General features: G+C 38.2%; 2 protein-coding genes across 11 annotated transcripts; one reads left to right on the top strand and one right to left on the bottom strand.

The window, feature by feature from the left end:
* Positions 1-2,718: 2,718 nt before the first annotated feature.
* ZAR1L (zygote arrest 1 like) lies at positions 2,719-4,647 on the top strand. 2 transcript variants are annotated; one of them, XM_057410373.1, is made up of 5 exons: positions 2,719-3,039; positions 3,208-3,342; positions 3,612-3,704; positions 3,852-3,926; positions 4,335-4,647. In XM_057410373.1, exons 1-5 carry the CDS (start codon positions 2,758-2,760, stop codon positions 4,476-4,478), a joined length of 729 nt encoding a protein of 242 aa, XP_057266356.1. In that variant the 5' UTR covers positions 2,719-2,757; the 3' UTR covers positions 4,479-4,647. The 2 variants fall into 2 exon arrangements, with proteins under 2 accessions (XP_057266356.1, XP_057266354.1); XM_057410371.1 differs by having other exon boundaries at positions 2,721-3,342.
* A 1,704-nt stretch (positions 4,648-6,351) lies between these two features.
* Positions 6,352-236,533, bottom strand: FRY (FRY microtubule binding protein). 9 transcript variants are annotated; one of them, XM_057410413.1, is made up of 64 exons: positions 236,411-236,533; positions 204,776-204,952; positions 183,013-183,111; positions 133,896-134,095; positions 118,803-118,856; positions 110,732-110,871; positions 109,676-109,766; positions 109,209-109,288; positions 109,001-109,081; positions 107,121-107,289; positions 104,448-104,540; positions 104,255-104,353; positions 101,474-101,575; positions 99,408-99,511; positions 98,810-98,918; positions 97,803-97,889; positions 95,807-95,978; positions 94,017-94,149; positions 90,485-90,592; positions 87,430-87,682; positions 86,167-86,349; positions 85,178-85,268; positions 83,223-83,478; positions 82,756-82,945; positions 81,859-81,983; positions 81,609-81,666; positions 78,370-78,461; positions 77,993-78,165; positions 75,919-76,079; positions 75,370-75,480; positions 73,228-73,382; positions 71,881-71,980; positions 71,403-71,574; positions 69,474-69,730; positions 67,839-67,985; positions 64,090-64,258; positions 63,220-63,310; positions 61,972-62,054; positions 58,729-58,879; positions 58,051-58,154; positions 55,810-55,995; positions 53,499-53,697; positions 52,749-52,870; positions 51,697-51,884; positions 50,667-50,761; positions 49,009-49,610; positions 47,219-47,316; positions 46,957-47,127; positions 41,717-41,857; positions 40,821-41,000; positions 39,614-39,775; positions 38,682-38,756; positions 37,486-37,656; positions 31,692-31,892; positions 30,999-31,160; positions 27,947-28,110; positions 26,593-26,782; positions 20,206-20,355; positions 19,292-19,390; positions 18,740-18,823; positions 13,529-13,546; positions 10,653-10,763; positions 8,390-8,583; positions 6,352-7,824 (listed from the first exon to the last, which is right to left on the bottom strand). In XM_057410413.1, exons 4-64 carry the CDS (start codon positions 134,013-134,015, stop codon positions 7,566-7,568), a joined length of 8,886 nt encoding a protein of 2,961 aa, XP_057266396.1. In that variant the 5' UTR covers positions 134,016-134,095; positions 183,013-183,111; positions 204,776-204,952; positions 236,411-236,533; the 3' UTR covers positions 6,352-7,565. The 9 variants fall into 9 exon arrangements, with proteins under 9 accessions (XP_057266396.1, XP_057266398.1, XP_057266399.1 ...); XM_057410415.1 differs by lacking the exon at positions 236,411-236,533 and adding an exon at positions 236,241-236,310; XM_057410416.1 differs by lacking the exon at positions 183,013-183,111.
* Between the last annotated feature and the right edge of the window lie 13,404 nt (positions 236,534-249,937).

Below are 249,937 nucleotides of genomic sequence, written 5' to 3'. Positions count from 1 at the left end.
GTTGGGCTGGGTGTTGGGCAGCAGGTGGTGAGCATTGTATTGTGCATCACATGTGTTTCTTGTTTTTTCCCTTTTAGTTTTACATTCTTTCCCCTTGGTATTTCCCCTATCATTATTACTATCATTATTAGTATTAGTATTATATTGTACTTTTAGGTATTAAACTGTTCTTACCTCAGCCTTTGGGGTTTACACTCTTTCAATTTTCCTCACTGTCCCACCCAGACGGGAGAGGAAAAAGGGTGCGTGAGTAAAAGGCTGCGCGTGGTTCTGAGTTACCAGGTGGCTCTAAACCATGACAGTCCTTTTAGGCATCAAACATGTGGTGATACAGCAGAAGAAGTTTCTGAGAAAGAGAATAATTCAAATCCTTCTGAAGGCCAGTTTTGCCATAAAACAGAGTAAGGTCAAGGGACCTACACAGGAGATACAGTTTTGGGGAATAAAATGGCAAGATGGACATTGCCAGATCCCCACAGATGTGATCAACAAGATAACAGCAATGTCTCCACCAACTAATAAGAAAGAAACACAAGCTTTCTTGGGTGTTGTGGGGTTCTGGAGAATGCACATCCCAAATTAGTCTGATTGTAAGTCTTCTCTATCACATGACCTGGAAGCAGAATGATTTCAAATGGAGCCCTGAGCAACAGGCAGCCTTTGAACAAATTAAACGAGAGATAGTTCATGCAGTAGCCCTTGGACCAGTCCAGACCAGGCAAGATGCGAAATATGTGCTCTACACCACAGCCGGGGAGAATGGTCCTACCTGGAGCCTCTGGCAGAAAGCTCCAGGGGAGACTCGAGGTCGACCCTTTGGCTTTGGAGTCCAGGATACAGAGGATCTGAGGTCAGCTATACTCCCACTGAAGCAGAGATACTGGCAGTCTATGAAGAGGTTCGAGCTGCTTCAGAAGTGGCTGGCACTGAAGCACAGCTCCTTCTGGCACCCCGGTTGCCTGTGCTGGGATGGATGTTCAAAGGCAGGGTCTCCTGTACACATCATGCAACCAATGCTACATGGAGTAAGTGGGTCGTACTTAATTACATTACAAGCTCAGAGAGGAAATCCCAGTTATCCAGGAATTTTAGAAGTCACCATGGATTGGCCAGAGGACAATACTTTACCTCTACACTAACTCATGGATGGTGGCAAATGCCCTGTGGGAATGGTTGCAGCAATGGAAGCAGAGCAACTGGCAACGCAGGGGTAAACCCATCTGGGCTGCTGCACTGTGGCAAGATATCGCTGCCTGGGTGCAGAACCTGGTGGTGAAGATACACCACGTAGATGCTCATGTACCCAAGAGCTGGGCCACTGAGGAACACCAGACCAACCAACAAGTGGATAAAGCTGCTAAGATTGAAGTGGCTCAGATGGACTTAGATTGGCAACATAAGGGTGAATTATTTTTAGCCCGATGGGCCTGACACCTCAGGCTATCAAAGCAGAGATGCAACATGGCACCCCAGATAGAATTTGGACTAATTTCTGGAATAATCTTATAGACACCTGGGCCAAAGAGCACAGCACTGAGTGGGTATATCACATCCCCTACCATGCACCACCCTCTGGGAAAATCGAATGGTACAGTGGACTGCCAAAAGCTACACTGAGAGCAATGGGTCGTGGGACCTACAAACATTGGGATACACATTTAGCAAAAGCCACTTGGCTAGTCAACACTAGGGAATCCACCAACAGGGCTGGCCCAGCCCATTCAGAACTTTTACATAGTGTAGAAGGGGATAAAGCTCCTGTGGTGCACACAAAGAATTTGCTGGGAAAGCCAGTCTGGGTTATACCTGTTTCAGATAAAGGCAAACCCATTTGTGGAATTGCTTTTGCTCAGGGACCTGGTTGTACATGGTGGATAATGCACGAAGATGGGTAAATCTGGTGTGTACCTCAAGAGGATTTAAATTTGAGTGAAAACAGCCAATGAACTCAATTATATGCTGTTGCCTGCTATGTAACACTTCTATAGCCAGTCAGCTAGATATCCATCTCTGCCACTCTGGGCTTTTAAAAGAAAATACATGCTGTCGTGATCATCAGCAGAGAATAAAGTCATGGTTTTCCAGGCCGGCAGCAACAGCAGATTAAGTGTGTGTATTTGCTCAGTTGTTGGGAGCAAGCAGACTTCCCCTCCCCATGAAAGCTATGGTTGTCCCAGCTGTGACTGAATTACATCTGTTCATCTTTTCAGGGTCTTCCAGAGATGCACTACTTTTTGAGCACTGATTACTTAATCAGCTCTCTCAAGATCTTCACCAGTTGTACGTAAACAACCAAGGCTTTACTCAGCCCTGGACTCATTCTTGCAGTGTTCAATGCAGTCATGCAGCCTCATGGCTGTTTCCCACCTGAAATTGGAGATGAAGGCCTCCATCAGCAACACAAGTCAACCTGTGTGTGCGGTGCACAGCTGCAGGCCAGCTCGGTGCAGCCCTTGGTCTGACAGAGACATTGATGAGGTGATGATGGGACATCCCACCCGTGATGGTGGCACAGGGCTGTCCCATCATGGCCTGCATGCCCAGGGGTCTGCACTCTGTTCCTGAAGGACCATCAACTCCTATTTGTGCCCAGCTCTAGGGGCAGGGATAAGAAAAGGTCTACAACCCTCCCTTTGTCATTAGCCCTCCACCGGGCTGGGGCCAATTTCCCCATCAATTAGCATCAATTAGCAGCAGCTCTCAAGATAAGATAAAAGGCAGGGCAGGGGGAGAACTCGGGTTGACTTTTCTGTGGTTATGATCATGGAGGGCTTTGTCTATTCCCCCTTCAGCACATTCTCCAGCTTCAGGAGCAGCCTCACGCCGAGCCGCAGTGGGGATTCGGCAGTGAAGCAGCCCAGCTGGAAGCAAGGCAAGAGCGGCATCATCAGCCCCTTCCTCGGAGGGCCTCTCACCCCTATGCCCTCCGACTACCTGGACAGCTGCCGCCGGGCCCAGCTCCAGGCCCTGCTGTCGCAGATGAGCCCGGGGCTGGCGCCGCCGCTGCGCCGGGCCAGCACCCGGGAGGCGGGCGTGCAGGTGAGCATGCGGGTCGACGCCGCGGTGCAGTGCTCGCTGGGGCCGCGCACGCTGCCCGCCGGCCGCCCGCTGAGCCCTGTGGCCCGCCGCGCCCTGGGACACCTTGCCCTCTACTCGCCCGTGACGGACAGGCGCCTCTTCACGCTGCCGGAGGCCGCCGCACCTCAGGAGAAGGAGGCAGCGGCTGGGACGACCCCCCAGCCGCAGGCGGCGGAGGATGACAGCAGGCATCAGCAGGAGGGGCAGGCTGAGGCGGCGCTGCCGAGCACGGAGGCGGTGTTCCGCCGGCGGGCTGTCTTCCAGGTGCGCAGAGGGGCTTCGAGGCCCGCTCCGGGCAAGAGTCGGGGAGCGAGCCGCGAAGCAGGGTGGAGGGAAACCTACCCCTAGGGAAGGGCACGGCGGCCCCCAGCCTGGCTTGCCTCTCAGGTCGCTCATCGCTGGCAGGGCTGAAACTCCCCAGCAGGCTCTTTGCAGCAGGGGGCCTCCTGGCCTTCAGAAGAGACGGTGTAGCGAGGGAGCGGGCTGGGTGTTCTTGTGGTGCTGGAGGCCGCTCATGAACTTTCTCTCTGCAGTTTTTGGAGCAGAAGTATGGCTATTTCCACTGCAAAGAATGCAAGACCAGATGGGAGAGTGCTTATGTGTGGTGCATTTCTGGAAGCAACAAGGTAGTTAACGAGCCATTTCTTGCCTCTGAAGCTTGTAACACAGTCACCAAATCTGTGACAAATTGGATGCTTTGGCACAAATTTAGGTACTGGACACCCAGAGTAAGTCTCTAGAGTAACCAAGGAATTGTTTGGGTTTTTTTCCAGGTGTACTTCAAGCAGCTATGTCGCAAATGCCAAAAGGCCTTCAATCCCTATCGAGTGGAAGCAATCCAGTGCCAGGTGAGTTGCAGATGTCAGTATCCTGGTAAAACTGACAGAGACTGTCATAAACTCTAATAGTTTACAATTGCTGAATTAGGTTCTGACTTTCTCTGGAAGAGAATTTGCTTTCATCAAAGAACTGGGAAATGGTATTCGGGAAAGGTGTAAGGGGGTAGGACTCCCTCTCCTGCAGATGGCTTACATGAATGGTTTTCTGTTCAGACAGTACTATGCCCAGCTACATGAAGGGTAGGGTTGTGTGCTTCTAGGTGAGATGGTTCTTACAGCTCAACTGTATAGAGTTTTTATCATGAGCTGTTTTAAGTGTATTAGCTCAAACATGTTGCTATGATTAAGGAAAACAAAAAACACTAACATGAAGTGAGCACTTTTGACTACTACTAATAAAATGTCTTGTTTCCTAAGACCTGTTCAAAGACTCGTTGTTCCTGCCCTCAGAAGAAAAGACACATTGATGTCAGGAGACCTCATCGCCAAGAACTCTGTGGCCGCTGCAAAGGCAAGAGGTTGTCCTGTGATAGCACTTACAGCTTCAAATACATTGTCTGATCTGTGTGCCCTCCTGTTTTGTGCTTTGCTCTTTGTCAATCTCCTACAATGTTTTGACTTTAGGCTTTTGACCTGGCATTGGATAATGGATAAAGACTTTTGTACTTATTATAAAATGCATAACTTAATTGTATATATGCTGTGAATAAAGTTCAGTAGAAGTGTGCTATCCCTTAGTTTCATCTTGCTGGGATGAAACAGGAAAGTATATCTGGAGGGGAAGAGAACCTATTTGATTTCCTAAAGCAAGTAAGTTTTGTGTGTAGTCTGCCTTTAGGGGATTCAAAGATTAAAACTGGGACAGAGTTTTTCCTTAAGTCATCTAACTGAACTAATGTGGAAGATGCAAATGTTCTGGAGCATAACATCTGGGGTAAATGTATGTGTCTCTTCCTACTGACTGTATATTAAAAAAAGGCAGTTTGATCAAAAACTGTATCCTAGAAGATTATGCCTGTAACATAACACTCTTCCCTTGTATGTCCCACATGTCCTTCAAGTGATCAGGGAAAATACTTTTTGAGCTGGGCTGTCTGTGATTGTGTAACACATTTTCTAGGCTTAGTGTGTCCTAAAAAAGGCAGAACAAGTCCTGGTGCCCCCAATTCAATACTAGTTTGTTCCTCAGAAGTTTTCTTGTCATTTAATGTACCTCCAACATAGGTGGCTTGAATGTAATTGGAGGGAGCAACAATGTGCTTTCATGAAGACTAAATGTGTTTGGGGGAATCCTAATTGAAGTCCCAGTGTTGCAGAAGCACAGTGGGATATTACTGCAGTTCATATTGTCCTAGGGCTTCTGTGAGGCTTTGTTGGGAATATGCAGATTTCTGCTCTGACTGACATTTAGAAGTGATGCTTGGAAAGGTAAATGGCTACATGACAGCTTTTGTTTTATCTGTGAAGAGCCATAGAATAGAGTAGAAGGAACATCTGGAGGTCTTTATACTCGGTGGAGGAAAAATTTAATGAAGTTGCTTAATGGATCATACTCTACGTCCAGGACAGTAATGAGGGATGTATACTGGGTAGTCTGTCTTGTTCAACATCTTTACCAGGGATTTGGAATAGTCATGAGTGTATACCTGTCAAGTTTGTAGGAGACATCAAACTTTTCCTGTGACTGTGATCTGTAAAATATCCATGATTTTGCTGAGTGGTAGAGCAGGTCTCAGCTTTCACCAACCACTAAAACTTTCTGCGGACCACCCCAATTACAGTTCTGAATAGCTTTCAAAAGTGAAATATGCAACAGAAATTTGAAGACAACTTTAACCACTGCAAATTATTTTACTCAGAAAAATAGCTGTGTGATTTGCCTTGCATTTATTTTGACCTGCAACTGTGCTGCAGAGCTGTATGGACTGCAAAACTAGGAAACCTGTAAAAGAAGTTGATTCCACCCCTTTGCATCAATACAAGTACTTTTCAGGATTCACATACAGTGGTGGAAGTGTTCTGAGAATGAAAAAGGGGGTGCAAGAGAAAGGGCTTTACTGCATTCTCAGAGCTGAGGCTGATGTATCAGGCTGGACAGCTTTTCTTTTGCATTTAGTATAAGAAAAAAACCCACCCGAACCCAGAACTGGAAAGAACAGGACCATTACTGATGTTTTTAACAGAAACAAACCTTCACCTCTATTCTGGATTTTTATTTCCTTTTTGTTATGAAACTGATTTAGTCAGTCCTGGATGAGTTGCAACTACAGACTGACAATAAAGCCCTTGCATTCCTCACTGGTATATTTCAGTGTAATGAATGGTTTCACCGTAAGTGATGGAAAAGGTGTCTTGGGGTTGCTGATCATGGATACGATCTGCAACAGTACAGATGCAGACAAGAACACAATCTTCACAAGAAGCAGATACTCTGTTGTGATTATATATGACTTTTATATTTTAGTTAAATGGATGTACTGATCCAAATATCAACCAAAGTTACTTCACAAAAATGGTAAGTGTATTTACAGAGTGAATAAGTTACATAGTTGTCAGAATAAAAGTGTCTCAGATGAGCAACAGGTTTACATGCATACATTTAACACTGGACAGCAGTTGAATGTAAGAAAAAAAAACCATACAGGTATGACTTTTATATATACATTGCAAATAAAATAAGACATCTCTTTAAAGAAACTTAACATGAGAACTTGCATTTCACGTTAATATTTTTACTTTTTATACTCAAAATTTATATTAAATAAAAATATGCATGCATAACAGTTCAAAAGATTTGACTCTGTGATGGGACTTTCTCCTACAAAATGGCAAGTTAAATTAGATCAACCATCCTTTAATAGTATAAATATATTCATAAAAGCAACCTTCTAGTAAAAAGCAGCCAAGGTCCATTAAAAAAAACAACAACAAAAAAAATCTACCAAGACCATTCATGATGCCTTGGGGGCCTAAGAACAGACCTTTGCAATATGACCCAGTACCTTCAGAGACAGTAGCCTAGTAACATTAAGAAATGTACTTCATAGCAGCTCGTTGTTTTAAGATACAATAATCATATTTGAATTACAGTGTACATTAAACTGTAGTCCATTTACAATTTGTTTCATATACACAGGCTCTCAGCTTTTGACCAACAAGTTTGTAAGATTCTGTGGCCAGCTTCATTCTGCCCATCTTTCACTCAACCAAATAAGAGAAAAAAGGAAAAAAATGTACAAGTTGTTTTTTTTTTTTTTTAACAAAAAAAAATATTATTTAGTGAAGGAAACATTGCACTTTTGCCAACCTAAAATTAATTTGCTATAAAGGAAGTATTGTTCAGTGTAGTAGGCTTTGGTATGCAATGGAAGTCACTTCTTCAGTAGTGAGTTGCAGTTGCTCAGTGAAATGCTAACTGATTTTTGTGCAACACAGAACAAAGGATGTTGTCCCAGATGCTCTATGCTACCTTTGTCCTTACAGTATTGCTACACATTTGAAGTTCAGCCCATCTCTTTTTAGAAGAAATCCTAAATGTAACAAGAGTGAGTACAGTTTGACCAAACCTTTGTAAGGCTGAGAAGACATTGAGCCACCTCACTCCAACAGGGCAGCACTCCCACCTTGAAAGAGGGCACAAGAGTCCTGTCAGAGACTTGTGCCGGAAATGCTGGAGTCTGGAAGAAAAGTATTGATGACCCGATAACTCTGAGCTCTGCGGATCATGTCACGGATCTCTATATTCAGTTCCATTAATTTGGTACAGATTTCAGTCAGGCTCTGGTTGGAGCCCACCAGTGCATAGGTGCCCGTCTGACCCAAAGTTTGATGCCTGAAGTAAATGTTCAGTAGTGTCTGGACTTCATCGTCAGAGCTACTTCCAAAGATATCATTGGGCCACAAAATCCTGCGATCAAACAGGAAGAGAATATGTGTATATTAGCACAGCACAGATGGAAGCTGGGTGATAGAGATCTCTAAAAGGAGAACTGACTCACACATGCTTATAAGCCAAAGCAAGTCACTGGTTTATGCTACTCATTTGTTAGTCAGTCTGTTATCAAGCACTGAAATCACATAAAAGCACAATTCTTACTATCTAAAAACCAAAGCTTAAGAAAACTCAAATAAGTGGAACTGGGCTGAATGTTAGCTGATGCCAGTGACATTCACCTATAAGGAATTAGTTCTGTAAAAATATTCTTAAGAGCCTCACAGAAGTACTTTTGATCTACTCAGTGTAATTAAACACCTTAATTGTTGCAAGCATACAAGTTTGTATTACTGATTTGGTACTGTTACTGTGGCACACTGCTGCAAAAGTTAGTAATATCAATGCCCCCATGTACCTTCTTGAAACAATTAATTATGCTGACTCAGCACATTATATGTAGTATAAAGTTAGGAAGGTAATAAATGTATACTTTTCTAATAACACAAAAGCCTAATATGAGCCATGTAGCAAAACTTGCCTGCATTCTCTTATTTGTCGCACGGCTTTAACAAGTTCATTGTTTTTCAAGCACTCCAGCATGGACTGAATAGCTGCTTCTGTAGAATTGAATGTGGGTTCAGATTCCATCGTCAGAGGCTCAGCTGCGATTGCAGCAGTAGCATCCTTAAGGTTTTTCTTCAACTCACTCAGTTCTCTTGACATATTTAACAGCTGTTGCAAGGAGAAAGATGAGAGATGGGTATTTTCATTCTCCACAGGCACCAAAGACAGTAGCTATTTCAAACCTGTACTATATTGGATGTACCACATTATGGAAAAGTTCCTCTTTTAACACAAGGGCATTTCTTGACCTCTGAGCTCTGTACAATATAGGGAAGACACAAACTACAGATTTTTAAGCTTTGTGCTTCCTTTAACCCTATACTGTATTTTTGGTTTGCTAAATGCAAGAGTACATCTAAACAATCTTTTATTTTTCACCCCTGCTACTTTTTTCATTCCATAGTGGATAGTTTAAGAAAACATAGACTTCTCCTAGCAATGATGCTGTCATTTATTTACAAAACACATGCAGCATCTGACATGATTAACAGATGGACAGGAATTGTACAACCCTCTGTCAGACTTCAAAGTTCACATGGCACAAGACTCATAAGTAAGTTAATAGTTAATTTCTAAAGTCTACCTTTTCATGCTCATACATCCTAGAAATAAGCACTCTCACATGAACTAATGATGGAACTTCCTTTCAGTAACAGCTTATGGCTCCAGCAAAATACGCGAATTTCATGGTAAAATAGCTCTTCCCCATATTATTGTTTTGCAGTTTCACATGCTGCATTATTTATAAAATTTCTAACTGTGAAATACAGTTACTGAAATCAATTCTCTTATAAGGAACACAAAATATTTCTAAAATTTAAGACTATTTTAAGATGCCTCCTGTCCTGTGTTCTCTTGAAAGTGGACACCCTAGTCACAATGAGCCAGCCTTCAGAACAGTGCCTTAAGATACAATAAATATTCAAGCTCTTTGTACTGCTACAGCATACCTGATAAAACAATTTCTATTTAGAGAGACTCTCTAAGCTATTTGAATATGTCATAAAATACATTTATAGCTTCAAATTTGTTTTACAACTACAGAGTACAATAACTTCTTCCCCTCAATAGTTTAAAATATATACACTTTACCAGGAGAAACTCACATATGGAATGGCAAGTTAAATCTTTCCTTAGATGATGCTCATTCAGCTTAAAGTAATCACCTCAAATATATTTCAAAGAATTACATATTTTATGCAATTGCTGAAAATAAACTTGACTAACAGTATTGTTCTTGTGATCTGTTTATTTTAAAGAAAGATACATAGATTTATCTAAAAACAAACGGCTACTTGGTTCAAAAGCGATAGTGTGCTGTGTGAAAAATAAGTAAAGAGGAAAGGCTGTAAAAATCACAGCGTTAAAAAGATGACATTAAGGTATTTAGTTAATTACATATTTAAAATAGATTTAATATTCAATGTTTAATGTAAACATTAAACTGATTTCAGTGTATTTATCTAGAGAATAAGAACGGGCAGTACGCTTGAAGTCAAAATATAAAGTAGTTCTATGCTACACACCTTTGTTTGCTCAGGTATGAGAGGATGCAAACCCATTTAATAGCTGCTGATGTTTCTAGTATAATGCACATGCAATGGAGAGAGTTTATATGGCTGGAAATTCCAACACATTATTCCAGCAAAAACATTAATTTTGCATCCAGATTAAGATTAATTTACCCAATTATTTTGTTATTTCCATGCTAACAAGTGCTCCTGGTCTAAGTGTCTCCACAAAGTTCAGAGAAAATCAGTCATGACCTAGGAAAAGGCTACTTTCTGTATGTGTAATGGAGGTTCATTTTCCTAAAAATTAAGGCCTCATTTAAAATAAAAATAAACCACTTGAAGATGTTCACATAGAGTAAGTCCCCAGTACATGTAAAGTGTGTGAGTGAAGGTAAGATTTCATGTATCATACTAGTATGTTACCATTGACTGAAATGACTTTTGAAGACTGAATGTATAAAAGATCACAGTCTCTGAAAGTACAAGAAATACAGTCTCTTGACCATATTTTAATGCAGATGCTGCTGTACTGAAGGATTTTGTCTGCAAACTTATATTCAGGGTGAAATGATGTAATCTTTGATGTAAGTCCATAGAAAGAAATATAAGAACATAGAAGTAAAGTGTTTTTTTCACTGTAAGATTTTTTAATTTGTTACATACCTCTGGCATGGAACTGACTTCATGCACTTGTCCGATAAGTTTACAGTAGGACTGAAAAAGCAACAGCAGCTGGAAGTGCAGTTTATATAATCTCTGACACAGTTCCAATTGCTAAGGAAAGATTTGTGGAAGAAAAATCATAAAGATCAGTGAGTTAGGCTAATTTTCAATAACTAATAAAACACAATGAGATAGTCCAGTTCTCAGAAAACATTGTTTTACTGGATTATGATCATATACTGTTTCAGAAAACAACATTCTTCTGCAGGTAAGTCATATATGACATTGAAAATAAAAATTAGGATGGCTAGCTCTCATGTAGCACACATCAGCATCAATCTCAAAGCAGCTTATATACATTAGCTTCACTATCTCCAATTTGCAGCTGGAAAGCAGATGCAGAATATGGGGGAAATTGCTTTGCTGCATGAAACATAAAACTCTTTAAAACTTCAGAAATGGCCAAAGAGCATTTCTGAGAGGATGGAAATCCAAGAGAGAAGCAATGAAGTAGTTGTCTAAGAGGTCAAAGCTTCTGCCTGCTTCTCTAAGGGAAGAGGGAGAGAGGCAATAAATCCATCCAGGAGCAGTCAGTAGGAAGTGCCAGCTCTGCAATTTAAACCTCAGCTCATGGATTTTCCACCATCTTAAAGAAACTATACAAATGATGGATGGATTTTAATGTTTAAGAGGACCTCTGGCTTCTACAATGTATTCTCTCAGATTAAGTAGATACTGTTCTATGTATATTAACTTGTTTCTTCCAGTGAGATGCGCAGTGCCACACAAAAGGTGTTGGGCACATTGAAGTAACACGTGATGGGCATGTCTGCCATAGGACTCAAGTTAATATGTTTATGATGCTGGCATTCATGTGCCTTTCAGGAGGGGGAATCTGGTAGTTCCACAGCTGGATCATGATGGGGAAGGGAAGCATATTTGATCTTTGGCAAATGACAGAAGAAGTGAAACTTCTGCAAGTACAATTGCATGCCAAACATGACAGAAAAGGAGAAGCAGCAATTAATGTCTTTGCTTCCTTAAAGCACTTCATACACGCTTAGCTACCAGCACGTACTTCAGCTACTTGCTGAACTGAACTGCAAATGCCAGCACAAATACTTTGAAAGTACTTTAAAAACATGATAAATGTTAATTTCAGTGAAGTTCTTATTTACATATGGTTCAATATTTAAGTGCCAGGGTTTTTATTAAGCCAAAATTAGAACAGCATCCTTATGCATTTCCAGTTTCAAAATCTCTGTACCCTCCATACAAGGCTGAGGGGTTGAGGTCAAGGAGATGTTCTTTGGCAAATTTCAGCTTTGTTTGTCAGGGAGGAGTGGACACCAACCACCACCTATGAACAGTCATCCAAGGGCACTGACAAAATCAAGTAGAGGTGGTCTCCTTCTGAAGGAGGTTTATAGAGGAGAACAGGAGCAAGAGGAGAGTGCCAAGACACGGGGTGTCAACCTGGCAGGGTTTGTCTTGCTGAAGGCCTGGCAGACAGGGCTGCTTGCACGTCAGCCCTGCTCTACCACAGCAGCGTCACTCAGCACCGTAAATTTGGCTGGTCTGAGCTCTGTAGTGATACACAGTTTCTGGTTTCCAAGTTGGTATGTTTTATGTTTGTTACTGGTGGTCAGGGTTGGAGTGTTCCTGTCCCAGATGGAATCCCACCACACCTGATAACGACACCAAAGACCCACAGGAAGTGAAGTAAGGCCCATCAGATCTGTAGTGGGGAAAAAAGGGAGGTAATGGCTGTTCAACCTGCTAGGACAGAACAGACTCATGGGAAGGGGCAAAACCTATTCGTGGCCAGGAGAATGAAGAGGTAAGGCATGAAGGATGCTGCCTGTTAAATAAACCTGCCCAGTGGCCATTCTCTGTAACTGAGGCCACGGAGCACCGCCATGCTTGCATTTGCGTGGCTGATCATTCTCCTCCCAAAATAAAGAGTGAATGTTTAGATACAGCCTCCTGGAAATGGTTCTGGCTTCTGTCATACTCTAGCCATGCTCTGCATGTCAGGGGGTGGCTGGCACCCCAGGCAGGGAAGGTGCTAACTGTTCACTCCTAATACCAGCCTGGGGACACACACTTGCCCCACGGTCCTTTTTTTATCCGGAACACAGCCACAGGTTCTCCAACAGGGATGCAATTCACTCTATTCAAATTTTGGAGAACCAGCAACATTATGTAACAGTTACATACACATCTACTTGATCTGTCAGGGAGTTAAAAGTTAATTGAAAACCAGGACACGGCACAACATAAAAGAATAAAAATCTCAAGATGGCTTGGCGTGTAACATGACTTTTTTCAGTCCTTACAGAACAATAATTCGGTTTCACCCTTCTGGTTGCTAACCTGAGTGAAAACAAACTAAGGTCAAATCAAAGACTCAAGTTTGACTCAGTATTCAGTTACCACATCAAGCAATTCCATCTTTGTTCTTCCTAAGTATTAGAAACCAATAGTGGTGAAACTATTAACATATAAACAAACACAATTTAAACCATATGTCAACTCTAAATTGTAGATTTGCATTAGGCCAAATTGAGAATTATGAATTCTAAAATAACAAAAAAGTTATCATCCACTTCAGCATATGACATACATTTAAATGCTTGATTTAAAAAAAAATTATGTAAATGCCCACTTAAAACATATGAAGGTGTCAGAATTTTGGTGCAGTATTTTTAGATTTCACAAAACACACATTAGTAAATTATTTTAGTCACTGCATGTAGAACCACATATTCTACAGGAAAATTATAATGAAAAAGGAAAACGTGCTTAGAAGTAAAACTGGGGTGTATTAGTCCATCTACAGATGGACAAAGTATATGAAAAGAACTTCAACTTACTGCAAGAGATTCCATTTGCTACACAGCAAGCATGGCACAGGAGAAAAGGAAAGGAAAGAAAGTATAGTGTCAGTGAAATGCATGCAATAGGAAGCACAGCCCATCTTTAATAGCATAACTTGTCAGCAGTATTAGCAATGCTTGCCTCAATCTCATAACTGGTTGGAAATATCACACACAACATGCACAGCTTCTTAATAAAATCAAACTTTAATTCTAATGGTAAATTCCAGTCTAAATACCCTCAGTTAGGTCTTCAGATTTATTAGTTCTGATTTAACCCACTCAGTAAATGCTGTAACTAACAAACACAATGACATCTGCCCAGTTACAGCCTGATGTCAGTGCATACGCACATAGTGTTACAAAACATTTGGAATCCTTATTAAAATTATTTACCTTATCATCTGTACAAAGGCAACAAACACAGAAATGTGAAATAATGCTAACTTTGTATAGCCTGACAAAGTGTTTCATTCTGGTTTCTTTCCATGGGCCTTACTATCAAAAAATGTATGAAAAGTATTGTCCCAAATCCTGCCCTACTCTTCTGTAAAACCATGACAAACTATGCTTCAAGCTCTTGTGATGTTTAATTTCATGCCTTTTACATTGCTTGAATAGTTTTCTTCTTCTATTTAGTACTCTTGAAAAAGCCCCTTTCTATCTTGGCTTCCATGCAGTTCACATAAATTAAGCTTTGCAAAGCTAAATTCAGGATAAGAGGACAAGAGCAGACAGATCACTGCACTCTAATAAATTCACAGGTGTGATGGTTTGTGTTTTTCAAATCTTGTTTGTCTCTGTCTCAGCTCTTCTGAAGTTTAGTGTGCCACCAACTTTCATTGGACTTTCAAAAAGATTGCAATCCACATATAATTTCTAATTTGTCATGGAATTTATGTTAAAGAAGGCGGGGGGGGGGGGGGGAAGGGGGGGAGGGGGAAGGGGGGAGAGAAGCAGAGTAAGGGAATTCCATGATCTTTTTTCCCAGAAAACACAGTCTTCTCTGTACTGCTTCCAAAATCATGGCAAGCCAAAAAACGGGGTGGGGAAGGGGTTTCATATTACATGAAAAACCCTTCTTCACAGAAAGAAAATATGCTGGATACAAAATCTGCCTAAACTATATGGATGCTCAACTCCATATTGCTGTATAATTTTATGAGTGCAACTTATTTTCCTCTTTCTTTCAGCATAAAATGAAATATTCCTTTGAAGTTGAAAAGACACTAATTATTGGACTAAGTGACAATTCTTTTAGTCCCAGGCAGCAAAGGCTCGGGTAGAATGATCCTAGCCTTCACTCGTGTTCTCAATGTCTAGTTTAATTCCTATAGTAAATGAAGTACTGGTTTAGATTAGTCGATAGACACTACGCAATTAGTGGTTTTGCAGCTGAAAATACCAAATGTTTAGAGTATTTGGATCACTCGCACAGTCCTTTATGCAGCTAGTAAATGCTGCACCTAAGGAGGATGCAGCAACACTCTGATTTAGTTTTTTAATTGAGACAGAGAATTACTATTTTGTACAATTAGCAGACAAGGAAGACAGCAAAGCACTAATTTTTAGATCATGGGTCTTCTTGCTTTTTTCAAGAATCATTTTTACATACTGAAAAGAGATGAGAGTTACACAATTATTTCTTAAGACATTAACACTTTGATGGCTACACAGTCTTCAGTTATTTACTGGCACAGAAGAGTCCCATCGTAACAAAATAACTGCTGTGTGCAAGGGGCTATTAATTATAAGTGCATTTTATTAAGGCATTCTATTTGATTTGATGTGCCAGCAGACAAAAGCTTTTCCCACAGTCTAGGAAAGTGGGTATATATAAAATTTGTGTATATATCAGAGAGAAAAAGAGATTCAGCATGTGCTGTGCATTCTTAAATATCCACTGGACTTGAAGGACAGTAGAAACTATTCTGTTTGGGGAAATCTGTAACACAGATGTGTTCCTCCTTTAGGAAAGGTGCCTACCTGAGCCAATTTTACCTCCCTGTCAATCTATGGGTCTGTCAAATAGCAGTCAAATAATTGGTTACTGAGTATTAAGAATGCCTAACTTAACAATGAGACTCACTGTGTCTTGAGTTTTACTGTAACTCAACTCAATTCCAGATGACTATGGTCCCAAGAAGTACACCTCCAGTCTTACTGGCATCCTAGAGTAATTGAATGTTTAGCCACAGGAAAAATCATAGCAACAGCGACATTCTGATTTTTTGGGGCAAGTTTTTCTGGTGTGCAGCACGTTGTAAATATCCACTAACAGTCTGAGTTTGCAAAGCCCACATCCATTAGCTCGTAGTGGGCTTTGGGATGAGCAAGGATTAAGGAAGGTGTATACCGACTTTGGACTTACAGAGTAAACTGAATGTCTCACTGGGAGATAAATACTTATTTGAATTAGCAGTTTTAATTGACAAGAAAAAAAATGACCTTTTATGTGTCTCTTTTCCAGAGAAAAAGACCCAAACAAAACCAGACTGACTAGATTCAAAAAAAGCCTTGTTTAGTAAGATTGAAGAGTGTACCAATAGCTGTACTCATCTGAGACTGTTACACCTGGACAGACAGCACAATGTCTGTCACAATACGTCCAGTTAATCTTTTGTCTATCAATTGACACCTATGTCGTTGAGACTCTGTTGTTCAATGTAGCATCAAAGCTTACAAATCAGAGACACATCCAAATCACATAATCTGTTGCAAGAATAAGAGGGTGGGGGGGAAAGACATTCTGGGACATGAAGCTTTCACCCCATCTCAGAAAAGTTGCTAGCTCCAGCAGCTGACCTAGACAACTTCTATTTCAAGCTTCTTCAATGTCAGAACAAGCAATCTCTGCCTTTGCCCATGTTTAGTAACAGTAACAACAGTCAACAAATCATGTGCAATTATTTTGAAATAAGATCTGATTAGAGAAACTGATGCCAAGTTAGATACCGGCATCAGCAGGCACTTGTGACGCAACTGCTTGTGCTAATGCTGAATTTGGTCTTATGTCTTGTCTGCAGAGGGGACTATTTTTACTTTAAGTGTTTTACCAAGCGGGGAGCTCTGAGAGCAAGGTGTTGCTTTTTTCTCCTTACAATTATTTATGAACCTTTTCCAGAAGCAGCCAGGTTTTGTGCTTAGCTAAGTTGTTGGGGTTTTGTTTTTTTTTTAGGCCAGAAGTCTCCAGCAGGATTTCAGGTCCTAGTCTAACCTTGGTTCTTCCTACAATTATTAGATTCTTTAGCGTTCAGGGTGAAGAGAAAATGAGAGGAAAAATAATACTTGACAGTCTGGGAGTAATTTTTCCTTGTCCCTTCCTAATCACATTCCTCAGTTTCCCTGGACTCTTCCTCCCATTACACTTTTGCTGAGTGAACAGACCGTTTCACAGGGAAGCGCTGCTTCAACTGAGAGATAAATGAGAAAGGGAAGAAAAGAAAGATGCCTATTGGTCAAATACCTACCATCCTGTCAACTTCCAAGGAATAATGCATTTTGGGCTGAAGGAACAATGATGGGGAGAAACCAGGGACTTCTGAAGGAATTAGAAACTTCTCTTTTCAGTCTGTTTGATAAGCAGTAAAAATACTAAACTTGGCTTCACAAAACACACATTTAATTCTGAAACAGAGAACACCTAGCTGAAAACAATACCACATAAGTGGAACATGACATTTACTAACTTCTAGATGCATTTAGGCCAGCTATTTGAGCTCAGTTCAGTTTATTTCTTCCTTCAGCACTCCTTCTCCTCTGCTTTTTCAAAAAAAGTAAATGTAGATGATCAACATGCATGTTCCAATAGTTACACCTCCCTATGCATAGTTTATCTCCCTCTCATGATGTACTTGCAGGAGAGGTAGTAGCATGTATTCCAGGTCTCTTTTCAGATTTAGGAATAGCTCACTTGTAACTTCCCTGTACACAATTCCTATTACAGAATAGACAGTATCTTATTTAAATGCACTGGAAGCTGCCTGTCACTTTTGCTGGTGCCAATAACAGGTGGGGGAAGATAGAACAGTTTTCCCACTGCCTGTGATTGCAGCCACAGGACTTATTAGCAAATTACATTTGCTAATAAGGTCAAGGAAGCCAAAATGCAGGGGTGGCAAGAGCTTGGGATTCTTGGGAAATGGCATAGAAAATAAAAATCAGGGAAGTTCAAAGATGAGAAGACAAACACACAGAAGTGGGAAGAGAGGTTAAGATAAAACCAGAAGAAAATAAAGTGAACTGGGGGAGAAGACAAAAAACTAATATAAGAATAAACCAAAGTATTTGAAAAAAATGGTTACAACAGTCAGTTGTGTGTTCTGAAAATGTCACCATTATCTTTCATAAGTTAAAATACATGGAAAGAGGAGATGTCACTTTTTTCTACATGTCATTGCTACTTCCTGATTTTGGCTAATTCTTTCCATCCCCCTCTAGTCCCCATCCCTCCATTCTTTTGTCTCCAAAAGGAAAAAAAAAAAAAAAAACCTCTACAAAATAACATTTCTCAATTCATTCTAAGCCACTAAGATACCAGCTGTTTCTTATAGCTTAGTATATTAAATAATAGGAATGCCTGCTAATGGTGCTGATTTCTGGAAAGACTGATTTGTTAACTAGAATCAACACACTGAATATAGATACTTATGTGTATATATGTATATGTATATGTATATGTAAAACTTGCTCAAAAGTGATATTTTGCCATAGCTATGAATACTTATCTACAGCATGAATTATTCCACTGGCCATTTTACAGTCTTTATTTCACAACTACTAACCTAAGCGTATTTCAACCAGGCAAATCTTGCTGTTGGGCAGACTGAGTGTATAACAGCTGCAGATAAAATGAGTGCAATGTGGAAATGTAGTACTCCAGGGATGATTTTCAGAGCCTCTGTGCTGTGGGAAACTGCTGCTGCAACATCTTTCTAAAACGGAGAGCATGCACAACCCAGACAGGGTTAGCTCTGCTTCCCTGTCTAGACTAGGAAGGCAGCAGTACTGCCTCTGAACGCTTCCCATTTCCTGTGGCCAGGGCTGAGACAACAATACCTTTGAGCCTTACATGTGAAAACTGGATTATGCCCAAGCCCAGCAGAGACACAAGGAGGAAGTACAGCAGGATCTTGTGGGTCTAAGAACAAGATCTATCAATCATATGTGTTACTTTACAGGAGAGAAATATTAGGGCTCATTCATTACCTTCTCTTCTGAGTCCCCTGGCTGGCAGGTAATAACTCCATCTCGTGAGCCCCCAGCGAACGTTGCTTTGCAGTTTGCAAGCCACTGTTTTGAGAGAGAAATTAAAAGAAGATATAAACACAACCTATGGTTTGATTGGAAGAAAAGTAACAAAATCTTAACTTCACAGCGTAGCATGTAAACAAATAAAAATCTGCGGTTACATTTTTTATTTACACAGACTGTGGCAATTTGCTTTGACTGTAATTTAAAAAGTGTATTTCTGATTTCTGATGGTATTTGAATTGCATAAACCAAGAAAATGAATTAATTACTGAATAAGGGAGAGACCCGGAATAATAAAGATGCCAATGTTTCTAAAATTAAGGGATACAATAGCTACATTTTTTTTAGTTCTGGTTCATATGTACAGGAAGAAACACTTCATGAATCCAGTACTGAAATATGTTTTTTTATCAGTTTAACCAGATCTGAGTGTATCTGCAGTCTCCTGACATAGCACACAGACATACAGAACAAATATTCACATGTACAAAACATAATCTAGCATACCGAGAGCGTTGCTTCTTTCCTGTTGTTGTATGTGTCCAGGTACTCCTGTAGCTCCAAAACACTGAACTTCAGCTTTTCAAGAAGGCCACAAGAGAGCAGCTGGAGAAATGAAATCAAAAAGTCTAGGAAATATGACTCTAAAAATATTAGCAGAGCAGAAAGTATTGTAAAGATCTTGCAAAAGTACACTTAGATTTACAGATACTAATGCTGAAAAATATATTTACACAAAATTATACATAAATAGAATACTATACTGAAAACTCAATAGCAAAAGTTGCACCAATGATAATGTGGAGTTGAAATTGTGTTCTGTGTTTAACACTTTTGCAGAGGACAGTAAAATACTGCACAAAGCTTAAGTAGTCATCTCCACAGAGGAACAGCTCTTCCACAGTCATGGCAGTGGGCCCAAGAATACACTTTGCAAGTTTCTACCTCTGTAGTTCTGTGTGAGGCCACACTGTCCTGATGCTGTTGCATAAACATGGGCCAGAATGAAAACAGCGGGAAGGGTCATCTCATTCATTCCCTAAAACTTATTTTTATCCTCCAGCTCACATCACCGTTGACTCAAATGAAACCATTAAACAAATTACCCTAAAAATATCTTCTCCTTTTTTTGTTTGTGGAGCCAGCAGGGTCAAGCAGGCACCTGTTTTATATCATTTTCTGGCACAAAGGCTTAACACATCATAACTGTTCTATGATTCTATATTGCCCATCTGCCAGTATCTACCTAATAATATGGAAAATACATGGAAATATGGTTAAGAATAAGAGACAAAATTAGAGATAGGAGTTGAGTATCTTTTTGACATATATACTCAGGAGTTGCTCAAAAGTAAAAGAAAGAGCCAGTAAAATAACACACTGCAACACAGCACATGCCTTTTGAAAAGAAATATACTCACTGTTTCTGCGTCTACAAAAAGGGTGGGACATTCTGAACATGATGTTAACATCTGAGAAGACCTCACAAACTTGGAGCCTATTCCTCGCAGGTTGTCTCCTAAGTAACTAGCTGCATCACAGGTTAAGAAGCAGAATCTTTTCTGAATATTCTGGAAATAAAAATACAACTTATTGTATTCTTCACTCAAGTAAAAGTTTCTTTCCTTTGCAGCAAATGGAATGATTTTTTCTGTCCACACAATAACATGTGCAAAAGAGACTGTTTCCCTATGGAGAACTGAATGTGTGCTCAAGGATACTGAATAATAGTTATTATGCCAGAGACAGCATACAGCTGGGCAACTGCAAAACTAATTACACAATTCATAATAATCTACTGCTGAAATACATTCTTTCTCATAAAGACGATTCAATCTTCACATAGCCTTTTATCCACAGGTAGCTTTTCTTTCTTGGTTGCAGAGAGTTAACAGAGTCGATCAGCACATGACTTTTTCTGCCCATTCCGGGCATTGTTTTGTTAGTATTCCATGTCAAGTGGCTAATCAGATAAGATAATGGACATCCTAATGCCAAACAGCAGCATGGAAAAGTCAGAAAAACCCTTTTGTTTTCCCCTGTGGGAAAAACTTTCTCACTAAAACTTTGTTGCTTGGGAGGACTCCAGGAATACTACATTGCATCCGGGAATTATTCTTCTCGGAAGATTTTTTTTGTGTTTCGAGTTGTAATCCAGTCAAGTCTTTAAGAAACATTCTAGTGCTGATAGTTTCTTTTCAGTGACTAATAAGTAGGTTGACTAATTAATAAAACCAGTCTGTTAGTCTTGCAGGAACTGGAGTAATTATATTGATAAATACACAGGAGGTTTCACTGACAAAATGTATCTCAGTAAGGTCAACTGCTCGGCAGGTGGGAGTAACATGAAAATATAAAAAAAATATAAAAGTATGCAGCATTTTTGTATGATTCATTCCACGTTACCATGGGCATTTTTCTGAGGTTAGGACCTGCATTACCATAAGCATGCCTCAGTGAAGAGAAGTGCTTCCCAAATACCAATCTGGATGACAGACATATAAATAGCCTGTTACTGTTCCTACACTGGAGCACTGAAGTTAAGTACCTAAAATCAAGTAATAACTGAATTCAGACTTTATTAATAACGTAAGCTGTTGGATTGCATGATTTTTTTTTTAAAAAGCTACATAAGCCCTCACCTTGTAGGTAGGGTAAACACTATGAATTTATAAAATGGTTAAAGACAAACTTCCTCTACAGACCAATTTCGTAAGTGCTTATTTGCGAATCTCTCCCTAAAGCATCTGAACTGACCATGTGAACATACTTGAAATCAGATAGATTGATACTTTTCTTACTGTATGTTTCTACCATCTTAACACAGAAACAAAGCACTATACATGTCACTCAGCACATGGATCAGATTCTCTGCTGCACTGAGTCTGTAGCAGAGATAAGGGGCTTCTACTAATTACCATCAAAACAAGTAAATTATTATTTTTATGAGCAACTAGCACAATCATCTGAATCATAGAACTTGGTGACAGTTGGAGATTTATTACTATGACGCCTTCTGAAAAGAAAAATACAGTCCAAGTCTTAGTGAAACTATTGCTGACAACTCTTCTGGCAAAGGAAAAAGATCTAGATTTGATCTTAATCCACTGAAAAGAGCTAGCTGAGAATGTGAAAGTGGAGTGAAATTTAGAAAAACAGATTATGGAACAGAGTCCAAGAGATGTTGGTTGAAAGGGACATCTGGAGAACATCTGATCCAACCTTTAGCTCAAAGCAGGGCTATTGCCAACACTAGATCAAGTCAACATGGCTTTGTCTAGCACAGTCTCGGAAGCTCTATGGTCAGACATTCCTCAGGCTCTCTGGGTAACATGCTTAGGTGCTGCAATGCCCTCCTGGGGAAAGTAATTGAGTTCATGAATCTTAGGCAGTGAAGGAGACATTACAGAAGTAATACAACTTACTTCAATGCATTCAGAATTTGCAGGAAGGAGCCCATAAGAAATAACTTCACGGGGAAAGGAAATAACAAGAGGTAGCCATTCTTTAGGAAAAAAAAAGAAAAAAGAAAAAAGAGGGAAGAAGCACATTCTGTACCACCACAAGATAGAAAATACGTTAAGACATACACCTGCCTATATCACAGATATTTCAGTCAGGCAAATACTCATGCAAAAAAGAAGAACAGAAAGTGAAACTGTGTTAAGTTACTAACTTAAGTTAGTAACTGTGTTAAGTTACTACCAAAACCAGCACAGAAACGTGGGCATGATATGCCAATGACAGAATGCATGATATGCCAGCAAGAGAAAGGAAGAGTGTCAAGAAGCAAAGTAGAAATAATTAAGAGGAAGGCCAAGGAATCACAACGTAGAGAAACACTAACAGATGCTACTGAAAAGACCAATATGTTTAATGCCTTCTTTTGCCTTATTGCTCCCAGAAAGAGCATCTGTGTACAGGTAACTGAGACATCTATGAAAAACTCTGGTGAGAAAATATCTTGCTAGTAAGGGCTTGGATATTTTTACATCTTTGCAGATTAGGGAAACATCCTATGATGGTTACAATACTGGCTAAAGAGGCCTAGGAACCATAACAAGTATTTTTGAGAACTTAAAGAACCCAGGGTGTTCTTATCTCAAAAAAACCCACAAACCCAAACCCAAGAGCAAAAGAATTAAACACAAATTTCAGGAAATGAGAGAACATGTAAGATATGAATAATAGGCAGTACAGATTTGGCCAGATAAAATCATATGAAACCTTAATTTTCATGAAGGGCTAAAATTTTCTATTAGGAGGAGAAGCAATTGATATGTTATACATTAATTCATTTACTGCCTTAGAAGTAAGGCAGAGAATCCTGGTCCAGAGGTAACTAGGTGTGCAAAACCATATTATGAAGTTAATAATCAGCAGCTCACTATCCTATTGCTAAGATAAATGGAATAGAATTCCACTTGGGACTCTGTCAGGCACTAACCAAGTCATTAATGAAAATACTGAATAATGGAAGATGCTTCATGCTTATTAAGTACATGGATGGTTGAGCTGCAGGGGCTGCAAATTCTTTGGAAGCCTGGATTAGAATTCAGACTGATTTTGATAAACTGGAGAAGTGGTGCATGAAAAGAAAGACAAGGTTGTACACCTAGGATAAAACAGTCCACAGAGAACAGTCAGGATGGAGAATAACCAGGGAGGCAAACTTTTGCAGAACAATATCTGCACACTAGATTGGGTTACAAGTGGAAAACGTGCAGTAGTCAGTAGAGAGAAATTTTTCAACAGGAATACCTTCTATAAGATAGGTAATCCTTTATAGTCAGGGCTGGTAAGAATTTAGGCTGAAATACAGGCTCTCTCTTGCTTTTCAAGTAATAAACAGCCTACTGAAGAGAGCCCATAGTGGTAATGGGAAGTTAAGGTGGCTTATGGGAAAGCCAAAAGAAATGGGGTTAAATAAAAGAAGTTTGGGATAGGTGAAGTCATGGTAATGGTCTTTAAACTGCAAAGAAGAGAATAAGTACAACTGTGTATAGAGCAAGAAACAATGGGCATAAAACACAGAAAGACAAGTTTTCAAGCAATTAAGGAGAGCTTAAGCATTGGACTACACTACCTAGGAACATTGTGAAGTTCCACCTGAACCTAGAGGTTGAGAACAGTCTAGAGAAAAAAGTTAAAAAGCATTTGACAAGCACGAAAGCGACAGTTGATCCTGTCCTGGGCAAGATAAGGAATATAAAAATCAGTTGTCTTCCAGCACACATCTACTCATGTGTTTTAACAGTTCTAGCTTATTTTATGAAAATAACTTCCTCAAAGCATTTCAGTAATGGTTTCGTCAAAAGCTGATCAGCCCACTGTTTAGATTCAAGAAAACATATCCTTCCTTTACTGCTTTCCTTTTCAGATATTCATAAAAGCACCAATCCATCTATGGCTAAGAAGATAAGCCTTGAACAGTGTTTTAAAACCATTAAAAATAAAAAAGCAAGAGATTGTACTTTGGTATGTATACATATATATATATATATAGTACTTCACTAAATATATCTTGTAATTACATGGACTATTAGTTCTACAGAAAATTATCATCTCAGCTATGTCCTTTTGGGTGCAGATTACAGTGGCTGTAATCTTTCAAGCAAAGTCTAAACACAGTATATATTTTATTACATGGGACTAAAGCGAATAATAATGCCAACCACAGGCATACTATGAACAGCTGTATGATTGCATATAGTCACTGTGTCAATGTAAATAATAACAACATATTCTTAAATGTTTTCTTCTTAACCTCAGGTTTCCTCTTCTGGGAAGAGGACTTCTTGTAATAAAACAGCTAGGCTGTGGAAACTACTTGCTAGTTCTCAAATCTACTTGCCTTGGAATTGGCTGGTCTGCTGGCAGACACTGATTTGATGAAATACAAAGAGGCAGCTGTAAAGATAATCCAGAGATCTCTGAGCTATGACCCGTTTACAGGAAAAGTACTTCAGTAATTTCAGGAATTATAAACAAGTTTAACGTGTTGAGGGCAAACATACCATTAACTTGACACAGACTGAAATGTAGGTGCCCTGGAAAATGCACTTCTTTCACTTCACCAAGTATTGAGCTGACAAGCTCCTCCAAACAATGGTTTTGTTTCACAGTTGAATATTTTGGCAGTACTTTGCATTGCAAGCCTAGCACATATTTGGCTTGTTTTTGAAACTTCATGTTGGTGAGGGTCAAAAGCCTTTTAAGTTTTAGCGCATGAGTAGCAAAGTTTCATGGTGCAAACACAATGTAATTTCAGACAAACTGGGATCTTATGACAAAAATCTGGGAAAATAATACTTCTATCTTTTAACCTGGAAGAGGAGAAAAAAGATACTTTTATAAAATAACAATATGGCTGTGACTCCAGCTAGAAAATTCTGGTTTGCTAATACCATTAACATTTTTTAAGAATTATTTTTATTACTGTTACTTAGGTTTTACTGTTACTGATTTTTTTTTTTTTTGAGAGCAGTATTGTAGCTTTTTCCTTTAAGTATCAACTGCAGAAAATGAGTAGGCCATCTTCTGAATATAGGGCAAGCACAACAGCAAATGTCATTTTTGCAAGGTAAAACAGGTATTTAACAGGTAATGCTCAGGTCCTGCATTACACAGGATTATTTATTTGGTTTTCAGAAGTGTGTTACCAGTTCCCTTTCACCTCTTCAAAGAGAACAAAAAGGACAAATAACTCAGAACACTTGAAAAGGGCTATTAACCTCTAGGACTGCAATAATGGCAGAAAAGCTGAAAACAAAGCATGAAGAAACACAGAACTAATTTTCAAAATTGAACTGGCATGCACTGAAGTCTACCCTCTTTTTTGTTTTTCCTTCCAAATGGCTATTTACCAGTATTTAAAAGGCACCCAAACATTACAGTGGTGTAATGTTTAAAGGAGGACACAGTGCGCAGCTAGAGAAGATGTCATGAACTCTGGTGGAGCACAGAAGAAACAGGATGGAGAAGAGATTCTTACTGTGTGATGCTTCTTTCTTATAAGGATAGCCCTAAAGATATAAAAAGGTCTTGAGAGTGTATAATTATCAGTAGGGTACTAACTGCTAATAAAAAATGGTGTACTCTTGAGATCATGGGTACTTAAACTCTGCATGAAGTTACCTGGCTGGAAGTTCACTGTTGCAGCATGCTAAACATCCTGCAGCTGCCTCATATAAGACAGAAGAAACAATTAGAAAATGATTTAAATTTAAATTACAGATAAGAACAGGCAGTCATTCCTAAGAACAGCTTCTACAGTTGACTTTTTTTTTCTTATCTTTTTGCAAGATTCTTATCTTTGTGAGTATGCAGTTTTAGAAAGGAAAAATGTATTTCTAATCTTCAGACTCAGTCTCTGAACTTACGTTACATGATGGCAGCTGGATATTTGGAACACAATATTTAATAATGTTGACATTTACGTGGGCACGGTTAGATTTCAATGGTTTCAGATGAAAGATCAGATACAATAGTTTGAGATGAAAAGGCTATTTCCTGTCTCTTGCAGTTAGTGTTTCAGGCTATTTGTAAAATATTAAAGAAAATACTTTTTAAAGCAGATCCATATTTTAGAACATTACTTTCAAACCTGCAAGTATGAGATATGTACTATCTCATGTTTTATGATGCAACTGGTCCTAGGAAACAGTTCCGCATAAAAATCTAGTATGGCAATTCTTCAGCATGCAAAATTACAATGGTTATATACCTAGTAGTTCTTTCTGGTACTACTATCAAGAACCATCCTTACAGCCAGACATTTGATTGTGTATCTTAAACTTATTTCTCACCTTAAACAGGGAAGAGAACACATGAAATGTATAAACTGCACAGGAACCATCAGAGTCGCACATGAGCTGGTTGATATGACTACGCCAGGCTTCTTCTGCATCATCACATGCTGCTGGCTGAAATGCAGCAAGGATGGCAGAAAAAAATGGTGAGGGAGGAGGGGAGGCATTTCGATCAACATCTCCAAAACTGAAGGAGAAAAAAAAAACAAACTGTGATGAAAGGATAATACCAGAAGGTGGCAGATAATATAGGCTACAACAGAGAGACACATCACAAGATCAATTACAGCACATTTCTAAAAATATTCATCAACTTTCAAATGACTTTTGAAGGTTGGCAAAGTGTTGGCTACAGTAATAAAAACCTCCAAATACAAATCCCTATCTTCAAGCCATTATCATCTATCTTTCTCCAACTCATATCATCATTTGGAACAAGAAGGCTGAAACTTCACAGGAGGCTAAAGTTCATGAAGAAGAACTCCTTTTTAAGGAAAAATTGGTTTAATAATGTACAGAAGTACTGAAAAGAATCTTGGCATGTACAAATACTATATACACTGACTTGTTCATCCCCCAGTGTAATGGACTGGAGAATATCCATCCCTCCTCCACACTGTCCTTAGGACAGAGCATTCTTTTGGCACTCCATGGTCAGTGAGGCCAGCTGACCTCCATTTTTACAGGGTATTAACATACTTGATCTTGCATTATTACCCTTTAAGATGGAGAAATACTTCCTATAGCTCCCAAGAACAGGAACTGTGATTCTGAAATGTGTGGCACAAAGACCAAGCTTCTTTATATATCCTCATTCCTTTCCATAAACACCCACTAACTGCAGTCTAACTCAGCATCCAAAATCTGAAAGATCTCCATAACACATGGAAAAATCTTGGTGCCTTGTTGAAACATATACTGGAGTCCAGCCACACTTACCAGCAGCCTCAGGAGTATACAGATGGGATTTTGGACAATATTGTGACTTCCTTATGACCCATAAGAAATCAGACGAATGATGTGTTGAACAGCTAACTAAGCAGTATTTCCATTACTTTAAAAATCCTATTTTTTCTTTTGATTAAATATATTACATGTATAATGACGAACTGCATAGGTGTGTGTAAAAAAAATATCTTCTTTATCCTAGAGGGAAAATCTTGTTGTTTTTTTTTTTTTTAATTGTGTGATAATTATGCAGGTAATTAGGGCACTGTCCTCTCACTGCTCTAAACTCATGACAATTTTATAACTTCTGTAGCCAAAATAGCCATTCCATTAACTGGCACATTGTTAACACTCTGTTGTACAGTGTAAAAGAACTTTTACAAATAATAGCATATACAAGTACCTAGCAAGAGCAAACTGTTCCAGCCTGTCAACTTTCTCTTCAGTCTCTGTCATATCCAGACTAAGGCTACCACTGCACTCGAATGCTCCAGGGAGTTCATTTGTAGACCCTGAAAGGTCATCCTCATGGACTGCTGTATCGTGTTCTTCGTGTACAGCTTCAACCTAGGGGAGTGAATGATGATGTCTTAGAAAACAGCAAATTAATAAGTTAATTCCACTAATAAAGCATTTCATGAAAAAACCCTACCTGATAACATGTTAAATAACACAGATATAAAGCCACAGATTAGAAATAGCATGAATCAAGTTACGCTTTTTCAAAAACACTGTATTTGCTTAATTTGCTGTCTTGGATCAATATTATTTTTTAGGCATTTCTTCAACTTAATTTATCTAGCAAAGAAGTTCAGATTTCAGTGCATGTGGCAACATAACAGGGAAGTGTTTTTTTTCAGGAAAAACAATAGGGTTCTTGTTACTGTCAGGCTGCCCTTGTCAGTTATCCCTTGATAGCGTCCAAGAGTGCATTAAGAAGTCCCAAAAATATTGAAAAAATCCTCACTGCCTGGAACACTATATGCATGTTTAGAATTAAAAATTACTTTTAGCATGTCATAATAACTTCTATTCAAGAGGAATTTGAAGCATTCTATAGGCCATTAAAAGGATTATGCTTCTACTATTTCCTTTGTTTTTCACCCATTAGCACCTAAAGCTCTTGATTTCTTTTTAAAACTTTCAAATTTCTCTTGCATTTTTAATCAGAACAAATTTTGTTTCAGTTTTAATCTTTTTGCTTTTTGGTAGGATTGGAGTACACTTACAGAAAAGGCTGAAAAATATATAAAATAGCATAATCTAAATATTCGTATCCCTCAAAGCATTACCATCACTGCTTTATAATCCCTTACAAATACTATCTTAATTATTGTAATTACTACCTTTAATAGAAAATAAGTTATACTAGTTTTGTGTTGTTAACAATAATACCTGGCTTTTCGCCCTGAAACACTTGAGAAGAGGACCATATTCTATGATTCTACTTAATCAGTTTGTTGCTTTCATTTACTAAAACTTTTTAAAAGTTGAGGTGGTATTTTTGGTTTTGCTTACGATGCAACAACTAAACCTTTTTGGACAGTGCTAAAGAAGTAACAAAAATTCTCCTCTGCATTGCTGACATACCATCAGCTCTCTGAAAATAATAACTCAGAGGAAAAGAGAAACAGGAAAGAGCTCAGATTTTGCTTTATCAAATTAAATAAAAAATATTTAGGTGCAAGACTCAAGGGTTTTTTTACTAAAAATTGGACGACTTCTTCCTTAAAATACATACAAAACCTGGCATTTTAACTTATTTTATACTGACTCCAATTAGGCTTGGGTAAAAATGCAGAAGTATGCATACTAGAAGAAAATATCCTTGAGGCAAAAAACAGTAAGAAGGCATTCTCTATACACTTATAAATTCAAACATCTTTGCAACACTGGCAAATCCTTGTCAACTTGGGTTATGTATTTCACCAGTATCAAACCTGCATCAGGACTACCTGAACTTGCCAGTCAATACCACAAGAAATTGCTGTGATTTTACATTCTTCACTGATTTACTTTTTCCAAAGTTTTTCATTTTCTGATGAATACTGGCACATGGGCATTTGAAACTTAAAGAAATTTTCACAGTAAAGATTCTAAAACCTCGGGCACATATGAAGCTCATGAACTACAATTTGCAATTCTTAATATGCATATCAATAGCTACTGCAGCTGGATGCATGAGATTAGCTGCAGTCACCACCTGCAAACAGCTGTTCTGACTGCAGCTTCCTGAACTGAAATTCTGCCAACTTCTGATTATGGTTTTTACATGGTAACTTGTCTAATAACAGTTGTTTTGACAAATGATAATGAGTTTACCTTTTCCGCAATGACTATTTTGACAGGTTCCCCTCCTTTCCTATCCTTACTCACATTTTCCTTCTCCTGTCCTTTCTTACTCCTGGGGAGGCTTCTGACACAAACAATTTGTTTAATATTCAGCACAATTCCAATCTCCTTTTCTAGGACTCCTTCACCAGAAGTTTTCATTACTTCTGTTATATGCAGTGCTAGCAATACTGTATACTTTTTGTGTGTGGCTGTATTTGGAAGGGACCAAGAGCAGGAACTGGAATGAAAGCTGTTGATTACACAAGACATATTTTTTCCCCAGCCCCATTCTGCATTATCACGCGCCCTTTCTGCCGAAGCCACCCAATTCAGACATGACAGAGAAAGTTTTATTGATAAAACAACAGTGTCATAAAGCCACTAATCCACACGCATATCCCACCCCAGATTATATTTCTGGAGAGACATTGGGAGGAGTAGGTTCACCTGATCTCCCACAAACAAGTATTATCAAACAGGAAATTAAAGAAACCATCTCCACATTGATAAATCACTTACCAAGCTTACTCTATGTTCATTTTCTGATACAACTGTCTGAAATAAACTGTGCCGAACATGGCTGTTGTATCCTTGCAAATCCTGCCTCCCCACCACCCCCCCAGGATGGCTTAATTTTGTAGTCATGAATTTAAAATTTCTGAATGTTTGCCAAAAGGCAACTGAATCCAGTGCGCACAACTGCACAATAGGTTCCCACATACAAAAAAATCTCAGAGAATACACGCATACACCCACCACATGAGTTAGCATATCATTCATTTAAATCAGCATGAAGGAACAAAACTCTATTCCCTTAGGGTTGTAACTTGCAGCCAGTCCATGAATGTGTCTTCCAATGAGCTTGTAGTATCTTGCTGCATATGTAGTGCCATATACTTAAGAAACAATACATAAAATATTTTAATGAAGAAAGTATAAGTAAAAAGGAAAGAGTATGAATGTGCACGAGCATATGAATGTATTGTACTATGCCAAACAGGAAGTCAGACTGTACTTGCTTTCATAGATCAAACCCTTTATGAAAGTGTAGGTAAAACAAACTTGTAAAAGTGTTATTTAGAATACAGTCTAGTTGGAAAAGAAGGTAAAAACATATTCACCTTAGATCCTTCTGACACTTGGAGATTATTCATGTCAGGCAAAGACACATCAAAACCGGACGTTCCTATATTAAAATGATGAGGTTCTGCTGACGTTGTGTCACACGATGTAGAAAGTGAGTCAATATGATTTGTATCCTCAGATGGGGAGAGAGTTATAATCTGTTTAAAAGACAAAATAAGCACAGAAGAACTGAGTATATGGCTATCCTATCACACGCTGCAAAATAGATATAGTTTAAAAGGGCAGTGATGGTGGCTCTCTTAGTTCACATGCAGACATATTATAACCCTTTCAATGTTTCTCATAAAAATTGTATGCAAACGTCCCAGAGGTGAACAATGAAAACCTGACACAGTTTAACAAACTGGAGCTTTGTCCTATTTCTTTAAGTATTAGATAACATCAGAAAGATTTACTACTAGCCAATTGTGCAAAACTGTCACATAGTAATCTGTGGGAAAAAAAGGCCAAATAATCAGATCTGATGTTTCCTGTGTTTTGAACTTTGCATTAAAAGTCCTGTTTACATTTGCAAGTAAGGGAAAATCAGGCAGCAGCCAAACACAGCATTGAGTGCCACCCCCCCAGTTTCAGCTGATTACATTGCACCTGGGGGAGAGGAAACTAAAAGCCCAGGCTATTTAAAACCACAACCCTGTATTTTCTTAAATTGGAAGTTTGCAACTTACTAGGTCTGAGTTCTCCAGGATTTGGCTGGTGGTCAGGTCCTCCTCCTCCGATGACTCATCTGAGTCCTCATGGTTCATTTTGTTGAGGCTGGGCGTGCTCCCTGAGAGCTGGCTCTCTTCCAGCAGCTGCATGTCGCACTTGTCCAGGCTATCCAGGGACCGTCTGCGCACTCCCCAGTTGAAGTTGTCCATGCTCTCCCCCTGAAATCAGATATAGGGTCAGCTTCCTTGATCTGAAGCTCATAATATACAAACCACCAGTATCATTACATCAAAGTTAGCTCAAGAAATACTTTAATGTAAAAATGTAATACAAACTTGATATAAACATTTTGTTTGTTCACCTGGAGATAAGAGCAAAAGCATGGAAATGACAAGTTAAATGAAGATTCAGTCTTTTCAGTATTAGATGTTTTTCATGCACTTGCTGATTTAAGAATTTGGTTTTGTAAGTCCACATATACACACACCTCAATACCAGGAGGGCAATGACAGGCAAATGAAAAGTTTAGAAGCAATTTTAGAGGATTTGTCCATGATGTTTAAAGGTATTAGGAGCACAGATCATAGTAATGGTTCAATTGCAAAACCTATGTTAATGATTTTAGGTTCTCTGGATTATATACATAATCATAATGATGAGTAGATTTGAATTAACCCTTCACTTACATACAGAATGGAATAGCTAAAGCAGCACACCTTTTAAAACTTTTATTCTAGGACCATATTGCTTAATTTAGTAACTTGAATTTATTTGAATTATTTGAAACTACACTTCGAGAAAAACCTAATTAGCATTGCCCAAGATTTCATGTTTTAAAAAGGACACAGTCAAGTGGACCAAACATTTTATATTAACTTTCAGTTTTGATCCCATGCACAGTTACATAAAGCCAAGTGCATTAAGCAACTGGCATAACTATTGTGAGGCTGGAGAACTGATACAAAGATCACTTGATTTCTGTCATGTATAAAAATGACAATTAGTTTTCCACTATTTTTCCATTTGTTTATGTATTTTCCAGTGGACTGTATCCCTTTTCCCTAATTGTGCTAACTCTCTTTCTCCCTTCTTCAAGCTTAGGTTCTTTGGCAAATGCAGGAATGTCTCCACAAGTGCTCCTGCCACGGACCTGCAGAGGCCAAAGGAGCCTTACACAGTAAGAAGGGTCTACCCTAAAGTATCCAGTTGCAGTTTTGGGTACTTTATCTCGGTGAAAGCCCTCAACTTACATCAGTGTGGGAAGGAATTTATGGAGAAAAATGTTTCTTTTAAGGTTCAGGGCTGACTGTTTTAAACAAGACTGTAGGATGCAACACTCTGAAACAAGCAAACCAATTGCTGAAAATTCAACTTGACAGTTATTTTTTTAACTATGAATGTGACAAAAATACAGTTCTGCCTACAAAATCATAAGCATTACTATCAAATCATTAATTATGCGTATCTCCTGGGTTTATGCAGATTGACATTATGTGCAATCATAGAGAAAAAGGTCTCAGTTCAGTTAAGTCCCTTAAGAAGATCTGTAATTTTAAACACTTGAGTAATCCCCATTCAGGACTACTCAGACATTTAATGAATGGGGACCAAACTGCATAAAGTGCTATTAACTCAATTGCAATCTTACCTTCTTACCCATCAACAAACTTGCAAATAGATTTTATTTTGCATCACTGCCCTTTAATACAATGGAATGTGGAACATTATTAGATAAAGGAAAAGTTCGGTTTCATGACACTGAGCTCACTGTTCATCAACAAATATGAGGAAAAAAAATAAGGAAAAAGACAATTCAGAAATGCAAGAACTCTAATCCACAGGAACATTCAGAACTAAGGAATACACTATATTCCAAGAGCAAATGAATATGAAATCATTATGAAGCCAGACACATTATTGGAAGAACCCTGTTTTCGTCTCAGGACTGAGATCACAGAGTTGTAGTTTTGTGTGGGAAAAGAACAGAAGACATCTAAGATATAAGTTAGGTCTCTTTAAATAATAAAAATGACTGTTCAGTTCCCAATCACTTAATTTGACAACTTCTTTGCTTGTCCATCTTCCCCCCCAGAGGCTGGAGGACACATGAAGCAATGAGACATCCTCCACAAACACTTCAGTTACTGAACTAACAAGTGACAAAATTACATGATAAGCAAGCAAGCAAGCAAAGGTGACTGTCATCGCTCCCTTATCCTCATGATGCCTCATACAGCTTTTGGTAAACTTTCCAGCCCATGTCTATGGGAATATTTCTTGCTGCAGTTTTATTCTGCTGTGTCTCAAAGAAGGAAGCCAGCTAAAAAACCCCAGAAAATTAAATGGGACACTTCCAGGGCATGTAGTTAGAATGGGGAGTGAATTAAAAGTGAGGGAAAACGGTAAAGAGAGCTGAAATGCAGTATAATGCAAATACCCATAGTTTTTGGGTTAGCGTAAGCTTGCTACAGGGGCACCCAGAATCATACTGAATTTAAACAAGAGGTCACCACTGTCTATGAAGGTGGAGTTATTGTTATTATAGTCTGTTAAACAATCTTTCTTTCAGATTTAACAAGAAGGGAAGATGTACGTGAGTGGTTGTACAATGAGAGCAAAGCTATCTTCTATCTGAAAAGCCATCAGTAACAAACATCAATTCAACAGAAAACTGTCACATATTTTAAATGTGTCTGGCCAGAAATGAGCAGGTACCACATAAAACTTTCCACAATTACCAGCCTCTGGCAAAGGAGCAGACGTGCCCTTTCAAGTCACTTTAAACATTAAGACAACCCAAGGGAGTGATACAGAAAGGGCAGTAAAAAAGGGAGTAATCTTAATGTAAGGGAGAGGAGTAACCCTACGTAAGGGAGAGCAGCACTGCTCCTCCACAGAGCTGGTAAGAATCATGCAAAACTTTGTTCACACAAGTCCTTATTCTTAATGTATTGACAAAGTATACAAAGTTAATGGAGTCACACAAATATTGTCAGAAGTACTGCAGAGCTGCGTAGTAAGGCACTAGCTTCATACGGCTGTGTCTTTTGCAGCACATGCATTTTTAGACAAAAGATTTTTTAGGGGTTATGTTTGCATAATAACTGATGTACAAACTGCCAGAAACAAATATGCAAAATACTGTTTTTTTCTGATTTTGGTTTCATTCATATAACTCATTACAGTTGCCTATTCTGCCTACAGTTCTCTGCATACATTGACTAACTGCAAATTTAGGTCCCAAACTGGCAACCTCTGATGTACCTTTTCAGTTTTCTTCATAAATGAATCCAACAAAGTTGGTAGGAGTATACAGCTGAAATAAATTAAGCTGCATGAATTAATTAATTTATCCAACTAAATCGCTGGTAGGCCATGATGTAAACTTTCTGAAGAGGCCTCAGGTGCCAGCTTTAGCTAGATGCTAAAAGGAGCCAATATACCAAAACTGAAAAGCTGGAAATTGCATATAGTTTGCCCATGGAAACAAATGGCACAATCTTTAATATATTATAAGCAATAATGTTCTTTTATTTCTAAGTATTATTTATGCACAAAGATACTAAAGGGAAAAATGGCTCAATTTGAAAAATGCTGGTACTAGTATTAAGATCTTTCAAAATTTGTGAAGACTGTTGAACACACCAAAACCAAACTTGAAATGAAGCAGAAGTTTTGAAAAAGACCTCAAAAATATTTCTAATACAAGACAAAAAATGAAGCACCTGTCAGAAGTGCAAGCACACGCACGCACACCCACCCATCTATGCACACGCTTAAGAGGGGGAAGGCAACAACAAAACTATGATGTTATTCTATAATACAAATTTGCAAGAAGGCATAACATATGCTGGCACATCTGAGTTCAAGTAGCATTCTTACCTGAAGTTCCTGGGGAGCAGATATAACAGATAGAAAAACAAATAGAAAGAATCTATGTAAAATTACTGTATTAAAGACATCATAGAAAAACATTTGCCTACAATTGTAAGTAATATTATTACAGAAACTTCAACCCTTCAGCCTATCTTTTAAGTTTGAAAATAACCATTACTTGCTTGCACATGTTTATGAAATTTCAAACAAGTGTATCTTATGATCTGGGGATGACACAAGCATCACTGGCCTGTTTGAATCATAAGGTATTTTTTGAAAGACTGTACCCTTGCTAGCTTAAGTTTTATAACACTGTTTTATTCATGTTTATGAATATATCAAATTCTGACCTGATGTAAACGATATTTTAACTTGGTCATTAGAGAAGTAAACTCTTACAGTAGGTTTGAATTCGACTGAAGTATCCACTTATTTAAAGCAATAGCAAATTAAACCTTTGGTTTACTTATTTAGTCCAGTAGTGGACTAAACCTTTTGAATACAAGGTCTCAGATCCATAGCAGTTTAAAGCCTGCATAAAGTAAAAGACTACATTTTCCATTTTACTTCACATAAAACTGGAGAAGCTTAGTATCTGTTCCACAACCAATGTAAGACAATTACTATATCGATTTAGGCCTCTGTCTTGAAGTTAGCCACAGGTATAAACCAAATGGTTGCAGGGTCACAGCCCATGAAGGTAAAATCATTTTGATAGGAACTGTTGTGCACAATTACAAATTATAAATTTAAAGCTCCTTTGTAATATTTGGCTAATGTGTTTTCAACCATTGATGCCAACTGCTTTTTTTAGTAAAGTCATGGGCAGCTGTGAGCCAAAAAATACTGTTTTGATACAGAGAGTCCTAACTTTGGAAAATAAGGGCTCTGTGACATCTCTTTCCATTTCTTCTTTGTTTCTCTCCATTGGAAAAACAATTAAAATTCAGAGGTACATGAGTTCATACCTAAGGGGTCTATTTACCTTAAAATTATTTTACTCTTGTAACTGAACTAGGGAGAAAATTGATTATTTCTTCTTGTACGCATGTTCTTCTCGGGGCTTAGAGTGATGCTTGAGAGAATTCACGTTAGAATCTAGTCCAGATATGACAAGAAAATTGATTAAACTGTTGGTTTGCTGAACATCTGCACCTCAAGTAAGCACTTCAAAATAGCTACCAGTTTCTGAACATTTCAATAGCAACAAAATTGTTTGGTAATGGATATTGATTTTTGGCTTTTTCCTCCCCAGAAGAAAATAATACTTCAAGTTTGGTATAAGCAAGGTTAAAGGGTGTAACCCCCCCAAAATGCAGTTCTCCAACTTTTTCTTTTTATCAGTTTCAGGTCAAGGTGAGCTGACTGTCTTCACCTGTCAAGACTTGATCTGAGCCATCAGGGTTCTATTTAGCTCCTGCACAAAATGATGAAATCACAGACACCTAAGCGGAGTGGAAGGTATATCACTCTATGTGTTAGCTATTTCATCATAAGTTCTAAGAGCAACAACAGCCTGAAGGCTTGAATTCATGTTTTAGAGGCTTACTCATTAACCAACAGGTCGGGAACAATTTAACTTATGGGTTTTTAATCAGCAAACTTATTTTTGTTAAAAATTTAGACCTTTAAAAATTGTATTGAAATAAATCCACTTAAAAGTAAATTCACTGAAAATGTACTAAAACAGAGGCTTTATCTTCCAGTAACAGTTTTGCAGTGTTTCCTAAACTAGATTCAGAAAGGAAGGGTGTGGTACCCTCTTAACTGTTATGCTACTGAAATAAACACTAAGTGAACATTATAAGTAATCTGAACTCAAAACTACTTTTCTAGTTATACAGTTCAAGTTTTATGTTACAAGAAGAGCATAGTGTTTAGTAGAAAGAATATCTGTTTTAATAAAAAAACTGTTTCAGAGAAAATGTACTGTACCTCTCCATCTTCCAGCTCAACATCAAGGAAATCAAAGTCCCTAAAGACTCTGAATTGTTGTTCACTGTTTGAATCATCCATGTTCTCCTGCTCCCTTGTTCCGTCTTCTGAAGACACCAAACTTGTCTGGTGCTCAATCAGATCCAAATCACCACAGGAAGAAAAAATTACCTACAATTCAAAGGATTTCTTTTGTAACAAACTGTTCCCTCTGGTTGTTTCTTCCTAAAAGCTGTAATTGGTTATTCAGAAGACTGTATTTCCAGTACACACCTAATTCCTTCACTGAGTATTTTTAGAACACTATTATTTATGTTGGACAGGTGCCTTCAGATTAAACTTGTACAAAGAAACAACTTCATACTGTAGGAACACGTCCAAGAATATTACGGCTACCTCCTAATGGCTGCAGATTGATGTGGCCTGAATGTTTGTGGACATTAATAGGAACAAAATTCAGAGGATTTTGCAGAGAAAAAAATACTGTCAAGGGGACAAAAACACACACACACAAAAAAATCTCTGGTTAAAAATGATGTTCAAAAATATGTCAAGATTAGGAAAAACAACAAGCTGCATTTGTTTCTTTCCTACTAAAAATCATTATAGCTGCTTTAGTTGTTTTCTTGCACAAATGAAGGGTGTGTTTTACCATAATACAAGTGACATGCAACATATTAGAAAATATTCAGAAATTTTCCTTTCTCTGTAGAAAACATTTCATAACTATTTTAAGTGCTTCCTACATTGGATGATCTATTGCTCATTTCCTGGCACTAGATAATATTAATTTTTAAAGAGCAACATCAGACGTACTGTCTAATGCAAAAGTGACATATGCCACCCCACTTTTATTTCTGCAATTTATTTTTTTACTTTATAAAGACTCTATATGAGTAATACCAGAGGTCATTACTCTCTACCCACTGAGATGGCTAAAGTAAAACCTAGAGCATGACAGATCTCTCACAGCAAAACTGTATGTAGCTCTCTAAGTAAATTGTCTCTAAGTGAAAGGGCTGTTCACTCACTCGTCTGTATGCTGAGAAATGCAGCATGGGCCAGTACAAATGACAATGACAGTAGTATGTCATGAAAGTAGCAAATCAGGTCAGCAGCTCTGGGAAACAAAGTTCTTCACTTTTCAAGTATAGGACACGGTGAAACAAAGAAATGGTCAATATGAGGCTACTTACTGAAGGATTCTTACTCAACCCAACTTCCTGACCACAGAGAGAAAGAACATGCACCAGCTTTTCCTTTGTCCTTTTCTAGAAAACAAGATATTCCTCAAGTGAGCATTTGTTTTTTTTTATCCACCCATTCTCCCCGTGGCTAGAAACATACATTAACAAATTTTAATTAGGAGGAAGCAACCAAAGAATTAGTTATTAAGTGCTCAAAGCACTGCTTTCAGAGCACCTATGGGTACAAGAAAACATAAAAATTGCTGTTAATGATTTTGGTGTTTATTATTTTCAAATTAGCCTATTAATTCTACTGAGCATAATAAGGAAACATTGGATCCTGTACACCATTTCAGAAGGACAGTTCAGAAGCTTAAAATTAACCACATGCATCATTTTTTGCAGAATTGGGCCTGAGTCAGTGCTACATAATTTGCTTTACTAAAAAAAAAACAAAAAAACCAAAAAGAGCAATAAATACTTTTATTCTGCATGGTTTTATTTTAACTGACAGATAATCAAAATTAATGAGGTAATTAAACATCGCTTTTAGGAAGATTGTTCGAAAAAATTCTTTTTACCTGATTTCCCAAGAAAACAACACTTAGAAAATTGTACATGCTGTCTACATGCTCTCCTTGCTAATATCTGAAGTCACTGGTCATTCTTAGCTAAACCTAAGCTAGATTTAGAAGTCTTAAAAAGATGTATTTCCTGCAGGTTGAAAGAAAAAGCCATAGCAGAAGACAGACATAACTTGGTCCATTTCTGAATCCAGGAAATATATTCAACACATAAGAGTCAGACCAGATGCTGTGCAGCCACTGCTCCTGCCAGCCAGGAGCACTGTGCAGGGCACAGAGGGCACAAGCATTTAAGAACCTAAGTGTGTATTAATTCAGCTGCTCTGAGTGCTACTTGTTAATGAACAAAGAGTTTACCTGAGAGTACTGGGGTCTCTTCCAACTCACAGGAACAAGCACATTGGAGTTAGATCCTGATGAGGTTGAAGAAGTGCTTCGGGTGACAGCCATTGCCCTGGGTTTACCATCTCGTCCAGAGGAACTTTGCAGCTCATCATATCGTCTCCCAATAATTGGAGTCTTAAACAGAGATTAGTTATTCACTAGTATTGTGCTCCAGGATGAACTTATAATGGGCCACATTGCTTCAGTTGCAGGAAAAGATTACTCTGAAGATCATGCACAGGGGTAAAACAAGGGCTGCACCACATTTCATGTCACCGGATACGCATGTTATTTTCCACTGTGAATGTCTGAGTAACAATTTACATAGTTCATACATAGCTAGTACTTACTAGCTAGTTCATTACTAGCTGTCAAACTAGTTTCTAACATAAAAACCAGAAAAAACGCAGGAAGCTTATTAAATTTATTTCAAATCCACCTTTCTTGCAGGTGTGTTTTAATGGGTTTTTCCTAATAGTGCTGAACACTCTGGCCCTATTCCAAAGAACATTAAAATGCCTTCTTGGATAGACAGTAGGATACTCAGCATTTTCTAGAACTATACCTACATGAAACAGCAAGAAGAAACTCTTTACACAACTAGTGCAAGATGCCTTTTTATGTCCTTTTAACCTCAAAGTCTCACTATTATCTATATGAAATAGTCTATAATTCTGCAAACAGTCCTCAAAGTTCATAATAATGAGTTGCCCATTAAAGTCAATAGGACCATTCAGTTCTATAAAGTTAAAAGGTGTACAGGGTTTGCAGGACAAAGACTGCTGTAAGAGTTTGGTCAGAAGTCAGGCAATAACCCCTTAATGGACATACTTCTGTGTTTACCTGTTACAGAGAACATTGGCATCCAAGTATAAAATGCTTGAAGGGGGATTTTATACATATACTATAATTATATATTACAGTTGTCATAACTGCATCACAGTTTTCCTTCAGACAATTTTAAATATAATGAATAATTCCTTCACCAAAAAAAAAAAAAAATCGAGTAAAAATCCAGAAATAGCCTTCCAGCAAGGGTCATTAAATGTGTCACTGGGAATTGAAAAGCATTTAAAAGCCTTTTAGTTTGGTAATTTTCCTTTCCTAATTTTCCTAATTCTAAAACATATGGTTTAGGATTAGCAAATAATAGAATTAGGGTGTTAAGTAGCAAAATTACCTCTGAAATATCAAAATGAAACTCTAAAGTCTTCCCTGGTAGCTCCTTGGAGGCACTGTTCCACACTCGATGTATTTCCATTTTTGAAAGGTCACTGTGTTGGTAGGATGGTAAAACTAAACTGGCAGAACGAGAAACTACCAACTTCAGTATATTCAAGGCTTCTCTCCAGTGAATGCTCTAGAAATAGGTATATTTAATCAGCAAACAGAAAGATTCACATACATTCAGGATTATTTACATTTTGAAGTCCTTTTCTTTGCCATATAATAGAAGTGTGGAATTGGAATATTACTATTCTTTCTCTCTCTTGGACAGTGACAAGGTGTGTCCTTGCAGACTAATTTCAACAGCAAAGACCAAGACTTGCCTACTGTGTAACTGTTAGGGAGTTAGCCTGCAATCTGGGAGACCTGAGTGAAAGGCCAACATGGCAAATGATCTAAGATCTCCTATCTGAATGCCTTAAAAAGTATGAATAAATGTAAGGCCCATTGCAGAATCCCCATTTAACAAGAAAGTTGACTTGACACAGGCTATTTAGAGGTGTGAATTCCTAGGAAAAATACTCTCCAAGAATTAGGTGCATAAGTCTCTGAAGGAAGTGTTTATGCCACATCTCCCTCATGACAATAATGAAAGAGTGGTCAGTTAGGCTTTGACTGGTATTAAACTTGCTCCCAATGTCATGTAGCTGCAGTCTAACCCTTCTCACAAAGTGAACGCACAGCTGGGCATCTTACCTGGGGACACGCAGTCTATAACACATCAGGATGTTTATAAACTAGACACCACACCAGACAGTTACAGTCCTCCCTGCTAATCTTAAATTGTATCAACTTATGATGGTAAATATTGCTAAGTTCCCATGCTAATATAAAGAATAAGGTATTTACCTGTACATATTTTTCAATGGTTTTTAGCACTTCCACGTTAAACTGTTTCACAGGAATAGCTGAGAGGTCCATATAACTAAGAAGACTGTAGATCATCTGTAAGAGGGACTGCTGCATACTAGGAAGACCTTTTTCTAGTAGCTGTTAATAAAAACGTGAAAATAACTAAATTTTGAGACATTTTTTTCTCGTGAAAAGCTACAAGTTTCATGAATACCATTTGTACAGTTCATGTCTCTTCACTCACTGATTTTGCAATGCCATTTTACAATAACTTTTCAAGTGATGATGATACAAGTGTGAAATAAAGAGCTTTAAGTTGGGAACCAAATGCTAGCTTGTTTTGATAGTGAAATGTACATTTTATATATGCCTGCCCTAACTTATCCGGAAAACACATTCAGCCATTGAGTAAACTGGCAGGTAAAAATGTACACTGTAATTGGCAAAGCACATCCAATAAAAACAGGGGAGTATCTTTTTTTTTTGCTGAAAGTCAGTCAGAAAAAAGAAAACATGCTGAAGAAACAAAACTACTACTATTCAGACATCAACATATATTTATCCAAATATACCTCACTGCCAGTTCTTACTGGCTGTGATTGACAAGGAAATGTTTTCTGTTTAGGAGGAGAGGGATTCCCTGGGCCCTCTTACTGTACAGGCTAATACAAAGAAGGCCTTGATCTAAATCCTGGAATTCTGGAACACCCGAGTGTAGATCCTGGTATACCACAATGAACCTTGGAAATACAACTCTGCTCATATATATACATGACAGTAACTCAGGAGGTGTCCAGACAGCCATGCTATGTTTGTATATGTGTGTGAAATACCTCCACTGAAAATTTCCTGAAAGGTAGCACATTCTTTCACTGGTGACAGGTACTGTCCTACCCCACAAATTTCAGAGGCAATCAAATATTATTGCTAAAGGTTACTAGAGGCTCAAGTCTAGACCCTATCCTTCTATTCAGGCTGACAAAAAAGTTCCTCTAACACTGGTTACTAGAGATACTAGGGTCTAAGAAACAATTACTCTACGCTGCCTCATGTCTTCCATCAGAGCAAAACTTCAGCTGTTAAACCAAGTGGAGCCTAGTAATTCTTTACATGCTCTCTCTGGTCTGAATGACAAGGCTTCTCTTTTTATTGAATGAGAACGTTTCATGCAAGCCAAAATGAAATGATCAGGTAGGACACACACCTATCTCACTCCACTAAAAATCTTCTGACTTATTTCATCAGTAAAAGTGAGTAATAACTAGTGAGTCATAAAACAAAGTAGGCAAATTCCATTAACAGCACAAAAGATAGAACTCGCCACACTTCATCTATTCCTCTACAAAAAGACAGCAAGAATTTTTAAATTAAAGGCACTACAGTGGTAACCTCTTTCAGTCCATGGACACCTTTACTGAGATATAAAATGTACTTTGCAATTCTTCTTCAAACAAAGTTATAGTCTTTATTGGCATTCCATTAGGATCTTGCAAGGGAAGGTTTGATTCCTTCCTTGCAATTAGTTTCTGTGATCCAGCACATCAGCTGCAATACCATTTCAGTGTAGGAATAAAGGGTTGGAAGAAGTCATCTGAATGAAAGAAACTTTTTTGTTCTCTGAAAGAGGCTACTGCATCAGAGAATTCCTTTTGTGATATGAAAAGGAATTCTTGGGAAATGGGAATTCTGTCTCTACTGCTGGTTAGAAATCTGTTCTAGGAACTTTATCTCTGAGAGTTTCTAATTCCATTCCAGTTTGTATACATTTGTTTTTAACAGAATCCTTTGACTTAAATAGCTCTTGGCCCTTAAACTCTAAACATTTGTGGACTGTGCCAATTTTCACCTGTTCAGATGAGTATATGTGGTGGTTGATAGTCCAAGTGTGTACTTAAATACATCATGACTTTGTAGCAAGAAAGGGTATTTCAGTTTAAAAAAGAACAGCAACTTAAAATGCATTTAGTACAGTAAGAATCCTTTTGATGCCAGAAGTAACAAAAATAGCAGCAGGATGGAGTTGTGGTAACACATCATTTGGATCAGTGAGTTCCAGGACAAAGAGTTTTCACTGTATTTCTAAGAAGAAGCCACAACTGTTCTCAGTATTTCTTTTCCTTTTTTTTTTTTTAATGGCTCTAGTCCATGTAAGCTGCTTTGAAGAATTGTGGATTCCTTTCTTGCTAGTGTGTGGTAACTATCTGGGTCTTATCTGGGTTTATGGATCCACACTCCATTAGAAACATTTGTCCCCTTACTGAAGCAGCAACTAACTTGGGACTAGGTGGAGAGATAAAGAAGGTATATCATAAGCCATGTCTGATAGAGGAGGTCTAAGTGGAACAATGCCTGACCCAGGACATGCTTCCTCTAGCAATACAGATGTGTTAATCTCTAGTGATTCCTTGGTTTTGAACAGGTTATGAATGGTCATGCTTCTATCATGAGCAATCCTCTATCTAACAGGAAGGAGGAGGAAACATCTACCATGAGCACATTACTATGCACTGTTTTTGTCCCTTCTGCTGTGTTAATAGCATTAGCTATTTATGTCCAAGCATGACCCTGGGCTAAATGAATCATGAGCTAAACATGTGACCCATGTCAATTCAGATATGCTACTAGAATGCTTGCGCTCTCATGGTACAAGGTTGATTTTTAAAAATTCATATGCAAAAAATCTAACACAAACTGTAATGTGTTTGCATGCTGATTTTGGTAGTGGAGGGTCAAAGTTCTACTGCACTATTAAGCAGTGATTTTTCCTCATCTAGAGACTGAGATTCACAAGTATTTTTCCAGAAGAAAATATAATTTTTCATGATGGAGTTGAATATGTAAAACTGAGTAAGGAGCACAGCTTGTCACTGTAAGGTTTGGATAAGAACACAGTTGAAATGCAAGGATCATACCCCTAGCTGACAAGCAATTACATGCCATCAAATAAGTTACACACAAATTTTTCTTTGACTGACAATAACTGAAGATTTACTTTCTGCCAAAGCATTTGTTCTCATAGTCTTGTGGTAGAAAGTCCCCTTCTGAAGGTATACCTGTGTGTTTGGAGGGGTCATTGTTGCAACACAAATTTCCTTTGTCATTCTTAAGCACCGCATGTCTCACAATTTCCCTCAGGCCCAAGCACTAGGGATTTAGCCAGGATTGTTAAAGCCCAAGCTCTGTAACCAATGGCTACAGCGTTCAACTGCAGATTGCCCAGTGGAGCTGTTAACCCATTTGGGTTTAACTATTGACAGTGTATCCCACAGCTGATTTATAGGAGGCAGGAGCACATTATTCATCCTAGTCTGGGGAGTAACTAAGAAGAAAAGGGGAGACATTCTGAATACTGGAAAAATCTTTTTCATGGCCACAGCTGGACGAACAAGGTGGTTTCTTGTCTCTTGCTCCTCCTCCAGACTGGCAGCTACTCTATGCCCATACAAATATTCCCCAGACATGACTCAACAGAGCTGCACTCAATGTAAATACAGAGAAAGGAAGTAGTGCTTACTACTCTGTCATCCTTCTATGAGGGTGCTATGTGAAGAATGTGCCTTAATTACAGTAAAACACTGCCTGACTTGATGTTAATATAGTAGCATGGTACTGATCTATACATGGGGGAAGTGCAAAGAAAGAGTCTCCAGATGCATGTCTAAACCCATTTTGAAGGGAGCAAGATTACATGCAATGGTCTTTCTGGAGGTGCTGAAACACTAGTAACTCTAGGTAGACCACTGAAGGGAAACACTTTCCTAATACTGGAATAGCAAAGGAGGAAGAGTTTAAACCTTGTTCTTTACAGCATTCATTTATTAGGAGTACAAGTTTCTGCAGTGAAGGAGTCACTTGACACTGGAGGATTCAGGGTCATGTTTGACGAGCTAACAGTTCTTCAGTCTCTGAGTTTGAAAACAGACTGAAAAAACTCAAGGTCCTGTTTCAGCCTCCTACAGGAGTCATGGCTTTCACCATCAGTTAAGATCTGATATGACTGTTTACTTAGAGTCTCCATGTGCAAACAAGGTAAGGAATTGCAGCTTGAGGAAGCAGGGCCAATTTTGCTCTAAGTCTTAACTGACTGTGGGAGCACAAACTGGCTTCTCAGGCTCTTGAATATATGTGGATAGCCAGTATCAGAGATGCCTGCAGAGTTTTTGTAGACCCTTGGCAGAGGGGAGAACGAATCTGCTCCAAACTCCAATGCTGCTCTAAAGAAGCATTCTAAAGAAATGAATTTACTAGTGACGTGGGTGTTGGTCTCTTTTCCAAAGTAGCAAGTGATAGGGTGGGAGGAAATGGCCGTAAGTTGCAGTAGGGGATGTTTAAGTTGGATATCAGGAAAAATTTCTTCACCAAAAGGGTTGTCAAGCATTGGAACAGGCTGCCCAGGTAAGTGATGGAGTCACTGTCCCTGGAGGTATCTAAAAGACATGGAGATGTGGTGCATAGGGACATGGTTTTGTGGTGGACATGGCAGTGCTAGGTGGACTTGATGATCTTAAAGGTCTATTCCAACCTTAATGATTCTGTGATTCCATGAGTCTATGAACACAGAACTGTCTTCTCCCTGGATGAGAGGGGAGACTGAAGGCATCTCACTACAGCAGGGAAGTGAAAGAATAAACCCAGTAACTACCAAGAAAATGGTGTCCTGATACTGACCTGACACAGGAAGCAGAAGTGGCATTAAGCTAAAGAGCAGAACTGAGCCTTGGATCCTCAGTAACAACACTGCATCAGCTGTATACTCCACACATGAGAAATGTTAGGATTAAGTGATGAGCACAGGTGAAAACCTGGGCAGCAAGATGATCCCATTCAGCTTTAGAAGAATGCATACAAATTTTTACCAAGAATCAGATCCTTAAGTAGCAGATGATATCTTATTTATGCTGCTAAATCCCTTTTGGAATTAGTCTATCCCTTATTTTGCTCAGTGGGATCTAAATAAAAGTTGTCCAGTTTCTCTCTGCTTCACAGTGAAAAATCTGACCAGCTGGTGAGTGAAGCTGCTTTAAGATGTATCACCCTGGAAGACCTTTGCTGCCTTTTGTTTTAGTGTTCAATAATTTCTTACATAATTCCCTTTCTTTCTGTTAATTTCTGCTTTTTAGTCTTAATTATAATATAAATAACAGTTAAAGAGAGCCCCAGTTATCTGCAGGCAGATTTCAGATCTGTGGGTTGTTGTGCAACAGAAGAGTTAACCAGTAGAGTTTTTGAAAACTTACCTCAGCCAAATATGTAACCATACTCAAAGTAATATCAGCAAATGCTTCATGAAGATAACGGCAAACCACATTTACCCAGGTAGCACAGTCCCTTGTATAGCTGTGTGTTTTATAAAGGGTCATGACATGTGCAAGATTTGATAGCTTGGGGTTCTTCTCTTCCAAACAAACCTAATTGAATATAAATGTCAAAACACATTAAGAACCAGGCAACTGCATTTATGGGTTTGAGGATGTACAAAACAGTAAGTAACTTTGATACCTGAGCAATCCTTTCAGCTATATCTTTACAAAACTGGTTTGGGTTGTCAAAATGCTGAATTAAATGGGGCAGAAGACACAAAACATTCAGTGGAAATCCTAGAAGAAAAATACAGAACAAAATGTGTATTTGGACAGCAAGAGTCACAGTGATCTTTAAGTTGTTGTTTTGTGGGAAGTCACTGTTTCAATACTACATTAGCCATAAATCCACAAATACCGTCCAGTTGATCATGCCACTGGCCATGCCACATTTGTCTTAAAGGGGCCTTAGTTTGAAAATCCAGTACATCATTTAGGCAACAGTACTGTTAGGAAGCATGAACCTATTTGTACAAATATTACCACAAAAAGAGGTATTTACAATATAAAATATCTCACAAAAGTATATAATTTATTCCTGTTAGTATGTTTATCTTTTCCACTTAACTGTCTTACTGACAGTCTTAACTGGTGGCATTTCTTTTACTGATGCTAAAACACAAAAAGTAATTCAGCGAATATTGATAAACGAACTGCTTTGGTCAGGCTACCAGGCACAGCTTTTGTTGTTTTATACTGTTCAAGTTAATAATAATAATGAATCAAAATTCTGCTGTAACTGGTAGAATGAGACTACTCAAATTGGTGGTTTTGAAGCTAGGAGGTGGCTCCTGAACCAAGTGCCAGCTGCTGTCATTAGTATAAGGGCTTTGCCTGGATCTGGGATTCAGCTTTTCTGTAACAGCTCATAGCTTAAAGCTGATGAAATACAGGCAGCAACTGTAACTGGGGGCCATAACTAAAGCTGCTCTAGTTCAAGTAAGAGCTTAGAGCTCAGAAGCCAAGAGACAGATTCAGACACAATTTGGTTTCTGAAAAGAAAGAATCTAATCTATGAAAATGACTTTCTAAACATTCATTCCCTCTCGTTCTATGCTATTAAACAAGTTGTCTAAGTTAGGAGCATAATTTCCCTAGGCTTCCTCTATACTCAGGGAAAAGAAAAGATACCTGCAGATGGTACCATCACAGCCCATGTGTGAATTATCCAATCAAAGTCTGGAATACAGGCACCACACAGTTAGAGATGGGCAGACCATTCATGGCATTCATTCCCTTAGTCTGAATCTAAACTTGTTATGACTTAATTGTGAAGCCTACACAGTTGTCTTAATATCTGTGTTTCTGACTGAAACAGAAGAGTAAAAATCTGGAACAATACAGAAAATCTCTTCAAGAAAAATAATTAAGAAGTAGTCAAAAACTGGGTTAATAAGGTCTACATAATTGGGATTTTCAAAATGTTACCTTATCTCCCTATAGCCCAGGCCTCTCTCCTCACTCACTAACGTGCTATTATAGTTAATCTAAAAAGTGCACAAGAGTTTTTAATATTTATATTTCTAGGGAAAATCCCATGAAACACTAATTTAAGTCATTTGAAATATTCTGAAAATAATTAAATGGATAAACTGGCCATAAACTAGAACATATGACAGCATCTCCTTACATGTTTACTTTGTCAGCACTCAAACTGTCCACTGCTAAGCCCTAGAAATGAAATCTTAAATAATACATTACTGCATTCCTCCAAAACCTTGTTGTGCAATAGACTGGCTTTTCAGAAACACCCTATATTGTTATGAAATCTCCAAGAAGCCCACTCAGCTCAAAGCAAAAGTACAGCATGTTATACTAGAAGACAACAAAAAAGCATCATTTCTGGTTTTGTTCAGATAGCCTAATGAGGTCTGTCATCAAATGTCAAAGCAATGGAAACTGAAACAGAGGAAAGTATACTGGTTTTACCTATAGCTTGAGAGGAATCCACCATGGATATTCGAGACACTGGTGTCAGCAAACTAAAGAGCTGCAGTGTGAGATCAGTGGTAGTAAGGGAGGTGAATCCTTTCAGGAGTAGCTGCTGAAGCCCTGAGAAGTCTGCCCACTTCAGCTGTCCTTGTAGCTTCTCCAATTTCTCCCGGTTTTCAGCTTTATCTAATGGCAAGTGAGCCAGAAGTTTATTCAGTAACCGCAATGCCATTAGATATTCAAACTCAAAATCTGATTCCATTAAGGCCACAGCAACCCAGAAGATGGTGGCCAGGAGGTTGGTTGGATTGTTAATATGGGATGGGTCAGTGAGACTGTCCTTTAGAGAAGATGAACTTCTTGTTTTAGAGGACAGGCCTTGTTGGGTGCATGCTTGAATTCTGTCTAGTGTGGCACTGCGTGGGGGGTCCGAGGACTTGTCCACATCTCCAAACTTTTTGGGTACAGAGAAGCTCCTCTGGTGTCTGCTTCGCTCAGCAGTGGCTGTGTTACCACTAGCAGGATTTACATTCAGCTGTCCCGTGCTCTTCCGGTTTGCAGTAAGTTTGGTGCTTGATGTTAAATCTGGTGAAGATGAACTGAAACCAAAATATATAACATACATTGCAATGTGTGAATGCACAGCTTGAAACCTGTACATATTCATAGAATCACAGAATAGTTAAGGTTCAAAAGGACCTTAAGATCATCAAGTTCCAACCCCCTGCCATGGGCAGGGACACCTCACACTAAACCATGTCACCGAAGGCTCTGTCCAACCTCGTCTTGAACACCGCCAGGGATGGAGCATTCACAACTTCCCTTTGGCAACCCATTCCAGTGCCTCACTACCCTCACAGTAAAGAACTTCCTCCTTATATCCAATCTAAACTTCCCCTGTTTAAGTTTTAACCCATTACCACTTGTCCTGTCACTACAGTCCCTAATTAAGAGTCCCTCCCCAGCATCCTTATAGGCCCCCTTCAGATACTGGAAGGCTGCTATGAGGTCTCCACGCAGCCTTCTCTTCTCTAGGCTGAACAGCCCCAGCTTTCTCAGCCTGTCTTCATACAGGAGGTGCTCCAGTCCCCTGATCATCCTCGTGGCCCTCCTCTGGACTTGTTCCAACAGTTCCATGTCCTTTTTATGTTGAGGACACCAGAACTGCACACAATACTCCAGGTGAGGTCTCACAAGAGCAGAGTAGAGGGGCAGGATCACCTCCTTTGACCTGCTGGTCACACTCCTTTTGATGCAGCCCAGGATATGGTTGGCTTTCTGGGCTGCAAGTCCACACTGCAGCCAGTTCATGCTGTTTCTCATTTATCAAACTGCAAATAAATTTTTAAATAGGAAAAGGAAAACATCACACTGTCTACTGCAGCCTGTCATTTTTTCTTCCATAAGTCTCACAGACATGACTGAAGTGAGTTTCTTGTGGTGCTGCACCAAACCAGAGCAGGACAGCTTACAGTCTAGGCAGGTAAGAACAAAATGGGGATAAGAGACACAGAGCTGTGAAACAACTTGTGGCAATGTGCACATAATGAGGCAGTGGCAGAATTGAAAACAATTTTGGCTGTCAGTCTGCAGAATTGCACATTTATTATCATGAAACATTGAAAGAAAAGATAGTTAGGAGGACAGGCTCTTACCGTGATAACACTGTCAAAAGATCACTGTTCTTCAAACACTCAGACAGATTATCCACAGCCGCTTCCAAAGTAAGTAGTGCCTCCATTACATACCCCTATCAATACATGAGGTTAATCATTTAAACAAAAACATTCAAAACAGTGAATATTTTAAAATATTCAGCTCATAAAAGGAATAGGCACCTACTGAAAACCTGTAATTTCTCCTGAAAAAAGAACCATTCACTTCAATGCCACTGACCTGAACATTAAAATGTCACTACAACTGTGTTTTATTTTCTGCCTCTGAATGATCTATGAGGGCGTTCTAGGAGGGCACATATCTCATCAGGGGACTGGTAATGGCACACAGAACCTCTGACTTGTAGGTCACCAATTTAAATTCTGCACAAGCAGTTGTGACAGCATATTACTGTCATTTTGTGGCAGTTTCATTATGTGAGTAACTTATGGAGGTGACGTCAGTCTACTCCTTTTTAAGAGCTAGTAGTTCTCATTATTGAGTCTTGAATCTTGCAATAAGTAGTCCCCGACTGTAAAATTTCTGTCTGTTTAGCTAAATCAAATGAACATCATAGTTCACTAAGAGAGGACTGTATCAAATCAAGTCAGCGTAAGTTTCTTACTACTATGGATGGTGTGGATTTTTTTATTCCAACAGATGTTAACATTTTAGAAATGAGGTAGTGTCTACTTCACACTGTCAGATTACATCAGCAGAGAGGATGATGGGCTCCTTAAGCACAAACTAATGATGTGAAAATGGAAAAAATGGTCATCACGAAGATTTAATTTTGAGTGATATTTACTAGATGATTTATAGTTGTTCTCTTTAGAGCTATAAGATTGTAACAGCCTGAAAAAGGCTTTGATAAGGTACATATGAATTCAGTGAACTCAGAGGTAACCTTTTCTAAGGTCACATTCTACTTTGCTTCACTTGACTGCAGAACACCTTATTAAAACAGTAATTTTAAGTTAAGTATACACTAAATCAACAGTACTAAGAAGCTTATGTGCACATTCCTACCTGAATCTCATCTCCATGTTCTCCAATAACTTCTACCAATCTTGACAGGAGGTCTGACAACGCATGTGCAGAAAGGGGCTGCTTTAGGGCCCTGAATATCTGGAAAGAGCGACCCGCGTAATGTCTTGAAGAGCTTGAAAGAGCCGTTTGCAAAGCAACTTCACTTAGATGCTGCTCCAAATGAAAACCTAAGCAAAGAACATTGTGCCAATTATTATTCTTTTGTTAATGACAAACTTTACTGTGGGTCATAAGCAGCCTGAACCAAGTCTGTGAGGAGGATACGCACTGTAATGTATCCTGCAAACCCTGTGAAAAATGGACAGGCAGCAATGTTTGAGAGAACTTCCCACTGTTTAAGTTTATTCGACACAGAATGTAAGAAAATAAACTGCAAAACCAAAATTCTGGATCTGTAAACGTTTGCCAGCAAAACCCTGAAATTATTAATCTGATTTCATTCTTTTTACAGCTCCTGGACAAACTTTCAAGCCATCCACTATTCTTGCTGGCAGTAACATGGTAACTTCTGAACACTCCCAAACCTAAAGCCGAGCTGAAGCAGGATTCTTTCTATTAGCCTCAGAAGGCTTTGGATAAGGTCTTAAATACCAATGCTGTATTCTGCTTTGATCTTGGAAGATATTTAATTAGCGACCGTGTTGGGTTTGAACATACAAACCATACATTTCCTAAGCTCTAAAACTGTAATAAATTAAAACTAAACTTTTATTGCCAGAAAAAATTTAACAAAGTACATTTGCTTAATAACTGTGATATATTTTAACAACAGGAAACAGAGGAGCTTTTATCTGGTAGAATCAATTAAAAGGTTTTCTACCAACAGCTTTGAAGAAATGTTTGATTTAACATGCAGCCACAATACAGTGTACCATGATTTTTTTAAAGCAGTTCTTTCATATGTCATATATCCTTGTTAAGACATACAACACATTGTGCTTCTGCATAAGCAGATCCGACTCACAGGATAAACAGTCAGTGTGACCTTGATGGAATGTTTTTTTAGTTATGAAAGGAAAAAAAATTACTACCTGATTTGGAATCTTTAAACACAGATATAACATGACGCAGAAAGTTAGTGAGCTGTTCAGCACTCTTGGTGTTCTGATTTTTGGGTGTGATATCTTCATGGCACCAAAGTGGACCAAATGCCCTTAAGGAAATACATAACAAAGTGCAACATTTCTTTGAGTTATCTGAAATAAATACAAGCTGTTAAGAAATATAAACTGCAAAGGCAATTAGATATTTCCAGGACCACTGCCTGGAAAGCATGCAACTGAACAGAACTTTATCAGCAAAATACAAGAAAATAAATATTCCTACACTGTATTTTACAAAACCTGTCTTGTGAAATATAATTTATATCATTTAGAGAGCAGCAGAAGCAAATCCATGGCTTTTAACATGCCTATGATCTGGTAGCTGTAGTCAGTACTTAATATTGCTTTCACCAAGGCCTTTCACTATGTCCTGTACACTTCAGATCTAGTTTTATAATAATAAAACTGTCTTCCATTAGCTCATTGTTGAACATAGTACTGTCAGTCAATTAAACATTTTATTTCCATCAGACAATTTTTTTTTTCTGCTGTTCCTGACACCGTTGTTCTTTTAAGTATCTATCTACTTCTATAAGTATCAATGAAAGAGGAATGGGAGTCTGTAATTACTATAAAAGTTCAGTCATTTTCCTCTGAGTTTTTTCAGTTGCTACAGATAATTGTAGAGAAGACATGAAAGTATAGAGTACAAACATATCCTCTGCTTATCTCCATTACCTGGTTGTCAGAAACTCAATTAATTTATTTGCTTTCTCATCTGTTTCAGCAGCAGTATCCATGTCCTCAACCTCTTGTGTAATCTGTGGGAGATTTCCACTGCTGCCTCCCAGACTGATACTGGAGGAGGTAGAGCTGGAGCTCAAGCCCGAGTCTGGCACCGGAGATGACTGGTATTCCCGCAAAAAGTCAAAGCCACCTGCCAGTCAAAAGAGGGGAGATAAAGGTGGAATGCACTGTTAAGGCAGCATTGCAGATTAAAGTATCTGTCAAGCAGCTCTTTTCAGTGTCAGCAGCAGAAATCTTCTACTGGGAAACATGGGGAAGAACACGTGCAAAACACAAGCGTCAAATGCCAGTGGGAGTGAAAACGGTACTGTGGTTCTAAACATGCAGAATCCAATGGTAAATTAAAAATATCGAAGTCAAGATTTATTTCTTTTTAATGCACAAGGGCCGCAGTACTTGAAAAAACAAATGCTGCAGGGTATTTTACATTCAGAAGTACGACTTTCTGTAAAGTGAATTTTGAAGTTGGCTTAGTGCATGCTAAGTTCAGCTCACTTCTCTGGGCTAGTCTGATGAGGAAAAAGCCTCTTCAGGGTGGAAAGTTTTAGAACAATGATGATCTCCTAATTTTACAAATGTAATGACGATCAAGACACAAATGCTTAAGGCTTCTGTTCAACACCTTTAGTAACTGTAAACATTGGACTACTCACGAAATATTTTCAGCATTAAGATTAAATATCTGAGTAAGAGTTCTGCTAGATCAAAAGCTTGCCACACAACTTAAGATCTGAAATTAAAAACTAAGACCAGTTTTCTTAAGATTAGACTGCTTGTCGTCTTGGCTGTATCAACAACAGAAAAATTGGACTTGCAGTAACACTGGGAGCAGGAGTCCCAGACCTGCTGACAAAGTCCACTGCAGGTCAGGAGACCTAATTTAGTTGCCTGACATTCAGGAACAAACCTGAACCAAAGTATTTTCAGTTAGGAATTTTTTGCTATGGCTACTCACCCACACTCTCACACTTAATATTAGCTGCTCAAAAAAGAGTACAAATAAAAAGTTTTAGTAACTTCTTGGACTTCAGTGGCCCAGTGGTACCAATTTTGTTGTTCAGACACAAGAGTGAAAAGTGATTTCATTTTGGCAGAAAAGCAGTAATATAATTTTATTGTAAGAATTTTATTCTGTATTTAATAATTCATGGACATGTGTTGGAAAAGAGATCTACACAATTCAAGACAGGAAATTCATGTATGAGGCAATTTTGCCAGACATTATTAGAATGAAACCATAATTGTTGTGTAAGATTTTAACACAACCTGAATAATTCATAAATTACAAAGGAAACAGATATTTGTGAAATACACTGCACTCTGTGGCAGTAATCTCTTTTCAATTCTCTTTCAAATGGCCAAATTAATTCATTAATCTGAAATAGCTACTCCTTCTTCTCACTACTTTATTTTTTTTTTTTGTGGCTCATAAAACATAATAATCAGTTACCAAGTAATATTCTTCATAAAGCTAAACTATTTATTACTTCTGGTTACATTCCTAAAGAATCACAGAAATGCCACTAATTTAGTGTCATTTCTAACTGTATTGCAAAGGTCCTGACCGTTTCCCAAACAATTAATCCTGACTCCATAACTCTACATTGGTTTTGTGATTCCTTCAAATCTCAACACTATTCTCGATTTTAGTAATATTACCTGACAATAGCAGCTTTCTACAAATTGTTACCAGCCAACTCCTCAAAAACAGGTAAATTGTTAAAAGTTAACAGAACACCTATCTCAGCTGAGGTCTGAAGTACTGCTCCTAATATGGAAACAGATCTCATGACAGAAATGAAGTGTATCTATGATATAAAGCAGGGTGTATATACTGTAAAATCTAACTTAATAACAGAAAATCTGAGCTGCGTATTCTTCCTGTGTTGGAGTTATTTATTCTTTTCTTTTGAAGGCTGAGGAGTGATTGCCCTCATTTAAAGTAGTCCTGGCTCCCTGAGGAAGAAGTTCGGAAGTTATTATCTGTATTAATGTTTAAAATTCTACATTATATATTTTGCTTTCCATTAGATGGCTTTTTTACTATTATGAAAAGTTATCTAATAATAATTTGGGTGCACCTCTAGGGGAGTTCACATGGAATTAATATTAATGGCACCTTTAATGTTTGCCACTTTACTACTTTATCAAGCTGTGATATTTTAGGAAATTAACCTTGATTTCCTCATTTCAAAAACCTCACAGAATAATGCAATGTTAGTTTCTTCTTTTGCTTTATTACCGGTATAAAGATATTCAGGTAAGTATGCTGGTTGTACTGTCAGAGTCTTGGTCTCGTTCATCTCTCTAGTCTGAAGAAGCACTGATGCAATGGCTTGATAGTTGCTATTGCAAGATAATGCAATCAAAAGGTGAAGCAGTAATTTTTTACTATGTTCAAAGACCTCAGGGCGGTAATGGTCAAGACCTAAAAGAAAAGGTTACAGCAATCACTGAATATGAAGTAATAATAAACTAATTCACATTCCAGAAATAGCAAAAATTCCAAGGCAGTTCATGGCAACAGTGCAAACAAACATAAGATGTAGTATTTCCAGACACAGTTGCTAGCATTTTTACTTAAATGTGTGTATATATTCAGTTTCCAGACTGAGGTCCCATACAGAAGATACAAAACAATGTGAGGCAATACAACTTCATGCATTGTCTCACTACAGTGTTAATTCGACAGGGCTGGAAACCCTCTAAAGATGAGAAATTCTTGATGGTGGTTGTAACTACATTGCTTATCTCAGTATCTGGCTTTCTTGCACAGACATCAGTTTTACAACATGTCCAAAGAGTCAGAGAAAAATACTGATTTATTAAAAGAACTGATAGAAAAAAATCTCTTGAACTGCAGCTACCAGTGAGTAGCATGAGAAATTACCCACTAGCTTAGGATGCAGAACAGAATCGGAAAGCCTAGCACTGAAATACTCTGATATGGTTACCATTACTGCTGTTTGTAAGATTTTAATACAACCTGAATAATTCACAAATTACAAATATAAAGGAAACAGATGTTTGTGAAATACACTGCACTCAGTGGCAGTAATAATTTTCAATTCTCTTTCAGCATCTTCCAGGATATTTAAAAACACTTTGTTCTGTTTAGAGGCAGTTTCAGTGCTGAAAAATTGAATTATTTTCTTCTTTAGCTCCTCTCTTCTCAGGATATATTCCTCTTTAAAAAGTAGCTCCTTCATCACTCGAAGTGGCAGCAGCAAACAGGTCTTTCAAGTCAACTGTTTTCCAGTACAGTCCAATCATGCTGGTTTTGTCTGGCCTGCAAAAATGAAGCTGCTAATACTGCCACAGACTCAGCAATGTGTCTTTGGCTCCTACGGGCAGGTATTTGGAGGTTCTGTGATTCTTACTTATCTGCCCATAGTCTCCTTCAAAAGAACCACGGCCAACTCGCCAACCTCTTTGTGCATAATGAGTGTGCATTTAAAAAAAAACCAACACCCTATTTCATCAAAAGATTTCAAACAGAACAGTTGGTAAAAGAGTACCAGAAAAGGAGAATAAGGTATCTTATTCGACTGTATACTGAAGTATATCACATATATTCTACCACTGCAGTGTAATCTTCTAACTTAATCTTTTTGTCTACTGAACAACAAACTCTTTCCAGAGTGCCAGTGAATAGATTTACTGGTAACTATGGTGACTGAATGAAAAGTGGACTGTAATATCTAGTATTCCAACACATTTATTTCACAAGTGTCAGGCTGGGTTTATTTGTGAAAACTTTTCTTTATCAACCATGCAAGTTACGGAATGGCTTTATAATGCTAGATACTTTTGTGTGCTAACAAATAAGGCCACTTGCTTTACATAATCTAAAGTGGCAGGATAAGGAATGTATCACTCTCCAGTTGAACTGTGTTATGGTCAAGAACAGACACAGAAATGCTGAAAAAACAGTGTCTCTATGCTCAGGTATATAGGGGAAGGCAGTGACAATAAAGTATTCCAATAGCAGTGAAATTAATGAAGCTTGCTTTCCAGTGGTCTGTGTCCTTCCTTCACTATCTCTGCAGTACAGTATCTTGGCTCTCTTACACAGTATTTTTTCAAATGTAAGAGGCAGCACTTGTGTGTGTAGTCCAGGTCTAAAGCATGTGCTGACTGCCCAGCACAAACCAGACTGTAGAGGGGCTAAGTTTCGTGGGACTTTCTTGCAGGGGTGGGAGGCAAGTAAAGGTTTTTTAGAGATCTTTCAGGAAGACAATCATTTTCAAATTTCTACCCACCTCACAAATTTGGGTGAAATTGGTGAAAATACTCAGAAGTTTCAAAGTTCTGGGGTTAATTCACAGACTGTAACTGCCTCAGGGTGGTTTTTTTTTTGTGGTTTTTTTTTAGGAAATCATAATTAAAAATCTTTAAGAAACACAACTCTACAGCTTCAGCAAAACTAAACTAAAAGGACAGGATTACATTTAAACTTTATTTCTTGTTCTGTTAGTCTTACCTAAAAAGAGAGCATGTAGTAATAAAGGGAGATGAAGGGCCCAATCTTCCCTCACACTGTGATCCACTACCATCTCAGTCATGAAGATAACAGCAATATTGCACCTGGAAATTAAATATCACAGTATCAGTTTGAAACCTCTTGAAGATGGGAAAACAGTAACACCATGGCTATTTCTGAAGATTAATTAATAATTAATTAAACAATCTCTAAATTTCCAAATCTGTAGCATTTCTTTTCAATTTGACTAATGCTGAAGCACCACAGTTACAGCTTTAAGCCAGTAAGTACGCATTACTGAAAAGAACATTCTAACTGTCAGTGCAAATTGTGTAGAAGAGGAATTTCAGAATATGCATAGCCTAGCTAGAATAAAAGATCAAGGGGGAAAAAGTGCTATGAATAACAGCCACAGAGGCTTGGGAAAGAGAAATTTTCCTTTTTTTCTAGTTGTTTCTTCAGTCTGATTCATATCAGAAAGTGATTTCCCACATCGTAAATAGTCTTTCTGGTAGAAATCTGGTAGAACTGCAAGTCTTCAGTGCATGTTGATTTTAGCACTGGAAATTAGCAGAAATTGAAGTTATGATGTTCTGAGTGATGGGACAGTTGGATTGATGTTGGTCAACCAGTAAGAGGAAGCATCTCACTGAAATGTCAGAATGTGAAACTGCTCACCTATGAAGGGGTCCCCGGGGTGTGATGGTTTCTGGGAGATAGTCCACGAGTGGTGCCCAACATCCTCCATTGTAAGGCATGGGCAGGGGATGTGGTTGCTTTGTTTCAACAATATTCAATAACCAGCTTGTGTACGGAGAAACAGGATCATCTGCGTGGAAAAGCATTAAAACAGAGTGCATAAAATACAAGACTGGTTACTCATTTTTGAGAAATAGTAAAACAGAGTTTATGCTAACGTAATAGCTCAACTGTTTGGATAACATGATAAGATGACATGAGGTTTGCAAATCCTGTGTTCAATAACAAGTAATGCATTTTTAATCCCTCTTTCATGCTGCTGGAAATTAAAGAGATTCCAGGCATACAGCACTGAACGGTAGGAGCTGCAGCTGAATCCCTGCTGTCACTTCGTAGCTTTGGATCCAGATCACAGAGCACCAAGCAACGGACTTTCTCTTCAAAAATGAGAGAAAAGCTCAGCCAACAAAGCTGCTGTCAGAAGCCATCTGCTGCAAGGAGCCGTGTACATTCTTGCAACTCCTCACCAGTGCCCTGCTGAGAGATGCTACAAAGGCAGAAGTTAAATGTCTCGAATTAGGAAGGAGGCATAAGGAATGCAAAAAACATCTTCAGGGTAATTTTCTTTCAACAGGGATGAATTATCTCTTGAATTTCTCAAAGATTAATTTGACTTTGTGTCAGTATGACAGCTGCTGTATGTTAGTGAGTAATAGGTTTTTTCTTCCACCTGTTTATCTGCAATGATGTGGGTCAAGTAAGTTATTTCCACCACTTTCTGTCTTCTCTCAGCTTTGATCATCTCTTCTCTATTCTGATCTCTCTCATTCTTCCTGATTTTTCCCATTGGCCAGTTTTTATTTCTCAGGTCTGACAGTCTGTGCTACACTACCATGGAAAGTATCCTTTCCAGGCCTGCTCTTGACATATATTCAAATATTGCCTTTTGTGAATTTTTAATGAGAGCATTATTTCTAATTGTTATTATACCTCTGCATTTAGGTTGGTTTAAAAATCTCAGCACTTTCCTTTTTTTTAACAGCCTGTATCTGATGCTTTTCGGCTGTGCCACAGGAAACAAAAGTAGTTTGATTCCTACAAAAGTATCAGAGCTAATGTCTTCTAAAGCACAACACTTCTTGGTTTTGGCAAATCATCTTCAGGTTTCTAGATCTTCAGGAGTCCTTCAATGAAGTAGCTGCTCCTTCAGTTATTATTCAAATGCCAATTTGATCATTCCCATTCTTCAGTGTTAGTCTTCCAAGGGGCACTTTAGATCTTTATGATTTAGACCTCTACTTGTTTCTCCCATGATGATTTATTAGCTACAAATAAAGAATAAACTGACCTAATAATGTAGCAAAGTATAGCATTTTCACATATTTATCTTCTAAAGATTAACCAGATAGTGTTTAACAGATGCTTTTCACATAAAAATATCACTGCATTTAAGTGTTTCACATAAAACTGCTTCTTGAAGTCCATACTAAGACCAAGCTACACACTCATGTTTTCACGGGTTTACATGCAGAATGAGAAAAAAAGAAGCATTTTGCATCTTAACATACAATCTTTGCCTGAACAAAAGAGTTTCTGTGCTACACAGTTGTGTTGCCTATTTATATCCTCAGCGATTTATGTATGCTGAAGTAGACTGCAGAGAAGAGAGAAGCCGTATCACCAACTACTTCACAGCTTGGGCTGCCTGCCAGAGGGAATAAGTTGCTCTTTCTTAATTGAAATTGCATTATTTATCTTGTGGAATGACAAATGGTATAAGAATTACTCTTTCTTTTTAGAGTTCTATTTATTTTATATCTTGGCATTCACATATTTGCATAAGGGCCCCTGTGAAAAGCAAACCTTGCATAAATATTCACAGTACTTATAAAGCTTGCAGGTATAGACAGGAAAAATGTTTGGGCACTGACTTGAGGAGACATTCCAAAGAGCAAAAAAAATGGCAGTACTTTTTAACCTTTTATTACTCTAAGCTCTTGTCAAAACCAGCTACTTGTGAAGAATGTTCTGACAATACAAACATTGTTCTGTTTTGAAAGACTGTTCATGCAGATCAGATTAGTGCTGGTGCTCCAGTCAACATCTGCTGAAGAATTTTTAGTACCTGCAGCACTAGCAAGGCATAAGAAAAACAAGACCAGTGTGCCGAACGCCACTGAATTTAATACGTTGCACTCTTTTTTGTGTATTTAAATACTGCAGTATGTACATAGGCAATATGTTGTAAATATTGTTCTTTGTAATTATGAAAAATAGTTGTCTAAATACTTTAAATTATCCTGTTGTATTGTACAGTGTTTTGTTATTTTGCAGGAAAGTATTGCCAAAAATCTACTTGGATTAAAGAATATGTAAGATCTTTACTTTTTATGTCAAAATACTGTCCCAAAATGTGCCTGTAGCACCAGGACAAGACATTATGGCCTCTATATTATTTGACCAGGCTTTATTAAGTAAGTCAGAGATGAAAGCCAATAAATAGGTCTTGCCTTTTTTACATTTGGTTAGGGCCTGACCAAAATCTGTAGATTGGCTTCTATACAATTCACTCCAGAAATAAAGTCCAACCACCAAACTCTGAAAATTTACACTGTCACTCAACAGTTGAGAGAAATACCTTGGTTTTCTTTGGAATTTATGCTGAGCATCAAGTGTCCACTCATAGTACATTTAGTAGAAATACATAAGGAACAATAAGCATGCTCAGGAGCCCTATTTCACTCTCCCCTCAAACACAGGTTTGCACAGTACAGGCAGAAACTGGTCGCAGGAAGCAGAGAAAAGCTAAAGAGGAGAGAAGACCTCATTTTTGGAAACTCCTGAATCTCTTCTTCAGGCTCATATAACAGCACTTGATTTGGAGGGAAATACTAGTAAAAGGCACAATTCAAAGTACTTGCTGGAGTGGTTTGGAAGTCTTTCACCTTGCCATATATGGAAGGTTCAAGGTGTTACTGTCTGGAAGATTCTCTGCTGCTGCCTTCTGTGAAGTTCTCTTGGCCTTTAAATAGGTTTGACTGAGCTCAGGCTAAATAAAGGAAATTAACTAAATGAGGTATGAAGGTAAAATAAGGACATTCTCCATATGGTGATGCTACATTACTGTTTATACAGAACTTAAAACAGAAAGCCTCTACCAGTCATGTTTTCCTCTCATACCAAAACGCTGGAAATTTCATCAAGTTGAATAATAGAACTTACTTTTGTCATCATCGTAAGATCCTCCGGAGCTATTACTGTATCTTGATTCTAGTCGGGTATGTGCTCTGATTACATTACTGAACCTTCAAATACAAGAAAAATCTTCATTAAAAACACAGGTTGACATTGAACATCTGACTGCTTACACTACACAAAAAGCATTTCCTCAAGCATGTACTTTTATACTGGAGTAGACAGTAATGTGGATGTAAGGGTCTTTATTTCACAAAAGAAGTTTTTTTGCAGCCAGTTTCTGAGAAGTTCTAATGGTGTGCTCCTGTGTTACAAGCTTTTAAAATCTAGCAGATGGAAAATTCTCATGCTGCAAAGGTGTGATTTTCTTGAAGTAAGAAACTGTGCTAAGGCTGAACTGAGATAAAAACTGTTCACAGCTAGTATTTTGTCACAGCCCCTGTTCATGGGTAAAATCCTGGCAACTTGCTAATGCAGTAACTGACTGAATAGTCCAAAGTCAAGCCTGTACAGGTATCAAACAGCACAAGCTGCTGCAGATCACCCTTTGGAAAATCCAGCAACTGCCATAGCAAATTTAGCAGATGAGTTAAGGGATACAAGAGACAGAACAAACTGTTCATAGCTGTCCTCAAATCTGCCACAGAACCACGATAAGCTAACTTTTCCTAGTGATCTCCTTTGTTGGGTTTGAGCGAGAGAAGATATATATATCTGTCTGTGCTCAGGGATCTGATGGTCATTAAGCTTTGTATTTACTCATTCACGATTTGTCAGTATGTACCGTAAGTAGCAAAAGTTGTATGTATGATTTCTCAGCAAAATATTTGACACAGCTTTCTTCTGTAAGGCTTAATTTTAACATTAAATTTTACTCACTGTCCATGAAATCAAAAGGTGTGATCAAACCTGATTTTTCATAAAGATTTTAGTAGTCATTACTTGGTATACGTTCTTGATTTTCCTTGTTTGTGGATAGTTCCTACAAAACCACAGTGTACTTAGCACAGCTCATTCAATGTATTTAACAAATATTCCTCTGCAATTTATTATTAAGCAGTATCAGGAACGAGAATCAAACAAAAAGCTTTTTTTTTTAACTTTTATATATGCTTATTTTAAGATGGTTTTACTGGGATAATGCTGCTTAGGATCAGTCTGAGCATCAGAGCTCCTCACAAAACGATGTAGAACTTTGCCCAACATCTCACCCTTAGCCTACAAAAACATGCACATTTTGGGGAAAAAAAAAGACAAATCAAACAAACCACAAACCTTTCATCAGTCTCTTTCACCATTCTGTTCTCCTCTACATCAGGAAAACTATCTTGGCCAGCTACAACAGTGTTGCTGCTAGAAGTGGTTCCTATATATGAGGTATCAGTAAGAACATTTGTTACATGCAGCAGACAGTATTTGCAAAGCAATAAAAGCCTGTAACTTAGATTTTCTTAGTAGCCACAGTCGAAGTGATCATCCTGCAAGTATTTGCACATATGAATGAACACTGTTACCTCTACAAATGAGGACTAATGATGTAGTTTACATGCTTTGAGGGGTTGATTAACATAATGATGCGCTTCTGCTCCTTAAAGGAAGCTCATTCTCAGGTGACATAAACTATTGTTTTTCAAGAATTTGACAAAACATTGACAAGGTTAAATTTGGGGTTGGTCTTGACTACTGTAGCTTGGAAACAGCATTAGTGTCTGGAAATAGAACCGCCACATGGTTGAGGCTCTCAGTTTTCAGGAAACTGCTGCTTTGGTGTATCTGCTGTGATGGCAGCCTTGATGATGACTTCTTGTTCTGAGAAACTAGTGGTAAAAGAACCACCTCATGTGAGTTCACCAAACATTGGTAATGTCCTATTAAAATAGTTGAAAAAATAAAGCATATGTTTACAAAGTATATACAACATTAAGGAATCAAAAAGGACTATAATTTGCACTATATATTGCACTTATAATTGCAGGGCCTACAGTTTGCACTTTATATATACACAGATCTGAATGGGTACAAAAGCAAGAGGGGTTTTTTTTGGTTTTTGGTTTTTTTTTGTTTGTTTGTTTGTTTTTGTTTTTGTAAGAGATAAAGACTCAAAAGAGCAGGAAAGCATAAATGAAAAATTTATTTAGGTCATACCAGAAGCTGCAGCTGAGGCTTTGTTACTGGCAGCAAAACGGTAAAATGGAGGATTATCACAATGCTGAACTATTGGGTTCACTGGGTCTGTTTGCTGCAGCTCAAAAAGAAGCTCTTCCATGGTCTGAATAGTGTTGTTGCGACATAGATATATTGCAACCTTTTTTATCTAGAGAAGAAAATAACAGTTAAGTTCAAAGTACATTTCTGAAGTAACCAATACATGTTACACTACACCACTGAAAAGAACCATGAGGCAAATGTTACTCTGGGTCAACGCAACCACACAATTGCATCCATTTTGTTCATATCAAAATAAAACTGCTCATCTTGATATCAAGATATTTTCTTCAGCAATGTGAATCTGTGATCTGATTATGCCAAAGTTTTTGCTTACCATCCACAAATGAGCTGTTTATGTGTATAACTATATAACACACACATACAAAAGCCACCTAATTTTGAACCTATCATTTAAGGATATCAGCATTAACTCTGAATTACACTCAGGGATTTATAGTTTCAGTATGTGATTTCCACATGATGGATTTTACTCTCTTGAACGGAGCAAACTTCTCATCTAGAAAGCTAGATCCACATGTGTATATTTCCAGATACAGTTGATGTGAAAGAGGTAGCCATAATAGAATAAGCCAGGCACTGAGTACCTACTTAGAACTGTAATCAAAGTAATAGAACATGGAAAAAAGGCAGAGTGATTACGTATACAGACTTCATGCATCCTGATTTGAAAAATCTGAGAGTATCGTTCACAGAAATTTTGGGAATTTTTATATATTTTTAACAAGACCTCAAACTTTATTGTATGCACTGCAGAAATGAGGGCTGTTTTGATACTGAGACTGAATTAGTCTGAATTCTTGCAGAAAAAAAAAACCTTTTGGATTTTATGACGGTTATTAAAAGCAGAGACTCAGCATGGCTCAAAACCTTTCGATTCATAAACTGGTGAAGATGGGAAACCCTATGGCGAAGCATACCTCTGTGGCTGACAGTTATAGTGGAGCTGATACGCTGGTTTGAACTGCCTGTTGGCCTTACCAAGTACCACTGTTCTTATACTCTTAAATACTTTTGTTAAAATAAACTTCCTGACTGCTTCTTTTTTCCTCTTTTTTCTCTCCTTTTCTTTTGCTTAAAGTAGAGAAAATGTACATATTCAAAGTCTCTTATACTCTACTGTACAAAAAACTTCCCCGAGACTTTCCAGATATAAATCCAACTCCTTTCCAGGGCTCATTTCTAGGTGGGCTCACAGTGCCACTTCAAGCTTCTTTCATTCCAGAAGGGGTCATGTTGCCTCCACTAAGTCTTTGCTGAAGAGGTTTCTGAAGCATAAATATTCCAAGAAATCTTTCAGTATGTATGTGAAAGAAAGGACAGTTCAGCATTTTGCACTGGGACACTGGGAAAAAATTGCTTAAAGAAAACAAGAGACAAAGCAATGAATCTAGCTGATTAAAAATAAATAAATAATACACAAATAAAGTAAATCAGGAATGCTTTTAGCGTGAACCCACATGGGCAGAACAGATGGCTGAAGGCATGAAGCAGCTGGTAACTGCCTTGGGGCACAGAGGGCTCCAAAAGGAGGCTGGTAAAGTGGCAATCTTGCAACTGCCTCAACTTTTGAGCCCAGGTGAGCTGGAATAGTAATTTATCTTTATTTCCTAATGTGTATGTGTTATCTACATGATAATGGAAGATACATGTTTATGGTATCAGTAGCATGTGTAGTTAGCAGACATAGGTATGATTTCTTATCTGCAAACCCCAGGGCATTATCCAAACACTGAGCAGATGAGCCTGGTGTATCTTCCTACTCCAAAGTTATCAGTTAAGGGTGACTCATAAGCACAGTCAGGCTTCCTACAGAAAACTTCTTCAGATTTTGCAAAATCTGTGAATCAAAATTTTATCTCAGCATTACAGAACAGACTAACAGGGAAGCAGAAAGCAGGAACCTTCTCAGCTGCAACACCAATGAAAACCTGATTGTCTTAAGAGCCACTAGAAGCCTGGAAGGATAAGCAGAACGGTCCCACAGGCAAAACAGCAGATGCTGAGCAGATGAAGCTGGAGATGTTAAACCAGACTGCTGTCTTTGGGAGTAAGAGGACTGTATTGTTCTGTAGAAGGACAAGGCTGTGAGAGCCCAGGCGTTGAGGCAAGAGGGTCTGGAAAGAATCTGAAGAAGAAGACTGCTATGGGTAAGAAGAGGGTTTGAGGTAGGCTGTTCAGAGCTGTGGGATGGCAACAGTTGTGGAAAAAGAATGTGTTGAAAGCTCTGGGTTGGCAAGTATCTGGATGGGAAGAAGCTGCATGTAAGGGGCTCCTGGGCAAGAAGTGACAGGGTTAGCAGGTATTTCCAATCAGGCTACAGATTTAGGAGTGAGACACAGACTCAGCAGAGAATTACTCCTTCCTCTTAGAAAACTGCCCCTATTCATTTTGTTAGCTGTGAGAAATACAACAGCACTCATTTTGCCTCTTATTTTTGTTATCTGCCAACACAGCTCCTCCTCATGGAGGCCACCTTTGGGTCTGATCCCAAGTCTGTCACAGATTGTAGGATAAGTCAATTGGAAAAACCTGGGAGAGCCTCTGTCACTCTGTCACAATTGATGAAAATATCTTCATTACCCTCAAGACATTTGGGATCAACCCTTTTGTACTCTTATACAAATCTTGAGCTTGTTCTTACACCAACTCCACTTTCAAATGGTACAACACAAAAGATGTCTATGGTACAACATCTTGAATATTTTTAAGAGCTTCTATATTTCCTTTATTCTACTATGCATTGCAACCATCCTAAACATTTAAAGTATTATTTCAGCAGTTGTAAATGAAGGATGTTTATGAGGCTTCTTATATAAGTTTAATCATACTAATACTAATTTCAAGTTTATTTCAGGGAAATCAATAGAAAGAGATTAACTAATAAAACAGAATACTGTAATTGTCCTTAAAAAATTACTAAATTTAGATTCTGGTTCATCCAGCAACCAAGCAGTAAGGAACATGGGAATGGAACTATCTTGCTTTTCTCAGACAGCCCTGATTTTATTTTAACTTGAATAATAACAATATCCTGCACAGTTTGATTTGCACATTGCAGGAACAGTTATATAATTCATGACAGCCATGCAAAGGCAGAAGTTGGTATGGTAAGGACCTTATAATGGTTAGGTATCTTATGTCTTTTATGAACCACACAAAGCCTTAGTCTGCTAAAGAAGGAAAGAATGTAGCTAATTGATAAATGAGAAAAAATATAAGCAATGAATATTTTTACTTCATTTTTCATGCCACTTAAATTAACCTCTCAACAGTCACTCTGTCTTTTTAATAAAATTTTTAAGATAGAGAGATTGCAGATTTTCATGCAATTCTGACATGAAAAAATATTTCTAGTATTTTTTCCCACTTATTCTGGCAATTTATGGCCAGTCCCTGTTACTGGCCCCTTACACAGACATGGAAAGTTGCTCTTTGCTCAAAAGGGCCTATCCCTTGCTTGAAATGAGGTGTGCTCTGCTGGGGGAGATTGATATTCCTACTACTCAGCTCCTTTCCCGAATTTCAGTTTCCTGGCTCATTTATTCCCATGATGTAATTTTGTACAGTACGCGAGGGAATATGTTGGTACTTCCCAATGTCATGGGTGTTTTCTTCATTAAAACCCGTGCAACCAACAGTAAATAAAATAAAGCGCAAACACTTACATAAGGTAAAAGGATGGTATCACTACTAACACCACACAAACTAATGAGAAACTGCAGTGTTATCCTAAGGTTGTTACTCCATTTTTCATTGTTGGCCAAAGCATTCCAGACATTTTCCATCTCTGGTCCAGGAATTTCATCTCCATACTGCAAAGGATCACAGACATACATTTCTTGAAATATGCAGACCTCCAAACTAAAGTGTACTCTTTGAGAGCTTTTTCTCATGCAAAACCAAGAGTAAAGTGATGTAAAAAGTGACAAACCAGTATTTTAAAAACCTGACAGATGTCAGAGTACATTCTATTTAAAAGTAATTAGGTTCAGATCCACAGAAAGACTTAAATCACAAATAAAGCTACATCTACACTGCCATCTACATCTGCTGGCATCTACAGTAGTACTTCAAGATGCCAGTTCCTCTGTCACACAGACAGCCTCAATGCTAGGTCAATTGGTATGGTTTGAAGAAAGCACACTTGTTCACTCTGCAGCAAAAACTCTGTGTGGTTTTTGGAAGCAATTTACTCTGACTGCTGCTGGTAGGCATTAAAGGTGAAAGTGCATCACGGTTGTTATGAACTAATAAAATTCCGCTAACAATATCCTAGAGATTCCATACCATCAGATAATTCATGAGCTAGTAGCATGCCTTGGATATGCAACAAGTATCAAAAAAACATTCTGGTGGGTTGAAGTGCAGCCCCCACATTACTTCAGACATTCTCATATGACAAAATGCACACAAAATAATAATGATGTTTTACTTACAGGGCCTCTATATGAGGCAAGATCCAGAATCTACTGCTATGTAGCAAGGATGCAGACATTCTGCTTGAGAGAGGACTAACCCTGAGCAAGTTAGGAAATACAAACCATTCTGTCCCATATGACATAGGTGTCAAGCATTGCTTCCTGCAGTTTATGTATTTAGCAGTTTAGACATATATACTGCATCTGGCAAAAGCAGTGCCAGATCAGGCACCGCACACTAGTGCCTGCAACTCAGCAAAGAGGAGGAAAAGATGGATTCCCAGTACCTTCTCCACCAGCTGCTTGGGCATTTTACATGAAAAAGTAATTGGAAAAAAGGAGTTCCTGGTCTTTCATCAGGACCGTCAATCTAAAATATCTTCCCTTTTACAAAAGCATGCTTTAACTAGTACCTTAAAGATTTATATTCCTATTTCCTTTCCACTTTCTTAAAAAATATTTGTTTCCTAAAAAGTATAAGCACTTCAGTAGGACAAATTCCAGGTGCTTATTCTTATCCCCAAATAAACTTTCATCTGCTGCCTTAGACATTAATCCAAGAGGTGATAAAGGAGGGAACTGAACTTAGTTCCTCTATGGATAATCCATCATGCTCTCACTATTAAGTAGTTTGGGTTTTTTTAAAAAATAGGGTAAAACACTGTTCATATTTTGAAAGAGAACAGTTTTAGCATTGTCCTAAGAAGAAAAAGTGAAGGACCTTCCTCAAAAACAAGGTTGTGTCTCATTAGTACAGAATGTTCCCATGCAAAAATACTGGTATCAGAGGCAAGAAACCTAAATACCTTTTGTTTAAGAAATCTAAGTTGGAATATTTCAGAAATTGTTTTACAGGTTCATTTCTTTGTTTTGCTTTTTTACCTTGGCTGTCATATACATGAGATTATTAAGAACCAGTGAGGTGGCTTCAGGAGAGCCCCAGCCATTGCCTTTTAGTCCATTTGTGGCTGCTATTTCCCCATCCTTGTCTTTCAGTTCATCCTCTGGAGTAGTAGGGCTTGAACCAGGGAGCAGCAGCCTGTTGTCTACAAGTTCAATATTATGAAGCCATGGTAGCAGATAGGTAAGCATGATCTGTCTTCCATTTGGATGCGTTGTTGGAAATCGCTGGCTTACCTCTAAAATTGTAAAAGTTGAAAAGGCCAACATATTAGTTTATGAAGAAACTTTAAGTACACAATTTAAATCAGATTTCTGACATGTGTTAGGCTACCTGATGGTTTTTACCTTGCACACCACAAGCATACAAAAGCATGTACTTGAACTTCCTGAAGAAAAACATTAATTTAATGTTCAATCATAGGAAGCAATTGGTCAGGTCTTCTGTCTAAAATAACTAACATACTCTGGGCTTTGAAACAGAACGTCACCCTTTGTTATTGTGCCCATATTAGGTATTAAGTGAAACAGATGTTAATAAAGAAAAAAAAAGGATAATTCAGTTACTGGCAGTTATTCTAGAATTTCAAGAGCTTTTGGAGAATTATAATAAACATACAAAAGTGTTCTGCAGAATTACAAATGCCGCATTAGCCTCCATGTATCTAAGCTGTATTTTAAATCTCCTGCCAGTGCAGGAGAACTTTATCTAGTTTATAAAAATGAACTGGCACTGTAAGTGAAAGAGATTTGTAAAATCTGGGTAAGAAATACAGTGACAGGCTTCCTGCCAAGGTGAACCACATTAGCTCTCCTTACCAGAATTCTTCTGTAAAATCAGAACAGTTAACATTTCTTTTCATTCCTCGCAGCCTGGTTTTTAAAAATCTTCAAGACATAGGCTGTTTTCTCTCCTTATGATTCTAGATGTATGAAAAGGGGCCCTAATTTGGACTGTGGATTTGAGTTCTTTTAAGTGACACAGCCTCTACAGCAACATGAATAGATGGTAACAGCAATAATGAACAACATTTGCTTTTTTTCTTAAGATAAATGAGCCATCAGAATTTCCCTATACCAGTTATTTATAACTTACGGTATCTTGGGCACTGTGAAATGGATGATGTATTGTTCCTTTACCCTTTCTCAGACCCAGTAAAAATAACAGAATGGGATTTTAAGAGCCAGTAAGAATTCCCACGGTTGCAGACATTGCATTCTGTTATTTAAGAACTAGAGCAACACATTTAGATGGATTAAAAGAGACAGATACATCCCAAAGTGTCATTGCTCCCAGGAATGGTCTCAGAGTGGGCATATTCTGAATGGTGCTGCTGCAGGTCTGATGCTTTAACATTTTTCTCATTAATCTCAACAAAGATATTTCTGATAAAATGAAAACAATACTAAGAGTTGCAGAAGTTTCAAATAACAGAAGGTAGAGATCACGCATTCAGAGTCATTTGAATCATTAGTAAAACCAGACACAGGCAGTCAATCTTGCCAAAGATGAAGTCATGTTTATACAAAATTAAGAACTCTATCCTCTCAAGTATCATCTATACAAATGTATGTATAAGAAGAATAACTGTGCTTAACACAGGAATCCATTATAGTAGTTTGCCAGTGTCACTTTAACTTGCTCAGGACCCTTGCAATTTCAAAGTTACCCTGAGATGATGCAAGCAGCATAGAGTCCCCAAACAGGGTTTTTAAATAGCTATTCTGTACTTTGTATCAGTACCTCTACGAAATATACATTGCATTATTAAATCTGATTTGACCTGAACCAGAATAAAAACAGGTCAAGCTAAATTTAGAAGCAGAATTGCTGTTCAGAGTCAAAATGTCTTAGCAGTTTACCATTTGTACAAAAATGTAAAATAGATATAGTCAGACAGATATAAGTACCTGAAAAAAGTGGAAGGGTGAGTTCAGGATACATCCTTGCTAGTTCATATGAAAGAAGAGCAAGTGAGACACTGTAAAGAGGTGGCAATGGACCATGTGTACCATACAAGATACTACCGGGTCTTTGCTCAGCTACCTTTTTTGAATAAACAAAAAGCTTTGATTCAAGGATCTATGAAAGAGAAAAAAATAATGTAATGAGACAAAAAATTCATTAACTCAGGAAATGTCAGCATTTCAAGTTCAGGTATCAGAGAATGATCTATATGCTCCAGTATATACTCTCCAAATTTGAAAGACATGATAACTATTATTTTTCCATTCATTTTTATATAAATATTCCTGTAAGAATTTATAGCCAAGACAAAACTAATTGTTTACTATCAAAACAAAACTGAAAAGCAAATAAACAGTACTTTATAAGAGGCTCACAAAAAAAACCCAAAGATAGGAGGAAAAAAAAGTTGCTGATACATGCCTGCATAAGTTGCATGGAAATTTCATAAATCTCTCTGTTGGTGTCAGATGCTTTGAACAGCACCAAATTTAAAAGCGTCACTATATCAAAAGGATAGTTCCTAGAAAAACAAACAGTACATTTTTGTGAATGTTGGTGAGTAATGCATGTTATATTCCTCTGATTTACTCTGTAATATGGTCTAAAGAGAATGTCATCTTTCTTTTCTCTGTTCCTCCACCAGAATATGGGAAAGGGAGCTCTTAAGAATACATGCTGCTTGATCAAAGGACCATCTGGTGAATGGGAAGAAAGAAAGGATTATTTATAATTACCTTAGACTAATGCTTAGGAATGCACTGAGTTACCCACAGTGAGAAATGCAATACCTGTGTCTATAACTGTCAATTCATTTTCACTTATTATATGAACTCCTTACAGAACAGGCCAACACCCATGAGAGAAGATGGGTAACATGAAAATTTCCACGATAAAGTACTTCTTAAGCCAAACTACAAAGAAAACAGTCCCTTTGGTAAAAAGACACTATCTCCGACATGAACATTCCTGGATGTTCGACAGTTTTATCAAAATGGTTTTCAAAGTGTAAACAAGAAATACTGCTTCAAAAATCCCACAATCTATAAAGTCAATATTAATTGTTAGGGTAAACATATTAAAGTGTTAACTTAAGTAGAATATTGATAGAAAAGCAGTTCACATGTCATGGTATTTGGATTTCCACTAAATAAGTTTCTGCTTTCTCATCATCATTTGTACATGCACCTGATTCAATTTTGAACCATCATCTTCTCATCGTGTATGTGAGCTACTGTGCTCCTGGATTGCTACAGAATTCCTATTTGGACATTTTAGTGTTAAAAAATGGCAAATACATGTGTGGCCTGGGACATTCTGTGTAATTCCAACTGCTACCTGCAATCTATACACCCGTCCTTCTCTCCTTCCACTAAGTTCAAAAAATAATAAGAAAAAGGAAATCAAGGGAAGCAGCTTCCTGTAGAAAGACAGACATCAGCAGTGAGATGCATTACTGCTCATTTTACAAGTAGCTTCAACAGTGCCCTCACTATACAGGTTGATACACAATAGAGGAAAAACTGTTAACATCTTTTGGATATTGATAAAAAATCCCAGCTTGCCAGAAATTAAGCTTTCCCTTCAAAGTAAATCATGCAGATCATACTTCCAGTTTTTACTGTAGGTATGGGAAAGATTCATTTTTAGGACACAGTAGCATAAGTGACACCATCTGAGTTAAAAAAAAAGACTGGCTGAAAACCAACAACAGAAGCTGAACCTGCAGGGTTTTTTACTTTTGAAAGTGTAGATTAATAAGAGTAATACCTGCTTCCACACACAGTTGCGATGGCTTTGAAACATCCAGATGCAAGCTGGTATGATCCAGTATAACATCGATCTATAGCCCAATTGAAAAGATTGATTTGATCAGGATTCAGTTCTAGCAATAGGACTACAACTTCACAGCCAAGCTGATGAACCTGAGCAAACAAATACATGTCAAAACATGAGATCAGGTGAGATCAGGGATGTTCATTGTCTACAATTGTGAGTGACATAGGCAAAAAAAGGGGACAATGAAGTATCCAAAATAAGGAAAAAGAAATCAGAATTTTTTTAATAAATACTTTTTAGGGATAGCAGAGTTGAAAAGTGACTTAGTTTTCAATACCCCTCACTTGAAAGAAAATCACATGTACAAAGACGACATGAATGAAACATATTTTCAAAGGAGGCTTCCAAAATTAAGCATGGAAAAAAGCAGAATCTTTGGAAAATTTGAGATACTTGATAGGCATTCTTGGGCAGCTTCCATTTGTATTGGTTAACTGATTTGTTAAGTGTCTACTTTATACTTCATGTGGGTTTCATAAAGTGACGCATTTTCATGTTTATCCTTCTTTTGACTAACACCGACGCAAGGCAGACAAAGAATAATACTTTTTCAAGCTTGAGGTTATGAAAACTTGTATGTTTAATCCAACTACATCAAACAATCTAATAACTCTCCCTATGGACCTTGTATCACTTAATCCTGGTACCACCACCACTACAAACACAGCACCACTATGGCGTGGACTGTGCCTTTGTGTTCCTTCAGTAGAGGATAGTAGTGAACACTAAACACTAATGCCTGCTAATATTCTGTCATCAAGTGTAGGTAACTACTTGTAGGACTGCAAATGATATTTAATGTTAATAGCCAGATAGGATCCCTTTCATCTTAATCTGAACTAGATGCATAAGCAATGTAGTTTACTTACAGTCCTTCGTGACAATGATTAACCATGAATTACAGTGATTAGCTTGGGTGAAACAAATTTCACCAATCATATCCAAATATTGCATTTCAAGTTTTTAAAAAAAGTAATTTTTGTCCCCAGCAATGATCAGTTAGACATGATGATATAATATTTGTTGATGATAATGAAACCATGTCAGGAGAAAAGTGTATCTTTTCCTTTCTCTTGTTCTGTGGGTTTGCTTACCACATCCATAGGAATTTCAGTTCTACGTATCACTTACACATACCTTCATAGCTCCATCCCTGCCAACATTCCAAAGTCTTATCTATTTTCTGAAAGATATTCTCTGGAGCTATCCCTTCTTCTAATTTGTTCAACCTTGTTTTCATAATTAATTGCCATTTCTACAGCATGTTTCCTCTAGCTGCTCCACAAGTCTTTAGGTTTTGCTGTCAGCATTTTTTAGCAATTACAGTCACCTGTGCTGGTATGAGACATTTAGGGAAAACAGCAGGTCAAAGTGCAAGATGCCACAAAGGGAAAGATCATTGTTCTCTAACTACCTGCTGTAAATCACCAATCTACTCCTCCTTAATTAAAGAGTTAGTCCAATCAGCTCTAAATACAGAAATATGACTGGGTAGTTGCAAAGTCAAAAGTTATCTTCAAATAAATGGAAGAGAAGATTACAACAATAATCTATTACATGTTTTTAAAAACAAGCAAACAAAATCTTCCTTTCCTGAATCATTTATCCTCTTGACTTCTTTGGAAGATCTATCCACTCAGCTTGCACTCAGATTTGTTTCACCAGCATCTATGTTACCAAGCAGGAAGGGATTTTACATTCTTATTCCCCAGAAACATGAAGCAGGTGGGTGAAAATAAGCCAAATAGAAATACAAATATTTTTCATCTTGTGCCATTTTCAACTTTTTTTATCAGCTGACAAAAAGCCTGAATTTCTGTTGTAAGCAACACTGAGCCATAAGGCAACTTTTTATCTTATTATTTACCTATGTTATATTTTCAGGAATAGTGATTCTTTTTACTGTTTAAATGCTTTTAAATGACTTATACCTTTGTATTAGACCCTTGCATAAAGCTATTGTTTCCTGCTAAAAATAGAATGTATATATAGCTTGCAGAGTCATACACTCTTCGCTCACCTGGTACACAGATTCAAATTATTCATCAGTGTTGCATTTTGGTGAGTACTTACACGTAAATCTTGACAAGCCAGAATGTTATCAAGCCATTTGTAAAGATACCCATCAGGGGAAAGACCAACATTATCAAATACAGGTCCACAGCAGAGCACAGCTGACATGGCCTAAAAACACAAGAAACTTTAGTGACACAAAAAAGTAACAGGAGTTAACCTTTCAGAATTACTTGAGCCCAGATCCAGGCTAAAAAAGTGACAGAATCATAGAAATATATAATCACAGAATAGTTAGGGTTGTAAAGGATCTTAAGATCATCTAGTTCCAACCCCCTTGCCATGGGTAGGGAGGTCTCACACTAGTCCATGTCGCCACTTGGGTTTTCTTTTGAAGGGATCTATGGTGAAAATGCCAACAGTAGATTTTGCTAGAATTCAGTAATTATGTTGCTATAGGTGTTACTGGATTCAAGATAATGCTCAGTATAAGGATTTTGGAATGAAGCCCGGTTTCCCCATTCTTCAAGACACATTTTATCATTTTACCCAGTCTTCAAAAATCAAGGTACAAAACCATTTAGATTTTTGACAGTGAAACTTTAATACCTTTAATGCACAATACTGGTATCTTGTAATCTGGTGATTTCTATCACTGTAACGGTCCAGCGGTGTGAACATAATACTGAAAGGTCCTGCCCACTGGCTGAATAAGATGAACAGGTGATGCCTCAAGCTCTGCTGAGGGAAGAGAAATCTCCTGTGGTGAACTAAGTGAACAGAAATAGAAATAGTTGTGATTTGTTAATGCTAAATGAACATCCATGTGGCAGAGATGGTGACATCAAATTTCTACAGAAAGGGAGTTTTTCTGAAATATTTAATATATGCTTACTCCAAAAGTATCTAAGCTCCTTTAAAAAAAGTAAAGAAATGAATTAAGATGCATCTTATTTCGAAGAACCTTCAGTTCTGACTTAATGTGTAGATCTACAAACATGTATGTCTGACCTTTCCATGCAGGAAAGTAATTATAGGATCAGGTTTTTCACTGCCTCTTGAATTCCTTTATTGGCAAATATTTACTTGTTTTTCTAATCCTTTAAATGCAAACTCAAAAACCACGTATGTCTTATTCTAATACAATTATAGGTAGGGACAAGAAATAAAAAAAACTTAGTGCCTTTTCTTTATGACAGAGATGTGGTATATTTTCTGAACAGCTAAATTAAGTGAGCAAATGAAAAACTTCTATGAATTCTTAACCATGTGGAGTAAAAAAAGAGAAGTCTTATAAACAATCGTTTTACTTCCCTAAGCAAAACATGATGGCAGAGGCAGTACTACATTTATTAAAGAGACTGGCAAACTGCTACTGGCCAATTATTTTTCACCCAGGAACTGTGCTGGAAGCCAACAAATTCTAACTAGACAATACTAATTCAAATCAATATAAGCAGTGGCTAAGGATGATAGATGTTGACACGATAAATGTTTTCTAGGAATTAAATGTTATGGCTTTGTTAGTTATTGATATATTTTAAAGCTGTCTTGTTAGCAAAAAATACATCTGTGAATTATTGACATGAATAATTTATTATTGTATTCTCTCAAAACATGGCTGTTTCATTGTATAAAATGCATACAACATGCAGTCATTTGGTTATATACCTGGTATAATATGAGAATGATTGCAAAGAGGAAGGCCTTTGCAAATACGGCAAAGTAAATACTAGAAAAAATGTATTGTTAATGTTCATCATTTAGAAGAGAAATAAAGGAAAGAAATTCAGTATTTTGTTTGATATCAGCAACTAAGAACTTAATGTTAACTTAGTTCAAAGGAATTTTTTTTTTTTACTGTCTTAAATGAGAATAGCATGCCCTGTTTTCCTTATTTTGTTATATACTTTTTATGTATCTTATAGCAGAAAGCAACTTTGACAAAATTTGCACGTTGGAAACCTAAATGAAAGCATTTGTACATTATTTATTCCCTTACTTTTCCTCTTTTGAATTCCTTTGTATTTGTTGTTACAAATGCTGCTATGTCCTGTCATAAATGATCTGGAGATAGTAGATTTACACAGGTTGAGTAAGCTCCAGAACTTATCTTCTAGCACTTACATGGAGGCCTTTAAAGCAGACTTTATTTTTTATTTTTTGCTAATGGAATTACGTTACATTTCTGAAGTGAACTTGCAATAGATAAAAAGCATGAAATGAGTTGGAGAAATCTTTGCTATACAATCGAAGTGAGATAACACGGGATATAGTCACAACACCTTAGGCAAGTTTTTCACTATATTGAATATTGTACTTTTTCTGCACCTACCTACATTCTTCAAGGCCGAGTTTATGACTCTTCATAATAAAGTCAAAGGGAAGAAAATAAGGACTTATGACAAATAAATCTGGAGACCCTAGAGGTCACAGAAAATTTCTTTGCCCAGCTTCTAAAGAGGTGATTCTTGTATATGAACATTACAAACTTCAAGCTTTACTGGTTTTTATATGACTCTTATTACACTTTTGAACACATTTTTGTCCACATTCCCCTTTACATTTGTCATATGACAATTCACAAGCAGTGAAAAAAGCACAGGGAAGAAAAAGAAATAAAAAATTACTTATATATATTAAATACAATTTTATAGTAAGTTGAGATAATTTAGCAGCATACCTGGAACACACTGAATCAAGTTGGCAATCATTGCACTGAAATGTGCTCTCATATCCTTAAGGATTTCAACTTCTTTATCATTTTCTGCTTCCAGAAGCATGCGAGTCAGATCAACATACTCTAAGAACAAGGCTCCAAGGGCTAATGTATCTCTTTCTAAGGCTCCGTTTGTGCTAGCACAAAGGAAAGTTGTACATTAATATAAAGCATCAATATAGTTACACGACAGATTTTTTAAGAAATGCATAAAAATCTCTCCATATTTGATATATTGATTACACAATTCTTCAAAGAACATACTGACATAAACCCAGTGTTGCAAACAGTGAAAATTATTTAACTTAAAGATCACTGTTTATGATGAGTAATAGTCCTACCTGTCACTTATAACACCGGCATCAGCAAGCAGTTCGAAAATTCTCAGTAACTGTAGTCTTAGTAGATCTCGGCGTTCTCGACGTTTCTTGTTCTTGGAATTTAAAAGAACAACCATTTTTTCATATGTGGAAGTGCATATATAAAAAACCCAGTAACCTCAAAAATGTCAGCCCAGTAGTGAGATTTAAGAATTCCGGTTCAAGTATTTTCTTCATGAAGGAACTTGACTGCTTTTGGATATTTCATCATAACACTGTGCTTATACATTGACACAGAAATAAATATTCTCAAATTTTTGTCTTTTTAACTATTCTCGAACAGCTACCTTAGTCCTCATTGAAAATGTGGAAATGAAATAATGAAATATTGGATATAAAATAATCAATATTCAAGGTTCCTCTGCTAAAAACCCATGCTATCGTCAAGTAGAAGAGACATTCATGTTAGCTTAACATCATTTAGTTGGTTGCCAGAAGCATTTTAACGCACAGAACGATTACTCAGACCCCAGGAAAATATTTTAGATTAGCCATTCTTGAACTTGGTGATACTGCAGCTACATTCAAGTTATCTCCCAGCAGACACCGCTCTAGTACACTCTTGGATGTGTTGACTGCAGTGGTTGTATACACAGTTATCATACTCCTCCCATAGAATAGCACTGCACTGTCAACCATTTCATTATATCTCATTGTCTTCTACAAATCTGCCCTTCTATCCTCTATTTTGCTGTGGATGCAACAAGGCTTGTTCTTTGCTAAACTGAATTATTTGTATCCTGCATCTCCACTGAGCCAAAACAAACATGAGAAGGTCAAAAAGCTGTTATTGCACTTAATTTGCTGCCAGAACAAGAAAAGCTCAGAGAAATCTCAGATTTTCATTTTCAGAAAGTAAGAATGGCAATACTGAGTCAGATCAAAGGCTTATCTCATCTAGTACCCTGGCTGTTCCTATAGCTGGTAGATGTCTGTGAGAAGAAAATGATACTTTCCGTGGTATTCTCACCCAGAACTGGCAGCCTGCAGCATCCTAGACAAAGCTTTTATTCAAATCATGATGCCTTGATTTGTCCTATTCAGAGCCCTGTTTTTCTCCCTTTACGCCTTAAAGGTTCCATGAAGCACATGTAGAGAAAAAGGCATTTTTATTGTAACGCAGTGTTCAACAGGCAGAGCTGCCTCCTGGAATGGTGTCAGAGGCCATCTGACAAGCTCTGTGTCAGTGCCCACATGGTGGACCTTGCATAATGTCCATCTTGGTTTACCCCTGCAGTTTTTGGCTGTGCTGGTAATCCTCTTTCTAGTCATAGCATATGTCAGTTCAAGGATGCTATTTCTGATGTGCTGGATAGCTGCCTGCTGCCATGGAGTCCTGCCATGCTCTCTAGAGCTACATGACCCATGCAGTCACTCCTGGGTTTACTGGTGGTGCTGCTTGCAGGCAGGTGGCCCAGTTTCTTCGTATCAGGATGAATACAGAAATTAAAATTCCAGTCTCTTGTTCCCATATTGCTCTACTAACATTTCCAGGTGCTAAATTTGCTCCTACAGCATACTGTAAACCTCTACATCCTCTTGATTACTTTCCTGAGGGTAGAATGGAAATGTGTATCTCCAGAAAAAGCCTTTCAAAGTCTAAGTTGTCTTCAGTGGTGCAAAGGGAGAAATGCAGAGGCAAGAGGCTGTGCTAATGTGTATTAATTTACTTCTGCCCAGTATCAAAACAAGTGATCTTCATTCCAATCAATGACTTTTACAGGGATGGAAGGCATACAAGTGAACTGAGGTGTTACACAGTGTAAGCAACACAGAGTGGAAATAGTAGTGGATGTTTGCCAGAACTATTAAAAATTGTCCACATAAAACTTGAGTGAAGGACCCACCAAGTGACTTAATTTTTGTTTTGCTGAGAGTCTATGTTCATCTATTTATGATTTAACTTCTTGACCACCATTCTCTGCATGCCTTCTGTACCAAAGACTTGGCAGATGGGGACAACGCACCAGGTTACCATGATGATACCTTATTGAAACTGCTGCGGAGGACAGAATAGTGAACACACAGTTTGAAACCGCTTGAAAACTAAGTAAACAAGCCTGGGTAGAGGACAGTATTAAATCAACAACATCACTTTCTGTATGCAACTGTGCAGACTTCTTGGCTGCATGGACACAATGCCTGTGTCTACATTAGTAAACAAGAGACAGGGTCTTTGGCCCTAAAGGCAAGTAACGCAGGCTGCCCCATATTCACAGTGCTCCAGAAGATCTTAAGAAGGCTGGCTTTGTCCATGCTGCCTAGCAGGATTTATGCAATGCTTCCCTGGCCCAAGGCATTGTGACTGCCTGTTTCCTTATCACAAACTGCCTGCTCTGACCTGAGGGTTGTGCTGCAGCAGCTTGGCCCATAGGCTGCTGCACACAGGGAGATATGTAGAGGATAAGGGGAAGCATACCAGAACAAAAGCAGCTGAGGCAGTTTGGAAGAGAGTGGTCCAAAACTGAGACAGGGAGGGAAAACTGAGCAGAATGGCAGCTCGGGTCCAAGCACCCTCTATGGCTTTCCCATTTAACTGCATAGACACATCCTGCAACTAAACTGTTTACTGGAGGCTACAGATCCTATCACCAGAGGTGTTTAAGACAAGGTCTGTCAGAAATGAAAGAAGACTAGTTCATCCTTCCTTAGACCAATTGGATGATCTGTTGAGAGCCCATTTAGCACCACTTTTTATTGTGACAAAAGAGAGTACTACAATGAGGGTGAAAACACTGATGAATTTGTCAACCTATTGTATTTAGAATGAAAAAATTTAGCTGAAGTTGAAATAGATGACCTTGCTTACCCTGCAAATAAAAAGCACATCTGAACACTGGTGTGAAATGCGCCTGCAGCCCTGCTGTGCTGCAAGGTAATTTTTCCAGATATTGAAAGTGGATTTCCAATAGATCCAAGTTCCATATGAGGAGGTTCCATACTTAACTGGATTTTTTTTCCTCAGAATGGATTTCTATACTGCACATTTTGTATCACTGATAGACTTTAAATTACACTAGGTTTTCATGGAATTATTTTATATTCTTATACACAATTAATAAAATTCTTGTTGCACGCAGAGCTTAACTCGTTACTTAGTATATTTTATATATCTTTGTATTCTAAAGAGACAGAATTACTACTTTTGAATCAATTTTTTCAGTTTAAACAAGCTATTACATTTAATTTCTCCAACTAACCTCTGGTCTTCTTTCTAGGGCTTCTTTCATTAGTGGGTGAAGTTCTTCTACTAATTCCCTAAATAAAAAAAAATAAAATAATCTTTGTAGACAAAATCTAGTGTCCTCTGGAAAACATCAATATTTTATTCAATACACAAACCCGTATGTCTAAAGTACAAATAAAAATTTAAGTATATTTAAATTACATACAAAATAACACATATGGATTAGAGGCAAGTAACTGAGAATATGGTAAGTGGGGAAGTACCTGAAAACAAGGGAATTTGTTCTTCCAAATCCTAATACAAGTGATTCTGTTATTTCTATGCTTTCAAGTCTCATCAAAGGCACTAGCTGCTTTAGTAAGACTCCAACAGATGGAGTTCCAATAGCCTAAAATATATTAAGAAATTATTGACATTTAATTGTCAGAATTATCAATATTAATTAAATACATCTTTTTTTAAACAAAAAACCCCACAACCCATTGTCCAAGAATCAATATGTATTTCAAAATTGTGCTGAAATTATTTTACTATTATGGCTATCAATATACCGGTCTAGCTACATCACAATCATCTCAATAAAGCATAACAAAGAAATAAATCTGGGAAATCTCTTTGTTTTCGTTCAGATGATTGTAATTTACTTAACTTGTTTCATTAAAATATTCCAGTCATTGCATATGTGGAACTATTGCTCCTCTCAGATTGCTACTACTCGAAACTGTATTTCATATAATTATTCCCTCATGTCTGACAGGCATAAAATGTTTATTCAGAAATCTGCCTTATTGCTCAATAACATTATACAATAATGTTTACAGATTGGAGAGTTCTACAAGGAAAGAACAGGGATGACCAACAAGAGTTAACTTCAACACATATGTCCAGGACTTCTGTATTTTGAATATACATCACCCAGAATGCAAACAAAAGGTAGTATTTTGAAAATGCCATGGCTTTTGCTGGTATTTATTGGCACATAATGTCAATACGGGTTATCAGATATTTAGATAAATACATATTTATTTATGTACCTTTAGCAGCTTGTGTATATCAAAAAAAATCCCTAACTGAAATACCTCAACAGAGTAAGATTTTGCATGCAGATGCAGTTTAGAACCCTCCTAAATGAATAATCTCTTTGAAACAGGATGCATTACCTTATTATCATAGTTCACTGTTCCATCAGGAGTGGTAGCCATGATCTCTGGTGTTGAAGCACGCAAGTGTCCTGGACTCATAATACTGGGCTTTGCTACTCCAAAACAGAGAATAAGGTAGTTTCTCCACAATGTAACATAGTTGTCTCCACTGGTTGCTGTACTTATTTTCTTTGCATTAACAGGAATACTAGAATTTAAAAAGAAATTAAAATTATTAAAATCATTCCCCAGTCTTAATTAAACAGTATTTTTAAATACTTTAAAAAGGAATAAAACATGCTACATATCCACCAGCTTCAATTCAACATGGGAAAAATCAATGCAGTTGCAATTATGAAATTTAAAACTGAGTATCTGGGTAGTACCTTGCAGGATTTATGGACTGATACTGAAATATGAGACTAAAAATTCATTAGAATTACCCAACCCATCAAAATGAAAATTAAATGCAGATTGCCACTTACTTTGGATCCACAAGAGGCATTATCAACTGCAGCCTTGTGAAAGCGTATGGCCATGCATAACTGAGAGCTGTAGGACAATGTTTTGGTAAATTCTCCTGCCTAAGAAAACTGAAGAGGCAGAGAACCCATGGGTCTTTTACAGACTGTGCAAATATCCAGACATGGGAAGGACTTTTCACATCATAATGGCTATTTACTAGGACAGCATTCCACTCCACCAGCCACTGCAAATCCACGCTGTGCGTTAATGGGATTGCTGTCTACGGAGAGAGAAGACAAAAAACCAAAGTTACAGTCATTTATATCCTGCCATGTTCCCCCTCAGTCCTTGCTTATATTTTCAAGCTCCATGGCCAACTTCTGCTGGATTTTTTAGACCAACATTTTTATGCTTCCCATCACATTGCCCTTTCACTCAGGAGAAGCTTTTTACAAACAGTGATGAGAGCTACCACATTATTTCCCCTCTGGTTCTTCCTTATAACTCCTATTTACTGTGATAGGCACAATAACTTTCTACAGTAACTAATGATTATGATGACCAATAGACCAATATTACTTTCTATTGTATTCTACTTGCTGCCACCACCAAGCCACTGTCCCTTGCATGATGCTGCAGCATGTAATAGGTATAGACTGTCCTTATGTTCATTGTCTGAACAGACGGATGGAGCCTTAGTCCATGATTAAGACACCTGCATGCTATGAAAGTATGAGAAATGCCAATGCTATTAAATAACTATTCTTCAGAATTCATCAGGGTGTTTGAATATGTTTATAAGGAATTAAGAGGCTAAAGCAGGCACTTAAGCAGTCTTAATCCACTTAAAATCCTGCTATCTTCAGTGACAAGTAAGGTTCTTTTGTCAACAAACCACTTCTCTACTGTAATTTAGATTTTGTCCTAAGGAAACAACTGTGAAATGAAAACTTTAAACACACATATTTTTGCATCCTTATTATTCACTTATGAGACCTCAAATAGAAAGTAATAGTTGTCTGCATCCTGAATCCACTGTTATGAAGTAATCATTAAATTACCACTACTTGCTGTACTTATCAGAAATCAGATACACAGACAACGCATTTGCTTTGCACAAAATCCAAACCTTCACCTACAGAAACTGTAACAAACCCAGGTTTTGCTATTTCAGATGAATTTTCCTGGGTTGCAGAGTGAGATTTTCTCTTACTTGCTCAGTTTCTGATCCCTCAACTTTATTGTTTTCAGCTGTACAGTGGCCTGACTTCACCATCAGTTCGAAGTGCCCTTCCTACTCCTGGAAAGAGCACTCATGTAGCAAGGACTGATTGTTGCTTTAAACTTAATCAGGCTGAAAACTGCCCCAAACTGATAGTTTCTGCTCTCTGGACAAGGGCACTAATCTCTAAAATAGTATGCAAAAGGAGTTGCCCTATGTGTCAGTTCCTCTGCTGATGCTTCTTTATGCAAAATGCTTACTGCCTCTCTGCTTCACCAGGCCCACGAGAGAGTGAAAGTAGGGATTCACCCCAGCTGTGACTTACTCTAGAGCTTATAGGCTTAGGTTTGCAGGCAGGGCCACTTCTGAGCATGCGAGGGAGCTAAAGCTTATTGCCTTCTGGAACAGATGACAGCAGTGAGTGACTTCCAAGCACCCCAAGCTTTAAATAGTAGTGGTAGTAAGAATTTTTTAGTGGTTCTTTTGGATGCAGTTCATAGGTCCAGACTCTAGGTAGCTTTGATTATAAATTCAGTTATAATATTTTTTTTTTATATGTAGTACAGTATGATCATTTTCATCAAACAGATTGTCTGGGACATTGTGGAGTCTTGGAGCTCTCGGGTAGATGGCTGGAGTCTTAAAGCTGTATGATTTCTTTGATTTCTAGAAGCTTTAGTTTTAGTCTTTCGCGTCTGATATTTGTTATGTCCACATGCTATGTAAACATTAGCAGTAACAGTAAAGTAATACTTACTGAATCTGAAACAGCCACGTGAATAAAACTTTCAAGAATAGAAGAACTCAACTGATCCATGACATCAATCATGGGCCTGTCATCATCCTGTGTAACACAGATAACACAAGTTAACCTCTCTCCTGATCAAATTATGTCCCGTCTTGTTTTTCTGATACATGAAACAGAATGACCTAAAAAATATAACATTAATTTAAAATGGCTGAAAAAAATCATTGGTAATGATAGGTGCATTTTGTCTTTGTCATATGAATCTCAGAACCAAATCCACGTCATGGTTTGAAATAAAGTTAATTTGTGGCTATAGCTCACTGCTTACCAAACAAAAGCACATATCAAAAAATCCCAAATGACTTTGGATATCTGGTATCAAGACTGAAGAATTAGCCTACTGTTTATTAAAGCATTCTTTTGCCATGAAGACACATATTTGTGTTCTTAGGCATTTAGATGGCTCACTGAACTGTGACCGCCAACACACAACATGACTGTCTTATTTCTATATCCATAAAGAAGACTTAGAAGTCTTTACTGAGTACTGTACTGTACTGTACAAAAATGTATGTGAATAATCTTAAACGTGTCTGATGCTTTTTTTACAAAACGGTATGCTACAGGAATGAGTTTCATTTCCAGTACAAGTTTATAATCCTCACAATACAAAAATGATCCATGCAGTAGAAAACAGGTTTTACAGTGTCTTTTACATTCACATCATGCTAAAAGGAAATATTAAGTTGCTGTACATGTTTCTCTTCAAATTCTTGTACAGGGAACATGTTATTAATGTGACATTGTTCAGTATACAGAAAGGTTTGCAGCGTTAAGGCAAATAGAAATGGTAAGCTCAGATCAAATGTTTTTTTATAAACTAAGTGCATACTTGCTGCCCTGCAACTATTATGTTAAAAGCAACTATAACAGCAGTTTTGAGCTTTATCTTTAGAGAGTTTTAATTCAAAGTTCCAGAAAAAGAAAATCATACCTCTGCCTGGCCAAGGGCCAGGAATAAAGCACGGATCTCTCTGAGGATTAAAACAGCTAGTTTACGTGTAGCGACCTGGAAGCTACATAGTAGAACCAGTGCAAATCCTTCAACTGCATGTAACACATTAGAATAGGGGCTTCTTTCAGATTGTATCCTGTGGCTGGATCCATTTGGCATCAACTGCAGAACAGTGCAAGGGGAAAAAAATGGAGTGATGATGTTTGAAAACCGGGTCTTCAAGAAATATTCTATTTAACTAGGACAATATAAAGAACCAAAATGCTAAAGTAGGGGATTTACAGCATTCCCTCAAATAATCAAATTTTGTTGCTTAAGTTACCTTGTTCTACAAAACCAATACGTGAGTATAGTCCTTTTGCCCTCCCTTTATTTTGCAATTCAATTACCTGCTTTGTTCCATCCTCCACTATAAAAATGAACAGCTAAGTCAAACAGTGAACAGTTCACACTTTTTTGACTCCAGATAACAGGTCCATAGGTCCTTTGATCCTGCAGCAGTCAACACCTTTGGAAGGTGGCCTTTATCATCTGACCCTCACCAGTAAAGTGTACAATATTTACTGAAAAGCATGTATTTATCTTTCCTACAGTTTTTGTAATACTATTATTACATATTAATTAATAGTCCTCTGTGATGTAAAGCAGACTTCATGCTTGCCCAAAGGAAAACATTTCCAATGTGACTGGGTTAGGAGATTAAGAAGCCTGAAAATCATCTCTCGTAATGAAAATATCTGTGGGACAGTGCAGATGGGAGGAGCAGGAGCAAAGCTGTTCAGTTCCCAGGAATGTTTGTAACACATGGAGACAGCAGGCTGCAGAAACAATCAGATTCTTTGATGTTTTTGAATCAAACAAATGAAATGGCTACAGGAAGGGAAGATCCACTTCACTCTTCTCAGCATTCTCACTAGCATTATTAATCAGTTTCAGTCCTGGGAACATGTCCTTCTGCCACATCTACATACACGTATTTCATTTTATCTGCTTTTGTTGATGTGCATATTTCAGTTTGACATGCATCCCTCATGTTGCTCAACAACAGTAACATCTGCTGTGTTACACAAGGACGTGGCTGTCCTCAAAAGACATCTGAAGTATGTACCTTAAAAAATTAGACATAATGAATTCTTCTCAGGTGAGTAAATACAAAATACATAAACCACAGCAATACCAAGGAACATAATTTTTGCCTTCAGTTAGCATAAATGTGAGGACACAGATCTCTCGATTTCATACCTCCGCAGATCTGGTTTTTGCCTGTTCAGTTTTTCCTGGAGTATGTATTACAAGCTTCCATTGTGTAAGCAACTGTAGCAGCAACTTCAGTGAAGTATCAAGAAGGGTCTGATGCATATCATTCACTTCACGTAGCAGAAAATTAGTAAAACCAAAGAGTACATCCTCCCGCCAGTCAACAAAGTCAACAAGTAGACCCTGAAGAGAATTCTGTGCAATGTGTCGGAGTTCATCATCCATATGGATAGATAGCCTGTAAGTAAAGTAAATATCAGGTAATAAAAATCTAAGGAGTGCTTATTGTGGAAAGGAGCATATGTTTCTCCGTAACTTAACAGCAATGGAAAATTCCCAATGACAATGTAAATTTCAGTGATGCTACCATGGTTTCATTATTTCTGACCAAAATTAACATCCTTAACCTGGTTTTATACTGCAGTTCTTGATACAACCCTGCCTGAACATATTTATGGGTCCAAAGGAAGTCTCTGTTCCATTCCTAAAAGATTGTATCTTTGAAGTACATAAACTTGGCAGCTCTGCTGTCTCCCCAAACCAAATATACTTTTGATTTACTTATTTATTAAATAGCTTCTATGTACTTATAATAGCAAATGGCTTGCAGGTTAATACGTAATTTCATAATTTATGTATTTATTTGCTTACTTTCAATATAAAAATAAAAGAATCAGAACACTTCAGCTACCTAAGAGTTAAAATTAATCTTTAGCCAAGAAGCAAATCCCAATTATTGAAATAAAATATCCAAAAGAAATAAAAATAAGAATTTGAATTAAAAAACTGCTTTACGTTTTAAACAACTAAGGATAGGGAAATGGTAAAAACAGCCTCGGGACTTTCCATACATTTAAAAACACATTAGACACCCCCAAAGTCCTTCTGAAAGATGGTGCAATTTTAGATCCCATTTTAAAATTATATTTCCTTCCTTATTTGCATCATGTTGAAGCTTTCAGCAGAAAAATTCATTATACTTTCTTTTGACACAAAAATTATCAAACCACTTCTGCGTTAGTAGCTTGGCAGAATAAAGTAAATTCAGATCCGTGTGTTCTGCAATTTTTGGTTCATTGCATTTATGATGTATTTTGTTTTAATTACCCATGAGACTGTAATTTTCTGTAGTGTGTTAGAACTCATTTTCAAAGTATTTTATCTACGTTTAATCTACAGAGTTGAAAATGAGGACACATTATAAAGGAATTGAGAGAAAGCTAGAAGAAAAAAACTCAAAACAGCCAGATGGAGTGGAACCAAATTCCATTCTGTTGGAAGTATATGATGAGATGCAGCTCATAACAAATTTGGTTCATTATAGCTGCCTAACTGGGAGGCAGGGGGCATTTTATTTAAGTCCAAGGAAAGCAACTGCCATGAAACTTCACCCCTAGTGAATATGACTCCAAAAATAACTGTTAAGCTTTAATAACCATATGACTTTCTATAGAAATTTGGAAACACAGTATTTTGTTGTGCTAAGAAAAGATCATTTTGGTCTCTATTTGGAATGCCAAAACCAGAAAAACAAGCAACACCCCTGAGACTATGATTAAGTCATCCATTAAATGACTGCCACAATGACACAAAGTAATAACAGAAAAGAGGAAACAAAAGAGGTATGGCTCTAAGACCAAATTGCAACGGCATTATCAAATAAGATGAAATTCAAATTGATCCTAAGAATGCATCTATGTATTACCACTGCATGACAGGCAGCTTGAGGAAGCAAGTAAATGTTAGTTTGCACTTTAAGTCGGTTAAATTTAAGACCTACTTGGAAATTTGTAATGAATGATTTCAGTGGGCAGTGAAAGGGTAAAAAGTACAGTATGCACTTGACATCTGCTTTAGAGCTTATAATTTGAATACAGCTGTCCTGGAAGATGGTCTAGCTGCTGAGTCCTGGAAACCACCAAGAGACACATCTGTTGTTAGGATGAAAAATTCAAACCAAACTGTGTACAAAAGAACCCATTAACACAAAGATGTTATTTTTTCCTTAGTGAAAAGAAAATATTTAATCCAACAACACAGTCCCCCACAAATCCCTGGCCAAACAGCTTTTCAGGTTCTTTTCAGAACCAGGGAGGAACTGAAACCTCACCTCTTCAGAATTTTTTATCCTTGTATTGATTCTAGTCTGTGACCCAGAAAACACATAGTATTATAATGTAGTGTTTTCTAGAAGAGCAAAGATGTATCTCCTGGGACTACTTTTTCATAGCTGGGGGCAGTAGTCAGTCTGGACCCAAATAAACATGGGATGGTATAGAGAATGTAGAAACAGCCCTGGAGCTGGGGTAGTGTGGAGACTTATGTTAGGATTAGGTCAGGTATAAATTCCTTGACCAGTTTATTACTTTCTTCCCTTAAGCTATATTTTTGTAGAGTGTTTTTAATCCACACTGTCCCAGACTAAATAGACCTAACTCTTCCAAGCCATTGATCCTCCTTTCACTTATTCTCTGGCCAGTTTCTTCTTCAAGCACAATGCACCAGCTTGGACATTGCTTTCCAAATCAGGCATCCTTGATACTGATCAGACCAGAAGAACTTTTTCAAAAGTATTTTAGACTTATTCCTATTTAAACATGTGAACAAGGTTTGCCTTAGGAACATCATTGGTTTGTGTGTGTTCAGTTTGTGATCCTGCTCTGCAGTACTGCGATCCTACCCAGTATTTCAACACATTGCTGTAAGTCTCCTGAACAGTTAACTGTTCACTGTTTTCCAACCTACTATGCATTTACTTTTACCTAAATTGTGTTTCTCTTGCTTATATTTGAGAATAAATGGTGACTATCATGAACTGATGGAAAAGAGTTCTGGATGATGTATCTACTCTCTTATAAAATGAAGAGTCTATAAAATAAACACAATGACTGTAAAAAATGTGAGGACTTTTATGTCTTATTCATTAATAGCATATTACTTTTTATAAGCATATGATTGTCCAAGAAACAGTTACACATTCTGCAGCTCAGTTTTTCATTCTGTTCTCACCGAGCAGTCATCTAATGTTTGAACAGTTTACCTTGCCAGCAAGTCGATCAACTCAAGTTTTGACATTCCGTCAGGAAGCAATCGAGGAATAGCAGCAACACATGTTCTGAAGAGATCAATTTTGGGCTTTCTTTCACCTCTGAAAAAATAAACCAGAATTTTCACTAAACTTAATAAGTAACTGTGTTAAATGATCCACCTATGGCATTTCAGAAAAGGGCTGGACATAATGGCCAAATGCCTACTAAGAACATCAGAACAGAAATCTAGACACTATAAATGGAATAAGGAAACATGAATAAATATTTCCATTGAATGAATGGTTTTGATGTTGACATCTATTACTGAGTAATTTACTTCTTTCAGAGAGAAACTGGCAGATATATCAAGATGGAGTTATAATGTAGGAGGATTCCTTCATCAAACTCAGCATTTGCATGATGCAAGCTTCAGATGAGGGAATGAGTTGGGTGTTCCCCATCACAATGCAGCTATATCACACCAGTTGTATAAAGCAAATAGCAGATATGTAAGAAGCCTAGATAACAAGGCCCTCAAAAGGACAAAGATCTGTGGGAATCTCACACCACATGCTATTGGACTGAAAAGGAAGCATAATTTACAGGTAAGTATGGCAAGAGAGTTTCTGTCTATCCCTGCCTGAGATAGCAGCACTTTAGCAAACATTATCAGCTCAAACATGTTTTAGTAGTCCCAAGGCAGCTCTAATATGTGGAATGGCTCAATTGCTCCCTAATAGCCTGGGAAAGTGGTTGAATCTAAAGTTCAGCATGAACCAAAAATCTAGGAGTCCTTAGGTCTTCTAAAAGTAGTTCAAATTTCAGCTTTTCAGCTGCTGATTATTTTCACAAGAGATGCAGTTCTTTTCTGACTTCTTACCAGTTTTGTTTCTTATCAGTTTTTTTTTGTTTGTTTTGTGTTTGTTTTTTTTTTGTTTTGTTTTGTTTTTTTTTGTAAAAATGCAGATTAAAAAGTTCTTTAGACAAACCTCAAAATGTTTTGGGTTTTTCTATTTCCTCATTTTTAACTCAATGATCTATTATTTGATGATTGAGTATGGAGGAAATAACCAAAGCACAACAGCATTTTAATCTGTACAGTCTTTCCCACAATATCATTAATTATTAGCCCGTGATATGCTTTGAAGGGATCAAAACAGCAAGGTCCTATTTAGGGACCCTACTATAAACATTCAGAGAAAGGCTGTTCCTGCTTTAATATGACTCTGACCAAACCAGGAAAGAATGAGGAGGAAGAGACACACTGAGAAGCATTGTAAACTACTAAACACCACACTGACTTTCAGTGACAAAACACAAAACTAACCTAGTTTTCCTGCACCACAGTGCAATGCCCTGCTTATTACATTACTGTGCCTCTCCACTTGACAGAGGACATTTCATTTGGATACCTTACTTCTCTATTCAGTCACAGAGAAAGCATGAATGCAATACCACCTCACAAGTCTAAAATAAGATTCATGGAGTAACACTGAACATTCACTGAAACAGCGGGTGTAGGAAAGGCATAAACTGACATTAAGCTTACTTACTTAAAAGGTTAAAGCAAATTTTGTGGTGAATATCGTCCTTTCTTTTAACACTCTATTTCCCCTTGGGTATGTATTACATTAATAAAATGATTGTATGATTGTACAATGAGGGGAAACTGTTTTCATAATCACTTATCCCTGTCTCACTGTATCTGTATCCTAACAGACAGAATTTGAAAGAAAGCCAGCAACTGACTTGAAAAAAGAGTAAAATACAACATTTAATCCAAGAATTTGGTTATAAACAAATCCCTTTGAACTATTATCGCTAATACAAAAAACTAGTCCAACTACTAATACTGTATTTTTATAGTTGTAAATAGTAAAGTATCACTGAGAATTTTATTGGCAGGCAAACCAATGTGTCTTCCTTGCTGACTTGAAATGGAAAGTGAGCTTTGCAGAGTTTTCTTATTATCAGTCCACAGTGAGGGTAAATTGTGCCCTTAAAATGGAGACATGTAAAATAATAGTTTAAGAGGAAACTCTTCCGAAGGAAAATGAAGTAATTATTTATAAATATAAAATTTGTGGTTGTTTTGTGGGCTACCAGCTGCTCAGAAAACTAGCAGAAGATCCAAATCTGAGGCTCAAGTTCCCAATTTATATGAGCTACCAGTGTCAGCATGTGAAGTGCCTGGCAACAGAGGTCCTCACAGGGTTCTGCAGTCATCTCTGGACAACTCAGGATCCAACAGGATGACCTCTAGATGAACACACCAACAGCTGTTCTCACCTGGAAGCTTGTGTTTTCATACCAGCAGATTTTTGTTACATATTTTCAACAAAAATCTTTCAAGTACTTGCAAGAACAGGTTTGCATGTTAGAAAAATGGATGCCCTACTCTGACTATACTGGAAAGTAATTACAACCAGTATTGAAATGCAGATCCCAGTGGAGGATGCAAGGACGCTCCTTAGTTAGGATTTTAGTAAGACACTCCAGAGTGGCATCTATTTCAACAATAAATGCTTAAGGGATCAGTCATTAAATACAGAAGCATCTCTAACACTGCCAAAGAAAATTCCAGAATCTTTAAAATGTTATGACTATTAATTTCCTAGCCATTTCCCTCTGATTTTTATTTTTGTATCATCTGTAAAAAGTAGTTGAATTTGGATAGGTGTTGCAGTCTATCTACTACTTGCAGTCTTTTTAGCAAGGTGTCTTTTTTTTTCTTTTTTTGACACTCTACGAAAAAAAACATTAGCAAAGAGACCAATTTCTTTTTCATCATACTTTGAACTATACCTTGAATTTTTCTGCCAGTTTTTTTTTCTCTTCTGGCATAACTACCATGTCCATCCCTCTATAACATGAAAGATATTCAAGGTCTCCTTATAGCTGGGCTTTCTACTATCTGTGCTCTGCATGTGTAAAATGACGTCTCTGTGTCTCTAAGGTCTACTAGATGTCCACCTCACTAGAACTCTCTCCAGAAAATTTCTCTTATTAATAATTTTGGATGAGAGTGTAAAATGCTGCAGTTCAACACGGCTTGAGATGTACTGGCTTTATTCTCTTTGGTGGGGTATTGCTTAAATCCAAGACTCCTAACACGACATGACTTGTTCTTTTTAATTAAGATTTGATTTTGATTACAGGTACGAATGGAAATTTTGACAGATTATTATTAATAGTGATTTACAGAATTTGTTGACTTTATTTTGAAGTTCAGTAATGCAAATATACCCTGAAACAGTGTTTTGGGCATAGGCTGACAGGTTTTCCACTTTGAGCTTTCACCTTCTACCATCTAAATATTCATGGGATTCACATATGACTTTGGACACATTGAGAGAATCAGTTCCACTCCAAACACTGCAAGTACAATCAACTGGTCATAAACAGTTATTCAAAGTATACACTAAGCTAAATCTTCCCCTTTCTTGCCTGTTGTTCTGATGACTTGTGACAGTCACAAATACATAAAAAGTTCTGAAATTACATCTCAGTATTTAATGGGATTTACTGTTCTTAAGCACTCACGTAATCATGTCTTCAGGTTCTTTGTTAAGCATCTGTATGTTGGTTAGCATCATGCAGCGACCGACTTCCTTGTCAAGGTGTCTGAGTATGTTGTCCACGGCTTTTCTTACTTGAGAATAATATAATGACATACCTGCAATAATATGCATTTCTGTATAATTTGGACTATTTATAGATATGCATATTTTGAAAAAGCTGTTTACTCGTGCTGTGCTGCATAAATTTAGAAAAAATGTTTTCCTCATGAGATGGCATATTCCATTAGTAATAATAACTTCATTCAGAGACAAAATATGTTGCCCTCTCCATAAAGAATGCTATTGTATGAAAAATAACCCAAATGATATACAGGTACACATATTTTTCCTAGAGAAGAAGTTAAAAAATACCTAGTTGAAATATGTCCCTACATAGTCAAATGAAGCCACACAGTTGGTGAAGTTATACAATGCATTTTGCGACTTTCTATGGCAGAAGTAAAAGTTATGATCCAGTAGCAAGGTTTAAAAAATACAGGCAAAGAGAAAAAAGGAATCTGAATGAGCTCTCCTAAAACTAATTTGGTATGGAAATTATTGGCATGATGTTTTATATGAAAAATGATATTAGCCATACAGCTTTACAGCAGCTGATGGATATCAAATCCTTTAAAAAAATAAAACTTAACTCTTTCTCTATATTCATGAAAGGCTAAAATTTTAATTTTCATAATGAAAATTTATGTATTAACTCTGAGCAATGTATTTTCAGTCATCTATTCTCTAGTCAATCATTTTCCTGTTTGATAAAGACAATGTAAGCTTACATCAATTTCCAGATCTATTATGATCAAAAGTCGAATGACAGTGTAGAAGGCAAAAGAAAACACAGGAATTACCTATCTTAATCTTACATGCTATACATGGAAACTAGAATTTTGTATCATAAAATAGTGGAGAAATAGCTAATAAAACATATGAATTCAATACTTCAAACCTTTATTATCAAATTCACGAGGAACAATCAAAATGAACTAAACTAGTGGCAGCACTAAATACTACGTCTGTTGAACATTTCAACAGCAGTGGGTCTTATGTTGACTTTTTTATATATATTTTGAGATTACTACAACGACATAGCAACAGTACAACACGGGTGTTTGTCACTGTTGTAGAGATATGCAGGCTTTCTTTCATGGAAATTTGAGGACCTAATGAAGTGCTAGGATGAGTAGCCAAGTCCTCCTTTTTGCCAGCAAGAGCTGGCACCTTCAGGGCATGATAAAGGAGCTTTTCTCTTGCAATCCAAGATTCTCTCCCTTAATTGACTATGAAGCCCAATGTAATGGACTTTTAACTTAGGCCCTTCAGTTCAGGTCTATTTTACATTTAAAAGTTTCTGCCACATTGGGAGTTTCAGTCTGCAATTAAAATGAGGATATCAAAGAAATCTTTGCTGGTTTTCAAGGCTGGTAAATTTTCTGAGCACAGGCACTGTTTCTAATAAGATGAATATGCATGAATAAACACAGCTATTCAGCATTGAAAGAAGCTAATTCTTAATCTGTGTACTTAACCCCCCTCTAGAACAAAGGGTTGCTACCACTTGCAGAGCACAAATTTTCCTGAAACAATTAAAAAAAGCAGTATTTGTCAAACTAAACCATACATTTCATTACAATGCACAATAAAGTAAATGTTTACAATAAATATATCAATACTATACAATAGTATATTATTCTGCTCAGGTACTGAAGACTTTTTCACATCCATTCTTATCCAAGCTTCTATATTGTCTGTTCTCTTACTGACCTATCATTTTAGCTTCCTCCTCTGTAAGAGTTTTGCTCAAATATGTCTTCTTCACTCTGAGAGTGTTTCCAGAGGGAAGGACAGCTCCAGTCACTGGCATTGGAGGTTCACCATCTTTCTGCTGCAAGCTATCAGCAATTACCAAGAAAGCTCTCAGACCAATATTCATTCTCTGGAAAGTTCAGAAGATGAATGAGTATCATAATAAAATAATCATATTCTACTCATATTCTTCAATCATTTTGAAATTCTGAGTTACGCACCTGCCAGCATTTTTCTCCTGTATCTCCGCTACATTGACTAGATTGATATATTTCACAAAAAAAGTCTATGAAATAAAGACTGAATTCATATCTGCACTATGAGTACATATGCTCTCTCCTCTCAAGTACTTGCAAATATCCAAAGTACTTTGAGTAGAACACTGTTTTATCTTCAGGATAAAACACATGAATATGATCTGGAGTTTAGTAATGCATCTTAACTGGACCTTCAGTTGTCCTACACAAAAGTCCTACATGGTCCATTACAAAGAAAGATCAGTAACTGTCTCAAAAAGCCCCAGGGCTGACCATACTGAGTGAAAAGTCTAGCATAATGCCCAGTGCCAAAACTGTGATGTGAAAACATCATGAAGATGAGGCTAAGTGACCTGAATGCCTTTTGGGAATTCACCAGAGGAAAACTTGCAGGCTTTGCATTACAATGAATAAAAGATCAGAATGTTTTCAATTTCCCAGGAATGTATTCAGAGGCTGTCCTACTGACAATCTCCTAGAGGTGCATTTACATAGATTATAGGGGCTTTTTTTGTAGAATGCTAAAGCCTATATACATCAAAAAGTGACCCTATTATTTCATTGTTGTCAGATTTACAATGCTGTTGAGAACCACTAACATTTCAAATGTTGTTTTATCAAGAAGCTAAGGCCTATGTGCATTCCCTACAAGCCCAGCTTCATGCAGTGCTAATACACAACACCCTTTGTAGGACATTCCAGTCAATACTGCAGGTGAATGACCCAAAACATGGTGGGGCCTGCCTGCTCAAGGATTCTGTTTCATTTTTGTTCACTCTGATGAAGACAGATGAAAGCTCTGCTCAAAGTAAAGCTTGCCTTTCACTTCTGCTGCTTTTGATAGTAAAAAGCTTAATCTACTTTTCCAAATATTGCTTGTATCAAATACAATTTTTGTAAGGCAACTCATTCTATTTTAACAACTTAGTGAATAGATATGACTGCTTAATACTGGAAGAGTAATATAGACATATTCTATGAGATTATCATAAATGTGTTTTATTTTTCAAATGTTTATTCCTGATTTTCAAATGAAAATGCATTCAAAATTATAAGCAAATACATTATTTTCATGATAATTTTTCATTATTTTATCACTTATTTTTATTTTGATTTCTGAAAACATTTTTCAAATATCTGATTGTCTTCTCTAAGGAAAGCACTAGGAAGCTGGCTCATGACACTACCACTGCACTAGGAAGCTGACTCATGACACTAAAGCTAGCGGAGCTTTACTGGTCAGAGTGGTAAAACTTTCTTAGAGGCTTGGGGTTTTTTGTCATCTTCAATTCTCCTTGAATCATATAATCTTTTTCAGCAAAACAGTTTTAAAAAACATTGAAAATTTTACATAAAATTCTTTTTTGTATTAAAATACTTTAAGGCATATAACAACAACAGAGTGATAAGGAGATAACTGTGATCAATAGTTTACTTTTTCTTTCATACATTGCAGTACTTCACATTTAATAATACTCACTAAGGAAAAAGAAGATAGGCATAAACAATATGACATTTTACAGATTAAAGTTCACAAATGTATTTTACCAATAAATCAAGTTCAAGATTTGGCCTGAAAACTGGTGAAGGTAGAATGTAACCAGAAAGGAAATGTAGCACAATACAATACATACTAATATAGATATTATATATAAGGTACACTAATATATACTAAAAAATGCAGGTGCACATCATACCTCAGGGTTGAGACTGAAAGCTTTTGCTGGTTTTCCGACACAAAGGAAGTCAAAGATAATTTCTTTCATTGCAAAATCTAACCGTTCCTAAAATAGTGAAAACATTGAACATTATTAAGCTGCTCACTTCTGCTACTTACTTGCTTTTAGGTAATAAAACGGTGAAAAGCAGTTTAATCAGGATTTATTTAAATTTACTGAAAAACAGATTTTCAGAAGTATGCAGAACATATTATCAAATCTAAGCTTCCAACACTGCTGTATGTTGACGAATTCAAGGATTTATGGCACTGAAATAGAAAATGATCCATTTTGGAAAGCTTTTAATTATTTCATTTAAACTGTGGTAATTATGGTACTAGCACAGTATTTTACATAAAAGGATCTTGTTCACAGATGGCACAGTTCAGGGAAGATTTTAAGCATCAGTTTAATTCATTCCTATTCAGAGACTTTAAGTATGTGCTTAAGTGTTTTGCTCAATGGGAATGTTTTCTGAATTTAAGCAATAAGAGATCAAACTGGCAGCACTGAAGATTAGTTCATTTTAGCAAATCCCATTTGAACTGATCAAAACTGAATGAGCCAACTACATGCTGAACTTGGTTTTCCTCTGCTTTAAGAGCAGTACAACTCATTGTATAGTAGGAATGATTCAGTATCATGACAAAATATGGCTTATTATTTTGAACTTTATTGACAGTCAGAGACTATCAAGAAACGCATTCTCTGACTTGATGACAATTTAAAAAACTCAAAAAATACTTTTGGGGTGAAGTGAAAGAATTTTTTTAATCCATTTTCAGTGGAATGAAATTAATCAAAATCAGCTGTTCAAAAGAAGTCTGCTCCAGCTCATTAGATAATTTTCTCATTGCCTAGTTGAAAGATACTGACAATGGTGTGGCGAAAAAATCAGACAATAGAAGTTTACTTGTTTGTTAATTTGTTATTTGCAAAACAAGTTATTCATGAATTATAAAGACATATGCATGGTTCTCCCATACCTGTGCAATAAACTGTATTATCTTTACAAAGATGTTCAGAGGCATATCTCTTGGCACAACACCACGGGACCCTTTTGGGAAAAGCGTTGTGACAATAGTAATAAGTCGACTGTAAAACAAGGAAAAAAAGCATCAGACACGTCTGGACCTTGCAGACCTTCTCTAAACATGAAACATATGTTGGATATCCTACTCCATTTAGAAAGACTAGAATGTACTTCCTTTGAAATGAAAATGTAATGGGATATCTTGCTCTGATCCTTAGCTACAAATTTGATGTAATTTATTTCATGACTATGTTACAAGAAGCAACAGACCAGTCAATGACATGGCACTTCAAAAGTATTTCTAACTTTAAAAAGGCAAAGAGTGATTTTTAGTTATTACAAAAGAAGAAACACTTTATATGGTAATTTTAATAGGTGAGAGAATAACTGAAAGTGCCACAAAAGTGAATAATTTCTTGTATACAGTTCAGTTTTTTATTTCACAAAAGGAATAGGTGCAAGTCAAAGGAATTCAGGAGAACTATACAACTTCTTCATTGGCAACATCCACTCTACAAGGCCTCATTATCATTACAAATACAGTATCTTACCTTTGGGTAGCTGTGTTGCTTTCACATTTAATTCTGATCATGTAAACCCACAGTAGTCTGTACAGAGATTCCAGTGCAACTCGAGCCATTTTTGGGTCCTTATTCTAGAGAAATATATAACATAAGAATAAACTTCACATACAAATGAGAAAGGAAGTTCTGCACTTAATAGACGTTAGTGTTCAGAGTTTTCACAATGACACTACAAAAAGACACAGCCTCAGAGCTGCTCAGTATGGTATTCCTGTAGCTGCAGGAATGCTTATGCATAGAATCATAGAATCGTAGAATCGTTAGGGCTGGAAAGGACCTTAAGATCATCTAGTTCCAACCCCCTTGCCGTGGGCAGGGACACCTTACGCTAAATCATATCACCCAAGGCCTCATCCAACCTGGCCTTGAACACTGCCAGGGATGGAGCATTCACAACCTCCCTGGGCAACCCATTCCAGTGCCTCACCACCCTAACAAGAAAGAATTTCCTTCTTATATCCAACCTAAACTTCCCCTGTTTAAGTTTGAACCCGTTGCTCCTTGTCCTGTCACTACAGTATTTAGTGACATAGCATCTGACTTACCTCTCCTGCTATTACTTAACTAACTACCAAGTTAGTTAAATTTGATACAGGCTACAATTTAAAATCTTTTAAAATCTTAGTATAGAAAGTTCTGCACCCGCAAGTCAAATTGTACCGGAGCTTTCTCCTTGTCCCATGTGGTTTGGAGACAAAGAACTGTTGCTGAAAAAAACTGCCTCTAAATGAAATGGTGCTTTGACTCTTTCCTATACAGAATTCCTGGCTTGAACAGCTTTTTGTAAATAAAGTTGAGTTAATGATAAATGATCAATTTCAAAACTTGGATAATTACTAACTTTTACATTGCTTTCAACAGGAAAGTATTAAATTACTTTTGGACAGGATTTGGTCAAGGTCAAATATTTCCATGTCCTAGCAGGAGTCTTCTTTATTAATTCAAGAGAAAAGTTTGTTTCCATAAGATCAGAGACTTGCCACCTTATATTAAAATCAGAAATATGATTCTTGAGAATCCTGATCCATTATGGGGTTCACGGGAGCCCACACGGTATTGTGGAGTCACGTGTACTTTCCTGGTGTGGACAATTATCCTTCTAATGGAAGAATTTTTCTTCCTCTGTTTTGAGAAGGCATAACTAACCACATTCCTAATTTAGCCAAATATTCAGCTACCTTACCTTCTCCCCAGACTGAAGATTGAATGTGCCACTATAAGTCCTATTAATCAAAGTATAAATCAATGAATTATAAGTGGCAAGGTGAATTTGATTTTCAATTGGTAAGGCAGAAGAAACTTACATTTTCTCTAATGGTTTCAAATAATTTGTTGGGATCTCCCTGATTTTCAGAAAAAAACTATATTCTTGGCTGGATCCTCAGAGACCTTACAACTGTAGCCACCTTTTCTAAAGCTTGTGTAACCTCATAAACTCCCATAAAATTAGTTGCAATATAAATTTTTATTTTCTGAATTTCTTTGCAAAATAGGTTCTAAACATCTTCAGAAAAAGTAATTCAGGTACAGCTGGGAAGAAAACTTCGGACAGACTATGAATATTTCAAAGATATATTCTAACAGTAGGCCAGATATGAAGAGAAGCAATACAAATTCTTCCATTAAGACAGAGGCAATGTAATCAGTGTCCTGCAACTAGTTCCAGTCTGATAAAGCAATAACAAGTACTTTGTTTGCAAATGCCTTTATGAATAAAAGCAAGTTAATATTGGGTCAGTATTGGTATGTCACTCAAGCCAGTAACTTTTATCAACAATCTTTCCTGTTTCACAGATGTTTGACTCAGGCTTGGTTTGAGTTAAAGAAACAGCAGAAATTCAAACTAGGCATAAGAATACATTTTTGTTATTGAAAAAATCTGCATACCTAAAAAATATGTCCTGTTGAGAATAAAATTTTGTATGGAATCAGGTAATAGCAATAATACAGCACATTTACCTAAAATAGATTTTCAACAGATCAATAGTGCATACTGAAGTTTTAATACAATATTAAAACCAGAAGATACTAACCTTGAGATTTGATAGGCAGTTGTTGAGGAAAATATGCCATCTGTTTAAAAAGAACTGCTTCTGACTGACACAAAGCAGGCATGTTACCAAAGGGTACAAAGCCTAAACAGAAAATGGATTATTTGCATGTCTACACAACCATATTATTTGCATGTCTACACAACATATAAGTCAATTAATAGAGCTACTGTAAATTTAAGACACTAACTCCTCTGTTTTGGTCAGTTTGGGTCAGGTGTCCTGTCTCTGCTTCCTCCCGGCTTCCCCTCCTCCCTGGCAGAGCATGAGGCTCACAAAGTCCTTGGCCAAACCAAAACATCCTTGTTATCAGCTCTGTTCCCGAGCTGAAAGTCAAAACACTGCACTGCACCAGCTACCAAGAAGGAGAAAAATGACTGCTACTGCTGAACCCAGGACAACATGTTAGCCAACGCAAACACATTGTTAAGTAGTACAGTCTGAAAAAGAACTTCCTCTAATGTCTTTACAGATACGTTTTATGGATGAACTAAAACCAACCAAATACCTTCTCATAGCAATATAATAATCCAAAAATGGGCCACAATTTTTTAGACTCACAGAGCTAAGTTCTGTTAGTTAACTGAGAAATGATAGCATGTAAATAACTAAACTTTATCATAGTAACAGGACCCACTGAGATTAGACTTGTGAATGCTCAGATGCCTGTTACTCTTCAAAATCTGCAGTCACAATATTTAATGAGAGAGATGTCAAAACACCTAAAAGAATTGCCTTAAACTACAGGCAGTTCTTGGATCTGCCGGTAGTTACATCTGGCAAAATGAAAAAGAAAGGTAGATCATGTAAGTTCAAATACTGGAACCTTGTCTCTTTGTTAATGTTCACTTTGACACATCTTGGAAATGTCACACTAAAAAAAAAAGCTAAAATGCACCTATTAATTTTGAAACTGACTGCTATTGCAGCAAGACTTTTTGGTTTCAATTGTCATGTTAACATACCAAATCAGGGCTTCAAAGTTATTAGTAAAAAATAAGGTAACTTTATCTTAAAGACCAACGATTCTCAAAATTAACCCTAAAATTCTAACTTCAGTCACAGCTCAAAAGTTTAAGTACACCATAAACCACAACTTCTGTTCCAGTAATATATAACATAAATTTCCTATAGCTAGGTTAGACCGAGGTTCTTGAGCAAATGGCAAATGTAAATTAATTTTTTATTTTTTATAATCCTCTTGTCCAAAATACATATGGGAGAGGACAACTGAAGCCTTCTCATGGAAGACTTTCTTACCACATTAACATTATGACTATAATAGTTGAGTGCTTGACAGGACCACAGAGTTTAGTAACATCCCAGGAGTGTTACAACACATCCTAAAAAACAGCCCTAGGAAGATACAAACCACCTCCTGGAGTCTCTTAATTATCTCCATTTACTACAAAGAGAACCTCAATGAGTTTTAGATAGAAAATGAGGCACAATGAATGCCCCCATCCTGCCACTACAGCAGTGCACCAATTCACACATCACTAATCTTGGAAAGGAAGGTCCTCCTCAAATTCTAAAGAGTGTGCTTTCTTCCTGGAAGCCTGGAAATATGCACTGCAGTTATTTCTGTCAACTATTTGCCTTTCCCCTCCTCCTCCTCCTTCTCACAGTGTTTGTATTTCTAATCACACCCTCACAAGAATCTACTCTGTCACTTTTAACTATGTAGCCTCCAGTGTGGTATGTGTAGACAAGCAATCAAATGCAAAACTACAGCTGTGCAATCCTTTCTCAGGCATGTAGTATTGACTTTGGCAAGTACAGCCACCAGTTTGGGGAAGTTCTATTTAGTGTAAAAACTACAGCAAAGCTCTTACCCTGCTGCAATTTCAACAATGTTTTATTAACTAGGCAGAGGAATAGAGCCACACAGATGCAAGCAGAGAGTGGAAACCAAAAATCCACCCCAAGACTCCCACTAGCTCAAACTGGATCGGGATGCTCTGACTCTCCCCTGGGACTCGTGTAACGGTGGCAGAGAGCTCAAGCACACTCCTTCAGTCTTCCCAGCAGATTCACTAGCACTAGTGACCAGCATTTGCTGGGAGCACTGGGAACAGGGAATTGTTTTTGACTTTCCCATAGAATGAGAAAGGACAAATGACAACTTTCTCTACTTAAAAGGTCCAAGACTTCAAAACGAATTATCTAACACCGCACTGCTGATGTGTGCTGACCCAGTTGGAGAGACAGACTGCTTAAGGCGGCCAGCATCAAACTGACTCAGATCCTCACTTAATTCAGATAAACTCATGCTTCCAAAAATACATTGCAGAGCCACTGTTCATCTCACAAGAAAAAAATGAAATAGGGAGCTGCACAGTAGCCAAGTTACAGATTAAAAAGGGCATGCGTTATACATTTTTTTTGTTCCTACAATGTATTATTTAAGCCCCGTGAAAGAGCTGTTCCCACATGCCTCATTTGTTCTCGCTTGACAAGAAATGAACTCTATTCTTTCTCCTCTCGTCCTAATGTTTACACATAACAAGTATGAGAAAACCTAACCGCTTAATAATCACAGAACCAGAAGCTGAAAACATCTGTTTGAGTCAGACTAATTTAGATCATATTCTGAATAAAATAAATATGGTTATTTTCTGCAAACACAATAATCTTCTCCGCAAATAGGAATGTATTGGTTATAAAGCTGAATGCAGAAAAAAGTTTTGCAATCTCCCAAGTGTCTTGCTGAGAGATATTTCTGACAAAGAATTTTAGCCTCTGCTTCTTGGGGTTACTAACCAAGGAGTGCTTCTTTCGCGAGGAAAGTTCAAGTGTTGTATCATACAGGCTTTCAACAAAGTTCCTCAGGCAGGGGACATTCACTTCATTTTTAACAGCCTGAAAGAAAAGTTCATGTTAGTAAAACACTATTTCACAAGCTGCTCTACCTAATTTAGAGGAATCATGCAAACAACCTGAGAAATAAACTCACAGCAGCTACGGGGACAAGAATTTCAACAAACAGTCCTGCCAGTGCATGCTTGATATCTTTGTCTTTAACTTCAAGGAAATAATGTGCACATTCCTAAAACAAAACAAAACAAGAAACATAAATTTCATGTCAGCTAGAATAAAGACCTCTAAATGTTTGCTGAATGCATCAAGCGTCAGTGACTATTTTTATCATGCAAATCCCACAGAAAACATTTGTCTATTAACTTCTAAATCTGCATTTTGCAGCAAGCACAAAGCTGGATGTAAGTAAAGATCAAAAATATGTTATTCTAACCAGGATAACCCAGAAACTCTCCACTGACTCCAGCTGTGCCCAGTGGTGTTTTGGGGATGGCAAGGGAGTAGGACTCCGGGCTGATCTCATGTGTTCCCTGTGTATACCTCCAGGAGCAGGAGCAATAGCCCACATGGGCTGCTTTACACAATGCTCTGAGAGGCCAGAAAAGGAATGTACTTCTCTGGTGAGATACTCAAGGCAGGTAACAATCTTACTGTAAATATTATGGGATAAATTTCACTGCTAAGATCTGTTTCAAATTAAGGGTCTATATAGAACTGTGCTATGTGAGGGAAGAGACCTGCGGTGCAAACCTGCACCACCTACAACTGGGGATTGAGAGAGAAAGTAAGAATGTACTTTTGTTCTAAACATGCAGCAAACTACTATCCACACAGCTGTGCAGCTCAGGAAGTGAGGGAGGGGAGATAAGCATCCACCCATTTGTATGTTTCTGAACAACTCTAAGGATGACAAATCATGTTGCTCCAGTTATTTCTTCCTCTCTGGGTTCAGGGCCCAAACAGCCACTGACTTTACAAGGAAGATCCCCACTGACCTTTTTTCCTGCACATGTATGCAGAGCAGTTTACACTTTAGACCATGCGTAATTTTTCCTTGCTGCAATTAGGATTCTGCATCACATGTCTTCAGTTACTCCAGCCATTTAGGCTTCACAGCTGAGACTACTGTGCAAAGGCATAGCATGGCTGCTTCTGTGCTCTGTGGTGGAAGATACAGTTTTTCAGAGCTGGCTCCTGAAATTAGTTCACCCGTTGGAAGTGTCTCTCTCTACTAGAGAAGAGCTGGTGTGACAGAGCTTATAGCTGAAGCACTGTCTGTAGATACAGCCGAATCACACGAAGAATCAAACTGTATTTCACTAAACTGAGCAAACTTGGTTTTCCTACATACACAGTTGCACCTTATGATGCATTGTTGCACTTGTAAGAATTAATTTTGTGAAGAGATATTCCAGTCAGGGAAGATGACTAGTGTGAGGTGTCCTTGGCCACGGCAGGGGGTGTGGAACTAGATGATCTTAAGGTCCTTGCCAACCCTAACTATTCTATGATTCTAAGATAGAAATCATCTGCATCCCAAATTTTGAGTACTACTATATGGGAATCTTACCACTGATTTCAATAGCAGTGAACACTGGACCTCAACAGTGCTGTGCCATAAAGCTGTGCCACAAAGTCACTCACTCATACTAGTTGTGCACTGAACACATATTACTTTGATATCTTGCCAACTCTAAATAACTTATATTATTGTCAACACATACTAAGATATGTTCATATAATGAAGTGTAAGTTAAGAAGAAATCTAGCTGTTTCAGTGTTGTTAAACATATTTTAAGTATGCTGCTAAATATGGTTTAAAACACATTGCAAAAATGAAATAGATTGTGCTTCCTATTCAGGGCTTAGAGAAATGGCTTTGTGTGTCTGTACACCTGTGTATTTGTATTCTAATTTCAAATCCTTACCTGTGGGCATTTAACATTGATTTTTTTACTCCACTGATCCATCAATAACCTGATCTTTACATGGACATGTATGCAAAACATGTATTTTACTGGATGAGTGGCTACAAACCATGTAGTCATGAGAGCAATCCCAAGAAAAAAACGACAGAATAAAAATGGTTAAGCAAAATAGACCTACTGACAGGAATAGAAGCCATTGTACATTACCAGCATGAATGCAGACTTTTAAAATGTTGAAACATGAAATGTTTTCTTTCCTTTTACAAAATTATGTAATCTATTAATTTAAAGCATTCATGGTAGTCAATATGATGTGTACTAGTGGCTCTCAAACTGGGTGGGTACAGAATGTACCCTGCAGGAAGTGGGGTTAAGGTATGGTGGAAGGCAGCAATACATCCAAGGGAAATTCTGTCCAGCTTTTGCCTCAGTTCTTTGCCTCTTCTGTGTTTTTCTCCATCAAAAGTTCCTCTCCTCTCTGACATCTATGTCAATGGTGGAAGCTTCACTTTGGAGGCATGAGCAGCTAGGGACAGATGGCTAGACAGGGACACAGTGCAAGGAACTGCTGTGGACTGGAAGGGTGGAAGTGCTGGGGTCTACAGAACAAAAACGCTTCTTGTTGGAGGACAGGATGTAGGGACTATATAACTGATACTATACAACTGTAGGGTATACAACTGATTAAATGTTGTTATGCAACGATACACTCCAGAGATTGGAGACTGGGAAGCAAAGCTTCAGAACAAGGAGGAAGTAGCTGCACATACATTTATGTGGGAATGACACATACAAAACCTCCTGAAGTATTACAGGAAAGATGAAGTGCAAGCCCTTTCTAAAAAGTCTGGGAATCACAGTTATATTCATAAGAATTTTACCTGCATAAACTGAAGAGAAGCTTCAAAGTCCTCCACAGGATACATCTTAATGCGAAAGAATTTCATTCCCATTATAAGACTGATAATGCTTTGAACTACATATGGGTTTTGTTCTTTATGCCGTAACTCTTTTAACTCTGCCAGAAATTTCTTCTTTACTGCAGGAAATCTAGGAATTCACATTGGTTAGTTACAAGAAAAGTACACATTAGTATTTGAAATGCATTGTAAAGTATATAAATGGGGATAAACCTACAGAAGATTCAATTTTGGTTGTAAAATACCATTTCAGTCAGTATGTGAACAGATTTATTTTTGTTTATCTTTCTTTCATGTCTAATAAACTCAGAAAAGGACATGAAATATACAGCCTGATCTAGTCCCTTTAGATAACCGCACATTTCAAATTGTTTTTACCACACCCCTTTTTCACATAAGAGCTAACAATATCACTAGAACAACTCCCTCCCTTTTTTTTTTTTTCCAACATCTAGGATGAAATATAGTTTTCTTGTAAGTACATGCAATGTTTTCTAAAGAAAACGCATGAAAGATAACCACGAAAATACCCTTTTTCATGAAAAGGCTGTTCCTCCCTTCACTTCTTTTTTTTCCTAATAGCCATTAAAGAAACACTTAAGCATTAACTACAGATTGGGATGGAAGGGTCTGTGATCATTTTTGATCTGCCCAAAAATCTACTGGAGGTGTCTTTTGAGACTGTCCATAAAAATAACATAAAGGAAGATCACCCATCCTTCTTGAGATGAAATGAAAAGACTGTCATTTTCATGGGCAGGTGTAGTATGTAACAATCTTTTGTTATTGCTTCTGACAGAAAACACAAGAAAGTTGAAAGAAACAAGTTGGCAGGAAGAAGCCCTTTAGTGGTAGTTAACATCTTAGCAAGGCTCTTCAGAACTGAAGAAAAAAAGCAGTATTTATAGAGAAGTTATATTTTGCCTTTGACAAAGTCAACTTGATCCAGATGTCACTCCCCCTCTTCCCTTTAACCCAGACAATTTAGAAGCCCAAGTAAGGCCTTAGCTGAAGTCTGTGAAAGTTACATGATTTCAGGAACAAAAAATGTTTTGGCTACATCAAGCTAAACTGATTGGTTTTATAGAGCAGACTTACTCTCAACAACATCAAGAAGTCAGGAGACACCTGACAGAGATCACCATGCTGAGGCAGTAATTTTCACCCTCTGCTTAATTTGTGGTGTATGTGTATTATAAGATGTCATATTGTGCACAGGAGTTTCTGAATCTGCTTCCAGATTCAAAACTATAACCCAAACCACAAGCAAGGCCAGGTAGGATGGGGCTTTCAGCAATCTGGTCTAGTGGAAGGCAGGGGGTTGGAACTAGATGAGCTTTAAGGTCCCTTCCAACCATTCTGTGATTCTATGAACTGTTTTATGTCATCTGCTCTAAGAAGTGCGGGATGAAGGATTCAAAAGCAAATGTATTAAGTTCTTAACTGAAATAACTGCAGAGAGACCTAAAAATGTTGTTGTGTTGGAGAGCAGCCATTTTTAGGTTTGCCCAGCTAGAGAAAAAATAGCATATGGAAAAGGATAATTAAAATAGCTCTATTCAGCCCATTGGGATTTTCACAGACGTCATTGCTGAGATAAGAAAAATAATGCTGCTGTAGTCAAGTTGAATTTATTCAGTATTACCAAACTAGGTGCAGAAAGCCCATGGTTCCCTAGAGTTCTATGCTCTAGAACACCTAGATGAATAGAGGGCCAATGAGCTGAAATTATCTATTCCTACACTATCTTTTAAGAAAGTAAGAAAATCCAAATATTCACATACTAAGCAAGTAGAACTTCTCAGATTGACAGGGGAGATACGATATTCAATTTTGCTTACTTTGCTTGCGCTAGAACACCTATTACTTCTGCATACAAATCCGCAACAATATGCATATTTCCAGTGTTAGGACCAAGGTACCTAGTGAGAGACAAGAAAGAATTCTTGGTTGAGAAAGCATGCTGTTTAAACCACTGCTATTAGAGAATTAAGAAAGTAATCTTTTTTCATAGATTTTTTTTTTTTTTTGTATGAGAAAGAGCCTCACCCTTCTTTGTATTTAAAGTGCTTGAAAGCCAAGTTAATAACATCATTTACCAAACTGTCTATTACAGGATGAAGTGGAATCTGAAAACACAAAATAAAACATAATGAGTACACATCTATTACACTTCTACCTCCATACCTTAGTGCTAGTATTACTCATTGGTACCTTCCATACAGAAATATGGTGACAGCAGAAACAGCATATAGCTCACAAAATGGTTCAAATAAGCCAGCCATTTAAAAAGAAATACTTTAGCTCCAAAGACTTGGCAGAGTGAAGTCTGTATGAACACAGAATACTATGTAGCACACATGTGCAAGAAAGACAGCAATGAACAAGCATGCAGGATGCATCTCATGTTTTTATTAGACTCTTAAGGATGGAAATAGAAAGAAGAATCCTAAAATCCAGCTTTATTGGTAATTTCCATTATTTATTAGTTAATGGACAGTTTAAGAACTCCATACCTGTTTCAAAACTTCTATTAATACTAAAGAAAAAATAAAATCAATAGCCAGATCTCTTCTCTCCATTAAATAGTCCCTCTGCTGTTCATCACTGCAAAATTAAACCAAGAAACACAATATTTAGGAGATAGAAAATAATTCATATTATATGCTTTCTTCAATTATACAAATGCAGATGACAGGAGATTGTGTTCGACTTTTTAAACTGCAGTCCTGTATTTCAGAAATTATATGTTCTTAAAATCTGAGATAAACAGACTAATCCTAAACTTGTTACTTTCACCGTCCTTTAGGTGTTTAAATGTCACTCTCCATTTCCTCCCTCTTTTTTTCTGGTTTATGATCAACACAAAACTTTTTCAAGAAAAAAAAAAAACAAGAACAAGGAAAATTTTGGATTCTGTATTTTAACGAGTGGATTTCATGTCATTTTTCTTGCTGATGACACCAGTCAGACAGTTCTCAATTACACTTTGGAGATAAACATAATAAATTATTTTGTGCCATCAAATACATATTTAGACTTGCGATGGATTTTGAGAAATGCCTTAAAGTCCCGATGGAGAATTCTCAACCAAACTATGTACTCTTTTTAAAACTGTGCCAGTATTTATTTTTTATAACTTTAGCATCACTTGTCAAACGTTCAAATGCATTCCTTGTGCAGAACACCACAGAGGCATAAATGTCTGAGGTGAGTAGCTTTAGCAACACAAAAAATACCATTTTGATCACCTGATTACAGTTTCAAAGTGTACTGAGAAGATAACATGAAATACACTTTTAAAGGGACAGTTCCGCAGTCTGCTGGAAGCAGTCACCACTGATTTCAGTGAGATTTTTGCTTGTGTAAATTCAGTGCAATTCTTATAAACATTACGAGCTTTAGTGATTTCACTTGGTCCATCTAGAAGCTGAGAGAAGAGTTCCAGGAACAAGCAATGAAACACCACAACTTTCAAGCAACTGTAACCTCAACAAAAGCTGATGGGTTAAATATGATACATTTTATGTTAGAATGTGCCAACAATGTGGCATGCACACTTAAAACTGTACCTTTTAGATTTAGTGCTTGTTCTTGGTCTGTATTCATGAGATTCATCTTCTATGCCATTCTGTCTTTTATACCAATCAAACAAAGTGCGCAGGATAGAGGGCAGACAATATTCTGAAAGTGAGCTCATTGAGCTTATAACCTATGGGAAAAATACAACAAATCAACAAATCAGTTGATGTTCAAGTCTCCCCTCCTCTTTCTCATTAAAACGTGTACTAATTCAATGGTTAGACATGTTCTTTCTTGTTTTCATCTCATTTTTGAGACCCATGGTATAAGCAGTGACTTAATATTCTGCATTTCCCATATTTAAAACACATGCAGATGGTGCTTAGGGACACTGTTTAGTGGTGGACTTGGCAGTTGGGTTTGTGGTTGGACTCAATGATCTTGGTCTTTTCCAACCTAAAAGATTCTATCATTATAGAAGCATAGAATCATAGAATAGTTAGGGTTGGAAAGGACCTTAAGATCATCTAGTATTCGACGATTATATGAAACATGAGCAGAAATACAGTAATGTCAATTGTGTCTTTCTATTGATGTTACTAAAATGCATTGAAATTGTGTATCACATCTTACAACACACCAGAAAACTCTCTAGTTCTTCAAGGAGTTTATCTGCTACACAATGTTGATTTGAGTTTGAGCATATTATAAGGAAAGAAAAAGTGATGAATCAGGGATACTGTCTTGCGAGTTGTATCTGACTGCTAGATGCCCCTCCTGAAACTCTGCAGTAATCTTATTCAACTGAATGTGCAGATGTGCCCATCTTATTATTAGGTTCACACATCTGATAACTTAGATTTCTCTTTTGTATATAGGAAAATACTTAGTTTCCCGTGTCTTTATGTGCACAAACAAGTAAAACATAGTTTACAATCATTCCTTAGAAGTTCCTGATTAAACAGCTCTAGTGGAATAATAGAAAAGAAAATTACTGCTCATTCAGTATGATTGGTGTCACCAATTACTGAAATGCTACTGAACATGTAACGACTGAACTATGACTTAAACTTCCTATTACAGGAAACCATAAAGCTGCAAAACATGACAAAATCAAAAGCTAGGGTGAAAAAACCACCCCAGTATTATAAAAGAGGATTATATATGTATTGCCACAGCTTCAGCATTTATGTACATTCATACAGCTATTTTTAATAGGAATAAATTCCTGATCTGGAGATTTTGACCACCTCAAGATCACTCGGGCTTGATCCTGCAAAGTGCTCAGTAAAAGGAGTGAACTCCTGAAGTATTTACTTCATGTTAAGCACGCTGATTATGTCATTAACTTTGTCAGGTTTATCCATCTACTTAGATTTAAACCAGTTCATTTCAGTGCTTCTGAAACAACAGTTGGGTTTAATGTCTCGTGTAAGACCAAACTTGTGTGAACTCTGTGACTAAGACAAGCAAAACTGGGAGATCAAGCACCTTCCATACAATTCTCAAGTGGTACTAAAAGCCTTAAAAGAGAACTTTTGTGGATGGCAGTTAGTTTAGATCAATAACTCTGATCTCTTGCAGTTTTTCAGCTTCTGAATCTATCTAATTCATAGTGATGTTGTGGTAGAGAGTTAATGAGACACTCTGAGGATAAAGTATTATTGTTCAGGTACTATGGCCTATAATTAAACACGGAGCATTAGAAAGCTTTAACAACTGGCCCTGTAAAAATAAAAGTTTCTATAAAAGTACTATTTTAGGAGAGCTGTCAATCCAGTGTTTCCAATATAATTTATTATCTGAAATATGAAACAAGTTGCTGTGGAAGGTGGCATACAGGCATTGCTTGCAGCAGTGACAGGAGGCTTTCATGAAGAATTACTACACCAGCCCAGGCTCAATTATACCAACTGCTTCAAGTGTAGGACTTCAGACAGATACTTAAAACACATGAATCACCTAGTGTCAGTGCAAACTATTCTCTACCAGCTCAGGATGCTTAGACATTTCAATGACTTCTCTACTGTTTTTCAAGTTTTCCTGAAGCTGGCATAACGCCAGTTGTTAATTATGAGATGAAGTGAAAAAGGGTTTGCTGGGAAGACTATAATAGAGTCACAGAATCATAGAATAATAGAACACTTTGGGTTGTAAGAGGCCTTTACAAACCATCCAGTTCCACCCCCCCTGCAATGAGCAGGGATGTCTTCCACTACACCAAATTGCTCAAAGCCTCACCCAACCTGACCTTGAATGTTTCCAGGGATGAGACATCCACAACTTCTCTGGGCAGCCTGTTCCAGTGCCTCACAATAAAAAAATTCTTCCTTATACCTTGCCTGATTCTACCCTCTTCTAGTTTAAAACTATTACCCTTGTCTTACCACAACAGGCCCTGTGAAGAAGTATGTCCCCAAATAGACCTAACTACCTTGTAAGGGTCACTATATTTAACTGTAAAGAAAAAGTTTCAATCAGGCCTTCCTGCAGGTTCACAGACACATTTATCAATGCTGTCCTCTAAATCCCAGCTACACAATTTCATTAACCACAAAAAGTAAAAGTGACTCCTGTTAAATCTCAAGCCATACTGTTTCCACTGAATTTACAGTGTCTTTAGTAGGGATAAAAGGTCAATATAGCTTTTCTTTAAAAATCTTTCTGTCATTGCACTTTCAAGACAGGAAGGAAGGGCGGACTGGGCAAAGACCTGGCTCTCAGGGAACAGGAAGGGAGGGAAGTCTAGCCAGCGTGTTGGTTACTCAACCCTTTCATTTACTGGAAGTAAGTCCAGGAGTGAGATGAATTCTAGCTCTGTGCTGCTCCTGAAAGGGAGTGAACAGATGTACAAATATGTCCTTGTCGGACAAATGATCATGTTCTTCCATCATAAATGAACTACCTACTGTATAGCTTAAGGATAAGAAAGCTGCACAAGTAGGGAGCTGTTTAAAACTTGTGTTTGAAGAGCATTAAATATACTTTATGTAAATGCTTAATATTTATTTTGGATTAATATGTAAAAGTAAATTTAAAGAAATTCTGACCAGGTATTTTGCTACAATTTATATATTTTCATAAGTCTTGTTACATTGTCAAAATACAAAACCAAGAAATGTATCAACTAACAGCACATAAATGCTCATTACTTTTTTTATTTCACATATTAATGTCTAGGTGCTTTAACAGCAAATATATTAAAAACTGCATTCAATTTCCAGCAGTGTCATTAATTCCTTAGCTCTGCATTTTTTTCACATACCATATATATCAGTATGTATGTTAATTGTGCATTTTATTGCCATTTTCATAGTGCAGAATTGCAGTACTTCATTTTGTAGTGTTGGTTTATTTTTTGTAACTGTTATTTGCACAGCGTCTGCATATCCTGTCCTCAAATTGTTGTACAGATTCCAAATAATGGACTTTAGGAGTGAGATTTTACATTTTCTATCAACGCTACTGAAAGAAGAATTTGATAAACATTGTCTTAGCTGCATTTAGGATACACATAGCCAACACAAAGTCATCCTTTCATTCAGTGTTTTTTTTTCCACTGCGTGCATGTCTATAACAAAGCCCCGTAACTACAAACAACACAGATTCAAGGAAAATAACAATGCAATGAAATCCTTGGTCCTCGATATCAACAGCAAAACTCTCATACACCACAGTAAGCTGCGATTTCATATGCAATACATGAATTTAAGGAAATAAAGTTAACAATTTCTATTCAAAACAATTTCTATTCAAAATACTCTAGACTGTGGCAGGGGTAAGATTTTTTTTGGACAACAGTATGCAGTTAAATCTCCTGAATGTTTATAACTGGTAACTATTAGTTGGGCTCACTAGTTCTCATTTATGGTCTTGGTTTTGTAAGTAAAAAAAAACCAGGTTATTTTTTATACCATAATTTTGTAGATGTGTAGTTTCACCTAGCTGGCTTATACATTAGCAATGTTTTTAGCTATTTTACTGACAGGATAACAGTTTACATGAAATCCCATTTATTTCTGGTGTGCAGCAAATTCAATTCTGAATGTGTTAACTTTTAATTTTGCCTTCAGATTTACTTCTTTGCACACTGCTTGAACCCAAATCTCTAATCAGGAGTCAAGGGTTCTATGACCCCATCACCATCATTTCTTAGACTACCTCTTCTACCTCTTCCTCTACCTCTTCCTGTGCCCTTCTGCTGGCGAAGAAGGATAATGCATAAAAGAGGGAAAGGGAAAACAACAGATGCCAGCTGCAATACTACTGCAATGATGATGGTACCATGATTCACTTACTGCCTATAACAAATATAATACTGGATGGGAAAAATTACCAGTAGGTCATTGACCACATTCAGACTGTCATGAAAAAAGAACCCTTAATTGCTAGTATATTGCTTAGTGTCTTATTTATATTTGTATTTATTTTCCACATTTCTATAATTAATGTTTCTTTTTTTTTGCTTAAACTATTTTTTATTTCCATCTCCTAAAGGTATATAAAACATTAAATATTTTTGCTTTCCAATCTATATTACCCAACCTAGTGCACTTCTAAGAAGAGAGTAGTATAATTAAAATGGGCACAAAGTTTTGTGCAGTTTATGCTGAAACTCTTGCAACAGGCACCTCATACTTACTTCCACGGCCCAAACATTACATTCATTTTGTATTTTCATATGGAAAAATGTCTGCTGCTTGGTCCAAGGTTACACAGTGCCCTTTTTCTGCCTCCAGTTCTTGGAACATTTATATACTGTAGTAAGAACAGAAGATACTTCAATAGGGGCTGAGAAAAGACTAATAAAAATGTTTCCTTGGGTGAGGATAAGACTCTTGGATAATTACGTTTTTTTTCACCCTAGCTTTTGATCTTTTCATGTCCTGCAATTTTATGATTTCCTGTAATAGGAAGCTTAAGTCATAGTTCAGTAGTACAATGTTTAACACTTCTGTAGGTGGGGACACAGAGCATGCTAACGCTGGAGTAGTAATGCTCATTGCCAACAGGCAACTAGAGTTGTCAAATCAAGAACTTTTAAAATATGCTTTTAAATATACTACAGAGATATTAAAAATCATATGAAGAAGCTCTTCATAATTTCCTGTATTTATTTTCTTTATATACATGCACACCCAAAAAGGAAAATACAGTGTGAGGAATCCAGTTTGTCAGGCTAACGGTGAGACATCTGCAAGTGAGAAGTAAGATTACTTCATACATTGCTCAAGATACTATTATGAGTTTGAGGAGGGTGATGCAATTGGCAGCCACACAGAGCCCACAGAACAATACTATCTACCTAAAAGGAGGCACTGGCACTACATCCATACAGAGAGAAACAGCTCTGCCTGAGCAGTCAGATCACTAGACAATGGATCCATTGCCATCATCACAACTAGCATTCCTAAAACAGTGTTTGAGAATGGGCAGGAAAAAGTGCTGGTTCTCAGAGAGCTAGAGATAAAGCTGCTTAGCGGAAGCAAGCAATACTTTCATAATAACTTTGAATGGTTCAGGGGTTTCAATGTTAAACTTCATGCTGATTACTCTGGGTAGCTAAAGTTCCTTTCTGCTCATTGAAACCTACTGCAAAGGGTTTTTTGGGGGGCTGTTTTTTCCACCTCTGTACTTGATTTGCAAAAAGCAAATTTTAAATCAAGCTACAAGTTATTTTTGCTGCTTTTTAACGTAGAGTTAGAAGATGCATCAGATATTTTAAATGAGTAGCGACTTGGTCACTTCAGCACCAATTATCAATTTCATTCAAACTGAACAGGGATAATTCTGACAAAGTCAAAGAAAGAAAATTAGATTCCTCTGAGAGTGTGTCACTTTTGATTCCTTAAAATTGGAATTCAAAATTACTAGACACCTTGTGAGAATGTTTGTTCATGGGGACTCTCCCTCTTTTCCTCCTTCATTTCTGTAATAAAAATGTTAGGAATGCCATGTGTGGCCTTTTCTGGCTTTGCTAGATGACTTTATGTATTCCAGGACACATAAAGTGTCCAGGAACCAAAGCTTTCCACACCTTACTTGGAAGTCAGAAGCAAGGGACTATCAACCTGGTCTTCCTTCATCTCATAGACTCTTTAAATATTTGAGTTACTTAACTTAAAAAATAAAACTTAAATGGTTTGACTTAAAAGCACACGTTCTCTTATTTGGTTTTTTAGAAACATGTGGAATCATGACTTTCAGAGTTTTCCAGGGAGACCACATTTTCAATACTTATTTATTTTTAAATTTTTAAGACCTTCATTTTTTACTAAGAACAAAATTACTGTTGTGAGAGATTTATAATACTGACATGTTACCATTTGCAAAACAGCTTTATAAAACTGGGTGGTACTAACCTAATCTACCAAGTGAAACATCAAATAAAGACTTTTTGTTCTATCTCTCTGTTTCTACTTTAGCTGAATTTTATAAAAACTCTACTGTGTATTACAAATTTTTGAATGAAAATGTAACTACAGTTTAGCTAAACTGAAATTATTTGGTAAGTATGAACCATGCTCTTGAAAACAAGCTCATTAGACAGGTTCAGGTTCCATCTCCCAATCACAGGTGTACATCAGTCCCACGAGCACTACAACATCTCAAAATGATCATGCTGTTCAAGCAGAAACCAGCGTGAAACCTGAAAAGGGAAACATTCCCAACAACTCAGGCTGAGGCAGGCAGGCAGGCAACCTGAAAATTTCAATCTGAGTACCTTGTTTGTAAAATTTCATGGAACTGAAAACAAGGTTTTTCTGACAAGAAGTCTGAAGCAATCTAGCTCCCTACTTTTCTACCAACTCTACACATAGACAGGACTCTAGAAAGACATTAGAAATGTATACAAAGTTGTGTATAACAAAATTTGCCTTTGTTTTTTCCCTGCATCATACACCCCCAGCATTCAGAGTAAATTACCACAGTAGTAATAGCCTAATACACAGTTGTTTCACTCCAGGAAGCATTTGCTGTTCTTAATTGATCTTAATTGTTCCATTTTCTATCTACTTACTGATAACTAGGAGAAGCATAACTCTTTTAATTCTTCCCTTTAAAGCACCACAATTTGCTTAACCATGAATATTTAATCAAACCATGGCCACCCATTATGTATTTGTTTAATGCACTAAAGGAACAGTACCACAAGGTTTGCATATGGGTGGCTTAATTTGTTTTTCTTTCCCATTTGTGTGTGACGCTCTTCCCACAGGAAGGAAAAAAAATATATAAAGTTAACGCCAGAATACCACAAAAAATTTCATTAGGCAGGTAGGGACTACTCACAAAGCAGCCTCCTTTAGCCTACAGTGGCTGTCTCCCCTGTGGGGTCTCTCTGTGGTCAGTGAGATTGGCAAGGAGCTCCCCAGTACAATACAGAAGTCCTATCATTTGCCTCCTGCTCTGAACAGCCCTTTGAGTACGCTACCTCTCCCCAGAAAGCAGATGCAGAATAACCTAGAGAGTCTCACTTGGTCAAGATAAAATTATGAAGTGAGCCTTTGTGCAGGCCAGTGGCATCTCACAAAGCATCTTTGCTTCTGGTGCAATGTCCCAGAAAATTCACAAAATGTGTCAAATTCATTTGAGGATCCAAAGTCCTACTTGCACCTATCTGCTCTCCCAAAGTTAAGTTAATCAAGGTGGTACCTTATGTAGGTTACTTATATAGGATTTTTTTTCTAGATTTTTTTTTTCTAAGAAGGACTGCTGACAAATTAATTCTTTTATACCATCACTAAAATGTGTGTATATTGCTGTTGGTTTTATTTTTATACTTGTCCTATTTCACTTGTTTCAAAAAACACATATTCTGAAAAGGCACAAAATTTGCTCTGAAACCTCCATCAGGTGAAACAGCCAGGAAATAATACATATGCTTAATACACTGTAAAAAAGCAGAAAAGTCTATGGCAAAAAAATATTGACAACAGTGGAAAAATTCTCATAATTTAAAATCAAGAATGATTAGGCAAAGCAGTCATCATTCTACTAAAGTACACTGAGAGATATTGCTTTTGTAATATGCAACGATAGTATAGGGAACTAGACTGCCATCCAAGTATTAGTTTTATAGTTTGAGGAAAGGAAATGATATAATTTCAAATGTCTTACTTGATCAAACTGGGGGTCTTCTCCTCGTTGTAGAGATTTGGTCAGTGGCTTCTCCTAAAAGAAAACACATTAAAATGTATTTCTTAGGATCAAGATAATGATATATTCTATTAACTATTATTATTTTTTCTGTTAGATTTTTACTAACATAATTTGCTTCCCAATCGATTTCATGCTGGAGATACTGCTTGTTTCATAAGCAAAGGTAGACCTGTGCATACATATGACGTAATACCGACAGGGTGTCTTTAGTGTCTTTCCAAGAAAGAAAAGGATTAATCATTTATTACACCTGAGTTACTTGGTATTCACATTGATGATAATTTTTTTCACAACTCTGAAAAGTACCTGGTATTTTCTCTGACACATAACCAAGCATCTCTATTTAGCTACATGGTGTTCCTGCTTGTTATAACACTACCAGGCAATGCAAACATGTGCATAGATATAGTGCACCCAGCAGTGCATGCCAAAAGAAAGGCGGTTTTAGAAGAACCAAACACCATAGAGTTCATTTTTAAGGAAGATAATTGTGGAAAAACTATTATTAAAAAAAAAAAAAAAAAGGAGTGGAAGGGAATTTTCATGATGCCTTCTCAGAGTATCCAGGAAAGCCAACTTGGAGAGTCCCCGTGTGTGAACATCCATTCCACCTATACAGCTTTTTTTTGCCAAGCAGGTTCAGTTACTGAGTCATGTGGAAGTACACAGTCCAGTATTCCAGATATACACAACAGCACGAAAAACATGAATCTCCTAAACCAGGATGAAAATAAACAATGCACGAAGGCATATGACAGTCTGAAAAACATGTCACCATCACAATCACAATTCTGCATTGAATTGTACTACTGTTGCTGGTGTCTGAAATGTGCCAGTGTCTTATTCTTCTGTAAATCATGCATCTTTCTTCTCCTACAGCTGCAAGACTGGGGCTCTCCCACCAGCTCAGCATGAGATTTTCTGTTCAGCTTTCAGCAAACTATTACACTCATTATCATCTGTTAATGTATCAGGCAAAATATCAACACTGCCAGGGGATGTGAGATGCAAAACAAAGAAATTTGTAAAGCTGCTAAAATAATGGAATGGAGAGAAATCTTAAGATTTCTATTATTCAATGCTTTTCTCTGAAGAAAATGTTGCCCAGTATAATCTGCTGACTGATTTTGAAATTAATTATGCTGATCCACTCGTAATGCCAGCTGGCAAGGAGGTTGGCTGCAGGGTGACTACAGTATCCCCTGACTACCTACCAAATAGAAAAATCAACAAAATGCTTTCTCCTGAGTCTCTGATTTATCCAAGACAGTCATCAATACTTTTCATTGTTATTTGTAATGTCTAAAGTGACTCCTCCAGGTTAAATTAAGGGCATGTCAACTATTAATTAGAACTTTATGACAGATAATTGGTAATGAACAGACACAGTAAAACCCCATAGCCCAGAAACACACACATGACGCTACCCCACCCACAGTCTCCCTCAATCAGTAACTCCATGCTACCCTACCTAGCTGTGTCTCGTGGGAGGACAATGCTTCTTTTGTCTATTGCTGCACACTGGAAAAGACAGCAGATAATCTTTCAAAAGTAGCATTCAACTTATTTACAAGGGAAAAGATTTTTAAGTTTTCATGGATTCTGGACAAATGAATGTACTGAGGATTAGTGCAGTTCAAAAAAAACCAAAAAAACTCAAACAAACCCAAAGCACAACTTTTTTTTTTTCAATTAAACTTCTGATTCTGTTACAGACGACTTGTGTTACCACAGAGAAATTTCTTAACATCTGTTTCAACAAAAAAGGCTTTGGCATGCAGTAGCTTTGTGTTCCAACACTGCAATGCTTGGCTTTCAGAGTAGTATCTAAAATCCTGCAGAAGTGCATTCAGTGTTTGAGGCAGAAGTGAGGTGTGGGGTTCCTTGTCACAGGCTTATCTATTAAGGTGGACACAATTAAGCAGGACAAAACATGCTGTGGGAACCCAAGTTTGGAACTGCAGTACTAAAAAAGTCCTCATCATCTGTTACCTATCTCTGGAAGCACAGACACCTTACAAATACTTCAGTTCCTAATGATGATGCCCCCCAGAGGCTGTGCTTCTGCGTAAGTGAAGTTCCCTCCCTTTTCACAAGGCAACACAACTCATCTCTTGCCCTCTTACAGGTGACTAGACCAGGACTTCCAAACCCATGGTACTTTAACCTAAAGAAACTGTTCACAGGCCACACAACAAACTGGGCTGCAGCAGAAGGCAGACCTGGGATGAAGACCAGCCAAGGACACCTATCAAAAGCCAGGAAGGGTTCTGCTGACACTTCTCAATGTCTCCAATCCAGGGCTTTAACTAAGTCCTTTTAATTCCCTTCATCCCATCCTGCATCTACTGCTGTTCTTGCCACTAGTCCTTTCCTCACGCTCTTGCCAAGCAGCAGCTGCTGCTGCAGCTGTCTCTGCCTCTTCTCCGTTCCCCTCTGGGTTGCTGCTGTTGTTGCTTTTGACTTGGCTCTTTCCAAGAGGGTGGTCACTGACTCTGCCTGCAACTGCTCAGCCCATCTGGAACCCGTGAAGCCAAGTGTCTCTGCATACACACCCCTTCCGGAAGCAGGGTGCCCATCACTGCACCCCTGCAGTGAATGGCAATAGTCACAGAAAATTCTATTTGGGGCATGGAGATCTGAGAAGACGCAAGGTAGAAGTGATTGCTGTTTATTATTAATGAGTACTGTATAGGTAATGAACTGAATAAAGATGAAAGGCCAGATACAAATACATTTTTTGGTGTCTAAGAGCTCCTAATATAAAAGGATGATTGCTTGTATGATGAGGTTAACCAGTGACCATGTCAGGAAGACACTACTGAGTAAATTCAAAGACAGCTCAGCTACATGCAGGTACACGTAATAATAGATAATTTAACCTTATCTGCTGTAAGCAACCTGCCTATTCTATACCACTTTGTTCTAATATCTTTACACATCTTACTATTTAAATTTATGGAACATTTTCAACACTGTTGCTATGGCAGCCACTATATAAAATACATTTAAACTTATAGAAGACATTTTCAAAAGGTTCAGAACTGGCAAAGGCAAGGTTAAAAATTATAATAAAGTGAATTGCCTCTGAGTAATAGATTCCATAGCAGCCTGTTTACCCTGGAGATACACTTAGAAGTTAAACAAAAAAAATCTTCAAAATGTTTTCCAGCCTCAAGGCACTGCTTTATTTTTATTTATTTTCCTGCCCACCCAGTTGAGAAATGGCAAAGAGGCCCTTGTATATTATGACTTGACTCTGTTTGAGTCTCTGAGACACTTTACAGAAATGTCTTCCAGATCTTGGATGAATAGGTAGGCTGAATTTGAAGCCAAAGCCTACAAGCACGAAATATGAATAAAGAAAGTTTTGATTAATCTGAAAAAGCCCATAGCTTTCTGGGCTATAAAAAACATCAGAACATTTCAGAAGAAAGGACTCTCAATAATAACATTTCCATTTTTAATCACTAAGTTAAACATCCTTATTTCTTGTTTGAAGTGATGCCTTCAATTGTATTTGTTCAAAACTCTGTATTTGTTCATGCTGGCAACTCCCTTGATATGAATATGTTAGAGATAAGCCGTAAAGATCAGCAAAGACAGTTTTGCATTTAATATTTGAAGCTATTGTTTTTCAATAAAACGATCTTAACTTTTTGCATTGCCAATGCTTACAAAACAAAATGCTCTCTTAGAAATTAATTTCCTTTCTTTACCTCATTGCTGCTGTGAAAATATTAATATAATAAAATACAGCATCTCGAAAATGCAATAGTAAATATATATTTTACCACATTTGAATATATCAACTACATATGATATTTATAATTTATCTAAAAAATAACATATCAGTCAAACCCTCTATTCACATAGGTACACTAAAACATTTCTCCAAGGACTGTCAGTCAGCCACTTTTACTGGTTAATATATTAATGCTTTTCCAGGGCTGCTACACAAATATAACTGGGTAAATTTACACAGGAAGAGCTTTTCTCGACCACCTGTCACAGGACTGAATGTTCAGAGAAACGAGAAAACAAAAAGATTTTGTAGTGCCTATTAAACTTCAGTATGTGATCAGGATATAAATTACCCCTTAAAGTTATTTTGAACCTCAGCAACCATTACGCATTTTATTCCTACTGAACTATGACAGGGTATTGTATTACCTACTAAGAGAAAACCCATCTTTTTGTAAAAATATGGAGGATGAAAGGATATTTTTAAACAAAATGTAACTTTTGCACTGCGTGCTAAAAGCAGCTACACATACTTGATTGAGTAGTCTTCTGGGATGGAAGAGTGACCAAAAAGAAACAGCAGAAGAACAGACCTTTTCACAATAATGAAGCAGCCATTCAACTACTACAGCTACAGTATACATAAAATGCATGTAAGCACAATCTTAAGAACCAAAAAATCACCAAGTGTGATTCTTTCCTGCTTACAATGAATCAAGTCAGCCTATCTCCCTGGCCCCCAAGTTGATCATCTTTGTCCTACGTTCTTTTCATCAGGAAAGAAAAGTGGTGTTTTATAGTAAAAGGTCTGCTCCAAAAATAGATGGATCAAACATGCTAAATTTTTAATTTTGCCATTGGTTGTTTTGTACATACAAAGACTGGAAAACATATTACTGTCAATCTTGTGCCCGCGTGCTGTGTAAATTATTTTCTGTGTCACCCAGGAGAAAATGCCATGATGCCAGTTTGTTTCTGAAGGCTGGATATGCAAAACTTTATTGCACAGAGAAGCATCTCCCCTTCATATGCAGCTGACCTACATGCCAGCTGTCTCTGAATGGGACAGTTTGTCTGTCTGGTCCTGGCCACCACTTCAACTGTGGAGTGTCTTGACTGCGTGCTCCTGCCTTCTCCCTGCTAGAATGGTTCTATGGTGATCCTGCATTGAGCAGGTTCATGCAGAACAACTTACAAGTATTTACTTCTGATTTGCCTTCTCAAAAATGGATACAACAGTCCTCAGTCCCATAAAAAAAAGCTGTTGTACTGAAAATATGTCTGAACTTCCTGACAAATAATTTTCTTCTCTTATTTACCTTTGTACCATTTGTGAATTCCCACCAGGACCCCAGGAAGCCTAGTTAATCTATACCTAAGCAATTAAGAGAGGCAAGCGTTTTGACTCAAAAGCATGATCTGTTGACTCATTCTCCCAAATGTCTTCCACCTAGAATTTCTATGAAACAGGCAATTAGTGTCCTGTTTCCACAACTTTTCTTCGCAATTCAGCAGATCCTCATGCCACTTCCCTGAATGACAACAGAATCTTTGATTTCTCTTGTTGCTCTGCTTAGCATCAGTTATCTGCTACATACCATTCTTAAGAGACTGCATCAGTGACCACGGTACACAGATTGTAAAATAAACAGAAAAGGGAATTTCCTTCATTAACCTTTGAAATTCTAAGCATATACCAAAAGGAAATTCTAAAGGCAAACATAATAAAAAAGATATGATAATACAGCTTCACGAAAACACAACTCTGCATAAGACAATATTATAGACTAAAAATGTTAAAGAAAACTCTGATGAGCTTCATATAACTTTTGAAAGTTAAGTAAAAAATGCAATGCTAATTGTACATGGTACGAACAAGAAAGTTCTTTCTTTTACTCATTTTGAGCAAACAACTCAAGAACTGTGACATTCTTACCTGAACAGTAAAAAAATTCCCAGATATGCTTTCAGCTCAGTGTTGATATTAAACAGTCACAAACTTTAAACAAAGGTTAAGTGCACTTAGAGATATGTGGGTAACTGCAAAAACTCCCCCAAAACAACTTTACTAAGCCACTTTAAGCCCAAATAAGCTGATAGTTACCAGTGGACCAGTTCCGAAAGAAGTATTTTACATACGTGCTTTTGTAAAATCTGAAAAGTTGAAAAGAGTTCTAAGGATGACTTTACTGAAAGTGGGCTCTAGCATAAGTGTGAAAGGAAATTTCATTGGCTGTTTATTTCCAGAGTTCTTTGGTTTTAAGATTGTGATTTAACGAACACATCAAAATCCTCTGTCTGAACACATGCAAATTCTAAGACAGGCTAGGATCATAACGCTTTACCTTGTTTTCCCCTGATGTTAATTACATCAGTACAACAGTGGACAAAAAAGAGGTGAATTTTATAATTAAATTTAAAAAGAGCATCTAGAAACAAACTGTAGAGACTTAATGTTGACTCCATAATTCAGTCATAGACCTGTATTAGTAACCTGACTGATTCTGACTTAAAAAATTCCCATGTAAGAAGATAATACAGATAATAAATTGTTACAGATTCAGTGATTTACACTCCTGAAAGACTTATAAGTAATCAACTATTGTGGAGCCAGAGAACAACATGGCTACTACATTGCAAAGTCTGACTGCAGCAAGACACAAAAACCCAACAGGGTTTGTGGTTGTTTTGCTTATATACCTTTTTTTCAAGGTGAGCAAGATATATAGGATTTAATTCTCAAAACTTATTGAAGTAAATACAGATTTCTTCCTCTGTTGTTTGTACTGAGATCCATTACAACGCATCTTCATAAAAATGTCTCTATATAATAGAAACAAGAACATGCTCAAAATACAGACACCCAGATCAAGCTATACTCCATTAAAAGCACTGTTTCCATATTGCTCTCACCATGAAGCCAGGAAGAAGGATTTCTGGGGAAATACTCTAATAATTAATTATGCTTTATATAAGACTTTAGTTAAGAGTGCTGTCATGAGATGTAGTATGAGAGTCCATGATCTTTCATCTATGAACCCATGGGACTGGAATAAACATGATGCTCTTAAAAGGCATTTGATCCAGTGATTTGTATGTAACTTATTTTTAGCATTCTAAGAACAACAGACTGTGGAGATCTAGATTTCCACATCTATGTTAAGACCTTTGCATGAAACTGCTCTCCTGTTTTAGCTGTTTAACAAGGTGGTTTAGCTAGGAACTGTTCAACAGCCAATACATGCCTTAAATAAAAAAAAAATAATTCATGGGTATCCATATAAATAATCACTTCTATGAAGAGAAAGTTTTTTGATGCTGTCCTGGGTTCAGCAGTAGCAGTCATCTTTTCTCCTTCTCAGTAGTTGGTGCAGCGCTGCGTTTTGACTTTTGGTCTGGAAATGGAGCTGATAACAATGATATTTTGGTTTGGCCAAGGACTTTGTGAGCCTCATGCTCTGCCAGGGAGGAGGGGAAGCCAGGAGGAAGCAGAGACAGGACACCTGACCCAAACTGACCAAAGAGGTATTCCATACCACAGCACGTCATGCTCAGGAGGTAACTGAGTTACCCGGAAGGACTAGGACTGCGGGGTTGGACGAGGTATGAGTCGGTGCTTGGTCTGGTGGGGTGAGGCAAGTTACCGGTTGGCTGGTGCTGAGGTGTTGTATTCTCTTCCCTTGTTATTTCCTTTATCATTATTATCACTGGTGGTAGCAGTAGTGATTTGTGTTATACCTTAGTTACTAAACTGTTCTTATCTCAACCCGTGGGAGTTGCATTCTTTTGATTCTCCTCTCCGTCCCTCCGGGAGTAGGGGGAGGGCAAGAAGGGGGGGGAGTGAGTGAACGAGCTGTCTGGCTGGGTTTAAACCACGACAGATGCATATAAATAATCACTTCTGTGAAGAGAAGGTTTTTTGACAGCAGACTTCTGTGAAACAGAAATACTGAAAGATCCAGTGGTGAATTAAATAAATTAAGGAGACAAAGTCACTACAGTCAAAAGCGTGTAATTTGAGCAGTACTGCTCCCTCCTTTCCGCATCTGACATTACTTTTGAGAGCTGGTGAAGAGGATGACAGGATGCTCTTCTCTGCCCTTGATGTACCCTGGTCATTTGGTCATCTTTGTTTCCTAAACAGAGACGTTAACTGACACTTCAATCCTGCATGCAATGAGTTTTTCACCAACTGATTTATGATGAGCAGTTATTTCTCCTGTGCAAGAAGGACATGGTAGAAAAATGCAGAAAGCTTTTTTTTTTTTATCCTGCAGGGAATGGGAGATGCACAGCTTCCCTCTTGAGTGCACCACATTCTTTGAGTTACTACAAGAGCACTGCCCTCACCTTCAGTCAATACCTCCTGACCATGGCAGAGCTACAAGGATTTAGGGGACGTCAGTGTTACAAGCAGTGGATGAGGTTCCTTCTTTCAGTACATTTATGCCTAACTGGTAAAATGCTATAGAAGCAGGCAGGTCAAGGTAGGCAAGTTTCACACATTTGCAGACCTTGGGAATAAATATATAGGGCTGGCAACAGACCTCTTCTAAATGTACAGAAGAGTAAAACAGAGAACACTTCTCTGGATGCGGACATCCAGAATACCCTATGTCCAGGCAGGACAGGTATCTTACCAGCTACCGAGTAGTGTGACATGGCTGAATGAGTGCAACTCACAGTTGTTTCTGATACAGAACTGTCCACGATCCCACTTTTTTTTCCAGTATCTTAATCTCCAAGGGAAGCAGGACTTGATTCAGTTATGGTAAGGATTGCTGCTGGAGTGCTGAAGTGGTTTTGCTGGGATTGGTTTGGCAGGGCCATGGCTGTGGACCGCTGTGGAGAACTGAAGACCAGCCCTTCTTAGGAGTTGCTGCAGCAGGGACTGAGGGCTCTGCACCTGGAATTGGGTCTTGGGCTGTGTGCAGGGGGTGGGCAAGACTCAGAGGAAGCCATTAGGGCTTATTAGTGCCCGCAGGACCCTGACCTCAGGTTACGCATTCAGAGTAAGGTGACCTAATTTAATCAAAGCTATAGGAAGCTTTTATCAGTTGATTTAAATAAATGTAGAGTTGTAATTGCCAGGCTGCTTCAGGCACAGCCAAGAGCTCTGTAAACAGGAACCACATTTCTCCTAATCCTCACACAGCCAGGGGTAATAAAGGACAGCTACTGATGTGGGTAATGGTCAGCTATCTTGCAGCCACTGCTGCTTTAACATCAGGTAGCTATTTATTGTCATCAACCATGCATCTGTTTGCATACAACAGACCAAGAGATAAGGCAAGTGAACTCAAGAAGTTCTGATGACTGTCAGTAGTTCACTTTAAACTTCCTTTATTTTGGGCTTATTTGCATTTAACTCAAAAGCTGTAACTGTACCATAGCAGACATGTCTCCAGGTAACGATCTGAAGCCTTCTCCTCCTGGTTACTGGTACTGATCCAACAGCCTTTCAAAGACGATGCCAGAAGGCCCTTGCAGAACTAATGTCAGCCTTGACTGTTCTGCCACAAGCACGATGGCCGTGAAAGCCGCAACATCCATGCATACTACATGCCGAGCTAAGGCAACAAGACCTCATTGGATGGATTTCCAAATTGGGAAAGCAACACCATGAAGTATGTAAGTTTTTCTCATATTTATCATGCCACCACATATGCAGAGTCAAATATGGTGTAATTCAAGCTGTCTGATGTGTAAACTGTACCATGCCAGATTCAGGCTAGTAAAGAGCACAGAAATTTAAACTTAAAAATGTGCAGCGATCCTGATGAAGTAGCACCTCATTGACTTCAAACACGACTCTGAAAGCATGCAAAGGATGAAGCTGTTACAAAAATATGGGAAGATACCTCTTTAATGAATTGCTATTTATCTGGCAAGAATGCTACCAAAGTATATATTTTCTTTCTGTCTTTTGTGTTGCCAGACCAGTGATAACACTGGCCTGAGATGACTGTAGTATGACTTTCATTTTCTGGACAACGGTAAAAACCAATATCCTTAAATGACACTAAAACGTGTCTAGGGTCATGTGGTAGGTTCTCTGCTATATTTGCAAGTATCAGTCAGCACGTGATACAGTGTAACAGCCTTGGTGACCTTGGATTGAATCTGTCTTCCAATGTTAAATCCTCTTAGCAATTTGAATCATCATATGCACCATTAATTATCCTCCAACTACATCTATGCGGTAGTGAGGCCTAGGGACAGTGAACATCCTGGAGAGTTTTGCTATTGGAATGAGATCTGAAGCCTCAAACAGCATTCTGCCCACACACCCGGCTATGGAAACCCTGAGATCACTGAGAAAGCTCCTGTTGACACTGCCTGCCTCTGAAATGTGTGAGTGTTTTTATGTGTGTGAGTGGACTTGAATCTAGCTGTGAATGCCTATGCCAATGGCTATGCAAAATAAAATGTGTCCTTTTCCCTCCTGGTTGCTAAAATGGCATGAACTTTTCCCCTCACTTGCATATGGATGCTGGAATCTGAGCATCCTGCACCTTGTCTTCATCCTTCTGCTCTCCCCACTATTACTTCTGAAACCCTGCATTTGCCTCTTCCTCTTTTTTTCCCAACTCTGTCATTCATAGTCTTCCCTCAGCTCCTGGGTTTCAATCCTATGATATGTACCCCTGACAACACAGAAGACTATCTCATCTGTGGCCACTGCTTCAATCATACAAATCTTTCTGTCTTTCAGGAAGGTAACTGGCCTGAGATTCAATATTAGACACCTAGAAGGACTACTGCTTCATACTGAGGACAGATGACAATGGGCATCTGACATCTTTGTAGCATTTATAGAGGCAGATCCTAGGGAGGATACTTTTTTAATGGGAAAAAAAGAACAGCATTTTCAATATATACTTGCATGAAGTTACCCAAATAAAGTTGTCTTCTTTTCAGTTTATCTGGACATACACATACTGAGCAGGCAGTTAGAACAGAGCAAGGCAATTTGCCATTCTTCTCTTCCATGAAATAACTTGTTTCTTATAGTAATTTGGCTGTGCACTGTGAATAAACAGGGGTCTGAAGTCCCCGAGTATGACAAACTATTCATAAGGACTTCAAAAGTTAAAAAAAAGTGTAATGCTAATGCGTCTCATTACTGATGACAAAAAAGGAGTCATCCCTCATGTGATGCAGCTGGAGTCTTAGTCCATGTAAACCAGAAAATTTTACATTACAGCTGTGGGATAAAACTGCTTGGTATTATTATAGCCTATATAAATCTTACTAGTTATCACAGCCCAGCCCTCAGAAAACAAAAAACCTTCAAATTCCTTTTCTTCCAAGTCTGTCCTTAACATATTTCTTCTCTTGCATAGAGAAAGTGTAGCCTACATTAAAGCTAATCACACAGCAGTGTTACTATATATGTTGGTTGGTCAGGCTTTACAAAAACAAACTTGCATTATTCTTTCCCTTTTAGAATTTTCCTAACCACCTGCTTCACTATTATCACCAACCCTGCTTTGAAGTAGGTATGTATTTTAATGTCATTGAGCTTCTAATTACATGGAATTAATAAATACACTACTATCAACCACATCACCGCTTTCAGGCTTTTTCCAACACTGAGATAAAAACTACCTAATAAAAGGAGAAAGTTGTAGGCAGAATACATGAATATGCTTATAGTCCTACTCCTGTAATAAGTAAATTTTGGTCTTGAGTTCAGTATTCTACGATTTTATGATTCAGAGAGATCCTGAATTTAGACAAGCTCAGTAAAAGAAGATGCTTGCAGGAGAAAAGCATAATGAAAGTTTACCAACAACTAAATTAACCATTAACCACAGTCAAAGCCTGTAGCACACCATGTTTTATCAATGTCTACAGCTGTGTGTAAGTACTGCTGAAAGCCGCATTTAAAGATTAGCCTGATCAGTATGCACAGGATGAATTATTACCCTAAGTGATAATCAACAGGCCCAAAAAGGAAAATATTTTCTGGGTTTTTCTTCCTTACAGTGCTAAGATACATAAACATATTTTATCATTTCAACTGGCAAATATATTTCCCTGGCATTCTCATTCTAGCTTCATTTTAAGCTCACCACTTCTTGAAAAAAAAAAAATCGGTGGTAATAAAATATCAAATTCCATTTGTAAGTGAAGCAATGCAGAGAAGATTTACAACATAAATTGATAAAAATTAAATGTGAATGCAATCAGCTGTGAAAAAACATCTGCAGGAAATATTCTTAACATTCATTATAAATGAGAACAATTATTTACAGAAAAGCAAGAAATTAAAGGTTATCATGAAGAAATTATTTACGTTTCATTTATGTGAATTTAATTTTATAAACTGGAAAATCCTTTCTAATTAAATCTGCTGTCAAACACCTTTAATTTGGATTAATATAATTTGACAATCTAGGTACAGTAGTTTAATCACTAAAAATTAGCCACATAATTGTGAACTTACTTAATGTAATTATTGAAATGTTTGTTATATTCCAGAGACACCAAAAATGTATTATTTGACATGCTGGTTACTGAATCTGGCAGCGATCAACATAAAAAATTCACCGCCATTAACTGTTGATTGCTTATCTTCATGTTGATCGCTGCCAGATTCAGTAACCAGAATGTCAAATCATACTTGGTTGACAGCCAAGGCATCAGGAGTAGTAGGTGACATTGCCCTCTGCTTTCTGTACTGCTGGCATCTTGCTATCCCAGCTGAGATTTCACGGGGCTGCAGGAGGGGGGTGGGTGCTCTACACTGCTGCCTGAGAATATAGCAAGTTTTTTGTGCCATGCTAGCATCTGCAACTCATGGCAGGACACAAACCTGGTTTTCCACCGCAGCTGCCAGAACACTGTAATTTACAGTTGGGCTTTGTGTACGTCACAAAAGAAAGAGATGGATATATCAAAAAGGCACATGCAACCCAAAGAAACTGAGAGAAAAATTCATAAAAACAGCAGTAATGTTAATCAGAAAGAATAAGCAGGCAAAAGGTGTGCATGAAAAGAAAAATCCAGGTTAAAAATGTATCAGTTAAGTCTTTAAATTAATTCCATAGTAACTTCAGAGATTTTAATGTGAGCTAGACGTTGTGATAAAAGAGAGGAAAAAGCCATTATATTATAAACAGATCATTTTAGCTTCTCTAAAAGATAATTAAGTATTCATCACTCATTATAAAATTTAACTGTCATATCTTGCAATGAGTTAGAGAATTCAGACTAGAAACATCTCAGTGTTAGAGTGCTTTGCAAGTTTCATTTTCTTTGAAGTACGAGTTTAATTAGACCAGAATCTTCAAAGAGCTCACTATTTGACTACCTATTGTGAAAAAAGGCCAAAAAGCATCTCTACACCATCAATTTATAATCTTTGTCTCCCAGATCCCTGGGACTCCCTGGTCACAATTCTACTCAGTAGAATAAAAACGTGGGAACAAAGCTGCTAAACATCCAACAGCTGCCCCACAAAAAGGGTGGACTTAAATTCTTAGGCATTATTCCAGAATAATTTTTGCCCTTTTTCCTTGTTTCATTAGAACCTAATTATTTCAACATTATTTTGACTGAATATCTTCATAATTCTGCTTACACATTTGTCACAGTCATCCTCAAACAGCAGCATGCCATGACCGGTATGTCCTATTAGTAAGATGTATGTAATTGAATTATCGTTCCTGTCTCATGGTTAGACCACTGTAAGAAATATATTCTGAAAATGTTGACAAGAAGATGACATTCCAGTCTCTTGTCATATTTTTACATTCTATGTTGAATATTTCAAATAAAATCTCACTGCACAATGTCTGGAATATGGTAAGATCAACATTCAGATATTCATAGCTTCACAAAGTGACAAAAAATAATATATCAACACACAGCAACTCAAAATTATCTTAACACAGGGTGAAATGGGAATAAATCAGGGTCACTGGTTCATATCTATGTCTGAAATGCAACATGAAAATGCAGAGGTTAGGGTTTAAGACTAACAGAGGTGCTGCAAGGAAATTCCATTCTCAGTACTGGTCTTTCTGTTGTTTCCCTGACCTTGTTAAGTAATTTTTCAACACATTTTGTCTTAAAATTTTGAAGATTTTCAACATGCATCACATGAGGACTGGATGGTAACAAATAACTGCTGACATTGTTTTTTTAAAGGACCTGCTCTATGACTGCCAGTTTATTCCACTTTTTGTAATTTGGAGGGGACTCATGAAAGAAGAAAAAAATGGATTCTTGTCAAAATATTCCTTCCTGTTATTTCCAAATTATGTAAGATATTTCTGTCATCTTGCATCTACCTAATATTTCAGTGGGAAGTCTGGAAAAAATTTCCAAGCATCAGATGCTTCTGAATCTAAATCAAGACATAAAGCTAAACAGATGCCACAATCTTAATTTTACTGTTCAGAATACCCAGACCTGAAAATGAGGAACTAAAGTAAGTATTCTATACTGTGCTTAATAACAGAAATGTTGCAAAGATTTATTAAAATCCCCTTACAGCTCAGAAATACAGGTTCCTGGTTGTTTTTACTTTTTTATTTTTACCTTGTCAGAACTAAAATGTAGCTTACAGACCTATTCTTCTGTATTCAAAATAACAAGAACGTACAGAAAACATCACCTCAAGTTAAAATAGCAGACTCACAGAAATGCAGTTACAGAAGACAATTTGCAACAGATGTATGTTAAATTTGCCTAAAATATGAATAACAATGGGTCTGTCACTGACTGTGCAAGACCTTGTAATGCAGTTCTTTTTTCAAATTCCACATGCTTTCCAAGTCTGGAAAATAGCTGCTACAGCACTTTGTTAGATTGTGAAATCTACCACTAGTCAGAACTAAAACAGGAACCAGAATTGCTATTTGTTTTCATGTTTCAGCTGAAAACTGGTAATGTTCAGAAATACTGTTTTAATAATTTTTCAGCATTTTCTAATCTATTTTGACTGAAGTAACTGCTCTCAAAGGTGTGAAACCTATGTTGGCTGATATCTCTTTTGCCTCTCAATCACATTAACACGTGCCCATATTGCAAACAGAAATAAAATAGTCATTCATATAACATTCATGACGTCCTGAACCCAGGACGTCATGTCACCCCTTTAGCATATCTTGCATTCCTCTGTCCTCTCCCACAACCTTCTAATTGCCATAGTAGCATATCTTACAGTTTTGAAAACACTATCAAACTCCAATGCAGATTACAAGCAAAATATCCTTCATTTCACAGCAAGCAGTCTGATTTAAAAATAAATTCAAAGCAAAGTACATATACACTTAAGAGTTTCTTTTTACTCACAAGAGGTTCTGCCATGATAATGCGAATCTTGCGTTCAGCCAGAGTAGTAAAGTTAACAAATAAGCTCTTGAGGACATATTCGCCTGGTTTACTGTCTGGGTCAACATTAATAGGTAACATGGCTGGAGGTCCTTTTTCTCTCTGTGTACCAGAAACAGGTGGGACAGGTGGCTTGATATATCCGTTACCAACTGGAGAAGCTGAAATGCAGAAAAGGCACATTTACTTATGGGTGATTCAATATATCTTTTCCAGAGCATCCCAATGGCCTACTATACTGTCAAAGCAAAACTGGAAATTAGTTGGTAATCAAAGAAATAAACAACACATAAATACTATTTCCTTGGTATAGTTACAGGTAAAAGCTAGACTGGAAGAAGAAATCGAAGATGAAATCTTATGCATCCAAATTAAGTAGTGTTTACCATGCAGTGCACATTAAATACTTTTTTTTTACATGGTAAGACTTACTGACACCTAACTGAATCACATCCTTATTTCTTATCCTTTGTCTCACAGGTCAGATCTGCAGCTCAACTGTCAACTTATTCTTTATTGCTAGTCAAGCTGACCTGTCCTTGCAAAAGTCAGGAGTCTGGTCTTTTGTCTAAGCTGAGATGTAAAAGGCCTGGTTTTCTTCTCATTTATATTGAGGTCAGTCAAGAATTGCTCCTTTAAAAACAATGACATTTCACCAGTCTAAATCTTACACGAAGAGTCAGATGCAAAATGATTTCCATGGACAAAAAGTGTTCATTCTGTATTCTGTATTAGTTTTCCTGGAAGTACCAAACCCTACAGTCCCATTTGGCACTTGTGCAATCACAACTGGTGTACTAAGCCCAGTTTTGGGCTCCCCCATACAAGAATGACGATCCTGTTTTGGAGCAAGGCCAAGGGAGGATGATGAAGATGGTCATGCATGTGTGCTACATGAGTACAGGCAGAGAGTGCTGAACTAGTTCAGTTCTAAGAGAAGGCTAAGGGAAGATCTTATGGCAGTCTTCAGCTACCTAATGAGAGCATAGCAAAGATGCAGCCAGACTTTTCTTTGAGCATGGTGACAGGACAAGAGACAACAGATACTAGTTAGAATGCAGGAAATTCCAATTAGGTAAATTGAAAAAAATTTCCACTATGAGTGGGTGATCGAACACTGGTACAGGTTGTCTACAGACAGAGTAGAAACACCACTCTTGAAGACACTCAAAACTTGATTGCGCAAGGCCCTGAGAAACTTCCTCCAGTTCTCTAACCCTCCAGAGGTCCCTTTCAATCTAAGTTATTGATTCCCCATAACCAGTATCAAGATATTCTGCACTAGGTTTAGCTTTACTTAGTGTTCTTTCTGGGAAACTGAAGTAAAAATAAACTTAAGTACTGTGAAACAAAACCTCATTAATTCAAATATTACTATTATATGCATAAAATTTCCAAAAGAAAATCCTCAGGCTTAGCTCTTACTGGCAATAAAACTCACATCTGGCCTTCAGGAAGGTACTGGTAGCACTCTCTGTTGGCTTTGCCAAAGACTTTAAAAGTAGCAAATTAAGTAACACTGCAAAGACCATCCATTAACCATCCTGAATGCAATGAAAGTGTTGTAACACCCGTAAGAACTGTTGGTGATTGGGTCAGAGGTGCTTTAATGCAACACAAACTGTGGAAAATATTGTGAACTAATACCTTTATAGCATTTCCCCACAGTATTGCAATTCAGTATTACTGAAAAATAGAAAAGATGCACTGGAGGAAAGAGAACATGCTTTCCTTTAGAAAAATCAAAATTTATAAGTACCATTTATGACTATAATGCAAGATAGAAATTCTTTCGTTCATGTAGCTATTATGCTTCATGTGTAACACATCCATGCTTTGAAAATAACTATCCTGATTGACAAGGCATGCCTTCAGTCTTCAGCACAGCAGCACCACCTCCTCCACTCCAACAGATGTTTCATGCTAGACTTGTTTCCTGCAAAGTTGCACTTGATTTTTGAGGGAAAAAGCATAATCAAAGAGTCTTGTTGGCATTAGGAGTTTTTGGATAAAACAGAGTCTACAGAATAGTTCTACATTTCTACATCAGTGTTTCCAAAAATACACTGTTGTTCTGAATAAAAATCTACTTCAAAGTAATGAAAAAGAGTCACGAGAGTATAAATGTCATCACCTAGGCTCTCCTACAGTTTAAGCATGAAGACAGTGGAATGCAAAGGATCAAATGCAAATTTACATGAGCTATCAATATACTAGGTAATGGAAATTTCTCCACAAACAGCTTTAGGAAGGAGTCAGACAATATTTTTACAATCACTAATATATTTGCCAAATGCGTTGTTTTGATTGGCTCACATTTACTCATAAGTTTGATCGACAAGTGCTGAGTTAGGAAAATTTTTTTTTGTGAGCCGTGAGCCTGATTTTCTTATGGATTTGTGTCCTTTGTGCAGCAAAAACCTTGTCCTTCCCCCTGTCATCACCGCAAGCTCCCTCCATCATTCCCAAGCTCTGTGCCCAGTCCTGCACCCAGGGCTGGGCAGGCCAGCTGCCTGCCAACCAGCCTCTGCCAAGTAAAACACACCCAGGCAGGGCTGCCTGACTCTCTGGCTAGTGCAGTCATTCCAGGCTCCCTCTTGAGGGAATCTGGAGCAACCTAATTAAATTCAAACTTGCTTTCTGTTCCTCGGGCAATTTCGGTTTAAACTGGCTGCTAAATTCGCAATCTAGTATGAAAGGGACATGCAGGAGTGGAAGGAAGGAAGGCAGTGTGTGAGATCATGCCTGCCTCACATCCTTACAGAATTATAGAATCATAGAATAGTTAGGGTTGGAAAGGACCTTAAGATCACCTAGTTCCAACCCCCCTGCCGTGGGCAGGGACACCTTACGCTAAACCAAATCGCCCAAGGCCTCGTCCAACCTGGTCTTGAACACTGCCAGGGATGGAGCATTCACAACCTCCCTGGGCAACCTATTCCAGTGCCTCACCACCCTAACAGGAAAGAATTTCCTTCTTATATCCAATCTAAACTTCCCCTGTTTAAGTTTTAACCCGTTACCCCTTGTCTTATCACTACAGTCTCTAATGAAGAGTCCCTCTCCAGCATCCCTATAGGCCCCCTTCAGATACTGGAAGGCTGCTATGAGGTCTCCACGCAGCCTTCTCTTCTCCAGGCTGAACAGCCCCAACTTCCTCAGCCTGTCTTCATACGGGAGGTGCTCCAGTCCCCTGATCATCCTCGTGACCCTCCTCTGGACTTGTTCCAACAGTTCCATGTCCTTTTTATGTTGAGGACACCAGAATTGCACACAATACTCCAGGTGAGGTCTCACAAGAGCAGAGTAGAGGGGCAGGATCACCTCCTTCGACCTGCTGGTCACGCTCCTTTTGATGCAGCCCAGGATACGGTTGGCTTTCTGGGCTGCAAGCGCACACTGCCGGCCCATGTTTATTTTCTCATCAACCGACACCCCCAAGTCCTTCTCTGCAGGGCTGCTCTGAATCTCTTCTCTGCCCAACCTGTAGCTGTGCCTGGGATTGCTCTGACCCAGGTGTAGGACCTTGCACTTGGCATGGTTAAACTTCATGAGGTTGGCATCAGCCCACCTCACAAGCATGTCGAGGTCCCTCTGGATGGCATTCCTTCCCTCCAGGGTATCAACTGAACCACACAGCTTGGTGTCATCGGCAAACTTGCTGAGGGCGCACTCAATCCCACTGTCCATGTCAGCGACAAAGATGTTGAACAAGACTGGTCCCAACAGCGATCCCTGAGGGACACCACTCATTACTGGTCTCCAGACAGACATTGAGCCATTGACCACAGCTTTTGTGTGCGGCCATCCAGCCAGTTCTTTATCCACTGAGTGGTCCATCCATCAAATTGATGTCTCTCCAATTTAGAGACAAGGATGTCGTGTGGGACAGTGTCGAATGCTTGGCACAAGTCCAGGTAGATGACATCAACTGCTCTACCCCTGTCCATCAGTTCCGTGGCCCCATCATAGAAGGCCACCAGATTGGTCAGGCAGGATTTCCCCATAGTGAAGCCACGCTGGCTGTCACCAAGCACCTTGTTGATTTTCATGTGCCTTAGCATGCCTTCCAGGAGAATCTGCTCCAAGATTTTGCCAGGCACAGAGGTGAGACTGACTGGTCTGTAATTCCCTGGGTCATCCATTTTCCCCCTTCTTGAAAATGGGGGTTATATTTCCCTTTCTCCAGTCATCAGGAACTTCACCTGACTGCCATGATTTCTCAAATATGATGGCCAGTGGCTTCGCAACTTCATTCACCAGCTCCTTCAGGACCCGCGGATGGATCTCATCAGGTCCCATGGACTTGTGCACGTTCAGATTTTTAAGTTGGTCTCGAACCAGATCCTCTCCTACAGTGGGCCCAAGGTCTTCATTCTCACAGTCCCTGCGTCTGCCTTCCAAGACTTGGGTGGTTTGGTCAGAGCCTTTGCCAGTGAAGACAGAGGCAAAGAAGTCATTCAGAACCTCAGCCTTCTCCAAATCCTGTGTAGCCAGTTCTCCTGAGAGCTTCCTGAGGGGGCCTACATTCTCCCTAGTCTGTTTTTTATTTCCTATGTACTTGTAGAATCCCTTCCTGTTATCTTTAATACCTCTAGCTAAATTTAATTCCAACTGAGCCTTAGCTTTCCTAACCTGGTCCCTAGCTTCCTGGACAACATCCTTGTAGTCTTCCCAGGCCACCTGTCCTTGCTTCCACCTTTTATAAGCCTCTTTTTCATTTGAATTTTCCTCAGCAGCTCCTTATCCATCCAAGGAGGTCTCCTGGCCCTCCTGCTGCACTTCCTTCTGGTTGGGATGCAGCACTCCTGAGCTTGTAGCAGGTGATCCTTGAATATCAACCAACAGTCTTGGGCCCCCCTGCCCTCTAGGGCTATATCCCATGAAACCTTACTAAGCAGGTTCCTGAAGAGGCCAAAGTCTGCTCTTTTGAAGTCCAGGGCACTGAGCTTGCTGCACGCTCTTCTCACTGTCCTGAGGATCTCAAATTCAAGCATCTCATGATCGCTGCATCCAAGGCTGCCCTGGAGTGTCACATTTCCAACGAGCCCTTCCCTGTTGGTGAGCACGAGGTCAAGCATGGCACCTCTCCTTGTCGGCTCCTCTATTACTTGCAGAAGGAAGTTGTCTTCCACACAATTGAGGAACCTCCTGGATTGCTTGTGCCGGGCCGTACCGTCCTTCCAACAGATGTCAGGGTGGTTGAAGTCACCCATGAGAACAAGGGCCTGTGAGTGCGAGGCTTTTCCTATCTGTCTATGGAGTGCTTCACCCGCAGGTTCTCCTTGATCAGGCGGTCTGTAACAGATCCCCACAGTAATGTCTCCCAAAGCTATATTCCCTTTAACCCTGACCCACAAACTCTCTGTGGACTACTAACCTGTCCCCAGACAGAGTTGCATACTCTCCAGCCTATCCCTAACACAAATAGCAACCCCCCCTCCCCATCTGCCAGGCCTGTCTTTTCTAAAGAGCCTGTAACCTTCCATCCCAACACTCCAGTCATAGGAGCCATCCCACCATTTTTCTGTGATGCCTATTATATCATACCCCCGTAGACGTGCACACATCTCTAATTCCTCTTGTTTGTTCCCCATGCTACGGGCATTTGTATAGAGGCAATTATGTTTGAGAAACCCTGCTCAAACTACCTGGGAGCTGCCGCCCTTTACCTCAATCATTGTGGCATTCAGTCAGGATTTTGAGACTGGAATTTAAATCCACAGTCATTGTTAGTAGGAAGCTTTTTAACGATGATGCTGTTAGGTTGTGATGTAGGCTGATCTAATCCTTTTTTTTTCTTCAGACATCTAACTGAAAAATCAATTATTTGCACACTGTAATGGAGAAATGCAATTATTTGTGAGATTTGTCAGTGCAGCCAAAATTTTTATTCTTGCCCTTCTTTGAAATATGGAACTGTACAGCCTTTCCCTCAGATAAAGAAAAAATAATATCCTTGGGGTTAATATCTATCATTGGTACAGCAATTAAAGCAGTTATAGAAATGACTGACATATGACATAGATTTAGTTCAAACTTTCAAAAGTTCATTTTATAGCTGCTAACTCCACTTAAGCATCTTCAGTGGGGAACTTAATATTGCCAACAGTGTGAGGGTAACACGATCATGAGTTGGTCATGAACTATTATATACAGGTTTGGCTTTCTAATGCATCTTTTCAGTTCCATTATCTCAAGTATTTGCATATGCTTGATATTTGCATTGCAAAAATCTGGCCCAGTGACTAGACTATGACTGACATCCATATTGATGATGTATGAGCTTTAAAAGCATATAGTCCTTTTTCCTAGACTGAGAGCGATAAATCCCAGTTTGCCTCTGGGACATAAAACTGGAAATCAAGGATTCAAAATTTAAGAAACAGCATTAAAGTCATCCATGATTGGTCCCTCTATGTTGACACATTACGATGTGTGCCTTAAAAAGGATGTGCCCATTTCTGTCAGTTATGCCAGTGAAACTCTGTCCCATTAAATAACAGGCATAATTTTTATGTGAGAAATCACCACATACAGTTTGTATGGGTTTATGTAGGAGACACCTGGGGAGAGTGGGGTGGGAGGAGGGGGTTATACTAAATTCTAAATATTGATTTCATTGGCAAATTAAGTTTTTACTACCTGATTTCAAAATAATGTTCAAAAATGTTCTACAAAGAGAAGTACTGGAATGGACCACTGCAACAATTAGACTGAACTCCTAACACATTGTGGGGTACCAGTCACCGCACAAGTACTGCATTAAACTAAAACCTTCATTTAGAGTAAAGTAGCTCCTTCCCAAGGACAATGAATGGTGTTGCACATGCAGCAGACCATGGTAACCCTGATGCCCAATTGCCCTGCAATAGCAAGGAATCTATAGGTCAGTTTTAGAAAGTTGTATAAATATTTAAAGCTCCTAGCCTAGGAAAATCTGTACAAAAAAATTAACTACGCTGGAGCAACTACGAGATGTCTGCACCACTTTCAAGTGAAATTCTGTCTGTCTGAGGGCTACTTCTCTCAAACAACCCATTTTCTTGTTTCCAGCACATGTTCCACATGTTCCCTATTTTCCTAATGTATCTGCAATAAGCTGTATTTAAACAATACTCTTTTCCTACAGAATATTTTAATTTAGTTCAGGCTATAACCATAGGATTTTTTCAATGTATTTAAAAAAAAATAAAAAACCAAGGAGTAAATATGGAAGTAGTAAATACAATATCCCACACAACCATAAACTACTACTATAGAAATAATTACTGAACTAAAATCACTGCAGAAATTTTTCCTGTACTGATCCTTTCCCCAGTCAGAGAAATAGTTGTTGAAAAGCACAGTAGTTTTAACACACAAACACACACGGTCACTGAGCTGATAATGTAATTAACGTAAATGCAATAAAATGCAATTAACGTAAGAGAGTCTCTGCTATGACGCATACTTCAGGCAATTTTCTTAAAGCTCTAAGATGAAGCAAAACAACAGAACAATCACAATGCACAAGCCAAGGTTCTGGCTACACTGGACACAACTTCACCCAAACACAGTTACTGGATTTTCAGTATCCTTAAGCAGAAGAAACAGAAATTACTGGTTTTAGTTAACTGTGTCAAATACACATTTTAGCAAAACCAAAAAATCTAGTAACACACCCCAAACATGTATTTGCATTATTTTCGTACCTACCGAGCCCCTTTATAAAGCCGATCACACTGGATTTTCTCCAACATGCTACTGTAATATCCATGAGCCCGTGTGTACCTAAAATATTCCACTCCTTCAGTTAGAAAAGTTAGAATTCTTTTCTAACTAAAATCAAAAAGGAAAGGAGTTGCTTCATAATCCTGTTTCATACTTCACTACAAATTTTTCAGCACTGAGGCATACATTTCTTTCAGTTTTCAGGTTTTGTTTTTTAACAGACAAGTGCTGAAGACCTACAATGTGTGAGTTAGAGCAGGCCTCCGGATCAGATCAGCCTTTCCATAACCAAAGGGGTAATTTTTAGCTTCAGCATATGATGATGACCACTCACAGAGTGGCTGCATGTCTATATTTATCCACAAGTACATACTATGCTGACAGATTAGTGAAACTACTTCAGGCACGCCAAGAACATGAGACAGTATAATGGAGTTCGTCATTAAAAACCTATGTATATCAAACACACATGCTATCATACAATCCAAAGTGAAAATAGTAAGTATGGAAATGCAAAGCACAGAAACAACATAGGATGGGTTTTCCTTTGCAATTAAGGTCTTTTGGCCAGAAGTACATACAGTCCAAATTCCTTGTGATAAAACTAATGCAGTATCTCTTCTTTTCCCATGCCAAGAGTCAGTGAGAAACCACATATCCTTCAGGATAATTATACAGCTGCTGAAATAACTCTTAAGAAAATCTGCTTTCCTTTAAAACTGCAATTATAATAGTAGAAAGAAAATACATTATTAAATAAAGCGTGAAGAATTTAATTTACAAGGATGTGATACATGTGCCAATGTTACCAAAAGGTGGCTTTTTCACCCTTGAAGGAAAACTTTCCCAATTAGTCTGAACTTGACAGAAAAAGAGAAAAATTCAAAGGAAAACTTTTGCTGAAAGAAACAAACTAAAAGTCTAGCAGACCCATTTTTATCTTGATGAAAGAAACTGTAAGATTCCCAAGGAAAATGTTATTCCAGCATACTAGTTAAGATGCAGTAGCAGAACTGTTTTAATGTAAGCATTACTTTCATAGTTCATTTGCATGTTTTAACAAAAAATAACCATACAAGCATAAAGTTATCCAATAAAATATCATATTAATGACATGCAATATATATGATAGGAAATTTATTTAAAGTACAGGACTTCAAGGTGAGCAATTGATGCTATCGATATCTGATTTTTTTGTGTTTCTGATCCTCTCTTAGGGGGATTTACAGTCAAAAATGAAAAATCAGGAAGAATTGAGTGCACATCTAACACCCACATTCAGGCTATTTGGAAAGTAAATGGCTAAGGCACAGTGGTAGAGGTACTGGCCTTACTCTTCACAAGGAATACTCTTCATAGGAATAAATATTCACCTACATGTTTTGCTTACTGCTTATTTCCCATTTTTTATTAAAAGAGTTGATAAAACAGGGAGTAAATATACCATTTTTAAGATAATTCCCCCCTCTTCTCAATGGTATGCTTACCTAAATATAATTTAAAATAAATGCAAGAAAAAAAAATAATTAAATACAATATATATAATTATATAAATATAATTAAAATAAATGTAAGAAAAAGATTGTATGGTTTATAGTAATTCCTAAGTTCCATATTAAACCTGCTGTATTAATCTGCCATAAGCAACAGCACTGCAGACATAGAAAACCTTCTCTAGTGCTGGAAACCATTTACACTTCCAATTGTGCTGAGGTTGACATGCATTACCCTAAGGATGGAGAGATCTGTAATAACCCTTTGGATACATATGTCCCAGGCAGAGACTATCAACTGTGAAGCCTTGATATTATACTTAACTAAATGTATTGCTGCAAAGCTTCCTCTATTTTGATAAGGCTCATTAACAGGTAAAAAAAATTCTCTGTAGCGAAAAATTCACTCTCTGACAGCAGCATGCCAACATAGACTGTAGATACAGGCACATACAGACATTAAGAAAACATGAGAGAGTCTGTATGTCAAAAAGCTCCCCTCTTAGTAGAACAAAGTTGTCTCTAAAACTATATATATTAGAAATCATAGGATCATAGAATAGTTAGGGTTGGAAAGGACCTTAAGATCATCAAACTCCAACCCCCCTGCCATGGGCAGGGACACCTCACACTAAACCATGTCACCCAAGGCTCTGTCCAGCCTGGCCTTCAACACTGCAAGGGACGGAGCATTCACAGCTTCCCTGGGCAACCCATTCCAGTGCCTCACCACCCTTACAGTAAAGAACTTCTTCCTTATATCCAGTCTAAACTTCCCCTGTTTAAGTTTGAATCCATTACCCCTTGTCCTATCACTACAGTCCCTAATGAAGAGTTCCTCCCAGGCATCCTTATAGGCCCCCTTCAGGTACTGGAAGGCTGCTATGAAATCTCTGAAGACTTTGTTTAAAACTGCTCAAGCAGCTACTGGAAGAAACTAGGTCATTCTGTGCATCTATCTTGACACAGGAACTTGACATAAAACTATCCCAATTCATCCTGTCTTTCAAAAGCCTATTTAATCCCAATACAGGATTCTTCAGGAAGAGTAACTTTGGGTTACCAATTAGGTAGATGGTCTGCAATGCCACAAAGATAAAACCCAGTAATTCTATGCAAAACCAAAGTCTGGGCATAGCATGTAAATCCCTATGCCAGAGGAAATACTACCTACTCTAGCAGATAAAATGGAAGAGGCCTTGAGGTCAGCAGGGAAATGTATAGAAGTTCAAGATTCTGAAGCAAAACAGCTCATTCTGAACATGAAGGAATAACAGATTTCAGAGAATTTCCTAAAAAGGTGATGAGAAATGACCTAAGCTCTTCCAAATGGAAATCTTCAAACCTCTTGATTATGCTGAAACTGTAAGGGAGAAAAGGTTAATTTATAAATTTTAGATTCCTCCATCTCTTTAAAGAGACATGCCTCAGGAGAGTCATTTGTGTAAAAGGGCACAGGGAAGAGAAAGGAAGGAGATATCTTCAGTGTTAAAGGCAATCCAGGATTTGGTCACAGATTTAACTGAGATGAGACCAATATTTTAAATTATTTCTGTCTGAAGACTTAGTGAAAAAATGCTGTTGCCAGGTTTGGATATATTTATTTCACTGTTATCAGAATACTTGAACTACAGAAGACAGTTCCAGCCCCTGTAAACTTGGCTGGGCAATCCTTCAAATTTCTATTCCTTTTACCACAAGAAGAGACTGTAAATTCTAGGTGAACACAAGGAACAGAATGGAGCCTCGGAACAAGTCCCAGATCCAGTCCTCTGAAGGCTAGAAACAAAATGCAGCATCCATGAAAGTATATGGCCACTCAGTAGGGCTGATGGATGCTAAAATACCACTTGTGGGGAATGCTCTTCTCTGCACGTGTACAAAGAGCTCAAATGCTTATTTCACTCAGAGAAGCTTATGAAACAGACACCTTTAGAGATGAACTGCATTAGGAAATAACCAGTTTAATACAGATATCTTTGCCTGAGCTCAGGGAAACATTAGAACAGGAAAATGGTCCTCACACTGTCAGGTTTTATTTGAGATGGATGTGGTTAAGTGCCTAGTGGCTTTGAAGTGAAGAATCTTGCTCAGCCTAGTACCTCCAAAAGGTTAAAACTGTTGGTTTGGCTTTATTAGCCACTAGCAACCTTCTGGCCCTCAAATCCTAGCTGCTGGCGGGTAGGTGCTAAGCTTCATAATCCTCAGATACGCACTGCAATTCTGTGCAAGAGAAAGGTAATTGATACGAGACCTCACAGAGGAAAGCCATGGGTAGAACGCATTTTTTCCTCTTGCGAGAGATTGTTTCTCCAAATGCAGAGGGATTCAAGAACGATGACTGCTAAAACAAACAAACAGGAAATCCTGTCATGTAAGTCCATCCACTTTCTAAAGATTTTTTCACTGACTTGGCAAAGCTCCTAGTAATTATGATCCCATAAGATGTAGACTTTCCCTCTCTTTTTCTCCTAAATTGCAGGGCAGGGGTTGAGCAGCTTAACAATGTTTGCTAGGTTCTTATCTCAGGTCCTTACAAGACATCTGAGGCAGAAAAGCAATTCTCCTCCCTGTCCATTTTCTTTCCTCACCATTTATTTTTCTACTCCCTTTCCTCTAGATCATTACTTCTTGTTTACTTATGCCACCGTTCTGAAGATATGTGGGAATCTAGACATGTAACAAATACTATCAGCTGTGCTGATTTTGGAATTTGCTTGGTTTATTATGAGATTAAAGACTGGAAAAAAAAAAAAAGCTAATTAACCTTGTGAACAACCCCAAAACAACTGTCAACTGCCATTTAAGTGCTCTGTTTGGGAGTGACTTCTCACTAAAGGAAATCTCTGTGTTGCTTCTGGTATCATCCAAATAAAACATAAATACTTCTCAGTTTCTGTGTTTTATATGGTAATAACATGCTGCTTCTTTGAAGGCTGACTTGAGATTAACAATATACTTTCAAAATCTTGGTATCTTTCCTATATAACTTCAAAAGTTTTGTTATCTTTTCCAGTTATTTCAAAAGTAAAAAATCCCAAATAAATGTGAGAAGATACATTCAGATCATCTTTTCCAGATGAGTAAATTAACTGCTTGTTTGGGTGTGGGTTTTTTTTAATTACAACATTGAAAAGTTTTATTTCTGAAACAGAATTTCTTTGAGCTCAAATAGCACTTAAAAAGTATTTTATTTTAAGCAAAGATGTTCATACTCTTCTTTTACACTTTTTTATGTACTAAGGAAAAAGCTACCCTGCACTTTGGTTTCATTCAATCAGAAAATAGTTTCCTGTAAGATTTTTAGACAGATGTTTTCTTGGGGTTGCTTTCCTCCACAGAAACAGGTAGATGAAGATATTCCTGTCATTTTGTGGTTGATGGGTGTTAGCAGAAGAATTATTTTTAGGGAACCTAGGAAAGTGCCGAGGAAACACAAGGTTAAAAGGTCCCAAAAGAGAAGTAATAGTTACTTCCAAAAGAGGGACCAGCAAACAGGGAGGATGTGACCCACATCTTCCTTCCCTACTATGCTGGTTTTGGCTGAGTAGAGTTAATTCACTTCACAGTAGCTGGTATGGGTTATGTTTTGGATTTGTGCTGGAAATAGTGCTGATAATTCAGGGATGTTTTAGCTGTTGCTGAGCAGTGCTTACACAGAGCCAAGGCCTCTTCTGCTCCTTACATCACCCCACCAGCAAGCGAGCTGGGGGTGCACAAGAAGTTGGGACACATCCAGGACAAGTGACCCCAACTGAGCAAAGGCGTCATGTTCAGCACGTAAAGCTGAGGAAGAAGAAGGAAGCGGGGGACATTTGAAATATCGGCAGTCGTCTTCCCAAGTAAGCATTATGCATGATGGAGCCCTGCTGTCCTGGAGATGGCTGAATACCTGGTGATGAGAAGTGGTGAATGAATTCCTTGGTTTGCTTTGCTTCTGTCTGTTTACATCTGGATGTGATGATCTTAAAAGTCTTTTCAAATCTAGCTGATTCTATGATTCAAAGTGCAGCGTTATATTGAAGAAAAATTTTCAAAACTGTAGTTGCTCTCTTGACCTCATCTTATGATGCACCTCATCTGTGCAATGGCTGCCTTTTAGGAGAAGGTTCAAACTTAGACACCTACAGGCCAAATATCGAATTTAATGTAGCCATCTAGATTGGACATTCCTAGGTGATTCATCATACCCTTCTTAGATGCTTATCTTAAAACAGAATAAATCACTTTCTGGAGGTACATATCACTTGTCAGAGATTACCAAAGGAGAACTAACAACAAAGATATGCATCCAAGGTTGTAAGAGATGACTTTCCTAAGTTTGTAGACTCTCAAAGAGCATTTCGTAGAGACTGAAGAGCATTGTGGTGCATTTCAGCATGTACTGGTTAGGATACATACCCTTGCTCGTGTGAGTGGAAAATGGAACAATACCAGGAGTAAACGAAGCCACAAGCTGGCACTGTGAACTGGCAAGTTTAACCTTCACAGACCAAGAAGACTTACTAAATTTTGTGAAGCTTTCTATGATGAAACCATGGGAGAGATTTCTGTGAATAAAAACTAATATGAGGATAAGTTAGACATTCATTCATGTTTCCCTCTACATTGAAGCATAGAAAGTAACATCTATACAAAGAAAAATGAGAAAAAAATGTTTGCTGCTAACGTCTGGATTAATAATTATCATTATCAATCCCTTACTCTATGTCTGATTGAATCATTATTCTTATTATTTATTAATGGATGCAGCAGCACACTCACAACAGTGTCTGTCTTCTATGCTCAATTAAACACTACTTGTCCTTTTTGCTTGAAGAGAACCCAACACATGCTGTTTCATCTTTTATTAGCCACCAGCCATTATGAGACTGTAGTACCTAATAACCCTTTATTAACATTACACTAACAACTCCTTCTTTGAAACTGGAGTTCACTTATTTCTTAGCCACACACCTAGCTTTGCTAGACTCAGACTCCAGGAGATAAATATTTCTCATGGTGACTCTGAAATACAAAACCAGCAGGGACAAGATAATGAGTTTTGCTATCCACATGAGCTCAGTGAAGGTTTTTGAAAGTTTGGCTTGAGTACAGATGCCTACCAAAAAATTTTCACTTGAATAGATGAGTGAAGCCTATGTCATTTAGCTGCTGTCCAAGGGACATTCTGCATGATCAGACAGTTGCAAATATCAAACACAACATGGACAGGACATTGCTCTCATGCTGGTCAGTGGGCCATGACAAAAAACTGCATCCATATATTGAAATATCTAAATGTTTTGGAGTAAGTGACTGCCAGAAATATACTATTAAGTTTGGAGAGGAACATGTACCTGTAAAGTTAAAACTCTGCATCATTTAATTATAAAGACAGAATCCTAAGATTAACATTGGATTTTCCAAATAAACAGTTTAAACATGGAGAAAACAAAATAATTTCTTAGAAAAACTGGAAAGCCTAACTACATTTGTAAATAATAAAAAAATTTCCTTTACCAGATATTCAAAGGAAAATTCAGTATTCCTGACAAAACTAGTATTTTATCATGTTAAAGTGATCTTATCTTAAAGTGTGAGCAAGGACAATCCAGGCAACCACAACACCTGATACTCATCCCGGAATGGCTGCATTTGATTAACAAAGAACCAAAGTATACCTGGTATAACACTGTAAGCATAGATTTATGGAAAGTAGATTTTATTAAACAAACTCTATCTTTTTATGAGACTATAAATTTGGTTAATAAGGTTAAAAGTGTAGTCTTATATTTCTGTTTGGCAGCTGGACTGGTATCTTACCAAACTGTAAAATGAGAACCAAAAAAATAACGTTCACAACAAAAATAGATTAAAAGCTAGCTGACAGATACTTCTTAAAATGGGTTAAGGGAGATTCATCCTCTAATGAATGTATTTCTAGTGGAGGTACAGAGACCAGTTCTTGGTCCTGTACTGTTTACCCTTACTATCAATGACATGGAAAAAAAAAAATTCTATAAGTTTTACAGGCAAAACATAAATTAAGAGCATTTGACAGAAAAAAAAAATAGCAAAAAGGTCCCTCTACTTTCAGCAGCATTTTGAAAACTAAATGTAAGCAAAGAATATGTGAGATATTAATTCTAACCTATGAAGAAGTGCATAGCCAGAGACAAAGAACACTCACCACACAAACAGAATCATGCTTTCTATTCCTGTGAAGCACTGGTGGTGAAAAAAGGCCTGAGACCAGGATGACTAATATACTGAAAACAGGCTGCTATTCTTGTGACCTGAAGAGCTATGGAGAGCCTTTTCAAGCAGGATAAACAAAAGCAAAAGCAGGCAAGCTCTAATGCATCACTGCCAGTGTCTCTGCAACATTGCTGGATGCTCAGTCCCATTCTGGTGTCTGCAACTTGAGAAAGATGCTGATGAACTAGAGAACAGTCAGCAAAGGCAACCACATAATGACTGGAAAACTTGCCTTAAAACTTAGTTTAGTTTGACCATGAGAAAGTTACAGGGTCTTTTAATCATATCCCCTAATGACAGGAATTTGCACCTATTGCACCTATAATACCTACTTGAAAAACGTGCAGCCACTGAACCCAAATTGCCTTTTAAGACAACACAGGTATTAAGGCACTTCCAAGGTGCGATTCATTACCTCCTCATAAACATGTCTACAGAAGCTCATCTGAACTGTACCCTAAAGTGCATATTTGTCTCCACTGGCTATCAGGAAAGCCAGGCTTGACTATGACAGAGTTAGTATCTGAAAGTTACGAGAAATGAATTCCATGCCTGCTCAGCATGAACATGAGAAACAGAAATTTGCTAACAGACAGCTCTTCATTCAGAAATGTTCATTGTCTGGAATTTTAAACGAGACAAATGCATTAAAGAAGTTAAATACAAAAGGAAGGAAATTAACTACCAGAATGCTGCTAAGGCTGGTGCTGATTCTTCCATTAGTGGTAAGTTTAAATTGAGATTTTTTACGACATGCTTTGGTTCAAACAGAAATCAATTCAGAGAAGGCATAAAGCCTGCCCTATGAGGAGAACAGACTGGATGACACAATGTTTTTTTCTGGTTGTGTAATTTATGACTTGCTGAATACATTAGTAGAAAACATTGCTGAGAAAAATCTTTCATTGGTAAAGTGCAACACAGACATTCTAAGAAGTATTCTTCTATCTCTAATCTTGACAGTATCAAGAAGCAGAAGTCTGAATGCCTATCAGTACTTTATTTCTCTTTGTACATCCAGATACAAACATAACTTGTGTGACCAGAGTATCTTTGTGATTTATGTAATAATTCCCTGCCATGATGGTTTGCTTGTCAATTATGCTTTGCTAAAACAGAAGCTGATTTTAAGGGTTGTTTTGTAGAATACACCTCAGGATGTCATGGAAGTGGAGGCAACTTATTGGGATGATATGATTTTCAATGAATATTTTAAAGAAAAAACACACTGCCAGAATAATTTATAAGTATGCCTTATAAAGTAGAAGTGATAATCATACAAACCAGTGTTTTGCCTTAAGAGAATGCTTGCATAGAAAAGTGAAGCTCTCTGGAAGTGCAATAATATGCCCCTGGGAAGCCATGTTCCACTGTCTGAGAAGCATGTAAGAACCATGGCTGAAATGCTATTACTGGAAGTATGTTCACATGCATATGAACGTGAACTGTCCTGAGAATCTGGAAAGCCTAAAACCAGACCTTAGTGCATGTTACAGATCTCCAACAAATGCCTGATCTGCTAAGAACAAAGCTGAATCAATACAAAAATTCAAGGCCTGCTCCTTCTACAACATCACAGTCTGAAATAAAATTCAGTTTCATACTTGGGTGTATAAGAAAGGCTGTGGTAATGCTCTATGCATTACAGAATTATGTATTCCAACTATTAGACATAATTGTCTTCCTTCTTCTCTTGCGACATATAAGAAGTTCACCAAACTCAGTAAATTATCCTGCCTCTGTCCCAAAGAGAACTTTATAACACAACGTTGAGGCTCCAAGGGAGCAGGGGAGCTCAGAAGAAAAACATGTTTCTAGCAGTATGCAGATAGGCCAGAATTGTTCTATTAAAACTCCCTGATTCTCATTGGAGAAAGAAATTAGAACTATACTGACCTAAAAAATGTATAAATTATTTTGTAAATATATATAGAATCAAAAACGTAATTCAAAGAAAAGACAGTAGGCAGTGTTTGGCCACACTGTTCCATAAACTGTGATCTTACCATAAATTGTATTAGTTACAAGCATCAGCTGTTGTTATGGGACATCACTGCACATCAAACACAATGACAAGCTATATTAGCATAATGGGTTATTATTCCCAGGTCCATGTGATCAGTACTCCATGGCAACTCAATGATAATGAATGGCTTTGTCAGTAGGGAAGCATGTACAAAACTATATGGAGCACAAGCTTCAAGTAATTTAAATGGTACATAAGGCTGTTAATAAATTAGGAATTTAAACACCAGGATTGACATTTCTTTCCATATACACACAGAAAGAGGCACTGAAATTTGCAGTAAGTTCTCAACTGACCATTGCCATTGCGGGGACTTGGCATTTCCAAGACACTTTCACTCAGGGCTGAAGTCAGTTGAGAAGTTGGGTGCTGAAACCTGGCCTGTGGAACAGAAACCAGAAAACCGACACAAATGATCAGGTGAGTCACGCAGCAGCTGAGAACACTATCCGCAACAGCCAGCTGGGCCCAGCACCACCTTAGATACATCCCCACGTGGACTTCACATTGTCAGGCCGCTTCAGATGTACAAAACAGAGCAAAGAAGCAGCTCCTGTCCTTTTCAGTTTGGCTGTAACTGTTTTTTATGTAACAACTTGAGGGCTAACGAACTCACCTGGAATGCTTACTTAAACCTCAGGATTTTGACCTCTCATCTCCCACCTTCTTGGAGAGTAACTCATTTTTCTGCCTACTGGCCGGAATGGTAAGGAGGTAAGGATTACGCATGTCCTGCTTGTTCAAGGTTTGACAAATCTGAAGAAATAATCTCTAACTGAAAGTACAGTGACTTAAATACAAGCATGGCTCTAGATCAGTAGTTGTCACTTAGTTAATCAATTAGTAAAGACACTGCTGGTTTGGCAAAGTGTATACTTGTGATAATAATACCGCTAAGAAACAGCTGCACAAAAAACCATACAGGAACTTTAAAATGCTATAAATTGCAAGTTATGCTGTTTATGTACCAAGTCCAGACCAAACCACTAATCAGTCTTTCACATGAGATAAAAAGATGCCAGGATAATGACCAATAAAATAAATGCCCACTTCCACCAATTTATTTTCTTCTACATCATTCTAACCAACAGCAAATGCTGCATTTTGAACAGTAATATTTGTTGCATATCATTTTCTTAGCATCTTTAAATAAGACAAATGAAAATGTGAAAGGATTACAGTTAATCAGATTATTTTAAAGACCCTGGGTATGTTAAATATAACCTTCACATATACTAGGCACTTAACCAAAACCACAGGGATGGATGCTCTCCTGCAGCTAGACCCAGGCTAACTGCCCCCTACCCTCTCTTTAGGTGGAAGCACAGTGAAAACTCGAGGACTCAGCACTTTGTGCACAGGCCCACTTCAGTAGATTTTACCTGCTGGGCAGATGAGAACTTGAGCATCAGATGTGACATATGACAGAGAATGAAACATAGCTGAGGAAGTGGAAGGACTGATGAGAAATGTCACTCTTGAAAGAAACATGATTACCTGGCTCATGTGTTTAGGCAGATCTCAGGCATGCCTGTGAGATGCACACACTGGCTCATAATGTTTGACTTAGGTACAAAAACCCGTATGCCCTTGGCCATCTTAGCTACTCAGTAGACACAAACTCATCTGAGTTACTTTGCTCTGACCGACAGGAAAGCACAGACAGAACCAACCAAATGAGGTATTCTGTGGCAGCTAACTCTACCATAAATGCAATGTAATTAATTAATTAGTTTAAAATATATCCTTAAAGATAAAGGTGGATAAGAATCCTGAAATGCTGAAAGCTATACGGTAATACTGTATTATTTCAGAAAAGATGAGGCCATAGCAGTGAGTTACAATAGATGAAGTTACAAACATCAGGTGTAAGGACTGATGGAAATTGTATTATGTGCTGTTTTTTTTTCAAATTTGCATTGTATTTTGTATACAAAATTGTATTACATTGTAATACATTGCATTTTGATGAGTCTGTAAAAAGATCATTTTCGTTCTTGAAAAAAGTATAGTCTAAAACTTCATGTGGAATATCTTAATAGAGTAATTTTAAAATATAGTTCATGAGTTTTTAAAAAAAAACATGAAATCAATCTAACTCCAATTCCACTGATGTAAACAGTTAAATACTCCCATGTCAAGACAATGCTCACCCTTCTGAAAATACTGCTCAGTATACCTTACTTAAATTATCAACGCAGATATTTATCAGAATTTCATGACACCATGCCAGTTCTTGTATAGTTTATGGAAAACCATAGCTATAATTTGAATCTGCAAAGCTTGTGATGTGTATGATTCAAAACAGAAAAAAAGAGACTGAAAAAGATTAACATTTGTGGCAACAGTGATCATTTGTGTCATCAGAAGTTTAATGATTGAAGATAATATTCAGCATAATGTATAGATTCTAACCTTCCAGCCAAATGTTTCAAACTCTAATTCTGTAAAGTGGGTAAACATGCCCAACATAATAATTGTGAACTGAATCAACTTGAAATGTCAATTCTGAATTTAAATTATAAAAAACCTAAAACTTTATAACAAGAAGTCATGCCCTGAGGATACTACCATAATATAAATGTAATCCTTAAAACGTATGACGTCCTAGCCAGGCAAGCTTACGAGAATTTACCAATAAGGTTGAAATTTGGTACGTAAGTATCTGGGATATGTGCTAGCTGTGCAAGAAGATCTGACTAATATTATACAGCCTTTTGTTCTTAATTGAGAAAAGTGCTTGATAAAAATCCGTGGCAGCAACTTTGCAGAAACTATCTCATTACTTTGCGGGAATAGATTTCTTTTTGTAACAGGAAAATGACTGCATAAAGTAATAATAGACTTTATGGTGAACTAGAAAGAATGGTATTAATATTAGGCAGACAGCCATTCTAAGTATCTATTAATATCATAAGCACATGATAAATTTAAACAGATCTCGAACTTGCCAGTAGGGTGATGCTTCCATGTTACTCCTTGATGAACTACTGCTTGTCCTCAAATAAATAAAAACCCCTTATTCTAACTACTGTTCTCAGAGCTCTCTGGGATTTCCACTTTGGGCAAAATAATGCTGGGAATTAGCCAAGGTGCAGCTATGCATGTGCATGGACCTTCTCTCACTGCAGGTCCAGAAGACAGTCAACCCTACGCCTCTCCTGGTGAAGAGCTGTCCCTTACACTACAGTTTAAAAATGTAGCCTGTCTTATTTTTCATGTTTCAAAAATTAATTCTATCTCGAAAGACATTTACAGATTCCCATGGCAGGTACATTTTCAGATTTCTACTCTAAACAACCCCTTATTTTTATTTTTTTCCCTCCTTTTCCTTTGCTGATATTTATATACGCTAATGTAAGGATGATCACTAATGTCATCAACTTGCTATTTACCTCCTTCCAAATCCCTAATGAGGACATAAAATAAAATAAAGCCTAGACTCCATCCCTGCATGCCCAACTGTTTAGCTCAGTCTAATGTGACAACAAACCTTTGGAAAGTATATTTTCTTTACAGTGCCTCATGTCAGTTTTTAACACATTGCTCTTAAAGCGGTTATGCTTGAAAGTATGCTGAGTGACACTCAAATATTCACTAATACCCAAATACATGGTCTGTTTCTTCATTCAGCTGAGAACTCTGCCAAAAGCCCCAAGATCTGTTTGACATACTCCCTTGGGAGATCCTGGGACAGACTTGCTTTTATTATTGGCTAATATACTACCTATTGTGTCCAGTTCTGGGCCCCTCAGTTCAAGAAGGACAGGGACCTGCTGGAGAGAGTCCAGTGCAGGGCAACAAAGATGATTAAGGGAGTGGAGCATCTCCCTTATGAGGAAAGACTGAGGGAGCTGGGTCTCTATAGTTTGGAGAAGAGGAGACTGAGGGGTGACCTTATCAGTGTCTATAAATATATAAAGGGGGAGTGTCACGAGGATGGAGCCAGGCTCTACTCAGTGGCAAACAATGATAGGACAAGGGGTAATGGGTACAAACTGGAACACAAGAGGTTCCACTTAAACTTGAGAAGAAACTTCTTCTCAGTGAGGGTGACGGAACACTGGAACAGGCTGCCCAGGGAGGTTGTGGAGTCTCCTTCCCTGGAGACATTCAAAACCCACCTGGACACATTCCTGTGTAACATTATCTAGGTGTTCCTGCTCTGGCAGGGGGATTGGACTAGATGATCTTTTGAGGTCCCTTCCAATCTCTAGCATACTGTGATACTGTGATACTGTGGAGGAGAAATGCATGAGGAAGTTATCTGCTACTGCATCACAAGAAATAATAAAAATAATAATAATCTGGTAAGAGTATGCCTTTGTATATCTGTGCGCTTTCCACTGTGTGCTGCATTACCCCACTGGAGCCAGGCATTCAGAAGCAAGGTAATATAGCGGACGTATGATTCATCTGATGCCAAATGAGCCATTGACCCAGTTATCCTAACAGCACATACAAGTCACTTGATGCTCCCCTCACCTGGTAACATTTAACATTTTCTGTCACCTAATCCAGGCACTAAGGCAAAGGAAGGCATATACCCTTTGGTGGAGATGTTTGGTATAAAGCAAGGATATAGGATGGAAATCAAGATTCCTGAACTGCATTCCATGCCTGGGAGGGGATTTCTCTGTCTCTCACCTCCCCCATCTCCCCATCTGCTTTCCTCTTACTCCGTATCTGCAATCTGGTGTCTCCTCATGGCAGTGTTCTCCCCACTTCAGACTCCTCATTCCAGTCCCAGACTCCCATGCACTGTTCCCCTTGCCCACCAACAATTGCTCAGCTTATCCTTCCAGCCATTTCAGCCCTGTCCCCATCCCTCCTCCCATCCCTACCCCTTCATCCACCCCTTTCAAGATGCCTTTGGCCCCATTTCAGGAAAAATTACTAGCAACAGAAAAGAGAGGATTCACATAAAAGAGTAGGCACAGCAATACATACATATCAACAATCATGCTCCTTTTTTCTATCTATCTTTTTATAAAATTCAAACCTGTACATATCAACAGTTTTAAAAGTTCATTAAAATAGTAATTCCAATGATTCCAGTTATTTTGCTTGCCACAGAAGTCTGCAGCTCCCTGTAACGTGCACTTTTACCTGTCCTGTCCCTTAATGCTTGAATACATGACAGACAAATCAGTAAAAGCAATCAAAATTTTTAATTTCACTTTCCCCTCCAAAATTTTTCCATCTTCAATTTTATGACACAAATGTTACAGATTCACTATGGACAAGCTCAGACTTTGCTTAATTTACTACATTCCCCAATGACTTTTGTATTTCAACAGCAATCCTTTCCAAATTTTGTTCCCAGAGAGTTATTGCTTTTGATCAAGCACTCATCCCATTAAAGAATACATACGTTGCTCTGCCACATTCTCCTGTCTGTGAGTAATAGAACAAAAATCAAACTAACCACCTAGTTTTGGTTCAGATGGCCCACAGGTAAAGGGTGTGGTGAGATTATTTGTTTCTAACATCTGCCTTCAAAGAAAAAGAATTATAGCTAAGTAATTTTCTCCTCATTTAAGGCATCACTGGCAACATGGGATTTAAAATAATCCAAGGATATTTCCATTTTAAAATTACTACTTACCACCAGTTAAAAGTCTCATTATAAATAATAACTGGCTGAGTCATGATTCACAATGTGTCATCTGGCTACCAAGAATGTGAAGGAAGAAAGGTTCTTCCAATAAAGAAATAGAAGATAGGGCTTCATTTCCAGCTCTAACACAGGTTTCATGTGTAATCTTGTGCTTCTCAGTTAATTTCTGTTTCAAGTTGCCTAGGAATAGCAATACAGAAGTAATACTTCCATCTTTCATATTAATGTAAATAATGCTAAAAGAATTTGAGTCTGTAAACCTCCAAGAGGGAAAGACCTGTAAGAATATTATTATAATGTAGGCCATTGCAAGCAAGGTATTTGCAGCAGTTTTCTTGCATCTGAATTTGCATCTCGTGAATATATTTCAAAATAAACAACACTATGAGTTTTATGTGCAACACTCTCAAAGGTGTGACTGAAGCTTGTTTCACAGCTGGGGTATTTACAAAGGCTGTCACAGCAAGGATTTCCTTAGGTCTAAGAAGACAGGAAGCTGCAATTTTTTCAACGGATGGACTTTCCTCTTCACTACCTAAGGGTGCAATTTTGCAAATTCTGTAGAGACTTAGGTATCTTTAAGAATTCTGCACTTCTCTGAATTGTTCTTAATTTGGTCACTATGTTCAAAAAAGGCACACAGACTGTATAAGCTTTGGTTCCATTGGAAAGCAGACTAAATGTAATTTCAGTTACATGGAAATTAATTGCAAAACCTGATGTCAGGTAGCTTAGACTACTTTCAACATCTGACAACTCTGTAATATGCACAGAATAAATCTCATTCTGATAACATGCAACAATATATTACCGTGAATATATGCAGAAACCTACTCTGCACACTTCTCAAGCAAGAACTTTGGCTAGAATTCTGTCCAGGTGTCCTTCTGACTAAAAAGCCAAATTGATCCAGATGTTTAAGGACATTCATAAATGACAATCAGAAATGCAGTAAAAAAAATAAATTTGTGTTTATTCTATTCAACAAGTTATTCAAGGGAATCTGTATCAAAACAAATAGATAAATAGACACTCTTCGAGGTTTAATTTACTCCACATACAAGTTCAGTCTCTTCAAAGTTACACACAGAGGAGCTAGAAAGCTAGAAATTAGGAAAAAATGTTAGTATAAAGATCACCTAATTACAGGAGAATTCCTGCAAAACAATACCTTTGGCAGACTTCTGTGCTGAGCCAGGTACTACTACTTAAGGATTCAAAGGAATGCAAATGAGTCTTTCAAAGTCAAGCCTTTAAAAATAAACCTAAAACCATCTTTTATAACCATTATAAACCCATCATTTTATAATTAAAATCAAGAACTATAACAGTCAAGATCTGTTACATTCTTTTGATTGGTCTTTTTCTAACGCCAAACCTTCTAACATCTTTACATTCTGGCCGTACACAAGTCACGATTTCTGGCCTCCTCACTGACTAGTGAAAACCACAACAGCCTCTCTACTAGTAGGGATTAGTACTACATTTGATGACAGCAGATTTCTGAAAGCATAGAAAGTATTCAGGGTAAAGATTGTATAGCATGTCTCTCAAAGGGTCCCATTTTTTGTGTGTGTGAAACTTCTCTAAGGCTACAGCCACCTAATCAAGCAACACATTCCCTTGGAGACATGTGATACCTGTCACTACAGAGATCCCACAGTATTTACAAAACAACGCTCAGACTTCTCTTCAAACCAGTGCCCTAAAAAGCTCCCCCAAATCTGCTTTCTGGGACATGACAGAGCTGACTCTCTCTGGCAGCTCTAACACCAGTTGCATCTGTGACCTTGATATCATGCACAAACGTCAATATTGGTGATCCCTGTGTTTCACGCAGAGGAGAAAGCAAGCAGCATTTGACAAGTCAGTGAAACCACTGCTGCTTGGCTGAGAGCAAACTAGGAAACCAGTGTTTCTCAGATGTGTTTCACTTATCCGCTTGTTTTAGCAAGCTCTGCTGTCTGCTAGGAATAGAAAAACTTCACCATCCTACCAGGAACAGAAAAACTTCACCATCCCTCAGTTTTGAATGTGACTGTAATTTGCAATACATAAAAGATCATAAATATGTATGGAATTGTCAGGCTTCTCAACAGTTCCTGCAAGGAAGAGGGGCTGTGCTCCCGCACTATGGACTTGCACAAATTCTACCTTACCCCTGCCATATCAAGGGGCACTCCAGCACCTGTCAGATAGGCCAGAGGTACCTTGCTGGTGAAGACTGACGCAAAGGCAGCACTCAGTACGTCAGGGTTCAACACCCACAGGAATTCAGCCTCTAGGGCTAACATGGCAAGTGTTGGAGCACTTATATTGGTAAGTGCTTAGAAGCTCAGGAATGAATACAGAAAATAAAGCTGGTCAGACACATGCAATCATAATTCTGGAGGTGTGGAGCCAGCTTCCAACCATCCACAAGTGCATACAGAGAAGAGGGTTTCAACTATTAATGAGTCCATCAAAAATTAATAAAATACAAAAGGCATGTTAGGTAGCAATTTTGGTTATATCCTCCATTACTAAGCTTTGGATATTTTTGTACATTTTATACACCTAAGGTAACCTGTATATTATCACTTCCTTTATACTTCCATATATTCCCTTTCATATATTTACAATTTATATATATATGCACATAAAAATAACATACACAGCTTATTCAGCAGTATATCATATGTATAGAGGAAACTGTTAATTCTTTCCCTGGTCATTTTGAACAGTAGCTAGCTATACTGGAAAAATAACCAAACTACTGGTAATTTGATAAAATCCAGGATATAACAAATTCATCACTCAGAGTGGATACTAATAGTATAACAGAAGAGTTTTGGTTTTACCATATATAAAATTATTGGAACTTTATGGAATATCTACCAGTGATTATCTACATCTAGTTTATGCCCAATTTACAGACTATCTTAAATTTAGAGATTAGGACTGAAATTTTATCACAAAAATTTATGTACTAAGATTACATTCAAACTATTTGTACACTTTTACTACGACAATTCAAACATCTTAACGACAAGCAAACTCATTCTGTAAATAAACTGAGTTTTGCAATAAAGCATTTCTGATCCTTTCATCCTTTTTTTCCTCCTAATATGGTAGAAATGATTCTGGAAGGTCCTGAACAGAGTATCAAACATCAAAATAAATAAAAATTCTTTTTTTAAGAGTTCTTAGGTCATAAAACTTCCACTTTCCCTTACTTCTACAAGGAAACATGTCAAAGTGCAAGTTCTAAATTGGGTACCACCATAACACAAGCAGCCCAAACACTGCTCTGTGTTTCCTACACAGCTTTGTGGATCAGAGGATCAGATCTGCAGACAAATATAAAGAAAACTGTCCTGGGAGATAACAGTCACTACTATCAAACAAGTCACTTTTCTGCTGACAATCACAGACTACTTAGAGCCGAAGAATACACTAAGCACCCTAATTTCTGGCTCAATGGATAGAGCAATCAATTCCCTTCATGCTGCAAGACAGCTCGGATTAACATCATCCTTTGTTCGAGGCAGAGTTGCATGCCAAAGCCTGAGCAGATGCTAACCTCTGTCCCAGGGCTCCCCAAAGGCAGAGGCTGTGGAAGTGACCAGCTTCCTGCAAGTGTGTTAGCAGGCAAGAGGAACAGGTCCAAGCATGGCACCAGCCCAGGCTGCTGTTTCGCTGTCAGTGCCAGCCTGCTCTCGCCCTTACCTCAGACATATGCCACATCCCTTCCCCAACTGCAGGCCACCCATTTGCCTCAGGGAAGAACTGATCCCTTCCCTGCAGGGTAAGTTTGTAGCACATCCACTTCTTGAAATCATCTCACTTTGGGCCTGCAAGAGTAGGAATGAGAGAGGTGGCAGGGAAGAGCAAGTTCTTGTTCAGGGAATGTGTTAGATGTTTAAGTGGGCACTCAGAAACACGAAGGAGCCTCTTTCCTTCATTGCTATCTTGCTGCAATCACTAAGTCTTGATAGCATGGTGTACTTAGTGTGTTCAGATGTAAACAGGTCTATGCTTGCCTCCAGATAAGTGACCCCCTGCAAAACAGCTGTTATCACCTTCCTGCACAAAAAACAATCTCATTAGAGTATCAAACCAGTGCACCACAGAACTTGGACATAATGCAGACTTTTACCAAAGAAACTGCCCCCAGCCTTCCCTTTTTATTGCTTATGGACACAGGACTTCATGAATAGTCTCTGTAAGAAGGCTGACTTTTATTGCTAAATATATTACTTTCATTTAATGAAAGACTAAATGTCCTCCACTCATTTCTGTTCCTGACAGTAGAAACGTCTTCAAGAGCAGAACAGAATACGGCTGACATCTTGGCAGTCAGCAATCCCTCAGGCTTCATATGGGCCATTGAGAAGTTTCTCTGATGCCTGATGATGTTCTTCTGACAACACAACTTGTTTTGATGCTAGCACTGTGCTCAGATCCATATGTGACCAGCAAGCCACAGAGGAGCCAGAGGTCCTTCTGGGACCACTGTGGGATGCTTCTGTGTTTGAGCAACATGAGCAATAGCTGATGTGGGTGCCTGTGTACCCCCAGGATTAAGCTGTCTCTATGTTACCACCACTAGTAGACACCAAGTGGTTAGCCACTGCTACAGGGACTGGGCATGCAGGAGTACAGAAAAGAGACCAGTGTGTAGTAGGAGGATTGAGCAATGGCCTTTGGACAGCACAAAGTTGAAGAGGAGGACAATAGGAGGATTTTGATGCGGAGGGTGACTACTTTGGAAGAAGACAGGGAAGTACGAGTAGGGCAAAAGAGTTCAAAGTCCTAATACCAAAAAAAACTTATTCTGAGTCTGAATTAAATACAAGTCCATGGGAAAAAAAAACAACAACCACAACTTGCCATTCTAAAGTAGATAAACAAGTGCAATCCTTAAGATAAGGCCCTGAAGATAAGTCCATTCTATGAGAAGTGGCAAATAAAATTAAAATGTTCACTATCTAAAATGTGCACTCTCAATTATACAAAAAGACACCTTAAAAATCTATCTCTAGTAACTGGGAGACAATGAAACGCAGTTTCTACCAGCCCTTGTAAGAGCTGATTTGTGAGAACACAAGTGAGCCATCTACCTGAGCTGCCTGGATTCTTCTACAGAATCCTATTCTCCAATAAACTTAATTGCTGATCTGATCTAGAAACAGCGAAGAAAGAAAAAAAGGAATTTATTATAGAATTCCCTGCAGTTTATACTGATGATACTCCAAGTTTCTTGTAGCTTGGTTTTTAACCTTCTATACAGATTAGTTTTTAAACTGTGAATTTAAAAATGCATTAAAAAAAAATCAGAATAAATCTAAATATCTGATTCATTCAAAAAGTAAAAACAGTCTAGGGAAAGAGCAGATTAAAATCCTTAACATTTGTATTAATATGCTATTCTTTGAATTAATTACAAGTATTCATTTGCAAAAAGTATTTTGCAATACTTCCATAACAAATCTGAGGAAAAGACTCTTGTCCTACTTTTGGTGAGCCCTATTTTATTCTTATAATCTAATTGACCTTAGTGAGCCAGGTAAGTACTACTCACCATGACCATTTTAGCAGGAATTTTAAAAAGAAAGAATGCAAATGATTAATACAGTTCTTGACTAACGCAGAATTTGCAGTTGTTGACTAATGCAGCACTGATCAAAAATACTAGTGAATCCCAATTCTGATCCCATCTCCGAAACATTACAGGAATATTTTCCAGAACTGCACGACTTGCACGGTATCTTATAGACATGTGCAGAGCAAAAGTCTTTTTGGGAAGCTGCACAAAAGAGTATTTTGAGGTTTTTCAGTTTGGAGGGATGAAGCAAAGGCCAGACTGTGACTTGGCTTTTTTGTCCCCTAGGAATGCATGCTCATTGAGAACACTCCACTGACTGCATCATCCTGACTACAGTACTTAACAGGTACCTAAGACGAACTGACTCCAGCACCTACAAATTGCCTGCCTTTTTAGATGGTTTTCTACCCTAAAAATGTAAGCAACATGCTAGGTGAACACCTCTTCAAGTGCTCTGTAACAGCATGTCAAGAATGCCAATTTTTTAAACACCTTAGACAGCAAAATCAGAGAAAATGGTCATCGCAAGTAGAATAACTGGGTATATTTCCTGGTATGATATAGGCAATGGGTGCCGTTGGCAATCTATTAATAAAGGTTAATGCCCTGTGTAAGCCAAAACACAGATCAATAGAAAGGCCTTGATTTGCTAGGACTATAAAGCACAGGAAGGATAAATGTTATTTACAGCTACATACAAGGACAGCACCTCAACACTATTACTATTGAAACAAAATATATACTGTAGGACCCAATGTTATTTTTCTTTTAAAACAGATATGTTAGACTCTTTCTACAAGGTAAATGCCCCAGTATAATTTATAGCTTACTTCTGCTCTTGGGCATGCAGACACAGCACCTATTTTCTGAAAAACATGTTCCTGTGCATGCATGTGCAAGCTTCCCAGCAGTTTCTCAAGCAAGGGAAGTGTTTTCCTCTGCTCCACCCATCACATAGCAGAGCTGAAGAAAGCCCTAGGTCTTTTGAACTCCCTAGTCTTCTTATCAAGCTGGAGGTTTTTCAGGTAAAAAGGATAAGCGCAGATTTATAAACATAGCCTTCAAGACTGGAAGAAAAAAAAATAAAATTCTTGGCAACAAGTTGAAGTCAACCTGGTCAATTTATTTTATTTCCTCTTACTGTTTATTCAAATACAGTAGAAAGTCTGTTTATCAGCTAAAATAATGTCAGAAATAGCAATTACCACATACTATTTCCATTTTCCTAAAACAAAGTTTCACTTAAGGACTTCTAATTTCAGACTAGAAATATCTTAGGTATTTTGAAGTACTTTCAATATACTTCAATGGAGAGGAAAAAGAAAAGATTAAAATGTTACATTTAATTCCATAATGTAGTTATTTTTATATTCTAAAGTGCTAGTTTTGCTTATTCTTAGAGTTACAGTAGTCTGTTACAAAAATCACGCCAGAACTGATTTGATTTCTATACCATGAAGTGACTTGTTTTTCTTCTGTCATAAACTGTGGCTAGGTTGTAATAAATATGTGTTGTCACAATCCACACTTCTCAGTATTTGATTAGCATTAGTCCAAAAAGGTAACTAAACTATAAAATTCTCTTCCAGTTCTTGTGGGATCACTGATTTGAATGAATATGCACTAAATATTCTGGAAGGAGGGCAGATAAGCAATACTGTTTAGGTAACAGTAGTATTCCCTGGTGGCTTCACACTTGTGGTAGAAAAACAGATTCAACCAAGCACTACAGTGTTACTGAGGTTACAGATGACCTGGAAAAATACAGTTTCTATGGATATCATTTAATAACGGTAAGTCTTGCACGTCACACATCTAATACAGTGTTATTTTCATTTCTTTGCAGGTATTTAGACACATGCTTTGTATTAAGCAGATTTTGCAATTTTTTCTACCATGGAATTTAAAAAAACTAGCCTGTTATGCAGAAGTTCCTAAGTTATAGATAGTGGGATAATCAGAACCTTACTGCATTCGTAACCCAAGTTGGATTTTTCCAGAGACATTGTGTTCTATCTTTTAAAACCAGTTAATTTTAAAGATTTAGCACTCTTAATACAAGCTTCTATAGGAAAGGAATATACTGTTCATGTATTTTAAATCAACATGCATATTTCTGCCAGAGTTATCCCATGGCTTACCTAATTTGAATATATTTGCAAGCACTGATTTTACTAAGAAATCTTCATTACATAATAATGTGAAAAATCTGAAGAGTGTTTGATTTGATTTAAACAGCAATGGAAATCAGGACCAGCAATACTGAAAAGAGCAAGGAAGACTAAAATGCTATTTGTTTACATTCTGCAAAACCCAGCCTGGATTAGATAAATAGACGGATTCTTAAAGGATGGAAATATTGCATAAGATTCTGAAATTAAGCATCGGGTGGGAAGTGCAGCTATAAGCAACTGATGTTTTCCTTTTCAACTCATTAAGATAACGACTTTCAGACCTGAAGTACAATCATTATATTTCTGTCCTTGGTGCACAATTAATGAAAAAATCAACTTCTGAGCAATGCCACACCCTGGTGATTAAACAGCATTTTCAAAAATATTTAAACAGCGTTTTCAAAAATATTTAGATAGAGTCTGGACAAATCAAATAAACATGTAGGCAGGAAATGCTGTTTGGAATGCACTCCCTGCAATGTACTGTTAGAGAGAGCCAGAAAACAGCCTAACTTCAGGATTCAATCAAGCAAAATCTAGTATAATCCCATTACAGCCTTTGCAGTTAATGAAATCTATTTAAATCTCTGACATTCTGATTTTTAGAGTTGACAAAAGCAAAAAATTATTTGGTTTCTATAATACAAACATACAGAAAGGTAAGATATTATCCTTTAGGTTATCCTAGCTATTTATCAAGCAACGCGTAATATGAAAAGATTACTCTTCTGCTACTCACTATTGCTCCAGGATTTCAGTAAATATTTGATACTGATTTCAAAGAAGCCTGAATCCTGCTGGCTAGCCATGTCTGCTGCATACAAAGAGGCTTCTATAATTCTGAGCAGCTGAAGTAGCAGGTACTATGTATGTAGATGTGACTGTCACCAGTTAGTGATGTAAACGAGGGGTCAGAGGAGGAAATGAAGTCTCCGCAGATCCACTTCTTCCGTTCATGGTAGGTAAGCTCATGGAAAAAAAAGCAGCTCAACAACAACAACAAAAAAAAAACACCATGAGATTTTTGTCCTTTGCTCTTCCTCCGGGGCTTGTACTTAATTCTATTTGCAGAGTATTTTATTCCCTCACCCTCTCAGTATGTATTTTCATTTATTCCATTCCACAAGCAGGCAAATTTCGTCTGGTCGGTTAAGGCATATGCAGCGCCACAGCACTTGTTCCATAAAGCACAGTTAGAGTATCTTCCCGAAGGGTGTCTGAGCTGTGCTTTTAATAACATGCAGTCTGCCTGTCTGAAGCTTTTTTTTCCACCAGAAGCTGACAGCCGGAGCTTATGCACCGCCTCTTGCGAACCCAGTATCAACTTGAAGCCCCACTGAAACCGTTTCTTCTGCAGCTGGAGGAATTTCACACGTACTCTTTAGCTTTGGGAAAAAAACCACCCTCTAACGAACATCCTCTTTATGCTCCGGTCAGCTGCTCTCCTTCCGCCTGTTTCCAAGAAGAGCATGCTGAACCGTAGACAACTGCATCATGCTGCGGTAAAGCAGAGCTGCACCCATAGATCTGATTGCAGTGACGCTGGGAAAAAAAAGGCTCTCCCTCAGGCCAGTTGCACAAGAAAAGCACTTCCAGAGCACTGAAATCACGGCATTCAGCCTGGCTGCTTCTGCTTTTCTTTCACTGCTACTGAAAAATGCGTTGTTATTTTTTTCTTGACTTCTCCCCCCCCCCCCCCCCCCCCCCCGACAAACATGAGAGACAGCAAGCTGAATTCATAACTGCAAATAAACCAGAGAGAGCACTGCTTGGTATTCACCTCCAAAGGAGGAACAGAAAATTCTCAGTGTGATGTTGGTTTTATCTTGAATTATGTTTTTCTTTTTTTTTAAAAAGGAACTGAATTCACATAAGGAATCCACATACAGAAATCAGGCAGAAGCAATTCACTGCTTGTAATCTCTGGATTTTCTACAAAATAATTAATAGCTTAGATTTCCATATTCCTAAGGTTTTACTTCGTATCACAGTACATTACTATGCATATTTATGGTAATGAAGAAAAGTAAGATGAATCAGTTTCCGAAATATTTTATGTTTCATACATTCTTGGCATCATCCTTCCAGATATTATTGCCTGGGAATAACAGTACTTCTTTTCTCACTTAAGTGGAAGAAATTTCCTGCAGCATCTCATAATTACAGTATCTCAGCCAAAATAGCTTGTCTGCTGCTGACTCTTCTAAAAACTTTGTCAGCAATTAAATTTGCACATTATTTTTAGTTTCAGTATGCAGAGAATTTGATGTTTGTATTGGAAACTGAGGAACACAAGGGTCATTGAGACCAAACTCCTGTGGTTCTCACTGAAAATATGCTAAATGTCTTCTGTAAACATACCTCATCTAGAGATAACGTTTTGTGTCCTCACTAATAGAAGGCTGTTGTAGAAACTCACTTTATAAACCTTCTTTCAGTTCTTAAAACTTGACTCAAAAACAGTTTACACTCTTTCATGAACATGTGCTGCAAGAAATGTTCAGAGTATCTCAGGTTTGATCTCACCTGATATCAGAGGTCTGATCAGATCTTTCTCCCTGTACTGTTAAATATCACCCCATTGCTGTCACTCCAGCCCCCAATTTCTTTTCTGAGACCCCCACCAGCCATCCTTGCCTCCCCCACCTGCCAATGCCTCCTCATAGTACTACCCTATTTTAACCAGCACACTCCAACTTTTTATAATTAAAGATAAATTTAATACAAAATTTGGCAAGCCCCAGGACTGATGACTTCCTACCATCCCACTAATTGCTTTTTCAGCAGAGACAATGCCAGGTAGGTTTGGAAGTCCTTATTCATCCTCGCAGAGAGTGCATTCCTATGTTCAAGGATTTAAGCAGTAATTTTCCCTGTGGTGCTACATCAGATGCTTTTCTAAAGATGATTGATATATCAATTTGATCACAATTCTCTTGTTAGAAATATAAATTAATTTGCAAATAGTTGTCTTTCCTAAATCTGTATTGGATTTTATCCAATTTCCAATTAAATCCACACCTTAAACACAATCTCCCACCAAATTTTGTTTCAAAGCCTTGAGTGTGGCTGAGGTCAATGAGCGTCTCTGTTGACATTGATTATTTTTCCCCCATAAATTATGTGGTTTATATTTACAAGGCCAAATCTCTCTTTTGATATATTTAACAGAAATTTTATTACCTGAGCAACTTCATATGCCCACTCTTCCATTATAATGAATGGGAAGTCATCTGGTTTTTAAGATCTTTTATGTCTTTTTAACCTCACAACTGATCTTTGTTTCATTTGCATTATTCTTCCTACATCTGTTCCATCGAGTGGCTGCATGGTTCTGAGTCACTGGATCGGCTTAAACCATGACACCAAATCACTTCATACAAAGATGATCCAAGTAATGTTCTTGTCGCTTGTCCTTCTTGATCTTTACCAGTTACTAACCAGCACAATCTCTTCTTGCCTTTGTGATCATATGGTGAAGAAATAAATGGGCTGTCATTTCCAAGGCTATCTGGATTTGACTACTATAAGTCGAGTTTGTGTTTGGGATGTTAAAGTATCACTCAGTGCCTGTTTGCACTTCCCATGGCCTAACATTAAGGCAGCTATAGCTACATTCAGCTTTCTGTCTAGAAGTGGTAGATCCCCTAGCACCATTTAACTGACTTTCTCCAAAGGGATTTGGAGCAAAAATAATTCCATTTCATGTAGTCTTTTTTTAACATTGTATCACAACATCAGTATACAATGCACAATCTCACTGCTTTCACCTTTTAGCATTCTTTCTGAAGAACACTTTTTCCTATTGTGCACTTCCACTGGCTGTTGTACTAATATATTGAACAATTTAACGGATGTCTTAAGACAAAGCATACTAAAGAAAAATGCCAACACTCATAGTTTGTATGGTTTTGGCATCATATGAAAGACTTCATACAGAATACAACTTTGATATTACACTTACTGATCTCACAATTGTACTAAGGAGAGGTACAAACGAAGGAACTGCTTTCAGTCCACAAAGCAGTCCCTTAAGATACAAGAGGAAAAACTACCCCACTACTTAAACACAGGTGTTCACAGCACAGTATTCAATAACATCAATAAAATTTACCTCAGTGCTGACACTCCTCCATTATCAGTTCTGCTTGACAAAGTACCACCCAGAACATACATACCTCTGAATTTAACTTTTGCTTTAACAGCTTCTTCAAAATTAATAGCATTACCAATTAAAATCTCACTAATTCCTATGATTAAGTAATAACAAAATAGTAAAAAACTTCTAAACGTTAAGCTTAATTTAAATATTTGAAAAACTAAATTTGCTCAAATAGGACATATTATGGCTTTGCTCACATTTTAGGAACACTCCTAGAACAGGTATAACACACTGAAATGGCAGAAACAGCAGCATTCTAATCTGGTGCTCTGAACTTGAGGCTGACAAGACTAAGAATTTACACAGCTTCCACTTCAACTCTTGTTGACTTTATGATATTTAGAATTTAATTACATATTTCAGGCTATAAGACAGTGTAAGTAAGCATCCCGATGATGGATATTTCAGTCTTACATATTTACAAATACAGTTGGTTTCTTTTAACAATATCACTACACAAGGGTTTATGATAAATGATAATTTAACACGTTTTTCACTATGGAAATCAGATCTGTAACATAAGGCTTTTCATAGGTCTACCATGCTGAAGCACCTGCTGATTACCATGATTACAGAAGCATTGTTTCAATTATAAACATTTGTATGTAAACCAAACTCCATATTCGTGACATGCAGTGCACCTTCTGTTCTCTCATCTGCTTTCTGAGATCATAGTAGCAGATAACCAGGAGCCTTGGGTACCTGGCTTATAGCCTTCAGTGGCCAAACAGTCTGTGGAGTTTCCATTCCTCAAATTTGGAGCTCAGCAGCACGATCAGAAATGTTCTCATGAGCAGAACACTGCCTGAACAGCTATTTTAATTGCAAAACATGAAAAACAGACTTCCAAAACTTTCACTCAGTGAAAGAATAACAAAAATACATACAGCTGAAGGTATTCACAATATCTGTCTTGAGGCATCCAGCTTAGATGCCTATGCTGGGAGGTGAGTACCTTCAGCATGACTCAAAGAGTTCTCAAGAGTTCCAGTACAGAGCACAATTACTTTCCAAAGCAGCATTTTTCTTTTCACTGTCTACATGATACTTAGGGTAACTATTTCTGTAAATCAGATACTGTATTTAGGAACCAAATACGTAATATTTAGTAGCATAGGCACCCATTTTATTTACATTTTTAGTCACTACTATTTATAACGGCCATACAGGCAGTTCAGTCCTCTACATTTTGAGCAATGCTTGCAGGAACCCTTAAAAAAGCACAGGGAGATGTGACTATAGCACAGTCCTTGCACAATATTTCAGGGCTCATTTTAGTTTGGTATGAAAGGACCTATTCGGCTTTTGCAATCTGAACTCTTCAGAATCTGAGGCTAAATGCAAGGAGTATCTGAAGGGATGACATCCTCCAAGGGATGACAACAGCAACAAAGCAAGAATAAACTATAGATTCAAATTTTGTACACAATTTCCTTCCTAGTGCTCACACACTGATTGCCTTCTAGTTGCACAAACTTCTCACTGCGTTCCGTATTTGTTGCTATCAGAATGAGTTTTTAAACTTACATAGCAGGTGATTATATTTTTTACCTCTAAGTACTTATGTTCAAACTCCATCAGTAAAGCACAATGATTATATTTATGAGCACACAAATACCTGCTAACACTACAAAGCCTCTCCTAGGCTGGCAGTGAAACATGTTTATAAACCAGTTTCTCCTATGGTGTCATCCTGCAAGACGCGAGGACTTCAACCCAAATCTAGCAAAAAAACCCTACACAAACCACAACTTTTTATTTGCCCAGATTGCTCATAATGCCTTGCTTCTACCTTTGCTAGCTGTCAATCACTATTCTACTGCCCAGTTCCAGGCAGTGACGTGGACACAGATCCCAAAGCCAAAAGTCACTTTTCTGAACTGCTGGAAGTTGTAAATTTGTTTTTGATTCTCTATGGCTTCACCAAGTCATACAGCTTTTACTCCTTAATTTGGGTCAAATGCTATGTCCTTTTAGCTAGATAGTGCTGTATACTGAATTATTCCTGTCTCTGATTTTCATAGAATCATCATGGATTTACAGCGGTACAGTTTAGATAAATGTTTAGCTGTCTGGAGTTTTTCACCCCAAGGAACAAATCAGGGCTGCTTATTAGGTTCTCTGTTGTTTTGATACAATTTAGTCCTTTTGGGCCAAATAAAGCAACCCTACAATGAGTGATTCACAGATAAATTGCTTCCAGTACCGAACACACCTAACAATTGAAAATAAAAAGGATCTATTATCACATCATGGGATATATTGCAATGCATTCATGACTTCACATACCCTTATTTCATAAAACTACCTGAAACCTCTTTATGATGTACTCTTGAAAGACTGTGTTAGCTTTCAGACGGATACTGGTTGTAGTCAAACAGTATTCAGGTGCCCAAATATAATTGTCTAGTATAATTATACATACCCGAAGGTATGCAAGCAATTCAGAGACTGGCAGGTAGAAGACCTACATGAGATCCACAACCTTCTGAAGCAGTTGAGGGCATTCTCTTAAATACCTATGCTTAGGTATTGGATTTGATCCCTCTGGTTTCAGGAGGAAAAAAAGAAACATTGAAAATAACAATACGTCTATTATTTGTGAAGTGAAAAGTCCACCTGGAAACCAGCAATAAAGAAGGAGTACTATTTTTACATTTAAGCAGAAACCCCACAGTATTTATATGTAGGCAGTTCATGTTCTTCAACTTGGCTTTTGTTGTGTTTGTGTACTTCTTTCCTTATGTTAAAATATTTGCAAGGTTTGTTTGCTTTTCTTATTACAGCTTGCATAACACAAAACAATTCAAGGCAAACATTAACAAAGCAGCTTGTACCTTGCTTTACTAATGTTCTCTGCTAAAATGAAAATCAAAATTGTTATCTAAATCAACTCAACTCTATGTACCTGTAATGTCCCATAATTTAACAAGGTAAAATAAACATCTTGCTAGGGTCCCAAATTGAAAGTACCAAGTGACAAAAAGCACTTCACAAAATAAAATTTCATTAAGCAAACCCAATTTAATGTGGTAAATTGTAAATAAAGCAACAGAAATCCTTCTTAGTTTATGTCTCTCTAGTTTTGCTGCACCATTTTGTTTGCCTTGTGTTTGTAACTGAGTGTTAAGATACTGCCACCTAGTGATAAAAAGCAAACAAGCAGAAGTGGCAGAACAGTAAATAATGCATAGGGAATACATGTTTTCATTATAAACCGTGTCGGAATAGAAGACAGGAGCATAGAAATATAGTATCAGGCAATTTGGGTGCAATTATATAAAAATTCTAATAGAAGCCTATTAAATAGAATATAATAGGATAAAATTAAAATGTTGCAATAGCTATACAATAGATTGGTACCACATAGCCTAGGACAGACGGAACACAGGGGTTCTGGCTGTCCTACTTTTCCTCAGCTTATGAAATTTCACCACACAATGCACGATTGACCCCCTAAATACTCAAAAATTTAGGGCCAGAATTAGGTGAAAATCAGGGCCTCTTCCACCTCCCTGCGATGCAGTTGTACCTCTTTTACCCTCCTCACAGCAAGCGCTCAGTGAGGGCAGAGAAGAGGAAGCCAAGGAAGGGGAAGGGTTGGAGCATGCCCATCACTAGATATTCATAGAACCACAGAATTGTTTGGGTTGGAAGGAACCTTTAAAGATCACCTAGTCCAAGTTCCTGCCATGGGCAGGGACACCTTCCACTAGACCAGGTTGCTCAAAGCAACCTGATTGCTTCCACAGGGTCTCTATGAATGGCAAACAGTTACTGCATGTTACTGTAGCTGAGATCAGAAGACTCCTCATCTTCTCTTCATTCTTGTGCTCGCCATTAGCAGGCACACCCTGAAGTTCAGGCACAGATCTCCTCCTCTTCTCCCAGGCCCACAGAGCTGGGGAAAAACCCTCTCTCCTCTCCTTCCCCAGGCATGCAAGAGGCAGCCAGCTGGGAACCTGCCTTGGGAAAGGAAAAACTCCTGACTCCTTGGAGAGGTGCCTGAGATGGGAAGCAGAGGGAGGGAGACAAAGAGATGGCTATACCCGCTTGGAACGGCAAGCTGATGCCAGAAACTATCTCTGATTCAAACCAAGCACATCACACGCTTTAGTTTTCCTGATTTGGTCTCTGTTCTAGAAGGACACATTCAAAATACTCATTTCCACCTCAATATGCTGCACATGTATAATGTTTTCATTCATTACCTAATGATGAGGAGGAATTTTCAGTGCCGTACTTCCAATTTGCTCTCAAATACTAATACAGTTTTTATCTCAAGGTATGCGCTTCCTGCAGGGTGATTTTTGAAACAGATGTTTTCCTGAATCTCAAATACATTTACAGGTATATTTTTATTCTCTTAATTCTGCCATAGCAGCTCTTAAAGCTTTCCCTGGCTTTAAATAAGATGCTCTTCTGATAAGCTACCTGCTTACTTGTTCTTTTTTTAACTTTCCTTTCCATTCTCTAGTTTTATCTTTAATTATTAACACTTCTTCCTTTCTGGCTGACCTATTTGGATACTCGCACTTCAATGTTTTCATTACTCTGTAGAAAGGTATCCTTCTGCTTGTACCCCTTTGCTCTGTTAGCAACATCAACCTTAGAAGACAAGCTGATTTTTTATTTCTCATAAAATGAGAACAAGTTGGAAGGGTTTCAACCAACTTCCATCTACTAAAGATCAAGATGAGATGGACATGGGATCAGACTGTACTACATTTGCTGCCTCTTACACCTTCCTATCAGGTATCGCACTCTGACTGCTATCAGAGAGAGGCCATCAGACCAGCCAGGTATCAGGTCTGAGATGGCACACACGTGCCCATGTAACGGAAACACCCTCACAGTTCCCTCAGATGGGACTTATGCATACAGTGTTCACTCTGAATTAATCCAAAAAATACTACCTCTTGCAACACTTGCATAACAGTTACCTGGCTGAAACGGGGAAACTGAGCACTGCCAGGATCAGCTAACAACAGTTTTTACCACTGTCAAGTGATGAAGAAGTATCAAATTGTATGCGTCACTGCATCAACTTTCCCTACATGCCTGACACATACTGCTACATGCTATCTCAAACAAGACTGTACATCCTTCAGAGGAGGACTCAGGCCCTTGCTGTGAGTGAGGTGCTTGGCATAGCTGGAACCCTACCTCATTACAGTAAAAAGAGCTTTTTTTTTCCTCATTTTACTCAGAAATGCCAACAGAAATATCCAACATTCAAGTAGCTCAGACTACTGCTACCAGGGACCTAATGACTCAGCTGTATAACACCTTCAACTTCTGAAAGTTCTTTTTTGTTTCAAAGTGAGAAGAAATAACGCCTCAATACCCAGGATTACCTAAAAAGTCAATGCCAGGTGGCAGACCAAAATAAATATTTTTCTTTCCCTGACTGCAGTTTATAAACAGGGCATGCACATGAACATACATTTCTTAGCTCACTTGATACCTTTAATAGCTAGGCTGTCAATCACCATGCCCTTCATCCATTTGAAAATATTTCTGTTTACCCAAAGTAAACATAAATAGCTATCAGCAAAAATCTTCCTGACTCAAACCACTGGCTGTTTTACAGCAGCTTTACATAAATGACTGCAGTGAGGTAGTGTCAGGAAAATCAGGTCAAATTTCTGTTTCTTGTGGTTCTTCTTCCCTCAGGTTCCTCTTCATTACGTACAGATGACCCTTTTGGATATGGTTCCTGCCGTAGTGCTCTCCTGTTACTAATCAAAATTATTTTCTCCATTATGAAGAATTGAAGCCAGTAAACATCTCAATCCTAATCGGTTGTTGAAAGAGAAATGTGTTGCGCTCTATGTAAATCCTTTTCTATACAAACCTCCTAGGCAAGCATGGGTGAGGCACAGCATATGGTGTTTACTATGTAATACCCTTACTAGCACAATGGCATTGTTAGATGCTGGCTAGATAGGAGGTAACACTTAAATAGAGTAACTCATATGAGAATAGTGGTTCTGATGTGCAAAATCTTTTCTGAAGCAAAACTTCTTAACTTTAATTAAAAACTTACCTATAAGGATGCACTGTTTCACCTTTTGAAATAACCTGTGGCAGGAGAGATCTCAATTTCAGAGAGAGAGGTTTTCTTTGCTGATTCTTCCCCATCCCCCAGCATGGGTTGGACAGGGCTTTGAGCAACCTGGTTTAGTGGAAGGTATCCCTGTCTATTGAGGGCGGTGGAACCAGTTTTCTTTAAGGTCCCTTCCAACCCAGACCATTATGTGACTGTGATTAATACAGCTCTAGCACTCTCCAAGTTGCTGCCTCTCTATAGAAGCACCAGGGTCCTCACAGAAGCCAAGTTAAATATACATGCAGTCCTTGTAACTGGGCCTTCTGTATTGTTCAGAGTCTGTCTCTTCCTATTTATCTAAAGAGAGCTACAAGGTCTAACACAGTTACCTGCTTAAATTGGAAAAAGGCAAATGATCATCTTGCTTAAGAGGGTAATGTTACTCAAGGTTTCTCTCATGCTACATTTGAATGGAAACTGCAATTCAGTGAATAAATGTACAAAACCCCCTTAAAATCTGCTTTTTATTAACAAAAAGAAAAATAATACTATTTTGGGCTTAGCACCCAAGGGAAAAAGCACAAAAGTCACTTTTAAAATTGAATTATTTCCTAGTGAAGATAATACTTATTATAGTTACTTTAACTACACTAAAAATGATTAATGATTTTGAGTCTCTACAGGCTAGACTTTCAGAGGTATTTAGCTCCTGAAATACCCAGCAATTGCTTTGTAGATTATTAAGTGCCTAATCTGGTTCAGTATCAGACTTCTAGTACTTGTTTGTTCACTGTATCATTAAAAGCTTTGAAAATCTAAACTATGTTTTTTTTTTTTTTTTATTAAAATGAGTGGATTTCATCCCCTCACATGTTTTCTCTTTCACAAATCAGAAGAGGAAAAGAGGTTCTTTCTTTTTCATGGCTTCTCAGCCATGAAATTAAATCTGAAATACAGGACATATACCTGAATACAATCCCTGGAAACAGAATACTTGAATAAAAGTACTTGAATATGATTCTCAGATCTGGAGAAAACCCAGTTAAAATTTATAACAACCTAATCCAAAAGGGAATGGTGATCATAAAAATAACAACTGGGATTCACTTGATTTAAAATCTTGCAGTGGAGCTGCAAGTGGTGCCGGGCTGTGGTTCTGGGTGTGGAACTTGAGCTCATGCTCAGTCGGGTGCTGGTGCTCAGTGACACTGTATCCTCCTGACTCAGACAGGGCACTAACGCACAAACCTTGCCTGAACTCTTCCACAGATCAAGGGAGGTCACCACCAGCTACTGACTAATTCAGTGAACTAAAACCAGCTTCAGTACAGATAGAATCCTCTGTAAGACAGAAACTTGTCCAAGAATATGCTTCTTCATTTTCTGATAACACAGCAGATTTGACCCAGGGTGTGTTTTTATGTTTGGTTTCAGCTAATATAAGATTGTGCTACAGTTGAAAAACCTGTGAAGTTCTTCCATCCTCTCCCTTTGTCCCATAATTTCCATCTGGTCTCCTTATGGTGGCACTGGCTAGGAGAAATTTGATTTTGGTGCTGCGTGTGTATTTTGGGGAATATGGTTGGGGCCACAGCATTACATTCATTTTATGAACAGGGCTTTGAACAACCTGGTCTAGTGCAAGGTGCAGGGGGGTTGGAACTAGGTGATCTTTAATGTCCTTTCCAACCCAAACCATTTGAAGGTTCTATGATTCTATGAATGATATTGTGTGCGTCCCTGAAGGAGCACCTGATCACCATGGTCAACACAAAAGATGCAGCACGGGGATTTAGGGGAAAAGAAACAAGAGAAAACAATGTGTTTAAATTGAAAAAAAAAAAAAGGAATGTTTAAAATACAAAGAGATACTTTTCACAGGTATCACCTGGCTAAATAACTTTCCCAACTGCTCATATACACTTACAGACATCTGCAACAGTTACTGCATTTTAAAGTAAGAACATTCTTCCAAGCCACTTTTCTGGCTGCATCATTAGTAAACTTTGGCTGTTGCAAGAACTGCTACATTCTAGGTTTAACTGCCGGAAGCACGACCAAACAGTGAGTTTGAAGATTTTAAAAGCCAGAATGGACAGTGATAATCAGCCTGATTTCCTGCATAGGTCAGGCCAGAGAATGTCTTTATTTCTGGTCCATATACAGTAATTCAGTTTAGCCAGGCTAGACAGAAAACCCCTCTGGCAGAGCTAATGTGAGTAATGCTAGATCCAGGTTAAACTATTTGCAAACGTCAAAACAGGTACTTACGGAGTCAGGTCTAGTCTACAAAACACAAATATAACATTTCACATATATAGACAACATTATTAATTCTCAGTAATATACAATGAGATCAAAATAATCTAAGATCTCAATCTGTGTGGACAACAGGCTGTTCGCTATTATTAAAAAGCAACAACTGCAACTCGTATTTGTTTCTGTAGTTTCATCAGCACATTACAATACTAATCTGATATTGAACCTTACATTACCTACTCCATATACGACACAAAGAGAACCAGATTGAAAATGGCATAAAGGAAAAAAAATACAGAATCTTAAAACTAAATCCACTGATTACAGCTCTGAGGTTGTATTTCATCATTTTGTCTTATGAGGATGTTGCAGAAGGTACACTGTCAGAAGCCTTTCTAAAGCTGAGATAAACAGCATCCTTTGCTCTCCCAGCATCCACCAAGCTGGTTATCTTGTTTTAGAAAGCTATTGAGTTGGTAAAGCATGATTTCCCTTTTAGACAAACATACTGACTACCGCATGTACTCAGTCATCTACTTCTCCTGTGTTTGCAAACGGGTTACAGGATTATTTATTATTTGCTCCATCACTTTCCCAGGCATTATGGTGAGGGTGACCAGCCCATAGTTCTGTGGATCCTCTTTCTTGCCCTTCTGGAAGAAAGAGGACACATTTGCTTCCTTCCAGTCCTCAGGAACTTTCCTCAGTTGCCATGAGCTTCCAAATGCTATCAGGACTGGTTTGACAGTGACATCAGCCAGCTTCCTCAGCACATGTGGTTGCATCCTATCAGGTCCCGTGGACTCATGCACATCATGTTTTTTTTTAAAATGTTCCCTAACCTGTTATCCCTGCAGCAAGGGTAAGTCTGCCTTATTTCAGGCCTTCTTACTGGGCTCTGGGACCTGTGATTCCTGAGCCCTCCTGGAGGTAAAGACAGGCAAAGGAGGCATAGACTTGGCCTTTTCCATTTCCGTCACCATCATTCTTCCTGCTACTGAGTGAAGTTGCCACAGCTGCTAAGACCTCTTTTAGGATGAGTTTTCAAGTTGGAGGAATGAAAATATAACATTAGATTATGCAGAAGTATTCTTAACACTGTGTTGTGGTTTAAGGCCAGCTGGTAAATCAGAACCACGCAGCTGCTCGCTCACACCTCCCCTTTCCCCGGCCCTAGCTCCCGGAGGGATGGGGAGGAGAATCGAAAGAATGTAACTCCCATGGGCTGAGATAAGAACAGTCCAGTAACTAAGGTGTAACACAAAACCACTACTGCTACCACCAATAATAACAATGATAAGGGAAATAGCAAGGGAAGAGAATACAATTGCAACCAGGTGAAGGCCAAACTGTAACACTACTCTTACTTATGTGTCCCATGACATTTCGTATGACTCATTATTTCTAAATTCTAAAGAGAGAACTACTGATTTTCTAGTTCCAGAACACATTTAGAATTGTATTTGTACACATATGCTTTACTTATCTTCAGACCCTGAAATTCCATGTTGTGAGCTGAATTTAGCTTCTGCTCTTCTTTCACCCTGGCATCTTTGTGTGATAGTAAAAACTCTGCCACATACTAGACCGTTCCACTTTGGAGTAAAGCCTCAGCATCCAGTGGAAATCTAGCACTTGAATGATTCTCCATACAGGACTCAATAACCGTCCATGATAGATTTGAACAAGCCCTCGCAGAAGTACTTTAAGATGACTCATAGAGCAAACTTGTACTGAGTTTTATTGACCTTTATAGTTATTAAAGTCATCCCTTGCTGGACAGACTGGCGATTCAAGTACATTATCACAAATCATTATCACAAATGCCATGCCTATATTAAAACCTGGGCTGTTCTCTGGCCATGGCAAGATGGCATGAAACAGCCTACAAGCATGCAGTAAAACATTAAATGCGGGTGGCAGCATCCAATTCTCTCTTGATTCCTCAGCTCTTGTCCACTTCTGAGCTGTGCTTAAGAATTGTTAGCGGAGGCTACAGGCTGGTCCAGGCAAAATGGGGAAGTGGAGCAACTCTGGTAGAGAAGGATTTCTCTGGCTTGCATACAAGGAACAGGAGAGACAGGCTAGCATGAGATTGGTTTAAACTAAACACAGTTCAAAAATGCAGGACAACTGAGGTTACAATAAGAAAGATGATACTTACTGAGTGCCTCTTTCCTTACCATTATGCAGACTAAACATTATGATTAAAAATTATCTTGCCAACCCCTTATTGTTTGCATCACAAATGACTGTAGAAAGGGTTATTAGGAAGAGCAGATAATTCACAACAAAGTGAGCATAGGCATGCACAGTAACGAGTTCTGCAACTAAAGCACATTGCCATCAACCACCATGAAATTGCAGAAACAGTAACTCCAAAGACAGAGCAAAAACCCACAGAAAGCCACAGGAACACCCTCAGGCAGCTCTAAACCAAACAAATAAGCCAATAACCCCACTACACAGCCAAGTCCTTGGAGGAGGAGCAACTATACTGTTATCACACAAAATATACTTTGCTTATCTAAGAAAATACTTCCTGGAAACAGTAATGTCATCAACTAACAGATGTTTGTTGAGTGCTCAAAATTATATCTGATTACAAAATTCCATTCCAGCATTGCGTAGCAGCTAGACACTTGTATAGCCTGTGCAAGAAGAATTTAAATTGATGTCACCTTGTGAAGAAGTGTGCAGTTTCAACTGCCCAGAAAACCCAAATATAATAATGTCCTGAGCTCCTCGCATCAATTTACTAATTTAAGATCCAATCCCCAAAATTCATAAAAATCATATTTCAAATTAACCACTTATAATTAATAGCAATAAAGAAAATTAATGAGAGATACAGTTGATGAAATTTGTTCTTTATGAAAACTTATATATATTAACTCAGTGTCTATCTGCTTACAGCTGATTTACCAGAAGTATTTCAAGACTTTCCTTTCACTACCAGGACATTTTTCATCACAAGAAGTACCAAAAAGTCTTCAAGCTAACTGCAACTGTGTTCAAAGAAAGTCTTTTGTAATTATGATGAATTTTATTGTCTATACCCATCTTCAGAAAAAATAGTCTCTGAAACTAAACAGATTAATAAAATACTGATTTCTAAAATTCTCATTGAGTTAAGTATTTTTAGGAACTCAAACTTTTCTGTTATTGTTTAAATTCAGGTATAGCAAAGAAATAAAAACGAAGAAAACATTGAGAACACTTATTTCAGAAATTCCAAGACTATCAGGTGATTTAACTAGGATACAGTATGTTACCATTAAGGGCTAGGGAAAGTATAAATAGCTGAAAGGAAAATAGTTATCCACCAAATGCACCCAACAGGTATTCAAACATATCTACAAGTAAATAAGCACTACAGCAGAACTATATTTTGAATGATTTTTATGCAGTCCATAGACTCATATGACTGTTAAGGGAACATATTTTAATGTCATTAACTACATCAGCTTATGTGAAGATTGCACTTCAGAAGAGGAGCAAAATATACATCAGGAAGAAGGTTAAATCAAAGCCATTACAATAACCTTTAAGTCTGCTTTTTTAAAAAACATTTTACTAGGCTGACAAGCTTTTGATTGCAGCAGATGCACTAGTGTAAGACTTTAAAAGTAATGTTTGTCTAGCATGTAATGAAAGGGTATGTATTCCTCTATGAAAAAAAATTATTATGGACAATGTTTCCGAATCATTAGCAATAAAATGATTCTTTACGGGCCAAAGATGGGCATATTTTTGTGGTGACTCTGCTCTTTAAGGTGCATGCTAAATCAGCTAAAGAGAATAAAATATTCTATTGCCTCATGACAGCCAAATAAAGATTTACTTAAAAATAATGTCACCAAACCCTTATGGATTTACTGCACATGAAATGTAGTTAAGGCCACTACCATTTGATGTAAAGAGTGACTGGCTTGTTCTTAAATCTTTTAAAACATTTTTATATGTTTCTTATTTTGCTAACATTTCTTAGGGCTCTGATTTTCTATTTTAAAATTCAATATGTTTTAGATTAACATACCTTTTTTTCTGAGATACAACCAACATTGATATTAATTCAGTGCTCCTCGAAAATTACATAACCATGCAAAAGAAAGAGCCTGTCATGTTTCCCAGGAGGCAAGCACTCAGCACAAGTTTTGAGAGTTCACTCTACACTTTAATCATTATCCTCTAGATAGGACATCGCAGAGAGTCAAAGGGTCAAAATGGCAAACCATACTACTAAAACAGATTCTTTTTCATGTGCTTTTACTATGCCAGCACACAGAGAAACTTGTGCTGAAATCAGGAAGCAAGTGCTGCAATTGCTTCACAAGGTCCTTCAGTACAGTGAAAATACTATAAACCCTTAGACATCATAAGATTTGAAGTACATTACTGTGTGTACAATGGATTTTGTTCACTTGAACACTGGACTCTCCTTTAAAGCAGAGTTTGAACATAACTGATGGTGGCCATCTAAATCTAGGAGACAACTAAAGAGTTTTCAAAAAAGTCAGAAAACAAAAATCCAAGCCAGAATAGCAGATGGAGCCTTCCCTACCTTAACCCTACCTTTCTTCCTATATCCCCCCTCATCTCATTCAAGTCACTCTCCAATAGACATAGACAGCTTCCTTTATTTCCCAAATACAACTTAAAGGTGAGTTAGCATCTTGCCTACAAGAGCATGAGGAAATCAGTCTTTACAGTCCATAAAATACCAGTGAACCCAAGAAGAAAACAAGTTGGACAACATGCATATATTACATCAGACTTTCAAATGCAGAATCCATAGCCTTCCTCTGAATCATCAACCCATCCTTTCTGAAGAAAATGACACTTAAAAAAACCATTCAAGAACTAAAATAGTAAGAGTATATTAAGTAATATATGTAGAAATATGTAAGCATAACAATACAGAAGGAAGGCGAACAGAAAAGCCTTCCTTTAAGACATTATCGATTTGATAATTCCTATTAATAAAACAGTGGTCACTAACCCAGATCAATGGGTGGACACACAGTCAATCACCAATTTTATAGCATGGTGGCATATCTTAATATAATTCTCAATAAAACATACAGAACTAATGTCAGTTTTCAATACAAACAGCAAACAAAAAATTACAACACTCCTCTCCCCATGCATTTTCAAACAACAGAAGGTCTTGCTAACAGTATTAAGGGGAAACCAAGCCAATTTTTTCAAGTCAGGAAGGGAAGAACTTTGGAACAAGACAGTCTTGCCTTCCCTTCTGCTGTCAGTGAATGATACTGGTAAAATACAGCACCAATGCAAGCGATTCTGCCACACTTCAGCGTACAGGGTGACAGTAGTGGTACCAAAAGTGAAAAGCAATTATCATATGCAGATTACAAGCACAACTTATTACCATGCTGTACACTTTATTCAGAAGTAGAATATTCAAATCTTCACCAAATTAAAATACTGAATGCAGATCATTCTAACTCATTTAAATCAAGATACATTCTGTACTCATAATTTTAAGCATCCTTATAAAAAGTAATTAGATTTGGCAAGTCTTTCCCAATTAATGTAGCCAGTCAAAAGAAAAAAAAAAATCATACGTACTGGATGTTTTATCCCCATGTCTCATGAAAAATTAAATTATTTATTCATGTCACTGCTGAAGAACTTTTAAATATTTTCCTTATATATAAACCCCTTCTTTCTTTTATAAGTTTCAGTATTTTAATTTACATGCCAACATGACGTCAAATCAACTTACTTATTTTAGAAAGTGACTTTGCTAGAGTGTATGCTGGTCTGAACTCCAGAAATGCTTTGAGTGAGTACCTCAAGACTTCTAACTGTGACAGTATTTTCACTGAAAAAAACAAACAAACAAACAGTGAATTTAATACAGAATACTAGCTCTTCCGTTGTAAAATCACAGACTGACAACCTACATTCTTACTTTAAGTAGCTATATAAAGTACTGTTAACCACACTGATGTTTGTTAAATTAACACACAGCAACACCACAGTGCTTTTACAAAGCAGAAGTAACCTGCTGTCCCACAGAACACATAGAGCTTATTCTAGCCATAGGCATACAGCCATGAAATGGGAGTGTGCCTGATCCTGGGAGGCAGAAAATCCAAAGTATTTTTCTCAACCCTCTCTCTGCCCTTCAAAACTGACAGCAGTCAACAAGCATTATTCAATGATAATACAGGCTACTCCATATGAAAATGAAGGAGGAGAGGAAAAAAACCCACCAAAACACAAGATACTAATGACAGCAGTAGAAACAGATTTTCAGTGTACTTAAACTAACATCCCCAGCTCACAAATAGCTTCCAAGTAGAACTACACTATTACACTTTATTTTAGTATTTTGACCTTTGTAATTTCTGTATTGGTTATTTAATTGATAAATACAGATTAATTTTCTTCAGCCTCTTGTGCTTCTGAACATGAGTCAGCATAGCCATTTAACAATGTTTAGCTAATCCATTTTAACTTCCAGTTCAATTTACCTTTCCAAGGTACCTCTGTAACATGGCCTCCTAAGGCCCCTTGTTGCCCACTCTGCCCTTTTACACTTCTTTCTTTCCTCATTGCAAGTCACAGGTTTATCTTCAGGTTAAGACAAGTCACCATTAATTTTTTTATAGTCTTGCCAAGCTAAGGTTCAGACATGGCTATGATGGCATGCTGAGCCGAGGGGATGTCGGCAGATCTCTACAAATGCAACTAATGAAGGTGGTGAACCTCTCTCTGTAACTGACAATAAATGGCTCTATAGTGTTGATTATGATCAGTTGTGCCTGTGTGGTTGTTTAAAAAAAAAAAAAGTAAAAAGGTGTCACTAGGAAGTAGTAAACCTGAAAATTTAGGTATCAAAGAGGTCACTAACCATGCCCTGAAGTATACAACAGCTCTAAACCAATAAGAAACAAAGTGCTTTGTTGAAAGAAGAAGAAGGTGTCTCTGTGCAGGGTATCCCTTTGGCAATGCCACGGTTTCTCCTCACATAGTTTCTGTCCTCCGCTTTACATGGGAATGAACACAATAACCCGGTGATACCATTGTTTGGATTGTCCTGGCTAGGCATATGTGAATGACTCAATTCCTGATGACAAGACAGACAGCCATGTCACACTTCTCTCAGGTTGAGGCTTTCATTTTCAAAGAGTGAGCTTCTAGCTATCACAGTTATGAGGAAGCTGCAACACAAGCCTATCGCATGCAAGATGCTTCCCTCAGTCTGCACCATTTGAAACAAGAGTCCCCATGTGTGAACCAACCTATATCCTTGCACCCAGATGCCTTGACATGTCACTATTCATTACTCTGTTTGTTAAGCTCTTTAAGATAGAATAAAAGGAAAGAAAACAAGATGTACAAGACTTCAGACTAAATTGCAAGCGTGTCCTAAAACTAAGACAGGGTCATGGTGATATAAAAGACTAAGCAGAGATAAGAGTATTAGAAGAAAGTGGAGGAGTCAAAATGATAGAGATTTAAAATATTTATATTAGTAGATGACGATGCTGAAATAAGGAAATTTGAATTACCACATTGTTAAGAGGGCTTGAGCAGTGATCCAAAAGATTGTAGAGCAAGTATATATATGTATATTATATATTTATAGTACATATAAATATATATATTTAATATCTATCTGTCTCAAGTGTTCAAGGTCAAGTTGAATGGGGCTTTGAGCAACTTCACCTAGTGGAAGATGTCCCTGCCCACAGTAGCGAGGTTGGACTATATGACCTTTAGAGGTCCCTTCCAACCCAAACCATTCCATGATTTTAGGACACAGTTGTTTCCATTCTAACCTGCATTTACAGCACAAAGACAATGGTCTAGTGGACTTCAAGCTAACTTTGTTAACCTGTTTTCAAAAGCAAATCCAGTAAAGCTTCTTCCATGTATACTGCTGACCTACCAAATGAAAGTCTATACCCATCTTTCCATCATGCTCCATCAATTGCTTATAGCAAGCAATTTGCATTACCTTTGAGTTAAGTGCCCTTGAGTGTACAGTAACACAGCTGTAGTGGATTTCATAAGCGTAATGGCAGCATTCCAGACACACAAACTACATTAAAGTGCTCATATCTGACGCAGCACAAACTAGCATTACTGCTAGTGTAGTAATTTGGGAGGGTGGAAAGAGAACAGAGAGAAAGAAGAACAGTATGATAAATAAATAAATGAATAAAATTATTACAAAATAAAGGAGAAATCTGTGTGTGCACAACAGAGTAATGATGTTGGAGACCAAACACAAGGCTATTTAATATGGTTTGTTTTTTTTTTAACAAAAATGTTGATGTATAGGGAAAAGAAGTGAAAAGTTACAGGAGGAAAAAACCACCAAGCACGGGAGTAATTAAGGAGCAGAAAAGGTAGCTAGAAGACAAAAAGCAGCAACTGAAAAAGAATAAGGTCAGAGGGTCTATCCTGCTCAAAATAATGTGGTTTGACAGTCACCAACAGACCACATCACCTCAGGAAGAGCCTGTTCAGGCACTGAGAAGCACAGGAGCCTTGGGCATGTCTAAGTCACCTGACTTCAGATCTGATAAGGCTTTTTGCATTCTCTTAAGCTGGGGAAGTAGAACAGGAAGAAGGAAAATAAAGCTTTACTTCCTAAGATGTTAAAATAGTTCAAATACCTTAACAAAGGTACAATGGAGGCACTAAAACCCACACAAGAAGTGCTGCCCTGCGTCATCTTTTAACACTGCACTCCCTTCAACAGTGTTTCAGCTCGTGAGAAGGTACCTATGTAAGTTTAGTTGTCATGAAGGAATATAACATTAATATTTAAATAACACTTTTGAATATACTTCATAGCTCTTCAAAGACCTATTTGACTATTCTATTTTCCCCTTGAAATTTAAAAATCCTCATTTTTATCTGTAAATGGAGATACATAAAAGGATTAAATTCCTCTGATTGCCTCATAAAAATACATCTTCACTTTCAGTAGGGATGAGCTAGTATTGATCCTCCCCCCCATAAAACCTTTTAAGTCCTCTTAGGTAAGATGACACGATTGTTGTGCAACAAATGCTTTGTGCTCATGGTAGTCTGTTGCATATTTTTAGGTATATTTCAAATAATAGTAATAAAAAAAAAAAAATACCCAGACTTGTTATTAGCTTGACTGAAATTCACTCTTACATCTTGTTCCCACTTCTTAATAACTAGAGAGTTAAACTGAATTATTAACTCCAGACATTACAGGCTCCAGTGCAAGCCAGGAATTCAAAGCATGCATTTAACTATTTAATGATGTTAATTTCTGGCTACACCACAAAAAAGTCAGCTATACTGAAGAAGTCTGTGTATCCCCAAACCACTCTCCCCCAAAAAAGCGACAGTATCAGAGAAGCAAGAGAGATACACTGCAGCTATTGACTGCATTGCTTATAAGCAGGGTTAAGCAAAATGCAGCTTAAAGCTGTAGAGAAAAAAATGGTTTTCTTTAAATCTAAATATAAAAAAAAAAAATCCCACAAGCAAGGAACATGAAATCAGAACTATGAAGAAAGTCTCTCTTTCTGTTTCTATCACTTTAACTCTAATGGCTGACGTAATTTAAGATAAATGTACTTAATTAAATATATCTGTGAAGACTGCCTTAGGTTTTAAAACAGAATAAATTCTGACTGGAATCAGCTACTGAGTCCTTCAAATATTAACAGGTTAAAAGATATTGCACAAACATACTATTAGCATAGCATTTCCTACCTGAAAATATAGAAGGTCTTTTCTTAGAGCGCCTTGGATGTATAGGCTCTACGTTCCTAATATTTCTTTGAAACTTTCCTTTCAAATCATTTTCTAGCAGGATGTCTGGTGGTAGGCTTCTCTGTCTTGTTGATTTACAATGAGTCTTACAGGAATTCAGTTTACTCTTAGTCCTAGAGTACAAGTTGCTGTCATCAACTGCCATTATTGAGAGCTAGCTGTTAAAGCTACCCCAGCTCAAATCCAACCTGAATAGCCAGAAGTATTTGGACTAATGGTTACAGACCCAAGCAATCTCAGATGTTTTCATGCTCAATGCGGCACTCATTGGGGAAGTTGAGCAAGTTGATAGGCGCGTGCTGGACAGGTGTAGAGTTACTGCATGGCCCCTCCTTGCATCAGTGAAACAGCACAGGGAAGGGGCATGCTGAAATCACTCCTTTGAATCTTTTCAGGTAAGTAGCAAGTTAACAAACCTGAGCTCAGCAGTACAATCTGCGCAAAGGGGAAGACGCAGTTTAATATGAGGCACTGTCTAGGGCTAGTGTGGTTTACATTGTATCAACAGCACTTCTCCGATCAGTTCATCAATAGTTCATTAACTTGGCAAGCTAAACAAGTGCTGCTAAACCTTAAAAAGAGAAAACAGAGTGATGTAAAAAAAAACCCAACCCAACAAACAAACAAAAGAAAACCCAACAAAAATCCAACCCAGTCACCAGCCTAGGTACCTGTCTGGGGAAAGGTTCAACCTGAATAGTATATGCTTGGGTTTTTAGTCCTGTCCTTTGGCAATGTCACATTTCAAAGACTGATAAATAGCCCAAAACATCCAAAGCACAAAGGTTTTTATGGCCACAGCATCACTTTGGGGTTTCTTTCCTCAAGAAGCACTAATGTTCTTTCCTACTGGTGAGAATCAAAGATCTGCCACTTTGACTGCCTCTTTATGGAACTGCTGACTAACAAAAATAGGTCATTTAAATATGCATATGCCAAAGACAGTCTGTGAATTTTCAACTTCACTAAAAGCCAAGGTACTGTTCTGGTTTTGTTCCAGTTATCCTAGTGAAATATTTTGGGCCTCCCAGGGATATGATCTTACTTTCTCAAATGTTCAGAAAGGACAAATCCTAATATTTTCTATGAACCTGCTAACTTTCTTTCTTGAATCCTACCATAAATGAGATAAAAATGAATTAGTAAATTCAAGAAGCAAAAAAACTTCTAATTACATAGATTTTGCTGTTAAGTAACAGTAACTTTCTAATATGGAAAAGTGAATAAGCAGGATGGTAATTTAAAGTGAGAGTAACTAATATTTAAACCATGGATACCTAGGGCAAACTGATTTTAACACTTGAAGATAGAACTTGATTTCTCTGAATCATTTAAAACACTTAAACCATGAATGGTTTCATTAATTTCCTAAAGATAGGGTACACTATATGGCTGGTGTAATGATCAAGAGGCTGGCTGCTTCAAATACAGTTTTTTTCACGAAATTCAGTACAAATTTTGTTATTGTTGACAAGAAATAAAAGGTTCATCTACATGCTTTTGGAAGGAAAGAGGGGAAATTGTGTAACTTAGTATATATCTATATAGCTTTTTAAGTATTTTATTGTTTTAGAAATGCAGAAGGATGCAAATAGTTTGCTCGATTTTTTTCTTCTTCCTCTGGAAATACGATTGCATTTGGCTGGGAGTTGAAATTATGAATGTAATAATCCAATCTTAAATACATTGGAACAAGAAATCATACCCCACATTCAGAACAAACTGATGATTTAAAGTGTTTTAAACCAGCAGTAACTGTAGATAGCAAACTGATTATTTCTGGTCTTGCTGAGTATTCAAAGGATTATGAGCTCTGTTTATATGCTGAAATAACCTTTTGAAAATCCCACTGGACTCCAAAATAGGTTAGGTGGTGGGAATTAGGCTATAACCAAAGGGAATTTAATGTGTAAATTGCTCAGGGACTTTTTAGAAATGCTTCTAGGCCCTGGTCTTCATCATTAGAGGCCAAAATACATCTTTCATGTACTTCAAATCTGTATAATCTGTGAATAACATCCTAACACCCCCCCCCCCCCCAAGTTAATAATAAAACCCCCAAACAGGTCTGAGAAGCTTCCCTTGCTTCCCCTTCTTTTCCAACTGCATTTGCTTTTTCAGCTTTGACTGAATCAACACAAAAATACTCAGTCCATTCCTGACAGAACAACTAAACCAAAGCAAATGAATCAAAAGCTTTTTAAACCAACAGAAAGTGCTCAAATCTGAGCAAATATAAATATATTTGAACTACGTGTGAAGGCGATAAAATAAATACCAAATGCAGGAATTGACATTTGAGGAGCTTTAAACTGATATCTGACAGAGATTTAAATAAAACTCCAGCATCTTCAGTAATATTTCTAACCATCAAGCCACAGAATATTCCGGAAACAGCTCTTAACTTTTCCTGCTGAAACAACTCCAACACATAAATACTTAAATATTCATTAGAAGAGTGACTTGAAAGTGACTGTCCCATATTCTAGCTGAGTGATACAATTGCTGCACTATACAATCTTACCTTCTCCAGCTCAATAAATATTCATGCCAAGTGGAACATTTCCAAGAGGAGAAATCGCCGCTGGGATGCTCAAAGGTGTGATAGTGATCACACTTTCAGATGTGGGGAGACCTACCAAGGGCACATGTCCCTGATCCAGCAGCGGTACACAGGAATCTAAGAACAGTATACCCCTAAAAGTGGCCTTCAGGTGGAAATACAGAAGACAGATAAAAAATATCTGTCACAATATCTCATCACTAAATTGCCTTTTGTAGGATCTGCTCTAGAGCACATACTGAAAATTCTTTCAGAGCTAAAAATGAAGACAGAGAAATAATTGTTTTGAAAACTGAAAATCTTAAGCTGTTAAAGTAAAGGAACATGCAGCAGCAGAACAGAAGCTGAGGGTCCTGGTGGTGTCTGAAAGTTGTTGGAATGAGGTGCCTAAGTGCCATTTTAGTAGCCTAACTTTTCTAGTGATTTAGTTTATGTATCTCCTGTTGGTCATTTACTCATCTTTGAGACATATGTGTAAAAACCTGTAAGTCTACTCCCAAGTGGGATGATTACAGAATAAGTTGCAGGACAATGCAAAGAACAAAACTGGAAATGATGAAGCAATAGGGACTTAGAAGAGATGATTATTAATTATAAGACCAAAGAAATAAAGCAGATGTGCTGAACATTCAGAAAAGATTTTATGATTCAGCACAGGAAGAAAGGAAGAAAGAGCACTCTTAGTAAAAATTTATATTATTCTCCACTGAATCTGCAGCAACAACATCCCCCTCATACCTTCTCTTTTCTAATTAGAGGCAGAAGCTTTGCACCTTTATAGATGGAAATAAAACAAGGAAAAAAAAAAAAAGGAAGCATGATGGGCGGAAATAAACTTTTTAACTTAAATACAATTAATCACAAGGTTCCTATCATATACAACCACGAATACAAAAGGATATCTAGTACCAAATGGTTGGAGTACTACAGAAAAGTAAGTGCATCGCTGAAAATTACAACAGAGACTGAAGAATTAATTATTTCGATGACAAAATGAACATGGGCCCGCAGTGTGCAATTGTAGCCCAGAAAGCCAACCGTATCCTGGGCTGCATCAAAAGGAGCATGACCAGCAGGTCAAAGGAGGTGATCCTGCTCCTCTACTCTGCTCTCGTGAGACCTCACCTGGAGTATTGTGTGCAGTTCTGATGTCCTCAACATAAAAAGGACATGGAACTGTCGGAACAAGCCCAGAGGAGGGCCACGAGGATGATCAGGGGACTGGAGCACCTCCCGTGTGAAGACAGGCTGAGGAAGTTGGGGCTGTTCAGCCTGCAGAAGAGAAGGCTGTGTGGAGACCTCATAGCAGCCTTCCAGTATCTGAAGGGGGCCTATAGAGATGCAGGGGAGGGACTCTTCATTAGAGACTATAGTGATAGGACAAGGGGTAACAGGTTAAAACTTAAACAAGGGAAGTTTAGATTGGATATAAGGAGGAAGTTCTTTCCTGTTAGGGTAGTGAGGCACTGGAATAGGTTGCCCAGGGAGGTTGTGAATGCTCCATCCCTGGCAGTGTTCAAGACCAGGTTGGACGAAGCCTTGGGTGAGATGGTTTAGTGTGAGGTGTCCCTGCCCATGGCAGGGGGGTTGGAACTAGATGATCTTAAGGTCCTTTCCAACCCTAACTATTCTATGATTCTATGATTGAATATTTTCTTTTTTTTTTTTTTTTTTTTAAGAGGGATATAGCATAGTTTAAGGAATTTATTGTCAATCCTTTTATCCAAAAGTGTGATTAAAATGATGATTAAGAATTGAGTACGACTACAACACAATAGGACTAATCAACATGGTTGCTAAAAATAAGTGTCATTACTCTATCACAGTAGTTTGAGTACAGAAGATAAAAGAGTAATTATTCATGCCAATGGCGTACACAAGAGCCTTCAGAAGAGTTTACTACAAGAAAGTAATTGTCTTGCATTCAGAACCGAATCATGAAAGCACTCAAATGATGAAAAACAAAGCATGCGAATTATAATTTCACTACATTTTCAGGCTGGCAAATGTTTATAAGGCTTCAGGCTTCTCAGGTAGGTTCTGTGTAGCTCAGTACTTTCTTACAATTTGGAAAGGTCAGCATCAGGATTATGCATAATGGTCAAAGGCTAAATCAGAACACCATACCCCTTTCCTCCAGCAGACTATCCAGTTATAGTGTCTGCAGTTTCTACTACTATTTCTTTTTATTAAAGTTTGGTAAATAAAAGCCAAAGGAAATTGATGTTTGATAACTGATTTGTGTTTGGATGATACTGTCTACTGCAGAAATACAGTTTTGAGGCTACAAAATCAGTATGGTCCAGGTCACAGAAAATTTTTTGCACAAGAGGAATTATCATTAGCTTTTTGTTAATAATACAGCAGCGAATCTTGTTAAATTTCATGTGCAGTAAGCCATGTGTTATTATGACTGCATTAGAGCTGTCAATCTCATTTTAGCTGAGGAAATATTTGTGCGTATCAACAGTAGAAATTAGAAAAGTTTTCCTAAAAAGTATTCTCAGTGTCAGCCAGTGCAGGCTGGGTCAGAAAATCTGTATTATGGAAGAAAAATAACCAAAACCATGACGAATTCCTGTCTGGTTTGGTAATTTCTATATCAGTGTATATTCTTACCATGCTATATGTACCAGAGAAGAATGGTATGTACTACCTCCAAGGGAGGATGAAGTGTTTTAGCCATGTATGTTGGAGGAACTGCAATGGCAGGAAAGTTTGAGCTTTACTAACATTTTTAAAACCAATCTAACTCAATCAATCAAGCCTCATGCTACTTGCCTGTGGTACATGGATCCTCCTTCCTTGTCGCATTAGCCCCCATTTTGGGAGGCTGCACAGCAAAGCATGGCAAAAGCCTAGGTTACCTTTACAGGTGTTGAATGTGCTAAAAGAAATCAAGTTGATAACAACGAAGTTAATATTCCTGGGTACCCACTTGCTCAGAGGAGACTGTTTAACAGCACATAGCCATTTAGAAAACTTTGTCTTCTTTCTTCCCCCGTAAGAATTCATTACCTGGGTCTCATCCCCTACACGTAGCTGAACAGTCACAGATCTGCAAACTTTTCTGTGCTATGAAGTTTCTAATCTCTTCTGATTTGCATTTCAAATAAGGAAGTTAAACAATGCAAGAGAAAACACGGAATCAAAATCTGAGGAAAATAAAAATTTCAACCATTACTCTAAAATTATTTGTTTGATTTTCTGGAATAACCTGGCTGTCTTAATCCATAGGATGTGAACATCTGACATGTTCTCTGCTTGAATTAACCCATTTCTTCCAGTCTAATGCTATTATAAGAAAAGAGCCTAGATTTGATACAGCCTTAGGATCAAAATACGTATCTTTAGTCAAGCATCATTTTTCAGAAGTGTGTATAAGAGGAAAAGGTCAACAAATAACCAGTCATGGTCATACTCCCAAAGACAGCAAGGAGAGAATTTTAGGTTCACATTAATTTCTGCCCTTGTAGCAAACACTTGACTCATCCAACAGAGCAATTAGGACTTAGTTGCCAGACTCCACCTGACCTTAAGGCAAGCTAAATCAGAGTATTACATGATAGTCATATCCTGCACTACATTTACAGTTTTAAGTTGTGATAGATAACACTGAATTACAGTCACAGAAAAGAGAAATAAGCTTTCAGCCCAGACAAGTCCTCACCTCCTGCAAACACAGATGAATCATGAGGAAGAGAATACAGCTTTTCCACTGTTGCTAACTATGCTGGTATGCTGATTTTAGTATATGAATATTGACAAGAGATTTGTCTGAGTGTTTCAACTGCACTGTCTTTCAGCTGAAAGAAGAAAAGCACCTTTAATTTGTAGGCATGCTCTTGTTTGCTAACAACAAAGAAAATACATGGTTAAAGCTGTAATCTGCTTCTATGATAATATTAGTCCCTTACTGTTTGATGCATAATGCACACTTCCCATATTAAGAGAGGAAGCTGACTTATGTCACAGCATTTCATAAGCAGAATAATTCATATGCTAATGTACATTTGTAGTAATTTCACTTCACGCTGATGTTCTCATTACATGATAGCTGTCAGAGCCTTATCTTCACAAGGACTTAAAAGCCAATCCTTCTCCAACAGAAAAGCAGTGCAAACCCTGGAAACAGGCATTTTCTGGCCAGGTAGAGGCACAGCCAGGCAACAGGGCTCTTTGCATACAGCCTCAGAAATGTCAGAACATGTGGCTTTGCCAGAGCAGCAGCCCAGAGGCTGAGCATCCTCAAGAGATCAAAGGCTGAGGGTGGAACTTGACAGAATCCGCACAACAGTAACAAATGCAATTACAAAATCATGATTGCTGTTATTCCACTGCAATTTGTGGCAGTAGGCCTATGCTCTGGGTACAGTGGTAAAAGAAAGACCTAGAGGCTATGCAGGGGTTTTATTTAATAGGGTGTCATATTAGTCCTGAATAAAATATGGAAGATGTCCCCATTTTTCCTACTGCATTCTGTGTAGAAAGTGAATACTGCAAGCAAGCTATGGATATGAAGGTTGCAGATCTTAGACACACTTTTCTATTTAAAACCACTACTAAGTGTTAATTGTTTTAAATAAATTAGATTTTGTTTGCACATATCTGTGAGATAATAAAAAAGATTTTCTGTGGAAAAGAAAAAAGTGTTACATATATAGAAGAAAAGTTGAAAACTGCTGGAGCTTGAAAGTACTTTTTAGAGATATTTGTTTCCATCAGTTACAAAGAGTTTATTCTATACTTGCTGTTAAGAGGCCACTGTCCAAAGTGATCATGGGGATTTAGGAAATCCAGTCATTTTCTTTTCCTTTTTATAAAAACAAAAGGACAATGAAAATTCTGCTTTTCATGGAGAGCAAATATGTATGTGGCCTTTCAATAACATTGATTTCTAAAAATTCCAACATACTAAAGCTGCATTGATTCAGTGCTGGATGAGATGCCACAGAGACAGACTGGGCTGCCCTGTGGCAGAAACAGTCCCTTGCTCAACACTCTGTATTGCTGGTGATACATGACATTCTGGTTTTGAAGAGGAAATAAGAAAGGCAGCCAAAACTTATCTCATCCTTCAGTAAATCTGTCCTATGCAGTGTAATGGAATAGACCTAAATTAGGTTTCATGTGTCTTTCCTACATTGCAAAACGTAAAAAATAAATTAAAAAAAAAATCAAACCTAAAGAAAAATGAACAGAAAACACTTTGAAATAAGTAGCAGACTGAAAAGAAAGCAGGAGAGAAAATTCAGCTCTGCAGTCCTCTTGAATCCTTCTGAAGATTTCATTTCTCATGTTTTCCCAACCTCCATATTCTCCTATAATGTCACACTCTGCTTAATGCATGATTACTTAACTTCCATCACATCCTCCCTCAATATTCATGCCTTAAATCTTAACAGGCTGTGTGTTACAACTTGATGCAAGGATGTGATCTTGAAACCCTAGGGTAGTACCTGGTGAGTGTTAACATGGAATCAAAGAATACCAGGTTAGAAGGGACCTCAAGGATCATCTTCTCCAACCTTTTTAGGCAAAGCATGACCTAGCTAGGTGATGGCAAGATCTCCCAGCCCCCTGTCAAGAAAATCCTAAAAGTATCCCACTGCTGGGGAGTCCACCACTTCCCTGGGAGTATTATTCCAATGGTTGATTGCTCTCAAACATTACCCACATAAACAAAAAGAAAGTAATAATATTACCAGTCTTTGAATCTAGTAATGATATTTAATTTTTAATAGGTGTTTCCTGCTTTGACTCTAAATACTACTTCTACATTTTGTGTCATCTATTACTAAATAAGGGTGAGATTCAAATCATTCATCTTCCACTTCAGTTTGAATCCAAATGAAATTTTTGTGCCCAAATATTTGGAATCAAGACTGCCTTCTCTCCAGCACCATTTAAGTTCTGATCAAGGCTGTCACAATCCTACATGCAATCCAAGGAGTTCTAACTTGCTCGTAGTTTTGGGATTAAAAAAACATAATGTTTTGAGCCTCCCAAGAATATGATTTTCCTTTATCAAATGGAGAACCCTACTGCCTCTAGTGGGACTGAGCTCCAGAACAGCAGAAAGAACTACTGCCTACCCTCCTACTAGCCTAAGATTCAACTTTACCCTTATGTTGAAACAAACTGTTCCTTAGATCCTCAACACTGATACCTGCTGGTTTTCCGAAGTATAGTAATCCAGACAACCAGGAATAGCTTGAATCTTAGTTTTTCATTTAAGACAAACGGGTAAAGTGCCTATGTTTTGCTGGAATCTCCAGACAGATGAATCTGAATTTTGCCACACCTGAATTCAGATGTACAAATCAAACTGCTTTCAGAAATATGTGTACTTGTAACCACTATTAAAGGAATTGGAGCATAGAAATTTTTATTGTTCAGTATCAGCTCAGAGTATGCTTGATTATATGCCTGTAGCTTTGCAGCTTGTCCATGCTCTCCCTAGAAGCCCACTTCATTTTCAAGCATGGCACGTTGCACTGAATAGGAAAGCCACATTTATCTAGGATAATTCTAGAGTTCTTGTGACAATACAGTAAATGTAGATGGATCCCTATCAGTGAGAGAACATAACCTTGTTTTATTCAGTTGATTCTTTAAAGTAGTGCTTTCAGTTTCATATAGCGATAATAAAGATATCTATTAAAGTAACAGTATTAGCCAAAGGAGCACACAAAAACCAAGGTGTGAGCCTATCCCTCAGTTTTCCCCAGAGTCAAAAGCAGTCTTTACAAAAGCATCTTAAACTTTCATCTAAGATGGCAAATGCATTCCATCTCCATCAGTCAGCAAACCATCCTCCTTCCTAGCTGTCGCACTAGCAGGGGAGTCAGAACAATGTGCATATTTTTGATGTTTGGCACACAAAAGCAGGTTTAAAGTTATTTGCCTGGCATGCTTTCAGTGCATCCCCTTTTGTGGGAAGTGTAACATACAGATTTATGTACACTTTGACTTAATTTTATTCTCTCTCTCTTGTGTTAGGAAAATACTTGATTTGCTCTCTATATCCTTGTCTGTACTTCAGCTTTCTTAGAAATACTTACAAAAGAGTGAGATCAAACAATATGAAAATGATGGTTTTCCATCTGAGGCCAGAGCTCTAGAAACACCAGAATACATACTTACCAGCTACTTTGAATGCCTGATGGAGGCACAACCCTGAGGACGTGAGTTTTAGCTCCTGCTACAGAAGTCAGTGATATACAAGAATACAAGTATGACATTGCTATAAAGTCGTAAAGCATGGATGTGTAAATTATTTTTAAAACCTTCCAAAACAGACACAAGTACAACGCACCTGCTTTGTACATGTTTAATTGCACAGTATTAAACTTCTGTAATTTTACTATAAATACTTATTCTGCATTTGAACAGTAATGATAAGGTCCACTTATTGGATCTAACTCTGCCATGCAGTAGGATATTTCCCATAAAATAAGCATTTTTCTATGTACATGCTTACCAAAGTATTCTGTAACCTCTCTTATCAAATGCGTCTTAATTAGTCAAAGTGATTACTCATGCTTTGCTAGTGCTCCTGAATTTGAACTCCAAACTGAAAATAGGATCTCTCTGCATACCTCCTCCTCTCCTTCTCCCATCTGCAGCAAGAAAAATACTGCCTGGGTAAAAATTAAAGCAGCTGAGAGTTTCTCTACACAAGTTCATAAATGCGGATTTAGAAGCAGTGTGGAGGTCCTCATACATTGTCATGGAAATAAAGACAGAAAGCAAGGAAAGGAAGAGCTACCTGAATATTAAATATAAATTTTCTTTTTCCCTACACATAGAGATAAAAGATGACAGCCAGCAAACATATAAAAATATAGGGGAAAGGAAAGGATGTGAGGAAACTCAGGGTCTCCAAACCACAGGAAGCAGTGGCCAGCTGCAAGTTACTGACACAAAGCACCGCCTTGAGCAACAGCAAACACTTGCAACTGGCAAGCACAGGCACGGGCTGAACCCTAAAGCAAGCTTTAAGGTGAGTGAAGAATTCGTGGTGCTTAGAGACTGAGAAAGGAGAAAAACTCCACAAAACATGAAAGAAAGAATTAGATTCCCTGTACAGACTTACTTAAAGCCAGAGATATTTTGGGGTTCTCTTTACCTCATTTCCTGAAGATGTGTGAGAACCTAACTAGTTAAGAATCACCACCTTTTAAAACAATGATATTAAAAGCTTTCAATTTCATTGATTATTTTCCCCTGACCTTTTAAAGCATCAGCTGCATGACAAGATGGCATCTAAATCATGCCTGAGACATTGTTCTTGGACAGGACTGGAAAAACATCATACTGTATTACACTGCTACAAACCTGACATAATTTATATAGCCTGTATACCAATGATAGATTTAAGGGAATGTGCCTGTGCATTTTATACCTATATTTACTTAACTTCTTTTTAATGTGGCTAATAAAACTATACAGATGTATACTGATCATTCAATATCCCTATAATTATTCAGATTAGGATGTTCAGTGGTCACAGCTGTCATTAATACAACAGAACGAGAATAAACTAGAAAAGCATTTAAAAATTTCCCTGAGATTCTTTGTGACCATGTACTGGCCTGAGTTAACAATGATTTAGACTAATTTGACAATAGTTACTTTGCAAGAATGGTAGTAGATGAATTCAAAACAGTATTAGCAGAAGAGAGTAATTGTGTTTCCTTTGCAAGCACCCTAATACAGGGAAAATGACAAAAGACATCATGTGTTTAACGGATGCTCCCTTTAGGCATTGTGTTGCTGAAAGTGTGTCCTGGCACACAGCTGCAAAGGCCCAAGGCTCACGAGATAAAAACCAAAAAAAACCCCAAACTATTGTAAGCAATGAAAATAAGAAATAAAGATCACTCTTGCAACAAACAGAACAGAAAAGTAAGTTACTTTTCTGAGTGTCAGCTGTGCAACTGGCAAATGTTGAACCAACAGGACACAACCTTATTCTGACTAGTAACAAGTATGAAAACAACTGAGAAAATGTAGTGTTAGTGTTAAATGAAACTATGTGATAACCTAGTTTAAGTCAGATGCTCACTGTAGCAACTACATTTTTAAGACACCTGTTTGCCCACTGACTGTGAACATTAATCAACACATATATTCATCTCACAAGAAAAAGAAACACCCTTTCACTCCTTACTGTCTTCTAGTGTTATCTCTATACAGGGCTTCAAAACTGGGCAACATTTCATGCAAAGTCAATTAAGAGCTTAGTTGGAGAAGAAAAGCTTGCCAAAGGAGGCAAGTCCTGCAACACTCCCAAAACATAGTGAGAGACTCCCACTGAACTCTTCCAGTGATTCATTCCACAGTCCAGGGAGGTGCATGAACACCACTGTCCTCCTGCTTCTGACAAGTTCCATTTCAGGCTTTATAACGCCAAATGAAGATGAGTGGCAATATATTGAGGTGCAGTAAATTATTCAGCTGGACTGTAGGGCATTTAGGTCTTTTAAGACTCAGGATGATAATCCTGAAATTAATCAAGATTAAAGATACTCAAAGACCCTGCAGCACTCACGCAGCTCAAATAAACTAAAATTTCCTGACATTTCAGATTAGTTTCAAAAGGAATTCGAAGAACTAATGCCTGTGATAGCATAGAATGCCATGATCTGGCTTATCTCTGGGAAGTTAAGTTGTTACCAGTCTCTAGGCCAGGCAAAGATGAAAAATACATTCCTGAACACTTCTGTAACTACACAAGCATCCAAGAAAAAGTGGTAATACTATATACAAACCAATTATTTTCAGGAAGACATGTATCGGTAAGATAAGTCCTTCAATCAGTTTGTGTTAGGAGTCATTACCCTTACATTTTCTGTAGTTAAGTACTACTGTCATGTTAGTGCTATAAATTCAGCTGATAAAGCAACTGTATCTGAGAACAATTTTCAGCTAAAAGTGAAAAAGTGTAATAGCAAGGTTCAGACCTACTCATGGTGTTTCACACTGCTGGGCATATCATTTCTATCTTTCTTAGGTAGAGAAAATTATTTGGGCTATCCTTCAAAGTGCTGACTCCAAACAGCAGGCTATGAGGGCAACAGCTCTTTCAGCATAGTGTGCAAGTGTAATAAATACTTTGGGGAGGGTGGAAACTAATAGGGGGTCCCAATGGGAACTAAATAATCTGAGATTCCAGATTGGAACACACAGAGGAATGGGTTAAGTTCAGATCACATTTCAGCACAAATGAGATTTCCGGGTATGTTTCTCGACTGTGACAATCAAGACACAGCTGCTTCTTATGGGAAAGTGAACAGGAACATCTCCCCCAGCTGAGGATAGAGGAAACTCTTTTACCCTTAATGGCAGACTTTTACCAAGACTTACAGACACTTAACCTTTCTATGCTCTTACAGGTTAGATGAAAGGAATGCCACACCAAGACCTCCTGCACTATGGTCATCATGAGTGAAGCACATTTCCTTCCACCAGCAAAGCTGCTCTGCTGGGGAGGAGCCTGCATGTGAGCACAGGGTTATGAGGACTTACGTTTTTTTTTTCTGCTCTAAGCAGAGGGCAGGAGTAGTCTTCATCACTCAGTATTTGTTCTCTCCTAATTTGTTCATACAATTCCCAAGCTCTATGTATTATTATTTTAATTGGAAATGGCAAATTAATGGGCTGAACATTCTTTGATGGTCAGAGTGCTGAACAGGAAGTCAAAGTAAATTATTCAAAGAAGGTTTATCTTCCAGTCTCTTAAGACAATGCTGAAGAAACTGGAAAAAAATGTAATAATGAGATTCTTACAGGAATTTTTGATGTTCCTACTTAGGTATCAAATTTATTCAAAATTTGGAACATAAAGCTTTCTCTCTCATCATGTAGCTCTGGATAATGTCACTGCTAGACTGGAAACATCTTCCTGTCAAATCCTCTAAAGGCAGGTGTCTGGCAGCAGATCTCTGCTGCTATTACTGTTGAAATTGTAGCAAAACTGGCAAACTTGATTTGCTACCATATACATCAATCCCCACATTAGCCAACGTGTGTGTGCATATCTGTGTGAAAGGGTGTACAAAAATCCACTGGAAAATAAATCCAAATCTTTCTGCAACCTGAGCTAAGATTTTTCATGTCACTTTCTGGAAACATAGAAAGTAGGTCAGCCCATATTCCAAAATAGCACATCAGCACTGAGAGAAAAAGTAGTATATCTGTATCTGTGGACTTTTTAGCACAGTTCTCTATAGGGGTGGAATGGAGAGTGAAAGGTTTTCCCTTATTGTACTATGTGGAGAAACCCATAGAAGGAAAAATTGCTTATACCTTTAAAAAGCCCCCAAATCAGCCACCTATATGGGAAAAATGTTATCTGTTTTAATCAAAGCAAATACCACAGAGTGAAACCATTTCAGCTTTATCTAAATATAAACAAAGAAAAAGCCAGGAAGTTTAAAATGTGTTTAAAATGTTGTACTGGGTATGTATCACATCCTGTTCCTTGTACATCTTGTTCCTTGTATCAAAATTCTATTCGGTAAAATATTTACTTTGGAAATAGCGGCATACTTTCTGTGATGTGGTTGTTCATCTTGTGATTTTTTTTAAAGGATTTGCTGTTCCAGTAAGAATTGCTGCCTATTTTGTGATATCTTACGTGCTATGCACTCCTACACAAAAAATATTTTCTTTAATACCAATGCAGGTCTCCTGCATTTTATTCCCTGCTCCCTCCCCACCCAACCTTTTTTTGAGGAACTAAAAATGTACAAGCAAAACCCGAATTATTTAAACACACATCAATATAAAGATTCTGAAGAACTCTTCTGGTATTAATATTGAAAAACTCCTTTCATAAACTATTACAGTACCTTAACATGAAAAGAAAACCAAAATCCACTCTTAGGCAACAGTCAATGATGCTTATTAGCCCTGAAAAAGTTATTACCTTCTTCAAGTCAATACCAATACTCTTGGTTACAACATGATGAATGATGCTGATCTGCTTCCCAGAACAGATTTCAAGCTATAACATTGATATTTCTGATTACAAAAAAAAAAAAATTATATTGCCTCCCCCAAATTCCAAGTGTCAATCTTCGTTTGGATCTCTGCAGTAGATTAAAATGGATGTTTGAAAGGTACTGAGCATTGTACATGAAAGTTAGAGGACCTTTTAATTTCAGTGATTTTTATTCAAGCAGCAGGACTATCCTAAAAATAACAAAACAAATTTATTTTTAGTTCTTCCTACTGGTCTATTCATGCTCCAGTTCAGTTCTTGGACACCTAGCTATCATTTATTCCCCTGTATCAGTCCAACCTGTTTAAATACCTCATCCACTATCTTGTGGAGCACTATAATCCATGTACATATGCACATAGCTTAGGCAATTATAGAGTTAGACTCTTCCACACAGCCAGGCTTAATTCTCTCCAAAAAGGGAGACTGAAATGGAGAGCAATTTCCTGAATGCGTAGCTGTTGTGATCTGCACTTTTCTTTCACAGTCAATAACTTAATGCCTGCTATCACAACTTCAGTAAAATTTAGGACCTTCATAAGGCTACACAGGCTTCACAATTAACTAAGTGAAGAAATGATGGAGTTTCTTACTGTAAAAAATGAAGTCAAAGCACTAAAATAAAATAAAATGGTTGATTTTTCATGTCCTGTGAGAATTTTTAAATTTTAACCTATTAAATGAAGTGCATAATTAAACACATTTAATTGCTTTCCTAGATTGCAACTAGATAGCTTGTCACATGCCTTGGTGGGTCTACATAGAGAGTTTTCATTCTTAATTTCCAAAAACCCAAGGCACAGAATCGACTTAGCTCAACCTAGAGCTGGACAAATATACTACTAAAGTATCATGACATCAAATAAATCAAAGAGCATAAATTTACAGTGCAGAAGTAGAATAAATAAGAAGAAATAAAGCAGTTATGTTTATGAGCAGAAACAGATAATATTGTCTTGCTGTGTCAGCAATTTCATCCTCCAAAACCTAAGAGGGTCTGTGGAAAGATAATAGGTCCCACAGTCATCAGACTTTAGTACAGCTAATTTTTCTGACATACTACCAGTGTAATTAAAACCCAACCCTTTCCTAGTTAGATGGAACTAAATCAAACTGTAAAAGGCAAGATATTTCACAAGAGCACATCATGTCAGTTAGTCTCACTTCTTTTTTAGAAATTAAAGGTCCATGAATATATTTGCATATTCATATATATCCTGCTCTGAGTTCAAGGACATTTACAAGACACCGCTAATATGCCAAATTCATGTTCATTGGAGTGGGAAGCCTGCTGCCATGAGATACCATTTTCATTCAGAAGCCATTGGCTTAAATGTTGAGAGACTGGATTTCCTTAACCTGTTTTGTGAAAGAGAAGCATTAGTATAATCAGTTGTTAGAAGGCACAGCAGAACAGGTGAACTAGTCCAAAGTGGTCAAATCTAGTATTTTCTGAGTCTGCTTAACCAGGACATTGGAGGTCCTAGAATTACAGTCACAAGGTAGTCTAGGAAACAGCTCTCATTTCCCAGCTTAGACCTTCTAATTACATACAGTTGTACTTTTCCAGACCAGCGACATCATGCATTCCCTCCTGGCTCATGTGGCACAATGATACGTGTTCAATCTTGTGTCTAGAGCACTAGTGACCGTGCTATAGACTCCTGTGGCTGCATTATTTTATATGGGTTAGATGTCTCCCTTACACCCTCCAGTGACTGACACAGGAATTTCAGCATGTTCCAGTGATACACCAACTTGAAATGTCACATGCTGCTGCAGAGGTGTGTCCTAGAGCCCTACCACAAGTCAAACTGAACTTACAGACTCTGCCCTATGGAGCCCTTTTCATGTCAGCATGCACGTACACAGCTCTGCTGCACAGAACTCTAGGCAATCACCATCTCCATAATAGTTCTAGAATACATATTACACATTTACAGATCTCTGTGAGCTACAGCATAAATACATCCTTCTACTTGTTTTGATCTGCACTGTCTTGGATAAAAAAAAACAACAAAACAACACCCCAAACCATCAAAATAAAATAGGCACTGAATAATAAATACTAGTATAATAGTTGTTCCCATGTACTGAAAACCATCATTCAGAAATATAGAGAAGCTGAAACAGAAAAACCTGTATTGAAGCAAACAGCAAAGAACATAAAAATCACTACTCAAATTGAAAAGTCTATAGCCCTATAAAGAAGCTGCATATACTGCTCTTTAAAAGCAAGAGAAATATTTAATTCTTCAGTGGAGTAGAAGTGGAAGCACTATGGAAGACAGTACTCTAGGAGAAATACTGCTAACAATATAATCTGGTGTGATTTACAGCCAGTTATAGGGCAAAATTAATCGACTGCAAGAAATCTTATTTTTATATGACATAAGGACAAACTACAGTTTAACAATAATATGCTAAAAATCCATCCAACCTTTTTAGTTGGGAAAAAAGGTTTGGTTTTGTTCAATGGAGGGACACTACTGAATTTCTACTGATGTTGCTCTCTATTTTTCTCCTGGTTCCTTGAGATATAGATGCATGGTAGCAATTGCAGCTATTTCAGATACTTATTTAGCAAACATGCAAAATGATTATTCATCTTTTTTCAAACACATTTCAGCATTTACAAAACCAAATATAGCCAACTGCTTCTGTAAGGAATTTCCGTCCCTGAAAGGCTTTAGCTAAACGCTTGCACTGTATCAGACTAGTTTAAACCCACAACTTTCTTCAGCTCCTGGTATTGATTTTTCCAGCTTTAACTAACAAAGAGTCCATAAATACTTGTAGTAAAGTATGTGCATAATCTCATGCCACATGCGGTGGTCTTAATATAGCTTTGTAAGTCATATTTAAACTGAAGCAACAAGAAGCCAAAACCCGTCACTGCCAAATTTTTAAATTCACAGACACAATCCTCTTCAGTAAGAGCTACCTAAACATGAGATTCCAAATCCCAGTATGCCTGGTTTATATTTCTCACCTATGCAAAAGACTCTTTACGAAGAAAAGGATAACAGTTGCCACATATATTCAATAAAGAAATGCATTCATACGTAAAATTCACTATTATTCTAACAGAAAAACCTCATGTAACTCAGTAATAACTAGGTAATTAATGCAAAATCTTACCTTTCCCTAAAGTGACAGTTTCCAGCAGTGATCTCTCTTAATGCTTTAATTTTGCAATATAATCTTCATAAATATTTTTCTAGTTCAGGCAGAGATGGGTTAACTGCAAGCAGTCTGGATGCTATCTTGCTTACTTCCTGGAGATCACTGTTTTGCATTGTGAGCCATCACAGCTACCTAGGGAAAATAACAGTCATCTTAACCTTTGGTCACCTGGACAACATTATATATTGCTGCTCTCAGAATAAACAAAAGATTAAGCAAAAACTCCAAGTCTTAAAACATGACCTTAAACATTGTATTTATCTACCAAAAATTCATAATAGGAGCTGTTAAAAGAATTACTGCATACGTTCTTACCAGGAATTTGTGCTTTTTGCTAGAGACATAAAACAAGTGGGAAAATTTTATATGCAAATGCTGTAAATTTTTTAAATGACAACTTGTCTTTACATTGACAATATGTACTAGAACTTTTTTTATTTTTGGTAGATTTCTGGTTAGAAACCACAAGCCACAGCAGAAATTGAATTATGCTGCAATTCCTTAAGCAGCAGTAAACAGTCGTGCCTCCAGAAAACAAAAACACTGAGAGTAGGAATCTACCTTTACTATTCGGATATAACTGCAAGGTCCCTATTAGAACAGGAAACATTATTTTTTAATGCAGTCTAATAACAGCTGCAGGCTCAAAACCAGAAGTTACTCAGCCACAACCATTCTTTGAGACAGGCTATGTACACTTGCACTTACGCTATATGTAAGTGGCACAAAGCTAGTGGCACTGCAACATTTCCTCACCTAAACTGGCTGAAATCTTCTGAGCCCCCCCAAATCCTAACAAAGACGGCTTTCAGACTGCAGGACCAAAAGCCTGGTTCTTATTGTGTATCAGGTTTATGTCTGGGATTCCCTGGTCATGGTACCAAAGGAGCATGAAGTTGTCTCTCATGCCATTCCTCTGAGCAACATGCTCATATGATGCCATCTTAGTGTGTCCTAGGTTTTAATGCTGTTTCAAAAGATAGTGATGGAAAAGAAGCCCAGGGTTTCAAGTAGATCTCAACATACAAAAAGGTTTTGAAGCCAATACTGCCACTAGCACCATGCCTGCATTCAAATCATGTCTGTGTTCAAAACCACTGGCAGCAGAAGTGGGTACTGCACTTTGGAGGGAGAGCACCATTCCATGATGGATAATGCCCAGAGGCCCATAATGCTGGATTATAAAATCCAACTTGAATTTTGTTACCATGAGACAATTTAAATGTTCTCTGTGAGCTCAGGAAATGATGATGCTACACAGACCTGTGACATCAGTTAGACACCTTGTTTGCTAACTTGAGTACAAGATGTAATTGCTCAGGGCATTGTCCAACCAAAGCACTGAATTACCTCCAAGGACAGAGTCACAAATCTGTCTGGACAGCCACAGTGCTGTTAGTGAACAGCATGCATGAATCTGAATACTCCAGACACACATCAGCAAATAGGACACTCTAAGTCCAACATTACTTGACCTGTTTAGGCCCATGAAATGTTTGACAGGCACTTAATTAAAAGATCAATTGAGTTGATATTAGCAAATGATACTCGGTTTTCTGCTATCTCATAAGGTGTTTTTCAACCCTGATTTCTCTCCCCACCTGCCTCTTAACAACAGGGACCACATTCACCACTTCACCATGTATTATTAAAGGCATATATATTTTTGCTTCTCTCTCTTCAGTGCCTTTTTCCCTCTGGATAGCCCTTTGCAGCTGTTTTACATAAAAACACAACGCCAGTTCTATCCACACTTTAAGAAGTGCTACTGTAACTCTGGACAATTCTCTTCTTGCTTGTTTAAGCAAGAGTTCAGGTTTCCTGAACATTAATGCAACTATCAAACTGTGGCATCTGAGTCAAAAGTCACTGAGATAGACAGGGCAGTCACAGCCCAGATCTGATCCTTCACACTTTCTGTAACCATGGGTGTTTTTTTATTATGCCAGACTCCAGATTTTAAAGTTAAGGTCCCCTTTTGTTTTAGATGCTTTTGGGGTTTGGAAAATGAGAAGTGGCAGACAGTAGATCTGAAGGGTTCATGAAACTACTCCAGTTCCTCATCTCATGCCAAGAAGTCCATTCTTGTCTGCAACATGATGTCAGAGATGTACAAGATTTCTGGACCAAAAAATGGGTTATCAAGTTTTAGACTCATCAAAGAAAATCCCAATAACATAGAATATTTCATGTTATCATCATCAATACCATCTAGTGGATTTAGTCTGTCATACATTACATGTGTGCAGTAAGGAGAACTTTAAAAGCAATTGCCTGGTTCTGCATATTCATGTGATAAATTGCACTCTCCAATCTCTGGTAGCCTGAAGTCACTACCCTTTGCTTTCAGGGAGGAGGAGGGTCAGCAGGAGAGTAAGGGAGTGCTTTCCATAACAGACTCTCAGGCAGCACTGTAAATACCGACTTTCATGGACATACTTTAAAGAACAGGAGCAAGCTGAACCAAGCAGTTTCCAGCCAAACATTACAACCATGTGTAGACACATCACCCTTTCAGTTGTGTACAAAAAGGGCAGTCTCCTCTACAACCAAACCCTGAACAAGGATAAAAGTAAGGAACCTGAATTAAAGTCCAGTATGGATATCATTAAATTGTGGAATGCTTCATAATGATTTATTATATGCTATCTAACTTTTTAGCAATCCTCCTTGAGACATTTCTTGGTAAGTATGTTATTTCTACACAGGTATTTACACCCAACCATGACTTTCACACATCAGTGCTTTGTTACATAAGTCTTACAATATGTGCAGTGCAACATGTGTAAGTCACAGAGATCAGTGATACTTCCACCATGCCCAACTTCTGAAAAATCAGGATCTTCGTTTGTATCTCTTTTTAGAAGTAATGAAAAAATTAACAAATGGCCTAAGTAGGTACACATTGTTCTTTTACATGTTACCACTGAACGGGCATGTCTGAAATAATCTTCATAACACAAAATAATATTTAAAAGTATGATAATTATGACATTAAAAACACGAACAATGTACTAACTCCACAGCTGTACAGTACGACATCCCCAAGTAAGGAAGTTTGTTAAAATTGGCCTCCAGAAAACGAGAAAAGCTACTGAATGTAAAAGCTGCAGCACTCCAGCACCCTCTGTTGGCCTACCTGCGGTATGTTACTTTGCGTACTCATTTGAGAACATCATTTGGTTCACAGAACGGTTAGGGTTCCTTAAACTATGACAAAGATTCCTTTATACAACACGAATCAACCACCCCACCCCACAACCCACCTTTACTGAGAGAAACTTGAGATATATACTACAATATAATATCAGAATACTCACTACTGCTGGACCTGTCATGCACTAGCCTGTATTTGCAGATGGTCAGAACTGATCTAATTACAAGGGCAAAATGTTCTTTACTAGCCCTCTCTGTTGTTTAATATTTCTAATAGGTACCAGTAATAAAAGGAATCTCACATGCAGCCAACAGAAACAGCAGCTCTACAGAAAGAACAATCATTTTTATGGAACATCTTTTGCTGTGACAACTGAGAACATCACATAGAGTATCATCCACAAAAGAACGCGCTCAAACCACATCTCATCAAGCACACAGATAAATAAGGTCCAGATGCCAGATACATGGTGATCTAAATATAAACTCTATATACTGCACTCTGGAATATGGCCAGATGGTGTAATTTCCAGAAGCAGAGGCCCTTAGCCCAGCAAGCCCTGCAGCTGCTTTGCAAAGCACTGCAACAGCAGATGTGAAGTTGCAGTGGGGACTGGAGAGGAAGAAGGAGGGGGAAGCAGTTATGGCTGAGCAGGCGTGCTCTCATGGTGTTGAGGGAGATAAGGGTGTTACAGACCGCTTCTGAGAAAAGCCACCCAGGGCTGCCTGGTCCTTTCTGGCCCCTCAGGGGGTGAGAACAGCAGAAAGCAGTCTATGCCCACCTGTGCAGCGGGAGGCAAAGACCTGCTGCCTGGTCATCTTGCAGTCCTTGAACCACTGCTCAGGAAAAGCCACAGGCAAAGGAAAGGCATGACCAAAGTAGGTCCTTACTGAGCTGTCTGCTGCTTCTGCCAGCCAAATGGTGGAGTAACTGACTACTTTATCTACCTAAAGCTAAACCCTAAAGCTGACACTGACCAGAATCCAAAGAACCAACAAAAGAGCTTTTCTTAACTGACCTTAAGTTTAACATCAGGGCAAAATTTAGTCTCAGAAATGTCACCAGCTATTGCAAACCTACTCCTAACACTGTCTCTTAACTTTGCACCTTTAAGCAAGTATAGTTTTGCACCTGCTTAGGTGTTTTTTCCACAGCAACCTGTCTGCTCACCTGAAATTCATACCCACTGCCTCAACAGCCATCCAGGCTCTGCTTTCTTCTCTTCCTTCACTCATGCAGCTTCACAATTCTCTCCTATTTTTTCCGTGTTTATCAACTTTAAGACAGTGCTAATAAAAAATGATAGTCAGATAATAATCTCCATAACATGTTGAAATGCACAAAAGCTTTTGCCAACCAAATCTGTAGTACTATTTGTCAGATCGCATTACAAATCCTATTTCAGGTATTTACACACATGCATCTACTTTGGGTAAGTTATACTTTACTGCTTAACAGGGATGAAGAAATCAGTTTGATTTGGAATGTCACAATCTGAATTGTTACAGTCAAATTTTTATTGCACAGAAGAAGATTGAAACTATCTCATGAAATGTGTGCAGTTCATTTGAGGTCACTCAGTAACCAGTCCAGATGACAGAGGTGGACCCAACTAAATCCACATCCCTAAACCTCAAAATTGAAAAGAAGCCCCAACCCAAAACAAAGCAAACAACCAAAAAAGCAGTCAAGCATTTGCAGTGCATGATATTATCATTTGTTTTCAGGAGTTAGTATTTTGACAGTTATTTTCAGACATTGATATTTGTGCTTTAAACTAGTTCCTGCTGGCAAAGATATTTCTCTTTAGCTGTTTTGTTATTTTTAAGCAAAATTACTGCTTGGTTTTTTCCATGTTTAAAAGGTCTCATTCCAAATAGTAAATGGTAGAAGTTATTTCCTCTAAGTCTTGGATGTTCATTAGATCGCTGTTTATGGCTGCAGTAGCCTGTTCAGTAACAGATCACTTATGCAATGAAGTTCCTCTGCCCAGCAACCCTAAGGGCGGGGTTCAAAACAGCAATTGCACCAGTCACATTTTGCAACTAAAAGTGAGGGAAAAAAGAAAAAAAAGAAATGCAGGAAAGGGGCGTGCAAGGGGAAATACTGCTTTTTTTTTTTTTTTCATGAGAAAAGTAACTTAGTAAGAAAAGACGGTAACAAACAACATAGAAAAATGAATCAAAGGCAGCTAAAATAGTTCCTAAAGTTGTAATTAATTCTGAGATCATAATATGATAGTGATTATTAAGAGAAATTATTCACGCAGAGAACACGTTCATCCCTGCAAAGGATCATGTAAATACTTTGCTATTCTGGCAATAATCTTCCCTTTCCACTGAATACTGAGAATCTTCACTTACAAAAAGTGTCTTGTTAACAAAAGTTACTGGCAAAATAGCTGGATATTTTGAATACTTACAAAGAAAGGTTCAATATTAGTATCTTTATGTTGAGATGTTAAATTGAAAAAAAAAAAAAAGAAAGCAAAAGCAAACATTTAAATTACTTTTAACTGAGTTCCAGCAATAAAATTAACTTTCTTAATTTCATTTATGAAGTTTGTGCTGGTTAAAGGTAGGCACAATGACAAGATAAAATACATTATTTTGGAGATTTTAATTAAATATTCTGTGAAGGAATCAAGGAAACCAGTACTTCAGACACTAGTAAATGAGAAAAAAACCCAACAAAATAACAAAAGCATTTGGGCATGTATCACTCTACTGTTCATATCAGTTATTCCATTTCATGATTTCCCCACCTTCCGCGATTTGAAAGTCTTTCCCTTCCTATGCTTGCCCAGAAACTGATTAACTACATAATGAGAATAAGCTTCACCCAGGAAGTTATCCATTTACATTCATATAGAACCTGTGTTTTTCATTTTTTAAAGCAGAGGAATGTGGAGAGGAGAATCTACCTTGCAGGCAGCAGGGATGCTCTCAGGCAGTCCATGGAGTCCAAGGCCACACCAGAACATCCATGTTCACTTCAGACCTGCTACTGCTGTGCAGCACAATGTTTGGGTGATGCAAGGAGCGAAGCTGTACCAGTTCCTTGCATGTGCCCAACTAACTGCACTTCTCATCTGTTTTGGCCTGGTCAAGCCCCGGCAGTCTGCAGCTCTGAATTGGTATAAACAGCTCAGAAAAGCAGCATGTGGTCTCAAAGACAATCAGTATTAGTTTTCATTTATACTTCAACACTTATCCCAACATACCAGTTTCTTATACAGGAGCCTTTTCTGAGAAGCGTGTTGCTTTACACAGCAAGTAAATGCACAGCTTACTAAACTGAAGAGTCTGAACTGCATCTCTCATGCTCTAAAGCAGACTGATAAACATACCAATGCTGGGAAGGCACTATTCTCTGATTTGTTATCATATAATCCCTAGAGCTCAACTTGGCAGATTGTTTCACACCAAATGGACAGAAAGTCACATGCTTCTTTGACATTTACCTGATTTGAGATAAAATGTTCACCGTACCAACTGACTGTATACCTGCACAACCTGATTACTATTAGCAAAAGCAGTTAGCTAACAAACATCCTGAGGTCCTAAAAATATTTACTTTATCTTCTTTTCTACTAGTAAATTAAGTGATACAAAATAAATATCTCAACTATTAAAAATTAGTGAGTGAAGGCAAGGATCAACTGTGTTTGCAGGCAGGGTGGCAGCACATGGATTACTGCCTCCCACCGCGGTCACCAATAGCTCTATCCTCGCTTTCTGGAGAGCTCTATATTGATTTAAACTTTGAAAATTAATATAAATAAATGCCATCCCATTCTAGTTTTAAGCTCTCGTGTCTCTATTTTATATGAGAACTTTGCAAAACACAACAGTTCTACATAAAACTGCCCATCAGTGTTGAATAACTTATATTTGTCAAGGATATCAGAGTGAAAAAGAAAGAATGAGATGGCATTTTAAAAGGCCCTAACATCTGAGACAGAGGATTAAAAAAAACCAAACCAAACAAACCACAAACAAAAAAAACCCAACCCTCCCTCTACATCACATTAACTTTTGTTGGAAAGACTTGAGCACAGCAAACAAGAGAACTGGTGGGACAGAGAAGGATGTTGGATGAGTGGATCTCATTTTCCAGCATCAGCACTGATTTCCTCCTGCTGAAAATGATCACATAAGTGTGACCTCATTGGGAGTCAAAGTAATAAAGGGAAAGCTCTTAATTGCTTAAAGGGCAAGCAGTTTTCTGTACATGGCTAAAAAGGAAGGTAAATGGTGGTGGGGTATTGCACTTGCCACCAGCAGGACAGTGCCACATTCTCTAAAGAATTCTGTGGCTTGCTGTCATACTGCAAACATCTCTACTGGTGCATCAAGTATTAGTTTGGCAAGAGCGGAGGCTCACTTGAACAAAAATATGGAAACTAATCCTCTTATTAAAAAAAAATCAGATTTTTAATTGAGGCCAAAAATCTGAGGTAGGCTTGTGTGATGTGGCTGGCTGCAACAGTTTTCAGATAGGAAATACTCTTCTATTTTGCTAGTTTTAATTAAGTTTGATCTCTAAACTGGCATTTCATTAAATAGTTTTCCTTTTTCTGATATCTCTCCCCACTCTGTTTTGATTAATCAGATATCCAAGCAACTTCACTGACCCAGACACTGCAACTTTCAATAAATAAACTCTGGATGAAACATTTAAGCAGTCTGTACAAACATCCCAAACAAGATTTAGACCTGAAATTTTCCAGCTTTTCTTGTGAGCATGAGCAGGAAGAACAACTTGAAAGACAGGTATCAAAATCAGTAGAACAGAAATATCTTTTCCAGAGAACTTTTTTCTACCATGATCTGCAAAATTTTTCTCTCCCATCAAGGAGCTTAAGGAAAAAAAAAAACCAAAAAACCCATCCACTGCAAACAGTACCTTTCCTTCATGTTATAAAATCAGCCATCTTTTTAATTAAGTTTAAATTGGCTTTGTCTAATTAATAGGCAAATTCTGTTGTACAGCATTACTCTCTTTGTTTCCCATCTGAAGTAATTATTATTTTAGATAAGAAAATTGAATAATAAATCTAAAAAACAACCAAGGAAAGTCTCCCCTTCACTTAAGTTGACTTAACCATCTGTTACACCCTTATACATAAAGGTCTTCAGACTGAAGACTAACAGAAGTAGCATGTAAGTAACTTTTTTAGCTTGGAATACCCATCAGTTTGCTGCCCACATACTTATTAAAATATTTAGTACCAAAATAAGGACAAAAAAAAGAAATACCAATCCTAACAGAAAACAAAATATTAGAACTCTGAAAGCAAAAGTTTCTGAATATGAGTAATCTGCCAAAAAAACACCCCAAACCAAAATCAAACTCTGGGTGCGCAGACTCGGTAATAATGGTGTTCTGAATAACCTTTAGCAATTGCACTTTCTAGCTGTCATGTATATGACAGTATTAAAAATGAAATAATCATAGAATCATAGAATCATAGAATCGTTAGGGTTGGAAAGGACCTTAAGATCACCTAGTTCCAACCCCCCTGCCATGGGCAGGGACACCTTATGCTAAATCGTATCACCCAAGACCTCGTCCAACCTGGTCTTGAACACTGCCAGGGATGGAGCATTCACAACTTCCTTGGGCAACCCATTCCAGTGCCTCACCACCCTAACAGGAAAGAATTTCCTTCTTATATCCAACCTAAACTTCCCCTGTTTAAGCCTGAACCCGTTACCCCTTGTCCTATCACTACAGTTCCTAATGAAGAGTCCCTCCCCACCATCCCTATAGCCCCCCTTCAGATACTGGAAGGCTGCTATGAGGTCTCCACGCAGCCTTCTCTTCTCCAGGCTGAACAGCCCCAACTTTCTCAGCCTGTCTTCATACGGGAGGTGCTCCAGTCCCCTGAGCATCCTCATGGTCTCCTCTGGACTTGTTCCAACAGTTCCATGCCCTTTTTATGTTGAGGACACCAGAACTGCACACAATACTCCAAGTGAGGTCTCACAAGAGCAGAGTAGAGGGGCAGGATCACCTCCTTCGACCTGCTGGTCACGCTCCTTTTGATGCAGCCCAGGATACGGTTGGCTTTCTGGGCTGTGAGCACACACTGCCGGCCCATGTTCATTTTCTCATCAGCCAACACCCCCAAGTCCTTCTCCACAGGGCTGCTCTGAATCTCTTTTCTGCCCAACCTGTAGCTGTGCCTGGGATTGCTCTGACCCAGGTGTAGGACCTTGCACTTGGCATGGTTAAACTTCATCAGGTTGGCATCAGCCCACCTCACAAGCATGTCAAGGTCCCTCTGGATGGCATTCCTTCCCTCCAGGGTATCAACCGAATCACACAGCTTGGTGTCATCGGCGAACTTGCTGAGGGCGCACTCAATCCCACTGTCCATGTCAGCGACAAAGATGTTAAACAAGACCGGTCTCAACACTGATCCCTGAGGGATGCCACTCATTACTGGTCTCCAGCCGGACATTGAGCCATTGACCACAACTCTTTGTGTGCAGCCATGCAGCCAGCTCTTTATCCACTGAGTGGTCCGTCCATCAAATTGATGTCTCTCCAATTTAGAGCCAAGGATGTCGTATGGGACAGTGTCGAACGCTTTGCACAAGTCCAGGTAGATGACATCAACTGCTCTACCCCTGTCCATCAGTTCCATAGCCCCATCCTAGAAGGCCACCAAATTGGTCAGGCAGGATTTCCCCTTAGTGAAGCCATGCTGGCTGTCAGCAAGCACCTTGTTGATTTTCATGTGCCTCAGCATGCCTTCCAGGAGAATCTGCTCCAAGATTTTGCCAGGCACAGAGGTGAGACTGACTGGTCTGTAATTCCCTGGGTCATCCATTTTCCCCCTTCTTGAAAATGGGGGTTATACTTCCCTTTTTCCAGTCATCGGGAACTTCACCTGACTGCCATGATTTCTCAAATATGATGGCCAGCGGCTTCGCAACTTCATTTGCCAGCTCCTTCAGGACCCGCGGATGGATCTCATCAGGACCCATGGACTTGTGCACGTTCAGATTTTTAAGATGGTCTCGAACCAGATCCTCTCCTACAGTGGGCCCAAGGTCTTCATTCTCACAGTCCCTGTGTCTGCCTTCCAAGACTTGGGTGGTTTGGTCAGAGCCTTTGCCAGTGAAGACCAAGGCAAAGAAGTCATTCAGAACCTCAGCCTTCTCCAAATCCTGTGTAGCCAGTTCTCCTGAGAGCTTCTGGAGGGGGCCTACATTCTCCCTAGTCTGTTTTTTCTTTGCTATGTACCTGTAGAATCCCTTCCTGTTATCTTTAATACCTCTAGCTATGTTTAATTCTAACTGGGCCTTATACTGAAGACTTCCAAATCAGTAAATTTAAAAAAAGACCTTCATTTGCAAAATTTCTTTTAAAGATTACTTCATTTATGAAAAATAAACAATTCAGAAAGCATTTGTAAGGATACCTTTATATTTGCAATCAGTATTGCTTTCTTCAGTTGTACAATAAACCACTGTTAATTATGCTGCCAGCGAACTGCTTCAGAATTAAGCACAGAACAATTTACTCAAAGCAGAGAACACTTTATTCAAAACTTATGCTAACAATACATGATGAACATTTATCTTGACTAAATAACATTTCCTCAAAAGTATTAATAGTGTGCAGAGTTCTTGATGCATTCTTCTCCATCCTGATCAGAGGAAGATCCTGATCTGTTCATCTCTGACACTGAAGCCTCTGACAAATGTCTATCACTCTATTAAAAGAACAGCTGGAAAAACTACGTAATACAGTTTCAAGTTTTGAGAGAAAAACTTGAGAGTATCTGTGCTTTGCAATACTCAGCACTATCTGCTTTTCTGCAAGAAACCACTTATAAAGAATGGAAACAAACATTAACCAATGCATGTAACTTCAATGTTAATGTTCTCCTGTATGCAAATCATAGACAGTCACATATATGGAACTCATTTACTGATGCTTAGCAACCTATATGGGAAACAACGCATAGAAAAAGAAACCTACATTCCATGCTAAGATAACAGAAAACCAGCAAATACCAGGTAGCTGAAACACAGGCTTCACCCTTCACTAATCAATTAAAAAGACGATTACCCCCTTTGCCTTTGTTGGAGATGTGTACAGATAAACAGACAGGCTTTGATGCTGCCATTTTTCCCAAGATGTTACTTCAAAATTTCTTTAAAGCTGATTAAGGAAAATAACTGTTTGTAGTGTTTATGCAACAACACAGCTTTCCTTCGCTGTGATTATAACAAAATTTTAACTGACCAGTACACCTCAAAACCCAGCCTACATCAGCTTCACTCAGCAGAGCTTCTCAACACAGTGTAGTACCAGTCACACGAAGCACACCTTTGCTACCAACACCCCAACCAATATCCAGATGGGAACCTTCACAGTCCTCTAGCTTTCATTTCAAAAGGATGAATAAAAAGGCAAGGACCAGACAACAGCTGCCATTCACTGAAGAATCTCCCATTAATGAGGAGGCCATGATAAAAGATTAAGTGCTTTTCAATTTTGAGGTTAATTACAGTTATCAGCTTTTGATCTGTATCATTTTCACATCTGTTTTAACTGCCCAGCTAGAACCCCCTCTCTCAAAAATGAACATCACAAGTCTTTTCACAATGATACATTTATAAATTTCACATTCCCCAATGACATTTATATCTGAGAACTTTAATGTACTGGAAAACCCTATCACCCTTTTTTGCAACTAATAAAGCTGTTTTCTAATGCCTAATGTTACACCCACTAAAAAATGCAGGAAGAAACACAAGTACTCCAACAACCAACTACATACAGGTCTTTTTGAAGAGGACTCCACAAAGTATTACTATTACATACACATGGACTGTTGCTTCAGACACAACACAAAGCCTCATTCCTGCTTGATACGAACCCACTTGTTAAAGCACTATGCATATAATACAAGTATGAAAAACATACAGGTTTTGAATACAGTTTCTTACACAGAGACCATGGTCGGTCTGTATAAAACCATCAATTTATAAAACACCAATGCAAGCTTTACGTTTGATTCAGTTCTCAGACAGAACAAAAATAAGTCTGAAACCACAATCTTTAAATATGTCTATCTATGGAAACAGGAATATTTAGGCATACTACAAACCAGCTGACAAAAATGCTGATTGCTTTTATATGTATCTAGCACCCCTATGATCCTATAGCCCTGCTATGCTTAAGAAAGATAACCCCTTTCCTTTTCCTCTCAGCTTGCACGTCTTGACCCATTTATAATCATTAGTGGCTGATTGCCTACTTTGATGCAGAAAAATACACAGGAAGCCTGTTCAGCTTTATAAGTTAATGAAGGAAATCAAGTGCCTCATCATGTAATACAGATCTGAACTTTTTGTTATGCACTGTATACTGCTCCCTACTTACCCTAGGCAGTAAATTAACTACAACTGATCCTGATGCTGATATTTGCCATCCTACTTTACAGCATCTCTCAATTCCAACCCTTGATATTTGCCATCACTATTTCACAGTAACTATTGAATTGGTTTTGATTTGTTCTGATTCGGCCTTTTTAAAGTTCTAATATAGTCATAACTTGGTTATAATTTAACTTACCCTAGAGAACATGAAGACACGTTTGCTTTAATGGGGCATTTATACAAGATGGTTTGCACACTTAAAGCATTAAAAGAGTGTTTGTTTGTTTGTTTGTTTTTCACAATAATTAAGCCCACAGTATTTATACAGAGATTACTTCATATCAGTCTTTTTTCCCCCTAAATAATTTTATTCAGCTTGTAAGCAGAAAAAACAATACAGCAACCTCAGGATTGTTGTATGCAAGCCAACCGCATCTATTTAATTTATTTTAATGGGGCTAATTAACAATGAAAAATAGCTCTTGCTACTGGGATTGCTAAAAAGGAATTTATGACAAGTAAAGTTTGCCACAGGGCAGCTGGACTGTATTTATAACTATTCTGTATGGTCACTGATTTCCATTATTCATTTATAAAAATGACACATTTATTAAGCAAAACTATAAAGGCATAATGCCTGCAGTTCTTTGCTGCAGCAAATCTACAATGTTTATCCCAGAAAATAGCTTTCCACACTTTACTCAGAGATACCTTTGCAACAACAGTCAGATTTTTACCCGTTTTGAAAAAGCCTGCCTTTAAGCTTATCAGGACGCTTGTAAGTATTATTCCTTAATTCCAGATGCCCTAGGACATTTAGGATTGCTTGTTTGTTCTTGCACACAAAAGCCATGGGTACTTTGCTTAAAAGTTTATGCAAAAAACCTGTCTCAGTCTATGCTAATGTTATCCTCTGAGGTTTTTTTAAAATAAAAATCATGCATGAATATCAAAGAGCACACTGTAAATGATTGTTTCTAATCTTAGACATGTATCAATTATTCACTAGCTTGTTCTTCTTGTGTTTTATCATATAGACTTCACCATGGCAACACTATTCTTCACTTCCTAGCCTTAATCAGTGAATCTGTAAACTAATATTAGATTTGCTGTTGGATTACTTGATATTCTATCTATTACACCATGAACATGCACGCCTCTCTTTTTACAGCATGAACCATAGACAGTTTCCACCAGATCAATAAACTTTCACTTGCTTAGCAATATTGAGATGGTAACTTTTCTAAGAATTAGCTAGTTCCTCTTTTACTGCTAAGTATAAATATATAGCTTTGAATTACCGCCAGCAAAATTAGAATGGAATTTAATGTCTGAATGCAATACCTGTCTTATACAACTGGGAAATGGTCCACTTTCCAAACCCCATAAATTTTAAAATTACTATTAAGCTTTAGAACTAAATCACTTAATTCATTAAATACAAATATTAACAAGTATCTTAATTAAAAAATGTCTTTATATCTGATAGTCTTCTTGATACTATGCAATTTACAGAATATACAATTTATATTTCAAAGTTTTCTTTCCCCTTGTTTTCCAGCACTGTTAAACCGTTTTTCATCTTCCTACAATAAATGCATTTTTTCTACAGAAAAAGACCCAAGTCTTTGTCCTTTACAGTGAGTTTCTTCTTTCAGATTTCTCTCTTGTGTTTAATTCATTTTTTCTTCACCCCTTTTTCCTGTGTTTCTCCAAAACTCTTGATCCCATTAATTCTTGCCTTCCTTTTGCTGTTCCAACACACAGTATTTCCTTTCCCCTCTGGTTTGTGAGAATTGTCTATGTATCTCATTCATCGAAAAGTGTAACACGTGTGGTATCTCTGCTGCGGTCTCCAGGGAGCATTGGTTCAAGTTGCGCTTTTGATCATATCATTATTATCCTGGCAGCAATTTCTTAATATGTAAAAATCTGACTATAGTATTACTAGCAATATACACAGAGAGCTCATGGTTCTTCCCAGTAAGTACTTAATATTGTTCTCTCATTGTTCTTTGTTAAAATTATCTACTCTGTGATACTTCCCTTAAACTTTAACTATCATCTTCACCAGAGTTAAAATGAAAACCAAGGCAGAAATCCCTTTTCTGAAGGAGCTATCATACCACAAAACATTTCAGTCTTGCAGTAGGATGGATGTTACCTAGAGAGAAACATTGTTAGTGGTTTATGCTTGACTGTCCACTGTCCTTCATAGATCTACAAGCCTTGGTGAGTTCCTTTCAGGTCTGGTATAATTATAAGTGGATTCTTCCTGCCTCTTGAAAGATGAAATTATCAGCCTGGTACTGAGCAGATGTCAGTCACCTTGTGACAGAGCTGAGGAGATCACAGCGGTTTCCTTGTGCTGCTATTTCCTCCAAAGTGAAGGAAGAAGGAGCCATCTTCTTCCCACCCAACTCGATACACATAAAGATAATAGGGCAAACTGTAAAGCAAGTTGGATCAGAAGTTTATTAATATTTTCACAGCCTGACAGTTGTCAACGAATATTCCAAGAACACAAGAGAAGAAAGCGCAGCTGACTGAAGCAACCTCCTCCAGACAGAGATGATACTAAACATTCAGCATCAAGGCCCTGTGCACTACCTCTTCACCCCTTCCTCAGGGTTTAGCTGGCTGTGCTTAAGGCTGGCTCCGCTACAGTTCTGCCAGAGAGCTGTGAGACAAGTTGTGCGGGAAAGAGCTATGAAATGCCTTGTTCAGGGTTTCCCTCTTTTGTTTGGGAGCTACACTGATGCTCAGTCTTGCCCTTGGTCGGCGCCATGGAGCCATGCTCCCGCTATGCCTGTACCGGGCCACAGGCCCTCACCAGCTGACTTGTCCTTGGACTTGCTTCATGACTACAGACCTGTCTGGCAAATGTGGCTGTTAGCTGTCCCTGGATACTGTCACCACACTGCTCCACTCTTCCTGTTCAGGTTGTATGTCACCCTGTGCTGCCTGAAGTCTCCCTTGCAGAGCACCTGCTGCTCCCTGACAACCAGGCTCTAACACAGGAAAACATTAAGCTCCCAGTAAGAGATGATGTTAATGTCCTGCCTAAAACCAATGCAGCCTCAAATAACACAGAAAAGTGCATGTAGCTGCAGTTTTCAAAATACCTTTTCCCACCCATCAGTGACAAGGTCACCACACCTCCATAGTGTATTTTGTCAGCCCCAGGGATGCACACACAATACACACAGCTAACCATAATTCTCCACACTACCAGCCTTCGGTACATCTGCACTTCTCTCGGACAGCAGAAGCTGTGCCACCAGCAGCAGAGGGCACTAGGATTACACTTAGAATTCAGCTCACTGGAACCCACTGCAACTCCTTCTTCAGCTTCTTTGCTCCTGCTCAGACTCTGGCTAAGTCACTAATTTTCAGTGGTCTCCTCAGAACTCGCGGAGGAGCATATTATCTGCATTAACATGCTAGACAGCACATACACCAAATGACCTCAGGAGCCAACTCTTACACCTCATGTATAAGCCACGCAATTTGTGCTATGCAGAAACATAGCTTACAATCCCAGTGAAGTGTAGTACTCTTAGATTGCAGTACAATTTGAAATTATTTCAGCAAGGACAAAAAAACCAAACCTATGGTCCTTTGTTGTGACTACGATGGTTTGAAGAGATGGTCTCAGAGCAAACCAAGCTCACCTTGCAAACATTGCACACAGGTAACCATGGAACAGGGGGGTACTGCAGCCTGTTCTAGAAGCTCCTACATGAACCCCAACACCTTGCAGCTGTTGCAGTGTTCATCAGAGAGGCTTCAAAAGTAGTATCAGAGGAGAAAAAGCATCATATACTAACATGAGAATGTCTCCCATGACATGTCTGTAGAAACACCACTGGAAGTTTATCAATAGAACTAAACTAGCACTTGGGTGCATGCTGTCCTCTTTACATGAACAAGATGGGCAGCACACACGTTCAGATCTGTTCTTGACATTTGATACCAATGGATACTACACAGAGGGGAAAGGGTTTTTTTTCATCTCTGGGACCCTCTGGACTTGCTGGAGAAGGACACTGACCTGTTGGAGCAAGTCCAGAGGAGGGCCACAAAAATTATCAGAAGACAGAGATCCTCTCCTATGAAGACAGGCTGAGAGCTGGGCTTGTTCAACTTAGAGAAGGCTCTGCGAAGACCTTAGAGCAGCCTTCCAATACCTAAAGAGGGCCTACAAGAAAGCTGGAGAGGGACTTTTTACAAGGGAATGTAGTGACAGGACAAGGGGTTATGGTTTTAAACAGAAAGAGGGCAGATTCAGATTAGAAACTAGGAAGAAATTCTTTACTGTGAGGGTGGTGAGACACTGGAACAGGTTGCCCAGAGAAGGTTTAGATGCCTCATTCCTGAAGGTCAGTGCCCTAGCCCCTGAAGACCAGGTTGGATGGGGCTTTGAGGAACCAGGTCTAGTGGAAGGTATCCCTGCCCACGGCAGGGCATGAGAATGAGATGATCTTTAAGGTCCCTTCCAACCCAAACCTGTCTATGATTCTATGATTCTTCCTCAGACTTCAGTCACTTTCCTAAATACAAGCTATGAACAACTTCGCAAATAGGACATGACCAAAATACATCTTGCATTAATTGACTTTTTATGGCATAAAATTAAGACAATAAGATTTCAAAGCTTGAGCTTGCAATTGTCTAGATTCCCATTCTAACTTTGATCCAAAAGGAGAACAGTATAAACCTACCTACACAAATTATACTTCCTAATTAAATTATAATGGTAATTATTCAAGCAAATAAGCAGGAATTTTTTATTAAAGCATAACCACAGGAACTGATAATACTAATAAATTTCTGCTGGAAATACTGAAAACTATCAGCATCCTAAAAATGAGATCTTACTTTTAAGCCTTGTCATAAAACTTAAATTAGGTTAATTAAAAATGCGGAAAATACTTCTTTAGAGAATAAAATGTTTATTTAAAATAACAGCACATAAAATAAGCTGCTACTTGAAATTTTTTCCATGAACAGACTTGAGCATTTTGAAATTCTTATGTAAAAAATGTTATGTTTGTTAACTTTCACCACCAGCTAAGTCTCAACGATCTCTTTGCTTAAGCGGTCAAACTCTTATGATGAAACAAGACTATGCTGGAAAGGGTTATTTTCCTGTCTAATGCATTTTTCCATCTGACCAGCAACAAAATCCATAGGGCTTTCTGAATCCTATGTAGCATGATAAAGACTCACTATTGGCATTCTTCTGTTGAAACTGCAGTGCAATATTTCATAGCTGATACTCAAAAAGTGTGAGGTCAAATAAAGCAAGCAACAGTGGATTTATTTTCCATCTTTATAAGAAAAGTTTAGATTAACAATGCACCCACCTTTCTGTCACACCACAATCTGCCCTATGTACATTAAACATACAAACAGGTTTTGAGTTTTTTACATTGAAAACCAAAAAGAAAAGGCCAGACGGTTTCTGGCTGCAGTACCTTCTGGTTCTGACTGCTAAGATTAAATGGAAGTTAAATCAATATAAAATAGTTCAAACAAAAATAGTAATGCTATCTATTCAAAGACAGATATGTCTACACTCCAAATTTTAAGGTGTTTTTAAGCTAAAAGATTACCTGTAATGGTAGACTGAATCCAGCCCAAATTACTACTAAAGCTTAATGTGCTCAGTGATGTTGAGTGTGATTGCTCCATCCGTCAGCAATGAGGACACAAATTCACAAGAAAGACAGTATAGCAGCCTGTATCTTAAAAGTTAATTTAATGATGTTCCTAGTCTCATTAAAAGCATCTAATGCCATAAAATTTCTGATGTTAATAGTTTTTTCCTCATGATATTTCTGAGGACTTATTTCAGAAATTAATAGGCCTTTGTAGCTCTGAGATGCGGAGACACACTTACAGCATCTCATATGGTAGTCAAGGCTTAATTTCATTGCCCACAAACAAGCATCTTGTGCTGCTTGAGATGCTGCAGCAAAACCTGGTCCCCAGGTGTCAGCTGAGGTAGATATAGGTTTCACATGGGTGAAACTACAGTTACCCATTACATGATCCTGCCTGGGACAGAAAGCCTACTTAAGACCGTCCTCACAAATACTGATGGAATTTGGACATGCTTCAGGAAACACCAATAGTTTTAAAGCATCTAAGCTGGTAAATAGAGAGGCAGAGAGAGAAAAAAAAAAGATAAATTTGACCAGCTCAGTCTTAGATTATTTAGTTCTATTTTGTGTAAAAATCAAGGGAACTCCCTGCAGAATTGCATTATACAATATCGCACACCAGTTAGTCACCAGAGTGCCCATGATTATCAACTTTAGTTTCTGGGTTTAAATGACATCCCCAGAGGTAAAAGAATAAAAGTATTTAGTACAAAGATACCAGAGCCTTTTCAGTTACAGAATGGAGATTATAAACCAGTAACATGAAGCACAGGAAGTCCCCAAATCTACTTTTAACTTCCACATATTTAATTACAGCTCTCTAATTGAGAGCCATGTAAACTAAGTTGGTCAGTTTATTTAAAGCAAGCACACTGAAAACATGAAGTGATTCAAGTTATGGCATAACAGAAAACACAGACTGAAATAGGTCCATCTATCAGTAATACCCAAGCTCTTTTGTCAGTTCGTGTGCTATCTACATACAACTTACTGCACTAGGAAAGTTCATTAAGTATATCAAAGACAACAGGCTGAATATCAGATTGTGCAAAAAACTAATTAGCTCCAAAGTTTTGTAGGCAATAGTGCACAGACTCTTCCAATATAATGACAGACTGAGTATCACTTCCTATAAGAAAGAGAATGTAATTCAGTAAAAGACTACAGCAAGAAGTCTTGATGGGCAAACACAGATTCAGTCCAACTGCCTACGACAGTGGTTTAGCAGGCAAAACCATAGCTACTGTATTGGAGGAAAAGTGGCTTTAGCATCACTGCTCTTCTGCCTTTGGGACAGCCCACCAGCGTTCAGTGACATGCTTTTGATTTGATACTGAGCAGGTCTAGAGACTGGAAAGCCACCAGCAGTGCTGATAATTCTGATGGTAACACACAGGGACACACCAGTCACTTCCACCCTACTGCTGTTGATGCTAGACCTCTGATGCTTAGAAGCAACTCCCTACTTCAACAGGAATCACAGGAATCACTGAACAGTGACCAACTTGCATTGTTAACCTTTTTTATTCCTGACAAATGCAATAATAATTAAGCCACAAAGTAAAATTGGATCCCTCACAAATACTCATACGTATTCTTAAGAATACTTCAAAACGGCATATATTGATACAATTGTCTGAATCAACACAACTTTTAAACACAACATCTGCATTTGCTACTGGCAGAAAACAGTATTCATGTGTTATCATGGCCAGAGTCACAACAGCAAGAAACTCTAAGAGGTGATGGTGGTGCCTCCTCAGAGAGAGATCTCAGGTACATCCCAAAATGAAGCCAGTAATTTTTCTAGCAAGGCAGTGGCTCCAGCACCAATACCTGCTCTGTACTACAGTATGATGTATGATGTCTGGAATTATGCAGATCCCTCCAGCACAAAACAGGCACAGTTCTGCACTCCCCTCAATTCAGTCATTACTTCCTATGGGCACATGAGAGAGGCTACTGAAAGGTTCTGCTAAATGAAGGTTTGTAAGAAAACATTGAAGCATGCCTCCAAGGGAGTGATGTGGGTTCATCACCCCTCTCTGTCAACAGCATCCCACAGCACAGAAGCTGAACACTTCATGTGCCCCCACCCTCAAAAATTTAACTCTAAGCTTAATTAATCATAGAGTTCCCACTGAAAGGAACATGGGAACTATCAAAATAGCTCATACAAGTGCTTCATCTAATCCAGCATGCTGTCTGTTTATTAGCCTGCAGCAGATGGTTTGACAGAAGGTGCAAGAAATTCGTCAGTGGACGACTCTAGAAAGGGAAGTGTCTTTTTAGTTGTTCCATCTAATTTTCTTATGTTTTGAAGCACAGGGATTTAAAGCAGCAAGGACTTCAAAAATACTGAAATAATTCATATAGTGCATGCATCTATTAAAGTATCTAATCTTTTGTTGCAGAAATATCAGCATCTTCTCACTGCTCAGATATTTTTTCTGTTAATTACATAAGCTAACAATACACCATCTAAAAAGAACTCTTTGCCTATTTGAGTTTTTTTGACTTTATTACACAGCCTTCACTCTTCTGTCAAAAAGGGTAGACAGAACACACAGTTCCCTTTCCTCATGAAGACTAGTATTCTGCATATAGTCCTAAGTGGAAAAAGTTGAAAAGTGCCAATCTTCTCAATCTTGCTTTATATGGAAGGCTTTCCAAAGCCTATTTATCATTGTTGCCAGTCTCCAGCTTCTATTTCTGCTCTCTTTCTGGACAGCAAATGGCTGTACGTAAACAGAGATACTCATGTCTTTGCTGACAACTAATTCATACAATAGGGTGAGGAAAAAACTTCAGGGCCTATATTATCTATTATGCCATCAACACAGAGAAATATTTACTTTGATGTCTCAATGGTGTATATGGATTTTATTACTTTTATTGAAGAAGATCTTAACATATGTCAACACTGAATTTCACACGACACAAATTTATTCAGAATCTTCTGTAATTTACTGTAGGCAAAGTAATCTGCAAGCATGGTGTGTTAACCATCCAGCATGGTGTCACAGTACTCTATCACAGGCAGCAGTTTAAGTACTACCTTTTTCACTGTTTTTCACAGTTTTTATGAGAAAGAAAATGCTTAAATATAATTTAACCTACTATAACCGCTACTGTAATATTTCCACAGCTAATTGTATTTGTTTATATACAAACTGTATATCAAGAACTACCTGCCACAGCAATGCTTGAATATGGTTTATATGGCATATTAAGGATATGTCTATTCTTCCCCATTTTCCAGTGGAAAAAAAAACCAAAACACAAACCACCTATGCAATACATTTAAATCTTTGAAAACGACAGAAAAACAGCTCAGCCATTTCCTCCTTTCCTTCATCTTTTAATGGTAGCAGAAATGAGAAACAGAGTCATAACATTACAAATTGCTTCAGACATCATTTGAATACTGCTGTTTCTCAGATGGATTCAGGGACCTAAGTACCATCAGACTTCCATCACTCACAAAAATTCTAGAGTCTTGGAGGCAGCCCGTGGATCCTCCCAATGGATGGGGAACATCATCAGACCGCTCAAAGAATGGAGATTCATTTGTGAATAGCACAACCTTACATACTGATATCATATACCTCAAAGCTAGGTATTAGCACGTGAATTAGGAAAAAAACCTAAACAAAACAACAAACCCCACAGCAATGCTTACAAGGCAGAAGTAGTGATAGGAAGAAGTCAGCACAGGAATTACTTTTACAATTTTTACAATTAAAAAAGGCCGCTACAGCAACCTTTCCTTCCCAGCATGTCTTTCCCTCCACTAATAATTTTGACCATAGCAACTAAGGGAATCTTAGTATTTTCCATTTTTTTAATTAACGCACTTTTAAAAAACAAACCAAACACACACACACAAAAAATCAAACCAGAAACCCAAACTCTTTACATATGTTTATAAATTTAAATTGTAAATTCTCTCAAAAATTCAGTGGAAAGCGGGAAAAAGCCAGTGGCATCATATTAAATATGTGTACTTACACAGAACTTTGCACACTGTTCAATCTGTCAGAGGTAACATGTTCTTGACTGTTCCTCTTGGCCTCATATTTGTGAAAACTGCATTAGCACTGCAGCAGAAACCAAATGCAGACTTCAGATGGAACAGTTATGCTTCCCTTTTTATGTGTGACCATTAAAAAGAAAAAGAAAAAAAGAGAGTGAAAGAAGAAGAGGAAAAGAACCTCCCCAAACTACAGCTTTTGGTCTCTGAAGTTGTATTTTATTAAAATACAAAAATAGGAAACTTAAGCAATGTAATTGTGCACAAGAAGAGCCCGAGCTGGTTTGTTGCCAGTTTATACTATTTAAAAAGCTTAAAACCAAATCTAACCCATAACTATGTCAATGCAGGAACTGTTCTTTCCTCTGAACGTCATTTCCAACCCTCCGATCTCCAGCTGCTTCCCAGGGAGAAAAATACCCACACAGTCTCTTCCAAGGTCGTATACATCATTTAGAACTTCTTCTAAATACCACTGCCAAACTGGTACTTGTATAAGCTTGTGCAGCTTTAGCTCCCTAAAAACCAACATTTTATTTCCCCATTACTCTGAGCCATGTCTACACTGGAAAAGAAAAGGATGGACAAGACATGAGCTCGAGCACCAAACACTAACTGTCATACTGCTCAGTAGTCTTTTCCTCTGTGATAGAGCTGTTCCAGACTGAGGTCAGCTTAGCATCATCTCCAGGTCCTGTACTGTAGTGGTACAGAAGTAGTCACTGAAGACTGACTTCCTGGAGCCAGACCCATGCTTCTCCATCTCCCAGCATTTACCTCCACTGCAGCTTCTGGCTCTCTCCCATCTCCTCTTTGTTACACTTCAGAAGCTGCTCCAGCTGGATCATATCTTCCTTGAGGGTCATTACCATTCCCTTTTCCTTTCAGAAACATTCAATCTGACCCAAAAAACAGCAGGCAGGGCTAAATATATAGGTAGCTGTTCTCTCTTCCTTTTACAATAGCAGTGGTTCTTATCTAGTATACAAGACACTGTCTGTGTAAAAAAAGAGGAAACAAATTATACATGTTTAACTTCCGAGATCACATTAGTAAGCATCTTATGAACTGCAAGAACAACATAAACCAAATATTTTTATTCTGAAGTGTACCTGCTAGTATTCTCATGAGACTACTGTAAATAGCCATAGCCCATTTGCTTGCCATGGTTAGACTGGGCAAGAAATAATACTGCACAGTTTATACAGTAAGGCTAAACTCCTGAGAACATACAATATGTCTATTACCAACAGCATACTTCTGAGTACTCTAAGGTTTAATCGTGATTCATTATTATTGACAGAAAACAGTTTTCTATTCTTCTTTCTGCAATTAAAAGAAACAGGATATTGATTTCCATTTGTTATAGGACAGTTTCCTATTCACATGGTATGGATTACTTTCAAGATGACTTCTGTAAGAAGACTTCCAGACAAATGACCCTGCGACAGGCCAAAACTGAAATAACATATAAAAAACATCCCTACTTAAACTGAGTCAAGCATTGCGTTTGAGTATGTGACCCCACAAGTATTTTTAATAGGAGGAGCAGGAGCTTTATGGTTGCAGTATATATTAAAGCTATTCTTTCAAACAGGTGCCCCAATCCCACTTGTGACTCTGCACTCCTTGTACAAACCCTTGCTAAGACATTCATGATATTAAACCCTAAGATACACACTCACAGAGATGTCTTGCCTGAATAAATTGTAGCTAATACTGCTTTCAAATTATCCATTAAAACTTTAAATTTATGAAAAATAAGTACATTTTGAAATGTGGGTCTGATATTTCATTTAAAAAAGCAAACAAAAACCCTAACAGTATTTTTATGAGCCTCCTGTTGACACTAGGCAGTCCAAGAAATAGTATCTGGTTTCAGAACATGTTTTAAACTTCTTATATGCACACGATTTTCTTTTTTTGAGATGCATCCCTGTAAGCAGAGCATCAGAATCCCAACTGCTGCAGAATAATTAAAATACAGATTTCAGGTCTGCTTTGCTAAAGCTAAGAAGCTTATGTGATCACAAGGTCTGTGAACATCTCTCCTTTCCCCTACCAACAGTTTTCAACCACTTGGCAGATATTACTGATTTTTGACAGGATAGCGACCTCAAAGGTAGTTAAATTGCTGCATGCTTTAGGGAAACAGATGGCCAAATGAAGAACAAGTTTCTGACAAACGGCTCCATTAAACACCCTGAATGAGATAAAGGCTGGAGTATGGATTCACATTATAATGCACATTAGCAGAGCACATACAGAGAGAAACTATACCATGCCTTCAATGTACTAAAACCACTGATCATAATAATGAGATAAAGCGTAAGATAAAAATTTGTAAAAAAATGAGCTTTACCAGCATCAGACTTCACAGGACAGGCTTGCTGTAAATGATGATCACATTCAATCAGGAGACAGAAGCAATACGCAAATATAATATGAAAGATGCAGATGGTGCTATTTTGTTTTTAAATCTCCTGACAAAGATTATCTAATAGAACTTTGGATAGCTAAAACATCTCGGAATATGCATTGCTAAAAATACCTCAAATGAGCATGGCATACAAGTTTCTATGTATATAAAATGTAGAATTTTAAGGTACTGAAAATGTTTATTTAATAATAACAAAGCTGAAAGTGTATCAATAGACTAACCAGGATCCATTAAACAATTACAGAACAAATTATGATTAAGATAATGCATACAGCTTTCCTTCTAACTCATTTCAAAACTTACCAAAACACACAGGGGGGGAAGGAAACAAACAAAAAAAACAAACCAAAACCCCATAATATTGATGAATTCTGTGTAAAAATGTTTGTTAAACAGCAGTGTATGGAATTATGCACTGAAGAAGAGTCTACACTGCTATAGTACAATAAAAACAATTGTATGTTACCTCTTGTCTGTCATTTCACCCTCACTGCCAACAGTAACTGCAGGATCATTCATGGTATTTCATCACATGCACAGAGGTTAAAGTCACGCTTTTGCCCAACAGCAGTAAAGTTGCCACTCTCAACAAGTAATCCTGCTTGTACCATTAGAGAAAACCAGCTTGCTTTCTGGATGCATCAGTTTGTATTTTCTTTATAATAAGTACAAAAGTACATAATTTTTTTTTCCAAAGAACAATAGCATATATTCAAATTTTGTTTTGCTTTTGCACAGAATTATATTTTTAGTAAGGACATCTGAAAGAAAATATTAAGTAATAAAAATAATGTAGAAACTGATTTCATCTTTTAGAAAAATAAACTCCACTGTATTGCTTTTATACAGCTTGTCAGGTACACATATGATGATTACACTGAAAGTCCTGCAGTGAATGAATATAGGTGTTCTGATGCCAAATAAAGCCTTCCACAAGCTGAGATAGATTCTTTTTCAGTGATCTATTGTGCAAAGAGCCTATCTTCGAAAAACAACTCCTACCTAAATAAAAATTCTACCTAAATCCGTGGCAGTGTTCAAGGCCAGGCTGGACAGAGCCTTGGGCAACACGGTCTTGTGTGAGGTGTCCCTCCCCACGGCAGTGGGTTTGGAACTAGATGGTCTTAAGGTCCTTTCCAACCCTAACTATTCTATGATTCTATAAGACAGCAATATCCTATAGCACTGCTAAATGTCTTGCCTTCCCTCCCATGCATAGTATACAGAAAAGTTCCAGTCTCACTCCAGAGATGTGCTTTGGCATGAAATCCTACTCCGGGTTTGTACACCCTGTCACGGCCTGATCTGGGGGGCCTTGCAATTTCTGCTCCAAGACAAACCACGTACTATGATGCAAAGAATCAAATAAATCCACATCCTAACAATCACTCATTTACAATGATGACTGACACTTGTATTAAATTCCTTTCAAAGTACTCTAATTATCTGTGCTCTTACATAACTGCAATAAAAACAAAATGCTCTACCATGAAGCATGGGCTAATAATTTATAGGCATCAGTAACCTTATTTGTATTATTACATTCTTTCTCACTCATTTAAAAATATGACGAGGCACTTCAGAGAATCTGGAGGAGAAGGGGAGTGTTAAGTACAAATGTTCAAGAATTGAGTCTTAAATATGAGAGTAAATGTGTACTACGTTTTCACCACTATGCTTTAGACATTTGCCTAAAATATCTAAGGAGATTTCTTGGCTGACATGGAGAGTATAATAGAAAGTCGATAAAAGCCATGATTTTTACTAAGGCTATATTGGGAAAGAAAACTTCAATTGGCAGGGACAAAAATTGAAGTTTTAAATTTAGTTCTCACCTCCTGTGACTGCAGTAACCAAAAATTCTCCCACCACTTCTCCAGCCTGACACTGCCATCTATAGCAGTCTCCTGCCATGGATGCTTGCAGCAATGACGCTGCTAGCAGAGAACAGAACAAGTGGTTGTGTTGCAAACATGAAGTGTTCTGTGGAAAGCAGGTTTGGATGCTACATCAGTACAAGCATTAGCAGCCAATCACTTGAACTGGTGCAGCTGCTGTGGGATTAGCACAGAGGATGACTGATTTCTAGCCTAGGAGGAGGTATTCCTGGAGCAAGAGCCACAGCATCCCTTTCAATGCCAGTTTGGTGTATATAGGCAAGCCATGGACTTCTTTCTAGAAAAAAGGAAGGTAAAGCCATCCACCTCACAAAAGTTGAAGGAGCACTGATTTGGAACAGCACTGTCTGCAATTTCAATCAAAGTTCAAACACGTAAATCTGCAAATGTAGCGTGAAGTCTGTCAGGGGCTCATGGAAACTACTGCAGAATTTCACCAGCAAACTGTAAACCTTTCAAACCCCCCTTCAGAACACCATGCAAAGACTATAAAGCTCAGAAAAAAACAGCAGAAATTCCTAAGCAATACCATAATGAAATCTATGCTTAGGTTCACAGGTATTCATTGAATAATACTGACTAGTACCATTCTACCAGGTGTTATTTACAAATTCTCATAAATACATATTCACAGTACTTATTTTTACCAGAAACCATCAACATCAGGAATCTAATAGGATTCAGAAAGAGAATCTGAGAATAAATGTGAGGTGATAAGCATCCCACATTCAAGATGAGACTGATACTGGAATTGAGCAATATTCAGAAGTAGGCTGTACTGCAACAACCCTTTTTTTTTTTCCTTCTGCTTCTATGTCAAGCTTCTACAGCTCAGGAGACTCAAGTAAGTATGTGATCAGCCTAGAGGGTCATTTCAGACTTCTCTGTTGTTTGTTGATGCTGTTTATATATAAAATTCTTAAACACTCACTAGGACAGCCCTTAGAACATAAACTTCACGTTTCCCAAGTTCAAAATAAAAGACCTAACTAGCAAGCATCGGCACGCATAGGCACAGTCTTCACAAGAGAAGCTGAGAGATACACATCCCAGACCATCCTACAAACTGGTGATAATGGGATTCCCTGAGAAGCAAGTTTCTGTTCCATACCTTGCTCCAACATAAATAGAGCAGGAATCTGCAACTGGGCAGGTTTCACACACAGATGACTGTTGTCACCACTGCAGTTCAAAGTATAAATATGTGGGCAGGAACACCTCTATTTCCCCAAATGTCACGTTTGCCCTAATTGTTGAATCTGGTGGAAAATAGTCAATTTGGCCTAAGTGTGTAAACAGCCTGGCATCAAGCAAGCAAACAAACCCCCTGCATAATCTAGCTGTCCCCCATATTAGCCACAGATCTAGACTGAGTACCTGTATCAGAGACAAATATGTCCAAAATTATCATAATTATGCATAATAACATCTGAAGAAGCTATTAAACATTATTTGGGTTTTAAGCCAATTTCAAACTACAAAGCATTGGATTCACCTTGAGCGTGGGATGCAAATTATCTCAAATTTGTTCTTACAATTCCCTCTGAAGCATTTGGCATTAGTCATTGTCACAGACCCCAGGTTTAATTTAGCAAAGTCGTTCCAACATTCAGTCCTCCAGGCCATAAAATTGAAAGAGAATGAGCTGCATTATGAAATTCTGTCCTATAACAATAACATTAGAGCTAGTGACAGCATTTCTGTACACACTACAATAAGCAAACCATTCATGAGTCTAACAAGTGCATTCCTAGTTTCATGTTCTTGTCCAAATTCAGACTGAAATTTATTATATCAGTCATTATATCAGAATCACTGCTACAATGGTCTACTTGCAGACTTATGATGATCTCCCCTTCCAAGATTTTGATCTTAACAGTCCAAAATAACCTGTTTTAGCAACTATGCAAATCAGTCTCAAATGCTGTCAAACCAAATAAAGCTCTATACCCCCCACAAAAACAAGTTTGGTCGTATGAAAATGTAATGTGTCATTAATTTATTTATTTTACCACTAGTTTATTTATTTTACAATAATGACATGCTAACAGAACATTAATACAGACTGGGAAAAACATAGCCCATTTCTGAAACAGAAAATATAATTTTAAAAGCCCTGGAATATTAGTGATGGCAAAATTTAAAATCTCAGATATATAATCTAGAGTTCAGTGAACCTGCAGAAAAGGTTTACACATGTCAAGAATATCCAAGACTCACATAGGCATTACAGGACTAAATAAAATTATAAAAACCAACAACAACCCCCTCATACATTTGATTTCTTCCTGAGTGGAAGTTCACTACAATTAATACAAGCATAACTGTCAGGTGTTCCCATCATTATACAACGGCAGATGCTATCTGGAGAAGTAAGATAAATTATTTATCAAATGATTGTAAATATCATCAAATTCAGTGCAGCCAGCCATTCAAAAGGCTTCTAATAAATTATTTGATATAGCTCTAATGGAAAGCATGAGCTATTCAGAAACATTTGCTATTAAGCAGCATCATACTAATGTTTTGAAATTCTACCCAGACATGTCCGAAAGTGACATCCTATGAATCACATTACAAAGATCTTCTCCTGCTTTTGAAATATCAGCTATCAGCACCATCCAAGAATTTACATAAATTAAGAAACAAGTGTTTTTGGCAGTCACGTGTCACGATGGAGAACATGCAGATTTTTATTCTGCGCAGCCTAAGCATTTTTTTTTCCCCTCCTGAACAAAAAAAGATGCCCACATCATTTACCACATCAACTGCATCATAAATATCCACCAAGGCTTCTCCAGAGCATTAAACAATGCCTGTACAGTACAAAGGCAACTTCCCAGTAATAACAGGTTGTACTGTATTGTTCGAGGCACATTCCTTCCCAAGGAAAATCTATTTCAAGATTAAAGCTGAAAAGCTTTCTGTCTATTAAAATGAGTAGACTCTTTGTCATTCCAAGAGACTATATGACACTGTTAATGGAGAAAGGACTCTAGGAAAAGTTGGGAGCAAACTCCCAAATTTAGGATAAGGCACACAAGGCCAGTGGACAAACATTGATGGGTAAATTATCTGGCATTTATTTGATTTTTAAAATAAAACAACAAATAATGTTCATAAGGAGTTTATGCATTTTAAATTAATATGCTAACCTGCTATTAACCACATCCCAGTAAACAGGAAATGTTAAGCAAATGCTTGGGATGAATAATTTTACAATTTATGAGAACAAAATCTAGCAATCATGCTTAGAGCAGTGTCATGAAACAATCAGCCCTTTGGTCCAAAATGCTAGCATGGCTTCTACTAGCTTCTAGAACTACAGATGCTCATTACTACAGTCACCCACAGATGGATGCGAGGTGCACAGTGGCAGGACGTGAGGAAACACAGATTGCAACACAGGAAATTGCCAGTAGATTAAGAAAAGAAAATAAATACACCACAAAGGCAGGCAGACACTGGCACCACCACAACCACAGGGACTGTGGCATCTCCAACCTCAGAGATGCTCAGAACTCACCTGGACAAGGTCTGAGAAACCTTATCCAACTGGACTTGTCTGGGGCGTGGGAGCAGGACTAGATGACATCCAGAGGGCCTTTCCGATTTCAAATACTCTGTGATTTGATGTTTTTAAAATTCCTTTCCTTATTGGAGATACACTTTTCATTTTTCATTTACACAAGTCTCCTGTACATTTGCAGTGGGTTTATAATGAAAATCAGAATTCTCCTTTGTGAGCAATCATGACCATTCATACAGACAACACAATATACACATGATATATTGTATCAGCTGATACAGTAGCTAAAAAACCAAAAAGATTAATTTACAAGATAATAACCAGTACTGACCCTTGCACCTTGTTGTCACTCCTTCAACCTGTATCACCCACATGTTGCAGATGTTCCAGAGAGAAGTGACAAGACAGAAAAGGAAGGAAACACCAGCCCAAAAAAGCTCGAGTCACTGTAAAAAGAATGTCATGAATCAGGTGTGCCAGCACATTAGACCTTGAGCCTCATGCTGAAGACACACTGTGGAGGACAAAGCCATGAGTATCGTTGTTCATGTGCTTAAGAGGTGACCTTAAGGAAGATACAGCAAAAGCATCCTGTGTGCACCTGTGGATATTAACTGCCTCACAGTTGCCTGTACCACTGAAACTACATTCTTTTTTTTTTCATGGAAAAACAGCTTTAAACCCCCACAACCGCCACGAGGCCTCCAGAACCACTTTATTTCCCACTCCTTAAATAAGAACTGTGCTAATTTTAAAACGCATTGTGATGGGAGGCACATCTAAAAATAAGTTTGTCGGCTCTCAGCGGGCCCCGTCTCGGCCCAGGCCCGTCTCTGGCAGCGCAGCCGTCACGGTGCCTCTCGGCGGCCCCGCAACGGGGCCAGGGCGGCAGGTGGGGCGGCGGCTTTGTCTGCGACCGGGCGCTGAGCGAAGGCGGCGGCAGCAGCGCGGAGACCGCCGGCTGGCGACCGGGCTCTGCGGCGGATGGCAGGGGCAACGTCCACCTCATCGGCATCCCCCAAACTTTCTTCCGGGCCGCGAGGGAACAGACGCCGCCGCAAGCCCCCGGAGCGGAGCCGGGGATCGCCCGGTGTCTCCGCCTCTCCTCGTTACCGGGGCGCGGCCGAGCGCCGCCTCCCCTCTCCAGCCGCCCGCCAGCCGCCCGCCAGCCGCCGGGGACGCGCCACGCTTCGGCCACCCGCTACCCTCCCCACGCCAGCCGCCGCCCGCCCGCTCGCTGCCTGCCTGCCTGCCTCCCTCCCTCCCTCCCTCCCTCCCTCACTCACTCACCCGCGCCCGGCGAGCACAGCCACCGACGCGTCTTTCGCTCGCTCCCTCCCTCCCTCCCTCCTGTCAAGTTGAGCCCGGCCTCCCTCCGCCCGACCCCTCCCTCGCGATCGGGAGCGGCGGCAGCCGGACGACCCCTCCGTCAGCGGCGCCTGGCACCGCCCCTCTCTCACCTGGGTCCTGCCGCCGCTGCCGCGGGGGGAGCGGGGAGGCGGAGGCGACTCCGGGTAGTCCCGCTCGGCAGCGAAATCGTGCTGCTCCGCCCGGAGCTCCCTGCGTGGGGCGGAGCGGAGCGGAGCGGAGCGGGGCGGGCGGCTCCTCCCCGCCGGGACGTCCCGGGAGGCGAAGGGTGCGGTGGGCCGGGTTGGGTGCGGCTGCCTACTGTCCGTCAGGAAGACACGGAGGAACCAGGGAGTCGTAGTTGGAGAGCGGGGCAGCCTCGGCAGGGCCGGTCGGGAGCTCGCCGATCTGCGGTGAAGGGGTGGCAGGAGGCCTCAGCGCTGCGGGGAGAGGGTGCGGCGGGGGGACAGGGACCGGCTGTGGGGCTGCGGGACCCGGCTGCCAGCGCCGGCAGCGGCCGCGGGCAGGGCGAGCCGGCCGGGGAAACTTCCCTGGCAAGGAAGAGTTCTCAGAAACGGCCTCGGCACTGCGTTACACCATCCTAGCGCCGCTCCCTGCGAGCAGCAAGTGTCCCCGGTCAGATAACCCTGCTCGGAACGGAGATGCTCTCTGTGTGGAACAGGGAAATGGCGTTATACAAAGGTGTAAACCGGAGGATTTTCAGAGAAACGTGCAGTGCCGGTAGTACCTGACAGCAGCGAGGTTTTAAACGGAAATTCCAGTTGGGGTGTGGGTGTAAAATGAGTCAGAAAGGCTAAATGAAATCAGAAATCAGGGGAAGCTGCACTGAGAGCTCTGCTCGGTGTTCAGAAAGAGCAGGAACGTGGTTCTAGGTGAGACAGCATACCACTCGCTGCACACTGTGGGAGTGGTGAGGAACTGGTACAAGATTCGAAGACTGCCGTGTCGGGCGACTTGCAAGGTGACAGTATGTGTGGAAGGAGTCAACCAGGAAAGACTTGAAGCCATTCACTCACTTTCATGAAGTGCATACACCAATGCCCTATAGTCCTGCATTGCTACACACACCTTCAACATAGTGTTCCTGTTCATTCATTCTGGTTGGCCCAGAAATCCAGCCATATCCTGGGCTGCATCAAAAGGAGTGTGACCAGCAGGTCAAAGGAGGTGATCCTGCCCCTCTACTCTGCTCTCATGAGACCTCACCTGGAGTATTGTGTGCAGTTCTGGTGTCCTCAACAGAAAAAGGACATGGAACTGTTGGAACAAGTCCAGAGGAGACCATGAGGATGATCAGGGAACTGGAGCACCTCCCGAATGAAGACAGGCTGAGAAAGTTGGGGCTGTTCAGCCTGCAGAAGAGAAGGCTGCGTGGAGACCTCATAGCAGCCTTCCAGTATCTGAAGGGGCTATAAGGATGCTGGGGACAGACTCTTCATTAGGGACTGTAGTGGTAGCACAAGGGGTAATGGGTTCAAACTTAACAGGGGAAGTTTAGATTGGATATAAGGAGGAAGTTCTTTCCTGTTAGGGTGATGAGGCACTGGAATGGGTTGCCCAAGGAAGTTGTGAATGCTCCATCCTTGGCAGTGTTCAAGACCAGGTTGGACAAAGCCTTGAGTGAGATGGTTTAGTGTGAGGTGTCCCTGCCCATGGCAGGGGGGTTGGAACTAGATGATCTTAAGGTCCTTTCCAACCCTAACTATTCTATGATCCTATGATTCTATGATTCATAGAATCACGGAATGATTTGGGTTGGAGAGGACCTTAAAGCTCATCCAGTTCCAACCCCTTTCCACGCACAGGGACACCTTCTACTATACCAGGTTGATCAAAGCCCCATCCAGGCTGGCCTTGAACAACTGCAATGATGGGGCAGCTACAACTTCTTTGGGATCCTCTTATCGCTTGCCAGTCATGTTTTAGATAATTTTTAGAAATACTGAGGAGTACTTCTAGGAATACAGACAAGTTGCGCAAAGGCTGTTTTGAGGGTGCATGTGTTGGCTTGGAAATTAAAAATTTTGTCAGCTGTAAGATACAAAGACATGTAATAACTTCTCTTCAGCTTTGGGAAAACAGGCTTGTACAAGCAGCTCGGTGTCTTCTTCCTATGAGTAACATACTGTTTCTTAAAGACAATGGTGGGGGAGGCCTGGTTGCCTAGGGAGGGATGTTCTTTCTCCCTGTATCCTTCCAGTAAGCTTTCTGCATCTCTCTCTCCTGCTGAAGTCACCTGTAGTTTTTTCTTCCTGCACGTATGCTGGGCTGGCTTCCATGTGCAGAGCTGCCAGTCAGAGACGTATCATTAGTCTTTCCAAATTAGTAAGAGGCTCAAGTAAAACTGGAATTAGTGGCAACGTTAATTAGTGGAGAGACTAACTGGGGTGTCTCTTCCACTTCTTCCTCAGTTATCATGAAATGTCAAAGTATATAGTATCTTTGAGGCTTATATCCCAATTTTCCACTCAACTTGTCAAACTGGCAAAGGCTTCAAAATTTGTTAGAGGCATGTGCTGATGGACAGAAGGACAGAATGACAAAATAATCACGTAAGCCCCCCCATCGTTTCTGATTGATTCCAGATCATATATGACTCGTGTTAGTTTGTGATCCATTATAAACCAGATAGTATATTGCAGTTAGACACCTCTGTGGCAACTAAATTATGGTGTGACATAAAACATAACTCATAGCAATTGGTTTTGAAATTAAAACTCTTGACTCTCAGAGAGTAATTATGAATGGGAATTCTTTGTCCAGCAATGATGTATCTAACAGGGTGTCACAGGGTGATGAAATCGAGGATCTATTGTTGTCTATGCATCATCCATACACCATCTGTGCAGTGCCTTACTGCCAGGCAGCACAGACCCATTATGGGAGATGGGGTAATAGACCTCTGCCTGCCTTTTAGTGCTGCTCATCAGTCTGCAAGGCAAGCTCTTAAATATTTTGGGTCGATGTCAGAGCGTTGAGAGTGAAGAGGTAAGAGACAGTGTTTGTACACTGTCAGCTAATTCAGTGCTTCAGCCTTCCCTAAAATCTCACCTTTGATGTTCTGTAGGAAAACTGTTTGGTAAATACTTGCACCTGAGAACCACCATTCCCCTTACTGTGAGTTTGTATTTTCTGTTCCCTTTTCCTGATTAGACAGCTTTCTGATGTTCCTTATTGCATCAGTTTATTCTGCATGAAAAGTCAATATTGGTCTGGAGCCATTTTATATCCCTAGACCTGTATCTTGGGGATAATTTTATGAGAAAACTCAGCATCTTCATTGTAGACTTTGACCTTTAGAACAATTAATTAATGAAGATAAGGTATAATTAGCACAAATGGAAGGGTATTCTGATGAGAATACAGGAAAAGCAGTGTCATTACCTCTAGCACCTAAGATGTCTTTGCAAGCTGTGCCATCTTGTAGGTTGAGACTAAGCTCTTGAAAGCATCTTGGAATTTTGAAGAGGTGTAAGGTTGCATGAGAACATCAATTAAATCTCTACACATACAACTTACAAGCACAGCTGAGATCCAAGAATTTAAAGGTTATACACACAATATTCATCTCTGAGAGTGAGTAGTGTGGGCAAGAAATTAAATCTTGGCTTATTCCCTGGAGTGCACTAACCAATGCAGCTGAGCCACTGCAGGACTGATTGTGATTGTGCATGCTGCGACAAAATTTCTATCCTTTGTTTGGCAAAAAAGAGGAGCAGAGGGGAAATTGTGACTTAGAAAGGATTGGGTGAGCCCCCTTGTCCTCAGGGCAGCTAGATTTGTAATTACATTTAACTAGGATTGCTCTTAAAGCCACAGTCTGGTTTTCTAATGTGTGTTGAAATCCATTTTGAGAACCAGTGGTTCACTTAAAAGGCAACTCTATCCCAACCATCCTTTGGGTGTGGAAAGAGTGGGCTGTGCTAACATAACACTTTATTTATCTAATACTCTTTGAAATATTTGACTTTATTAAAAAGAGACTGAAACCCATTATGTCCTTTGTCCCATATTTGACAGATGCTAGAAGTAGACACAAACAGAGACTTGCGTTGTGTTAGTGACTGGAAAAGGGCCAGCATTAACTGTGTGTCACTCAGTTTCCCCTCTCTCCACCCCCTTGAGATTTTTCATGCCAAGAATGTTTTAAAAGGTGTTGGAGGGATATAGCTGGAGTTTAGTTCATGAGTTTAGCTCTTTTTTGTGTATTAGAATAATTTCAGATGGGGTTAGGATGGTCTTATTTTAGATATTTTTGTTGTTCACTTAGGAAATCTCATTCCTCAAATGCAGATGGGCATCATCCAGTTTGGGCTTTTTTGCTATCCTGCCCATAAAGCATGATCAGGTCTTTTTATGAATACAGAAAATATGTTAAAGAGAAAGAGTTGATTATTTTAGCATTTCAGCTATCAAGTAATCTATTCAGTAATCTGTTCTACTGTGGATCAAAATTTTACTAGAACAGGCTGCTAGGAGGCAAGAGCAATCTAGGCTGAAGGATAAAAAGTAAATTAGATATAAGGAAGAAGCTCTTCTCTATGAGAGTGCTGAGGCACTGGAGCAGGTTGCCCAGAGAAGTTGTAGCTGCCCCATCCCTGGCAGCATGCAAGACAGGGCTCGACGGGACTTGGAGCAGCCTGGTCTAGTGAAAGGTGTTCCTGGCCATGGCAGGTGGGTTAGGACTAGATGATCTTTAAGGTTCCTTCTGACCCAAACCATTCTATGATTCTATGAATGAATTAACAGGAACAGGATGTTGGAGGATTGTGTAATGATGAAGGATTATAGGGTGTTGGTGTGTGCACTTCAAGAAAGAAAGTGAGTGAAATTAAGGGAAAGACTGTTGGGGATCTATTAGAAGTGAGGAAACAGTGCACTGAAACAGTGAGGGAGGCAGGAGGCGGGTTTGGAGAAAGACTGGAATGGTAGGGAGGATGTGAAGGGAGACAGATGGGCTGAGATAAAGAATGTGCAGAGGAAGAAAAGGAATAAAATTGATAAAGAGAGAAGGAAGGAAAGTAAAGAAGGTGTTATAGGGGGACACTGGGAAAAGTGTGGGGTATGTAGTGGAAAGTTAAAGATTGTTGTAAAGGAGACAAACATATGGGGGAAATACTGAATGGGAATCTGTGCAAGAAAGGTCACTGTGTGGAAGAGGAAGGGAATGGAGTGTCTGAACTCTTTTGGCCTCATTTTCTGTTATTTATCTAATATTGTCAGTTCTTCATAGTAGTAAGTAATGGTACTGAAGTCCCTTGCAAGTAAATTAGAATACCTGTGTTCTTACAAGGATAGCGAAGGTTGAATTTCCAGCTTGAAGTGATTACTCACAAGGTGTTCATGCTGGCTGAAGGGCTGGGAGCTGGGATGTCATTTAATAAAGTGGCCAGCATACTTTTAAAGATCACACAAGTTGTCTGGAAGCTCTCCGTGAAGCTCAGTATTTTTAGAATAGAAATTTGGGGGGGTTTAACATTTTATCTCTGCATCTTTTGGCTTTAAAAATGCCTATTTTGCTGACTTAACAGGTATTAGGAATCCACACATAACAAATTTTATAGCACAACTTTTAATGAGAAGGAATTTTGTACCCTAACAAAAAGAAAGTGATGCGCTATGATAGTTTGGGTTCGTTTGGTTTCTTCGTTTCTGTTTCCAAGGAAACATGCTTGAGATGCATGTCTGGAAAAATCATAGAGAGTTGCAAATGATAATTTATCAGTTTGATAAAATTGATAACAAATTGTTTTCCTAGTTTGGGCATTTTGGTACATCTAAGATCAAAATGTTGTTGCAGTGTCTTTCAGAAGAGAGCAACTCTCACAGCAGGTAACATGGCTTGAAGACCCCAGCTTTTCTGCTTCTTCCCCCTTCAGTTGGTGGCCTACTGAAAATGAAGGGCAAGGGAAACTTTCAGACCTTTCAAAATTATCAAATTCAAATTATTTGCTATGACAACAGGGGAATGGCATTAAGCACCTTTCTGCTTGACTCTCCCTGCTTTTTCAAAGTATGCAGGGTACAGGTGCTCTTCTGTTGTTGCATTACATGTATTTGCACTTCGGTAACACCCAAAGGTCAACTCTTTTTGCTCAGTAGTGACAAGTTCTGTGAAATATGTGATTTTGCAAACTCCTATTCCTATGTTAACAAATGCTACACTAGCAGAGGTATAAAATTGTTATTGCTAAGTGCTGACACCTCCTTTCTCTCCTGACATTGAGAACTGTTTTTAAGTAAGGTTTAAAATTACATAATTTTTATATTAGGCAGAGCTTGCCCATTTCTTTTAATTTAGGACAATCCAAGAAAATCCTGTTTCGATTCACTGAAGGCCATGATCAGAGAAATGACATTCTTAAATACAGTCTCAGTTATTTCCAGTGACTGGAATAGATCTTTCATTTAAAAAAAATTGCATTTCCTTTGTGGAGTCTTTGGTCCAGAAGTGTCTTATTTCAACAATGAGATTTCAGGCAGGACTTTCACAACTACTAACTCATCAGATCTGTGAACCTACCTCTGCCTGTTTCTGTTAGTTGGGATAAGTGTGGACAGACTGAATGGGAGGTGATGGTGGAGCTGACTTTGGCACCTGTCAGAAGTGTGTTGTGGGGGTATATTTGATGACTACAAAAAGTACCACCTGCAAAACATGCCACATGGAGAATCATCCTCCGGGGGATAATAGATGAAATGCATTTTGATAACAGACTTCATCGGTTCACAGAGGGAGGCACTGTCCTGAAGTACTTGTCTTCACCACCCTTCAGATGCTTACAGACCCCTCAGATGCCTTCCACAAACTCTGTGTGCTATGGACTTGCATCTAACGATACTGTTTCTTCCTGACAGGGGGACTAAAAGGTGGAAATTTGTTGCCAAAATCTAAATAAATAGAACTGTAATAGTTTGTCCCCTCTAAAGGACTCAAGCATGCAGTGCAGTTCTGTGTGGCTTCTTGGCTTTGTCATTTCCACTAGTGCAAGGGGGTGCAAAAAGGTGATGTTTTGTGGTGGTTTGTGCAAGCAACTTCTCTAATAGAATTATTTGATTCAGAGCAATCGTGAATAGGGTCATAGCTGATTGGGAAATAAGCCTTACTGGAGTTAATTATAGTTGTTTAACAGGGACTACAGTACTAGACCAAGCACCAATATATATCCCCTATGTAGGGGAGAGGCAGGACTGTGCACATTTCCTGGACTTCTAGACTTGGAAATTGTCAGAAATTCCTGTTTCTTCTTCCTTCAGACCCAAACATGCAGCAGAAGTTTACAGGCTGCCTTTCTGATGCAATTTAATTCTTTAATTCTGCACCTGAACTCACTGTATGATGTAGTAATTTCACGCTCTCTGTTGCTTATGCTCATTTCACATAAATGCTTAGTGCGTCACTATCCTAAAGTGGAACTGGTTATTATCAAAGGCTCTGTTTTCTAATGCAGTACAATCTTTGTCATAGGAGTCATAGTTTTTAAGGCTATTGACAGAAAATACAAACCTAAAGACTCAAAAGTACGTTTAAATGCATTAAAATTGATGAAGTTTTTCTACACAAGGAGGTCGGGCAGCTGCCTTTAAACATGTTTTGTTTATGGGATAAAGCTAATATTTAGCAATAGCTACCTTTTTCACTCCAGAGCCTCCTTGAAGAAGAATTTTAAGTTGTCCTTAATTGCATGGTAGACACTTTGGGTGGGATTCAGCTGCCTCAGCACAGATGCCTGGTGCCCTTTGAGAAGCCCTGGGGCAGTGAAGTCATATGCGGGGTTGGCAGACGTGCTTAGGGACCCATGGAGATGCCTGCGCTCCCAGAGACTATACCTAGACTTCTCTAATGGCACTAGACACCTGTGTTTAGATAGGTGAATTTCCCCCTTTATGGCAAGGACTGCCTGGCAAAATTCCCCTGGTAGACATTTACAGGTTTTAGTTAAGTCCTAATGCTTATTTTGGGTTTAATTTTAGTGGGAGTTTTCTCAGTGGTGTATAAAGGTTCCACTGCAGTCCACTGTTGTCCTCTTTTCAAGTGACTACTAGCTTAATGTCTGTCTGCTTGATGAAAAGAAGGGGGGGGGGGGAAGGGAAGCATCTGAATCTTTAGTACAAGGAATTCTGTTTAATTTAGTTTGTGCAGAGCTAAGCCCTCAAGAAGCAAGTACTTAAGTCCAGATTAAGTTTTAATTTATATGAATAAAAGTTCAGAGTATTTTCACCAATTTCAGAGTATCATTTCAGATACTCAGCAATATGAGTGAGTGCAGAATTAATACATAAATTCATACAGTACTTAAGGTACAATAATCTTCCTGTATAAACTTATAATTTAATGCCCAATTTATGCCCTCTGTCTTAATGATAAGCAAAAATGCTTCTGCTGTCAGAAATAATTACATTATTACAATTTTTGATCCATTGCTTTTGGTTAATGGTATTCTTTCAAGGTCTGTCTTTTGAATACCCCTTTGTATTCAAGTCCATTTGACAACATATTTATCACTGCATCAATATAATTTTATATTTTGAGTAGAAATTTGGAAGCAATTTTGAGGTATTCTGTGGTGCCTGATCACAGTAGAGCCATCAAAGGTGTTTGCAGGTATATCTAGTAGCTGTTTCAAAGGATTAAGAAGCAGAATTCACTGAAGACCAACATTCAGTTTTACATTCAGGGTGAACTGATCTAGTTGTTTTCTGCTGCCAAAAGAAAGCAGACTCTCTTTTGTCCCCCATTATTCTCCTCACTCACTGAACGCTGCACAAGCTCATTTAATTCACCAACCTGAGAGAAAACTAGTCCACAAAAAAAAAAAAAAAAAAAAAAAAAGTAATTTTCTGATGGGTTCCAAAAAAGCTCAGACAAATGTCAGAGCTAGTGCAGAAGGAGTGGAGCCACACAGCTGGGCATTAAAGAGGGGCAGAGAAAGATGAGTGGGGAAGCAATGGGGGAAAGACATTCCACTTTGGTAAATCACGATAAAGTCAGCTGCTTGTCTAACCACAATCGCAGTTCACAACCGGATGAGTATTTGGAATGGGGGTGTCACTGTTGCCCTTAGCTCTGTAGATTTCACAGCCAAATGACATGCAGAGCCATGGTTTTAATGAGCAGTTAGTATGCATCTGTGCAGAACTACGTGCCCTAAAGGAACCAGTTAAGGTGTATATTTAGTCAGATTTCATATGATCACTGCTCATGAGATCCTGATTCCTATGCCAGCCTAAGTATTTGGCATGATGCTTTCTGTCAAAATTTGTTTGCATTTACCTGTCACTTGGCTTCCATACAGATTGCCAGGTACCAGCCTTATTGCCTTATACAACTTCCTGGTGTGATTGGTTCAGCCTTTTGCTATCAAAAAGCCAAGGCTAGCACTTTGACTAACCAAAGGGGTATTTCAGAGCTCAGATAGAAAACAGGAATATACTTTTCTGTACATAAAATACTTGTTTTTTAAAACCAAAGGTAGCACACAAGCATGTCATGCAACAAAATATTTCTAGGCACTGAAAACTTGTGAAATACATATGATACTTTGGGTGGATCAGTAATTAAGAGATATACCACCCTGTGTTATTCATAAATCTTCCTAATTGCAGGAGGAGCTTGGACAAATATATTTAATGTGTCATTTGAGGATCTCTGCATTATAGAAATCTGTCATTTGATGTATACTTAGAGCAAGGTCTGGGTCCAAAAGGTCCAAACATAAATATGCTCAATTTAGTGCTCTCAGGAAAATGAAGGATGAGTCAATTTTAACAGGATTTCAGTCAGTGGTGCCAGAAAGTCTACATAGTTCAAAGCTGAACCCAAATCTGAAACCAAATAGCTAAATTTACCAGTGTAGGGTTTTTTGTATCCCAGAATAGTAAGACTAAAAATCCTTTTATGTTAGATTATGAACTGTTTACTGGTACACTGTAACTTTAAACACATTTATAGTTTAATTATTTCTGTAAATGCTACTAATGACACTGATTTTTTTTTTCCACTGTTTTATTTCTTCTTGGTTTCTGCTTTCTGAAACCATGAGCAATATTTCTTTGAGATACCAAGATGCGGCTCACAGAATATCCTGACCCAGTTCTAGTCCACTTTTCTAAAGAACTTGCTCTGCCCACCCACAATGACAGAGGACATGGGCTTGTAAACAAAATTTTTACAATTGCCTTGATTATTTGCTTCATAAATTAGAAGGAAATTAACTGCTTGCTTCACAAATAATTCCATGATTTCTCAGAAGCTGAATGTAATCTAAGAAAAACCAAAAACTTCCATGCGCTAACTAAATTACAATAACACAAAAAAATGTCATAAGATGCAACTTCCTGGGCTGTTTTGAAAGGAAGCCAATATGCCTTTTGAAACTCATCCTAAATCTTTTCATATCTTTTATGGTAAGGCTTCAAAGCTGAACTGTGCATGCAGTGATTTGTGCTTTAGTAGAAGCCCAGGAGTATATATCTGCCTTTTGGAGGATGCTGTTAGCTGTCTCTTCATTTGAAGTTGTAATTGAGAATATAGATGAACAATACATATTGTAATTCATATCTGCTTTCAAACAGACATTGTCAATAAAACCTCATACTTTATAAAAACTTCCTGCTCACTGTGTAACTAATGTAAACTTTAAATGTTAATGCTGAAAGGAACCTTATTTATATGTGGGTGCTTATTTACTATTTGCATTTCACCAGATATACATGATAAAAAATGTTTTTCTGTATGACTACTCAGTTTAAATTGTAATACAGCAGAGGAACACTTGAATTAAAAAAGTAATTAATAATGGCTGTCAGATGTAGAGATGAAGAAGAATGTAGGAGAAAAATGTTTTTTAGTATTTTCATATTAAACATATCTCTTCCTTTATTCTTCATGCTTTTTAAGCTATTTGTTATCATTGGCTTGAGGGGAAAAGAGGCCTTTGTCCATGGCCCTCTTTTCTCCCTCAATTGCAAATAGTAAAGCAAATAATGAAACTTCTGTTAGTGCAGTTCCAAGGATTGTTACAGTCTCCAACTGTGGTCTGATAAGATGTTTAAGCTGATTTAAACATTGTCAGCCACTAAAAGTGGCAGCATGCTTTCCCCCATCACCTCTGGTTGATTCCTCACCTTGCCCTTGCAGCAATGCTGCTTTTAATTTTTATTCAGTGAGCTGAACCAGGGTAGCAATATGGCTGAGAGGTAGCCCTGCAAGAAAACCTGGCTTAGCACCAGGCTGAGGTGGCAGCAAGAAGAGGAAACTGCATTTCAGCAGAGAGAAGTGGAGACGTGGTGCAGAGAAGCACCTTGCCAGTATTCCTGCAGGACATGTTTTTCTGATGGCAGAGCCCATGTGCTGCAGCTGTATGCTGATCAGATGATCTGACTGCATGTATGTGAAGAAGGCTCAGTAAAACTGTTCCAGCAAATCTATCTGTTGGCGGAGCTCCAGCACCTATAGGGCTGGAAATGAACTTCTCAGGCAACTTCTCTTGATTCTTTATAGCGTTCTCTATGTGCCCAAAGCTGATTTACACATGTAGTATTAAAAGACCCCAGGATGTCAGAGCAGAGATTTTACACCCTCAAACAAGACTGCAAACTCCTCAGTAGGTATGAAGCAATGGGGAATCACTGAATATGGGATCTCAGCTTCTGTGTTTGGATATTCCTGTGCTGGATAACATTTCTTTCATCCTGAGTGGAGTTGATTTTGATGAGCTGAGGACCAGTTTTACAGTAGTCAGCAACAGAAGTACATTTCCTTGTTTGTATGTTTTCTTACCCAAGGGCACATCTTATTCAGGGAGGGGAAATGGTGACCGAAATGCTACAGATATTTCTGTTGAAACACTTCTGCTTGTGCCATCAAAGGCCGCACTTCTGGGCCTCATAGACTCTCACAGGTGAAGAGCCTTGGCCTCACCTCATCTTATTCATCTGGGAAACCATATCTCATCAAGGATCACCCAACATTCAAAAGTAAAGCTGAGGGACTCATTCCCTTTGAATAAGTATTTTGTAATAGAAAAAAATGTCAGAAAACATTTGCATGACCTGGTAAAGAGCACTTTCTGCTGACATAATCCCCTCAGTATCTGTTAGGGTAAAAAGAGAATTGGATCCTGAATGGTTATATATGGGTGTATATATATGGATGTGTTTACACATATATATATATGGATATATGTAAACCCCCATGTTTATAAGATTTATGGCATTAATGTTTTTTGCCATCTCAATAGATACTCAGAAGTACAATGTTCTATAACTTTTGTACTTAAATTGTATATTGGTCCATCTGTATATGCTATGTCTAAAATCACTGCCAGCATATAGTTTAGTTTCATCTTGTCTCTTGGTGTTGCTCATAATCCAAATGCCTCCACTGATTTAAGTTTAATACTGCCTGTGTTGAAAAGACAGACAGCAAGCTGTTCTTGGATCTCTGGAGTATTTCTGGCCCGCACAGTCCTATGGGGAGAGGTCCTTAGGGGTGTTATGCTGCAGTCACAGCTCTGCTACCCTTTAAATAGGTACAGTGTGAACTCTTCTTGCTGTGTGACCAACTGCTGCTGACTGATATAAATACATTAAAGTCTTATGGACTGTGTCTGCAATCTTGTTGCACTGCTTATGCCACCCTTTGCCTAGTAGCCCTCGGATAACCCTCAGCCATGTTCTCTAAGCACTGGGAAATGCCTGACCCTAAATATGCGACTGGTGTCAGCTTGGGTGGCATGACTCCTCAGTAATTCTATGCACCTGGCATTGCAGAATGACAGATGGTGCATTGTCCAGTGCCTGGAGCTGTTTGAAACCCAGCTGTCCTCTCTCCCATTTCTCACATCAGGACTACTGAGATCAATGTGGCTGCTGAGAGACTTCAGCAGGAGCAGCTCCTCACCTAGAGCTGTATGGTGGCATCCCAAGATGTGATGGGGGAAGTCTGGGTCAGGGCCAAGGTCAGCAGGGACTTGTTAAACACAAACCCTGGTGGCACATTTTTAGTGCCAGAGGGCCTCTCAAGGGCTTTATGGCAGTCAACATGGAGATACTTGAAACAGCCTTAGAGGTGTGGTCCCTCAGGGTGTATGTAAGACATTATTGTTAAGTGGAAATAAAATCTGAGAACTGCTGTTATTTTTAATCATGCTGTCACTGAAAGGCAAACATACCTGTAGTACAAGTGAACTACTTTCTTGAGATACCTTTTCCCTTGCAGTGAGTCTCTGCAACGGTAGAGAAGTGATTAAAGAGCTGCCACAAACATCTTGTTAATACCTTTGTGCTGTGCTGCTTGGTGAACCTTTACAAACACGATTATTTCCTCTTCAATTCCTCCATTGTCATGCTCTTGCCCCTTTCTATGTGTGGTAGCAGGAGCAAAGCAAAAGTAACTAAAATGTCAGCTTCTGAAAGCAGCATTTCAGTTACTCAATGTTATTATTAATACACACAAAACAGAGCTGAAAAATAATACAGGAATCAAATGCAGATGGAGAAAAGACAGAAAACAGCAGGGAGCATAAAAGGAAGAATAACAAACCTTGAAAGAGGAGAGCATCTTCCTTTTTCACATTAAACTCTTAACCTTAGTTTTCTGGCTTCTCTTGCAATAA

This window comes from Pezoporus wallicus, unplaced genomic scaffold, assembly GCF_028554395.1.
Source record: "Pezoporus wallicus isolate ANWC-B61680 ecotype Strahan unplaced genomic scaffold, APGP_CSIRO_Pwel_v1 contig_1876, whole genome shotgun sequence".
NCBI classification, from domain to species: domain Eukaryota; kingdom Metazoa; phylum Chordata; class Aves; order Psittaciformes; family Psittacidae; genus Pezoporus; species Pezoporus wallicus.
This window is presented reverse-complemented; position numbering and strand designations above follow the sequence as displayed.

Coding starts and splice junctions, on each gene's coding strand:
- FRY (XM_057410407.1), bottom strand. CDS start 187,206: ATGGCAGTTGATGACAGCAACTTGTACTCTAGGACTAAGAGTAAACTG. Junction 82,946..83,222: donor ATGCCTCTTGTGGATCCAAA/GTAAGTGGCAAT, acceptor TTTAAATTCTAG/TATTCCTGTTAATGCAAAGA. Junction 76,080..77,992: donor CTTGATTCAGTGTGTTCCAG/GTATGCTGCTAA, acceptor CTGTTCACTTAG/TTCACCACAGGAGATTTCTC.
- ZAR1L (XM_057410371.1), top strand. CDS start 2,758: ATGATCATGGAGGGCTTTGTCTATTCCCCCTTCAGCACATTCTCCAGC. Junction 3,705..3,851: donor GCATTTCTGGAAGCAACAAG/GTAGTTAACGAG, acceptor GTTTTTTTCCAG/GTGTACTTCAAGCAGCTATG. Junction 3,927..4,334: donor TGGAAGCAATCCAGTGCCAG/GTGAGTTGCAGA, acceptor TTGTTTCCTAAG/ACCTGTTCAAAGACTCGTTG.